Source organism: Eptesicus fuscus, chromosome 13 (assembly GCF_027574615.1).
Source record: "Eptesicus fuscus isolate TK198812 chromosome 13, DD_ASM_mEF_20220401, whole genome shotgun sequence".
Lineage (NCBI taxonomy): Eukaryota > Metazoa > Chordata > Mammalia > Chiroptera > Vespertilionidae > Eptesicus > Eptesicus fuscus.
This window is the reverse complement of record NC_072485.1, coordinates 79,109,641-79,348,890: the sequence shown is the minus strand read 5'-3', so window position 1 is coordinate 79,348,890 and position 239,250 is coordinate 79,109,641. Positions and strand designations below refer to the sequence as shown.

Below are 239,250 nucleotides of genomic sequence, written 5' to 3'. Positions count from 1 at the left end.
AACGGTGCTGCTTGTTCCATCTCTCTCCTCCACTTTACATGTGAGCTGTCCTTGTTCACCGGGCCCTGGGAAGCAGCCCCCGGCCCATCTCCAGCACTGCAATAACAGCTAATGCTTGAGCACTGGCGGTGTGCCAGATGTTGAGCTAATGCTGTACACGGGTGACCATTTGAATCTAAAGCTTACAACCAGCTTTTGGGGTAGGTGTTGTTCCATTGGTATCTCCACATGGGAACAGGTTCAGAGACACTGAGTAACATGCCCAAGGTCACACAGCTTCATGGAGGAGGCGGGATTTGAACCGATTATGTCTGACTTGAGAGTGGACATTTTGTGCAGTTACCTATCACAATGTGACCATGAGCCGAGTCCTAGAGTCAGTGTCAGCTTCCTCGGTGTCCCTCCAGATCCATCTCTGCCCCAATCTGGTCAGGTTAGGCAACAGGATGCTCACAGATGCTCTGGTTTTTCAAGGTCCTTTCTGATGGAGGGTCAAAATCTGTCTCCCTTTGGCTTCCCTGTTAGGGTCAGCCTGCTGCCCTATGGGCCCTCAGAGAAGACATAAGGCTGCTCCCCACGCTGGGAATGCCTCAGCTCCTGAATCACTCAGTCACCAGATACTGGCTGCGTGCCTACGATGTGCCTGGGACAGAGCCGTGAACAAGACAAAGTCGTAGCCCTGGTGGGGTTGATGTTTATTTTATTTTTAAAATATATTTTAATTAATTTCAGAGGGGAAGGGAGAGGGAGAGAGAGATAGAAACATTAATGATGAGAGAGAATCATGGATCGGATGCTTCTTGCATGCCCCCTATTAGGGATCGAGCCCCAGGGCACGTGCCCTTGACCAGAATTGAATCCGGGACCCTTCAATCCGAAGGCCGATGCTCTATCCACTGAGCCAATCTGGCTAGGGCTGGAGTTGATGTTTTAAAAGGAAACAAACAGCCAAAACCGGTTTGGCTCAGTGGATAGAGCGTCGGTCTGCGGACTGAGGGGTCCCAGGTTCGATTCCGGTCAAGGGCATGTACATTGGTTGTGGGCACATCCCCGGTGAGGGGTGTGCAGGAGGCAGCTGGTCGATGTTTCTCTCTCATTGATGTTTCTAGCTCTCTATCCCTCTTCCTTCCTCTCTGTGGAAAATCAATAAAATATATTTTAAAAAATAAGGAGACAGACATAAGCTCCATGTCGACAGTGACACACACACACCCTGTCCCCTTCTAGCCTCTCTGGATCATTCCAGATTTCCAGATTCGACACCCGTTGGAAATGTCCCAGATGAGGCAGTCACACCAAGAACGGGACCATGGGGCTGCCTGTGATGACCCCACAAGGCATCCCCTGGCTTGTTCCTGGGGCTCGGAGGTAATCCTAGAACTTCACTCTGTCCAAATCCTGGCAAAAAAAGGAAAAGAAAATCCCGTTTCCAGCTGCCATACACCAAACAAGCAGGCAGTAAGACACGTCCATTCCACTGGCCTCCTACCCTCTCCCAAGGCCAGACGCCCCTATTCCCCTCCCCCCTCCCACCAACTAAGTCCTGCCTCTGCTTCCGCTCTCTCCTAGCCAGGGCCTCTGGGCACTTCTGACCCAAGTCACATTCAGCCTTTCTCCAGCCCAAAGCTTGCCGGCATATTCTCGCTGTGCCCCCAGACACACACATCTCAGTCCCTCCTCTGTCTTCAGTCCAGGCATGACCCAAAACCAGGAGTCAGTGCTGTTTCCTTAGACTCCCACCCTTCCTCTGCTCCTCCTCAACCTGACACATCTTTGGAACGGGAGAACGTTGTGAGATAGTATCGCAGGACACACACACACACACACACACACACACACACTTCCTTGTACCCTGAGACACTCCCTCTTTAGTCACTGACTCAGGACACAGTGGAACAAAAGAAGTCACTGATTTCAGTGTCATAAACAATAGATTTGGAAGAACGAATGCTTGGATACTGAACTGATCAACTTACCACCCTCCACCAAGGGGAATGATGAAAAGATGGAGAGAGGGGAAGAGAGGAACAGCAGAAGTTTCAGAAAGGAGTGGGGAGGTCAGGGTGTTCCCAGGAAGAGCCTGTGTCTCAGTCCCTCCTGGCCTCAACCCCAGCTGAAGTGTAGAAATGAAAAGAGAACCAGAGAGATAGGCTTGCTGGCTGCCCTGATGCCTGTGCCGTGTTTCTGGGCTGGAACCAGGCCAAGGGGATATCCAAATGCTCAAGAGGGAGCCTGGGAGTCGGTGTGAGGAGTTTCACAGAGTCCCTGGGCCTTGGGAGGGATCAGGGCACAGAAGGCTCCCCTAGCCACCAAGAGTTGCGTGATTTAGCATCAAGAGCTGGTAGAAGAAAAAAAACACACACACTAATTTGAAAAGATATATGCATTCCTGTGTTCACTGGAGCATTACTTATAATAGCCAACATATGGAAGCAAAACTAGGTGTCTATCGATAGATGAATGGGTAAAGAAGATATGGTGTGTCTTCATAATGGAATATGATGTAGCAATAAAAAGGAATGAAATCTTGTCATTTGGAACAACATGGATAGATCTAGAGGGTATTATGCTAAGTGAGATAAGTCAGACAAAGACAAGTACCATATGAGGTCAGTTTAGAAGTGGAATCTAAAAAAAAAACAGAACAGCTCTAGCTGGTTTGGCTCAGTGGATAGAGCGTCGCCTGCAGACTGAAGGGTCCCAGGTTCAATTCCGGTCAAGGGCACATGCCGGGGTTGCAGGCTCGATCCCCAGTAGGGGGCGTGCAGGAGGCAGCCAATCAGTGATTCTCATCATTGACGTTTCTCTTTCACCCTCTCCTTTCCTCTCTGAAATCAATAAAAATATTAAAAAATAAATAAAATAAAAAAACAAATGAATAAACAAAACAGTAAGAGACCCATAGATATAGAGAACAAGCTGATGGTGGCCAAAGGGGGGTGGTTAGGGGAGTTGAGGGAGGGGAAGAAAGCAACAGTGCAAAGGCCTTGAAGTGGCGTTTTTAAAAAAGAGCTGGCAGGCCTGGAGTGGCTCTGCCTTCAGGATGGGGAGGCACAAGATGCAGCTGAAGGGGCCGAGCGGACTTTCCCTGGGTGCAAGGAGGGACCAGACGCCCCTCCCCCAACAGTAACATCTCCTTTGTGGAGTGCTCCCAACAGGACCCTTCCGGTGAATGAATTTCATTTAAATCTCAAAACAACCTTGTGAGACACTATTCTTCCATTTTACAGGTGAGTGAATTGAGAAGTGAAGACACTCAAGGAATCAGCACAGAAGTGGTAGGGCAGGTATTTCACTTGTTTTAAAAAATCCATGTCACTAAGGCATATTTGCATACAATAGATGCATATGTTTTGAGTGTACAGTTCAATGAGTTTAACAATGTTTACATTCATGTATCTATTACCACAATCAAGATATCATACATTTCCACCACCCCAAAATGCTCCCTATGCCTCTTCCCAGCCAATCCCCATGCCCGTCCCATGCCCCAAGCAATCAGTGATCTGTTTTCTGATTCTATTAATTCAATTCGTCTTACCTAGAATGTCATAAAAATGGAATCATACAATATGTACTCTTTTGTGTCTGGCTTCATGTCATCTATTGTGAAATTTCCAAAGTGTTTGCTGTTTTGTTCTGTTATTGAGGTTTTAGAGTCCTTCATACGTCTGGATACCAGTCTCGATTTGAAACATGTGTATTGCAAATAGTTTCTTCCAGTTTGTGGTTCACCTTTTCATTTAGCTAATGATGTCTTTCTAAGCATAGATTTGTATTTATTTCACACTTTAAAAAAATATATTTTTATTGATTTCAGAGAGGAAGGAAGGAGAGAGAGAGAGAGAAACATCAATGATGAGAATCATTGATTGGCTGTCTCCTGCATGCCCCATACTGGGGATTGAGCCTGCAACTGGGCATATGCCCTTGACGGGAATTGAACCCTGGACTCTTCAGTCCTCAGGCCAATGCTCTATCCACTGTGCCAAAGTGGCTAGGGCTATTTCATACTTTTTTTTTTTCCTTTTATGGCTCATGCTTATGTCTTATCAAAAGAAATCTCTGCTTACCCTAAGGTCACAAAAAATTTTCTCCTGCATTTTCTTCTAGAAGTTTTATTGTTATAGTTTAATAGTTTTTGTTTTACAGTTAGGTTTAGAATCAATATTTAATTACATATAGGCTACGAAGAATCAAAGCTAATTTTTTCCCATATGGATGTTTGGCTATCCCAGCTTTATTTTTTAAAAAGTCTATTATTTCTTCACTGAATTCTCTTCACTTTGTCACGAGACAATTGACTATATATGTGTGGATCTATTTCTGGATGCTATTCTGTTCCATAGATCTATGTTTTGATATGTTTCTATTATGCCAATATTACACTGTGAGGCCTCTGATCTCATTCTTTTTCAAAGCTGTATTGGCTATTCTGGGTTCTTTGAATTTCTGTATATATTTTAGCATCAGCTTGTCAATTTCTACCAATAAAGTCTACTGAGATTTTTAAAAATATATCTTATTGATTTCAGAGAGGAAGGAGGGAGAGGTAGAAACATGAATGATGAGAATCATTGATCAGTTGTCTCCTGCATGCCCCCTCCTGGGGACTGAGCCCACAATCCAGACATGTGCCCTGACCAGGAATCGAACCATGACCTCCTGGTAATTAGGTAGACACTCAACCACTGAGCCACACAGTCCAGGCTAATGAGATTTTGATTAAGATTCTTTTTTAAATCTATAAAATTGAATCTCATTCTTTTTTTTTTTAAGTTCCAGTCCTCCTGAAACACACATTTTATTTATTTATTATATTTTATTGAATTTTTTACAGAGAGGAAGGGAGAGGGATAGAGAGCTAGAAACATCAATAAGAGAGAAACATCGACCAGCTGCCTCCTGCACACCCACCACCGGGGATGTGCCCGCAACCAATGTACATGCCCCTGACTGGAATCGAACCTGGGACCTTTCAGTCCACAGACCAACGCTCTATCCACTGAGCCAAACCGGTTTCGGCTGAATCTCATTCTTAAAATAAGAAAGACTGCTTAGAAACAGTACATATTTTTATTTATTGATTGATTTTGAGAGAGAGGAAGGGAGAGAGAAAAACATTGATTTGTTGTTCCACTTATTCATGCATTCATTCGTTGATTCTTGTACGTGCCCTGGCTGAGGATCAAAGCCACAACCTTGGTGTATCAGAACGATGCTATAACAAACTGAGCTACCTGGCCAGGGCCAGAAACAGTACATATTTTAAGAAAAAAAAAAGGGGGGGGGGGAATAACAAAAAAGAAGGGGGAAAAGAAAGGAAAATTACATATTTAAATCAAATTTCTAGAATTTGTAATTATTAATTGTAGCCATGGAATAACCAAACTGGATGTAATCTGAATAATTATTACAGTTCAGTCCTTAATTTAAAAAAATTAATGTGTTGGTGAGGATGTGAAGAAATTGTAACGCTTGTGCATTACTGGTAGAATGTAAAATGTAGAAAACAGTTTGGTGAGTCCTCAAAAAGTTAAACATAGCACTACCATACAACCAAGCTATTCCACTTCTAGATATATAGCCAAAAGAATTGAAAACAGGGACTCAAACAGATATGTACACCACTGTTCATAGTAGCATTATTCCCAATACCCAAAAGGTGGAAACAAGTCAAATGCCTATCAACAGATGAGTGAATAAACAAAATGTAGTCTATTCATATAATGCAATTTTATTTAATCATAAAAAATGAATGTGGTTTTGACACTCGCTATACAGTGGATGAACCTTGAAGACATTGTGAAAATAAGTGAAAACGTCACTAAAAAGGAGTCAGAAGGCCAGTAGGGGGAGCTCTCACTCAGTACCACTAATGCTAACGACAATAATTGTCAATTACAGACCCCAACAGAAAAGATTTACATTGCAGCTCCTACAAGAAATCCACCACCTCAGCAACTCAGGTAATGAGAACCTTCATTTCCCTGAACGCTTCTTGCCTTTCTCCAATGGACTTTTGTTAAGACAACTCCCAACTTCCTCTTTTTCTCTCTCCATAAAACAATGTTCCTCTCTTTTGTTTGTCAATTTGTCTATGGCTTTTGCTATAACTTGCTTGTCCTGAATTACTATTCTTGGCACTTCCCTAGTAAACCCATTTGTGCTGGTAAAATAAATGGCTGTTTAAGGTCAACATTATACTAAGTGACATAAGCCATACACAAAAGGACTAATATTGTATGTTTCCACGTACATGCGGTACCCAGAATAGGCCAGTTCATAGAGACAAAAAGCAGAGTAGAGATTACCGAGGAGTTAGGGAGCAGGGAATGGGAAATAAGTGTTTAATGGGTAGAATTTATGGGATGATGAAAAAGATTCTGGAGATGGGTTGTGGTTATGCTTATATAACATTGGGAATATTCTTAATGCCACTGAATTGTATACTTATAAGTTGTTAAAAGGATAAGTATTATGTATGTTTTAACAAAATAGAAGTTAAAGCTTTATTAACAAACTAGAGGCCCAATGCATGAAAATTCATACACTGGAGGGGGGTCCCTCAGTCTGGCCTGCCCTCTCTCACAGTCTGGGAGCCATCAAGGGCGGGAGGCGACCCAGCAATCAGAGGAAGGTGACGCCCCCATCACACCTCTGCTGCTGCCACTGCCAGCAGCACAAGACTTGGCTGGCCCTGGTTACCTGAGCCTGGGCCTGGCCCTGGGGGGCTGAGGGGACTGGAGGATTCTGGAGGCAGGCACGTGGAGCGGCTGGACCCGCCTGGGGGTGGGCCCGGCCATGCCATGCCTGCTGCCCCAGCAGGGCTGAGGGTACTGGGCGCCACCATCTTTGAGGGTGTGGTAGTCAATTAGCATATTCCCTCCTTATTGGCTGTGGGCACCATATTTGTGAGGGTGTGATGGTCAATTTGCATATCACCTCTTTATTAGATAGGATTAATGGCATACATCTACCTGCATTTAAAACTAGGATAGTATGAGGGTGGGGCAGGGCTGCAATCCTCATTTTGATATTTTTAAATGTGTCCTATTATCTTTGTCTGTAGGTGGGTTCACAAGGGCAACAATGTGTCTCCTGAAATCAACAGGCGGTCCATCTCTCACTCCATTCAACCAATATTTATTGAGCATCTAACATCGGTCAAACACTGTTCTAGATGCTGGATGGTGGTGTGGAAAGGATAGTCATGAACAAAACAAGTGCTTGCACCCAGGGAACTTATATTCTACTTGGAAGATAAAGGTAATAAATAGACACATGAGTATGTAATACTAGAGGCCTGGTGCACGAATTCGTGCACGGGCAGGGGGTCCCTCAGCCCATCCTGCACCCTCTCCAATCTGGGACCCTGCAGGGGATGTCTGACTGCCAGTTTAGGGGCATTAACTCCAGCCATTAGGAAAATCACACAGAATGTCCTTGACATACAAATAGTGTGGTTTTATGAGTTGTTTTAATAATAATGGCCATTCCTTTAAATAATATCTGCTTACATACAATACAGCTGGTACTATGTGAATTCAGAATGTTAATATCACAAAATCATAGAAGGTTGTAGTGGGAATAACCTTGATTTGTCTAGTCCAAACTTTTATAAATATTGGAATTCCCTTTTCAAAGATTTTGAATGCTTTTTGTTCTAAGAAGCTTAACCAACTTTTGAGGCAACCCATTTCCTGTGAAAGGACTGGGGGACTCTGGTGGGTCTGACTGCACCACACCCTGCTTCTCCCCCCCCCCCCACCCCGCCCCCACGGGGCTGAAAAGACTGGGGACTCTGGCGGGGCTGAGGGGACTGGGCGTCGCCATGTTTGTGATGGTGTGATGGTCAATTTGCATATTCCCTCTTTATTAGATAGGATATCAGGTAGAGATAAGTGCAATGAAGAAGAGGAATTACTTGATAATCTTTTATTAAAGAATTTTGTATCTGTGTTCACATAGAATGTTGATCTGTGAAGTCTTTCCTTGTGATAGCTTGATTTTGGCATCAGGGTAATGCTGGCCTTATAAAGTGAGTTGAGAAGTGTCCCCTCTTCTGTTTTCTAAAAAAATATGTGTATGATCAGTATTATTTCTTCCTTAACTTTGATGGAATTCACTAGTAAACCTTTTGGATCTGGAAGTTCCCTTGTGGGTAGGTTTTTTAAAAATATATTTTTTTATTTATTTCAGAGAGGAAGGGAGAGGGAGAGATAGAAACATCCATAATGAGAGAGAGTCGTCGATCAGCTTCCTCCTGCATGCCCCCTACTGGGGGATCAAGCCCACAACCTGGGCATGTGCCCTGACCAGAAATTGAACCATGACCTCCTGGTTCATAGCTCGACACTCAACTACTGAGCCATGCCAGCCAGGCATCTTGTGGGTAGGTTTTAATTTATGAATTAAATTTCTTTAATACACATAGGACTATTCTGTTTCTTGAATCATTTTTGCAACAGCAGGCACGATTGGCTTATTGAGAACACTTAGCCACCTTGTTTGTGGTAAAGACCTATTGATTTTGGGGTACTCACCATGCGCTGAACGTTTTGCCCGACCTGCACAGGCATCATCTGTAGGTGTCACCATTATTGTCTCTGTGATACAGCCATTGGCATCTCTCCTTTGCTTCAGCACATAAGCTTCTCTGGAAGTGGTATAACGGCGAGTTCCTCTGAGCTGGTGACATGTAGAACGAAAGGCAGACGACACCTTGAGGTAAGTTGCTCAGCCTGACAGAGGCCTATTTCCCTGAGCAAACACTTAACAAGGCCCTTCGAGCCAAAAGCCTGGAGCTCATACAGAAGGGTGGGCCCTGGCTTTTTTCTCTGTGAGCCACTTTCCTCTCACTGGGGCTCTTTTATTGTTATTTTTTTAAAGATGTTTTATTGACTTTTAGAGAGAGAGAAAGAGAAACATCCATCAGCTGCCTCTCATGTGTGCCCTGACCAGGGATCAAACCTGAGACCTAGGTATGTGACCTGACTGGGAGTCAAACCCGCAACCTTATGGTGTACAGGACAATGCTCAACCAACTCAGCAACCGGCAAGGCTTGTGCCACCTCCTTTTATCCATTTCCTCTGTCAGTGGACACTCAGGTTGCCTCCATATCTTGGCCATTGTTAACAATGCTGCAACGAACACAGAGATGCATGTCTTTACTTCTGCTTATTTATTGATGAGAAACATCCATTTGTTGTTCCATTTATTTATGCATTCATTGGTTGCTTCTTGTATGTGCCCTGGCCAGAGATCGAACCCCAACCTTGGCATATCAGAACAATAATCAAAAGAGAGCTTCCCAGCCAGGGCTAGCATGTCTTTTCAATGAGTGTTTTGGGTTTCTTTGATAAGTATTCAAAGTGGAATTCCTAAGTTGTTTTTTATCTGTTAAAGCCTTTGTTTTAAAGTCTGTATTTTGTCTGATATAAGTATTGCTACCCCAGCTTTTTATTTTTTTAGTTCCATTTGCATGAAATATCTTTTTCCATCCCTTTACTTTTTTTTTTTTTTTAAATCCTCACCCAAGGATACGTTTCCCATTGATTTCTAGAGAGTGGAAGGGAGGAGGGGGAAAGAGAGAGAGAAACATCGACGTGAAGAGAGAGACATCCCTTGGCTACCTCCTGCATGCATCCCTACTGGGGCTGGGGAACCTGCAACTGAGGTACATGCCCTGGACTGGGAATGGAGCCTGCAACCCTTCCGTCTGCAGGACGATACTCTAACCACTAAGAGAACTGGCCAGGGCTCCATCCCTTTACTTTTAACCTGTGTGCGTCTTCCAGTCTGAATTGTTTCTGTAGGCAGAATATTGGCCAAATAAAGTTGATAATTTTGTATGGCCCTCGAATGGTGTCATTCGAACCTCGGCCCTCGAACCTCGAAAGAGGTTCCCCGCCCCTGCTCTAAGTCTTTTCTCAAGTGACACTTCCAGCCAGGCCTGCCCTGACCCTATTTCAAATGGCAACCTACCTGCCCATCTCCTTTCCCTTGTGCATTCTTTTGTTTCCCCAAACACTTATCTGTCTTTAATATACTGAATAATTTACTTTATAATATATTTACTGTTTGTTACATACACTCTTCTTTTTCCTCCCAACCTCCAAGAATGTAAGCTCTATGAGGGCAAGGTTCTTTATTTACTGATGTATTCCACTCTCCAGGAATCGTACCTGGCACATGGTAGGAGCCTAGTAAACATTTGTTGAATGTCTGAATGAATAATGTTGTGTTGTTCTTATAACTATAAACTTAACGTACAAGACAACCTAGAAACATCCTGAGTCCCCATAAGTAAGGAAGGAAGTCCCTTCACAGTCCCACCCAGGCGCCCAAACCTCCCAGGCCGCCCGCCGCCCGCCGCGGAGCACGCGCAGTCCACGCCCATCGACGCCTCCCACAGCCTCTAGGACACGGAGGCCGCCACCCCAAAGCACAAACACAGGCACCAAGTGACCCGCGCGGCGCCCACGTGACTGGCGTCGCACCCGGTGAGCGTCACGTGACGGACTCAGCTTCCCTCCAATCGTTGTGCACGTTGTGGAGATTCCGCCCAGGACCCGGCCCGAGATTTAAAACGCCCCGTTCTCCTGCCAGCCAGGCGGGCCGTCCTCCCGCTCCCAGCTGGGCAGCGGGGCCTCTCGAAGGTCCTAGTCTGGAGTGGCGTCGGGAAGCCCGGGCCTGTAACGCGCTCAGACCCGGAAGTGACGTCTCCCAGAGGGGCCGGAAGTGGCAGTGGAGGGAGGGAAGATGGCGGAGGTGGTGAGTCCGGTGCCCGGGGCGGGGCGGAGGGAGCCAGGGGAGGTGGGTAGAGCCCGAGGACCCCCAGTAGCCGACCCTGGCGCCGCGCTGTCTCCCCAGGGGGAGATAATCGAAGGCTGCCGCCTGCCGGTGCTGCGGCGGAACCAGGACAACGAAGATGAGTGGCGTGAGTGACGTCGGGGGGCGGGGCTAAGCGACCTGAGGGCGAGGGGCGGGAGGGAGTCAACCGAACCCTCGGGAGGAGGAGGGACCTCGAGAATTCTGGGGCGGGCGGGGCGCAGATACACAGGAGGGGCGTGGCTTGTAGCGGCCCCGAGATGGATAGGGCGGGGCTTGCAGAGGGGGTGGCGCTGGGTGAGCAGGGGCTTGGGCGAGAGCTGCCTAGTGCTGGGGCTCAGAGATCCGGCTTGGGAGTGTGGTTCAGGTCCTAGAAGGGTGGAGCCGCATGGCCTGACCCTTCTGTTGCCCCTGTGCTGTTCTGCAGCCCTGGCCGAGATCCTGAGCGTGAAGGACATCAGTGGCAGGAAGCTTTTCTACGTTCATTACATTGACTGTGAGTGCTGGGCTGGGGTAAGGAGGGGCCGCTGGGTGGAGTTGGGGGATGGTCTCTGGCACTCCTTCCTGAGCCATCCCCACTGCTGCAGTCAACAAACGCCTGGATGAATGGGTGACCCACGAACGGCTGGACCTGAAGAAGATTCAGTTCCCTAAGAAAGAGGCCAAGACCCCCACCAAGAACGGACTCCCTGGGTCCCGCCCTGGCTCTCCAGAGAGAGAGGTGGTGAGTAGGTCCCCTACTTCACCTCCTCTCCTGCCTCCTACTTCTCTCATCTCTCGGCTTCAGTGGTTCCTGGATGGGCTGGAGGCAGCGCCCTCCCATCCTGGTTTCGGCTTGCAAAGGATGGGGACCAAGTCGCAGATGTAGCTTCCAGAGTCCAACGGCTATTCCTGTGTCCTTGAGAGGGTGGGGTTTGATGACGCCATGCTGAGGGGCCCCCCACTCCCCTGCCCCATCCCACCACCATCCCCACCCCAGAGGAAGACCCTGGACCTATCTCTACAGCCGGCCTCCGCACAGGCCAGCGGGAAGACCTTGCCAATCCCGGTCCAGATCACGCTCCGCTTCAACCTGCCTAAGGAGCGGGAGGCCATTCCCGGTGGTGAGCCCGACCAGCCGCTCTCCTCCAGCTCCTGTCTGCAGCCCAACCACCGCTCAACGGTACCCTCAGCAATTCCAGGGACCTTGCTTTCCTCTCAGGTCCCACCTTCTCTACCTTCTGACCCACCTTTCTTGGTTTCTCTCTGCAGAAACGGAAGGTGGAGGTGGTTTCACCAGCAACTCCAGTGCCCAGTGAGACAGCCCCAGCCTCAGTTTTTCCTCAGGTGAGCCCTCCAAACCACTTTTTCTTCCCTTCCTTTCTTCTACCTTCTGGTAGCCCCTTTCAAACTCATCTCACAGCCACTTCTATTCCTGTCATCTCATCTGCAGAATGGATCAGCCCGCAGGGCAGTGGCAGCTCAGCCGGGACGGAAACGAAAATCAAATTGCTTGGGCACTGATGAGGTAGGTCTCGGGAAGAGGGAGGCTGAGTAAAAAGGAAGGATGTAGACAGGTGGAGAGTTTAGTGGCTAGTTTAAAAATAAACAACAGTGGTGGGCAGCCATGGTGGTAGTATTAGGAGCTAAGCAGAACTGGTTGGCGATCTTTCCAAAGTTTTCAATGAAAACTTTCTAGTAGGTGGCAATGCCTTAACCGTATGCGTGTTGTTAGGCCCGAGAGCCTCTTCCATCCTTGTCAAGGGGAGTGCTAACCTTCTCTCCTTTCATACAACACTGAAAACTTTCTAAATCTTGGTTTCTTTATCTGGAGAGGGGATTGTGTAGTATCTCCCCCACAAGGTTGCTGTTAGGCTTGAACAAGAGAACCTGGGCGGGGGGAGGGGAGGAGCAGTGCTGTGTGAGCTGTGGTCTCCTGTAACCCAGTGTCTTCCACTGGCCCTGGGCAGGACTCCCAGGACAGCTCAGATGGAATACCATCAGCTCCGCGCATGACTGGGAGCCTGGTGTCTGACCGGAGCCACGACGACATCGTCACCCGGATGAAGAACATTGAGTGCATCGAGCTGGGCCGGCACCGCCTCAAGCCGTGGTACTTTTCCCCGTACCCACAGGAGCTCACCACACTGCCAGTCCTCTATCTCTGCGAGTTCTGCCTCAAGTATGGCCGTAGCCTCAAGTGTCTGCAGCGTCACTTGGTACGAAGGGTCCCAGGTACTGCCCTACGACCACCCCCATCCTTCGCCACCCCTGATCCTCCTCTCTTCCTCAGACCAAGTGTGACCTGCGACATCCTCCAGGCAACGAGATTTACCGCAAAGGCACCATCTCCTTCTTTGAGATTGATGGACGTAAGAATAAGGTCAGTGACCGAGGCACCGTGCGGAGTCCTTGGAACTTGGAGTCTGGGGGAAGTCAAATGAGAAGCTTCTTCCTGCTCAGGAAAACACTGCCCAGTCCGGCCAACAAGTTGGTTCACCCCATTTTTATTGAGTTCCTGCTGAAGGGCAGGTGCTGGGAGATAAAAACATGACCAGGAATTAGACAAAAATCTCTGCTGAGAGCTCACAGTCCATGGAGAAAACAGACACACCAATTGCCACTTTATTTTTTTTTTAATCCTCATCCGAGTACATATTTTTTCCATTGATTTTTAGAGCGAGTGGAAGAGAGGGAAAGACAGAGAAATATCGATGTGAGAGAAACACATTTGATTGGTTGCCTCCTGCACGCATGCCGACCAGGGCCTGGGTCAGGGAGGAGCCTGCAACTGAGGTATGTGCCCTTGACCAGAATTGAACCCGGAACCCTTCGGTCTGCAGGCGGACGCTCTATCCACTGAGCCAAACCAGCCAGGGCCCAATGGCCACGTTAGATCTCCCAGTGTGTGAAGTACCCGGAAGCAAAGGGTGCGTTAGGACCCAGAGGAGGTAGTCACCACAGCTTCCCGGAAGAGGTGACTTGAGCCTGGACATGAGGACAAGGTGGAAAGGGACTCGCAAGCAGCGGGGCTCTGAAGGGCGGGCATGTGAGAGGTGTGAACGGCAAAGAGCCTTCTGGTTGAAGGGCAGAGAGGATGCGGGGAAGCTGTTACAAGGGACAGAGCTCAGGAGGCCATGGGATGTCTCCACCCTTTCAGCTGGAATGAGGCCAGCTGGGGAGAGTTGGGGACACCATAAGTTTGAAGCTTCAAGCCTGCTTTAGTCTGTGGTTGTGGGGAGGAAGGAGTAACCTGGAGGGACCGCTGAGAGACTCCCCCATTCCTGGGGCCTAGAAGGTGGTGAGGGAGGGAGGCAGGCACCTTGACTGGCAGGGGAGAGCTCTGGCTTGGGCGCTGGGGAGCTTGAGAGGAAGAGCTGCTGTAACAGTTCTGTATTAAGGGTGGACTTGGCAACCAGGTGGCAGTGCCCAGCATGTAGTTAAAAAGTCATGTCTGAAACGCAGGATAAATTATGTGCAGAGGTAAAAGAGCAAAACTAATAAATTTTTTGGGCAGGGGGCCCCTAAGGCTATTTTTTAAGTTTCAGAATGCCTTACCTCAGTTGTAGACTGAGTCAGTTCCCAAGACTGTAGGCAAAAGAGTTGTATTTTTTGACAGCCAGACTCCTGGCACATGGGCAGAGCTCTCATAAGCCTCGTCAGTCTTCTTGGGTACACGTCAGCCTGTTGGCTGTTGTTGACTGTAGCAGAGGGCAGTGGCGGTCCCCCAGGGCCGACTTAGGTGGAGGCATGTCCAATGGGCTGGTCCATGGGCTTCTCAGCACTGCAGTGGCCCTGCCTGATGGAGTCGGGTCTCAGGGAGGAAGGCTGGTCACCTGTCAGCCTGGACTACAAAGAAGGCCCTGGTGGGCCTGTCCCAGTGGCCATGCTTGAATCGGGGCGCCCAGAGCGGTGACAGGCCCTTTCCTTTGCAGAGCTATTCCCAGAACCTGTGTCTTCTAGCCAAGTGTTTCCTCGACCACAAGACCTTGTACTATGACACAGACCCTTTCCTCTTCTACGTCATGACGGAGTACGACTGCAAGGGCTTCCACATTGTGGGCTACTTCTCCAAGGTGAGAGCCACCTGCCTCTCCCTCAGCCTGCTCTGCCCCGGGCCAGGTCCCGTCCCTCACACTCACCCGCCACTTTCCAGGAGAAGGAATCGACAGAAGACTACAATGTGGCCTGCATCCTGACCCTGCCCCCCTACCAGCGTCGGGGCTACGGCAAGCTGCTGATTGAATTCAGTGAGTACCTCTGCTCATGGCCAGGGGCTGGGGGGGCAGTGCTCCCATCGCTTATGCTGATTCTCAGCCCAGGCACCTGGGCCACAAATCAAGATGGGACTCTTCCAAGGTTCTTTCTTTCTCAGGTTGACTGCCCTGGTCAGTTGTGGGGAGCACCTCAGGATTAGGTTCTCAGCCCCTCACTGTTCCTTGACCAAGGTTCTAAGCATCACCCAACTTTCCCCAAATTTGACTCATATCCTGCCCAGGGCCATGAGCTGAAGCCGAGTGAGCCACTGTTGCTCATCCCTCTGCTACTGTATTGTCATGCCAGTTCTTTGATGAGGACCAGTTGTTTCCGGAGCTTGGTAGACAGATGTTCAAAATGCTGCTAATTCAGCAAAGAGATGGAAACACTGACTTGCATGGTTATGGCCCATATTCCTGGTATTCCGTCAGGTCAGTCTCTTAAAGCCCAGAAGGGACTCTGCCCCTCATCCTTCATGAACTCTTCAGTGTCCCCTCCAATCCCAAGTCTCCCTTCTGCTTCCCAGCCTCCCTCTCCCATTCTGTTCAACTGACCATTCACGGAGCTAACCAAGCTCTGAGCTGGAAGACGGGGAGGGAGCCTTAGCTGTTCGGGAAAGACAGAGGCTGGACTTGACCAGGTCATGGCCCGCTTGAGAAATTTTATTGGTAGAACGATGCTATGATGGGGTCACATCTTTAGAAAGCCCTCAGCCTGGTAAAGCAGGTGATGCTTAACAAAACCCTGGAGGTCAGACCTCAGTGGAGAGGGGGTGCAGGCAGGGCTACCAAGGAGGTGTGCTCAGTTTGGCAGACAGGGTGGGAGGGTGTTAGGGGCACTGATGAGGGGCTAGGAGTCCCCCACAGCTGAGGAGGCCAGTGTGGTGTCCAGCGGATCTGTCAGAACTTTACACGCACCACGACCCAGCAAGGTTAAGTAGGAACCCAGTGTGTTCCGTCCTTTCCGTGCTTCCTCTCTCCAAGCACGATCCTCTCTGTCCTCAACACCGGCTTTCTTGGTGGAAGTCATGAGGTTGGGCAAGAGGGCCAGACTGGCTGGTAAAAGATGAACCGAGAGGAGGAAAGCAGAACGGGCTGTGGTGCAACACAAAGCGCTTACGACTGCGGACAAGGAAGGGTGGAGACATCCCAGGGCGAATGGAGACTGCCCAGGAAACGGAGGCCTGCAGTGTTGTGAGGTCTGCGTTCTCACCAGGAGCTGCCATGCCCAGCAGCAGCAGACGAGAGGAGGGCAGAGCAGTCGAGTGGGAGGACTGTCTTCCCTGACTTGGGAAGCGTTTGGTGCTCCTTGCCGCCTCACAACCACCTGCTCAGTCTAGTCTTGGAGCTGCTGACGTCTCGGGTCACAGCTGGGGAAGCACCTCAGGCCGGGCCCACAGGTGGCGTCTGCTCCGCTTCCCTCTTCACACACCCAAGTACAGAGGGAGTGGGGTGACAGGAACATTGGAGGCACTTTCTTTCTAGAAGCCGTTTTCTCTGCCTCCCCGTACCCCACCTCTAAACCCTTACCCTAACCCACCACCCCTCCTAGCTGGTTGTAGCCACTTCTCTCAGTGCCCTCAGTACCCGCCACTGTGCTTGGCACACAGGTGAAGAGTGTGTGCTCATTAGCCCTTCATGAGGAAACTGAGGCGCAGAGCAGACAAGCCACACCCCCTGTCACAGAACCACCCCATAGCAGGGCCTGGATGGGAAGCAGGCAGTCTGCCTCAGCATTGGTTACATGAAGCTGTGACCCTGTACTCACTCCCTCCCTCCCCAATGCTTTAGGTTATGAACTCTCCAAAGTGGAAGGGAAAACGGGGACCCCCGAGAAGCCCCTCTCGGACCTTGGCCTCCTGTCCTACCGAAGCTACTGGTCCCAGACCATCCTGGAGATCCTGATGGGCCTGAAGTCTGAGAGCGGGGAGAGGCCACAGATTACCATCAAGTGAGCCTGGCCCCACATACCTGGGGGTGCATGGCACGGCCTGTGTGTTCCCAGGCTTTCTCTCACCCTGAGCTCCTGGGGCAAAGATGAAGGCCCCAGGGGACCTGATCTTTGTCCTCCCACAGTGAGATCAGTGAGATCACCAGCATCAAGAAGGAGGATGTCATCTCCACCCTACAGTACCTAAACCTCATCAACTACTACAAGGTAGGGAGGCGGGCAGGGACAGGTGTGTGGAGGTGCAGAGTGCAAGCCCCATGGGCTGACCGGCCTTGTCCCATCTCCCGCCCAGGGCCAGTATATCCTCACTCTGTCAGAGGACATCGTGGATGGGCACGAACGGGCTATGCTCAAGCGACTCCTCCGCATTGACTCGAAGTGTCTGCACTTCACTCCCAAGGACTGGAGCAAGCGGGGGAAGTGGTGACCAGGCACAGCCCATGGTAGCACCAACAAAGCTGGCAGAACTGGAGCTGACAGCCCATCCCACCCCCACCAGGGCCCCCAAGGGGGACACTAAGGGAGACGGACCAGGCTGAGGACAGTTCCACAAGGAGAGGGCAGGCCTGGTAGGGGCTGGTTGGTGCCCAGCACCAAAGTGAGCTCAGGGCTCAGGTCACCTCTAAGGCCAGCTGGCTGCTGGCCCAGGCTTGCTGTGAACCAGGGACCAGAGGGAGCCAGGCAGACGTGTACAGTGAGATGGGAGTGGGGGCACTCTGTACAGAGGGTTGGTGGCTGTAAAAAAAAATTTGTAAAGTAGGAGTTGGGGGTGGGGTGGGTATTGGTTACAAAATTCTGGCCTCTCGCCTCAGTGCCCATCCTGCCCATGTTCCCCCCCCCCCCCCCCCCATACCCCCTTTCCCCTGTAATAAACGGTTTCTATGGGCCAGAGCCATGAAACGTTCTTGTGGGAGAAAGAGCAGCTCTAAGGTGTGGGCAAACTCACGGATGCTGTGAAAGAGCTCATTTATTGGGGTGGTGGACTCAGTGGATCCAAAGTGGAGAGCTGGTGAAGGGATCGGTGGCTTCCAGTTTCAAGCACTGGTTCTCAGTCCTGCGGCACCTGTTTATGGATCTGCAATAGGAGTCCCTTTTACTACTGGGTTTCTGAGATGGAGTGGCTGGGTGGTGCACGTACTCTGGAGGGAATGATGGCCCCTTCCACGCAGGCCAGAGAAGGATGGTGGGGGGGGCCACACAGCCCTAACCCAGTCTAACCTTTCACTTAGAGCCAGGCTCCATCAGCCCATTGTACCCCCCAGCAACCCTAAAGCACCAAGGCCACTTAGGGTTCAGATTCTAGACAGCCCAGTAAATAAACTGAAGCCTGAGACGGGAATGGATGGGCCTGGGAAGAAGCGGCCCATATATCTACTCACCGCTTCGGCGAGGCTGGGCCAGGTCAGGGCCGCACGCACTTTGGCATCCGGGCCAGGGATGGTCTCCAGGCCCCACAGGGTGAAGCGGCTGAAACTGGCGGAGGCGCGAATAAAGCGGTCCTGGGGGAGGCGCCAGGCTCAGCATGGGGCCGCCGCTCCCGCCCGCACCCCCTGCCACCCCTGTGCCCCGGTGCTCACGAAGTCCCGCTCCAGCGCCTCCGGGGGTTCCACCAGCTCCCGCTCGTCATTGTCTGATCCCGCTGAGAAGTCCTGCTTCCCCACCGACTTGTCTTCCGTCACCATCACGTATCCCAGCAGGCCGGGCGGCACCTCCACCTCCTCGCCCCGTAGACTGCGGCCCCGAAACGACACTTCGAGTCCTGAAGAAGGTGGTCGTAGGGCCTCAGTGAGGGCCTGGTCCATGCCCAACGGGGCAACCCCGGTGGCGGCTCTCCCGCCGCCTCCGGTGGACCACCGTTCCCAGGAGCCCTCGCGCCCGTCCTCGCAGATGAGAGCGCGGCGCCGGCGCGGGGGCTACCGGGAGCCGTAGTCCAGCCGCGAGCGCTCACCATCGGGACCCTGACGGATGGCCGGGGTGAAAAAGCGCCCCACAGGGGCGGGCCGGTTAACCCGGACTTCACAGGGCAGGAGGTGCAGCGTGCCAGGCGCGGCGTTGCACAGAGTGACGGGGCGTAGGTGGATGCGGTGCTTCTCCACGTCTTCCTCGTCGCCGCTCTCCATCCTCTGCCGGGTTTCCGTGGCTCGCTGACTGAGGCCAGAGCTGGCGCGTAAAGCGCGCGAAGCCTGTCGGGAGCCCTGGGACAGTCAGCGCAGAGCCTACTGGGAAGCGTAGTCTTTTCTGACTCTTGCAAGCCCCACCTCCCTCTAAGTCCCAGTTTTGTTTTTCTTCTTGAAAATTATTTTTTCTTTTTTAAAAACATTTATTGCCCATCTGGTGTGACTCAGTGGTTGAGCTTTGACCTATGAACCAGGTCACAGTTCCATTCCCAGTCCCAGGACATGCTGGGGTTCGGGGCTCAATCCCCAGTAGGGGGCGTGCAGGAGGCGCCCACTATGATTCTCATCATTTAAATCAATAAAAACATATTTTTTAAAAAATTATTTACTTATTTTAGAGAGGAAAAGAGAAAAAACAACTTGTTGCTCCACCCACTTATGCATTTATTGCTTGATTCTTATATGTGCCCTGACTCGGGATCAAACGCAACCTTGGTGTATAAGGACTATGCTCTACCAACTGACATACCCGGTCAGGGCCTTGAAAATTTTTTCAGTGGTATATTTTTAATTTTGATAAAAATGTGTTTTCTATTACAGTTAACATACGATATTAGTTTTAGGTGTAGAATGGTACATTCTTATTTTAAAAAATTAAAATTATTCCAAAAGTACATTTTTTATACTGATAGGGAGGTTCTTTTAAATTTTACTAGGGATATCAACTCTTCCTCAAATGAATTGAAGGTATTTTATATGAATTGTCTTCCAAATCTGTGTATTTTTATTTTTATCACACAGATGAATTTATTTTGTGCAAATTTACCAATCTACCAATCTTTTATTTTTAGGTCTTTTAGTTTTCACAATACTTTTTGGGTTTATTAACTCTTCTCTAATGTTTATTTGTATAGCTATGTTCTGTCAAGTTCTCTCAAAAAAACAAACACATATGAACTGGTGATCAAGATTAAAATTGCATTTAATTCATTGATTTGAGAAAGAGAAAAACATCCCCAGACATCGGGAGCTGGCCTTGGCGTTCTGTTGAACATGAATAATTCCATAGATTATCAGACAAGGTCATGAGGGACCAAAAGAAAAACAAGGTCACTCTGTAATCACGTGAACATGGACAAAGGCAAACATTGTCCAAACCACAAAAATGAGGAAACATCCCTCTATTGTGGATTATATGTGATTTGCTTCTTTACCAATTTAGCTTTAGCCTCCATCCAGTGAAGATGTTAACATTATATCATAGAAATACTTCCACTTCCTAACACATCCAATCCAGAGAAAAGCCCCACTTCCTTAAACCCTCTCCCAAATCACCTAACCCAAGCACAGACCCTAAAAATCCTTCCTAACACCCACTTATTGAGATGCCCCACAGTGTAAGAGTAATAAACCCATTCATTCAGCTACGGACGTGTTCCTTGTGGTCTTTGGCTGGAGAGTATTGACAGATTAATTTAGATAATGTTGTTTTAGTTTTCTATCAAGAATAAGTTACATAACCCTGGCTGGTGTGGCTCAGTTGGTTGAGCGTCATTCCATGCACCAAAAGGCTGCCGGTTCAATTCCTGGTCAGGGCACATGCCTGGGTTATGGGCTTAATCCCCAGTAGGGGATGTGCAGGAGGAGGCAGCCAAATGATGTTTCTCTCCCTCCCTCTCTCTAAAATCAATTTTAAAAAGTTTAAAAATAAGATAGGTAGTACCAATTACATCTTCTTTTGTGTCTGTACAGTTGAGGTTTTCTTAATACACAATAGTTTTTATTTTTTAAAAAAGTGTTTTAATTGATTTTTACAAAGAGAGGAAGAGGAATAGAGAGATGGAAATATCAATGAGAGAGAAACATCATCAATAGGCTGCCTCCTGCACGCTTCCCACAGGGGATTGAGCCTGCAACTCCGGCATGTGCCCTGACCAGGAATCGAACCAGCGACCTCTTGGTTCCTGGCTTGACGCTCAGCTGCTGAGCTACACCGGCTGGGCAATAGTTATATTTTAAAGTTTATTCCCAGATCTTTTTTTCCATTTTACCTTCTGATTATTACATATATAGCAGAGGTTGGCAGACCTCACATATGGTCTCTGTCACAATTGCTCAACTTTGTCATTGTGACATAAAAAGTCATAGACAATAAGTAAATGAATGGGCATGGCTGTGTTCCAATAAAACTTTTTTAAAATATTTTTTCCCCTGACCAGTTTGGCTCAGTGGATAGAGTGTCAGCCTGTGGACTGAAGGGTCCCAGGTTCGATTCCGGTCAAGGGCATGTACCTTGGTTGCGGGCACATCCCCAGTAGGGGGTGTGTATTAGGCAGCTGATCAATGTTTCTCTCATCAATGTTTCTAACTCTCTATCCCTCTCCCTTCCTCTCTGTAAAAAATCAATAAAATATATTTAAAATTTTTTTTTATTGATTTCAGAGAGGAAGGGAGAGGGAGAGATAGAAACATCAATGATTAGAGAGAATCATTGATTGGCTGTCTCCTGCACACCCCCTAATGGGGATGGAGCCTGCAACTTGGGTATGTACCCTTGACTGGAATCGAACCCAGGACACTTCAGTCTGCAGGCTGACACTCTATCCACTGAGCCAAACCAGCTAGGGCCCAATAAAACTTTATTTGCAAAATCCAGCAGCGGGAAACCAAAACATTTGTGTGACTCACTTTATTGCAATATTCGCTTGATTGCGGTGGTCTGGAACCAAACCCCAATATATTCAAGGTTGCCTTATTTTGTGTCAAAGAATGTGTCCATTTATCAGATTGGGGGCATAGAGTAGTTTATAATATTTCATTATCCTTCTAGTGTCCATGGGGTCACTAGTGATGACCCCTCTTTCATTTCTGGTATCAGTAGGCTTCTTGGAATGGGTCCAGAGCGGAATATTAACTGTCCTGTGAATATTCACCAAAGAGACCTTCTGCAGGTAGAAGGCAGCACTTTCTTTACAAATCATGCCTATCCTTGCCCAACAGGCTCATGAAAAGGTCATAATGGGAGGCCCTGGCCAGGTAGCTCAGTTGGTTAGAGCATCGTCCTAATATTCCAAGGTTGCGGTTCAATCTCCAGACAGGGCACATGCAAGAAGTAACCAAGGATTTTCCTAGCCCATGTAAGCCCCACACACATATCATTTAAAACATGACACACAGAGTGAAGAACAAGATGCATCTTCTTAAACCTATAAAATAAGTATTCTGCTATTAAAATGGTATACCAATGAAAAATTAAAAAGTGGCCAATAAATGCATGAATAAGTGGAACAACAAATCCATGTTTGTCTCTCTCTCCATCTCTCAAACCAATACATTTTTTAAAATGTTTTTTATTGATTTTTAATTTTTTTTTTTAGAGAGGGAGAGGGAGAGAAACATTGCTTCCTGCATTGAACCCTGACGGGGAATCAAACCAGTGACGTTTCAGTGCACGGGATGATGTTCAACCAACTGAGCCACACTGGCCAGGGCTCAAATCAATAAATTTTTGAAAATGTCATGGATGAGGGATGGAAGTGATGCATGCTGAGCTCAACATGAATTTCTCCTCAGCAAGGCTGATCTACTGCCACAGACAAATGTCTAATGTCCAGGAGAGACCGGCCCTGAGTTCCCAAATAGAATATAGCCCAGGAGACCAGCCAGACGCTGTCTCAGGGTAATCACATCAGACCGTTTCCATTATGAGAGGGGCTGCTTCAGGACATGGCTTTGTTTTCTCTGACCATATTGCCACAGCCATTATTTTCACAGCAGAACCCCAGCTCCCACCCTGCCTCACAGTCCTGCTTCCTAGCGATAGCTCTTCTGGTTACAAAAGAAGTAATGGGACCAGAACCATGGGCATCCCTGGCCTTACCCTGCGCCTCTCTTCCAGAGCAGCAGGCTTGCGGGAACAGTGGAGAGCTTATGGAAGACTCGGTTATGCCACCCACTGGGAGTCAAGATCTTTCTAGTTTCAGGGCCACATGGGTAAGACTGGAGTTGGTCGGGAGACAGGACAGAATAGGCCACGACGTTTATTGGAGCTTCTGAGGGAAGGGAAGTTGGGATTAGGGTCAACAGTTTGGGGTTGGCTAGCTCACATAATTCCAGCGGTGTTGGGGCGCAGGGGCCTCTGCGGCACTGCTGGTTGCTGCACTGGCAGGAGCGTGGTGCTGGAGAAGCCATGAGCACGGACCAGGGCAGCTGCTGGAGGACCTTGGGTACCAGACATTGTCTAGTCAGCACACAGGAGGAAGTTCGAAAAAGCCCTTCTGCAATGGCTCCCCTGCGCCCTCTACCGACCAAGCTTAATAATGCGCCAGCTGGAAAGATAAAGGGTCCAGGCCCATTTTCAGAGTAGGCAATAATGAAGTTGGAGCCGAGAGGCACCTACACAGCCACCAGTCAGCTTATCTTACTTTCATATTTCCCTCTCCCTTCTCTCATGCTTTTTTTAAAAAATATTTTTAAAATTTACTTCAGAGAGGGAGAGGGAAAGAGAAACATCATTGATGAGAATCTTTGATCGGCTGCCTCCTGCACACCCCTACTGGGGATTGAGCCTGCAACTCAGGCACGTGCCCTGTCCGTGACCTCCTGGGTCATGGGCCAATGCTCAACCACTGAGCCACACCCACTGGCTCTCCCATGCTTTTAGTGATATTGTTTCTACTTCACGATGATATATGACCTATTTATTTATTTACCCTCATGCCCACCTTTGTTTTAGTCCTAGATCATATATTTAGATAAACACACACACATGCTCATTATCTCTTGGTTGGATGAAGTGCATTCTCTATCAGATTCCCTTATGGGTGCATAAATACTTGTTGAAAAACACAAAACTGTTTCCTAAAGCCTTGATACTTGGAAGGACAATCCGTGCGAATATAAAAACCTCGGTTTACCCTTAAATGTTTATTTATTTATTTTTAATATATTTTTATTGATTTCAGAGAGGAAGGAGAGTGAGAGAGATAGAAACATCCATGATGAGAGAGAATCATGGATCGGCTGCCTCCTGCAAGTCCCCCACTGGGGATGGAGTCCACAACCCGGGCATGTGCCCTCAACCGGAATTGAACCCAGGACCCTTCAGTTCGCAGGCCGATGCTCTATCCACTGAGCCAAACCAGCCAGGGCTACCCTTAAATGTTTAGATGCTGCTGCTCCAAATGCCGTCTTACTTTATATGTGCCATTTTGACTTTTTGCCTTTCTATTTGATGTTTCTGCTTGGAGATCTTGGGGATTTTTGTTGAAAAAAAAAATTGGAAACTAATAGTTTTATGAGGATGTCTCAAAGTAAGTTGACTGCTCTGAGTTAATTTTCCAAGGTTCCCACTGGGCCCTTTGAATGTACAGATTTTCCTTTCTTGGGAAGTTTTTCTCAGAATGCAGTGGTAAATACTGGTGTGGTTCAGCGGTTAGTTTTTCTTCAGGGACCCTAAATGCAAATGGGACTCCTTCTTTGACTGTCTTGTTTTCATGACTTTCTTGTGACCCCTTGAGACTCCTTCGTCTCACTTTCATTCTCATTTTTGTCTCTCTTCAATGCCCCTTATTATATTTTGAGTCTATTCTCCTTTGGGCATCTTGTAATGGAATCTTTATTTCTAGATACTTCTGTGTTTCTTTTATTTTTAAATATATTTTTATTGATTTCAGAGAGGAAGAGATAGAAACATCTCTCTGATGAGAATCATTGATCAGCTGCCTCCTGCACGCCCCCTACTGGGGATCGAGCGGCAACCCAGGCATTCGCCCTGTTGAGTGTATTACAGCTTTCCTCCGTTTCCAGGCTGCCTCTCCAGGGGACGTGTGCGGACTGCTTGGATAGATGATGAGATCCATTTTCTGATATTTTGCAATAACTCTGTACGAACCTGTTAATCTTTATCTTGTTCGTTTCTGTGCTGTTGGGTGTTTTATAAGATCCCTGTTTAATGCGCCCTCTTCTGTCAACACTGCCGAGTCCAGATTTGTTTGTAGATGGGGGCGGAGTTGTAGGGCCTCTGATTTTGTTTTGTCTTGCAGAACCATAACCTTTCTCCGTTTACTTCCCCTTTCACACCCAAATGATTTCTTCTTCCTTTTTGTGTGTTTTGCTCCCCCAGAGATTGCGAGTTTCAAAGGCTGCCCCTTCAAGTGGTACATACACTTAACCTTTTGCACTCGGATGTCGAGTGTGACTCGACACGGTTAGCATCGGTAACAGCTCAATGAAAAAAGCAAGCGAGTGCAAAGGGTTAAAACCCCTTCCCTGCAGGCCCAGCCCTCACCCCCCAGGCACTTAACATTTCCAGGCTTACAGCGGGCTTAGTCTTTCTGGTGCTGTCTTGGACCAAAAAGCCCCCTCGCCTTCTTTGCAGAAGTTGTTTTCATGTTACCTACAGAGTGTCCAGCTGCTGCGATGGGGCTTAGGTGTTCGGTCCCTTCTCGCCTAATTTCAGGCGTCAGAGGACACCACCTCTAGAGTCTGGGAGTCTGAGGCCAGGAGGGTCCTTGGTTTGGGATCCCAGCTCCTGTAGTAGGAGGGGCTGGCCAGGGGGGAGAGCCAGTTTTTGCAGTTGAGCCTGAAAGAGTAGGTGGTTTGCGTGTCTTACCTGTCCTGAACCGGGTCCTGTGGGCCTGTGATCCTCGGGGTTTCTGTGGCTTTGTTCGATGGCTCCCGAGGCTGGCAGAGCTGTCTGTATTCGACAGGGCCTCCTCCTGGAAGAGTTGCTTGGGAGATGTGTGAATATTGTGTTGGAAGTTCTTTGATATTTAAACATTTCCGCCACAGCACATTTCCCAGGTACCATAGGAGTCCGGAAAACACACTTGCTTTCTTTTTGACTTCAGATGCAGAAGATGGCATTAATCCTTTGCCCAAGATTAAGATAATTGGCCCATGCAAGGACTCACCAGCCATCCTTCCATCCATCAGCACCCATTCATGCCTCCACAGGTCAAGGGCTGTAGGCTGTGGTCTGGGCACCGAACCTCCTGCAGCACCACGGGTTGGGGCCACAGCTGGATTACAGTAGCTGTACAGCCCAAAACATGCCCAGGGTGTGACTTAAGGTATACAGCTGCGATTCAGGTCCCAGCCATGGCAGCCACACAGAAAGATGGACAGTTAAGACACCAGAATCGTCCATGTGCCAACAGCATTCACACCCCAGCCTAGGTCCCACAGCAGGCACTCAGTGAGCTCCCCACCATCCAGTTCTGGGTCGACTACTCTACCTTGTTCTCCTACTCCAGCCCCAGTCCCTCCCCTTGCAAGAGATGACAGGGAGAGGCAGAACCTGAGTGTGGAGAAAGGAAGCCTGCAGCCAGCTGGGTACCCATGACCCCAAGAGTCACAGCTGTCCTCTGTCTTCAAGAGTAATTCAGCCCTGGCCAGGTGGCTCAGTTGGTTGGAGTATCATCCCATACACCAAAAGGTTGCGGGTTCGATCCCTGGTCAGAGCGTTAAAGAAGCAACCGATTGATGTTTCTCTCTCACATCACTCTCTCTCCCTTCCCCTCTCTCTAAAATCATTAAAAAAAAACAACTTATCCTTGGGTGAGGATTTAAAAAAAACTCGGTTTGCAGCGATGGTACCTGAGAAATCGGTCCTGCTCCTTAGAGCCCTCTGAACGACGTGGTTGGAGAAATGAGGCCGCGGCCATCTGCCAGCTGTGAAGCCCCGTCTTTCTGCAGTAGAGTCAGCTCGGGCTTTGTGGGGGTCAAGAGGCAGTGACGGCAGCCCCACCCTATGTTCCAGGGCCGGGCCCAGCTCCCTGGGTGCCAAGAGCTGGACTGCAGGCAGGGAAGGACATTCTGGAACCCAACAGCCCAGCAGTGGCCTTCTGCAGGACCATTCTCCAGCCTCCCCAGGGATTCAAGTACCTGGTTCTGCCTTCGATCCTTTCTGCTGGAAGCAGCTGGAGGTTTGCAATGGCTTGCCCGGATCCTACAGCGAGTTGTCACTGGAGCTCAACCTTGGAACAGACCACCTGACCCGACCTGTCACAGCCCCACTTGTCCCAGGCCCTTCTCTCCTTCCCTAGCCGGCCCTGCAGGAGAGGCACGGCTGGGGGCCCAGGAAGCAGGGTGGCATACACGCCCTTCCCCCCAAGACGCCAAGGCCCAAGCCTCTGGCCATTCTCCACCCAGCACTGCTGACTGCCGCTCCTGTGACCTCCTGGGGGCTGGCCCCAGGGCAGAGAGGGTGGGGGCTGTGTCCCCAAGGCCCATGCAGAGCTTTGCTCTGATTAGTGTGGCAACAGAAACCTGCTCCAGGATGGTAAAACTCTACACCCTGCCCCAGACGCCGTGCGTGCAGGAGACAACCAGTGGATGTCTCTCTAGCATCAATGCTTCTCTCTCCTGTCCTTCCTTCCCTTCCACTCTCTCTAAAAATCAATGGGGACAAATGTACATATCTGTTTACTTGTTTAGGTTAATCCTCACGCAGGGGTGTTTCTCCATCGATACTTAGAATGGAAGGGAGGGGGAAAGAGAAAAACATCAATGTGAGAGACATATTGGTTGCCTCCCGCATGTGCCCCTACCAGGGCAGGGATTAAGCCTGCAACCCAGGTACATGCCCTTGATCAGAACTGAACCCAGGACTCTTCGGTTGGAGGGCTGACACTCTATCCACTGAGCCGCACTGTTGAGCCATACACACACTCTCCAGTGAGGATTAAGCACACACATCAGAATCCTGAGTGTTTGGAATAAGGACAAGGGGGGTGATTCTTAGAGGAAGACCCCTAGGTCCACTGATGGGTAAGGAAAACCCAGCTTCCTTTTAGCCCAGAGCATGGGGCCCCTCAGCCTTGGAACTGTTCTAGCAGGCCCTTCAGAGCTGGCTCCCACCCTCAGCCTGGGGGAGCCGCTCGCCAGGGAAGAGGCCACTGCAGTCTCCTCAGCCGTTTCTAGCCCAAGCTCCCGGGGTCAGGGACCCTGCAAACCTCAGGAGTTGAAAAGCTCGGGCCCACAGGTCAGGAGGCCCGCGCCTGAACTGCTGGGTGGCTTTGGGCGAGACCAGACTCTCCGGGAAGCAGAGAGGAGGTTTTTCTCCTGCCTCCTGGGCAGAGATCCTGGGGAATCCCAGCCTATTTGGGCAGGAAGGAACGTCGGAGCCCCGCAGTCTGGGGGTCCTACTCTAGAAGCTTTCTGGGAGCCTCTGCCCCCATCCCAGTGGTTCTGCTCCCCATTAGGGCCCAGAAGAAAACAAACGAGGGTCATTGGTGAACGGAGGTTTTTAAAAAGGGTCCATAGGTCTGTCCTGCTCTGCAGCTGCCCCTCTTAGAAAGACCCTCTCAGGGCCAGAGTCCTGCTCCCACCTGGCCCGGCCCAGCGGGGCTCAGCCCGCCGCGGACAGCCCTCGGAGGAAGTCCCCCACCAGGGGCAGCACGGCCCAGTCATCCGTCCGCAGGGCCAGGGGCACTCCGTCCGCCTGGGCTGCCTCCAGCCGCAGCAGCAGTTTTGAGTCTGGGGGCAGGCGGATGGCTATGTGGTAGCTGGTGGGGGGCTGGGCCACCACCACAAAGGGCTCCAGGTGGCGTGACACCAAGGCCTCCAGACCCTGTGGCCCCAGAGGGCACCACAGGCGGCTCTCGGCGCCCTTGGGCAGGCAGGAGTCCCACAGCTCCTCGAAGAAGCCTAAGCTGGCGCCCTCAGGGGGCTTCGGGAAAGGCAGGAAGAGGTCGGCGAACTTCACAGGCAGGGGGGGCAGGTGGGTATAGCATGTGAGGCCAGTGGACTTGGTGTACAGAGCACGGATATCCAGCTGTGTGGGGGCTGGGCGCCGGGGCTGCAGGGGCAGGAGCAGCGGGCGGGCCGGGCGGCCAGGGCACAGGCAGGGCACGTGGACAGCCCCTAGGGGTGCACAGAGCTGTCCTTCCACTCGGAAGCGCAGCTCCAGAGAGTACACTGGCTCCAGCACCTCTACCTGGAGCTGCAGCACTGGGACCGGGCCCTCAGCCCTTTGGGGCCCCACGCTCAGCCGAATCGGGGCTGGTGCCTCCTGCACCATCAGTGCCGTGGCAAAGCCCTGGTTCTCGGCCACCAGTGAAGAGGTCAGTGCAGGTGCAGCCAGGGAGGGGCCCAGGGCCACCCCCAGCTTGGGCCCCGACAGGTGGCTCAGGAGGATGTAGTAGAGGCGGGCGTGGTCCCGCCCATCCGGGTCCTCCAGCTGCCTGGCCAACGCCTGCAGCAAGTCGGCCAGGCCTCCCCCAACACCCGCCCGCAGCAGGGCCCGGCAGACTCGCAGCAAGGCCTGCTGGAGGCCCCAGTCGGCGCAGTGGGCAGCTGCCGCCCGCAGGAAACCGAGGGTGGCACCCTGAGCATCCCTGTCGGCCACCTTTGCCAGCATCTGCAGGTGCCAACGAAGGGCCTCATCCCCACCTGGCCTGGACACCACCTCTTGCCGCAACACCACCCTCAGGGGCTCCCCCAGCTCAGGGGCCACTCGATCCAAGAGGTCAACAAAATGGGGAGCCAGCACAGGCCGGGCTCGGTAGAGCTGGGCCAGTCCGTGGGTCAAGGGTGTCAGCACTGTATGGTGCCCGGCCAGGCAGTGAGCAACGAGGTATGAAGCCTGGAAGCAGAGTGTGGCCAAGGCCCGGGGGCCTCCGGGAAGGGCCGCCCGCTGCTGCAGGCCAGCCAGGAGCTCCTGCAGGTAGTGGCAGGGGCTCTGAGCCGGTCCTTGCTCCTCCTTTTGTTCGTCCTCAGCACAGAGAAGGCACAGCAGGTGCAGGCGGGCCAGGAGGGCCATTGGGTCATGAAGGAGGTTGGGTAGGAGGCCACGGCAGAGCTGCGGTTCCAGCAGCAGTGGGGCAGCCTCCTCGCCCGTGGGGCCCAGCGGGCAGTTCTCCGGGAAGCTCAGGAGGCAGTGCAGGTAGAAGAGGTGGGCGGGCAGGGGCAGGGCTGGGTGCTGCGCGGCCAAGGTGAGCCGGCGGAGCAACAAGGCCTCGTCCTGAGCTGTGAACAGTGCCTCGCCGAAGGCCGCCTTCAGTGCCAGGACGGCGTGCAGCAGTACCAGCTGGGCTGTGCCCAGCAGCCGTACCAACTGTGGCTTGAAGAGCACTGGAGGCTGACCCCACAGACCCCGCAGGGCCCAGCCCAGCAACCACAGAAGCTGGGCCTGGGCCACAGGTGTGAGCAGGTACGAGGTGTCCAGAAGCTGGGCCACTGCAGCCCGCAGCTCCCGGGCCTCTTCGGGGCTGGGCTCTAGCGCTGAAAGGCCACACTCCTCCTCAGCTGCCGGCCAACTGGGCGCTTGGGGCTGAAGGTGGGCTTCGCCCGCTTGAGCCAGTGTCCAGTTCCAGGGGCCACCCCCAGGGGGAGAAGCCCTGACTGTGAGCAGGCCCTGCAGGCTGGCCCTGGCCCTGGCCTGTATCACCAAGGTGTTTCGCAGGGCAAGTGCCAGCAGCAGGCTGAGCGGCTGGACAGGGGCCACGGGGCCCTCTTGTCCCAACAGGCCACGAAGAAGCCCCAGGCAGCCCCCCAGCAGCCCAGGCTGGCAGCTCTCCAGCTCCCGCAGGCACTCGCACGCAGTGGCCTGCAGGGGTCGCTGCTCCGAGGAGGGGCCAAAGCCTCGCCCCAGATCACCACCTGAAGCCAAGCCGAGCAGCAGGGGCAGAAGCCGCAGGGAGGCCGCGGAGGTGGGGCCGAGCGCACCTCCGGTCACCAGGGCTGTGGTTGCTGCCAGCAACAGGGGCCTCCGCAGAGCTGATGGCCGTGGGGGTAGAAGGACTAGGGTATCCAACAGGGAGGTGGCAGCTGCCTCAGCTGCAGGGGCATCCGGCCACAACTGGGCTGGGTACTCCAAGCTCAGGGCCAACATGGAAACCTGGGGATGGGAGATTTGGAGAAGATGGAGTTCAGAGCGCAGTGGGTTGAGGAGACCATATGGGCAGGGGCGGGCGTTCAGGGCCTACCTTGGTCTGTTCACTCAGCTTCTCACTCCTCAGGTCGCTCAGCAGGTCACGACCCAGATCCTCACCCTCAGGAGCTGCCATGAAGGCGGACGGACTGGCCCGGAAGGCGCCCAGGCGCCGGGCCCAGGTTTCGCGGCCCAGGAGCCCCATGGTCAGGCGCGTGGGTCTCTGCAGGGAGGAGCGGGGCGGGGGGTCAGGCCGGCGGCCGCGAGACCCGCCAACCCCGAAGGAGGCATCGTCACCCCAGAACCCTTTGCAGACCTCAGCCACCCTCGACTACGCGCAAACGCCAGCGGGGACCCCGTGCCTGGGTCCCGAGATAAAACCGCGAGGTTTCAGGGTGACGCTGGGGCGGGCCGCCAGGATCTCTGCGGGGCAGAAACGCGGGAGGACAGGGGCGGGGAGGCCGGGCGGGGCGCCAGCGCGGGGTGCGTGCCGAGAGCTCATTAGCCCGCCCGCCCGCGGCCGGCACCGAAACCACAGCGCCGCCCCGGTGCCCAGCGCCGGCGGTAACGGGCGGCCGCGCTTACCTCCCCTGACTCAGCCGCCGCGGGCGCTCCGGCCGGCCGGCTCCTTCCGGGCGGGCGGGCGGCGCGGGGCGGGGCGCGCAGCGCAGGGCGGGGCGCGGGGCGCGTGGGAGGCCGGGCCCGGGCGGGGCGAGGCCGTAACGGGGCCGCCGCCTTCCCCTCCCACCGGGCCGGCAGGTGCCGACTCGCCGGTTTCGCTGGGGCTGAGTAACAGTCCCGCTGCGCGCAGGCCCCCCTTCCCCGAAACCGCCGCAGGCCGGGGCAGGGGCGGTGGAGGCGGGGGGGCCCTGCTCCCAGAAGCCGGGGTCCCCTCGCGCGCGAGCTGCGATCCCAGGGCCCCCGGATGGACAGCGACCCCAGGTTGTCGACGAGGGCAACCTGCGCGCCCCCCACCGGCGCCCGGGCGCACCGCACCCCGTGCCAGCCGCGCGCCCTCCCGGGGTGGTGGGGGGTGCGGGCCCTCCTCTCCCAAGGTGGCCGCTGCGGGTGTACGAGGTGCGGTTCCAGGGCTCCCGCAGGAAGCGCGCGCCGCGGCCCTGGCTGAACCGGTCGGGCAGGCGCCTCAGGGCTTGGCTTCGCTTCTCCGACGCCGGCCTGGGGAGCCCCCACCCGTTCGGCTTGGGGGCGCGGAGCCAGCGCCCGGGTCACGGCGGGAGGAAGCTGCTGACTTTTGCCAGAGGCGGCACCGACGGTCGGCCATGGTCGCGGCTGCCAGGCCAGCGTAAAGCTGGAGACAAGACCATAAACCGTGATGAAGCCGGAAAACAACGGGATGCAGAGGTGCGGACTGGCAGAGCCTGGCGTGTCACGGGGTCATGACCCCGCATGCCGAGCACCGACCGGGAAACCTAGGCTTCGCCGCCGCCGCCGCCGGGGAAGACCTGGGGCCAAGAAGTGCGGGAACCTAGTCCTCCTGACTTCCAGAGGCTGGATCAGGGCTTTTGGGGGCACCAGGGAGCTGGGGCAGGGGTTCCCTAGGAGCCGCTCCTGGGCCGGGGACCAAGGCTGCTGATGCCCCAATGACTGCAGGTTCCCAAGGCACAGAACCCCACAGCCCGCTGGCCTAACGCCTGGGCTCTCATTAGCCGGCTTTGAAGATGAAACAGCCCTGAGCCGTACTAGCAGCTGCTAACTAGTCTCTCTCCTTCCTCCAGGCTTCACAGCTCCCTCCCTCCCTACCCAACCTGCTGCCCTCCAGATGGGAGGAGGTAGGAAGTGATGGGGTAGCTGGAAAAGAGGCTATTGGGGTGCCAGGGGGATGGAGACAAGGATCCACCCGCAGGGACAGGTCCGACTGGAAAGCCTGTCCCAGCTCCTCGGGGCCCTGGCTCCACAGTTGACTCACAGGCGGCAGCCCCAAACCACTTCCTTCTAGGTGCCTCCGTTTCTCCATCTATAAAATGGGAGTGATGGCCCCCCCAAAGAGGCTGTGGGGTGGGGCGGCCTGGCTAATTAAGCCTAAGATGAAAGAGGCCAGGATGAGAGCGGCCCTGGGAGGGAGCCTGTCTGGTTTCCCTGTCTGAGGCCCAGAGGGTGCTGATAACTGCACATCCCCAGCCCTCACCACTCGGAGAGGGAGGACTGATTATTAAACCCCTTTTACAGCGGAGGAGACAGGCTTCAAAGGGTCAGGAAATCTGACGCTGCTCTGGCCCCCACTCCGCCTCAGACAGCGGACAGCGCCGGCCTTGGCTCCATCGGGCCCAGGTCTGAAGGGAGGGTACCCACATGTGGGGCCCGATGCTGTGGGGGCTCATCCACATGGACTCACGGGCTCACAACACCCCTGAGGGACCCACGGATGGGTACCGTTCACAGATGGCGAAAGGAAGGCCGAGAGGTGCAGTCACTTGCCCAGAGTCCCAGAGCTCCCAAGAAGTGGAGCCTGGACTTCGGCACCGCCCCTCGCTGCCCCTGACGTGGCCCTCGTCCCATACCAGCTGCCCTCACCCCTCCTGGCTGTCCGGCCCTGCCCTCAGCCGCTTGCCCTGCTCCCCGGTGGGAGGGGGGTGCTGGTCTGTCCCTGGCACAGGACAGGCAGAGTTGAACTCAGCTCACCAGCAGTGAGGGCATGAATGTCCCCCAAGCTGCAGTCGCGGACTGCCTCTGACGGTGGCCTCCCAGAGACGCCGGTGTGGGCCGCAGCCAGGTAGCCAAGCAGGGAACTCCCCACTTGATGCCCACACCTCACTGCTTCTCTTCCTGCCGAGTTCCCATCCGCCGCAGTGCAGCCTGGTTCTGGGGAGCTGATAAACACAAGGCTTGGAACAGGGAAAATCAGTTTTCTGAGGGGTCCTGAGCCTTCTCACCTATAAAGTGGGGGATGCGACCAACCCTTCCTCACAGCACTGGGCACTGGGGGTACAGGGTGTTTTATTATTATTTCAATATGTTTTTATTGATTTCAGAGAGATGGAGAGAGCTCTAGAAACATCGATGAGAGAGAAACATCACTTGGCTGCCTCCCACATGCCCACTCTCCATCCCCACCCCCCACTGGGGATTGAGCCCCAAATCCAGGCATGTGCCTGACCGGGAATTGAACTGGTGACCTCCTGTTGCATGGGATGACACTCAAACAACTGAGCCACACTGGCTTAATTAAATGAATTGGGGTGACAGGAGATGTTTTAAAAAGAACATGCCTGAGAGGAAGCAGAGAAGTGGGTGCCAGAGGCTGAGGAATGGGGGGTGACTACTAACGGGTACTGGGCTTCATTTGGGGTGATGGTTGCACATGGGGAAGATATTAAAAACCACTGAATTGCCGAGGCCGGTTTGGCTCAGTGGATAGAGCGTCGGCCTGCGGACTGAGGGGTCCCAGGTTCGATTCTGGTCAAGGGCATGTACCTTGGTTGTGGGTACATCCCCAGTGGGGGGTGTGCAGGAGGCAGCTGGTCAATGTTTCTCTCTCATCGATGTTTCTGACTCTTTATCCCTCTCCCTTCCTCTCTGTAAAAAACCAATAAAAAATATTTAAAAAAAAATAAAAACCACTGAATTGTATGCTTTAAAAGGGTAGATTTTCGCCCTAACCGGTTTGGCTCAGTGGATAGAGCGTCAGCCTGCGGACTGAAGGGTCCCAGGTTCGATTCTGGTCAAAGGCATGTACCTTGGTTGCAGGCACATCCCCAGTAGGGGGCGTGCAGGAGGCAGCTGATCGATGTTTCTACCTCTCTCTCCCTCTCCCTTCCTCTCTGTAAAAAATCAATAAAATATATATTTTTTAAAAGAAATAAAGTCTGGCAGGTCAGACACGTGGCCACGTGGTGAGCCTCACCAGGAGTTCGGCCTCCTCCAACAGGAACCCATGGCTTCCCTGGGCATTCCCGAGGGTCCAGCTGGCCCAGGGAGCCTGCTCCTCTGCCCACGGCCCCCAGCGCCACCTCAGGAGCCTTCTACCCACATGCAGCCCCCCTCCCTGCCAGCCCTAAGCGCCCTGGCCCCCCGGCTGTGGGTTGAGAGGCCCGTGGGCAGGAACTCAGCAGGAGATGAAGGAGTCAGTCCCCCACAGCACTTCCCAGTCTGTTAGGGGCTTTGCAGCCTCCACAGTGCTGTCAGGCTGGAAAGGCCATTGTTTGAGCCGAGCAGAGGCCTCGGGGCCAGGGACACACGGGCCTGCTTTAGGGCTGAGTTCATTTTCCGGGGCTGCTGGCCTTCCGGCAAAAACAAATTGGTAGCATCATCTGACAGCTCTGAGGAGCAGAGCAGGAGCTAGGAGCCCACTTCACAGATGTGTTAACTGAGGCCCAGGTCCCCAAGATGAAGAGCCTGGGGTACCCGACTGGCCAAGTGCTCTTTCCTGCTTGTCCTCTCAGCACATCTCAGCTTCCGGAAGCCCCCCGGCCTGAGAGGGCTTCAGCTCCACCCCGTCCCGTCCCGGCTCCCCGGAACCCTTCTCTGAGAACAGGAAGGCTGGATGCAAACTTCTCCCTCCACCCCGCTCTGCCCTCGCTTTCCCTGGGCTGCTCCGGATGGCAGCCACGCACTCCGCACTCCGAGGGGCACGGTCCTCACTAGCCTGCTGGGGTTCCGCCTTCCTTCACACCCCTGTCCACTATGCCCACGAGAGGTGTCCACCCACAACATCCAGAGTCAACGCTCATGGCGCTGCTGGCACTGACCCAGGCCACCATCACCTCCTGCTCGAACTGTAACAGCAGCCTCCCTTACCGGTCTCCCCACTGCCACCCTCACACACCCCTCCTCCGAACACACTCCATTCCCCCATTCCCCGACCCGGAGCCCCACCACGCTGGACCTCACACGATGTGGCCCACCTGCCTCTGCAACCCCAGTTCCCACACCCTCCGTCCCCTCCCCTCCCAATCCGGCCGCCTCTCCCTTCGGTTCATCGCACACACTAGGCTCACTCCCACTCCGGAGTCTTCGCACCAGCTGCTCCTCCTGCAGGTCAGGCTCCTACCTCTTCCAGGTCTCAGCACCCCGCCTGTCACCATCCCATCACTGAAGTCCTGTGGCACAATAGTGTCCTTAGCTTTTTGTTTACCTTTGCAGGTTATGTGCCTACTGTACAGTTGATGTTCAATAAATACTTGTTGATAAATTAAGGAATGAATGAATGAAGGCCATTCTTGGGGGGAAAAATTTTTTTGAAAAAAATTTTGAAGAAAAAAAAAAAGGAATGAATGAATGATATCTAACTGGTATTGTGCGACAGAGCAGACAGTGTCTTCATGGAGCTCATAGTTTAGCTTCCGTGTTTACCCGAGTTCGTACACATTGGTTCCAGAGCTGCCCATGAACCACAGGCCACACACCATTAGCCTGAGACAAATCTGACCCACATAGGTATTTTATTTAACTCATTCTATGTTTCAAAAAAATTTTTTTTAAATATATTTTATTGATTTTTTACAGACAGGGATAGAGAGTTAGAAACATCGATGAGAGAGAAACATCAATCAGCTGCCTCCTGCACACCCCCTACCGGGGATGTGCCCACAACCAAGGTACATGCCCTTGACCGGAATCGAACCTGGGACCCTTCAGTCCGCAGGCTGACGCTCTATCCACTGAGCCAAACCGGTCAGGGCTCAAAATTTTTTGAGTCAACTTTAAACTGATAGCGTCCACATACTAACCTGGAGTTTCTATTTCTCTTGGAAAATGGACAGATGTGGCCACATTGGGTTTCTCTGCTCACTGTCCCTGCCCCTGTGGACAGCACATTCTCCACAGCCCCAGCACCCTCCAGTCTCTCCCTGACAGCCAGCGCCAGTCGCCTCTTATCACAGAATTTGCACTATTGTTCTCTTTATAATAAAGAACTTTGCTCTGGCCTGGCCAGTGTGGCTCAGTGGTTGAGCGTCAACCTCTGAACCAGGAGGTCACAGTTTGATTCCCGGTCAGGCACATGCCTGGGCTCCATCCCCAGTAGGGTGCATGCAGGAGGCAGCTGATTTATGATTCTCTCTCATCACTGAAGTTTCTCTCTGTCTCTCCCCCGCCATGCTCTCTAGAAATCAATGGGAAAATATCCTCAGACGAGGTTAACAGCAACAACAAAACACAAACAAAGAACTGTGCCCTGTACCTGTGTGTATACCAAACGTTGGCACAGGAAAGGCAGAGGGGTCACATGAATCAAGAAAAACAGGCTATTCACTCATTCGATCAGTATTGCTAAGCCACAATGCCAGGCACAGAGAGGTATGAAGAGCCACGGATAGCGGGGCCAACACCGCTCCCTCCCTGTGGCCTCATTCCAAACACCCTGTAACCTTCTTTCCACAAGCGGAGACATGGAGTTGCTTCGCAGCCCACGAAAAAGACTGCCTCTTGTACCCAGGGTCACCCCGAAGACGACAACAGGTGCTCACTAAGCACTGACTGTGTGCCAGCCCCCTCAGGTCTGGCACAGCCAAGTGCTCAATCCATATGTACTGAGTGAACGAACTAAATGCACCTCTCTCCTAGGCAGACTGTTCGTCAATGTCGTTTCTCCGGGATTTATCCAAAAAGATAAGCGCATAGTAGGTGCTCGCTTAGGGTCAGTTGAAAGAAACAGTCTGGGATAAGAGTGCAAGGTTGACAGGCAGACATGGCTGCCTGAAGGCAGATCCCTGGAAAGGAAAGGGAAGGGTGGGGTGAATATTACCCCCACTGCCTAGCCCACAGCCCCTCACAGGGACCCTAGGAGGCAGGTGACAGGATTCTCAGGTGACAAAGAAGCAGGACGGAAAGGAAAGCCCCTTCGCTACCTTACAGGTCCCAGGAAGGAGTGGAGGAGGGGGTTCATTGGCCCCCCAGGCCCACACTCTCCCCACCCAGCTGGGTGCTCCACAGCCGCCCTGTGGGGGTGGAAAGGGCCCCCGGAAGCCACCCCTTGAAAAACTGTCCTCTCCACTGGATGCCTGAAAGGCCACCGTCCGCAGGCTACGCGACCCCTCTTCTCACTTGTGACTTTTGAACTGTGAATTCACTTTTCAGACTCATTTCCTCCTAATCTGTTCCGGCAAACGTTTAATATGTGAGGAAGGTGTGTGTGGTTGGGCCTACGAGATGTTATTATGGGGCAGGGAGAGAGCGAAAAAGAAGGGTCCCGATCCATCCCGCCCTGACTATGTCAGTAAGAGAAGCTCAGCTGAGGCCCAAGTGTCCGTGGCCGGCCTCACGGAGCCACCAGCGCGCCACAGGTTCCGAGGAGGGTGGGTCTCCCTCCAGCTGGGCCGGGGCCTGGGCAGAACCTGGGCCAAGGGTGGGCTCTAGGGGGAAGCCGGCATGAGCTTCCTGTCCGGCTGCAGCCAGGCTGGGGCTGACTTCCTACGGAGTCCGCGGCTCTCCGGCCTGGCGGCACCTGAAATCCGTCCATTTGGGACAAAGACGAGGGTGTTTGCGCGTGTGTGAGCCCCAATGACTAAGGCCCTGGCGCCCTTCGGGACCCCGGTGAACTCAGAGCGGTTGGTTTAAACGGCCCCTTCCTCCACGAAGCCTTCCACGCTTCCCGGCCGGGGTTCGGCGCTCTCCGCTTTCCACTGCGGCCCTGCGTGTGGCCGCCCGTCTGCCCACCGGCCGGCGCGCTCCGGGCCCCGCGTGCCCTCCGCACGGAGTCCGCGCCCGGCAAATAGCTCCGGGCTGAACCACGAAGTGCTCGGCCCAGCCACTGGGACCCGGGGCTCTCTGGGCCCGGGCCGGGTTCAACAAGTGTGGGCCGGGCCGCCCGTTCCCGCCCGACGGTTTCGCGCCTCCCCAGGGCCCCGGGCGCGCCGGGCCGGGCCGGGCCGGACCCAGTTGGGCGAGTTTCATTTCATCACCCACAGAGCGTGCGAGCGCCGGTGCAAATAACGTTGCCTCCTCCCCTCGCCTGCTCACTCCGAAACTCCCGAACTCCGCTGGCGAACGCTGCACCCCGTCGGGGAGGTCTGGGCGGGCGGGCGGCGGCGGGGCTGGTTGGGCAGCCGGGTGCTGGGTGCCCGGCGCCCGCCCCCCGCCCCCGCCCGGCCACCCCGCCCAGGCCGCGAGGCCACCTCACCAGCAGCGGAATGAAAACCGGTTCGACAGGTACCAAATAGGTGGGTTGTCACCGTTATTTCCCAGCGCATGCGCCGTCGCTCCCGGGCCACTCGAAGCTAATTAGCTCAGATCACCCCCGCTCCCCGCCCCAGCCACCAACACACACCGCCGCGAGCCAATAAAGCGTGAACCCGTCCGTCCGGCTCGCACTTGAGGACGCCCGAGCGGCCGCGGGGGACGCCAGTCGAGCCGGGAGACGCTTACCTGCCGCTGCCCCCCCGCCCGGTGCACCTGGCTGCGGGGACCTCGCTCGGAGGAGCTGGGACCCGGCGCGCGGCGTCCAGGCCACGGTCTCCGGCGGAACGCGGGGCGCTTCGGCGACTTCTTCCCCGACCTGCCTCCTTCCCCCGCCGCCTCCAGCCCCGCCGGGAAGGTGGGACGGCGCCGGCTTTGGTTACGGAAGCGGACGGCGCCGGGCGAGCAGGATTCGAAAATGCCCCGCGCGTTTCTAGTGAAGAAGCCGTGCGTCTCCACGTGCAAGAGGAACTGGAGTGAGCTCCCGGACGAGGAGCGCGGCGAGATCTACGTGCCAGGTGAGCGCGGCCGCGGCCCGAGGCCCGCCGCCTCCGGCCTGGGGCCCCGTGGGGACGGCGGACGCGCGGGGCGCAGTGGCGCGAGCCCGGCGGCCGGCGTAGTCGGGGCGTCGGATTGAATGTTCCGGCGGCCGCAGCCCCGTTAGCCCGCGGCCCGGGGGGAGGGGAGGGCAGGGGCAGCGGAAGGAGATGCCGGGCGGGGGTGGGGGCGGGGGCGGGGGCGGGGGTCGGAGGAGAGCAGTTCCCAGGCCCCGCGGCCGGGCGGGGAGCGGGCGGGTCAGAGGCGCTCGTACCCGGGCGGTGTCCCCCTCCCTCCCCCGGCCCGAGCCGCGGCGCAGGGGAGGCAGCCGGGTGTGTCACCGCTCAGGCGACCCTCCACTCCCGCGTCGTAAATCCCGAAAGTCGGGACTTTTATGAGGCGGGAAGAGGGCACTGGAGCGATGCCACTTTGGGGGGCAGGGAGCGAGCTGGGGTTTCGGCTGAGATTTGTGCAAAACGGAAGGGAAGACGCGGAGTGTAAGCTGCCTTCAGGGGTCTCTCCCGCTCCCTCCCTCCACGGCTGGCCGGGAGGTGGCCGCGGTGAGGCCGGGCGGCGGGTGCTAGGAGACTGCGGGGAGGGCGCTGGGCTGCACCCCACTGGCCCCGAAGACAAAGGTGGGATCAGGGCTCACCTGTTACAAACGCGCCTCCTCCCACCTTGCAGAGGACTCCGCTGAGCTGAGAGTGGGGTTAAGGAGGCCACCCCACAGCCAGGGACCAGGCCCCGGGGGGCTGGTGCACCCCGTTTATTTTTGGGAAACGCCTGGACCGCGGCGGCCGAGGCCACTCTGAATGAGTAACCTGCGTTGCTTCTTCCCGCGGCCGCCGCTTCCTCCCTCAGCCCAGAACCTTCGGTCCCGGCGGCCGCCCCCTCCCCCACCGTCTTCCCTCTGGAGAAAGCCGGGCTCCTCCGGAACGCCCCCTCCCCAGGCCGGGGGTGGAGCGGGAGGTGCCGAACGCCCCGTCCAGCGCCTCCAAGGGGGGAGAGGCTGCAATTAACCAACCGACTTTGACCCTTGATCCGCGGGCTCCCTGGCACCGCCCCAGGCCGTGGAGAAAAGTGGAGACGTGAGGGCGGTGGGGGCCCTGGGAGGGCTCTGGCCTCAGTTTCTCTCCTGAAGACATTTCTGGAAAAGGGGCTGTGGTTACCTGTGTGGCCCGACCCACCAGGTCCAAAGGCCTGGCGCTGGCGGGATGTTCCTCAGCTCGGCCTTCTCCAGCCCCGAGACCCTTTCCCCCGGCCTCCTCTCCCTCCGGCCTCCTCTCCCCCGGCCTCCTCTCCCTCTGGCCTCCTCTCCCCCGGCCTCCTCTCCCTCCGGCCTCCTCTCCCCCGGCCTCCTCTCCCCCGGCCTCCTCTCCCTCCGGCCTCCTCTCCCTCCGGCCTCCTCTCCCCCGGCCTCCTCTCCCTCCGGCCTCCTCTCCCTCCGGCCTCCTCTCCCGGGGCATGTGCCGCCGCCTCCCGTGACTCCGGGGAAACTGACCCAGAGGAGAGGGAGCCGCCTCCCCTTGAGGTGCATTAGCCCGTGGGCCCGGGCGTGTGTACCGTTTCTCGCTCCCCACGTTCCCTTCCCTGACAAGCTGGCGGGGGTTCCAGTCCAGAAGGGCCGGCGAGGCGGCCGCCGCCTCCCGCCTGCCTCCTGCCTCCTCCCTCACCTGTGTTTGACTTGCTGCTCAGCTGCCCCCTGGGATCTGATAAACTGAACTTGGACTGTGGTAAAGGTGAGCCGAGAGCCTTGCAGGAGACTCGGTGTGCTGTTATTTTTAGTTTTACTTCACATCCCAATCAGGAACAGATCATGTGTTGACTTTTACAAAGGACAAAGAAATTCCGTTTGTTGAAATCATTGACTTCCTTTCGCCCAGTGATTTTCCCCACCGCAGTCTGGCCGCCGCCGAGGGGGTGGCTGAGGAGACCTCCGTCCCAGGGTTGTCCCATCGGGTGCAGAGGAGGCTTCTGGGTGTCTGCCACCTGCTGCTGTTACCCCAGGGAGGGCGACCTGCGGGCCACGCGCTCTGCAGGATGGTGCCCAGACCTCGTGAGGGTCTCATCTGGAGGTGCATGCGACAATGTGTCCTCCTCGCTCTGCAGGGAGAACCCTGTGGAGTCAAGTAAAGGGTAGAAGTTAAAGAACATAGTTTTGTCTCAAAAGCCATGTGGCGCATTGGAGAGTTTTCCCACAGTTTTTGGAAATGAGAAATGGAATGTTCTCGGGCCACGCTCGGGTGCCCCGGATGGCTGGAGAGTGGGGGGGCCGGCCTGTCCCCTGGCTGGGCCATCCATCACCAGTCGACTGTGACCCCAGGAGCCGGCTGGGCACGTTTCCATCATCCCACCTCACAGCCTGGGCACGTTGTGACCAGCTGAGCATTGACCCCATCCATCCCCCCAAGAGGGGCGCTGCAGGGGCTGGGAACAGGGAAGGGTGAGGTCCGCCCTTCCGCCAGGCCCTCCGAGACCCTTAAACACCAGAGCGCGCGGAAGGAGTTGTTTTTACCGACTGAAGGCCTGGGCCCAGTCCCCCCAGCACTCCAGGCTCCCCCCGAGGCACAGTCCAGGAGGGTCCCCAACACACTCCCCGGGGCAGAACCTTTCCCTTGGGCCTCATTCTCCTCCCACAGCCAAGGACCAGCCCAGGAGTGGCTGGGGGTCACCGGCGGCGGCGGGAGATGGCTGCGCTCACGCCGGGCGGTGAAGGGGTTTGCAGTTCAGGTTGAGATGCTGCCTGCTGGTGCCCTGCACGCCCCTCTCCCCCTGCTCTCCCCTGGCGCGTCTCCTTTGTTATGTCAATGCTGACTGCTAGGGCTGGGAGTAATGCTCATTTCTTGAGGATGCCCCCCCCCATTGTACCCGGGGGCTGAATCCCATTTCCTGGACTGAAGGGGAAGCTCCAAGCACGTCCCCCAGGGCGTTAAGTGGGGTCTCAATCTGGCCAGGCCAGAAAGGCTCTTGAAGGTACAGGGACCCGGGAAGCTGGATGACATGAGCATCCCAGGGCCTCTTCCAGGCCCCCAACCACCCGCTCCTCTGCTTCGAGCCTCTGCTGCCTGTCCTGCCCGTTCCTCAGCACATGCCCACCCGGGAGGCAGGAGGCTACTGCGCAGGAGATGGGTGTTTCCTCACCTGGCCCGAAGGCAGTGCGGGAACTTTAGAAAGGCCACGAAAGTCAGCTTTGGGTCCCAGAATGCATGTGTGTGGGTGGGGAGAGAGTAGGCCTCCGGTGATCATGATGATGATGATGATGATTTTTTAAAATGTATTGATTTGAGTGGGAGAGAGGGAGAGACATCAATGTTGTTCCACGTATTTATGCATTCATCGGTTGATTCTTGTATGTGCCCTGAATGGGGATCGAACCTACAAGCTTGACATATGACGATGCTCTAACCAACTGAGCTACCCAGGCAGGGCGGGTGATGGTTACTCTTGTAATTCCTGGGAAGTGCTGGGAGGGTAGACAGCCAGACAGTGGGTGGGGACAGAAGAGCAAACTGGGCCTGGGCAGTGGGCTGGATGGGACTCCTGCCTGTCCCATGGGGTGCCGTCACCCAGGCTGCCAACCTGTTTGTTCCCAGCTTGGATGACCCAAGGCAGAACCCTGCCGGCCATTTGTCCCAGAAAGAGAGCCGTGAGGACAAGTCCTCTGGGCACGGGGAGGACGGGAGCGAAGCGTGGGCTTGGTTAATGTCAGGATTTCTTTTTAACGCTGTTCACTTCCAACGAGTCTTGCGTGGAGCCCGCAGGATGGCCAGCCCTGTGCTGAGGGAGGGTGGGAGGGATGAAAACGGGGCATAGTTCCTGGTCGGGCTGTCCACCTAGTGTGAGGGCTGAGTGCACAGTTTCAACTTCATGACAGACACGGCATGAAAAGTGGGGGGGGGGGGGGGCGGGGAAAAGATACTGCCTGAGAGAAAAACGGGGTGTTCACAGAATGGAAACACCAGGCCGAGGGACAGACCCATGTGTTTCCAGGGCTGCACTGGCTTGCTTTCGGGCATTGCTCTCTGACCTGCTGGGGCCGGAGGAGACGGGCACAGACCCTGCCCTTGCTGATAAGGGTGTTGGGCTGCCTAACACCCACCTGGGCTGTACACTGGGCTCCCCCACCCCATTCAGAGCCAAGTGGACCCCCACCCCCCAGGTCAGCACCAGCACCAGCTCCGTGGTCAGAGGCGGTGCATCCTCGCATCTGCTTCCCTTGCTCTCTCTCCCCGAGAGCTGGGACCCGACCTCCTGCCAGCCCTGGCCTGAGGCCTTGGAGCAGGACCTGGCACTCTGTCCACTATTTGGCCCAGTAGCTTAAAAAAAAGATTTAATCCTCGCCTGAGGAATTGCATATTGATTTTAGAGAGGGGGGATGGAGGGGGGGAGGGAAACATTGATGTGAGAGGGAACATCGATTGGTTGCCTTCTGTATGTGTCCCGACCGGGGATCGAACCCGCAACCTTCCGGTATATGAGACGACACTTCAACCAACTGAGCCACACCGGCCAGGACGGGCCCATTGTTTCCAATCCAAGAAAGACAGGACTTGCTGAGGGTGAGGGAGGGGAAGGCCCTCGATGGGCGGCTGCTCTGGGCCTGTGCCCTCAATGTCATGCAGGTGGAGGCAAGTTGGGCAACAGAAGGGGAACCCGCAAACCCCCTGAGGGAGTGAGGAGAGGGCCAGGCTGGTTTGGCCTTGGCCTTGCCACACGCCACAGCTGTGGGCGGGCAATGAATAGCCACAGCGGCCACCGCCTTGCCGGAAACATCTAATTAGGGGACAGAGGTGCACCAGGCGGGCCCAACCAGTTCTGCTTCCTGCCTCCTGCCACTCAGTGACACTCAGTGACAGGAGCGGCACGCCGATGAGCACTCCCTGTGCGTGCGGCAGCATCAGGGCACGCTCGTGGGGGTGGCAGGAAGACAGGTCTGGCAGGGTGGCTGGGATGAGGCAAACATCCCCACCCTGGCAGCCAGGAGGCTGCCCCTCGGTGGAGCTAGAGGAGGCCAGGAGGCCAGGCCAGGTGGGCGCGCACGTCCCAGCTCCTTAGCACCATCATGTCAAGGTTTCTGTGTAATGGGAGAGGCAGGCACAGGGTCTCCTCCCAAACTGGACCCTTAGAGCACTACCCATGAGCCCCACCTATCAGAGAGGGAACCTCGAGCCACACCAGTTAACCTCACCTGCTGGCCCTCCTCCCTCTGCTGCTCCATGTGCACGTGTGGCCCGGCTCCCACTTTCCCGAGCCTCACGCACGCCCTCCTGCACCGGAAGACAGAAGGGGAGAAGTTCCGGTTTGTCTCTACCTGGACTGAGAAATGGAAATGGTCATTCAGCTTTGAATTCTTGGCCAAGATCTGTAATAGCTGCTAAACTGCCAACCTCAGACAGGCCCCTGTGCCCCCCGCAGCCCCTGGATATAGACAGCCGCCCTTGCAGCAAGACAGGAGCCGTGCCCCCCCCCCCCCCCCCCCCCCCCCCCGCCCCGCTTGGGCTTGCTGGCCGGCCTTCCAGGGCCTGGGGAGGCGCCACGCCATCTCGGGCCCGGCCAGGGCCAGGCGCTGGTGAATCAACTCCCGGAATGAGGTGGCTCATTAAAGTCCCCCGGACAGACGGACGCCAGTGCCAGCAGAACGGGTTTGGGCGGCGGGCCGCGCATTCTTCCTCTGTCAGACCTTTGTTGTGTTTTGAGGGGGCGAGAGCCGGGGCCTCTCCCGAAACTTCGGTGCTCTCACATTCGCCCTCCATCAGTACGTTCCTCTGCCTCCCCCCACGTCCGTCTGTCCACCCGGGCCTCGTCGCAGTGGCCTGGGAGAGGAGGTGGGGGCAGCAGCCCTCCTGCCTGCGTCCCTCTGTCTCACCAGCTGAGGGCAGTGGCCTTGTCATGGGCCCGACACCCCAACTCACCCTTCCAAGTCCCTCCCCTGAGGCTCACTCGTCCTCGCTTGGCCCCTCTGGGTTTTTCCTTCTGTGGCTTGGAAAATGGTCCTCACGTATGGGTTTTAAGTACAGAGCTTTGCCTTTTGGAAGAAAATTCTCAACTAAACTGAAACATTAGATTGGTTGCCCGGCTGCCAGCTCGGAGGCTTGTTTCCTCCGTGTCACTCAGAACTCTTCCTCCTCCCTAGTGGGGACCGGGGCCAAGCCTCCCCGGCCCCGTTCAGTGTGAGGTGCCTGTCGGGAGCGGTCATGTCAAAGGCTGCCAGGTATCGGTGCCGAGGAGGGCGGTGGTGCCCAGGAGGGCGGGCCCAGCCTCACTGTACAGCGAGCGGTCCTTGCTGTGGGGGAGGGTTGCGTAACAGCTGGGCAGGTGCCCAGGAGACTGTTACGCAGCATCCACCTGCTGCTCCCTGACCTCCTCCCTGCTCCACCCCACCTGGCCTGTTTGCCTGCCGAGCTGGGCCAGTGGGAGTGGGGGCCCTGGAGCCCTGCTGGGCTACAGCAGCAGGGACTGACTGCCAGTCCGGAGGAGGAAGGGGCTAGGAGCAGCCAATCCCCTAAGGCCAGCAGCTAACCTGCCTGGAGGAGAGGCCCAGGGTGGCCCAGGCCACCAGGAAGTCTCCTGGGGCAGGATGAGTCCCTGGGCGCAGGCCTCCGGGCTGCCCTTTGTCCTTGCAGGAGCCCGGATGAGGCCTGGAATCCAGAGGGACGGGCCCAGGTGGGGCAGGCAGACTACTCTGGAGGGATAATTGGCAGGGCAGGTTCGGTCCTCCCAGTTCCGCTAAGACACAAATTACTCAGCGGGCAGGCCTGTGGGTCGAGGCGCTTGGCTGGCGTCACCTGTAATTACCTTAATGGGGCAGGAGGGAGGTGCAGTGTGTAGTGGGCTGGGGGTAGCCCGGCTCTGCCACATGCCTGCCAGGGGCGGGATGGAGGCTCCAGGTTCCAGCCAGCTAATTGCCAGGGAACCTTCCTGAAATCCCACTGAATCCCCCTCTCCACTCAGCCCCTCATGGCCATTCTTCTCTCTGCAGTCAGCCTGGGCTTCTATCCACCACAGCCCTGCCCGGAGCCGGAGCCATCAGTGGCTGAACCCCCTTCTTGCCCCCTGGCTTTGGACATGAGCCTTCGAGACTCCGGCTACAGCGTGGCCTCTGGACCCTGCGTGGTGGCCCAGCTGCCCTCTGAAGACATGGGCCGCCTGGCAGACCCCCAGAGCAGAGACCACGGCTTCCTGCGCACCAAGATGAAGGTACTGACCTCGCACTGTCGCTGAGGAACAGCCCGGGAGATGGGGCACAAATGAGACCTAAGTGGAGACCGGCCTGGGGTCTGGGCCCAGGTTTCTGCAGAGGTGACCCTCGCTGGGGCATAGACGGGCTGGAAGAGAAGAAAGGTGGCTCTAAAGTGAGGCTGTCATGCTGGGAAGAAGCAGAGGGTTCAGAAGACATTTAAGCCTGTGGAGTCCCTTCTGGGGGCTTAGTTTCATTTCTGGCCTCAAGGGGAGCAACCTCTTTACACGAAGTCCTAGGAAATCAGGGAGACGTGAGGCCGGCTCAGCACCTTCTCCTGGGGCCCCATCCGGGCAGCGATGCCAGGGAGGTCTGGAGTCCGCCTGGTGGTTGGCTGTCTGCTGAGGCACGTGCTCGGCCGTCTCCACCTCACCCAGTGCCACTCGAGGCCCTGCGCATAGGGCAGGCCTGGGGCGCCCGCTGTGCTCAGCAGTGGAAGGGGGTGGGGGGCGCCCCGCTGTGCTCAGCAGTGGAAGCGGTGCGTGTGCGCCGGGCTTGAGGAGCGCCCCTGGGCTTGAGGAGCGCCCCTGGGCTTGAGGAGCGCCCCTGGGCTTGAGGAGCGCCCCTGGGCTTGAGGAGCGCCCCTGCGGCAGGGCTGCCTGGCTGGGCCTGCCTTCCTGAAGCTCGAGGCCGGGAGGCACCCGCCAGCACGGATCTGGTGGGAGCGTTCTTGAAGCGCCGTCCACGTGCCAACAGATTGGAGAAACTGGCAGTGGAATCCTGTTCTTCCCTGTTTCCTGCGGAGGCCAAGTGTGTGTGGTAATGAAAGGGGAACCACCGAGATGTGTGCTGGGCTGGCCAGAGAGCCAGCACCGTCGGCCCCCTGGTCCCCACACCGCCTTCCTCCCAGCCTGGGGCCCCAGTGGACAGGGAGGGATGCAGAGAAAGAGCGCTCCAGAGAGCGGGTGCTGGAATGAGTCCTGGTCTTTTTTTTTAAAATAATATATTTTTATTGATTTCAGAGAGGAAGGAGAGAGAGAGAGAGAGAGAAACATCAATGATGAGAGAGAAGCATTTATCGGCTGCCTGGGAATTAAGCCTGCAACCTGGGCATGTGCCTTTGACCGGAATCGCACCCTGGACCCTCCAGTCCACAGGCCGACGCTCTATCTACTGAGCCAAACCGGCGAGGGCGAGTCCTGGTCTTGACTAGCTGGCAATAAGGAGATTTACCCGGTGCCAGAGTGCCGAGGAGGAGGTGCGGCGTGGCAGGTGCACCCGGAGCTCAGGGAGCTCAGGAGGAGTTGCAGCGATGGCCACCCACCAAGTACAGGCAGCCTCAGAACATGACTCCACTTGGGAATAGATTTGAGACTTTCCACAATTACAAAGAACAAAACGAAAAATGCTTATAAGCAAGCAAGTCATCAGGTAGCTAAGGGACTCAAACCATATGTCAGGCCTGGCCCAAGGAAAACCAGGGGCAGGGCTGACCTGGAGGGGCCCCAGGCGCCCAGCGCTGGCTTCAGCCGGGAAGGGCTGTGCAGGAGACAGTGTTGTGGACATTTCCCCTGTCCCAAGGCATAGACTGAGGACGGAGAGCAGAAACGACGGGGAAGATTTGGGCTCAGCGGAGGGGAGGATGTTCTAGCAGGTAGAAGCGCTGAGGATGAATGGGGCTGTTTCTATAGGGAGTTCCCTGCCCATCCAGAAAAGGGGCGGGCTGGCAACCTGGAAAGGGGACTTGGGAAGCATCTGCCAACCTGCAGTCCTGACTGCTGGGTATCTGTCACAAGGACTGTCCTTGCCCACAGGTGACGCTGGGCGACAGCCCCGGTGGAGACCTCTTCACCTGCCACATCTGCCAGAAGGCCTTCACCTACCAGCGCATGCTGAACCGCCACATGAAGTGTCACAACGACGTCAAGAGGCACCTCTGCACCTACTGCGGGAAGGGCTTCAACGACACCTTCGACCTGAAGAGACACGTCCGCACCCACACTGGTGAGAGGAGCCCTTGGCTGGCGCCTGCCTGAGGCCACGTGGGACACTCAGCAGGCCTGCTGTCTGGGGGCGGGGGGCTGGGAGGGGCGCCGGAGCTCAGGGCAGTTAGGGCACTCGGGGAGCTGGAGATGCACAGGCCTCCGTCCCTTCCTCTTCCCCAGAGTCAGGGGCCGGGCCTTTCTGTGCCCGGGAAGCTGCTGCCAGGTCCCTGACGCCCGCCCTGTCCTCCTCGCAGGCGTGAGGCCCTACAAATGCAGCCTGTGTGACAAGGCCTTCACGCAGCGCTGCTCCCTGGAGTCTCATCTCAAGAAGATCCATGGCGTGCAGCAGAAGTACGCATACAAGGAGCGGCGGGCCAAGCTGTACGTGTGCGAGGAGTGCGGCTGCACGTCCGAGAGCCAGGAGGGCCACATCCTGCACCTGAAGGAGCACCACCCCGACAGCCCGCTGCTGCGCAAGACCTCCAAGAAGGTGGCCGTGGCCCTGCAGAACACCGTCAACTCCCTGCTGCAGAGCAACCACCACCTCTGAGTGCGCCGTCCGGCCAGGCAGGGCCGCCACCCTGCGGCCTGGCCAGTCCGCCTCCTGCGGCCTCCTGCTGGAACGCTGTGATCGGGACTGGAGCCGGGACGTGTGCTCACTCGGCCCCGCACTGACCTCTGCGCATGTCGGCCTTTTTGTATTTTGGGCGGAGGCCGATCCAAGCCTGTGTTATGGGCAGACGGGCGTGCGTCTGGGGCAGGGGCCAGGCCAGGACTGCCTTTGAGGAAGCAGCACACCCGCAGAGCCAGGAACTCTGTCCCCGAGGAGCGTGGTCCTGTGACTTTCTGCCTCTGGAGCAGAGGGTGTGGCTGCTGCCCCCGTGGACGGCAGGGTCAGGAGCACTGGCAAAAAGCACCCTGAGAGACGGCGGTGGCGCTTGGCGATGACCTGCCTGGCAGTGCTTCCGACGCCCAGGGCTGCGGGGCTCTGCCCTCGGCGGGGCGCGTGCGCAGCTGAGGGTGTGCGCGCCTGCACACACGGGAGGCCTTTCCACATATCACCTCATTTAAAAAAATCCATGACAAGGTGCCAAGGAGGTTTTATTTCCTTTTTTTTAAAGATGACAAATGTATAGATATTAATATATTTTTGGTGCTGATGGCGACTATTTTTAAGAGAGGATGAAGCTGGCTTATCTCTCTCCCACGCGGTTCTATTTATCCTGGACATTTCACGTCCTCTGTGCCGTGGCTCTGGGGTGGCTGCCCTGACGCCCCGAGCTTCCTACTACCTGGTCCTTCCTCGGGCCTTGCCTGGAGGATGCACTGCCCTCTCTGGTCCCCTGCCACCGGGACAGCACATCCCCTCTGCTCTTCCCTCCCACAGCTCTGCCTCCCTCCCACTGCTTTCTAGGCAGCCTGGGCCGACCCAGGGCCTTCTGATCAGACAACAGACTTGTGCGTAACAGCTCACGGTTGTGGAGGTCGAGGGCTTGTCCGGGTCTAGCTTCAGGGGTGAGCCAGGCGGGGAGAATCTTTGAGAGGCCCGGAGCCGTGGCCTGAAGCACAGAAGAGTCCAGGCCAGGCCGCAAGGCCTGCTCTTTTCCTGGTTGAGTCAAAAACCTGAGAACAACAGCAAAAAATGGGGACAGAATAATAACCAGACACATCAGAAACCTGTATCGGGAGGACAGTATTAGATGGCTAATAAGTTATATTTGTAGCCTTTTTTTCTGACTGTTTTTCAAGTAGCAAGGCTGGGTCCCGAGCCAGTGGCTCCAACTGAGGGACTCAGCCAGGCTCCCTTAGCTTGGCAGGTTTCCTGCTAATAACAGGAACGGGGTGTGGGTCAGAGGGGAGAGCTGGGCAGGGGTTGGAGAAGGCACACTTGAAAGCAGTCCACAGAACACAGCACTGGGCCGCCCGAAGACGTGCCCAGGGAGAGCAGCGCCCGCACAGCCCGGCTGAGGGCAAGGAGCTCTCGCTGCCCTCTGCATGGAGACTTGATTAACTTGGCTGAGCGTGTGGGCGCTGCTGTATTCTGGAAGTTCTACAGGACAGAATAACATCTGGAAGCTCTGTTTGTTTACATGTCTGTATCCCTGTGTTCCTTGCCAATCTGAGGGAGTCACAAGGCTCTGTGTTATCTATTTTATTTTATAACTTTCTCTCCGACTGTTAAAATAAAAGAAACGCTTTTTTCTGCTTTTTTCTGTTATAGGCCTATTTCCACTTGCAGGAAAATTAATCAAAACAATTGATGCGTTCTATTAAAAGCTTTATCCTCTCACGGTTACCAGTGGGCGCAGACAAGGGCCTGACCGACAGATGGGGTGGCCTGCCTCTGGTCTCGGCAGTCAGTGCCTGCAGACCCCAGACTGGCGGGGCCTCGCCCAGGGCTCTCTGCCTGCCTGATGCTCCCACACCCTGATACACGGCTTTCCATTGGGCGGGTGCAATCACGCGGGTCCAGTCTGGCTTCTCTTCCCAACAGCCTGCCAGGACCACAGGAGGAAGAGCCACGTCCCCAAATAACAGGGCGCACAGTCCATGTCATTTCCGGGTCAGACACTGCTGGGAGGGCCACACTTCACAGCACCTGTCCTGTGCCAGGCACACTCGTGTGTTACACGCATCAGCTCACTGGACCTTCCAGCCACACTGAGGGAGGAGGCTGTCACCACCCGGCAGACGTCAGGTGGCTGCCCAAGTCTCCGACTTCCCCGTAATGGAGCGGCTCAGGTCTATGCCTGAGGCACTGTGCACCCTGCCGTGTAGAGACCAGGAGGCCTCGTGGCACCGCGAGGAAATCCAGAGTAACAGCAAATCTAGGATGGCCTGCTCTTCCCCCTCACCACCCAGCATCGTCGGGGAGACCTCACTGCCCTGGTCTCGGAGGTATTCTCCCATCATGCCCTGCAGGTGGACGAGGAGGAGGGGAGGGGAGCTCCAGGCTGGGCCCCTGGCGTGATGCTCCGCGCAGCTCGGGAGGGTCAGTGCTCAGGTGCTGTGAGGAGGAAGGGAAACACTGATCTGACCTCTGAGGCTCCCTGTGAGAAGCCCCGAGGATTGGAAAGGGCCACTAACCCTCCTGTGCCTCTGAATAGCTCTTTATCGCAAGGGCCCTCCTGCGAAAGACCAACCAGCTCTCCTTCCACATGTCCCACGGAGCAGAGCCCACTGTCAGCCCCGGTGATTAACTGCTATGTAACCTGAGGGGGAGCTGAGGACAGGCAGGCTTCCAGGAAGCCAGGGATGGGGGGTGGGGGGGTCCTGGGGCTCCCTCTGAGCTCTACTCTCCCATTCCTCAGAGAAGCTCAAGGCTGGGACACCCTCCCTAGCAGGCTCGGGCCAGTCACCTTTCCCCCAGCCAGGTCATTTTGAGGGCTCATCATGTCTCCAGACTTTGTAGGATGGATACCATGAGGGAAACGAGCGATACGGGTTCCTCACTGACGGAACTAGGCCCAGCCAGGAGCGAGATGAGATTAGTGCGAGTCATTATATCACTAAGGACAAACGGATGGCTGCGCTACAGATGCTCTAGAACCCAAAAGTCTTTTGTATCTGAAAGAATAAAGACTTCTTGGAAGAGGTGGGATCCAGCTGGTCTGGGAAAATGGGAGGATCTGAAAAGAACAAAAGAAAAGGGAAGGTGTTTTAGGGATCAGGCCCTAGCCGGTTTGGCAGTGGATAGAGCATTGCATTGGCCTGTGGACTGACGAGTCCTGGGTTCAATTCCGGTCAAGGGCACATGCCCGGGTTGTGGGCTCAATCCCCAGTAGGGGGTGTGCAGAAGGCAGCTACTCAATGATTCTCTCTCATCATTGATGTTTCCATATCTCTCTCTCTCTCTCTGAAATCAATAAAAATATATTAAAAATGAATAATTAATTAATTAAAAACAACAACAACAAAACCCGAAACATCTATGAGGGGCAATAAAGCCGGTCGCAATAAAACGGGATATATCTGTATTTCCATCGACAATCTGGTCCGTCAGCCACAGCACGGGTGTTTTTTGTGCCCTGCCCAGGTGCCAACAAGAACTGGAAACAAGATTCTGAGAGACAGGAGAGCTGCCTGGGACCCAGCAAGAGGGTCTTAGAGAGGATGAAGGTAGAGTTCTATTTTCATACCGAAAAACAAGGCAACCAAGTGCAAGGTGGGAAAACTTGACAACAGGAAGTGCTATAAAGGTTTATACTTTATATTTTTCATGTATTTTCTAATTTTTTTACAATGAGAAGAAAATAAAGTTATAAAACAATTTAGGGTGTTAGTAGACGTGAAATTCAACAGGGAGATGGGGCTGCCCCCCCGAAAAGCTAATGTGATCTTTGACAATAACAGAGATGTGGCAACCAAGACCACCTCCCTCGCCCTGGGCTAGGCGGCAGTCAGTGGGTGGCAGGGAGGATCAGAGACCGGGTTGAGGCCCAGCCCTGCCTCATGCTGTCTGTGTGGCCTTCGGCAAGTGACCTAACCCCTCAGTTTTCTCATCTATACAATAAGGCGAGTTCCTAGGTTCAAAAGTCCCTTTCGGCCCGGCCGGCACAGCTCAGTGGTTGAGCCTCAACCTGTGAACCAGGAGATCACGGTTCCATTCCCGGTCAGGGCACAGGCCTGGGTTGCAGGCTGGATTCCCAGTGTGGGGCTTGCAGGAGGCAGCCAATCAATGGTTCTCTTTCATCACTGATGTTTCTATCTCTCTCTCCCTCTCCCTTCCTCCCTGAAACCGATGAAAAAGAAATATTTTTAAAAGTCCCTTTCTGTTATAAAGACTTGGTCTCTAGGCCCCCGTTTCCATAAAAGCCTCGAGGGAACTGACCAACTGCAGTGGAGATGAGGAGGCTCTAAGGCTGAGAAGCTGCTCAGAGGGAAACGCGTATTCTGCTTATCCCGGCAGTTCCGTGGGCAGACCCTGGGCCAGAGGGAGGGCTGGGGGAACAGACTCCACTGCAGGGAGCCCTGGCACAGCGTGACCACGGGGTGGCTGCTGGGGGCAGGAGCCCGGGCGTTGTCACCGCAGGGCTGCCGGCCAGGCTGGGAGGCCATTTGTTAGGAACCTCCGGAGGGACTGGTCACGGGCTGAAGGCCGACAATCTCCAAGGCTCTTTCCACCCACAAGGTTCCACAAGGACGGGCCAGAGCGCAGTGGTCAGGACTTCCAGGCCCAATCGCCATTCCCCAGGAAGCAGACAGGCGAACAGAATGAAATGGAGAGGAAGCCACCAGAGCGACCCCAGTTGGGAGGCTGTTCCGTACGCTGGGCTTGGGGTGATGAGGATGTGGACGCACAGTGGGCCGGGGCTCCCCTCTCACTGCCACTGGCTCTGGCCTGTCTCCTGGGGCCACCCAAGACCAGGCCACTCCTTCAGGTGATGGCAGCACCTGCCCCAGGATGTCCCCGACTCTTCATGTCCCAGACAACCTGCCCTCCTCCTTCCTCGTGCCAGCCCCCTCCCACGTTTCTAGAGTCTGTTTTGAAACTCTAGCCCTCAACCCCCAAGCCAATGCGCCCAGCTCTTTGAGTCCCTCCCTGTACTCGACCAGCCACTCCTCTCCATGCCCTGAGACCGCCCTCCTGCCTGACAGCTCTCCCCCTGGGCGGCAGACTCGCTGACACGGGGGTGGGTGGTGGGGGTCGGCTCAGGTCCCATGCCACTGCAGGGCCGCGCTGGAGGGGAGGCTGAGTCAGGTGTGGGGAGTCTGGTCCTGGGAAGGGGAGGTGCACTGAGCCATCCCGCCAGAGGCACCTAAAACTGCTCAGCGATGTGTGGCTGGGAGCGAGTGGCCCTGCACACCCGGCCTCAACGTCAAACGGGAGCGCCCCCCTGTCTTCAGCCCCCACCTCTGACTCCAGGCCTGAGGGGCAGCTAACCCGCCCCACACCACCGAGAGGAGACCCGGGCCAGCTGCCCACGGCGGAGCGAGTGCCACCGCTCAGCTGCTCTGTCCACGCTGCTGGCCGCCCTGCCCGCAAGCACCACAGCAGAGGTCTCGTTCCCCAGAGCAGAGGGACACGCACTGGGCAGGAGACCACACGCAGAGGCTCCCGGGGCCCGAGAGATGCCGGGCCACGGGCACTGCTAACCCCGAGTGCTCGGGGCCAGCACTTGGCTTCCGGCACGGAGGTAAACAGCCCTATAACAGCAGCTAATCACCCCTTCCATTTATTGAGCTCCTGTCCACGCTGCATCCCGGCTTCTCTCTGACATCATCGCTGACCCCCACAGCCTCCCTGGGAGGTAGTCATCGCTGTTCCTATTTTTAGACAGAGAAGTGGAGGCTGGGGAGACGCAATCCTTTGCTCACGTCAGGGGAGAGGAAGCACTGACGCCAGCCTCTGGCCTGGGGCTGTTGGACTCAGCGGGGCTCTTGACTTTCAAGTCAGCAATGACTGGAATGGGGACCCTTCCTTTCGGTTCTTCCTCTGCTGACACTGAGCACCTGCTCTGTGCCAAGCGCTGTGCTGAGGCGCAGGGAACACAGATGAACGAGGCGCGGCCCCGAGCTCCCGAGCTCACCTTCCTGGGGGAAATGGACGTGGCCAGTCGGTTGGGGGCGGGGGGGGGGGGGGGGACAGGAGCAGCAGCGGGTGAGACTGAGGACAGCAGGAAGGGGTCCACCCTGAGCAGCCATCTCTGAAGCCCCCAAATGTCACCCATGTCAACAGAGCTGAGAAGAGGGCAAAGAGGGAGAAACCCGGGCAGAGCGGCGCCCCCCCCCCCCCCCCCCCGCCCCCCGCACCCTCTGCCTGGCTGAGCGCAGTCCCTGTCGCGGTCTCTCCAGGCGGGAAAGTGAAGCCCGAAGAGATCAACCACCTGCCAAAGCCCCCTGGCCGCCCGCCGCAGGTGCCCCGACCGGCTCTCTGTAGCCATCACACTGTCTTCCCGAGAAATAAAGGAAAGAGAGTTCTGGAAACACCTAAGCCCAACTGCAGGGGGAAAGCCAGTCCTCGGAGGGAGAGCAAGGGCCCAGGAGCCGGGGTGCAGCTCCTGCCCCAGAAATGCCGGGTGTGCTGCTCCCGTGAACGTCGCAGCCGCTGCTGATTAAACATCCCCGTTAAACCTGGAGAGGGCGAGGGACCAGGAGTGGGTCAGGATGTTCCAAACCCTCAGGAGCTCCGACAGGAACTCCCAGCACCCGCCTCCGTGTGTACCTGACCTCCTCCCCACAGGCCCAGTTTTCCAAGGCAGTGATCTCGCTAAGAAACTCATCCTGTCCTCACCACCTAGGCTCATCCAGTCCAGCCGGCTCCAGCCAGCCCCCTCCCGCCTCCCCCGCCTCCGAGGGGGACTCCGGGTAACAGGCCCAGGCGCCTCCCTCTCCCCACACGCAGCGGGCGGGCGGGCTGCCGAAGGAACCCAGGAGAACTGGTAGAACTTGTGTCCCCTGTGCCAGAGGCACACCCGAACCTGCCAGCGGTAATAACAGGGCAAAGGAGCGGACCCGCCTGGGAAGAGGACAGGCTGGCTGCCACAGCCACGCCAGAGCCCTGCCATGAGGGCCTTGCTTGGAAGCAAGAGGGGCCCTTGGAGAGGGGGTTCTCTACAATCCTGCCATGACAGACCCAACTAGGGCTTTCCCCTCCCCAACAAGATGAGTCTCCTCTAATGCTAATACCCCACCACCCTCTCTTCCACTGTTCTCCCAGGAGTTCTAGACATTCAGTCTGCAGGGTGAGCAGGAACCTCTAGGGCCACCATCATTCCCACCCCAGCCCTGGCAGCCGCGGGTGTAAGGGGAGGAGGAGAGGAGGTCCTGGAGGTCAGGGCAGAAGGGATGGGAGCCGCCCTAGGAGGCCAAGGTGCTCTGAGGGTGAGCCCTGAGGAGAGCCCTCTCCTAAGTCTGCTTTGTTTGGGGGGAATTTGTTAAAGTGAAAGAAGAGGGAAAAGAGCAAAGCGTCCGTGGTCTTGGTGGGAGAGTCAGGGAAATCAGTATGTATCCAAATTCAACGTGATGCATGAAAATGTGATGTCCAAGTGAGTTTTTGGAAGGTAAAATTTTAGCCTTAATATAAAGAGTTCGTACACATCAATAAGAATAAAATATACCATTAAAAACTGACAAATAGACCTAGCTGGTTTGGCTAAGTGGATAGAGCGTCATCCTGAAGGGTCCTGGGTTTGATTCCAGTCAAGGGCACATGCCCGGGTTGAGGGCTCAATCCCCAGTAGGGGGTGTGCAGGGGCAACTGATCACTGATTCTCTCTCATCATTGATGTTTCTCTTTCTCTCTCCCTCTCCCTTACTCTCTGAAATCAATAAAAATATATTAAAAGAAAAACCACCCTGACAAATAGTGTGGAGAACCGATACATAAAAGAGCTTCAAAACGATCAAAATCATATGAAAAAAATTCAACTTCATTCATAATCAAAGAAATGAAAATTAAGATATAGAAGTCTATCATAAAACATTATAATAATGAAAAAATAGGAATAATCTAAATGTTTAATTCTAGAATACCAGTAAAATAAGGAAATATTATGTAGCCATTAAATATGTTGTGATAAAAATATTTACTAACAGGAAAATGTTTACAATACATTAAGTTCACAAGCAGGTCCCAAACATTGTTATGGGTAGGCACATTTTCCATGTTTGTAAACACAAGTCCATGTGTACATCATAAAAGTTAAAGAAGACTAAATACCACAATGCTCAGAATACTAAGTTATTACTCAATGGCAGAATTATGATTTTTATTTTCATGGTTTTTTGTCTATATTTTGTACTTTTTTCTACAATAACTCCCTTCCCCCATTGCTTTTATAATGAAAAGAAACCTTGTTGACTTTGAAAGAGTCCTTGGCAGAATAAATGTGAGAATCACTTGCATTATGTGTACAGTCTTCACCAAGAAATGGAGTCTTCTCCCTCTTTGAAAAACATATATTTTTATTGATTTCAGAGAGGAAGGGAGAGGGAAAGACAGAAACATCAATGATGAGAGAGAATCATTGATCAGTTGACTCCTTCACACCCCACACTGGGGATCAAGCTGCAACTCAGGCATGTGTCCTGACTGGGACTCGAACTGTGACCTCCTGGTTCATAGGTCGACACTCAACTGCTGAGCCACACCAGCCAGGCGATTCTTCTCCCTCTTAATCATACAAGTGGGGGTGAGATGGGAACAGGTGGGAGGACAGCTGAGGTCTAAGGTCACTCGGGGTGCAGAGATGGGGTAAGGAAACAGATCCAGGAATCCCAACTCTGATGATACTCTGAAATCTACAGGGGGCCATGACCTTGCACAGAAGGCAGAGAGGACTGGGAGTCAGAGGACATGAGTGAATCCTAGGTCTACCAGTTGACACTGAGCAAGATGCTTTATTTCTCTGAAACTCAATGCCTATAAAGAGAAGTAACAGTAATGCAGAATGCTGTGGGAATTAAATATGACAATTGTTGGCTTTGTGCGGTATAAAGCCCCAAACAAACATTAGATGTTGTAGTTAATAACATTCATCTCTGATTCAGCCTCAGCAGGAAAGGTGGCCAGCGGCTGGGGCCAAGTCTGCATTGGCTGAGAGAATTCTGGATGTGCTGGAGGGAGGGACACAATCTGCCCCTGTGTTCAGGCAAGGTCTTGGATGTCCTGGTCCATAGCAAATAAAAACAAAATACACCTACAGTGAGTCCAGGGGAAGGTGTCTGGGGACCTTCTGACTACTCTTTGAGGAAAGAATATTTAGCCGTAGTGAGAACCCCTGCTGGTCCTGTGCTGAGCTCTGGGCAGGAGGAAACGGTACAAAACGCAGACGGCTGTGACCCCTTCACTTGCACTTGTTTACTGATGTTTTGGGGCTGAGCTGGGGGGACCAAGGATGCCAGAGCGTGCCGTCTGAGGAGAGGGGGAGAGGCTGGGTGGTGGTTCTGGTTCGATGGGTCCCCACTCTGCACGAGACGAGACGGGGGAAGCCATGGCTCTGGGCGGAGGCGGCAGGCACGCTCATGACTATGAGCCCCTCTCGTTCATAACTGGTCGGCTGCTTCTCACAGCGCCACTCACGGCTTTCACGCAGGATGGCCCTAACGTCCCCAAAGAGCACTGCTGTCTTCATGCCACCAGATGAGAGGATTTATTCCGAGGTGACAAGCTTTCTCAGTATTGACCACGTTGGAGACTCATTCCTGACTGCACCACTCCCAGGCCATCCGCCCCTCAGATGAGAAGCATGGTCTTCCCTCTTCTCTCCCTCCTCCACCTTTCCTGCCCTCGCCCCCTTCTCCTCCTCGGATCGTTTTCACTGCTCTTCCTCGCCTGGTTCCTCAGTCTCCTTCTCCTCGTGGCCCCTCGCTGCTTCCAGATCCAGCCAGCATCCTCCTCTGCTCCTCGTGTCACAGGCACCCACCCCTGGAGCCGCCGATGCAGGGGTCCTGGAGCGCAGCGGCCTGTGTGATGGGGCGCAGGCGGAGACGACTTGGTCAGCAGTGCGGGGCTGCCCCTTTCCGCCCGGCCACCAAGGCTTTGGTTTCCTGCGCTTTATTCCTCATTTCTGCACTAGTCCCTTCCTCAGTTATCCAACACGTCTTTTAAAATCTTTTTGTCACTAAGTTTTTCTCCTAATACTCCTGCCAGCCCTGCTCCCCGGCCCAGGCCCCGCCTCTCGGAGCCTCTCATGGCTTGCTGGTGCTGACATGCCCTCGACGGGCGCTCCGCTCCGGGTGTGGTTTCGCCTGGTGGACGGACGCCGCGGGCCTCCTGTCCTGTGGGCAGTGGGGAGAGGAGCAGTGCTCAGCTCAGCTGCTTCCTCCCATTCCAGGCCTCCCAGGCTCTCCATCCCTCCCCGCTACCCACCAAGTGCCCGATGGAAGCCTTTTCTGACTCCTTCTTCCTTAGAACTCACCCAACTAAGTTTCTTCTAATCTGAATCTCATTTCGAAATCTCCTGCCCAAGGGGTTTCCCAACGCCTCTCAGCTTTGAATCAACCTGCTGTTTACAGCACAGCCAGATCAGGGGACCGGTTCTGACACTGCGCCCTGAAGACACGCCTGTGCCGAGACAGTCAGTGACACCTGGACAAACATTCCTGCCTTATCTCCCGTGAAGGAAGAAGCGAGTAGGCTCCCAGCTGAGAACAGGAACTGGCCGGGAGGCAGATACCAACATGGCCGTATTCTTCCCCTGGGGAGACAGCCGGCGGGGGCTTGCTGTAAATGTAGGGCCAGCCTGCAGGAGGGTGGCCCTCTCCACGCAGCCCACAGAATTCTCTGCCCCCAAAATGCCCAGTCCCTCTCAGGGGGCCATTCCACAGGAACGGGACTCTTAGTCCCCGCCCATGGCTTAACGGGGTGGATTTCTGGCCAGAGGGACCTTGAGCCAGGAGCAGCCTCTAGAACAAACACAGAGAAGTGGGTCAGTGTCTTTCTGAACAAAGGAAAACGGGTTGTTCTCTGCAACAAAGGTGACCCACTCACTACCTGCCTTGGTAACCTGAGAGCTCTCCCCAGCAAGGAGGGTCCCCGTATGGCTCCTCCTCCAGGGGAAGCTGAAGGACCATATGGGGGAGAAACAGCAACCTGGGCCTCTGCATCATGTTCTGGCCAAGAAGACATTTCACCTTGATTTTTTAAAAATCGACTCAAAGCCCAGTTCTGCAGCTGAGTCCCAGAGAGCCAATCCCTTCATGCAAATGAGCAGAGCAGATCACGGGTGCCAAGCGGCCTCTGAGGCTGGCACTTGCTCACTGAGGTGAATGCTGTGGGCCCGACAAAGCCTTCCTCCGCTCCTCTCCTCTAATGTGGGAGAAAACACCCGGTGCCACAGCAAACTCCTGTTCTTGGCACTTGGTGTCACTCTTGCTTCACCCTGACTCAGCTCAAAGCCTTCAGGCTAGTGGCCATCATCACAGAGGAGACAACTCTATCCTCCGTCCCACCCTCACTGTACACACACACACACACACACACACACACGCACGCACACGCATGCATGCACACACACCAGGGCCGAGCCCAGCTCTCCCGGAGGAAGGGGAAGTGTCCGGGTGGAAGGATGACAGGAGTGCCACACACTGAATGGCAGGAGGAGGGGCCTCATCTTCCCTGAGCAAGGCCTGGGCGGAGCCTGGGCTCCTGGAATTGTTGGTGGTTGACTTCACCACCATTTTCTTAAAAGTCAGAATTGCTCACAAGTCAATCTCACAGCACAAACACGCACACCCTAACACGAAGAGTCACCTGACATCACACCGGCAAATTCTGGTGGCGGAAACACAGAAACTACCCACTTATAGCTGCAAGGTATGCGGTGAGTCTCCTTTCCAACTCTTGGTTACCAAGCCTTTGTCATCTCCAGTGCAGGAGGTCACAATTTTTTTCTACTAAGAACACCTTGGGCAACCATATGAATGTTATAGTCCCTTGTAGTTAGTCTAATAATCAGCATTACTAAGCTTCTCCTCCTGTCATGCTCCTCGGCCACTGATCCACCTTCCCAACCCCTCCCGGCCTCTGCTGTTTCCCTTTCCTCATTCAACAAGGATTTAATGGGCTCCCACCAGGCTCTGGGCTCACTCCGGAGTCTCCTCCTGCAAACCCCTCCCTCTACATTGCCTCTAGATCATGTCTCTGTCCTTGAGGTTCTCCTGTGGGTGACTAATCCTCATGGGCACAGTGGTTCCTCCTCTGGGCACAGAGACCTAACATCCTTCCCCCCAAAATCCAACTCCTTTCCCACCCACAAGGCCAGGTGCTTTGGGGTGAAGTCTGACAGCCCCCAAGTAGCACAGGCTTAGTGAAGAGCCATTAGCCAGAAAGAGCTGTGTGCAAAAGGCCGCCTGACCAAGCCACAGCTGTCCTTCAACCAGCTGCTGCCCACTGCAGGGCACACCGTCACCAGCCTACTTAACACAACCATATCTAGGTTATGGGCTCGCGGTCACCTGATGCTCCCTGATCCCTCGCATGGAACTGGCTGTCCGAGCAAGAGGTCCTGGGGAAGGTGGAGCTGCCATCTGCCCTCCGGTCAGAATTCTGACGCCTGACGCACCAGGGAGCAGAGGTCACCGCTTCCCTGCAGCCTCATCTTTGAAAACATCTTGTAAACATGCATCAGAGGAAGAAATCTTCATTCTACCTCTTATTAGTTCCTGGCTGGGCTGGAACTATGCAGCCCGACAAGTCACGCTGGAGATGACAGAGGGCCGCGTGAGGAGACTCCAGTGGCTGAACTACCGCTTATCCTGCTTCTGGAGATAAGAGTGTGGATGCCAAGGTCAGGAACAACATAGTGCCATGGGGCACTGTGTCAACAGCAGCCGATGGAAGCCCCGGGCCTGGGGCTTGTGAACTGCCCAGGGGAATGGCCAGTCAGGTTGCATTCTTCCTGAAGTCATCAAAGCACTGTGTGACCATAAAAAGGGCTTCTGTCCTGAGTGGCACACGCAGAGCAGCTTGATTGCTCTACAGGTGGAACCGACATCAAGAGACTTCAGAAGCACAATTTTTTGGTACTTGGGCAGCTGGTGATCGTTGGTCCTGGCGCCCGCAAAACAACAACAACAACAACGAAGTACTGTCTGACCATGATCTTGATCTTACCAACATCTAAGGAAGGGAAAAAAGAATAGGGCAGAAGTCTTCGGGTTTTAATTTAAAAACAAAAAAGGATGGCCGAAACCGGTTTGGCTCAGTGGATAGAGTGTCGGCCTGTGGACTGAAGGGTCCCGGGTTCGATTCCGGTCAAGGGCATGTACCTTGGTTGCGGGCACATCCCCGGTGGGGGTTGTGCAGGAGGCAGCTGATCGATGTTCCTCTATCATCGATGTTTCTAACTCTCTATCCCTCTCTCTTCCTCTCTGTGAAAAATCAATAAAATATATAAAAAAAAAAAAAACAAAAAAACAAAAAAGGATGGGGAGGAGGAGCCTTTAGGTGAACTAGCCAGAAAGTCAATAAAGAAGCACAAAATCACCCTAGCTGGTTTGGCTCAGTGGATAGAGTGTCGGCCTGTGGACGGAAGGGTCCTGGGTTTGATTCCGGTCAAGGGCACGTGCCTGGGTTGCGGGCTCAATCCCCAGTAGGGGACGTGCAGGAGGCAGCTGATCCATGATTCTCTCTTATCATTGATGTTTCTCTCTCTCTCCCTCTCCCTTCCTCTCTGAAATCAATAAAAATATATTTTTTAAAAAGTGCACATACCTTGGCTGCAGGCTTGATCCCCCGCCCTGGTCGGGCGTGGGTGGGAGGCAACCAATCAATGTTTCTCTCTCTCTCCGTCTCTCCCCCTCCCTTCCACTCTCTCTAAAAATAAATGGAAAATCCTTGGGTGAGGATTAACAACAACAAAAAGAAGCACAGATTTAAAAACCCTGACCCAGGCCCCATGGCCATAGCAAATCAGACAGATGGGTGATTCTGTATGTGTGTGTTCAGACTGAATTCAAAAGATAGACTGAATCTGACCCCTCTTGAAAGAATACCAAGGTGCAAATCCCCCTGCCCTGACTTACCCAAACTTTGTAAATAACAGAGACACGCACTAGAGAAATTATAAGACAAAATAGCTGAGTGGTTTGAGAAGGCGTGGCTAGAAGCATGTGTTTTGCCTAAAGCCATACGTGTAGACAGTCAAAAATACGAGTTTAATGAGCTTGTACATTTGGAGTGACTCTTCACATCTCACAGAGGCTGGGGTTCAACTATTTCACCTCTGAAATCAAATAGGCTGCTACTGCACCCTCATCCCTGAACACTTCTTCCAGAGGCTGCTCCATGCAATTCTTCCTCAGTTTACCCTTCTGCCCAGGTAACTGACCCAAACAATTCAGCCCCCAGTGTTTTATAGAGGGAGATTACAACTTCTGGTATTCAAAGATGTCTTCTGATCCCTTTCCTCTCCTCCTTAGTTGCTCCCTGAAATCCCTCTTATACCCTTTAGGGACCTGCATGCTTCTTCTAAGAGATGGGTACCTGTCCTGGTTAATTCCTACAAATTCACAAGGTTCTCTCATGCTCAAGTTCAAAGCACTCTAATCTCAGTAATCACTGTTTGCTGTAGTGCTGTTCTAGCCTTTTCTATCTACAGTATTTCTTAACATTAACTTAATTGAACTTAAAAGATATTGTACATTTAGCGCAATTTGGCAAACTAATCATGTAAACAGTGTCTTGCTGACAGGATAAGTCCAACGCAGGAAGCCACGCAGTCAGCAGTGCTGTCCACAGATGACAACAAACCCCAAACAGCTGCAGGGGCTCCTGTGAGGCACACGTGGGTGACATCATTCTTGTAGGGCTGGGCCACTCTGGCTGGATCCGAAGGTGCTTGCTCTCCCTTTCCAGTCTGTTTGTCCTTTAGAACTAATATTTGGGGTGTCACCCCAATATTTTATTCTCTTTCTGATCCAGGCCAGCCTGGAGACCAGAGCAAGCCTGCAGTTGAACACTTTGTCGCCACTTTTCCAGAACCCTAGGCTAGCCTCGCTCAAGTTCAGGGCTATGCGTGACCTTGCTGTCCGACACCATGGAGCTATCTATTAATTAAACAGACAGACGGACAACCTTCTAACTAGGGCAACTACATATACTCCGATGTAAGCCCTTGGTTCCATTTCTTTCTCTTCAAGAAGGGAGTATTTTGAGGAATTTCTCACTGACAATAACATAGCAGTGTTCTCCTTGCACCCCAAAACACTCCGAGTCCTTCACCCGCAGCCACCCCCCGGAGAGCCCATGCCTCTGGCATCTGCCCCAAATAGCCTGAGCCTCCCATGTGAGCTTGACTTTCAGATTTGTCCTTCTTGTGGGTTTTTCTGGGCTTCTGATGATACAACCTGGACAAAAGAGAAATCCTAATCCTGTGTATGCTGGTTGACGGTAAAAACTTTAAGATAAAGGAACCTTGGGGAAATCATTACAACATCTAAAGAATTCCTGGTGCAGAAGTTCCCAGCACCACTCTCCCACCCCCAAACCAGTTGCAGACACAGACCCGCCCTTCTCCAGGCTGCTTTAGCGACCAGATAGGCATCAACAATCTGTGCTCTCTCCCGCCCAACTGGCTAGTCCCAGGGCTCCTCAGAGACACCACCAAGCAGAAGTCCTTCCTAGGAGGTGGCAGTGCCCTTCAGAAAGCCTGGCATCACCCTGAGAATGCCTCCCCAACGCCGCTGCCTTTGGCAGGTACAGAGGGAGGGCTCAGGAAGCAGGGGTGTCCCTGGATGTAGCAGCCCAGGTCCGAATGAGGAACAGTGCCCGGCGGGCAAGGAAAGGCCTGAGAAGTGAAGGCGCTGCCTGCCACGTCGCTGCAGGTCTGAGCTGGAAGGCTGAGCAAGAAACTAAATGATGAAACAGAAACATTCTCAGTGGTGATCAAACTCCCAGATTAGGTCTGTCTGCTCTCTTAAAAAAAAAAAAAAAAAAAGCATCTCTGTAGCATCGGTTTTCCTCGGGGCATGTGAAACTTTCGCTTTCTCTTCCTCAGTCCTCTTCCAGAGAGACAAGAGGAGGAAGAAGAAACAGGTTTTGATTCAATGCCAGGTTAGGTTGTGAGTGGATGGACCGTTCTCCTTACACACATCAAATCTAACCGATAAACATGTTGATCTGACATTCAGTGAGTGTTTTGAACAAGGAGCCATGGCAGGAGGAACTGTGAGGAGTCTGTGCCTTCAGGGGCTTTTGTGGGGGCTAACCAGGCCAGCATGACTACACCTGCCTTCATACACCTGCCCTCGGAAAAGCCTGCACCAGGTCAGGTTTTCCTACATGGCAGCCTCAGCCCTTACTGACTCACCGGTAATCAGAGCCTTTATTTTCATTTAAGACTCATCTCCCACTGGTGACAGCTTTTGACAGTTAGCTTCCAGTTTTTCTGTCCTCTCTCCTACCTAAGTGCTCTAGGAGAGCTTCTTATTTATTGATTGATTGATTTTAATTTATTAATCCTCACCCAAGGGTATTTTTCCATTGCTTTCAGATAGAGTGGAAGGAAGGAAGGGAGAGTGGGGAGAAAGAGAGAAACATGGATGTGAGAGAGACACATTGATTGGTTGCTTCCTACATGCACCCCCACTGGGGCTGGGGATCGAGCCTGTAATCCAGATACTCGCCCTTGACTGGAATCAAACCTGGGACCCGTCAGTCTGAAGGGCGATGCTCCAACCACTGAGCCAAACTGGCCAGGGCGAGCTTCATATTTAAATAAGTCCAAGGATGAATCTCTGACAAAGTGAAGACTATTTCTGTAAAATGAGGAAGTCTTCCCAAATTCGCTTGCCTCATCTGGGGCTGGCATAAATCATTTTTTTCTAGAATTGATTTCCATTGCCACCTAAACTGAAAAAAAGGTAAAAACCAATTTCTGTCTGACTGCATCAAAAATTCTTTAAGGTCCTACAAATACAAGTAACCATTCCCAAAGGACATGCATTGTAAGGGAAGAAGAGAAATGGGGAATGTTGACCAACGCAGGGAGCTCCGGGAACCAGCTCTGCTCCTGCCTGGGAAGGTCAGTCCTAAGGTGAGAATGCCCGTCATTGCTGACAGGCCTCTCCAGGGACCACACTTTCAGAACTGGGACTTGGTGCCAGGTGTGGGCTGGCAAAGGAGTTGAGATTGTCTCAGAAACTGATGCCATATGGCTGCCTCAAGGGACTCTCAGTCATGCCCATCAATTCTCTCCCCAGATGCCTGTAGTTTATTACACTGATTAAAGCAGATGTTCAAACAGGCCTCCAAATGGACCTATCCACAATTTTCATTTTCCCCACCAAATCAGCCTCCCCCTTTAAAAAGGATATGTCTTGCCCAGCCGCAGTGGCTCAGTGGTTGAGCATCAACCTATGAACCAGGAGGTCACAGTTCGATTCCCAGTCAGGGCATATGCCCAAGTTGCAGGCTCGATCCCCAATTGTGCAGGAGGCAGCCAATCAATAATTCTCTCTCATCATTGATGTTTCTATCTCTCTCTCCCTCTCCCTCTCCCTTCTGCTCTGAAATCAATAAAAGTATATTTAAATAAATAAATAAGAAGGATATGTCAGCAGTAAATGAACATAACTTTGTCTACTGATTCAGGCAGGAGGTGTTATTGCTCTGATCAAACTGGCTCTTTTCAGATTAAAAAGTAATTATTCCAAAAGAAGAGTTTCTGGTTAAAATTAAACCACAGTCCACAAGCTATTAGAACCTGGACTTTGGACAAACGCCAAGAGGCCAGTTCTGGGCCTCCTCACCCTGAGAGGAAACGAAAGCGACTTACTAGAAGGAAGAAACCTTCAACAACTGACCACAAAAAATAAGTTAAGTAAGCCCTAGCTGGGTTGGCTCAGTGGATAGAGTGTCAGCCTACGGACTGAAGAGTCCCGGGTTCAATTCCAGTCAAGGGTACATGCGTGGGTTGCAGGCTCAATCCCCAATGGGGGGCATGCAGAAGGCAGCCAATCAATGATTCTTTCTCATCATTGATGTCTCTATCTCTCTCTCCCTCTCCCTTCCTCTCTGAAATAAATTTTAAAAAAATTAAGTAAAATGTTGGAACCTGTTCAACCACCCTACTTCAGTTAGAAGGCACCTTTTAACAACATTAGGAAAGCGAAACTAGCTGTGGGTGGGGTGGAAATGCTGCCAGGTCATCCTGCTTAGAGAAGCCTGACAATTGCGCCTACATGACCGACGTGCAGCACTGTTACGCGGCAGCACCAGGTGGCCACGAGGCGCACGCTAGCAGCTTTTGTGGCTCCCCGCCCTGGGCCGCACCTATGTTTTGGTGATCACCAGCTCAGCGCTTGAGCTGACTTGGGCTACCAGCCCTGATTTGTTATTCCACAGCGTGATTAAGAAACAATCACCCAATACGAGAAGAGGCCCAAGGGAGCTGAGAGCTTGCTGGGTCATGAGTCTCTGGCGGATGGAGCAGGGAGGGAGGAGGCAGGACCCAAGGAGGTCCTGTGAGGTGACTCAGAAGCCAGCCTCGCAGTGCCCTCTCCTGGAAAGCTGGGCGTTCACCTTGTGGGCCGGGTGGCAGCAGACAAACCCCTCGGTGCACGCGTGTGAGTCTTCCAACCAGGTGTGCCACTGCCCCCTATTGGACACAATGTTCTTCAGCTTTACCAGACAGAGGTCTAAAGTGAAATATTAGCGATAAGCCCCACCAGGTGATCTCAAGCAAGGCACGACCTTCTAAGTCTCAGTTTCCCCATCTATAACATGGGAGCGATGGTAAGAACACCTGTCCTTGCGTACCTCAAAGGGCTGTCATCAGGAGGAAATGAATGAAATAACTTTGCCTGCCTTCCTACCTCCTGCCTTCACATAATCCAGGTCACTTTCCTGAGTGTCTTTCTCTCCAGTGTCTCTGAACTATGAGCGAATTATAAAAAATATGTAATCGTGTTATTATAAGCTTAAAAGCTAGTGGCTTCTCTTCTATTAGCTTTAAACACAATTTTCAAAGCATTTTTTCTATAAGCATTTATCATAATTTAAATCCATTTTCTGGCAATGATATGTTCAGTGGCTAATTTCCTCTCTAGATTATGTGGGGACCTGTACTAGTATGTCCTCTGTCAGCATTTTATTCCCAGTACCTACCTAACCTGGTGCCTATTGCACAGTAAATGCTTGATAATTATCTGTTGAATAAGCACCTGGATGAATCATAGGAACTGGGGAAGAAACAAAAGGGCAAAGTCAGATATGGCGGGGAATCCTTTCTCAAGAGCAGTAACACAAACTAATATTAAAAATAAAAGGGCAGGGCGATGAAAAGATTGGAAACTAGACAGAGGTGGTGGTTGCACAACAGTGTGAATGCACTAAATGCCACTGGATTGTACACTTTAAAGTGGTTAATTATATGTTTTGTGAATTTTACCTCGATCATAAAAAAAAAAAATGAAAGGACAGAACTGTAATATAATCATTATGATCCGTGATGATTTAGACACTCTACAAATACGTGATGAAGTCAACTTTTTACCATGCTTGATGGTTTACATAAATATTTCCACATAAATGATTTCATTTGCTCCTCCCAACATGGACTTGCAGACAAGGAGAATGAGGAGCGCAGATGTTCATGTAGTGACTTCCCATTCCTCCAACAGGCCAGACACTGGCCACTCGGGCCCTGCTGCCCTCTTGCCTGGAAAGGACTTCCTCCAAACAGCTGCCTCTCCCGCACCTCCTGTGGGCCCTGCTCATCGGAAAGGCCTCCCCAACTGCCCCACCTAAAAGGGCAGCACACACACCGCCATACTCTCTTCCTCTCCCTGCTTGCCTTTCCTTCAAAACTCTTAGCTCACATTACATATCATCCTCACTGTTCTGTCTCCTTCCACATAGCATACACTTCAAGAGATCAGGGTGATTTGTCAGTTTGTTCTCTGTTAAAATCCTGACATCTGGAATAGTGCCTGGCAAATAACAGGTGCTTCCTAAATATTTGTTAAGTGAATAAGTAGTAGAATTTTACCACGAACTTGGCTGGATCTTCTTGGGCCACACCACAAAAATAAAATTACAGTGTGACTGAGATAAATACCAGTTGTTAATGTACTGTAACGAAGTGTACCTTGTTCACAAATCAGTCCCTGCATGCTCCTCTTGTCCTCAGGGCAGGGCACCTGACTGTTGTGTCCCTGGCTCTCAGCACGGTTTTGATCACGTAGTATTAGGCGCTTGTCTATATATCAATAAGAAACAGTGGATTCTGAGCAATACAGAAACGAACAGAACCGGCCACAACATACGTCCAGGTCCCACCCTAGGCATGCACATCAAGGGTGGGGTGTCTCTGAGGAGGAGGAGGAGGGGGAGGAGAAGGAGGAAGAAGAATGTGCTGGGCAAGGGTCAGAGTCCAAGCAACAGCAGTGTGGCCTCGCAAGCCCGTGTATTCTATGTAGAAGTGGCTCTGCAATGCGAACCTCATTCAATTATTTCTAACTCCCAGGGAAAGCTGGCAGGGCTGGCCTCTTGAGAGTTGGGTCAGTGTGATCTGACAGGATGAACACTCTTGCAAGGTGGACAGTGAACTTCTGAGATGAGGGGCCATCCCATAATAGTGCCCAGCGGCTTCTAAGAAATTTGTGCCCAGCAGCAGCCGCCACCTTCCTCCAACTCCTAAATCAGGGGCCAGGCATGATGGAACTGGTGTCTCACAAGAACCCAGATTAGGAGTCAAACTCCTGAAGCTCTAGTCAGCTTCCTTCCTTCCTTCCTTCCTTTCTTTCTTATCCTCACCTGAGGATACGTGTTGTTTTTTTAAATTAATTTTTTTAGAGAGAGGGTAAGGGAAAGAGAAAGAGAGAAACATTGATGTGAGAGAGAAACATCGATTGGTTGCCTCCCACAACCTAAGTATGTATCCTGACCAGGAACTGAACCCATGACCTTTCAGTGTACAGGATGACACTACAAACCAACTAAGCCACACTTGCCAGGGCTTCAGCTCTATCTCTTACACCTGTTGGAACTTGTGTCTCTAAATGCAATTTACAAATGTCAAACAAATTCACAAGCATAAATTCCGTTATTTGGCCAACCTGACCACTGCCACCCATGGGGGATTGTTACGTCTTCTATGTAACAAAATATTTAATATGGACAAATACCTAATTTCCCATCCCGTGCCTCACATTTTAACTTAATGGTACAGAAACAGGTTTTCAACATTTGATAAATCACAAAACTTTTTAAAAAATGTTCTGAAACTGAATTTCTGTAGAAAATTTCAAGCTATATAAGCTATAGTGTACACACACACACACACACACACACACACACACACGTACACGCACACGTATTTTCCCTAAAAGCTTCCTTATAATACACCCAAAGTACACAGCTCAAAATTCAAGCCAATGACTTATTACAAAACAAACAGAAAAACATCACAGCGTAATTTGTACAGCTGCCACTACTTTTGCCACTTTCCATGGTATGGCTGGTAATTCATTTCAGTCGGTGCTGGCCTCAGGAACTAGGACAGCCACCTTTGTCCTGCACTACCGCCCATGAGCCGGCTCCCTGTGGGCACTCACGCATGGGGAGGTATGTAGTTTTTCTCAATTCCCACAGCATTTAGAAAGACAAACAAAACCAAACACAGTGTTTTTATCTTATACTGCATTCCCTAAGTTCAAAAAGAGCATTTAGCCCTAACTGGTTTGGCACAGTGGATAGTGTTGGCCTGCGACTGAAGGGTTTCAGGTTCGATTCCAGCCAAGGGCACATGCCCGGGTTGTGGGCTCGATCCCCAATGAGGGGGCATGCAGGAGGCAGCCGATCAATGATTCTCTCTCATCATTGATGTTTCTCTCTCTCTCCTCTCCCTACCTCTCTGAACTCAATAAAAATATATTTTAAAAAATAGTATTTAGCCATCAGTAGAGGCCTGGGCTTGACACAAGATTAAATGCACAAGCACAGCCTGGCATCAAACTGGACCAGCGATGCAAACTCAGGTACCTGTGGAGGTGGGCAGGAACCCTAGGCATGCTGGCAGGCTCTGGCCAACTGGGAGCACAGGTCCCCGCTGTAGGAAACCCAGAGAGGCAACAAGGGTTGCAATATGGGGCTGGTGTGGTCAGATCTCCTCGCTTTTTAAGAAAGCCAGAAACCAGGTTTTAATGTGAATCTGTAGATTTTTAAATGTTAGCAATTAATTCTAAAAACTGTTTAAAATTTTCTATGGGCCATGTACACCTGAAACGAATCTATAATAATAAAAGCGTAATATGCTAATTAGACTGGATGTCCTTCCAGACAACCTTCCGGATGAAGCCGGGGCTGCGAGGGAAGCCCGGGTTCTGGGTGCCAGCGGGAAGCCGGTGCCGGCAGCCGGGGGAAGGAAGGCCTACTCTTGCACAAATTTCGTGCATCGGGCCTCTAGTATGAAATAATATTGAATATCAATTGTAATTTAAAAAGGGGGGGAAAAACCTGACTGATGTGGCTCAGTTACTTGAGTATCATCCTATGTACCAAAAGGTCACTGGTTTGATTCCTGGTCAGGGCACCTGCCTAGGTTGCAGGGTCAATCCCCAGTAGGAGGCATGCAGGAGGCAGCTGGTCAATCTCTCTCTCTCTCTCTTTCTCTTTCTCTCTTCTCTACCCTCTCTTCCTTCCTCTCTCTCTAAAAAAAAAGAAAGAAAAAGAAAAGAAACCTCTATGGACCAAACACAACACATCTGTAGTCTGATGGCACCCGGACAGCCTGTGTGTGAACTCTGGGAAGTAGTAGGTGCTTCCAGAGGGACCCAGGCCCGAATCTGCCATTCGTTAACTGCTTCTTAGGGTGGTCACTTCACCTCCCAATCACTTGGCACTGAAATCCAGCCAGCTGCAGAAGTACCGAGGAGCAGCTAAGGGTGCTGATTCCCTTGGGTTCATATCCTGACTGCCATCACAATATACCTGCCTTGTCACTTTGATTGACCACTCTGGGCTCCAACTTCCTCATCTATAAAATTCGGGTAATAATACAACCCCTCTCATAAGGCTATTATGGGATTAAATGATATACTGCGTGCAAAGCGCCTAACTGCAGAGTAAGGTTGATGACATAGAGCAACTACTATTATCTCTAAGCGTGGTGCCTCCCTCCTCACCATCCATTCACAATCAGGAAATCCTGCTAAATAGGACATCTAAAACCCTCTCCAATCTATCCTCTTTTCGTTTCCATTTGTCTGCCTTAGTTCATAACCTCATCCTCTCTACCCTGAACTATTCATTATGAGCTAATAATTGCACCTCCTGCTTTACTGAACACCTACTCTGTGTCAGACAGAGCACCACTCAGTGTCCCCCTCTGACCCACTCCCACACTGTACCCAGTTGATTCGGATCTCTCGGCTTAGAACATTATGTAAAGCAAAGATCTGATGCTGTCATTCTCCCTGTCACCTACAGAACAAAGGCTAACTTCCTTAATCCTGTATCAAGGCTGTCCCTATGCTCTGCCCACGCTCCCATCCTTCCCAGTCTCTAGAATACCCTCTCTACTCCTTTTCCGGAAGGAGCCATGCAGGTCCTGGTCCATGTACCTTGGCAACACTATTCTCTCTGCTTAGAATGTTTGTGTGTCCTCTTCTCACCCACTGTTACCTTCTCACCCTTTTAAGTCCAGCCTAAAATGGTTATCTCCACCCGAAGGCTTCTCTGATCTCCTCCCTAATTAGGCCCCCTGGGGTCGGGCCTTCCCTTCTCTGTGGTTCCCCCCGCACTTGGTACATAGCTCCCTCGCAATGCATGGTGATCTACTTGTTGAGACATCTGTCTCGACATGAGAAAGGAGGCCAAGGGCAAGGCCTAGCCCTACACTTTGGCTGCCTTCCCAACTGGCACATATTCAGTATTGGCTGAATGAATGAATGGGACGGACTGAGAGGACATTTTAATAAAACCAAACAATAATGTCACTTTAAACACATCCTGTTGCAAGAAACATGAATTTTGGAGACTATGCAAAGAAAAAATAGGATAATAAAAATATGTTTAAAAAATCACTCAGGAGCCCTCAATTCTCTGAAATGTGGGCATTTTGGTTAATTTTAGTAAAAAGGGATATTATAAAGTACTAGCTACCTAGTGCTTTCTTTATTTTTTATAGATCTTGAAAATATCTATACCTACAAGGTGGCTGCCATTTCCCACAGATTCTTGATCTTCACTTTTTCTTTCTGTGGCTTCAGTGAAATGCATTTGCTATCCCAAGAGAAAATGTAATCCAGCCAAAGAAAAAGTCTGATCATTTGGTTCATAATGTATATACTGTGCAGTGCAATCTGAGAGACCCGCACAACAGAAAACTGTCCATCTTGAGCTCATGCATGTGCAGGCCTCTTCTAGGAGAGGCCACAAGTTCTCGGTGCTCAGAGAACCCCACCAGAGGAGCCAGGAGCGGATGATCTCGGGAAGGCAGAGATCTGGGGAAAATAAACATCATTGTTTTCTGGCATCTGTGGTCTTAAAAAACGTGCCACTGAAGCACTCATTCAACAAGCATTCACGGAATGAATGGAAGGGCTGTTGCACAGCCTCACGCCCTGCCCCCGGGGAGGTCAGAGCCCTGGCTTTGGCAGGCTACAAACCCGAGGTGGCCATCTAGCAGAGTGTGGCTCTGGGGTCAGGCTGCCTGGGCGCAAGCCTGGCCCTTGCAGTTTCTAGTTGGTAGAGTTGACAGAGTAAGAGTTCCTACCTCAGAGTTGTTGGAAAGCGTAAATGATAGAGAACATGTAAAGTGCTTAGCACAATGCCTGTGAAATTATTCTGATTATTATAAATTCAGTAAATGTTAGCTATCATCATTTGTCAAAAAGCTCCTACTACGAGACTTGAGCCTTCTGTAGCTTATCTTTCCAACTCTGTCCATACCCAATATCTCTATTTTATTGTCCAACTATGGGATCAGAGTTCCTTGAGAATGGAAGAAAGCACAAGCTATAAACTTCTCATCAATAAATAAGTAGTCCGGCCGTGGTGGCTCAGTGGTTGAGCATCGACCTATGAACCAAAAGGTCAGAGTTCGATTCCCAGTCGGGGCACATGCCCGGGTTGCATGCTCGATCCCCAGTAGGGGGGCATGCAGGAGGCAGCCGATCAATGATTCTCTCTCATCATTGATAATTCTCTCTCTCCCTCTCCCTTCCTCTATGAAATCAATAAAAACATATTTAAAATAAATAAACAGAAATATGGAGACAAGTAGAAGAAACAGGCCACATATACAGAACACCTGGTCAAGCATAAAAATAGATCTGGACTCTCAATGGCCATGCTTGAAGGGACAAAACAAAGGGGCATGCCTTCAAACTGCTGAGGGAAAATTCTGTACCTACACAAACCTCAGGTATGAAATAGAGGCTTTTTTTTTTTTTTAATCCTCACCCGAGGATATTTTTCCATTAATTTTTAGAGAGAGTGGAAGAGACAGGGAAAGACAAAGAGAAATATCGAACCCTGACCAGGGCCCTGGCCTGTAACTGAGGTACATGCCCTTGACTGGAATTGAACTTGGGACCCTTCAGTCTGCAGGCCAACGCTCTATCCACTGAGCCAAACTGGCTGGAGCTGGAATAGAGACTTTTTAGGCATTTGAGGCTTCAAAAAACTTGATATTATCTAAGAACTGGGTAAATTATTACAGCAATTCCTCAACAGATGTTTAATAGTATTGAGCCAGGTAAAATCACTGAATATGACAGATTGTTTCATACCACAAATATATCTGAGTGCCTACTATATGTTGGTTTGACAGTGACTACACCAGGTAACCCAGCAGACACACACTGATTCCCTCATGGAGCTTACATTCTAGTGGAGAAGAGATAGATAATAAACTACAGGAGGAAAACCCTGAGTCAGAGAGTGGTGAGTGCTACAGAGAAAGAGAAACCAGGGCCCATGACCCTAACATCCAGTATACAGGAACTACAGCAGATAGAAGCATGGACTAATTAGATAAATCCATCTGGACACAATGAGATAATTCCAGGATGCTAGACATGTGTAAGAATACAGGCTTGAAAATTTTAAAGTATCAAAGTTGTTAAAACCAAATAAGAGGGAGACTAATGTAGACTAAAAGAGTTAACAATCATACTCAAAAAATGAGCTCTGATTGGATCTTGGGCCAAGGAAAAAAGTTATGTAAGATGTTTTGGGGACAAGAAAGGATATTTGAATATAGACGGAATATTAGATAATACAAGGGAATTATTCATAATTATAATTTATTAAATTAAATTTTTAAAAAATATATTAAAATTTTTAAAATTAAATTTACTTAGGTATTATGGATATGTAGGAGAATACCTATACTCTTGGGAGGTATGTGTTGAAGTAAACAGATATGAAGTAAACAGATATAAAGTAAATAGAGCCAAGTTATCAACTGTTGAATATAGGTAGAGACTATTTAGTTGTTCATTGCTCTAATCTTTCAACTTTTCTGTATATATTAAAATGTCCAATGTAAAAAGTTAGATAGAAAGGAATAGAGGAGAATACTTAGAAAAAGTAAGCATGACAACTATTTGGAGGAATTCTGCTGTAAAGGGAGGATCTTAGTTTCTTACAACTGCTTAACAAATCACCACCAATCGGGTGGCCGAAAAGAACAGAAATGTATTTTCTCACAGTTCTGGAGGCCAGACGTCCAAACATCAAGGTATTGGCAGAGGCCACACTCCCTACAGAGGCTCTGGGAAAGGATCCATTCTTTGCCCTTCCAGTTTCTGGTGGCTCTCAACTTTCCTAGACTTGTGGCTGGATCGTTCCTGCCTCTGCCTCTGGGGTCACACTGCCTCCTCCTCTTCTGAGTATGTCTGATCTCCTTTGGTCTGTCTCTCCTATAAGGACACTTGTGATGGCATTTAGGGCTCACCCAGGTTATCCAGAATAAGCTCCTCCTCTCAAGATCTTTAATTTGATCACATCTTTTGCTATATTAGGTAATATTCACAGGTTCCTGGGATTAGAAAGTGAATATATCTTTGGGGGGGGGGGCACTTTTGTGCCTACCACAGGGAGCAAGAAAAATAGGGCAGTATGTAGAGGGGAATGTGGGGTCAAGAGAGATTTTCAGTTTTTTTAAAAATGAGAGAAGTCACATGTGTATAGTAATATTTAGTAGAGTTTGTTGTATACTATAGTAGTAGTGCAGTAGTACAGTGTATTTATTCATTGTGTTAGCCACTTTAACCCAGGAAAATTCATAAAGTTACCTTCATGATGAAAAAGAGGGTTACTCTTGAGAATTCAATTAAGAAAAATCAAAATGTAATGGAGGAGACACTGTCAAACGTGGAAGATTGAACACACAATGTTTATCTCCAAAACCACCAGATGAAAATAAACTAATATGGTATAAAACTATAAAGACAAAGAGGACAGGAGAGCAGACAACAGCAAATCAGAGAGGTCATAACATTTTAAGAGCTGAAGTAGAAACTAACGTACAGAGTGCAGGAAGCTGGGACTTGAATGCTCAAAGAGGAGAGTATAAACAAGAAGATTAATATGTTCACTGTACTTATCCCTCCAAAACTTTAAGACCTTGAGGTGGAAGGAGAAAGGCATGTCGCTGCAAACGGGGAAAGTGTTTATAAGTATGTATATAAAGCAGTTAAACTCACATATCCCCTCTCCAACCCTTTTTAGCCTGGTAACAACCCCCTACAGGATACCAGAGGGTTTATTCTCTAGAGAAATTGAATCTGCAAAACACCATCTCAGGGGCACCAGGCACAGCTGAAGGCAGTAGTGAGCACCGAGCTGGAAACAAAAGGACTGGGTGAAAATATGCGTGCTAAATGTTGGGTCCACAGCTCTCTTCCCCCTACCCTGATACTAAACCTCAACAGTGGTGGCCATGCAAATATTCCCCAGATAGAGGCTGGAGAATTCTTCTCTGGAGAAACTGTATAGGCCCTGCAATGTGACCTACAGAATCTGACATTTGAGGGTGCCCAATAAAAACACTCTGCTTATCTAGTCACCTTAGAATGAAGGCCGTCCGTTAGCAAGCCCCATCTGTGCACAGAGTTTCCAATTAGCTCTGCTTATTGACTTATTCTTAAATATAAATAGTCAAAGATGCAACATTTGAGGAAAACCTTCAACAACAACAACAATACACATATACAACAGATAATGGGGGAGTTCAGAGGAAACAATATGAAAAGTAGAAGAAAACTTAAAAATAGGACAATTTCTTGGAAAGATAAGAGAACCTGTACACGAAACAAAACAGAAATTACACACACACACACACACATATATATATATATATATACATATATATATAGAGAGAGAGAGAGAGCAATCCATGAACAAGAGTTAAAATTAAACATTGGATAGAAAGGATAAGAAGGTAAAATGAAGCTGTCCAGAGAATAAACAGAAAGAGAGGGACAAAAGTAGAAAAAAGTAAGAGCTATAATTCAGGCTCCAATATCCTGTAGTAGAACCACAGAAATTGGGATAAAAGTGAAGATTGAGCTATGGAGTGGTAGAAAACAGGTATTTTACATAAGGGGGAAAACATAGAATAAAAATAAAAAAAGGAACAAAACACATTTATAAATAGCAACACTTGGAAATTAGAGGACAGTGGGGCAATGCCTTTAAAATTCCAAGGAAAAGTATTTCCAACCTAGAATCCCATACCCAGCTAAACTATCAATAAACTATGAGCAAAGAATCAATATTTTCAGACAGATAAGGTGTCATAAAGTTTACCTGCTATGGTCACTTTCTCTGGAAGCTATTAGATGATGTGGTTGACCAAAATGAGCCTGTAAAACAAGAAAGAGGAAGAAGGTTTAAGATCCAGGCAGTAGGAGATCCAACACAGAACAGAGAGAAATCTTTTTTTTTTTTAATATATATTTTATTGATTTTTTACAGAGAGGAAGAGAGAGGGATAGAGAGCTAGAAACATTGATGAGAGAGAAACATCTACCAGCTGCCTCCTGCACACCCCCCACTGGGGATGTGCCCGCAACCAGTGTACATGCCCTTGACCGGAATCGAACCTGGGACCCTTGAGTCCGCAGGCCGACGCTCTATCCACTGAGCCAAACCGGTTTCGGCAGAGAGAAATCTTTTTTTTTTTATAGCTTACTTTTATTTATTATTATTTTTATTTTTATTACTATTTTTTAATCCTCATCTGAGGATATTTTTCCTTTTTTTTTTTTTTTTTTTTTGAGAGAGGGAAAGACAGAGAAAAATTGATGTGAGAGAAACACATCGATTGGTTGCCTCCTGCATGAGCCCAGACCAGGGCCCAGGCCCAAGAGGAGCCTGCAACCAAGGTACAAGCCCTTGACCTGAATCTAACCTGGAACCCTTCAGTCTGCAGGCCAACACTCCAATCACTGAGCCAAACCGGTTAGGGTGATTATTTTATTATTTTTAAATTTCATTTTTTCACCATTTAGCCCCACTATACCACTCCCCCCGCCCCATCCTCCCTCCCCCCTGCCCCTGCAAAGTCTTAAGAAGCCCAGGAAAGCAGTTACGGAGCAAGCCTAAAACACAACCACCCTACATTACACCCAAAAGACAAAGTACTCCAAAAAAGAAAATTCCAGCCGAAACCGGTTTGGCTCAGTGGATAGAGCGTCGGCCTGCGGACTGAAAGGTCCCAGGTTTGATTCCGGTCAAGGGCATGTACCTTGGTTGAGGGCACATCCCCGGTAGGGGGTGTGCAGGAGGCAGCTGGTTGATGTTTCTAGCTCTTTATCCCTCTCCCTTCCTCTCTGTAAAAAAATCAATAAAATGTATTTAAAAAAAAAAAAAAGAAAATTCCAGTGGACAAAACTGAATTGATATGTTAGGTTTGACTATATAAATGAAAATATTGCATGGGGTTTACATATCTTTTGGAGACTTTGGGGAAAATTAATAAAGGGGATGTAGAAAACTTAATTAAAAATCATGAGGCTATTATAAATTTGTATTATGATACTTGTGTTATATTATGATATGAAGTTTCTACTTAGATATTTTACAGACTTTTTAAAAGTACACGGAGAGCCCTAGTCGGTTTGGCTCAGTGGATAGAGCATCGGCCTGCGAACTGAAAGGTCCCAGGTTCCATTCTGGTCAAGGACACATGCCCGGGTTGTGGGCTCGATCCCCAGTGAGGGACTTGCAGGAGGCAGCCAATCCATGATTCTCTCTCATCGTGGATGTTTCTATCTCTCTCTCCCTCTTCCTTCCTCTCTGAAATCAATAAAAATATATATATTTTAAAAAGCACATGGAGAAAAGTGGGTTAAGTATTCCTTTCGTCCTAACTATCCATGATTGTTGTCCTATCCAAGAGACAACAGGATGTAAGAGCCTAAATTCTGACATTGATGTCTTGACAGTGGGCACTCAGGGAGTCTTCTCTCTTCCCTGGAATGAGGGTAGACAGTGGGTGGCATGTGGAAGACATTTTTAAAAAGTCCCAAAGGCCCGGCCAGCATGGCTAAGTGGTTGAGCCTCGACCTATGAACCAGGAAGTCATGGTTCGATTCCACATGCCTGGAATCGAACATACAGTGCAGATTTGATTCTCATTGTGGGGTGTGCAGGAGGCAGCCGATCAATGGTTATCTCTCATCATTGATGTTTCTATCTTCCTTTCCCTCTCCCTTCCTCTCTGATATCAATAAAAAAATATACATATATTTTTTTAAAAGTCCCAAAGGATACAAACATAAGGGGAAAAGTCCATGTGATTATGTGAATAATTAAAAATCAAAGATGAACAATACAAATAATTGAGACAACTTCAAATCAATATGAGCAATTCAGATTTGATGTGGAGGTGAGGGAAACCTGTGGAAATGGCGGTCATGGTGAAGTGATTAAAATAGTGGAGCCCAGCAATTATTCAAAACTGCATTTATAACAGCAACAACCTGGAAATTATACGATAGTGGGGAATAATTAGAGGGAAGACCAATGAGGATGGGCTTGGTCCAGAGAGACAGGCCCTGTGAGAGGCCTGTTCCATTAGATTATAAAATGGGCTACATGGGAGAGGAGGGGACAGAAACAGTGAATGAAATGACTTTAAAACCCAACACACATAATCACTATTTTGAGATTTGGCTTCTTACTTTTTTTCTTCATTTGTTTATTTTCTTATCTCTCTCTTTTCTTGCTTTTGTCTCTGTAGAGTCCCTCGTCCATCTTTAGGATCCTCGTTCAGAAGTTTTCTTTGCTTGCTCCGGCCTGTATCTTCCTCGACAACCTTCATTATTTGTCCTTTATCGTGCTGTAATTTTCCATTTTTCTCACTGCATTCTTACTATGCAAACCAAATCCTTACAGCCCATCCATTTCTCAAATATTTCTCTACAAGCTCCTTGGTTACAGCTCTTCTCCAAGAAACGAACATCCAATGTTTCTTTACGCGTTAACACATTATCAAATATTTTCTTTCTCCTCAGAATGTTCCCATCTCCTTTACCACTCTTCTGTTTCCTTTTGGTCTTGGTCTCTGCCTTCAGCCCCGGTAGCTCTTCATTCTCAGCCTTAGATGCTTCCTTTCCTCTCCCATATTTACTCTTTCAGGGTCAATAATGTTCTGCTGGGCTCTAATTTCTCCTCATTGACTTGCAATACTTTCTCCAACTGCTCCTCTTTCCCTCTTTAGCTTCAATCCTTCATCTGCCTCATTCAGATTCATCTGTACTATCATTCACTCCACCAAGACATCCTCCTCAACTTCCACCCCTTCCTCCGTCTCCTAGTTCATCATTCCTGCCCACCCTTTGCAAAGGAATTTCTATCTCAGCGCCAGGAACTCTTTCACTACCACTCGTTCAATTTTCTCTTCATTTATGCTCCCTATTCTCGAACCCTTCAAATCCTCTCCACTGGACCCCAGCTTCTCTCCTCTGGATCGCCGCCTCTCTTCACTCAACTTCAGCTTCCCTCCACTTATGCTCAACTCCTCATTCTGCCCTGGTCTGTGTCCTCTGGATCTCATGTCCTCTCTACTGGTCCCCACCCCGGGAAACCTGGGCGTCTCTCTGAGCCCGGACTGCCTCCTAGACCCTGCGGTCGTCCCTGCACTCCCAGCTTCAACCTTGGTTTTGAGGCTGGCTTCCTGCTTTCCCCACACTTCCTTGGGGCTCTCTTGCACCAAGCCGACTGAGGACCGTAACACAGTGGCTACGCGGTGCAGGAGCCGCACATTCCTCTCCTGACTCAGGCCCGACTTGGCTTTCCAGACCGTTTCCTCATCTTCCTTAGGTTTCGGCTTCTTAGGTTTTTGCTTGCTTCTACCCAGCAGCTCCATTTTCTTTCCAATCACGACGAGCCCGTCCCAGGGGATCCACATTTTTTCTCCCACCGGTGACACTCTGCTTCCCAGCTCCGGTAAGAAGCACACGCGGACCTGGGCCGGGCCTTGGATGCCCAGGCCGCGGGCCTTGCCGCGCCCCTTCGCCTTCCAGTGCGGCTTTGCCCGCCGCTCCCTCGGGTCCCAGAGCGGAAGTCCAAACGGAACCCCTTTCTCCACAGACATTAGTCCTTGCCCTCGTCCGCAGCCCACAGCTCCCTCCCCAGCTCCCCATTACCTCCCCCCACCCCCCACCCCCCTGCCTCCCCACCTAGTCTCCCACCCCGCCCCCTAGCCCGCCGCCCCACCCACCGACTGGGTGGGGGGCGCAATGGGCTAGTGCGCACGCGCAGACCACGCGAGACCCTCGAAAGGCGCCGTCCCAAACGGCGGCGGGCGAGGCAGCCAGCCTGGGGGCGGGGCTGACGTGGCGCGAGACCTCTGCGCCCCAGCGCCCCGCACCCCAGCGCCCGCGCTGTCGCTGGTTCCGGGCCCTCTCAGTTCCGCGATTCCCCTGGAAAGCTGAGGCCTGGACACAGGAAACGACAGGCGTTGCAGCCAATGGCGTCGCACACGATAAACCTGATACCCAATCAAGACAAGGCTGCGGGGGGGGGCGGGGGGAATGGGGTGGGAACCACGCCCGACTCCAGGTGACTCCTTGGCGGCGAGGGAAGCGCGTCTCCATCAGCTGATAGTATCTCCACTTGGCCCGTTCCTCGGGGCGAGTAACCCGGGACCAAGCTGCGGGAGCGCGCGGGCAGTGGCCAGCCGCGGGATCGTTGTGTGCAGCAGCTGAGGAGAGTGATGGAGGAGCACCAAGAGGCTGGGAGGTGTAGCTCAGCGGTTGAGCGTCGACCCAGCAACCATGAAGTCGCGGGTTTGATCCCCAGTCATTGCGGGCTCAATCCCCAGTAGGGGTATGTGCAGGAGGCAACCCATGTTTCTCTCTATCCCTTTCCATTCCTCGCTCTTAAAAAAATCAATAAAAAGAGGCTGGGAAGGAGAGCAAGGCAAAGAAAGAATGCAAACCTCACTCCATGATACCGTCAGGGTCAGGGAGGTGTGTGTGCGCGCGCGCATGCTGGAGCAAGAGGTTGGAGCGCCTCTGGCCCCTGCAAGGGGACTGGTGAGGATGCCAAAGGAAGCAGGGTTTACCTTTGTCCTTACAGATGGAAAGGGACCTGTCATCGTCACTCACACTCCTTATTTCTCCAGGACAGACTCAAGAGGAGGGAGGGATATTAGGGTGGAACCCCCCCCCCCCACCCCCACCCCCCGCATGGTGGGTGGGAATCCTGTTCAGCGCTCATAGCTTCACTTGTGTATCCGTGTTCATATAATCATAAGACCATTGCATCTTTCTTTCCTCTTTACTTCATTCAACAAAAAGCTGTTGAGCATGTACACTTTTGAAGGTTGGAGGCATGTACATAGTGAGCTGTGGCTGAGGGATAAGGATGGAGCAGCTGTGGTCCATCCTTTTTCTTTGTAAATCTTTACTGTTGAAAGTATTACATATGTCTCCCTTTAATCCCCATTCACGTCCTCCAGCCTGCCCCGCCCCCACCCCAGGCTTTCATCACCTAATTGTGTCCATGAGTTATGTATATACAAGGTCTTTGTAATTAGATTTGTGGTCCATCCTTGACATCCTTGGGTTGCAGGTCAGGCGAGTGCAGGAGACAACCAATTGATGTGTCTCTCTCACATCAGTGTCTCTATCTCTAAAAATCAGTGGGAAAAATATCTTCAGGTGAGGATTAGCAAAACAAAACAAAAAAGATTAAAAGGGTAAATTGTATGTTATGTATATCTTACCAAAAAACTTGTCACAAACATTACAAGAAATGAAAAATGCAGGTTAATATCTCTGTGAACATAAATGCAAAAATCACAAACAAAATATTATCAAGTTGAATAAGCAAAATATTTTTAAAATAATACTTTATGACAAAGGTGTTTGCCTGGCCAGTGTGGCTCAGTGATTGAGAGTTGACCCAATAAACAGGAGGTTACAGTTTGATTCCTGGTCAGAACACATGCCCCGGTTGTGGGCTCGGTCCCCGGTGGGGGATGAGCAGGAAGCAGCTGATCAATGATTCTCATCATTGATATTTCTCTCTCTCTTCCTCTCTGAAATCAATACACACATATATGTGTGTGTGTGTGTGTGTGTGTGTGTATCTATATGTGTGTGTGTGTGTGTGTGTGTATATACATTTTTTAAAGTGTTCTTCCAGGAATGCAAGGTTGTTTACCGTCTGAAAATCAATCAGTGAAATTCAGCACATACACAGAATAACAGGAAAATCCAAATGATATCTCAAGAGAGGGAGAAAAAAAATGATTTAAAAAGTCAAGAAAAGGAGAAGGGGGAGAGAGAGAAGCATTGATCAGTTGCCTCCCAAATGGATCCCAACCGAGTATGGAAGCTGCAACCTGGGTATGTGCCCGGACCTTTTGGTGTACGGGAAACCGCTCCAACCAACCTACCCACACTGGCAAGGGCAACACGGTCTTTTATAAAAAAGCGCTAAAATAACTGGCTGTTTAGATGGCAAAAACGAATCATAACTTAAATTACATAGAAAATGAATTGAAAACGAATCATAGGCCTAAATATAAAAGCTAAAACTATTAATTTCTAGAAGAAAAAATAGAATATCTTCATGACCTTGGAGTAGGCAAAAATTTCTTCAAGAGAACACAAAAACCCTTAATCATAAAAGAAAAATCTGATATATTGAGCCTGTAAATTATAAGTCATTAAGAGTAAAAAGGCAACCCATTGAGTAGGAAATAATGGCAACACATATAACTGACAAAGGGCTTGTCTTTAGTATATATAAAGAGTTCCTACAAATCAATAAGAATAGCATTTTTAAAAGGTTAGGGGAGGAACAAAATATTCGAATAGGCACTTTACCAAAAGAAGATATCCAAATGGCCAATGGGTACATAAAGTGGTGTTCAAGGTCCCCAGGGATTACAAGTTCAAGGTCATTCCTCCCCAAGGATAATAGTGTGCTATTATCTTACCACCCCAGTATGGCTAAAATAAAAAGGACTAACAGTTCTCTACGTATTGGCAAGGATGTGGTGCAACTGGGACTTCCATACAATGCTGGCAGTAGTATAAATTAATACAGTTATGTTGGAAAATTATTTGGCATTATCTATGAAAGCATTTTACACATGGCTTCCTTATGGCCAAGCAATTCTCATACCCAAAGAAATTAGTACTTAGGTCCCTCAAAAGACATGCAAGAATGTTCATGGTAACTTTATTCATAATAACCACAAACTTGAGCAAATGTAGAATGGATACATAAACTATGAAATATTCATATAATGGAATACTACATCGCAATGAAAAAGAACCACTGCACTCAACATTTGTGTGTCTCACAAAGAACATGAACACAAAAAAGTATATACCGTACAATTGCATGTTTATGAAGTTCAAGATCTATGGTGATAGAAGTCAGAATAGTGGTTGGTGGTCCCGTGTGTGCCAAAGCCTGTGAGACAGTTGTGATGCATGGAAGGGTTTCTGCAGCGCCTGGAGGCCCACCCCACTCTGCGGCAAACCACTTCTTTGACTTTTTGGAATACAGCCAGGATGTGAGCTGGGCTGGAGCACAGGGATCACCCCTAGGGGTGGGAGACAGGGCTCTAGGCAGGCTCAAGCCTCTCACCAGCTCTGCCAGTGGCATGTGCCTGGGGTGGGAGGTGCAAATACCCACCCCAACATCATACCCTCCCCACGTGTGCCTCAGCTGAGTATCGGAGGAAAGAACAGAGATCCTTGGGGGTTTTCTGAGGAATATTGTGAAGTCTGCAGAGGAAGCCCTCATCACTGGCATGTCAGGGTGACCTGTGGGGCTGCTTTCTGGATTCACCCCAGGGCCTTCGATCCACAGGAAAGATTGAGGCTAAGGGTGGCTGTGGGAGGAAAGCCACTGTGGGGCCGGGCCTAGAGGAAGACTGTGCCACCCCTGGTTGTCTGTGTGGTGCCATGCTCTTGGTCACAGTGGGTTTTATCTTACTCCCTTAGGTGGATCACTTCTTTGACCTTCGTGCTGGAGTACCACACCCACATCCCGGATGCCTGCCTGCGAGAAGACTGAGTCATGCACCCCCACAAGTGTACACAGGGCCCAAGGGGCCCTGGATTCCTTGCCCCCTCTCCCTGGTGGTTTCGTTCCCCAGGAGAGAAGAGAGCGGGAATGCCCCGTGTCTGTCCATGGCCACAAACACCAGAGGTGAGGCGTGACATGTAGACCACTGGGTTCTGATGGAGGCCTGGCAGACAACTCTATCCCTATCTCGGCTTCACTAAGTTGTCTGGGAACACAGGAAGTCAGCCAGCTAAAAAGGTGAGCAATGCCCAGCAGGTGTGGCTCAGTGGTTGAGTGTTGACCTATGAACCAGGAGGTCACAGATCGATTCCCTGTCAGGGCACATGCCCTGGTTGTGGGATTGACCCCAAGTAGGGGGCATGCAAGAGGAAGCCGATTAATGATTCTCTCTCATCATTGATGTTTCTATCCCTTCCTCTCTGAAATCAATAAAAATCTATTTAAATAAACAAACGTGAGGATTCCCTCTCACCCCCCTGCTGCCCTTTCTCTATGGGTTCCTCTGTGGAAGCCTACTAAGTATCTGCTCCAGGTGGGAGTTGCAGAAGTGCTTCCTGGGATTTGGGAAACAGCAGAGGGGGATTTCCCCAAGGGTGGGGTAAGGACAGGGAAGCTTTAAGCATCCACGTAAGGCCCCTGCCCTAACTCCTCCCCACTGCCTCTTAGGAGCTGCCTCAAATTGGCAGAGTTCTTTGAAAGACCAAGAGTGAGTACTGCCTTCTGCATTGAAAGGCCACACAAAGATCCCTTGCAGGGAAGAATCCTGGGGATGGGTAAAGCTCCAGGATAATTTTGGAATCTTCATGACTTCTTGACTTATCCTCCTGACTAGTTTAATAAAGAGGTGAGTGGAGACAGGGATCCAGCCTCAAGTGTGTGTGTGTGGTGATGGAGGAGGATGAGAACCAGGCCTGGCAAGGCATTTACATGGATGTGCCTGTGCCTCTGGCAGACTGCACTGTGCTGCCAACATCCTGCCCCAGATCTACTCTTTCTGAACTCTTCTCCGAGTCACTGGAGTGTGCCAGTCTTTCTAAAATGTGTTGGACCACATCTCTTCCCAGCTCAAGACCCTTCAGTGACCCTGTCCCTTCCAGAAACTGCCCAAGACATAAAGCAAACTGGCCACTGCCATCCAAGGGTTCCCACTGAGCTTCTGGCTACCCAAGCACATATCAGATTTGCACACCAGCAAAACCTTTGGCTGTCGTCTCATTCCTACTCAACCCCCAAAATCCAGATCAGATCCCACCTTGTGTGTGAAGCCTTCCCTGGCCTGTTCCCCTGAACATCAGGGTTTCACCTAATAATTATCAAGTGATGATGGATATTTATGAGTAGTAGCCCCCAACCCTCAGCAAGCTCCCTCCTCAGCCACCTTCCTGATTCACAAGATGGAGGGCCAAGAGGCCTCAGACAAGAACCTAAAGCTGTCAGACATGGTGAGACACATGGGAGACTCACAGGCAGCCAAGGTGAGATGGCCCCAGAGCAGACATCAGGGCTAGAGGCCAGTGGGACTAGAGCAGCCAAGGAGGGAAGGTCAGTGAGCAAGTGATCCTGTGTGCCTGCCGGCCCCAGGACCTGCCGTACCGGTGGCTGGGGGTCCTGGCCAATTAGAATGCCAAGGCACACACCAGGAACCAGGGATGGGGACTGAAAGCCACCCCATTCCTCTCCCCGCCCCTTTCCAGACTCATGGACTTTGAGTCCCTGTGTCTCCTCTTGCCACCAAGTTGGCGGAGCTGGAGCTCAAGCATGCCAAGGTGAGCCCTCCAGCCTCACTGAGCCTTCTTGCTACCTGAGCTCCCAACCCCTAGGTTCTTTTCCAGGTGTCTGAGCAGCCCTGAGCAGTCCCAGGTTCAAGGCCATGTTTTCCAATCTTGGGCCAGGACCCTGCCCTTAACAAAGCCCTCAATAAATGGCAACTGTTACTGTTGAGGACAGGGATGAGGGGGTAGGGGGAGTTATCTGAGGTACATGAAGAGCAACACCCTGTCTCAGGGAGCATGGTGGCACAGGCCAGGGACATCCAGGACCTTGCTCCTCTGCAGGATATCACACTGTTCTCTGGAATACCCTTGTCACCCTCAAAGGGAAGCCTTAGAGCAGCCAGATCCTGATCTGAGACATTTAATGACAAATCTCCCAGACCTCCCATCCCAGCAATATGCCTCCTTCCCCACCCACAGCAGCCACTGACCATGCCCATAACCTCCCAGGGCAGGCAAGCCCAAGCCCCACCCATGCCAGGTGCTAGGCCCTGCCAAGAATAGGGGAGGAGCATGGGTACCATACTTGTCCACAAGTAAGCAGAGCAGCCTGCTCATAAATAGAGGCTGGTTTTGTAACAAAGAGGCCTGTTTTACCAACTTCCCAGTTTCAGGGCCCACCAGGCATACCCTCTACCAGGCACTATGGAGACCAGATCCTGGGGGAACACGGGAGCAGCCCACAGCAAGCATCCTCAGCCATTTTCCAGAGCACCAGCAGATTCCATGGGAAGGTGCAAGACCCAGTGCTTAGAATCCAGGGCCAGTCAAGGAATGGACCACATATGACAAATCCTCCATACCCATTTTCTAAGTAGTAAAATGGAACTACCCCTTCCTGCCTCCCACGGATACTGGCAAGTTCCAAGTAATCAGGTCCAACTCTAGGCTCTTTTACATTGGAATGGAGGGGGGTAGAAGTCCCTCATTACCACTCTTGGGACTTCTCGGATACCTTTACCTGCTGGGCAGGTTAAAGCCTAAAGTACAGGCTGGAGAGCCCAAGCATTGCTGGCAAAAATGACTCCATCTCTAGCCAACACCCCCCTTGATTAAACACAGGGAGGCAGAGCCCAAGACACCTGGGTCTGAAGTTCTGGGCTCCACCTGGTTAGCCCCACCCTGGACTCCAGCAGGCCAAAGGCTCAACCTGGCTTCTGACTCAGCAGCCACTGGACCCAGCCCTCGTAAGTCAGCCATCCAGGAAGAAGGTAGAGAAAACAGCAAAAATGACCCTGAAGGCGGAGAAAGTAGCTCAAGGGGTAACCTGTGATTTGCCATCTCTCAGCCCGCATCTGGGAAGGACTGAGCACAGGATCGGAGAAGGGGCCTCACTGCCCTGTCACCCACTAGGGTCAAGGCTACAGAAGAAAGCAGTTCAGGCATAAAACCCCTTCTGCTGGAGGGCCCCCTGCAGATATATGCTGGCTCAGGTACCTCCAAAATAGCCAGTCTGGTACCAGCTGTGACACCACCTGGAGCATGAGTGGCAATTATCAGAAGGGAGACTTGGCCAGTTACAGAGGCCAGATGAGGGTGTGGGGCTGGTTGGAGGTAAGGTCTATTTTTAAAAATTTTTTGTTAATCCTCACCAAGGATATGTTTCCCATTGGTGTCTACACAGAGTGGAAAGAAGGGGGAAGAGACACAGAGAAACATTGATGCAAGAGACACACCGATTGGTTGCCTCCCACATGCACCCCAACCAGGGCCGGGAACCAAGCCTGCAACCAAGGTACGTGCCCTTGTCCAGAATCAAACCCTGAACCCTTCAGTCCGAGGGCTGATGTTCTATCCACTCAGCCGAACCTGCCAGGGCAGAGGTATAGAGAGAAGATTCTGCTCATTCTCCTAGCCTATGGCCCCCACGAGATCCCCTGGGCCCCAATCTGGAAACAAACAACCTTTAATTAAGTGAGGCTTTTTATTGTTGTTTTTCTTCCTTTTTTTTTTTTTTTAATTAAGGGTCCCTTACTGGTCCTGCTTCCACGAGTGGCCAAGACCAGGTGGAAAAGGGGAGGGGAACCAGGCAGCATGGGGAAGGGTTATCTTCACAACATTCCATTTATACACAGAACTAAACAGACAAGCACAGAGTCACTATTGCGGTTAGAAGTTGGCAGCATGGAAAAGGGGGGGAGGAACAGGTTGCAAGTAGGGGTGTCGTTAAAAAAAATACAGGCCCTCTCCAAAACTGGGGTGCCTGGGGTAGGGAGGACTTGGTCTGTTTCAACCCGAGAGGAATCAGAAGATCAGAAGCTGTTTGGGAAGGCCAGAACCGTCAGGGGGGGAGGGAGGAGGAAGGTCCAGGGGGTGGGGGGCTGTTTGGCAACTGGGTGAAGGGATTGCCCTCCCCCTGCTGGGATCCCTCCAGCCCCTCCGGTCTGGCAGAAGGGGGGCAGCCTGCAACCCCCCACAGGCAGGTCTGGGGCTGCCAGATGCTCCAGGCAGGGGGCTGGAGGGGGCTCACAAAGGCTTGCCCTCCAGGGAGATGACAGCACTGCCCCCCAGCTTCTCTGCCAGAGTGCAGCGGTCCTTGACCTCCTCGTAGCAGTTTGCTTGTAATTCATGCTTGATCCCTGTGGGGAAGAAGGGAGAGTGTTATGGCCAGGAAGGAGCCAATCAGAACAGAGGGAAGGGACAAGGTTACCTTCCAAACAGGCAGGAAAGAGGGGCCAGAACCACCTCTGCCATGCCAGTCACCCCACCCTGCAGCCAAGATGAGCAGAAGCACATGTGGCCCTTACCCGTAAGCTTCTTCTTGATGGCATCCTTGGAGCTGGCATAGATCATTTTGCTCTTAAGAGGCGCAGACTCAGGGGCCCTGGAGGGAAATAGAAAACTTGCAGCAAAACCCCCTCCGAGTCTAGGAAGTGTCCTCAAGCTATAGATGACTTCCAGAAAACACTTGGGCCAGCCCCTAGCATTCAAGCTTTTATCAAGTTCCTCATCGACAAGTGTTCTCCCTCCCCCAAACACACACATCAGGTTACTCAGGAGCCACAGATTTCCAATCCTGGGAAAGAGGGGCAGGGCAGAGCTAGGACAGGTGACACAAAGTGCCTGCACTGAGGAGCTCACCAGAAGATAAACACCAGGTCCTCCTTCTTGCTCTCCTTGGTCTCATAGGTCGCATCATACAGGGCGTAGCGGCAGTCTTTGTCCGGCAGCATCTTGACGAAGGTGGCGTAGGGATCGTCTACTGTCTGGCCCACATCACCTACCAGGATCTCCTTGCCCTCTTCCAGAATGATGTTCTTCTTGTCTTCACTCAGGCAGAACAGCACCGCCTTCTTGCGCTTCTTCACCTCCTCTGGTGTCGAGGACTTACGTACCTTCATGTCATTGAACACTTTGATGACTCCATCAGAGACAGCCACACCAGAGGCCTGGGAGGGGCGGGGGGAGACAAGCCACACACATCTCATAATGAATATTTCTGGGACTCCCCCTGAAGTACCTCCTTTGCTTTCTTAGGAGTTCTGTCTGGATGCCAAAATAGGATAGTCCTCAGCACCAAGAAGTCATTAATCCCCTTCCCAAAACAAGTGACCCTATTTTCCCACCCAAGTCACTATCTAAGAACCAGATGGGACACAACTCCAGAATAGCAGCCATGGAAGAGACTTCTGATCACCTAATTCAGCATCACTCCTCCCCCTGACACCTTACAGGCTAACCACTAAAGACCTGTGGGAGGCAGAGCCCTGGCTGAGACATTAGCACAGAATTAAGACTCCACAGCTACTGACTCGTTTCCTACTCACAGGACTCAATCTCAGCTTTTGGATAAAAGTGCTGATTCAGATAGACAGATAGACGGAGGGGACACAGACACTTCACAATGCTGGATGGGACACCAAATGTGCTCAACAGTTCTGCAAAGTTCATCAGAACTACTCAATACAGTTATTACGCAAAGCATCCTCTTCTCTGCTGGGGTCTTCCTCAACCAAAGCAAAAATTACAGCCCTAATGACGGCCCTACCGACAACTCCCTGTTCTCTGGAAAGAACAGGCTCAAAGGTCGTTGATCAAAGCAAACAGGCCAAGCTAAGTGCCCACGGTACTTCAAAGCCCTCCAAACTTCTAAGATGGGTCGTGTTGGGGGACCCCCGGAAAGGGCTGTTCACAGCGAAATCGGCCTCGCCCCCCTCCCGGAACTGCAGAGGAAGTGGACCACGTGACTCAGCCGCTTCCGGAGTAGGCGGAGAAAAGACATCAGCTAGGCTCGGCCTCCATCGAAAGAAACCCCTACCCAAAGGCAGCAGCACTTACAGGGTCTCAACCCCTAAGACTCGCCTTTACCGACCGGCATATCAGCCACCTAGGCAAGTTACAAGACCTTCGGTTCTCGCAGCCTTGGGGCCGAACACAGGGGGCGGGGAGGTTTCCGGGCGGTGCCCGCCTGGGTCACTTCCCTAAACTAGGCTCCACCCTCAGGGCCCATCCGGGAAAGCCGACGGCCCCGCTCGTCCAGGGTTCTGGGCCGAGCGGCCAGACCTGAGCGTGTGCGCACGCGCCAACCGACAGCGCCGCTCCAGCCTTTGCAGGGTGGATACGGCGGAGAACCCAGCTCGCTTCATGGGCTCGCTCGCTCTGAAGCAGGGCCGTGGCCTCTGTGGTGTACTCTCAGTGAAGCACGGGCAAGCAACCCCCTAATCCCAGGCGCCCGCGCCCGGACCCCGCTGCCCCAGTCCCTCCAGGGCGCAGGCATCCCCACCACCTGCTCTCGGACAGACCCGCCTGCCACGGGAGGGTGACGCGGAGACGGGAACAGCCCTTGGGTGGGGCGCGCGCGCCAAGACCGCTCGCGCGCTTTTCCTTTGCCGCCCCCGGGTCGAGTTTGGATACCGCGTGCTCCTGTCGACGCGCGTTCCCGGGAACCGACTCACTTCGGCCCCGCCGCGGCGCGCGACACAAGCTGCTCCACGAGGGGCGGGCACGCGCGCACCCCGGACCCCTCCCCCACGGCCGGTGTCCGCGCGGGCGCACCAGCGGGGTGGGGGAGGGGAAGGGAGCCCAGGGGGCGCGCGAGCGACGTTGAAGCCGGCCCTCCCCTGCGCCCACGGACGCGCACGCGCATCCCAACGCCGCCCGCCCCTCAGCGAGACCCTCATCCCGCTGGGGAGTTGGGGGAGGGGGTGCCGATGTCGCCACCCCCCCCCGTTACCTCCCGCGCGCGCAGACGACCGATTCGCAGCCGCCTCCCCTCAGGCACCGTAGCCTAGCGCTCACCATGTTTCCGGAAGCTAAAGGAGATAGCAAGAAGAGCCTGGAAAGACGAGAGCCGCTGCAGCTGCTGCCGGGATCCGACTGAACGCGGCCTCTCCCGGCCCCTTCCGTTTAGTATGAACCGCACAATGAGGGGCGGGGCTGGCTTCCGGCGCTCCCTCTGCGGGCCGACGGGTAATGAAGTCCGAGGGTCCTGCACCGTCCTCTGGCTCGCTGGGTAGCAGTCTTTTTCGTCAGCCAACCACATTGCATACTGGGAAATGTAGTCCGATGGAGGCGGGGCTATGGCACGGAGCGCGCGCCTATTGGTCGAGTTTACCAGGAAACACTATGAACGGAGAAAGGTGTCGGCGCTCCTTAATAGACCCGAAAAAGAGCCCAGACTTCCCGGCTTTTGCGAAACGGTTTTTCTTAAGAACTATGTTGGCACTTTTAGGGTCCCTTGGTCCGAAAACTTTGAGTGAGTTAGCATTTTCTTTTCTGAATTGAAGCAACTATTCATTGGCCTGGAATCCAGTCCTTGAGCAAGGAGTATCGCAAGTATAAGGCGCCTTCAATCTAATAAACATTCATTGGGCACTCTCCATGTGGTGCAAAGACAGTCTTGTCTCCTGAGAAGACACCATATGCAACTTAAACAAAATAAGAGGGGAAAATAGGGAAAGGCTACAAGGAAAATTTCATAAATAGCTTTGTTCTTGTTTTAAATGTTTGGCAAATTCACGAGGCAATAAATGGAGAAGGGCAGGGGTTTGTGCATTCAATTCAAGGATTGTGTGCCTTTTGCTGGACAGCCAAAAGAGGAAATAGATATTAAATCTTGTTCTTGAGTTAATAACCAGGAATATGATTAAACCTACAAAAATTGAGACAAGCTCTGCAGGAACATAAGCTTCACAAAAAAGAAACGGGCGGCGGGCTCCGGAAGATTTTGTTGGCCTCGAACAATGTCCCTGGCCTCAGTGTGCAGGCAGAGAAAACAGGGTCGCAAACAGGCGAACTAGGACTACTGAACTCAAGTGGAAGCCCGGTTTTCATTATCTGGGGATCAGTGCCCCGAGTGGGGTACCTCGCAGAGCATGCCGGGGGTTGTAGTCAGGGACTTTGAGCCGCACCGCCCACTACCCGAGCTACGGGGAGCCACAGGTGAAGGCCACCGCTCGACCCCGGACTCTAGCTAGCGACCCAGCCTGAAGAAGCTGGCTCCACCTTTTTTAAGCCTTGGAGTTTCCAAGAGCAACGGGGAGGGGAAGGGCGATATCGCAGTTACCCTGGAGACGCTCCCGCCCGCCCCTAGCCGCGGGATGCCCTAGATGTCCTTATTAGGACAAGAGACTAGAGGGGGCGGGACCAACCCTGAAGCTGGCTGGAGGCTCCTTATAAGGCAGCGTCGGGAGGGAGGCGGGAATTCTGAGTAGGCTGGAGGAGTAGGGTCGCAGCTGGGCGGAGCCTGAAGGGGCGGCCGACCCGAGTCAGCACCTCGTGACTTCCGGTACTACTGCTGGGGCTGCTCCAACTCCCTGGCCGAGACCCTGGTGCTCCAACTCGTGAATTTGCTAAACACTTAAAACAAGAACGTATTGTCTCTCAACATGGGGCCTCTTTGTATAGATTCCATCTTAAACCTCACTGAGCGTCCAAGGAGTCGCTAAAACGTCCAAGTGTTTCCTTCCACCCATGTCTTGCTTCTTACCTGCTCCTCCAAATCTAACCACCTGCTGATCCCGGCCACCACCCCCTCACCTGCCAGGATGCCCAGGACCTCTTACTTGTTCCCCTTCTGCTTGCCCTCTGTCCCCCTCCCACCGTCCTTTGGCCTTCCCTGCACGTCCTCGACTTTGCACCCCCTCCCCCACTGCCCTGTGTCGTTTCCTCTGCCCCAGCTCGGGATCACCATTTCCTCAGAGGGTCCTTCAGCTCCTACTGCCTTACCTGTGTGTCCTTATGCCCTGTACACCTTCCTAGACATCTCTACGGAAAACATACCTGCACCTGTTTGCCCCCCACCCCCCACCTGTCCTGCCCTTCCCAAGCCCAGTTTCTTTCTCCAGCCTCCTCCGCTACGGCGAGGCCGAAACTGACAGCCTCAGGTTACTTGGTTAAGCGCCGCCCCCGCCAGCCCTCCGGGCCACAAGGGGGCGCTGTCCCCTCTCTCGCCTGCACGAAGACCGCTCTAGACTCGGTAGTGGGAGAGGGACGGGTTTGGGCTCCGGGGGCCGGGGTGGGACGCGTCCAAAAGACTGAAGGGGCGGGGGTGGTGGCTGGAAAACCTTAGGGAGAGGACTGGAAGTCTCTGTAGTGCGGGGACGGGAGAGCAAGCAGCAGGAGGCTATTCTCTAGTTAGTACCCTCGTCGGACAGCGTGTTGGGAGAGGTCCCGCCCTCACCCATCTCAGCCAGGGGTTCGAATTCTTTGTCTAGAACTGGTGGCGTCCCAGTCCCACCGGCTTGAGGCGCCAAAGGACCAGTCTTGGGGCTCATGGCGGCGCCGGTCCGCTGGGGCCGGAAACGCCCGCTGCCGATTTGCCCCAACCCGCTCTTTGTACGTTGGCTGACCGAGTGGCGGGACGAGGCAGCCAGCAGGGGGCGCCGCACACAATTCGTATTTCAAAAGGTGGGTCTGGGCCGGGCCTGATGGGGCAGGTGCTGGCGGAGCCAGACGACCAGGCCCGCCCTGACCCGGTACGGTACCCTGTACCCCCGCCAGGCGCTGCGCTCCCTCCGGCGATACCCACTCCCCCTGCGCAGCGGCAAAGAAGCTAAGATCCTACGGCATTTCGGAGACGGGCTGTGCCGGATGCTGGACCAGCGGCTGCAGCAGCACCGATCTTCGGGCGGTGAGCGCTGGACGCAGGGGTCGGTGGTCCCCTGAGCCTCCCACAGTGCAGCCTTCGCAACCACCTGGCATACCTAACTCCCCACTCCTGCCCAAGTTACTGCTGGTCGTTGGACTAGTGTCTGGCTCTCTCAGAACCGCACCGTTCTCAGCTACCATACGAGCTGGCAGTGTCCCAAACCCTCCCACCTGCTGGGTTTCTGGATTCTGTGGGGTCTGGGGTTGACTCTCTTCTGCTCCCGCAGGTGATCATGCCCCAGATTCATCTGGAGCTAAGAATCCAGCCTCGGAATGGCCACCTGCCGAAGTCCCGGAGGCTTCCATGCCAGTGAGGATGGGGCAAGGGAAAGGGGAGCACTAGGATGGAAGTAAGATGTGTAGATCTCCCCACCAGTGATGCCTAGCCGTGGGCAAATGAGTATCTTTCTGATACTTAGTTTTCTCACCTGTAGATGAGTATGTTGATTGATAATAGAGTCATTTGGGAGAGTTCCATGATCAAGCTATTGAGGCCACGCCCAGTGAATTGTGGGGGTTGCTGTTCCTGAGTTGTCTTGTGTGACCACCTCTGTCCTGCAGTGGGTGGTAGAACTGAGGCTGGACCAGGTCGATTACACCATCTCCCCACAACCCTCCCCTGCCTCACCCCGGCTTTGCAGGGGGTCATCCCCTCCTCTGGCCTATTTTACAGATGTGGAACCTGAGAGGCAGCTGAGGGGCTTAGCAGGGCCATGCTGAGATAACACCGGAACCTCGGCCCAGCCAGGCATTAAGTCTACAGGGCATGGCTCTCTGGCTTTTGTGTTCAGAGCCCCTTTGTGCCTTTCAGGATCCATCCCAGCCCAAAGCGGGGAGCTCCAGCAGCTACTGGCCGGCTCGGCACTCAGGAGCACGAGCAGTCCTGTTGCTGCTCTATCGAGAGCACCTGGTGAGGGCCGGCTACACCCGGAGGCGGGAACCCAGGCGCGGGGCGTGAGGCCCTGGAGGAGGCTGGCGCAGGCACTGAACCTCCTTTGGTCACATTTCTGCCTCGGTTACAGAATCCCAGTGGCCACAGCTTCCTAACCAAGGAGGAGCTGCTGCAGAGGTGTGCCCAGGAGTTTCCTGGGGTGAGCACTGAGGGGGGAAGGATGGGGCCGGGTGGCTCTGGATCTGACCCTGAGCCCGCCAGAGGCTGCCCTTCCTGGGAGAAGTGGCATGGGGCACAGCGAGTTGGACACACGGCAGCACCAGGGGCCCTCTAAGGGTCTCCTCTTCTGTGGACAGGTGGCCCCTGGGAGCACTGGACCCTGGCCAGCCCTCCGCTCCCTTCTCCATAGGAACCTGGTCTACAGGACACACCAACCAGCCAGGTGGGGTCAACTACAAGGCGGTGCAGGACCGAGTGGTGGGAGGGGGATCATGCATGATGTTCTGAGTGCGGCCTGCAGTCGCCTAGCAATTCCTAGGTCTCATAATGTTGAAGTTGGGGGAGGCCTTGCCTCCAGAAGCCCCACTGGGGGGAGGGGGTACCAGGAGGGTCTGAGAGACCAAGCAGGGAGGGTGAGGTGCCACAGGTTATCGGACTAGCAGAAAGGCTTCGCTGAGAACATAGCATTTGACAGGTCTTAGAATCCAGAGGGTAGAGATGCAGGAAAGGCAGTCCAGGGAGGAGGAACAATGTAAACAAAGTTGGGAGGAAGCGAAGTCTGAGACGCACTTATTACAGACTTGACTTGAGAAATGGCCCTGGGCAGGTCCAGAGGAAGCTGATCTGGGGTGTTGGGGGTGGAAGCCAGGGGACTTATTTGTGCAGGTTGCCAAGGGCGTGGTGAGACCAGCTAGCGGGCAGCAGCAGGAGAGCGTGCCAGGTAAGAGTGAAGAAGGGATCTGTTTGTCTCCTCCGCCCACCAGGTACTCACTGACCCCGCAGGGGCTGGAGCTGGCCCAGAAGCTGGCAGAGTCAGAGGGCCTGAGCTCACTGAATGCGCGCACTGGGCCGGAGGAGCCCTCTGGGGAGGAGCCCGAAGTGCCAGGACCGGCCTCCGCTGAGCTGTGAGGAAGGGGGCAGGGAGAGGGGGAGGAAAGAAAAGGGAAGCGGGAGGAGTCTCAGAAGTGAGGCCAACACCCCACCCCTGTCTCCATCACCTACAGCTGAGCGGTGGCTGCACCACTTGCACTGGGTTTGGAGGGGAAGCTGCCTTGGCACTGAGGCTCCGGCCTCACTCACCCACCCCCTCCTCCCTGTAGCGGCGCCAGGGAAGGCAGTGTCCAGCAGCCACCGCTGGAGCTGAGGCCTGGGGAGTACAGGGTGCTGTTGTGTGTGGATGTTGGCGAGGCCAAGGGGTGAGTGAGGTGGGGGAAGGGAGGGAGGGGATGCTGGGGGATGTCACTGGCCTGCCCTGACCTCAGCCTCCCACCTTGCAATTCCAGGGCGGGGCACAGGCCAGAGCTGCTCCGCCAGCTGCAGCGGCTGCACGTGACCCACATGGTGCGCAAACTGCACGTTGGGGACTTCGTGTGGGTGGCCCAGGAGACCAGGCCCAGAGACCCATGTAAGGGGTGTGGACAGGAAGGTGGTTGTCAGAGGCAGGGCCTGGTGGGTGGGGGGACGTGAGCCAATGGGACCCTTGGCCTCTCGGCAGCGAGACCTGGGGAACTGGTCCTGGACCACATCGTGGAGCGCAAGCGGCTGGATGACCTATGCAGCAGCATCATCGATGGCCGCTTCCGGGAACAGAAGGTTCCTTTACCAGCCTCCGAACCCACTACTTCCCGCCTGCTCCGGGGTTTCCTCAGCCACGGGGAATCCCGGGGAACTCCTGGGTAGCCTCAAGGAAGAGTTCCCACAACTCCAGCCATGCCCCTTAGAGCTGTCCCTCGGGCCCCTCCAGGGGCACGGGGTGTCTGGCTGGGGGGAGGAGCATGTTAAAGACCCCTGGAGTGCCCAGTCCCTTCAGTCTGGCATAACAAGGCCCAAAGTTCCAGAAGTGGAACCGCTGTTTCTCTGTACTGGCTCCTGGGCTGATCCCATAATGAGACCACGTACGGGCTGAGGGAGGCTTGAAGAATGGGCATCATTAAAGATGGTGGACAGGCTTTCCATGCAAGAGTAACAGCATGAACAAAGGTGTGGAGGTCACTCTGAGACAAGTAGAAAGACTAGCGAGGACAAGAAGATGAATTAGTGGGATCAGGGTTCCATGGGGATGTTGAGTGACATGATGGGTGGCCCAGCATAGGGGCATCCAGGCCTTACATTCCCTTCCTACCCCCTCGCCCCCCACCCCCACCCCTCGGCTTCCCCAGTTCAGGCTAAAGCGCTGCGGCCTGGGGCGCCGAGTGTACCTCGTGGAGGAGCATGGCTCGGCGCACAACCTCAGCCTTCCCGAGAGCACACTGCTGCAGGCCGTCACCAACACTCAGGTGAGCTGGGAGGGCAGGGCCAGACTCGCAGGGGACCCTGTGTCTGTGGCTTGGGCCAGGAGCCACCTCCCTGTTGGGTCCTCTTCCCCAGGTCATCGATGGCTTCTTCGTGAAGCGCACAGCAGACATTAAGGAGTCAGCTGCCTACCTGGCCCTCTTGACGCGGGGCCTGGAGAGACTCTACCAGGTGAGCAGGTGCATGTGTGTGCACGGGTCCCTTTCCTGGGCCCTGTGCGCCCCAAGGACGGCGAGGTGAGTGAGATCCCTATTTCTCCGTGGGCCCCCTGGGGCCTAGGACCCGGCAAGGACTGGCTGGGGGGTTTCCCTAGAGCTCTGGCCTGGCCTCAGTCCCCTCTCCCCTCAGGGCCACACCCTACGCAGTCGCCCCTGGGGAACCTCAGGGGACCCCGAATCAGGATCTGGGCCCTCCCCAAATCCTCTCTGCTCACTCCTCACCTTCAATGACTTCAACGCGGGAGCCATCAAAAACAAGGTACTGCCTCTGCCCAGAGCCTCCTTCATGTGGTCCAGCCCCAGATGACCCCTAATACAGCCCTCCCCTGACCCCAGGCCCAGTCTGTGAGGGAGGTTTTCGCCCGGCAGCTGATGCAGGTTCGGGGAGTGAGTGGGGAGAAGGCAGCAGCCCTGGTGGATCGGTACAGCACCCCTGCCAGGTAGGCCTCCACGGAGCCCCTTGGGGTCCACTGCCCCTGCCCCCCAGCGTGGATTTCAGCTCAGCCAGTGCTTTGTGGAGGGTTTGGTTCTGTGAGGGCTGTCCAGGCCCCGAGATGGACAGATTCAGCTGAACCTTGGGGACGTTGGGGAGTAAGGAAGACAGTGCCAGCCAGGACCAGACAGTATCTCAGGGGTCGGGGGAGCCCACAAGAGGAAGGTCTCATTCCACCTGGTGTAGCAGAGAAGGCATCCTGGGAGCTGGGGCGGGGGGGTGGAGGGGAGACTGAGCCAAGAACTTGGAGAACAGGAAGGGAGGGTGAGTGGGATGGAGCAGAGCCTTGAATGCCAGGTTCAGGAAGTATGAGGTGGTCCTGATGCCTTTAACCAGTGCAGACCCCCTCCTACCTGTCTCCCATGACTTTGGCCCAAGCTGCTCAGAGGGGCCAGCAGTCAGCCACTGTCAAATGCTCCACCCCATCTCCAGCCTGCTGGCTGCCTATGATGCCTGTGCCACCCCCAGGGAACAGGAGATGCTGCTGAGCACCGTCAAGTGTGGGCAGCTGCAGAGGTGAGGCCGGGGACAGAACCTGGAGGGAATGGCTGGGGCCGAAGTGCTGTGGTCCAGGACCTGACCCTCCTTCGCCTCTCTCTTCACGCAGGAATCTGGGACCCGCCCTGAGCAGGACCTTGTCCCAGCTCTACTGCAGCCACAGCCCCTTGACCTGAGCTGGGCCACGAGACGGACCCAGCACCCATAACCTAGGCTGGCCAGCCTTTACCCAGCATCTTGGGGCTTCAACAAAAGTCTAGTGTTTGCAGCTTTGTGTGCTATGGGGATGGCAGGCCGCAGGGCCTTGTAAAATACCCAGGTGGTTTTAGCTGAGCTCCTGAGGACCTGGAGTTTGCTGGGAGAGCACGGAGACTGGCAGGGAGATGGAGTCGGTGAGACGCTGCAACTTTGAATCTAGTTTATGTCATCAGACGATCCCTGATCAAACAAAATTTCCTTCGATAAAAGGTTCTGTCGCTTGGAAAAGACACGTTTAAAAAGCACTAACAGTCAAATCGCCTCATTTTATGGATTGGAAAACTGAGTCCCAGGGAGCTGCTAGGGTTTGTCCAATTGATAGTTTGAGGCCAAAGTAGGATTGAAACCAGGGCCTCCTGGCACTGCCTAGAGCAGGGTTTCTCAGGCTCCCTGCAAACCAGCCACGCCCACATTTCTGCTGGGGCCTGGAGTCTGCAGCCTCGTTACTTCCGCCCCCTCTCAGGGTGATTCTGATACCCGTGGCATATAGACCAATCCCAGCCTTGGGCACACAGCTCCCAACTTCTGCCCAAGGGGTCCCCTCAGCCTGAACCAACCCCCGCTTGAGGCGGACTTGACCCGCCTCCCACAAGCCTGGCCCCTTCCCCAGTCTGGGGTTCACTGCAGTATTACCCGCCCACCTCAGCCACCAGGACTCCTTCTTTCTCCCTTTATTGCCTTTCTCTCTCTACCCTTCACAATAGCATCTTCCCTTTTAGCAGAACACGGTCATCCCTGAGCCTCAGGCTTCTTGGCTACAGGGACCTCCCCCTCCCTGAGAGCTGTCCCCTCTCCTCAGAAGGTGTAGGCCCCCACGAAGACGGTGAGTCTCAGTACAGAGCTGGCCCGGTAGCTCATGAGGGAGTTCATGGTTACCATCTCGAGGTCCAGCACATACTCCCGGGGGCCCGTCACGGGCCGGGCGAGGACCAGCATGGCGCTGACATTGTTGATTTGCTGCAGGGCACAGTGGGTGGGGGGACATGTAGATTGTATCAACCTTCGTGCCAGGACCCTCGGCCAGCATCACCTCCCTGCCCCATGTTTTGCACCCACAACCAGTTGTCTGTGAAGCAGAGAGAGCCCTGGCCAGGCTGTGGTCCCAGCTGCCATCAGGCTCCATGACACCCTTGACGTCTCATCCCCTGCACCCAGGCTCCTGCCCTCAGAGGTTTTTCACTGGTGCTCTTCCCGCCCTTTCCAGCTAGTTCTTTCGTCTAACCAGGGTCCGCTGTAACTCAGGGCCAGGTGGGAGACTGGGGTGACCTGGAGCAAGCGTCTCCCCTTCAAAGCTTTCCGTTTCAGAAAGAAGACAAGGACTGATAGCAGACAAACCTGTGCGCCCTCTCACTCCTCACCCCTGGGCCCTCCCTCCTAACAGCTCCACCAGCAGAGCTGATTCTCTGACGGGAGGCCACTGCCCCACCCATCCCTAAGGCCCAGCTCCCCTGCTGTCCTTCATGGCTCTGCCTGTAACCTCGGAGTCCTCTCACGTCAGTCACTTGTTCTACGGGTGAAGAAACGGGCCAGATACAGAAACGCAAACCCCAGTGTGTCCTTAGAAGTCCATTTAACAATCTAGTTTGTCCCCAGGTAGTTCATAACACCCCTACCTTTCTACAGAAATTCCGCCTCCCGGGGGTGGGGCTTTGAGGAGAGGCGGGGCATGGTGGCATAACCGAATCTCCCATTTAAGGTTTCCTGGAATTCAATTTTGGATGCTGCATGTCATTTGAGGGGTAGGTGGGGGAAAGCCTTACCCTAATGTAGAAGTCCCCCTGCGAGTTCCCAGCGCGGATCTGAAAGGCATTGTAGGCGCCGGGGTAGACGGAGGTCGCCTGGATCTGGAACACGTCGGCGGGCACGCTCCGCTCCGAGGTGATGCTCATGTAGCGGTGCACGATGGAGGAGGGCTGCTCCCGGCACAGGGGATTGGAGGCCGGGCAGAGGCAGCGACTAGGGCCCGCGGGAAGGGCATACGAATGAGGTCCTAGCCCATTCCCCAAATTTGGCCCATCCCCCAAATTAGTGCGCATGGTTGGCATGAAGGACTGCAACTCCCATCAACCCCCGCGGCACTGGCCAGCCCTCATAGAGGCCAGCCAGCTGCAGAGCCCAATGGGGGTTGTACTGTGTGTGGAGGGGGTGGCCTCGAGTTGACTCACTTGTCGGACACCTGCACATAGGGCTCCACGCAGCGGTTGGTGTCCACACAGCGGTAGCCCCCATAGAAGTTGACACAGGTTTGGGCCTCAGAGCACTGGTGTGCACCGGACTCACACTCGTCAACGTCTGTGCCAGGGGAGAGGGGCTGGGACCTGGACATCAGGCCACTAACCCCTGACACCACCCTGCCCACTCCACCCGGGCAGCCCGTACCTTGGCAGAGGCGCGTGGCCAGCAGCTGGTAGCCCTGTGGGCAGTGGCAGGAGAAGCGGCCGGGCTCGTTGACGCAGCGGTACTGGCAGAGGTAACTGGAGTAGCTGCACTCGTCAATATCTGCGGAGAAGAGGGATGAGGCCTCTGGGTCAAGGGCATTTCTCTCAGTCAGTCCCATAAACGTTACAGAGAGAGCCCAGCCCCCCGGTAGGTCCAGTGTGGGAAGACAGAGGGGGATGGAACAGCCATGCGAGCAGGGGTATGGAGAATTCAAAAGACTGCCCAGACCGCCCCGCTCTCGGACTGGAGAGGAAACTAGATGAAAGCACTAGGCTTGGTTTTATTCCCACTGAGTTTTGGAAACCTCGATTTCCCTGTCAATAAAATGAGTAAGTTAGACCAGCTGAGCCTTGAGGGCCCAGTCGGCTCCGGTACTCAGTAACTTGCCCAGTTCCTGCAACCCACGACCACCCACAGTCACCTCCTGCCACTGCGGTCTGCACAGGCGGGAGCCGGGTTTTCTACCCGGGTTTCCCTCGTGCTGCCTCGCCCTGAGCCAGGTACCAACGGGGCCCTCTGGGCAGCAAAGCATACTATAAACAGGGTGTGTGGCCAGTTGACACGGAATGAGAAGTCGGGGTGGAGACCTGGCCCCGTCTCCCCCTAGCTGTATGATCTTGGGCAAGTCACTTAACCCCTCTTTGTTGAAGGACTTCATGCTTACTCTTTTCTTGTAAGCCTCTCAACAAGCCTTGAAGGAGATAATGTCTTCATTTTGCAGAGAAAGGAAACAAATTATACTTATCTCATAGGATTGCTAGCAGGATTAAATAAAGTCAAGTATATAAGGGAAGTGCCCTGCACAGGGAAAGTTCTGGATAAATGGCATTCACTTTAAAGTGCTGCTGCTTGGGACTTGACGAAGCCTGAGTGTTGTCATTTTCCCACTTAGTTCTCAAGACAACCCGTTTTACAGATGAATAACTGGGTTGAGAGAGAAGAGTGACTCGTCATAATCCTGGATTCAAATGCAAGTCAGCCTGATTACAAGGGAGGAGGCCACTTACACCCTTGCTCAATGACCTGACTGCTCCCTCTGTGCCTTCCCTGCCAGGCTGGGAGTCGGGGGGGTGGGGGGGCAGGTCGGCAGGAGCCCTGCAATGCAACCAGCTGGGGGTGGAGTATTTAGTGGGTACGTGGGTGCAGCATGAACGGGACATGAGGCATCCAATGGAGGGCCGTGTGGCAGGAGGCACAGCATGACGCAGGGGGCGATGGAGGAACACGTGGAGGGTGGAGCTCACCGCTGCAGGAGAAGCCATCCCGGTGCAGCTCGTAGCCCTGATGGCAGCGACACAGGAAGGTCCCGTAGGAGTTGAAACAGCGCTGCTCACATGGAGCCCCCATGTCACATTCATTCACATCTAGGGGTGCCAGAAAAATGGAAGGCGTGAAAGCCAAGGAGCAGCCCAGAGCCCCCCATTTCACCTGTTCGCCTGGGCTGGTCAGGAAGGGAGCTAGCTCCCCACCCCACATCACCCTGCCCAGGGCCCAAAGCTGGCCCAGCCCAGCCTCACCCACACAGGAGCGGTTGTTGGGCCCCAGCTGGAAGCCTGGCTCGCACTGGCAGCGGAAGGAGCCCGGCAAGTTCACGCAGCGGTGCTGGCAGTAGCGGTAGCGGCACTCGTCTATGTCTGGGAGGGCGGGCAGAGGCAGAAGTCAGGTGGGACTCAAGCGGGCTGGGAGTTAAAGCCTCGCCACCCAGAGGCTTGTCTGTGTGGGCTGGGCTGGGCCAGATCAGGCAGGACACACATACACCCCTGCTGTGCCGTGTCTGGTGACAGAGGTGGCAGGGGCCTGGGGTGAAGCCTGGAGGTGGGGCCGGGATGGGGATCAGGTGCTAGGGTGAGAGCCAGGCCAGGGGCACAGAGCAGAAACTAGCAAGGCCGCTCCCGGACTCACCCACACATTCAAGCCCAATCTTTCGGTAGCCGTCAGGGCAGGTGCACTGGTAGGAGCCGGGCAGGTTGTGGCAGTCCTGGCTGGGGCGGCAGTCGTGCAGGGCCTGGGCACACTCGTCCACGTCTGCAGGAGACACCACTCAGCCCCTGCACCACCCCTCCTGACAGACACCACAATGCTGGAGGACACACAGGCCAGGAACCACTCACATGGCATGTGGGTGATGTACCCCGAAACAGGAACACATGGATTAGACCCTCCCAACAGCACAAAACAGCCCACCAGCCTGGGCGCCAGCAGGAGAGGCACCCTAACCGGCGAGAGCCCAGGCCAGGGAAGCACAGGAAACAAGGCCTGGCCATGCTCCTGGGAGCGCTGACTCCAGGGCCTTCCTCCGAGGCCCACGGTGCCAGGGACGGGGCCGGATCGGAAAGGGTAAGGGGACAGAGGCTACGAGGCAGAGCTCTGGCCGGGTGTCTGCAGCAGTGGAGGGGAGGGTCCCGCAGGCTGGCTAGGGTAGTGGGACAGGAGTTGGGGCATCTGTGGCAGACCCCACACGAAGGGAGGGTCCAGACGTTGTTCCAGTGACTCTGAGGAGGCTTTTGAGCGAGGGAGGAACAAGAGGTCTGAGTTTTTAAGACGAGTGGCAGACACTTGGTAGGAGGACTGGACGCCTCCGTGCCAGGGTGACTCTTACCCACACAGCTCTCTTGCTCATCAGGCTCGTAGCCTGGCGGGCAGGGGTTGGGGTGTTGAGCAGGGGGCACTGGTGGTGGTGGTCCCTCGCCATGCAGGTCGTTGATGACGGCAGCCGAGCGGGGCAGGCACAAGTAGCCCCCATAGTGGTTGATGCATTTCATTTCCCCCTTGCAGGCCTCGGGGATGGTCAGGCACTCGTTGACATCTGCAGAGAGGGGCCTGCTGGGCACAGCCAGTTTCCTGGGCTGGCCGCGGAGGGGGTGGGAGGCAACAGCCCAGCTTGGCCTTCTCTAAGCTGTGACCCCGGCAGGGCCTTCCCTCTCTCCTCAACAAGCGAAGGCTGCCTGCCCAGGGCGCCTCCCCAGGGCGGATGGTGGGTGGCTGTTCCCACAGTCACCTCCACTCTCTTGTCCCTAAGAGTCTCTATCCCTCCCCAAGCTCTGGCCCTGGCTCAGCCCAAGAGTGATGAGCAGGCCTCCTAACCCACCCCCGCAGACACTGCCCTTCGGGGTGTGATGGGGCACCCCTGAGTAGGCGAGTGCTTCCAGAAGGTGCTCCTCAGGGCAGTGCCCTGTTGCTCTCCCGCTGGGAGGTGGGGGCAGGGTGTCCTGGGTTTCCCTGAGAAGGAGGGGCCTGGATGGCTTCCCCACCCCTAGCTGAGCTGGCCCCCAAAGAACCAGAGCTGGCCTGGGCAGAGCAGAGCCGGGCAGAGGACAGGCCATTGGAGCTGGGGTTGCGAACCCCTTCCCGGTTCCTGGGGGTCCCCCAGGCACACTCACCCCGGCAGTGCTGGCTGTCAGGGTCCCACTCATAGCCATCTGTGCATTCCTACAAGGGGACCAGCGGCGGCCAGCGTTCATCCCCTGTCCCCTCCACTGACCAGGCCAAGGTCAGGGTCCTGAGCCTGGCCACCCTCCCGGGACTGCTCCAAACAATGGCCCCAGCTGCTCCGCCAACCAGGGGAGGGGAGGATCTTCCCCAAGAGCAGCCCCCCAGGATCCTGCTGTGTCCCTTCCCATCCCGGCCGTGGCCCCACGGTCCCCACCGTGTAGCTGTCGGGCTCCTCCGAATCCTGGGGAGACGCTGCCCCCAAGAGCAGCAGCAGCAGCGCCCAGAGCAGCAGAGAGCCGGGGAGGCAGGAGGCGAAGGGGAGCATCCTGGGCGGAGGAGGTGGGCAGGGGTCAGCGCCTCCGCCTCGGCGCTCCATGCCCAGCCTGGCCCCGCCGCCTCCCGCTCGGGCCCGCACTTGGGACCCCGCGCTTCCCAGGGCGGAGGGAACTCCTCCCGCAGCCGACCCCTCGCGCAGGCCGCCCCGCCCCCGCCCGGTCCCAAGGTGGCGCGGGCGGAGGAGCGCGGGCCTCGCTCTTCGCTGACGCGACTGGGCCGAGACTGCGGCTCGCGCCCTCCCCCCACGGCCCGCCACTCACTTGGCCCGCGACGCCCCCGCGGCCCGCGGCTCCGGCGGCTCGGCTGGCTCCGGCAGTGCCCGCGGGCGGACGGACGGGCAGACGGCGCAGCTCCCTGGACGCGCGGCCCCAGGAAGCGCCCCCCGCCCGCCCGCCCGCCGCGGCGCGGCCCACCCCGGCGCCTCCGCCCGCCCCTCAGCGGATTCCTGAGCCCGCGCCAGGGGGAGGGACCCCGACCCCCCGCTTCTCCGCCCTTGGCCGGCCGCAGGCCCCCACCCGGTCCCCCGCGGCGCCGCCCGGAGCCGCCTCCGGGCTCTGGGCCAAGGTATATTCCCCCGGGATCTCCAGCGAGCTCCAGGGGCACCGATCCTAAGGCCCGGCCCCCGGACTCCCCGGCTAGTCCCCAGCCCTCAATGTGTGCACCCCGGAATGTCATACTGCGCACCCGACCCTACCTAATCCGCGCCTCCAGAATTCCATCCTGTGCACCCCACCCACATCTTAATGTCGGGTCCCCCAGACTTTCTGCGCCTCCCAGAATGTCATCCTGGGCACCTAAACCTAACCGCATACTGGGACTCCCAGGGCCTCAGTCCAGACCCGCTAAAAGTTTGTTCTGTGTACCCGGACACCCGTTCTGGGAACACCAACACTTCCCCGGGGTCCCCGAACCCTCGCCCGAGGGGGGACGCTCCCAGGCCCTGAACGGTTCATCTCTGGGGCCTCGCCCCTCCATCCCCAGGGCTGTCCGGGGGCGGGGGCTGCAGTTCCCCTTTGGCCCGGAATGAATGGAAGCCCCTGGACGGGCGGGCAGGACCACACTTGGGCGTGCAAGACGCCGGGGTCCAGCGCCAGCGTCCTTCCGGCCCTCCTCCCACCCGCGTATCCGGGGTTTCCGCCTCCTCCCGCCCCCAAGTGGAGGGAGCGCCTTTGAGGGCGGGGTTTGGGCGGAGCTGGCTCCCAGGAAGGGGCGGGGCCTCGCCTGCCCACGTCTTAGGGCGGAGCCAGACGGGAAAGGCCGCGTGTCCGGGGAGCCCCCGCCTCGGGGCACACCACGTGCGGGAACTGCGGAGCCCTCCCTTCCCTTTCCCACTCTCCTGGATCCTCACGATCTCCACGAACGCAGCCCTGCCCGGGAGGGTATGCGCAGGAGGGGACGTGGCCAGGAAGGGTCCCCAGGGGAGCCCTGGGTTCAGGGTCAGTTGGAGAGTGTCTCTCCCACCCCAAATCCTTCCCAGCTGCTTGGGTGAGGAGGCTAAAAATAATAGCTGTTTAAAACCAAAAAGACAGACATTAACAAGTGTTGATGAGCACATGGAGAAATTGGAACCCTCACACAGTGTGGGTGGGAATGTGAGTTGCGGCACCCCTTTGGAAAAATCATGGCAGATCCTCAAAATGTTACATGACCCAGCAATTTCACTCCTAGGAATATGCCCAGGGGAACTGAAACATGTCCACACAAAAAAATCTGTACACCTTGTTCATAGCAACACTGTTCATAAGAACTAAAACGTAGAAACAGTTTGATTTCTGTCGACTTACAAATGGATAAATAAAATGTATATGAATGGATAAAAAATGATAGAATATTATTCAGCCATTCAAAGGAATAAAGAACTGCTATGTGCTACCACACGGACGAACCCTGGAAGTATTATACTAGGAGAAAGAAGCCAGACAAACGGCCACATGTTCTGTAGATGTGACAGCCAGAATAGGCAAATCGGAGAGACAAACTAGATTAGTGTTTGCCAGGGGAGAACAGATCGGGGAGTGACTGCTAACAGTTACGGGATGATGAGAACGCTCTGAAATTAGATAGTGGTGTTGACCACACAATTACATAGATACACTAAAAACCACTGAATTGTATAATTTACAAGGGTAAATGTTATGGTATGTGAATTACATATCGCAACAGAGCCATTATTTAAAAAATAATAAAATGTTACCGCTGGATTATCAAGATCTAACCATTCCAAGTATCAGCATGTACCCTCCTGCCAAGCCAGGGAAGGGGTGCCATTATCACCCCATCTCACAGATGAGAGGCTAAGGTTTGTTCAGGCCAGAGCTAAGGACAGGATTTGAACACAAGTCCTTCTGACTCCAAGACTCTGGGCTCTAATAAAATATAAAAACAACAACAACAAACCAAGAGAGAAGACTCTGGCTCCTTGCCCCACAGTAGAGCATTAAGGACCCACCATTAGAACAGCTGCTCCTTGCCAGCCAGGGTGGGAGGTGCGCCACAGTCAAAGGAACTGTCACTGCCACTTAGAGACGAGGAACAGAGGTCCGGAGGGGAATGGCTGGCTGCACAGTTGACGTCTGGAACTTGGACCCAAGCCTCCAACTGCACTATTAGGCCTGTGTGCACTTGCCACTCAAAGTTGTCTCCTGACCTCTGTGACCCTAACAACTTCCCCGCCTTCAGCCCTTCTGCACTGGGGCACAAAGCCTCATCTGGGTTGATGTCAGGAGTTCCTCCCAGGCAGTGAGCCCTTGAGACCCCTGGGCCCCTGGGCCAGCCCTCACTGGGTGCCAGCCAGGAGCTGCAGGATGAGTGCAAGTGAGTGAGTGAGTGGGGAAGTTCATTCATCCATCCATTCACTCAACGAATGTTCACTGTGTGGCCACCATTGCCCAGGCTGTTAGGTACCAGGGACACAGCACCAATCAAAAAAGACTAAAATCTCCTGGCATCATGGGGCTCACAATGGAGGGAAGAAGTGGATCAATGAGGAAGGTCACCCAGCTCCACACCCCCAGTCTCTCCTCCCCCAAGTTTCCACAAGCCCCACCACCACAGAGACAGATTTTATGACACCCCCTTTTCTGCCCACACTGGGACCTCTAGCTCTGAGGCTGACACATGGGGCCTTAGTCACAGGTCACACACAATCCAAGACCAGCTTGGGGCATATGACTGGGGTCTACAGCCACGCAGCCAGGGGCCCCTCTGTGGATGGGCTGTCGACGGAATGTTAGTAAAGACAGCGTGGCTCTTTTTCCCAAATAGGGTAGTCCCTTGGCTGATTGCCCGGGGTGGGAGTGAGGGTGGTGCAGCAACATGGGGCAGGCTCCTGATGAATGAAAAGACGAGGTAGTGAGGCACACAAACAATGGAATCCCAGGACGAGCCCAGCCCCCTCTCTCCTATCATTATAAATCCACAGAGAACCAGTTCTCTCCCCATCTCTGGTCTTGGGCACTGGTTTCCATTGTGGGGACCTGGTTTCCCGCCTGGAGGCTCATAGGGGAGAGCCCCAGCCTAAGGACCCCTTCGAACGGAGGCCACAGTGACGGGTGTCAACACCCCTCCCCAGCACCTGACTTCACAGGCCTTGGCCGTGCTCTGTCTGAGATGCCAACCCTCCTATCTTTCTGCTCCCACATCCCCATGCAGATTGTGACAGGAATGAAGAACGAAAGGAGGCAGGAGCCGCTACTTGCTGTCCCTGGACACGCTCCTGCCACTTGCACTTTCCTGTTTAAAACCCATAGGAAACAACAACATGACAAGTCGTTCAGTCAACGACACCCACCAAGCCTGCTCGGTGCCGAGCCACATCCTGGGCGCTGTGGACACAGGTGCCTCAGACACCTCTGTGTGGTCGGAAGGAAGACGCAAGTGGGCTCAGGCACGGCAGGGGCTCAGGGGCTGTAGGTTACATCAGAGGATGAGAGCAGGGAAGGCTTTTTGGAGGTGACCCTTGAGCTAAGCTTTGTAGGATGAGCCAGAGTGTTTTCCCAGGGGCCACTGACCACCCTCTCTCCACACACCCAGTTGTCAGGGCCTGTGGCTCCCATAGTCCCCTGGGCTTACCCTTCACAGTGCTGATGGCTTTACGCCACTGCCCGCTTAGGACCTGTCTCCTTAAGGACAGATCCATCTAAGAATTGCCCAAAACAGGGTGGGCTGAGAGCCTCTGTTGAATAAGGAAAAAGGGTGCCCTGGCTGGGTTGGCTCAGTGGATAGAGCATTGCCCTTTGGACTGCAGGGTCCTGGGTTCGATTCTGATGAAGGGCACATGCCTAGGTTGTGGGCTCAATCCCCAGTAGGGAGCATGCGGAGACAGCCGATCAATGATTCTCTCTCATCGTTGATGTTTTTCTCTCTCTCTCTGTCCCTTCCTCTCTAAAATCAAAAATATTTATTTTTATTTTATTTTTACTTTTTTTTAATTTAATAAATCTTTATTGTTCAAATTATTACAATAGTCTCTCCTTTTCCCCCCCATAGCTCCCTCCACCCGGTTCCCACCCCACCCTTTGCCCTTACCCCCCCACACTGTCCTCATCCATAGGTGTACAATTTTTGTCCAGTCTCTTCCTGCACCCCCCATACTCCTTTACCCCTGAGAATGATCAGTCCACTCCCTTTCTATGCCCCTGATTCTATTATATTCACCAGTTTATTCTGTTCCTCAGATTTTTAATTCACTTGGTTTTTGGGTTCACTTGTTGATAGATATGTATTTGTTGTTCATAATTTTTATCTTTAATTTTTTCTTCTTCCTCTTCTTAAAGAACACCTTTCAGCATTTCATATAATACTGGTTTGGTGGTAATGAACTCCTTTAGCTTTTTCTTATCTGTGAAGCTCTTTATTGACCTTCCATTCTGAATGACAAATTTGCTGGGTAGAGTAATCTTGGTTGTAGGTTTTTGCTATTCATCACTTTGAAAAAATATATTTTAAAAAATTAAAAAAGAAAAAAAAAGGAGGGGGGAGTAGACAGGCCTTGTAGAGATAAAACCCTGAATGCCTTTTGCTTGAGGGGTCCGCCTCTCCCTCCCAGCCTAGTTTCCCCTTAGTGGTTTCTCCAGCTCCGCCCTCTCAGCCCCTCCAGCTTGGTCTTACAGCTTCCTGTCCCCAGCACTGTGGTCTACAGCAACATGGCACTAACCGTCCATCTCTCCTGCCTCCTGGTCCTGTTGGTGGAAGGTCTAGCCCAAGGCATCAAGGACTCCTTCAGAGTCCAGGTAAGTGCCCGCAACCTGCTCCCCAACCCTTCCTTCTGCAAGCCCCAAGCGTGGGGCTCACCCCTTCAGAAACAACCGACTTGTTCCCATTTCTCTGAGGGAGCAGCGGAGGCCGGAGAGGTGATTGATGTGGAGATAGAACAGACTAACTGGCTGACTCCCTAGCTCAGTCCTAGCAAGGACTCCTCATCCAACCCCCTCCCCCACCACCCTTGGTTCCTTCCAGAACTCAGGTCTGGGGCCGCTGGAGCTGAAAGAGGTCTTCACTTTGTTCCAGATCCAGTATAACCGAAGTTACTCGAACCCAGCAGGTATCATGGGACCCCTTGGTCTCTGGTCCAACCCCACTCCTCCCATTTAACCAATGATGAAATCAGGCTCAGGGTGGGCACTGGGCTTGGCTAAAGCCACTCAGCGGGACGGCAGCAGGGCTTGAGGTTAGGAAAGTCATTCCTGCGCATTGAACACGGGCGTTCTTGGCTGAGTCTGGAGGGAGGAGGTGGCTGCTGGGGGTCTGCCCAGAGGATCCTTCGGCTCCACAGCCACTTTCCTGCACCTCCTGGCAGCGAGCAGGAAACCACCATCCAGTCACGAGTTCATTCAGCAAACACCTGAAGATGCCCATTTTGTCCTCAAATTCGGACTCCCTCTCCACTGAGTTGCCGGCTCTGTTCCTGCCCTCTCTCTGGGTCTCATCTCCCTGAGGGGGGGTAATCTGTGGGTGCCTTTCAGCCTGTCATGGGCCTCTACCCCATCCTCCCCCACCCCTGCCACGTTCCAGCCCGACCTGTGGTCAGAAGTGTGAAGGTGGTGTGGCCTGGTGGCAGGAAGCCCGTCCCCAACCACCCACCTCCCCCTGAATCACTCTGCCTTCAGACCCTTTACTTGGCTCCCCCCCGCCCAGTGGGCAGAGATGCCCCCTTCCCGTCTCCTGGGAAAACCCACCCTAGTGGGCTGGGAGCCACTTCCTTGGCCCAGATTATCTGCAGCGGGGCTGGCAGGGGCCACAGGGAAGGAGCCAGTGCTCATCTGGGTGAGGGTGGGTGGGAGGACACCCAGCAGGTGGCCACTTCCTGCCCCCACGCGCTTGGGAGCCAGCCGAGGAAGACCTTCTGTCTTTTGGTCCAGAGCATGCTCGCCGCTTGGAGATCTTTGCCCAAAACCTGGCCCAGGCTCAGCGGCTGCAGGAGGAGGACTTGGGCACAGCCAAGTTTGGGGTGACTGCATTCAGTGACCTTACAGGTACCGGGACACCCCCTGGCTCCTAGGTGGTGGGTGGGGAAGCAGAGCTTGCCCAGGGATACCGGCAGATGGACAGGCTGGACCTCTGGCATTCACTTCCCAGAGAGGGACCCCGAGGACCAGAGGCCTGGGTGCTCGTCCCCAATCACCGAGGGCAGGGACAGGGATTCCGGAGGCCTGTGTCCCAGCTCAGCTCAAGGCTGAGAGAGCAGGTGCAGGGGAATGCACTGCAGCAAGGAGCCGGGTCTCTGAGCCTCAGCATCCTTGCCTTTGTGTCTCCCAGGGTATTATGGGGACTCAAATGGCCAAGGATGTGGATGGCTGGAGCGGGAGAAGCAGAATATGGGGAGGAGGGGTCAATATTGTGATCTTGGTCCCATCTGTCCCCCAGAGGAGGAGTTTGACCAGCTGTATGGGAATCAGAGGGCAGCTGGAAGGGCCCCGAATGTGGACAGAAAGGTAGGATCTGATGAGTGGGAGGAGTCAGTGCCCTCCACCTGTGACTGGCGGAAGGCGAACGGTGTCATCTCATCTGTCAAGGACCAGGTATCTGCCTCACCCAGCCTAGCGCAGTCCAGCCCCAGTGGTGGGAGGGAGAGGAGAGGGGGGCAAGGCCCAGATCCCTTATCAGCCCCCACTCCTTTCCCATTAGCACACCTGCTCATGCTGCTGGGCCATGGCGGCCGCGGGCAACATCGAAGCCCAGTGGGGCATTAAAACCAGACAGCCTGTGGAAGTCTCTGTGCAGGGTACGGCTGGAAGAGGGGCACGTGTGCCAGTGGGGGCTTGGGGCCTGGGGCTTAGTCACCCACATTGTCCCTTCTTGCACCAGAACTACTCGACTGTGGCCGCTGTGGGGATGGCTGCAGGGGCGGCTTCGTCTGGGACGCGTACATAACTGTCCTCAACAACAGTGAGTGCCGGCCTCTCTGGGGGCTGCGGGGTGGGGATGTTCTGGGGCTGAGTCTCCTGGCCTTGCTTACTTCCAGGTGGCCTGGCTAGCGAAAAGGACTACCCATTCCAGGGGGCGGTCAGAACCAAGTGCCAGGCTAAGAAGCACAAAAAGGTGGCCTGGATCCAGGACTTCATCATGCTGTCGGACAACGAGCAGAGTGCGGGCAGGGTGGAGACCCAGGCGGATGTGGGTGGGGGGAGGAGGGATGACAGGGATAGACAAACCGGGACAGAGGCAGACAGATGGGGCTATAGACAGAGATGGAGGAATGGGGGTGGGAAGGAGAGAGATGGAGACAACCATGAGCTGAGAGCAGGGGAAACTAGGCTGGCATGGCCTGATGGCACCTCTACCCCCAGGAATTGCCCGGTACCTGGCCACTGAGGGCCCCATCACGGTGACCATCAACAAGAAGCTACTGCAGGTGGGAGAGGGAAGAGAGTGGGGGGGAGAATATACAGGGGATGTGGCCCCAGACTCAGCACGTCCGCCCCTGCCCCTGCAGATATACCAGAACGGTGTGATCAAGGCCACACCAACCACCTGTGACCCTAAATATGTGGACCATGTTGTCCTGCTGGTGGGTTTTGGTAAGACCAAGTCAGTGGAGGGGAGGCAGGCAAACGTCTCATGGCATTCTCATCGTCACTCCATCCCATACTGGATCCTGAAGAACTCCTGGGGGCCCAAATGGGGTGAAAAGGTGAGTGTGATACTGGGACTGGGCAGGGCAGGCCTCTCCCCGCCTTCCGGCCCTGATGTCCTCTGACTTCCCAGGGTTATTTCCGGCTGCACCGAGGGAGCAATGCCTGTGGTATCACCAAGTTCCCGATTACTGCCCGAGTAGATCAACCATCTACTAAGAAGCCGCATGTGGTCTGCCCTCCCTGAATCCTCACAATATCGCTCTCTCCTGCTATGCCTGCTGCCGCCCTGCTGGCCACCCCCCAAAGTCTTCTCCTGTCCTCCCAACCCTCTGGCTATGAGCTGAATAAACAAAGACAAGATTCTGTATTCTCAGTGGACTCAGCTGGGTGGGGAATGGAGAGGGAGAGCAGAGACACCATTCCTGCACACATCCCAGTCCCTGCAGGGCCAGTGTACACACCGGTCCTCATACACCGTGACACTTAGATACATACGCGTACACACCCTTCACACACGGATCCTATGTTTACCCATGCACAGGCTCCTCCAAAGTCATGGCAACTTTATTGTCAGTGTGAGTAGAGTGGTGGGAGGGGCCTTAGTCATGATAGAGGCGCAGGAGGCAGCCACGGAGGGTGCCCATGTAGCGGTCCCAGAGGCCCTGGTGCCTGCAATGATAATGGTAACAGTAATGGCTGAGGTTTACCACAACCCATCACGCCATGGCCCTGCTCTAAGTGCTCCCTGTGCCTTCACTCTTTCATCCTCACAATATTCTTATGGCCCTCACCATTATCACCCCCAGCTTACATGTGAGGAAACTGAGGCATGGAGAGGTTAAGGGGCCTGCCCAAGGTTAAGTCTCAGCTTCTCAGAGGTGAAGCCAGGACTCTGGTCCACAAAGACATTCACCCCAGGGCAGCAGAACAGGGAACCCCGAGACTGCAGGAGGGCCAGGCCCTGGCAGGAGGCTGGCTGGGGCGAGGCCACGCTGACCAGGAGGCCGGGGTAACTCACCGGAAGCCATCCAGGGAGTGGACCGATGCGGAATACTGGTTCAAGAACAGCCGCACATCATTCAACGGCCAGTGGTCGGAGCGGCAGGGCTCCACAAACTGTGGACCCAAGGGAACACCTAGCACCGGTTCAGCTCAGAGACAGGCCAGGTTGGGGGCGAGTGGACGGTGGGCAGGACAGCTCACCTTCTCCACCAGGTCCACAAACAGATCTCTGACGTCCTTATTGTGGGTCAGCTTGGCAGCCACATTCACCAGCCCCCGGGATAGGTTCTGTGGGGCAGGGAGCCTGGGAGTTCTGCCTTCTGCCCCACAGGCTGGGGGAGGGGCAGGCCCCTCTCCAAATCTATCCACCTCCCTCCATCAACTCCCCAATGTTTAGGAGCTGGCTCCCCCAGCACAGGTGGGCAGAGGGAACAGCAGCGCCACCTGCCGGTCAACCTCGGGCATGAACAGTCACCGGGTGGGACAGTGCACTGGAGGCTGAAGATGCCCAGGGGACACAGGCTGGCTTGGGCCACAGACCTTGAAGTTGGCTTCCATCTCAGAGAAGACACCGAGCTTTCCCCGGAGGGTGGTGCACACCAGGCTGCAGGAAGACAAGGTCAAGCCTAGAGCTGCCTGGGTCCCCCACTTCAGGCCCCACCCCATGGACATCCCCCCAGAGTCACCTCTTATGCAGATCCAGAAGGTCCTTGTCAGCCACCAGCACTTTGAGCTCCTTCAAGTCCTGGAGAAACTCTTTGTCTAAGTCCACATCCATGTCATCCACCTGGGAGTCTGAGTAAGGCCCATGAAGGGAGTTGGGGAGGGAAGGGCATGACAAAATGCCCTCCTTTGATGACCCAAGCATTCCTCACCCACATCGCACCCCCATAAGACAGAAGAGAAAACAGAGTGTCGGGGAGATGGAAAGCTTTGCCCCAGACCACAGAGAAGTAGTGGGCCCTTTGTCTGCAGACAAGGTGCGTATGGGGACACTGGACTAGGAGCAGAGATGGCTGGGGAGGAGCCCCGAAGAAAGGATGCTGGGAACTAGGGGTCTGCAGGAGTCAGTGCTGGGGGGGTAGCAGGCCCTGACAGGGTGGGGAGGTGTCCAGGCACCTGGGTCAGTGGGGGCCTCACCGACGGCTCCAAGGGTCCAGTTCTGGATCATGAGCTCAGCACAGAAGGCAAAGTCGCCAAAGCTCAGATACTGCAGTTTTTTCTTCCCCGTCTCAAAGCGGTTGTTGGCAAAAAAGACGATGGCTGCATAGTCTCTGCGGGGAGGGCGAAGTAGACCTGTCAGAGCTGGACATTCCTTCTTAGCAAGCAGCTCCCACCTGCAACATCTGCTAGGCATCCGAGCTCTGGCCTCTCTCTGCCCCAACTCCCGTGTGACATGTTTCAAGTCACCTCTCTGGCCTCCTCATCTGTGAAAAGGTTTCAACCCAGGTCTCCTAAGGAATACTGCGGGAGACCACAGGGTAGCAGTTACCACTTACTGAGCACTTCCCACGCCCCGGAGCTGTGCCATAGCTTTACAGGTGACACCTCAACAGTCCGATTAATTGGTGAATGGCGGGCTGGGATTTGAACCCAGGCCAGTCTGATCCAATTTACAGATCAGGAATGAGATAACCATCCCCACACACAGCCAGGAGGTCAAGTGGGTTAGGGGGTGGGGGAGGTGGACCAGACTCTGGGCCCAGGGAAGGACTGTGCAGAATGGGGAGATGAACGGCTCCTCGCCTGGTCTCTCACCTGGCCAACCGATCAGAGAGAAGGAAGTGCTGCTGGATGTTATCGACCAGGGAGCCCCGCATTTCCTCCACCACCTTGAAGACTCGCTTAAAGTTGTCGAACTGCAGGGAAGTCAGGGGAGCAAGGACTTGGTCAGAGGTTGCTCACCCAATAAATTGTTTATTGAACACGATCCCTCACCTATCTATTCAGGCAACAGATGCTGATCTGTTATTCCTTCAAAAAGTTATCAATTCCACAAATGTCTTTAGCTTTTGCCATCTTGACTCAGATAAACCTTTACTCACTCCTACCACTGCATTCACTCCTACTTTTCAGCACCACACACTGCAGTTCTTCTCCAGCTTGTGCCCAGAAAGTAAAAAATGAGCAAATGCTAAGCTGTATACAGGGAGTTCACAGGAAACGCAGAGGAAAGACACTTAACGTTCCAGAAGAAGAGTTACTTCTCCTTGGCACCACCAGAAAGCGTGTGAAGAAGGTGGCATCTGACTCTGCCTTGGATCGCAAGTAGACATGGCCAAGAACTGTACCCTCCAGGTAGGAGCAGCACAAGCAAAAGAAAGCTGGACACTGGGGACCTGCAAGCCTAGACGCTGGTAGGGACCAGATCACAGGAGAGTATGAAGGGCAAGGCCAGAGAGTGCGGCTACTATCCAGAAGGGAGTAGGAGCCAATGCAAGCTCATGGGCAGAAGAAAGCTACGGTCAGACCTGGGATTCCGAACGGTCACTCTGGCTGAAGAGCAGGGGATTGTGCTGAGATGACAAAAACAGGGGAGAGGAGACTGGGTATGAAGCTGCTGCCACAATCAGAAGTGGAGGAGGAGGTTGGAGGTGGGACAGTGGCCAAAGGGGTGGACTACAGATGGAATGTGGTGTTGGTGAGGAGGAGGCTGCAGTGCCCACCTGTCTTCGGCAGCTTTTAAGGGAAATGCCAGTTTTGGTGCTGATGTCATCCAGGTCTTTCTTGGTGCCCTTGGACAGCTTCTTGCCCAGGACCTCGCGCACAAAGGCCTCATCAAAGGCATAGTACCTGCGTGGAGGCAGAGGACACTAGTGACTTCCCATAAAGGAGGGTACCAGGGGGGCTGGCAGAGCCTGGGCTTGGCCCCTTCCTCAGGGCCCGGGTGCGTCCCGTCCCTTCCTGGGCCTCGGTTTCAGTCTGCAAAATGGGCATATGGCCAGAGTGGCTGGCATCCCCACCTCTCAATGAGCAGCGCCTGTCGGGAGGGCGGGATCTGGAAGATGAGCTGGTGCAGCAGCTTGGGCGGTGCATGCAGCAGGCGCTCCAGCATGTGGAAAGTTCGATAGTGATCCATGGTGTCACTCTGCAGTACTGCTGCCGTGGCGCCCGTCTGCTCCAGGATTCCTGAGTGCACCCTCAGGGCCACCGCATCGTTCACTGGGGAGCAGGCACGAGCATCAGGCCCCGCCCCGACCGCAAAGCCCCTTCAGGGATTCCAGCTCCGACCTCCACACACCCCTCACTCCTCAGCCCGCTCACAGACGTCCAAGTCCAGGCTCCGCCCCTTCACCCGTCCGAGCAACCGCTCGGCCCGACTGGCTCCCCCAGGCGGCCCCTCACACACCCGAGTAACCATCCAGCCAGAGGCGATACACGTCCTCGTCGATGAGGGTCGTGTTCCCTACGAAGATGTCCAGCTCGTTGGTCATGGCGACGCCCGGACTCGGGAGCAGCCGCAGCGCCCCGGCAGGAGCGAGTATCGCCCGGGCGGGCGCGCCGCCGATGGGCCACTTCCGGGAGCGCCGAGGTTCCGCTCCCGGCACCCGGAGCCACAGACGGACCACTTCCGGGACAGAGAGGGTGGGGCAGGAGCTGCGAGGGAAGAGGCGGAAGCGGTGGAGCAGCCCCCCCTCTCCGCAGGAGGGGGAGTCCCGGGCTCCCCGGTCCCCACCGCTACCCCGGCCCTTACCCCGGCCGGGCCAGTCTCCCCGACCCTGGAATCCTTCCCCGTCACGTCCTCTGTCCCTCCACCCCGCTTTCTCTGCTCTTTTAAAATCCTTACCGGCCTGTATCCTAAATGTGGGAGTTTAGGGCTCAATCCTAATTTTTAAAAAAAATATTTTATTGATTTTTACAGAGAGGAAGGAAGAGGGAGAGAGAGTCAGAAACATTGATGAGAGAGAAACATCGATCAGCTGCCTCCTGCACACTCCCCCACTGGGGATGTGCCCACAACCAAGGTACATGCCCTTGACCGGAATCGAACCTGGGACCCTTCAGTCCGCAGGCCGACGCTCTATCCACTGAGCCAAACCAGTTAGGGCCCTAATTTTTTTTCTTTTCTGTGAATAAAGATGTGCAGCCGACTTCCAAAGCCTTTTGCTGGGAGTCCTTCAGTTCCTCCTCCTGGGAGGGTTCACTTGCTCCCATGTTTGTGCTTGTTTGTTTAATTGATTGATTTTAGAGAAAGAAACATCGATGCGTTGTTCCACTTATTTATGCACTCATTGGTTGCCTCTTGTATATGCTCTGATCAGAGATCCAAAGGCAGCCTTGGTGTTTAGGACAATGCTCTAACCATTTGAGCTACCGGCCAGGGCTACACCCCTCCCATCCCCCCGCCCATCCCCCCGCCTGGCCACTAACTAATGATCTCTCTTGCTCTGCAGCTCAGAGCTCTGCCTGAAGTCCACATCAGGAGGGCAGCCTACCTATTAGTCTTTCCAAACTCTCTCCCCACAGCCGCCGCCCCAGCTCGATAGACCTGTCCGTCTCCCAGGCAGTTTATCTCCTGTGTTCCTATTTGTGGCAGCCCCAACATCCACTATCTCAGAAACCTGGGCTTTCTCCCAGACTCCTCTCCACATTCAGTTTGCTGATTTGCCTCCTAAATATTTCTATTATCTCTTTTGTTCTCTCCATCCTCACTGGCACTGCCCCAGCCCAGTCCTTCTGCAAAATTCTCCTTGCCCATTGACACAGTGTTCTTACTAATCTCCCTGCCTACATCCCCTCCCCATCATCCATCTCACACAGAGCAGCCTGAACAATCATTTTTAAAATAGATATTTTAAAATGTTACTCCCCTAAAAAAAAATGTTACTCCCCTGATTAAAATCCTTACTGGCCTGAGAAAATGTGCCAGCCTACTAGTGAAAGCCCTTAAGAATCTGGCTTCCGTCCTAACCAGTTTGGCTCAGTGGATGGAGCGTCGGCCTGCGGACTGAAGGGTTCCAGGTTCGATTCTGGTCAAGGGCATGTACCTTGGTTGTGGGCGCATCCCCAGTAGGGAGTGTGCAGGAGGCAGCTGAATCCGATGTTTCTCTTTCATTGATGTTACTAACTCTCTATCCCTCTCCCTCTCCATTCCTCTCTGTAAAAAATCAATAAAATATATATTTTTTAAAAAGAATCTGGCTTCCGACCACCTTTGTTTCCTCCCTTTCTTACCACTTTCTCCACGCACCTGCCTTTCAAAAAGAAATCAAGCTGCTCTCACTGTTCCTAAAGCAGCTAGGCCCTTGCAGGCCCCAGCATCGTTCACCATGTTATTTCCTCTCTCATTGCTTGACAAAGCCCTATGCATTTTTCGGGGACCTTCGGATATCATCTCTTTCGGGAAACCTTTTCCGGGGTGGGAGGCATCCCTCAGACTGTATCCCTCCTCCATTTGCTTCTTGTTTAACACAACTTGTCTCCCCTGCCAGAGTAAGACTTCTTTAAAGACAGGATAAGACTCTTGATCAAGTTTATTCTGCATGAGTTTTACACACAATAAAGGCTCATTGAACAAAAGAATCCCTTGTATGTGTACCGCACCCCCTCTCCCCCGCACCCCACCCTGGGAAGGATGGAAAGGAGATCGTCCCGGCTCGGTCGGGGGGGGCGGGGGGGCGGGAGAGTTCCAGGCAGTCTTGGTTCTCAGAAGGAGCCCAGAGGCCTAGGCTCGAACCTGAAGCAGTTTGGAACTAGGAGGCACGGAGCACCTAGTTTCGGGTTGACAGGAGCGGGTGCGGGGACCCAGTGTCCCCGACGGTCAGGGACTCCTCGGTCGGGAGTGGGCGGGCCGGGAATGGGGCTCTCCGAGCTCAGGCCCCGCCCCTCTCCAGGGAGACGTCTCCGGATTGGCTGTTTTCCCTGAACGTCAGGCGATCCCGCCCCGGCGCGCGCCCTGCCGCGTGCCCACCCCCGTGGGCGGCTGCAGCCTACGCTAGCCTGCCACAGCCCGCTGCCGGCGAAGCCGGATCCTGAGCCCCAGTCGCGCCGGGCTCGACGTGGGGCACCTGGACCGCGGCGGCGGGCAGGCGATGCTCCAGAGACCTGAGCAGCCATGGAGGCCGAGGCAGGCGGCCTGGAGGAGCTGACCGACGAGGAGATGGCGGCTCTGGGCAAGGAGGAGCTGGTGCGGCGCCTGCGGCGGGAGGAGGCGGCGCGCTTGGCGGCTCTGGTGCAGCGCGGCCGCCTCATGCAGGAGGTGAATCGACAGCTGCAGGGTCACCTAGGCGAGATCCGCGAGCTCAAGCAGCTCAACCGGCGCCTACAGGCCGAGAACCGCGAGCTGCGCGACCTCTGCTGCTTTCTGGACTCGGAGCGCCAGCGCGGGCGGCGCGCCGCGCGCCAGTGGCAGCTCTTCGGGACCCAAGCATCCCGGGCTGTGCGCGAGGACCTGGGCGGTTGTTGGCAGAAGCTGGCCGAGCTTGAGGGCCGCCAGGAAGAGCTACTGCGGGAGAATCTAGCGCTTAAAGAGCTCTGCCTGGCGCTGGGCGAGGAGTGGGGCCCCCGCGGCGGCCCTGGGGGCGCGGGGGGCTCAGGCGCTGGTCCGACACCGGAGCTCGCCTTGCCCCCCTGCGGACCCCGGGACCTGGGCGATGGAAGCTCCAGCACCGGCAGCGTGGGCAGCCCTGATCAGTTGCCCCTGGCTTGCTCCCCAGATGACTGAGGGCATAGCTTCCTTCGCGCCGACGCCCGCCCGGATGGCTCCCCAAGAGCCTGGATTGCGATGGACCTCGGAACCTGGAAGCCGCCCCGGCTGCACACGAAGGGCCGCTGGCGTGGACTTAGACATCCTGGCACTGAGGAGCGCCCTTCGCTCTTGCTAGCTGGGCAGCAGGGGGACTGGAGGCTGGAGCGGAGGGACTTGCAGGGGGCTGGGTGGGGGCTAATAAACTGGGACGGAAGCAGAGTCCATGGCAGCGTCTGTTTGGGACTCGCCGGGGTTAGGACAAGGACGGGGACGTTGAGACAGGGTATGGGTCCTATCCGGAGGGGCTGCAGAACTAAGGTGTCTGGTATCCCCTCATTGCCTCAAGTCAGGAGCGGTGTGAGACCGTGGAAAGCCGCTGGCTACAACCCCCACCCCCTATACCTCCGCCGGCAGGCTCCGGGACCAGCCGTGATCCGGCCCCTGAAGTGGCTCCAGTTCCCTTCCCGGCTCCTTCCTGTCCAAGACAATGGGGCAGGAAGCAGGTGTTGGGGGCCTAGAACCCACTCAGCCGCCTCCTCTCTGGCTGGAAGGGCATAACAGCGCCCTCCTGTGGTACACCCAGGAGCACGGTGGGCCTCCACCCAGAGGAGGATGGTAATCCTCTTGGCTTGCATCCCACAGCACTTTTTCTCAATCCTGGAGATGAGGCAGAGCAGATGTAGCTTCATTTGTCAGATAAGACACAATGGAGGTCCAGAAATACCAAATAATTTGTCCAAGGTCATGCAGTGAGTCTGTGGAGCTGAGACCTGAGCCAAAGGTTCTGAGGATCCAAATGTTTTCCCTTTAGCCTCTGAATCCAACGAAACCAGGCCAGAGCTTCAAGCCTTTTATTCCATTTTGGCAGGTTTGTATAAAAATACTCTCTTTAGGAAAATAAATAGCAGCTGCCCTTGCAGTGGAGGCTTAGATTCCCTGGCGCTAAAGTCTTCTCAGAGCCAGGGGCTGCAGCTCAGCTCAGCTCATCACAGAAGTCTCTAGCACTCTCCTGAACTGTGCCATTTCTGGAGGGGACGGCAGAATGCCCTGGTTCAATCACCTGGTGCTGCTGGCAGTGGGGCTGGGTGAGTTAGTGTTCTAGGCTGGTATCACCTTCTGTCTGGGGGTAAGGTGGGGTGGATCACCGGAAGAGGGTAATGAAGACTTAGGGAAGGCCTGGAGGGGGTTAGGGCTCCAGAAAAACCTCTAGAGGTCTATCAAGTCCTTCGGGGCTGCCAGGAGTTCTCTCGCACAAATGGGAAATAGTGTGTCTCTGATTTAATGCAAATTGTGCTAGAGAGGCGAGCTCTAGAGAAACGGAGCAGCTTTGGTGGCCCCAAGCTGGCTCTGCCAGGAAGCAAAATAGGCTCAGTCTCATCTGGAGGGATGGAGAACCTGCTGGGGTTGAGCATGGGATATAGCCCAGGCCAGCTGGACCGATGGATGGGGAGATATTGGCCAGGGAGGATAACCAGAGTGCCTCATAAGGCCAAGAGGGTGGGGGAGCCTAGGGGATCAGAGGATGGGTCCCCGCTGCTGCTGCTGCTCCTGCGATGGGCAGAGGCACAGGGCTCAGGAGTACTGGGATAGGTGAAAACCAGACTGGGTGTGAAAGGAGTCAGAGAGGGTGTGGTCATGAGCGTGGGGGTGTGCAGTGCTTCGGGTTCAAGGACAGGCCCTGGGGAAAGGGAGATACAGGGCACAGGGCGGGAGGGGGCTGGTGGGCTGCTGGTACCGCCTGGGCCACCAGTGTCGCTCTCCTTGGCTCCTTCCGGGATTTTGCAGATGGGGCGGTGGGCTTCGAGCACCAGCTCCAGCCGCTCCTTCTGCTTCTGCAGCTCCTCAATCTCTCGCTGCAGTCCTGATTTCTCGTCCTCCAGCTTGTCGGTCTCCTGTAGGGAGAAGGTCAGGAGAGGAGTCAGGAAGATGAGGGCCGAATGCCGCGTCGCCTTCCGTGGTGGTGGTGAATAGGCAATTGGAGGTAGGGTGAGGAGTCCTCCGCAAGTCTGGACTACAATTCCCATGAGCCCTTGGGAGAAAAATGTGCCGGACTCCAATCTGGTCCCGGGGGGCATCTTAGGAGACTGTCTGCCTGAGCTTCAGCTCGGCTGTGCAGTGCTCAGTACTTTCTCCTGGTCCTTTTCTCCGAAGGCCTGTCTCTCCGGCGCCCCCTGGGGCCCTGCGGGCTCACAGGAGGCGAGGCCCTGCGAAGGTTTGGTGGGCCGTAGCCTGGGCGCCCTCCGCACCGGCCGATGCTCACCGCCTGCAGGAAATCGGTCAGTTCCTTCCTCCGGTTCCTGCACTTCGCCGCGGCCAGCTTGTTCCGCTCGCGCCTCACCCGACGGCGCTCCTCCTCCTCTGGGCTGATCTGGGGAACAGAGGAAGCAGTGAGGTGGATCCTGGGCCCTGGCTGCCTGGCAATCGCCTAGTGCGGTGGCCCAGTGGTAGGATCCTAGTGGAGGGCATGGCGCGCGGGGGCGCCCTTCTCCTGCACTTTAAGGACCACCGCGCCCAGCCCGGTTCCTGGAACTCATGATTTAGTAAACTTGCAATAGTTAAAATTTCCCCCTTGCACCCAGCTTTTGCCTCCTACGATTACCTTCCCAGAATGCCCTTTCACAAATCTTAATCCTCTCCATGTCCCAGGATTCAACTAAGATGCCTCTGTCTCGCCCTGGCCGGTTTGGCTCTGGATAGAGCGTCGCCCGCGGATTGAAGGGTCCTGGGTTTGATTTCCGTCAAGGGCATGTACCTGCGTTGCAGGCTCCATTCCCGGCCCTGGCGTGGGAATGTGCAGGAGGCAACCAATGGATGTGTCTCTCACACAGATGTTTCTCTCTGTCTCTCCCCCTCCCTCCCACTCTCTAAAAATCAATGGAAAAATATCCTCGGTTGAGGATTAACAAACAATAAAAGATGCTCTGCCCTCGAGAAGCTGCCTCTCCAGCTGATCGATGTTTCTCTCTCATCGATGTTTCTAACTCTCTCTCCCTCTCTCTCCCTCTCTCTCCCTCTCTGTAAAAAATCAATAAAATTGCCGAGACCGGTTTGGCTCAATGGATAGAGCGTCGGCCTGCGGACTCAAGGGTCCCAGGTTCGATTCCGGTCGGGGGCATGTACCTTGGTTGCGGGCACATCCCCAGAGGCTGGTGTGCAGGAGGCAGCTGATCGATGTTTCTCTCTCATCGATGTCTCTAACTCTCTCTTCCTCTCTGTAAAAAATCAATAAAATATATTTTTAAAAAAATCAATAAAATATATTTAAAAAAAAAAAAGAAGAAGAAGAAGCTGCCTCTCATTTCCCAGCCGGGAATGAGGCTTTCGCTCCTCAGAGCTGGTGGGAACCGGCCACCCTTTCCCAAGGACCCCTCTTCTTTTCAGTCTCTTGGTGACCAAGTCTCCTTTCTCCATAGGCTGTAAGCACTAGGAGGGGCCAATGAATGCTGCTAAGCAGTTATTTTTTTGTAAGTATATTTTTATTGATTTCAGAGAGGAAGGGAGAGGAAGAGAGAAACATCAATGATGATTGAGAATCATTGATTGGCTGCCTCCTGCACTCTCCCCACTGAGGATCAAGACCGAAATCCGGGCATGTGCCCTTGACCAGAATCGAACCCAGGACCCTTCAGTCCACAGGCCGACGCTCTATCCACTGAGCCAAACCAGTTAGGGCTTGCTAAGCAATTATTTATTGGGAATCTACTGTGTGCCAGCAAAGTGCTTTTCTTAGATTCTTAACACAACTTTGCATGTAAGGAACTGAAGCCGAGGGAAGATGAATAACTTGTTTATGCCCCTAGAGCAGAAAGTAAAACCCACTCTATTCTACGCTGAATGAGAGGCCAGCTGATGAAAAGCATCTCCCCCAAAAGGAACCCACTTATAACTCACTGCCCCAGTCTAAGAGTACCCAGGATCAAATCCCCCTCAGGACAGGGCTGACGGGAGAAAGTCCAGAAGCCTGCCTCGGGGGCTCACGCCAGTGTTCTAGATGCTCTCAAAGCGCCAGCCATGCTGTTTCTGGGAAAGCCTCCCCTAGCCGATAGCACATCGTTCCCAGGATCCCAAGCTCCCGCCCCATCCTCTAACCTGCCCGTCTAATGTGCAAACCTCACCCACTACAGTCCCTTATACTAAAATGCTCCAGGGAAAGGAAAGAGGCACCACTCCCTTAAAGACTCTATCTCTTTATTATTTTTTTTCTATCTCTTTATTTTGGTAAGGACTTTATTAGTGTGTGAGTAGGAACCCTGATTGGGGAAGCAAAAATTCCCAGCTCACTCTTCTTCAAACCTTCTCTTAGATCTGGGTGAGACAGTGTGGCTTGGTGGTTAGGATCTAACTTTAGAATTGGACAGACCTGTCTCATTAGTCACTACTTGTGTGATCTAGGGCAAGTGATTTATCTTTCTGTGCCTTCATTTCCTTGGCTGTAATACGGGGAAAACCAGAGTACGTTCGCCAGAGGGTTTCAGGGAGGTTTTAAATGAGATAGGGAAACTGAGATTCAGAGAGTGGCTAAAGGGAACTGTCTCCTGTTCTCTCCCCGGCTATATAGACATAGACAGCATAAGCCCACCCTCTCCACACATGTCAGCAGGTGGATACCCTTTACTGTCCATGTACCTTTCCACATATACCTTACAAGTTCTCCCTCCACCTCCATTCTTGCTCCTGCCGTCCCCTCTACCTGGAATGTCCTTTCCTTCAACTACATCTATGCAAATCCTACCCATTTTTCTAGACTAATATGCCTCCCCCTCCAGGAAGCATTCCCCGATCCAAAAGCGACCTCTTTGCCCTCTGGGTCTTCCTAGAGGCTCCTCTCAATAGTTACTGTTGACTAGAAGTCCTCCTTGGCCAATAGTCGCTAGTGGTGCTACCTTCTCCCGGTCCTAAGCCTGCGGTCTCCTTTTGGGCAGGAGCTATCCTCCGCACCTCAGCACCCCCGTGGGAATCAGACCAGTGCAAAGCCTCTGCTTACCTGTTCAGAGGGCCGGCGACGCACCCCTGGAGGTGGCCCCAGGGCCCGGATGACTCCTGGCCGGGGCTGTGGGTAGCTGTACTGAGGATAGGCCAGAGGTCTGGGGTAGCTGCTGGGTCCCAGGAAGTGAGGCTGAACCATCCACTGCAGCTCCTGGCTGCCACTCACAGCATTGATGCTTGGCACCAGGTGGAACTTCTGAGGGACAAGAAAAGGAAGGCCAGGGGTCAGGTCTGTGTGGACGGGGGGCTTCCAGTGGACAAAAGCCACACTGCTCTCCACCCTCAGTTAAAGAGACTGCCCCTGAGCTGTGTGACTTCTGGCAGGTCACATAACCTCTCTGAACTTCCATTTCCCCATCAGAGCTAATACTTACAAAGTGTGAATTCCAGGCACTGTCCCAACCACTTTACAAATACTGACTCATATAATTTGCACAACAGTATCTTCTCTTTCAGACAGGAAAACAGTTGTCCTCAGACACACGGCCAGCAAGTGGGAGGCAGGGTTTGGGCCCCGGCAGCTAGACGCTCCCACTCCTGCGTCCCATTTGCACAAAGAGGATAACTATAGCTCCTCACTCCGAGGGTAGCTGTGAGCTCAGGTGAGAGACTGTGTGGCAGAGCCCGGCGAAGGCTGTGGAGGTCAAGAGCCACTGCTCTCGGTCCAGGCTGTCCAGTTATTATTATTATTACAATTATAATTTTTAGGTAGAGGAAGGGCCTTGGAGCTTGGGAGTGAGGAAGCTGATGGTAATGGCCTGGGGAGGCAGGGGAGAGGGAGGGGAAGGGAAAGGTGTGGACGCTCCCAGGAGGGAGAGCGCCCAGGCTGTCCAGTTCTAATCTTAGCTTGGCCGCTTACTGGCTGTGACTCTGGACAAGGTGAGGGTTATGTCATTTCACTGATGCTAAGAAGTACCCTTTAGTAGCTTTGAATTCAGTTTAATTGGTGACTTAAAAAAAAAAAAAGTGGTGCCCTGGATGGTTTGCTTAATGGTTAGGGCAGACCAAAGGGTCTCCGTTCGATTCCAGACAAAGGCATGAACCTGGGTTGCAGGTTTCCCAGCCCGGGTAGGGGCACCCCTGTGTGGGAGCCAACCAATCCATGTGTCTCTCTCACATCATCGATGTTTCTCTCTCTCCCTCCTCCTTCCCTTCTCTCTGTAGAAATCAATGGAAAAAATATCCTTGAGTGAGAATTTTTTTAAAAAAAATTGGGAGGTGGAGGCGGGTTAGAAGAGGTCAATGGCGGCAGGGGGCGGGGGGGGATATGTAATACTTTCAACAGTAAAGATTTAAAAAATAAAAAGAAATTAGCGGCTGGGTTTTTAAATCATTGGGGTCTTAGATTCTGTGAAATGCGGTAAATGAGGTGAAACTGCCCAGCACGATCCTCGCTGTACTGCATGCGCTCCAGGAATTACCTGCCACTATTCTCTTACGGCCAGAAATGTGAGGAATGGGTTGAGATGGGGTTCAGTGTTGGGAAAACTGGGTTCAAGCTCTGGGGCTGGGCTCTGGGTGTGGGCGCCCCGTCCTCCGGGAAGAGCAGGCTCAAGCCCAGGCAAGTCCATACAGTGGTGTCCCTGGCCCAGCTCTGGGGGCCCGGTGGCCCCGTGACCCCAGTTCCGGGATCCAGGGAGCGCTGGCGGCCTCTCCCGCGCTCTCTCGAGGTTGCCGGGGCCCCGGACGCTCTGGGCCAGGAAGGGAGGGGCGCCCCGGGTGAGTCAGCCACGGTGACTCGGCCGCCGTGACTCGGCGGAACGGACGCCGCTCCTTCCCTCCCCGAGCGACACGTGCTCGCAGCCCCTCGACAGGAAATAGGCACCTGCCGCCTCCCGGGCCCCCCCCCCCCCCGAGGCCGGCGGGCGCCGTTCGGGCCCATCGTCGGGGGTGCGGGAGTTGCCCGCTGCACGACCCCGCGCACGTTCTGGCACCTCCCGGTCTCGATTGGCCCCAACCTGTAAAGGAAGGGTCACCACCAGGCTCCACTGCGCCGAGAAGGGGGCAGGGACTTGGAGACGGGTTAGAGCGGGACGGACAAACGGACAGACACACAGCCGACCACAGACGGTGCCGAGGATTCCCGGTCGGTAGGGAAATGCGGAGGGGCCCCTCCTCCCTCCTGTGTGGAGGCGTCTGGGTCGCAGTCGGGACCCCGGAGCCCACCCGGGAATGTAGTCCCAGATGAATCAGACCCCGTCTGGGCCGGGACTAACGCAGGTGCCCGGCCCCTTCGGACTCAGCTGGGACAAAGCCGTGAGCGGCGGACAGGAGGAAACAAGGTAAGGACAGGAGGAAAGACAGACGGAGGGACAGATGGACAGCAGGCAGCGAGGGAAAAGGGGATGCGAGAGAGGGAGAGAGAGAGAGGAGAGAGGACGCTGTCAGGGTTTTGTTCTGCCTCCCGCGCGCGTTTCCCGGGGTTGTGGGGAAACCTGCCCTGGACGGCGGGGAGTGGGCAGGACGCGCCGAATGCGGTCCCCGCTCCCGCTCCCGCTCCCGCTCCCGGCCCAGTCCCGGCGGGCGCGCGCCGAGCGGACCGCAGCGTCCCGGGCGCTGTCCTCCCGGGACCCCGGCGTCGGCTCCCGCTCACCTGCTGGCCGGTCGCGGGGGGCTGCGCCGGGCCCCCGTACGCACCGCCGGGCCCGGAGCTCGGCCCGGGCTCCCCGAAGTCTCGGAACATGCCCTGGGCTGGCTGCTCCGTGGGGTCAGCGTCGGCTGCTCGGGTTCTGAGTCACCCGCTCCTCGCGGAGTCTCGTCTTTTTATGAATGAAAAGTTCTCGGGCTGAACCACTTCAGCTGGGGGTGGGGCGCTGCGCTGCGGCCGGGTCACCTCGGGGCTCCGCCTCTCCCGACGCGCCACCTTTTGCCTGTCCGCCCCGACTGCCTGCCACGGCCCCCCGTTGCCGCCTTTTGTGGGGTTCGTGGGGGAAGGAGAGGACTTGGCGTCCCCAGCCCGAGCGGCGGGCCCGCCCCCTCTGACGTAGCAGCCCATACATGGAGCAATTTCCTCGCGGCGCCCGCCCAGGTGGAGCCGAGGATTCCCTTCCGCGGATTAAAGCACCTGCGGCCCCGCCCCGCCCGTCGAGGCCGCGCCCCGCTCCCCGGCCTGCGCCCCCCGGCCCTCTCACCGCCAGGTCCGGCTTCGGTTTCTATATTTGTAAAATGGGACGAAGTGCTCATATAGCTACGCTACTGCGCGTGGGAGCTGGAATAAAGAAAGTGAAGGGTTTGGAAACTGTAAAGTAGATTATAAATGTCGCCGATTCTCACTATTACTTATTACTATTAAACTGGGTGCTTATTTCATGCCAGGAACCGTACCACTCCCGACCAAGGTTTCACGTCGTGGCATGGAGCCCTTCTGCTCATTGTTTTAAGGTTCAAGTATAATAAAAAGTGACTAAATGACGGGCGAACCATAGTTACAAAAATGGTGGTTATTTTAAATGCTTACATTGAACAAGTTAATGCTTTGAACTACCCACAAATCCAATGCAAAATAAAGATGCTGCTCACAGGAGAATTTCAGGAGCTACCACAAGTTTTAATTCAGAGCCCCTGTAAGCAGTGAGAACCTGCAGTGGGACACCGGGGTCCCCCCGCCCGAAAAACACCATCCTCTTTAAATACTGTCTGCGCTCTTCCAAGGGCTGTGTGCTCGACAGCCTCGTTTGGAGATTGTGTCAAAGGTCTAAGGTCTCTGTGAGTGCCGGGCCGGCGGTGTGGCTCGGTTGATTGGAATTTTGTCCCACACACCAAAAGGTGGCAGTTTCGATTCCCAGTCAGGGGACATACCCAGGTTTTGGGTTTGATCCCCAATTGGGGGCAGATGCAGAAAGCAACCAATTGATGTTTCTCTTTCTCTTTCCCTTCTTCTCTTCTAAAATCATTTAAAAGAGAGAGAGACAGAGAGAGCTCAGCTGCGTGGCTCAGTGGTTGAGCGTTAACCTATGAACTAGGAGGTCACAGTTTGATTCCCCATCAGGGCACATGCCGGGTGTTTGTGGGCTCAATCCCCAGTGGATCCCCAGTGTGGGGGCGTGCAGGAGGCAGCCAATCAATGATTCTCTCTCATCATTGATGTTTCTATACCTCTCTCCCTCTCCCTCTCTCTGAAATCAATAACAAAGAGAGATAAAGTAAAGAGAGAAGTATATGTCTATCATTAAAAAAATAATAAGAAAAGGTCTGTGTCACTGTGAAGCCAGGGTTAAATGTCAACAATCAAAGGCCAACAGCCCTGGGAGGTAGGCACCATCCTCATCCCCATTTTACAGACAGGGAAACTGAGGCTGAGAGTTGTTAAAATGAAACACCTACGGTCACTGAGCAAGTGGCTGAAGCAGGCTGACATATCAGAGCAGAGGCAGCTCCAAGCCCAGCTCAGGCGAGATTTTTCAAAGCTCTCACAGACATCTTTTCACACGTGCAGACTGTCAGGGCCGCGAGGACCACCCCAACGCCTCTCTGCTTCCTCCCATTCCACTCAGGAAACATATCCAGAGGAGAGTAAGGAGCTGCCAATGTCACACAGCCACAGAGAGAGCTGGGCTCTCCCGCTTTCCACCGGGACCTGCTCCATGTGACCAGCTCCAGCCCTGTCCTCAGGGGCGGGGGATCCTAGGTGGTCTTCCTTGGGGACAGAGGGCAGGGCAGGGTCAGTGGGTACACGCAGGACTTAGAACCAGAAGGCCAGCTTGGCCCGGGACTTCCTGTCCTAGAGCGCCCGTTTTCTGTCTCTCTGCCCCTCGGTGTTGACCTTCCCTCTGAGTCCCAGTCTCTGTGGGAAGAATTGAGCCTCCTGCTGACCTCATGGCGCTGCTGTGGGATCAAATGAGATCACAAATTCGAAAGTGCTCTGTAAGCTGTAAACTGCTGCGTACTCAGAAGGTGGTTACCAGCCGGGTGCCGCTCCCCTGCCTTGTCCTACTCAATGCTGATCTTTCTGTAAAAAAAGATACCAACAGCAGTTTACAATGAATGATATAGGTGTGTGTGTGTGGGAGGGAGGGAGGGAGAGAGAGAAACAGAGAGAGAGAGAGAGAGAGAGAGAGAGAGATTTTTTGAGGCAGTGTGACCCATGGAAAAGAGCATGCAGACTGGAATCAGACAACTCTGGGCTCTGAGTTTGAATTCTGCTACTCACCAGCTCTGACCTTGATGAGGCACAGTCTCGCAACACCTCTGTCGCTCATCTGTAAAATGGAGACATGATCATAATTACATCTCAAGGTGGCTGGAGAATAGAAATAACATAATGCCACGTGCTTAGCACAGCATATAGTAAGAACTTGACAAATAGCAAAAATAAATACACATGTTGATAAAAAAAACCCAGGGTTGGGAGTCCTTGGGGCTCCGATCTCACGCCGAGGCACTCATACAGCGTATACACGCATGTACACACTAACTCATACCTGGACTCTTTGGCTGAGTCCAAGCTGGACAGGTCAGGGTGACACAGGGAGCCAAGTAGTGGCACATACCAGGTCTGAATCAGGGCAGCCTTGCCTACATCCATCTGCCTGCTCTAGAAACACCACCCTGCCCACTCCCCAAGCAACCTGGGCCAGTGGCTGAGCAGGGCTCAGGTCTCGTGTGTGTGTGTGTGTGTGTGTGTGTGTGTGTGTGTGTGTGTGTGTGTGTGATTACATGGCTCTGAAAGTCCCTTCCTGCTCTAACCGTCGGTGGAGCCACAAGGAGGTCCTTTCAGAGGCAGCACATTCCAAGCTCCTCAGTCACTAACTCCCGCCTCGTGGCTGCAGCAACGTTCCTGGCCCCTGACCTCACCAGCTCCCACCCAGGGAGGCCAGGGGAGCATCCCAGGGGCCATAGGCAGGGTCTATGGGGGAGCCTGGGTGCCACGAGGTCTCAGAGACCTGCTCCTGTCTCCTGGCAACCCTGTGAGCTGGGCTCAGTCACTTCCCCGAGAATCCCCATGCCTTGGAGCTGCAGAGAGGAGGAGGGAGGCACTGGAGGAGGGTGCTTGCATCCAGCAGGTTCTGTCAGTGCTCCCAGGGCCCTGGAGGTGATGTTAGCTTTTCAGTTTCCATTCACTTTTAAAATGGAAGTTTATTTATTTTTAAACTTGAGGTGAAAGCCACATAACATACAATTAACCATTTTAAAGTGTACGCTTCAGTGGGTTTTTGTGCATTCACAATGTTGTGCAACCGCCACTTCTATTTAGTCTCAAAACTTTTTTTTCAGCCTTGCCAAAGCAAGGCCTCCAAAAATTAGGTTGCCTCCCCAAAAAACATTGGAGAGAGTATCAAAACTTTTATTTATCATCCCAGAAAAACACCCCATACCCATTAATTAATCACTCCCAATTCCCCCTCTTCCCCATCCCCTGCTAATCTGCTCTGTCTCTATGGCTTTGCCTATTCTGGACATTTCATATAAACGGAATCCTACAAGATGTGACCTTTTGCATCTGGTTTCTTTCACTTAGGATGGTGTTTTCCAGGTTCATCCATATTGTAGCTGGTATCAGCATCCTTTTTATGGCTCAGTGATATTCTGTTGTATGGATAACCAGTTTATTTATTCATAAGTTGATGGGCGTTGGGACGTTTCTGCTTTTTGGCTTTTATGCACAATGCTCTGTGGACATCTGCAGGCAAGTTCTGGTGAGGACTTACGTTTCCATTTACCTTGGGTCATAGGGCAACTCTGTTTAACCTTGTGAGGGACTGGCAGGCTGTTTCACAAAGAGATGCACCATTTTACTTTCCTACCCGCGTGCATGAGGGGTCGAATTTCTCCACATTCTTGCTAACACTTATTATTTCCCATTTTAAAAATGAAAGACTTCCTAAAGGTGTGAAGTGGTATCTCCTTGTGTTTGATTTGCTTTTCCTTAAACCAGTCGTCATCAATGAATGATCAATGAACATCTTTTCATGTGCTTGCTGGGTATGATAAATGTCTATTTGAGTCCTTTGCCCATTTTTGTTGTTGTTGTTGTTGTTGTTAATCCTCACCTGAGGATATTTTTTCCATTGAGGAAGGGAGAGAGGGAGGAGGAGAGTGAGAGAGAGAGAGAGAGAGAGAGAGAGAGAGAGAGAAACATGGATGTGAGAGAGACACATTGACTGGTTGCCTCTCATGCTCCCCAACCCGAGCTGGGGATGGAGCTTGCAACCCAGGTACATTCCCTTGACCGGAATTGAACCCTTGACCCTTCAGTCTTAGGCGACACTCTATCCACTGAGCCAAATTGGCCAGGGTGCTTTGCCAATTTTTATTTTAAATATATTTTTATTGATTTTTTTACAGAGAGGAAGAAAGAGGGATAGAGAGTTAGAAACATCGATGAGAGAGAAACATTGATCAGCTGCCTCCTGCACAGCCCCCCACTGGGGATGTGCCCACAACCAAGGTACATGCCCTTGAGCGGAATCGAACCTGGGACCCTTCATTCCGCAGGCCGACGCTCTATCCACTGAGCCAAACCAGTTAGGGCGCTTTGCCAATTTTTAATTGGATTGTTTGCTACTGTTGTTGTTGAATTTTATGAATTTTAAAATATATTCTGGTTACCAAATCCTTATTAGATATATGAACATTTACCCCTATATTTTCTTCTAATAGTTACATAATTTTATTGAAGCTTAACATACATGAAGTGCACTCACCCAACATGTTCAGCTTAATGACTTTTTACATTTACGTAAATCTATGTAGCTACCTCCCTGATCAAGACATGTGACGTTTCCAGCAGCTCAGGAGCTCCCTGTCACCCCCTCCCACACCCATACCCCACCCATAGGAACCCACTAGTCTGACTTCTATCACTGGAGATTAGTTTTGCCCATTTAAATATATAAATATATAAAAATATAAATATATATATAAAAATATATATATGTTGAGCCAGAAAGGCCAGGTGAAGAAATTATTTTATTTTATTTTATTATTTATTATTTTTTTAAAGTTTGAGAGTATGTTTCTTTTTTTTTTTTAATATATTTTATTGATTTTTTACAGAGAGGAAGAGAGAGGGATAGAGAGTTAGAAACATTGATGAGAGAGAAACATCGATCAGCTGCCTCTTGCACGCCCCCTACTGGGGATGTGCCCGCAACCAAGGTACATGCCCTTGAGCGGAATCGAACCTGGGACCCTTGAGTCCGCAGGCCGACGCTCTATCCACTGAGCCAAACTGGTTTCGGCAAGAAATTATTTTAAAACATGATCAGCGTGGCTCAGGGCTGAGTGTCACGAGGCACATACCTGGGTTTCAGGCTTGATCTCCAGTAGGGGGGGCGGGGCATGCAGAAGGCAGTCAACCAATGTTCCTCTCTCATCATTGATATTTCTCTCTCTCTCTCCCCTCTCCCTTCCTCTCTGGAATCAATTAAAAAAAAAAAAATAGGGCCATCTTTATTTAAAAAAAATAAAAACAAAAAACATGATTTATATTTTTTACTTTGCCTTATATTTTTAAATTTGTTATTTAATTTATTCTTCAACTGTAATCCATTTACCTGCTTCAAGACCCAGAAGCTACACAAGGGTGTACAGTGCAAGCCTCCCTCTGCCAGTGTCTTTCGTATCTTTTTGCCCAGAAGGCAGCCTCCTCTACATCCTCGTTTTGCTCCTTGCTTTTTTTGTTTTCTTATACCTTGGAAATCCTTCCTCTGAGTATATATCGATCTTCCCCGCTTACCCGCCCCCCCCCAAAAAAAAATTCCTAATTGCTTCAGTGAAATATATTTTACATTAAAAAAATTCACTTTTTGCCGAAACCGGTTTGGCTCAGTGGATAGAGCGGCGGCCTGCAGACTCAAGGGTCCCAGGTTCGATTTCGGTCAAGGGCATGTACCTTGGTTTCTGGCACATCCCCAGTGGGGGGTGCGCAAGAGGCAGCTGATCGATGTTTCTCTCTCATCGATGTTTCTAACTCTCTATCCCTCTCTCTTCCTCTCTGTAAAAAATCAATAAAATATATTTTTTAAAAATTCACTTTTTAAATGTGCTGACCACGTGTTTGACTACTGTATACACCCATGTAAGCACATTCCAAGCAGATACAGAATATTTCCATCCCCCAGAAAGTTCTCTCAAGCCTCTGCAGCCCCCGGGAAGGAACTATCCTTCCAGTGGGGTGGGGGTGGGGAGCAGGCTTCCTGGCAAAGGAGTATTTGAGGTTGGGGAGACATTCCTCGGGTTGGAGTCAGTGGGCACAAAGGCGAATGGTGGTGGAAGGGGAGACTTGGATGTTCCTGTGGTCGAAAGGCATATGGTGGAATGTGTGTTGGGACCCTGAGCTGGAAGGATAGCTGAGTGAGGCCTAAGCCAGAGGCCTTGAATGCCAGGCTGAGGAGCTTGACTTGGGCAGAAGGAAAGGAGCTGGGCTACCATCTCCCCACTCCTTCCCTGGAGTTTCCTCCCCTCACCAGCCACCTCTCCAGCCCAGGGCAGCTGGGGAGCATCAGAGACTTGGTCCCAGCCCTGGCCATCTCTGATTTGTTACTGGATCGCAGGTCAGCCTTTTTTCCTCTGAGAGCCTCAGTTTCCCCTTCTTGCAGATTAGTGGTTTACACTGTGATCCTTCAAACCAGAGGTTTCAGTGGAGATCCACCAGGGCAGCGGCAGGTGGGTGGGACCTTGGGCCCCTCATCCGTTCCAGCCAGCACAGCTCTCGGAGGCAGTAGGGGACAACATGAAGTCTGGAGTTAGATGGCCTGAGTCCCAACTCAGCCACTTCCTGGCTGTGTGGTGTGGGCCATTCCTTTAACTTCTCTATGCCTCAGTTTCCTCATTTGTTATTTTTATATGCTTTTAAAAATATTTTTATTGATTTCAGAGAGAGGGATAGAAACATCAGTGATGAGAGAATAATTGATCGGCTGCCTCCTGCACGCCCCCTACTGGGGACCGAGCCCATAATACCGGCACGTACCCTTAGACCAGAATCCAACCCCAGACCCTTCAGTCCGAAGGAGTAGGCTCTATCCACTGAGCCAAACCGGCTAGGGCTCAATGTCCTCGTTTGTAGAAAGGATATGATAATGTTGTGCCTGCTTTCAGGATTGTTGCGGGAGTAAATGAGGCAGGTGTGGATGGTGCTCAGCCCAGGACTGGTACAGTGAGAAGTTAATAAATGTTAGTGAGAATTTCCTTGTTGCTCTTTTTTGTGTCATGTAGGCCATTTCCTCTGAATGGAGGGCATCAAGGGCTCTCCTGTCTGTGCCCAGGATGGCTCTGCCCGCTCAGCCTGACCCTTAGGTTTCTTGGAGCATCACTCCCTGCAGACCTGGACGTAGGGCAGCTGGGGCCTATCACCCAGTTCTTGGGCTCTCCCTAACGCCCAGACCTGAGGCTTTCCTCCACCCTGGGCTCCAGGGTGCCAGCTCCTGCTCTGGGCCAGGAGCGGGATGAAATACTCATCCTGGGATGAAAGGCAGCCGGGCCTGGGCTGGGCTAGTAAGCCGCCCCACCCTCGCTGGGAGGACCTCTGGGCACCCGTATAAACTGAGTCATGGGGGGCGAGGGGGTGATTCATACAGCCTGTGAGTGGGAGCCAGATGGGACAGAATTTGCCTGCCGGGGGCCCTGGGCCATGCCTCATGGAGCCTCAGCTCCCCTCCTACACCCAGCAGGCCTCTGCAGGGCCTGGAGGCTGAACTCGCAGTGTGCCTGTGTGCGCCTGGGTGTGCGTGCCTGAGAGCGTGTGGCGTCTGTGGGGAGGGGCAGACAGGAAAGGGAGGCTCTGGGAGGAAGGGATTAGGTTTGGAAAGGAGTCAAAGTCCTAGAGAAGAAAATTTTGGTGGGAATACTTCGCTGCCCTCTCCTGGCCTCTGCAGGTTCAGCTGATTCCCGGCCTCCCCTAGGCCCTCCCCAGAAGCCAGCTTTCTCCCTTTCGCCTGGAGGAGCCAGGACCCTGGGTTTTCTAGGGTCCCCAGGGGCCAGAGCTGCTCCGGGACGGGGACAGAGCTCCTTGCCCCAGTGGTGTGTACAAGCGCTCTTGGGAGCTGTGCAGTTGGCTGGAGCATTTCTAGCCTTGACCACGGCCAAGTTACTTAACCTCTTTCTGCTGCAGCTTCCTTCGCAGTAATAGGAGGGCTGTGAGGATCAAAATGAGAGCCAACTGCTTAGGGTAGTGCCTGGCGCAGAGGAGGTTTGTGTATGTATTTGCTCTTACTGAGCCTCCGTTTTCTCATCTAAAAAATGGGTGAGGGCCCTTGTCCAGTCATCACTCTGGTTCCCGTCTCTGGTGTTATCCCTAGGGAAGCTGTCCCTATGCCCTGCCACCCTTCCCAACTCTGTCCCTCTGTCCAGCCTGGGGTGTTTTCATGCCCTGTCATCAAGGAAAGATGGGCTTGATGGGTTTCTGGGCCGGGTGCCCTCAGGTTACCCCTCAGTGTATGGGGGATGCATGTCAGAGAAGTGGGGAGTTTCCCTTCTTGGATGAATCAGAGGTGTGACCCAAGCCTCTGTCCCTGCCAAGGCCCCTCCCAGCAGGCAGGAGTGGGGTGCAATAGCCCTGCTGGGAAAATCCCCAAAACCTTGCCAAAGGTCTGGCTGAATGAAGCTTTCTCCTGAGTCAGTGCCCAGTCCCAACCGGGATGGGGAGTCAGACAGATTCTCCCCAATCCCTGGCCAGCCCTGTTTGAGCTTCCTCCCTGGGGCTTGGGGGTTCGCAGTGCCTGTGAGAGAAGGTGGAGGGTAGGGGGTGCCTCTCTCTGGCCTCAGTCATCCTTTCTGTGGTTTTATAAAGGGAGCAGAGCACAGGGGCTTGTCCAAATTCACCCAGCCTATCCCACCCTGGACTGGGCTACTTCCTTACCCCCATGTTAGAGGGGGCCGACCAAATAGGACAGAATGCTGTCAGCTTGAGGGGGTGGGTCGTGGGGGAGCCCTTGGCCTGGCAGGGCAGCAATCTCCACAGTAGGCCTGGGAGATCCTTCTTGACAAGGTCAGCTTAGTCAGTGTATTCTCTGGGCCTCAGTTTTACCAGTAAAATGGGAATTGGCCCTACCTGGTTTGGCTCAGTGGATAGAGCATCGGCCTGCGGACTGAAGGGTCCTGGGTTCGATTCTGGTCAAAGGCACATGCCCAGGTTGCAGGCTCAATCCCAAGGGTGGGGCGTGCAGGATGCAGCTAATCAATGATTCACTCTCATCATTTTTAAAAAAAATATATTTTATTGATTTTTCACAGAGAGGAAGGGAGAGGGATAGAGAGTTAGAAACATCGATCAGCTGCCTCTTGCACACCCCCTACTGGGGATGTGCCTGCAACCAAGGTACATGCCCTTGACCGGAATCGAACCTGGGACCCTTGAGTCCGCAGGCCGACGCTCTATCCACTGAGCCAAACCGGTTTTGGCCATTTTTTTTTTTTTTTACACTCTCATCATTGATGTTTCTCTCTCACCCTCTCCCTTCCTCTTTGACATATATAATCTTGGTCTTGGCCCAGCCTCCCTTTCAGGTGGTTCTGAGGACCCAACCTGTGTGCTTTACAAATTAGAGCCTAAGTCTTTGCTGGGTCTTATAGAGCGGGCTCGACAATGCATCCGGGACTCTGGAGTTGGCTGAGTACCTGATTCATACCGTGGCTCTGCCACTTATGGCTTTATAACCTTGAACCAATTATTGACCCTCTCTAGGCCTGTTTTCTCTTCTGCAAAATGGCAGTAACAATAGTCAAGTGAGGCTTAGATGAGATAATGCATGTAAACACTCAGTACAGTGCCTGGTTCATGTTATGAATAGAATGAGGAAACTGGCCCAGACACAGAAGTAACTTTCATTCAGTCACTCATTTATTCAATAATGTTGATTTGGCACTTGTGGGAGGCCAAGGTCCTATGCTGGACACTGAGGCCACTCTGAGGGATAAAGCTCAGCCACTGTTTTTGAGGGGCCCCAGACACACACAGAGCCCCAGGTGGGGGTTGTTATGGGAGTCTGAAGTGCAGATGAATGGGGGAGGAGAAAACTCTGAGAAAATGAGCTTGTGGATCTGCGAAGTGTAGTCAGCCAGGAAAGCAGGTGAGGGTCAGGTACACCAAGCAGAGGTGACAGCTGATAAGCAAAAACACAAAAGCGAGGCCAGACGTGTGCAAGAAAACCAGAGGCAGCTCATGATTCTGAAACAAGAAGGGTGAAGCAGGGAGTGGAGAGATGGGGCCAGAGCGACTGGCAGGGGCTGGATTTGGGCTGTACACTCATCCATTCAGTTAACACATTGTACGCCATAAGCATCTGTAGATGCAGGCGGTGGACCTTCCCCACATGCCACGCGCACCTATAAAAAATTGTTTTCCCTAAGTGGCAGCCCTGACCAACTTTAAAATCATTTTTCATGAGAATTTTCAGCTGAAAATATTCAAGAACACCCGAATTGTAATATATTTATTTTTATAATATTCATTGCAAATTGATTTTTTAAATTAAATTCAAAATAACATGGCGTGTGGGGTAGTTTCCGCTTGGACACGTGGTAGTTAACTGGTTAGTAATGTATGGAGAGGTTGTTGTAGCCAAGCACTGTGCTAGGCTCTGGGGATAGGGCTGAGATTTAGACCTTGCTGCCTTCACTGAGCCCACATTCTGGCCATGTGGCTTAGGGGTCAGTGGGAGATAGACATCAATCAAGTGATTACATAAGTAACCTCTCCATCCTTGCTGCTCGACAGGTGTTCAGGCAGCAGGAACAGCCTGAGGCTCGGGGCTGTGTGCCAGGGGGTGAAAGAAGTGCCAGTTGGCTCCAGTCGGGTGAGCATGGGCAGAAAGAGGCACCTAAGGGAAGCTGGGGGTGGGGGGTTAGGTTGTGGCTGGCTCGAGTGTAGACTCTGTATTACGGGCTGGGGAGCCACAGAAGGGCTTTGAGTAGGAGGGGGACACAGCTAGCTCTGCAGGAGAGCTGGCTGTGGGGGGACAGAGGGAGAAGTGGGAGGGGACAGGGCAGAGGAGGCAAGTTGCAATGGTTTGGGAGGAATGGGCTAAAGCATGACCACGAGGATGGAAAAGGGATGAGTGTGTGGAATCCTTAGTTACAGGAGAACCAGGTGGTGTTGATACTACTTGTCATCCTTGTGGGACCCCTGAGGGCCTGGCCAGGATTCCCACAAGCCTTGGCCCATCTTTGTCAAGTGCAAAGCACTGATGGTCTGAGAGGCAGGGCACCAGGCTCCAATACGTAGACCACCCAGCTCTGGGGACTTCCAGGCTGGGCTGAGGGGGACTCAGACCTGGGGAAGCTGGGGGTGGGGAGGAAGCTGGGGAGGGGGCCAAGGCAGCATCTCATGACTCATCCACTTCCACCCAGTCAGCCCAGTGGCATCTCCGCTCCCCTGCTCCAAATTCCAATTTGGTGAGGATGCTGGAGGCTGAGTCAGCTCCGGCACGAGAGCAGCGTCCCAAGGGGCTTCCTGCTAGACACCCTGGCCTCCAACCAAAGCCAAGGCCACGCATGGGGTTGGGAGGGTGCAGAGCCAGACTCAGGCTACAACAGCCTCAGCCGAGCGTGGTAGCCGAGCAGGATCATGTGAGTGAATGTGCCTGGGGGGTTGTGAAGCGCTCACTGTGGGTGAGGCCAGGGACTGCACTGACTGAGGAAGCGGGGACCGGGGTACAATCCTAGCTCTGCCACTCACTGCACGGCCTGAGGGCACTCCCTTCCCCTCTGGGCTTCAACTGCCTTGACCACAGATGAGTGCCAACATCTCCTTCAAAGAGGCTGTGAGAGTGAAATAATGCACGTGGAAGGGCTCTGCAAACTGCCCGGTGCCCGGGACAGTCAGGGTGGTGGAGAGCGGAGGGCCATGGGAGGGTTTCCAGAGCCGCTCGGGGTTGTGCAGGTTGTTCTCTGCACACGGATGTCCAGCCCATCCTCTGTTCACCGGACCATGAGATCTGACCTAGAACTGCCAGGACCAAGAGGGTACTTTCTCTCACAGGCATACATACACCACCCGTGGGTTTATGGGAAATCACTGAGAAACTGATTCTGATTCTTGGGATGGAGGGAAGCAGGGCTGGCTTGACGGAGTCTCTTAGAGAGGTTCCCAGCCTTGGCAGCAGGAATATCTTGTTACTGGGGGCAGTTAGGAGGGCCTAGTCAGGGCAGAGGGCCAGTCTTTCCTGGCCCTGCTGCTCCAGCAACCAAAGCAGGTAACCACTAACAGCATTTTAAAAAACACTCAAGACACAGACCCAAGCTGGGTTTTATTGAAATGCCAAGAGCAGGCACATGACAAGGTAGTGAAGGAAGGGGGGAAGGTGATGCAGACTGTGAGGCGACAGGGAGGGGTAGACCCCATGTCCATGCCCTGGCATCCCCTTTCTTTGCCAGGGGCTGAGTGGGTACAATCACCCCCCCTCCCTCCAAAAAATGGCATGCTCGGACCTGCAGGGCCTCTGCTCCAAGGAGAGGGACTGGAAGCACTAAGTTTTCTCTCTTGTGAGGGAGAAAGATAAGAAGGGGGAGGGATGCAGGAAGGGAAGGTAAAACCAAGGATGAGGATGGCCAAGAAGGGTTCTCCTCCTGGGGGTCTGGCCCGACTGTGGTCCTGGATGGCAGAGGGGAGCAGCAGCTAAGAGAGAGTCTGAGGGTCCGGCCCTCAGAGAACCAGAGCCTCCAGCTGATGGGGACTTAAGTCAGCCCTGAACAGAGGGCAGAAGTTCAAAGGGATTGAAGATGCAGGCAGTTCCAGCGTGACCTAGTCCTCAGAGCTGGGGGACTTGGCCCCCTTGGGACAGGAAGGAGGAAGACAGGAGAATCCATCCCTAGCAGGGGGCGCAGAGGGTGGTCTTCCACAGGTGGCCCCACTAAGTCAGTTCCACATTATTGGCGCGGTCCAGCACACGGGAGCCACGGGCACTGCCCCCCAGCTGGAAACGGCTCTCATATAGAGTGGGGCAGAGGTGCCAACGGTTGGCCCGGTAGATGCCCAGATAGGTGTAGACGTCAGGCTTGTAGGTGAGCAGGCACTTAATGCCTGCTGCACGGATAGCTGCATCTGCCTCCAGCACACCCAAGCGGTCCGTGAAGTCGTCCGTGTAAACACAGATGACCTGGCGCCCACCCTCCTTGGCCCGTGGGCTCACTTTGGCCACCTGAAGCCGGCCCTCGACCACAGCCCGAGCAATGCCAGCCCAGGCGTGGTCCAGCTTGAAGCCAGGTGTCAGATGCATCAGCCACTTGCCCGAGAGCACGTGGTGGGTGATGGCCAGCTGGCGAAGGGTACCCGGGGTGATGGGCCGCCCACTGGTCTGCAGAGCCTCCCAGGCTGCTTGCAGGCCCTGCACATCGCCAGAGTTGGGGATGTAGCCCTGCCCATATGCTGCAATCCAGCCCACAGGCTCAGAGTTGGGTGAGCTGGGGTCCCCATAGCGGGTCACTTGGGATGGTGGGTACTTGGCTAACCAGGCATCCAGCTCGGAGGCGGGTGTGGTACGGGCATCAAACACCAACCAGGGGTCCATGTCAGCTGCCATGGCCTCGGCAGCCAGGTGCTCAGCAGTGAAGCCATCCTCACGGCCGCCTGGAGAGTCCTCCTCCTCCAGCTCCTCCCCTGGGTCTCCCCTGGTGTGAGGGAACCGAATTAGGGTTCATAACAGATCTGCAGCTCGCTGGGCCCTCGTGGGTGCCAGGCACCGCACTAAGCTGTGTGGCCTTGGGCAAGGCTTAATGTCCCTGTGCCTTAGTTGCCTCATCTTTACAATGGATAACAAGTGTTCCTGGCCCATAGTGCTTGCTGTTGACAATTAAATACCTGCGGTGGAATAAGCGCCATGTAAGTGCTGTTGCTAATGTTATCACTACTCTCCCTGACTTACAGAAAAATGAAGCTCACAGAGAAGAGACTTACCCAAGGTCACACTGTAGTGAGCGACTGGGCGGAAATGTGAATTCTGGTGGGGGAGCAATTGGCCCAGCTACACCTCCTGGCCCCGCCAGTGACTGGCAGGCATCCGGAACGCTGGCATTTAATGCAGGGCGGCGAAGGAGCCCTCGTTCGCGCAGCACCGAGGCAGGCCCTACGGGGCCAGGCCTTCCGGAGGGCGTTATCCGGTCCACTTAAAAATCAGGACACTGAGGCCCAGGGAGGGCAAGGACGGGTCCGAGGCCCATGGGGCGATGCCCGGGCTCGAACTCCCGCTTTTTAGAGCCTACGGGAAGGCCAGCTAGCGGCCCCGCCGCGCCCCCCGCCCCCCGCATTGGCGTCCACGGCCAGAGGTAGGCCCCGGCCCGGCCCCGCCCCTCCCCTCCCGCCGCCCCGCCGTCACCTTCGGCCTTCGTTGCGCTCGGCACCGGCCCAGCTCCGGGCCCGGCTCCGCTCCTGCTTGGGCTCCGCGCCGCCGCCGCCGCCGCCGCGCCCCGCCCCCGCCACGGCCGCCGCCGCCGCCGCCATCTTAGCGCCCCGCCGTCTCAACAACAACTTTATCGACAAGCGCAGCGCGGGGCGGGGCCATCGGGCCGGAGCTGCCGCGCCGCGGGGCGGGGCCGCCCACGGAGGGGGCGGGCCGGTGTGACCTCGGGGGCGGGGCCAGGGAAAATAGGGGCGGGGCGGGCCTGCAGGGCGTGGCTAACGTTCGCTCTTCTGGCCGGCGGACGGGCAGGAGCGGCGGTGCTGCCGGGGCCTGACGCGCACCACCTGGGAGGCTCAGAGGGAGGGCACTCGGCCCTGGGAGCGGCGTCCCTACCGGCGGCGCTAGGACCCAGTGGGGAGCGGCGGGGGCGGAGCGGGCGGCACCAGGACCCGGGGGAACCTCGGCGGGCGGGCGGGCGGGCGGTGAGCAGGCCCCGGGCCGGGAGGCTGCGGGCGGCGGCGCTGGGCCCGGCGCGGCGAGAGGCCCGGAGATGCCGAGCAAGAAGAAAAAGTACAACGCGCGGTTCCCGCCGGTGAGCACGTGGTCGGGTTCGTGAGGAGAGGGCCCGGCTCCCGGGAGGCTCGGGCCCAGGCCCCGCTGGGGGGCGGGCGTATCGCGGGGTTCTGGGCCCCGACGCCCCGCCCCCTTCCGTACCCTCCCCACAACGGTGCCCCCCGCCCCCTTCCTCCAGGGATACCCCCTCGCTTCCCCCTACACCGTTTTCTGGTTTAGAAGCGATGGGGTGCGAGCTCTCTGCCTTTTTCCCAGGCGCGGATCAAGAAGATAATGCAGACGGACGAAGAAATCGGGAAGGTGGCGGCGGCGGTGCCTGTCATCATCTGTATCCTGTCGGGGGCTGCCCGGGTTGAGGGACGTGGGGGCGGGAGGCGGCCTGGGTTGCCTTGTGCCGGCTGGGGTCCCCTCCCGCGTTCTCCTTGACGCCCCTGAGCCCGGGCACTGGAGCTGTTCCTGGAGTCGCTTTTGAAGAAGGCCTGCCAAGTGACTCAGTCCCGAAACGCCAAGACCATGACCACATCCCACCTGTGAGTGGCCGGGGAGCCGGAAGGGCCCGGTGGGGTTCTGTCCCAGGCGTTCACACACTTAAGAGAGGCTGTGTCCTAGGAGGGCCCCAGGCGCACAGGCCCCTGCCCGAGAGGCTGCAGGTGGGAGGCTCCTGGGAGACCAGCAAGGCCTTCGAGGCTGGTGGGTTTGAACTTGGAAAAAGTTGGTGTTACAGCGAAGGGGCGAGGTCGGATGGTGGAGATGAAGGTGGAGGTTTTCCAGGCTCCATTCTTCTGACATCCAGAGCTGCTTACTGCCCCTCGCCGAGAGCCCAGACAGCTGGGCCCTGCCAGATGCCATCCCCTCCCACCTCTTTCAGGAAGCAGTGCATTGAGCTGGAGCAGCAGTTTGACTTCTTGAAGGACCTGGTGGCATCTGTGCCTGACATGCAGGGGGATGGGGAAGACAACCACATGGACGGGGACAAGGGTGCCCGCAGGTGGGGAGCCAGGGCCAAGTGTCCAGGTGTAGAAGGCCAAGGCCACAGGGGTTGGAGGTGGTTGGGGGTTGGTGAAGGATGGGGGAGATGGACTGTACCTTCCCAAAGGGGCCGGAAGCCAGGCAACAGCAGCCGGAAGAATGGTGGGATGGGAAGCAAAGGCAAGGACAAGAAGCTATCAGGGACAGACTCGGAGCAGGAGGTGAGTGAGCCCTCAGCCCTCTGTCCTGCCCTCCAAGCTGGCTGAAGGCCTGATCCCATCCTCACCTGTGGCCTCTTTGTAACTGGGGGCTGTGAGGTCAGCCTCCTGTCCCTGCCATTTCCAGGGGTCTGGGCTCTCCAGTGAGGGGCCCGTGCCTTTCTTGTCGTTTCTGACCCTTGTCTCGCTCCCAGGATGAGTCTGAGGACACTGACACTGATGGGGAAGAGGAGACACCGCAGGCCCCACCCCAGGCCAGCCACCCCCCTGCCCACTTTCAGAGGTAAGCCGCCCAGTGGCCCCAGGAAGACACCAGCAGACTTGTTCCTCCAGGCCTCTGGCCACTTGCTTCTTCTCATGGTGGCAGATTGGGGGATGGGAAGGGAGGCACTGAGGAGGGCTTACAGACAGGAGACCGTGTCTCAGAAGCTCCCTTCCCCTGGGAAGGGCAGTGATTGGGGCCTGGGTGGGGGCTGAGGGACCTGCTCTAGGCCCTTCCATTTTCTGGGCTCGGCCCCCCTTTGGTACAGAGGGTGGTGGGCTCCATGCTTCCTGTGTGGGGCTCAGTGGGCACCGGAGAGTAACCTGACCTTCCTCTCCTGCTTTCTGCCCTGCAGCCCCCCAACACCTTTCATGCCCTTCACCTCGACTCTGCCTCTGCCCCCAGCGCCCCCGGGCCCCTCAGGACCTGATGCAGAGGATGAAGAGGATTATGACTCCTAGCACCCTCTGCCCCCCAGGCCACACCCCCTTTTAGTTGGTTTTAGTTGTTCTGGGCGGAGGAGAGAAGATAGAGCTGTTCTTAAATTTATTAAAAAAATAAATAAATAAAAGGGAACATCAGTGTTTATCCCAGCCTCTGTGCGGGGCTTTGGCCACCTTCCTGTCCGTCCACCTGACTTCCCCACGCTGCGCAGCGGTGGGCTGGGCAGCGGCTGAGTGAAGGGAGGGGCTGGGGGCTGGGAGCGTGCGTCTGCCGGTGCTGATAGAAGGAAGGTGGGGGGAGTGTGCTGGTCATGCCCAGGGACAACCTGTCTTACGCTGTATGACCCTGGGCAGGTTCCTGCCTTTCTCTGAGCAGCCTTTTCTTCTCTGATGGAGACCATTCTGGCCACTCTGGGCTACTGCAGAGGGATAGACGGGATGTGTAACAGGAACTGTAGAGCTATGCCCGGTGCCATGAAAGGTCGGGGAAGGGGCAGTGGGAGTAGAGGTAGGTAGGTAGATTGTGGAGAGCCTTGAAGGCCTGTGAGCAGGACAGTGACAGTTGCTCAGTCTATACTCATTTCTACACCCGAGCTGCAGTGTCCATGGGGCAGATGTGCTTTGAGGGAGCCATGGCTCGGTGAGGCTGGGCAGGAGGCTCGGTGAGGCTGGGCGGGAGGCTCGGTGAGGCTGGGCGGGAGGCTCGGTGAGGCTGGGCGGGAGGCTCGGTGAGGCTGGGCGGGAGGCTCGGTGAGGCTGGGCGGGAGGCTCGGTGAGGCTGGGCGGGAGGCTCGGTGAGGCTGGGCAGGAGGCTCGGTGAGGCTGGGCGGGAGGCCTGGGAGCAGTGGGCAGACTTGCCGTCTATGTCAGCAGTGGCTCAAGAGCACAGATGGTCGCCTGGACATGTGCTGAGAGGGAGGGGACCCTAAGGACTCAGGTTTCTTTCTGCAGCCACTTGGGCAGGGGCCTTTTCTAGCTGGGGACGCAGGAGGAAGAGCAGGGTTAGACCTGAAGATCACCAGTTCGGCTCTGATGAGTTGGGGTGCCTGTGAGGCTGCTGAGAGGTGTGGAGTGGTACTTGGGTGTAGGGGCTAGAGAGTAGGTGATCTCGCTCCATCAAAGGAGACAGGATCCATTGGTAGTGCCCACCCATGGGTCTGGGAGGAAGGAGAGGCCAGTTGTGGAACGCAGGACACCTGCAGGCTGCAGGCAAGCCTCTGCCAGAGCTGCCTCGGTGGCTTGGTGCCTGGTGAGGAGGAGGGAGGGAAGGTGGGAGGTGAGAAACAGGTGATATGAAGCAACTGCTCAGGGCTATGAAGTAGAGATGAGAGAGCAGTGGCTCAGAGGGAGGAGGAGGGCAGTTTTTATTTGTGTTTTTAAGATGGTGGAAATGCAGGCCTGTAGTGAGGGAGGGGTGAAGGGACAGGATGGGGGAGAATTAATGGAGTGGGGTGGGGGTGTCTGAGGTGACCCCGGCCTGATGAGGGAGAGTGCTGATTAGGTAGGAGGATGGTGGTACTGAGTTCTTCCCTGAGGTGTCTGACTTCTCTGAAATAGGAGGCTGCTGGTTGGCGTGGATGGGCCCAGCCCTGGAGTGTGGGGCGTGTGGCTTCTGTGTGCCTCTCATCTGCTCGCCCTCTGGGCAGAGCGCCCTTTCTTTTGGGAAACAATTTCTGCTCTATTCAACCTGCGGTGTGTGTAGCATCTTCATGGGGCAAAAGTGTCACGGAGGCGCAGGTGGGGTTGAGATGGCCAGGGGCCCGTGGGTTCAGCCTTAGCAGAGTGATGAGGAGTGGAACCTCTAGAACCAGGCCCCAGGTTCAAATCCTGGCCTCTTCGCTTATTAACCTCAAGTTCTGTAGCTTCTCTGTGATCAGTTTCTTCATCTGTACAATGGAGCTAGTTACTACCTTTGTTAGTTACATATACTGTACTGTTTATACTGGTTGTGCCTAATAGGGACAAGGGCTGATGTAACAAACTCAAAATACAGGCTCAAATGCAGTGGGACTTACTTCGTGTTTATGTAAGGTTCCTGTGGGATTTATCTGATCGGTGGGCGGTACTTCTCCAAGAGGGACTTGGGGGCCCAGCCTCCCTCTGTCTTGTGGCCTCATCATCCTCCACCCATGACTCCAAGGTCACTGCGGAAGCGGAAAGCTCAGACGCACGGCGGTTTTTCTAGTCCAGGACTGGAAGTGACCCGTCACCTCCTCACCTCCCATTGGAGCGGTCACAAGGTTCTATCCGGAGGAGGCTGGAAAGGTGGTCTAGCCAGCCTGGGTGACTGACCAGGCAGCTTCGGCTGCAGGACCTCACAGGGAGTCGGGAAGGGCTTGGCTCGTCCTCGGCCAAGTATTAGGAGTGCAGCCTCTGGAGTCAGAGGACAGGGGCCGGGCAGACAGTGCTCCAGGCTGGGTCTGGCCTCTGAGTGCCTCCTGGGAGTGGGGAAAGATGGTTCTGCCCTGTGGGTACCACTGGCACTGATGGGGGCAGCCTGTGACCACCCCATCTTAGAGCTCCACCTGAGAGCCAGATGAATTTGTTTCTTTATTCTCTATCATCGAAGAGCCTTGAGCTTCAGGCCAAGTCCTGTCTGAATGCCTCAGCCTGCCTCGGCTGCACGCTGGAGTGTACCAGTAAGTGTGACTAGTGTGTGAAATGGGCAGCTTCTGAGGCCAGTGTGGGAGTCGGGGGCCTTGACCGTCATGTGAAGGGTATCATCCCACCGTCCTGCCAAGTGGAGAGCCTCCCTCAGCCCATCTAAGGATTCATCCAGCAAACGTTTACTGAGCATCCAACACCATCACTCTGCAGGGAAATGAGGTGCGGTCACCCACCCAACACTGAAGTCTGACGTCACCAAGTGCTGGAGAGGAGGTGGCGACTCCCGAACTCACGCTGTTGGTGGGAATATCAGTTGGTGCAACCACCTTAGAAAACGGTGTCTCAGTGAGTCTTAGTATACGCTTCCCTGTCACACAGCAGTCCCACCCGAGGCACAGGTCCACCACAGCACACATTCCAGAATGTTCATAGTCCCCACGGAAACAAGCCCGAACGCCCATCAAGAGCACGGGTAAGTCAGTGGTAGAATGGCATAACAGAACAGCAATAATGAATGAGCCAGGCACTAGCCAGTTTGGCTCCGTGGATAGAGCGTCAGCCCTTGGACTGAAGGGTCCTGAGTTCAATTCCAGTCAAGGACACGTACCAGGGTTGCAGGCTCAATCCCCAGCCCTGGCCAGGGTGCCTGCGGGAGGCAACCATCGATGTCTCTCTCTCATATCAATGTGTCTGTCTTCCCCTTCCTTCCACTCTTTCTAAAAAAATCAGTTGGCTCAATGGATAGAGTGTCAGCCTGTGAACGGGGTTCAATTCCAGTCAAGGGCACATGTCCCAGTTGCGGGCTCAATCCCCAGTAGGGGGCGTGCAGGAGGCAGCCGATCATTGATTCTCATCATTGATGTTTCTATCTATCTATCTATCTCTCCTTCTCTCTGAAATCAGTAAAAATATATTTTAAAAAAATCAATGGAAAAATATCCTCAGGTGTGGATTAACAACAAAGATGAATGAGCCAGTCTTACACACAACATCCTGGGTGAATCCTGCAGTTGTTCTGTTGAGCAAAAGAAGCCAAACCCAAGAGTACACACTGTGGAGACCTTGGATGGTCTGTTTCCGGGGTGCCACCTCCCTGGCTGGCTGGCTGCCCTTGTATTACACCTGTCAACAATCCCTTTGCCGAAGTCCTTCCAGGAAAAAAAAGAGTACACACCGTGACATCGTTCATTTACATGAAATTCAGGGACAGGTGAAACTAATTCATGGAGATAGAACTCAGTATAATAGTTACTTCAGGCTCTGACACATCAAAATTTATCTCTGTCCCTTTCTCTTCCACATTCTCTAAAATTCAATGGAAAAATATCCTCAGGTGAGAACTAAAATAATAATACTATCTAATAAAGACGGACTATGCAAATTGACCATAACTCGGTGACAAAGCTGGCAGTGCCCACAGCCAATAAGGAGGGAATATGCAAATTGACACAACAAGGCAAGAGGCGGAAGGTGGCTCTGGCCAGAGCGAAGGCGGTGCTGGCACCAGGGGAAGGAAGGCCCATTCTTGCATGAATCTTCATGTATTGGCCTCTAGTAATAATAATAAATGGTTACTTCGGGATCGGGGTTGACTGGTAGGGGGCACGAGGAGCCTTCTGGAAATGTTCTATACCTTGAACCGAGTGGTGGTTTGATAGAAAAATATATTAAGCTGCACACTTTAGATGCATGCATGTTTAGGATACTCCCATAAATTTTTTTTTTTTTTTTTGCCTTTGAAATTGTCTTTATTTCTGATCATTCCTTTACAACCATCCATGTCAGGATTAACTCCCACACCTGCACCTCGAGCCCAAATCCCCTCCCCCCTCCACAAGCAAATCAGATTCATGTTTCTGATTCTAGGACCTTGCCCCCTGAGGTCCCATGAACTCCCCAACATTTGACCTTGTCATTGTGGACCCACGCTGGGTCCCTTCCTTTCCCCATTCACAGTGAGCATGAACCTGAAATGTGGGTGTTCCCTGCATAATGCACCCCGGTTCTATATTACAGCTTCCCAGGGCCCAGAACAAAGCTTTTGCTGAGTGTTCCCACTGAGCAGGGTCACTACCGGGCAGAGCACGGCTACACGTCATGAAAACTCCACGTCATAAATTACACTGATGCCACATCGCTTACAGTGCTTGGTGCCAAGACAGATGGTCCTGGGCTGTCCTAACTCCCTCAGTGTCCCCGTCAGCTCAGCCCGGACCAGGGCAAGTCTCCCTTGGGTGACAGTCCCCCCTGGGTCCTGTAACACTCCAGGGGGGCGGGGTACAGCTCGTGCTCTAAACTGCGCAGCCCCGCTGTGTGGCACAGCAGCTTCCCCACGGTGGCCACGGAGAAGTTGTTCTCAGAGACGGTGAACTCCCTGAGCTGGTGGCAGCGGCTCAGGACAGGCAGGATGGCCTCGACTTGGGAGTCCACCATGGCACAGTTATCTAGGCCCAGGTCCCGGAGGGTGGGTGCCACTGCCTCCAGCAGAGCTCCGAGGGGCTCAGGGTGAAAATCAACGAGACTGAGGCCAAACAGATGCAGGGACTTCAGCTGCCTGAGGTTCGGGCACTGGAACAGGTGTGGCAGGTCTGAATGCGACAGCTGCCAGCAATTTGTTATGGAGAGTTTGTCCAAGGGCGTCTGCAGGCACCTGAGCACCTGGTCCAGGCGGCCTTGGAGGAAGGATGGGGAGTCCGTGTCGAGCTCCCTGAGGTGCGGCAGGTTGAGCATCTGAGAGGAATTGGGAAAAGGATCGCTGCTCCTCCTGCTGTTCCCTGTCCCACTCCTCTTCCTCCTGCTCCTCCTCCTCGTCCTCCTGCTCCTCATCCTCCTCACTCAACATGTGGATGTGGGAGAGAGAGAGTCTCTGCAGGTTCCTCATCTGCCCCAGGTAAAGAGCAAACGTCCCCAGGGTGGGCAGGTCCCAGGTGCAGTTCACTTCCACCTCCGGGATGCAGTCCAGCTGCACCGCAGCCAGGACCTGCCTCCCCCTCTGGAAGGGCCCCTCAGCCATCCGCAGCGCCTGCAGCACAGGTCCCTTCCCTCTGCTGGGCCCATTGGATGACGTGCATGAGAAACTCCTCCCTGCCCTTTCGTTGAAGTTAAGGTCTAGGAACACCTCCACGGGAGCTAAGGGCTGGTCCTGTTGGTGAGCGCTTCTGGGTGCTGCATCCACACCGCATTCTCCCCAACTGGGCACCCGTGTTCCTGAAATCCAGCACCCGCAGCTTCCACCTCCTGGGGCGAACCTTCTGGGCAAGCAGAACATCAAGCCCATCCAACACAGCTTTTAAGACCTTGACCGGAGGCCGCTGCATCAGGCCCCCCAGAGGGAGGACGGGGTAGGGCCAGGCTTGAGCCATCGCCTTCAGGGACAGTAGTGTCTACTATGGCAGGCCGGGATGGACAGCAGCCGGAAGAGCTCGGCGGGCAGGTGCTCCAGAGCTGCGATGGCCGAGGCCTGGCCCCTCAGCAGGCTCTCTCCTGCCAGCTGCAGGGGTGGGGTGGGGTCCTGATGCTCATCCTCAAGGCGCTCCAAAGGAACCCTGCTGTGACCGGGCTGGCTGGGGCTCAGATCTCAGCTCCCATAAAATTGTTACCGAGACGCTTCTAGGTAGCGATGTTCTTGGGGTTTATTTCTGATGGGGGAGAGACACAATAAGGAAGTTAGGGTGTGTCGGAGGTGATACGTGTCCTGGGGAAAATAAAGCATTATATGGGAGGAGTGGGGAGTCCCAGGCAGGACAAGTGGCCCCAGCCAGTCTATACAGGGTTTCGGGGAGACTGATAAGGTGAGGTTTAAGGAGAAAACCCCATTAAGGGAGGATGGGAGGGCCAGAAAACTGTCTGTGGGGAGAGGGCTCCAGGGAGAGGGGCATTGAGGGCAAAGGCCTGGAGGGTTTGATGTGATTCTATCCGGGTTCCCTCTGGGCTCCCTTGACTCCCACTTCCGCAGGCACCACACAGGGGCCCAACTCCAGCCCTCTTTTGGGCCTGCCTTGCTGAGCGGTGTCCTGTGGCCCTGGCAGCCCCAAAGGGCCCTAGAAGCCTCAAGGGAAAAAGGGTGGAGGGAAGAAGGCGGTAGGGTCCGGGTCCGAGTAGGAGGAACTCCTCCCCCACACCTGCCCTAGGGGCTGGGAGGAGGGAGGGAGGAGAGTTGAGGGATGGAGTGACCTGGCCGCCACCCACTGGCCTGGAGGTGTGAGATGGCCTGCCTCAGGACCAGTGTGACTGGTGTGGCTTCATCAGTCAGGGGGAGCTATTGGTACCCCCTCCCCTGTGGTTTCTGGGTAGGGCGAGTGCATTGCCCTCTTCCAGGAGAGCTGTCCTCATCACCCCCATTTTACTGCGGCTCTGAAAGTGAGGTGAGTGGCCTGAGTTTGCTCACTGGCCCAGAGCCGGGCAGGGGCTGTACGCAGGCCTGGGGGGCGGGGAGGGGTCCAGTGTGAGTGTGAGGCATCTGTTCTCAGATATGGTAGGCTTGGCCCCAGGACTTGGATGGGACCAAGTTCCCACTCTTCTAGGCTGTGAGCTCTGTGGCAGAGGACTGGCACCAGGGTCATAGAGGCCTGGTCCCTCCTCCTCGGGCACAGCTTGGGGTGAGCGTGTCATGTGGCTCTCGACTCTCTCAGGGGGCTCCTTGTAGCTGGGGCGTGGGGCAGGGCGGTGTGACGCTGACCTTCCATCATTGGAGTGAATTATCTTCGTTGTGAAATCGTGTCCTTCCTATTTTGTGTGCGTGCACATGTTCAAATAAGATTTCTGCACCCACCCAGGACTCAGAGCTGCAAAGGAAAATACAAGGTCCGCCTAGCCTTGTATCCTAGGTGTTGCTCAGTGGATAGAGCGTCGGACTGTTCGATTCTGGTCAAGGGCACATACCTCGGTTGCAGGCTTCCCCCCAGCCTGGGCCCTGGTCGGGGCGTGTGCAGGAGGCAACCAATCGATGTGATTCTCTCACATCGATATTTCTCTCTGCCTTTCCCTCTCTCTTCCACTCTCTCTGAAATTCAGTGGAAAAATATCCTGGGGTGAGGATTAAAAAAGAAAAAGAAAAGAAAACACAAGGTCCGACATGACACCCATCAGGCTGGCAAGAATAGGAAGTCAGATAACCCCGAGGGCTGGTGGGGAGGAGGATGGCCGGGTGGTGTGCGGGTGGCAATGTAAACTAGCAGGCGTGTTCGGAAGGGCAGTTGGCAGCCGAGTGTCCCCCGGCGGTTCCACTCCTCGGGAGAACCTCTCCCACATGGAAAGGCGTGTCGTAGGCATGGTTTGAGGTGGCGAAGACTTGGAGGCTGGAGGGGTCCTCCCTGGGGAACCCATGGCCAGCGGCAATGTGCACAAAGCTTGAGTGCATAGTGTTGAGTGAAAAACAGAAAAGGGCAGGACAAGATCTAGCACAGCAGCGTGTATGGGAACTCCAGACAGAGAACACCATAACCCTGTGTATTCTGCCACTCACTCCCGCGCTCCAGCCTCCTCCCATAACAAGGGCACCCCCTCCAGGAACCGGGGATGAAATGCAGTCGGACACAGAGTGCTCGGCACGGCCCGGGCACGGGAAGCACCGGTCCACGGTGCCTCTGTTGCTGACAGACGTGGGAAGCAGGTTGGAAGGGCATGTGCTAACCACACAGGAGGGACTGGGGAGCAGGAATAGGGTTGGGATGGGCTGAAGGAAAAGTCCAGATTAAAGGGAGGTTTTTTTGGGTCCTGGTGATACATGGAGTGCCCCAAGGAGCATGGATTGCTCAAGTCTATGCACCCCATGTTTAAAGAGAAAAAACAAAAACATTGCCAATTGTCTTCCAGAATAGGCTAAACCAATTTATCCTCCTAGATCAGGGATGGGCAACCTTTTGAGCTTGCTGTGTCAAACTTTGCCAAAAAACTGAGCATAACTCGGGTAGTGTGTCACTTTGAGGGAAAAACATTATTTTGCAAATGTTTCATCCTCAGGAGCAGCAAATGTTTCATCCTCGGCATGCAGCCGCCTCAGCGGCCGCGTGTCATCAGAAATGGCTACGCGTGTCAGTGCTGACACGCGTGTCATAGGTTCGCCATCACTGTCCTAGATGATGTCCTATAAGGACAGGTAAGTAGTGGCCCTGCAGCCTGCATAGGGTCATATGTGTTTTCTTGATTCACTCACTCAACAAATATTTCCTGAGCACCTACTCTGTGCCAGGCGCAGTACTGGGCTCGGGGAGCAGAGCGGGGAAGAACTGATCAACCTGCCCACACAGGGCTTCCATGCTAGTTGGGGCGGGGTAATGGGCAGACAACAAACAAATGCACATACACTTAATGTCAGGGGCTATGGAGGAAAGGAAAACGGGATGGGGACAGGGAAGGGCAGGCGTGTGCCCGCTGTTCCAGGAGCAGGGAGGCGGCCAGGGGCTCTGGCCATTTGAGTGTGTGTGTGTGTGTGTGTGTGAGTGTGAGTGTGAGTGTGAGTGTGAGTGTGCATGTGTGTGAGTGTGTGTGTGTGTGTGTGTGTGTGTGAGTGTGTGCGTGTGTGTGTGTGAGTGAGTGTGTTGCTGCTCTTGTTTCCAGCCACAGATTCTCTCCCACCTCCTGCCCTGGTGTGTGTGTGTGTGTTGGGGGGCTGGTTTCACTTTCCCCGTCTCTTAAGTTCTGAGTTTTGTTTCTGCCTTGTGGTTTCCTGCCTCTGCCCACCGCCTTTGTCTGGAGTCACCTCTCATGTTACAGGAAAGCCCATCAGCCTGGGGTGGAGGGACCGATGACGGGGTAGGCGCCTGGGCTCTCCATTCCTCCGCAGAAGGCTCCACTTCATCACCCATTTGGTCTGCTCCCCCGTGGAGTCACCTCGCTGCTACACCCAAGGGAACAGAGCACCCACTTGAGTGTGGGCTTTGGGGTGATACTCTTGGTATTTTAATTCTAGCACACACACCCCCATCAGCCTGGGACTTTAAACAGATAACCCGACCTCTCTGTGCCTCAGTTTCCTTATTTAAATGGACATGATAAAAGGGTCCTCATAAGGGTTTCCTGATCTTCACAGAGATCTGTTGACCACGGATTTTGTGCCAGGATCAGTTCGGCTGTGAATGGACTAGTCCCGGGGCCCCCTGTACTTGACCTCTGGTGCGGGCAGGAGTTCTCACCCTGACCACGCATTGGAATCGCTGGGAACTTTGAAGGTGACTGATACCCGGGCCCATCTCCAGAGAGTCTGAGCTCAGTGGCTGCAAGGCCCAGGCACTGTGCGTTTAAAGCCTCCCAGCCGGGGCTGAGAACCACGTGGCTAACAGAAACCACAGAACGATTTGGAAAGGTGCCTGGCTCCGAAGCCTCCAGTAAATGATGTTGTTCTGTCAACACTCGTTCCATCATTTGTTGCCTGAATTATTCCAACAAACTCCTCACTGGCCACCCTGCCTCCTGCCCCGCTGCTGGGCCAGATCCGTCTTTCTAAGCTCAAAGTTCATCTTGTGCCGAAACCGGTTTGGCTCAGTGGATAGAGCGTCGGCCTGCGGACTCAAGGGTCCCAGGTTCGATTCCGGTCAAGGGCATGTACCTTGGTTGCGGGCACATCCCCAGTAGTGGGTGTGCAAGAGGCAGCTGATCGATGTTTCTCTCTCATCGATGTTTCTAACTCTCTATCCCTCTCTCTTCCTCTCTGTAAAAAAAAAAAAAAAAAAAAAAAAAAAAAAGTTCATCTTGTGACTGCCCTTGCCTCCTGAGTCTGAATACCCTTCCCTGTGACCTGAAGTCTTTCACACTGCTGTGCAACCACCACCACCATCCATCTTCACCACTTTTCATCCCCCCAAACTGAACCTCTGTCCCCATTAAACACTAACCCCATTCTTCTTTCCCACAGCCCCTGGCAACCATTGTTCTACTTCCGTCTCTATGTCTTTGACTATTCCAGGTTACTTAGGTAAGTGGAATCCTATCTAATAAAGAGGGAATATGCTAATTGACCATCACTCTGTCACAAAGATGGCTGCACCCACAGCTGAGGCCAAGTTCCCATAAGGAGCCTTAACGAACAATCAGCAGGGACCTGAGGCTACGCCCTCCCCCGCTGCCATGGGGCTTGACAGGGGACCTCAGGCCACGCCCCCCACCCGGCAGGGCTTCACAGGGGACCTCAAGGTGCGCTTCCCGTCCTGGTGCTGGGCTAGGGGACCTCAGGCTGCTCCCCCCGCCCCAGCGCCACCCCTGGGGGGGGACATCAGGCCACGCCTCCCACCTGGCAGGGCTTGACAGGAGACCTCAGGCTGTGCCCCCCACCCAGCAGGGCTTGATGGGGGACCTGAGGCTGCGCCCCCCTGCCTGGCTGGGCTTGACAGGGGACCTCGGGCCTTGTCTCCCACCTGGCGGGACTTGATGGAGGACCTCAAGGCACACCCCCGCCCTGGTCTGGGCTGGGGGACCTCAGGCCACGCCCCCCGTCCTAGCACTGGGCCAGGGGACCTGAGGCTACGCCCCCTGCCCGGCAGGGCGTGAGAAGGGTGGGACTGGCCGCGTCAGGATCTAGCGCAATGTGTGGGGGGGCGGCCGGGTCTGGGTCTCACGCGATTTTGAGGTGCATGTGGGTGGGCAGGGACTTGACTCTGGGTCCCATGGTGAGCCCCAGACTCTGACAGGAGGAAGGTTTTCATATACATTTTACTAATTTTCTTTCATCTCTGACACTTCTATTATAGAGAAAGGGCAAATAGCAATATTATATTATTTCCTCTAGTTAATCCCCTTTTAATGTGCATGAATTTCGTGCACTGGGTCACTAGTAATATAGTATTTATCTTATGTGTCTGGCTCATTTTACTTAGCATAATGGCTTCAAGGTTCATCTGTGTTGTAGCACGTGTCACAACTTTCTTTTTTTAAATACGTTTTTATTCATTTCAGAGAGGAAGACAGAGGGGGAGAGAGATAGAAACATCAATGATGAGAGAGAACGTTCTTGTTCCCGAGACTCCACCCCCTGGTTCACCTGACCACTGAACCACACTGGCCTGGCTGCTTTGCTCCTCACACAGAGGGTGGACTTCCCAATCTCTGGAAGTTGGGTTAAGTACCTAACACCCACAGCCCCAGATCGCCTTCTGCTCACAGGCTGCCTCCTGCCCAGCGGGGAGGGAGGCAAGAAGTGGGACGCCAGCCCCCCTTTAAGACAGCCATGGGGGTCCGTGAGCCTACGGTCCCCACATGGCCCCTCGGTGGGGGCATCTCACACTGGACGGTCTGCGACCCTGACAGCCCTGCCTGTGGGCTTTGAAATCAGGGAAAGAGCTGTGTTAAGCGCCTGAAAACCCGTTCCATTCTGGGAGCACTGTCCTGCCCGCTCCACAGTCACTCACTGGTCGCCGGCCTGAGGGCCAGCTCTCTGCCTCATTCTCTGGGATCGCCCTTCCTTGAGGACGGACATCCCTGACCATTTTATGATTGAGTAAAGTAAGCCAGGTATTTATTTTATCATTTTTGGCTTAATTTAATACTGTCAATTGCAAACTTAAGGGACCTGACAAGTACAAGGCATTTTCATATATTTGCTGAATGAGTGGGATTAATTTGTATACCTGGCTTATTCGCAATGCAGCTAAGATTGTTTCCTATGAGAACAGGAAGATAAAATAAAAATAGAAATGGAAACTCAAGAATATGAAAATATAATTAAAAAAAGAAAATGAAAATCAGGAGCAAGAACCTAAGTATATAAATCTGGGGCCCTCAAAAGCTTTCACGGTGCTCTATTAATTGAATATCAGTTTTGACTCTGAGCTTCCTGATAGCTTAAGCAAAAAATGGGTGACATAGTAACTTAGCTTCCCCTTCCCACCTCCAGAAAAAAAAACAAAGCCTATATGTCCCTCAAGGGGAAGAAAATTTCCTCTAGACTTTAGCTAAATTTTTCCTAAACTTTTCCTTTTAGCTCCAAAGGGGAAGTGTCAGGTGGGGCTCTGTGAGGAGGAGCTGAGCGGTGTGGCGGAGGCCCAGCCCAGCCTCACTGCGACACCAGAGTCTGCAAGGAGCCTCCTGTGTGTGATCCTGGGAATCTGGGCCCAGGAACAAGTACGTTTGCCAAATTGGTTGTGAACTGTCGACCTTGCCTTGACCTCTCAGTAGCTCTTATCACAGTTGGTCACTCCCCTGTCTTTGCAACCCTGTCTTCACGTGACTGGCTGCCCTCACTCTCTTGGCTCACCTCGTCCCCACTGGCCTCTGTCTGGTCTCCAGGGCTGTGTCTCCCTGACCTCTCCTGACCTCGAAGTGGTGGCGGGCCCAGGCCCAGGCCCAGTCTGCAGACCTCTCCTCTTTTCCCCTCTCTCTTCCTATCCTGGCCCAAGTCCTACAGACTGTTTCCTGGCCCTCCAGTTTCATCTCTACACAGCAGCTACAGGGATCTTTTAAAAACCTAAGTCATGGCCAGCAGGCATGGCTCAGTGGTTGAGTATTGACCTATGAACCAGGAAGTCACAGTTCGATTCCCGTTCAGGGCTCATGTCCAGGTTGCGGGCTCAACAGCTGATCAAGGATTCTCTCTCATCATTGATGTTTCTTCCTCTCCCTCTTCCGACCTTTCTGAAATCAATAAGAATATATATTTTTAAAATATATTTTATTGATTTTTTACAGAGAGGAAGAGAGAGGGATAGTTAGAAACATCGATCAGCTGCCTCTTGCACACCCCCTACTGGGGATGTGCCCGCAACCAAGGTACATGCCCTTGACCGGAATCGAACCTGGGACCCTTGAGTCCGCCGGCCGATGCTCTACCCACTGAGCCAAACCGGTTTCGGCAATAAGAATATTTTTAAAAGGTATATTGCTGTCCTGGCCGGGTGGCTCAGTTGGTTGGAACATTATCCCATAAACCAAAAGGATTGCAGATTCGATTCCTGGTCAGGGCGCATACCTAGGTTGCGGGTTTGATCCTGACCTATTGATATTTCTCTCCTTTCTCTCTCTCTCTCTCTCTCTCTCTCTCTCTCTCTCTCCCTCTCTCTCTCTCTCTCTCTCTCTCCCTCTCTCTCTCTCATCAATAAACATATCTTCGGATGAGGATTTTTAAAAAGTTATGTTGCTTAGAGCCAGCAAATTTGCTTGCAGGAACTTAGGTTTCAGAAATGCCCAATGTGCAATGGCTCATTTCCACGGTTGTCACTGTGGCCACGTCTGCTGCGGTGAAGCTGGCGGAAGCCATGTGCCTATTTGAGGGTAGGGGGTGGGTTTGGTACATGATGCTGGTCAGGCTATGACACTCAGTGATGGTGGCTCTGCGTGTAAGGCATGGAAGGCTGGGCAGAACATACTATTGAGCAGAAGTATGATCTCATTTTTGTAGGAAATTATGTACAGTCATGCGTCACTTAACGACGGGATATGTTCTAAGAAATGCTTCATTAGGTGACTCTTGTCACCGTCGGAACATCTTAGGGGCTTACACAAACGCAGGTGGCCTAGTCTGCTACACACCTAGGCCGGGAGGTTGCGCTTCCTGCTCCGAGGCTGCAGGCCTGTGCAGCACGTTACTGTGCAAAACAACACGAGGTTAAATAAAACACAGAGATGGGTGCTGCGGTCACAGAGCCGATGGCAAGCCGCCAGGGCCTCGGTTGGCACCATGTTCCCATGCGGCTGGTGGCAGCGGTCACCGCCAGGTGTCCCACCGGGATTTGCCACGTCAAGGCTTTTGGGTGCTGCTTAGAAGCTGGGCTGAAATGCTCTAACCCCCGCAGAGCGTTCTCCGGGCTCTGGGGTGCCTGCTGCCTCGCTCCCGGACACGGCACCCAGCTTCCTGGCCTTTCCCCCCTGTCAGGGCCTGGGGGGGGCAATTGGTTTGGACAAGACCTTGTGAGAATTCAGTTTGGCTCCCACAGGGCCTCCGCCAGGGCTGGGGAGCAGCCCCGGAGGCAGGCAGAGGGAGAGGGCCCGCCTCTGGTGTCACCCCGCCGTCTTCACAGCGTGCGAGGGCCCTTCCAGGTGGCTGAGTGGTGAGGCCCATTTTACAGAGAGCCGGGGAAACACAGGCCAAGCAAGGCCGGGGCTCCCAGCAGGTCGCCGAGGAGCCGAGAGGCAGGAGCAGAGGCAGGACTGGCCCTGCGTTTCTGAACTCCCAGGCTGGGACTATTCCTCAGCATCCTGCTGAGTCCTCCCTCTAGTAGGGAGTTAGCCTCACATACCTGGCTCAGCTTCCTGGAGACTGGCTGAGGACTGGTTGCCATAGAGATGGTGGAGAGGACAGTTCCAAGGCTGGCAGGAGGGGGTGGGGGGCGGGGCAGGACACCAATATGTTAAACACCCACCAACAGTTGGTCAGGACCACATCGGGGAGCGCAGGGCAGGACCCCAGGCTCCAGGCTCCAGGGATGGGCACAGGGCTGCTCAAGCTTCTGTCCGGCATCGACCAGGCTGAGCAGGTGAGGGAGGCCCCACGGGGGACTTCCAACTGCCCAGGGGCAGCCTGGCTCTCGGGGCCAGGGGAGGCCAGGGCTGAGGGAGGCCCTAGAGAAGCCATGGGACTGAGCTGAGGCCTAGGGGAGAGTCAGGGAGGCTCGAGGGAGGAAGGGGCCATGGGGAGGCTTATGAGGATGGGGGTGAAGCCGAGGAGGAGGCCAGGAGATGGCTCCCAGGCTCCCAGGCTCCCAATGGAGCGATTTGGGGAACACTGTGGGAGGAGCAGGACTTTGGGAAAGATAATGAGTGTCTGCCATCTTGGTTTTAGCAAGTCCAGGGCCCTATGGGGCGGCCAGAAGAGCGGTCCAGGACCCCGAGGCAGCATAGGGCAATGGTGACAAACTACGCTTTGGGGACAGACTCAACATGTTCAGGTCCTGGCTCCATTTACTGGCCGTGTGACCTTAGTTAAATGATTTTACCTCTCTGAGCCTCAGTGTTCTCATCTGCATGATGGGTGTAATAGTGAGTACCGACCTCACAGGATCCTTGGGAAGGTGAAATGAGTTGATGCGTGGCAGTCCGAGCCTCTCCTGAGTTGTTGCTATTTTAATATTATGAATTAAGGTAGCTGTCAGTCAGTTTTAGGGGCCAGCCAAGGTGCAGAGAAGTGGAGGGCCCCCTGGTGGAGGTGTGATGTGGTCTAGGAGCCGGGCCTTCTCTCCTGTCTTCACCCAGAGGAGGCTGGGGAGTGGTAATCGTGTCATTTGGAGTCAGCGGCAGAGAGCTCAGAGTGGAGGGCCGACGGCAAAGAAGGACCAGAAGGACCGGAGGCCCAGAAGCTGGAACAAGAAAGGGCACGGCTCTGCTGAGGCTGAGGAGTAAGCAGCGGTGGGAAGGGCCGGGAGGGATGCTGGGTGTCAGGCCCCATTGGGGTTCAGTGTCCTGACCCTGACCTCTGCCCCCTGCCCTCTCCCTCCTCAGTCTCTTTCTCTCTTCTCCTCGGAAGCCCTCCTTCCCTTTCCAATGGGCCTGGGAGAGCTACACCGCAGAGGGCCAGGCTCCACGCCAGCCCGGCTCCCTCTCCGCCCCGGCGGCCCCGCAGCACAAGTTCAGCCGTAAGTGCACGGACAGCTCTTCAGAGGCCCGTGACTTATTCTGGAAGATGAAGGTGCGAAACCTGGAGAGGAGACAGCAGCTCGAGGCCTGGGACGTCTCCATGCCTTCCGGCCAAGGGGAGGGCCAAGAGCTGGAGCTGCCCAGTGAGTGTGGCCTGCAGCCGCCCTACAAGAAGTCAGGATCAGGGTTGGAGTCTGAGGAGGCTGCTGAGGAGGAAGCTGAGGAGGCTGAGAGTGGTCTGAGTTCTGGGGAACTGCCCCAGCCTCCCAGGAGGAGGTCGATGTTGGAGGAGGAATGGTTTGAGTCAGAGGAGACAGAGGAGGCCGAGGAGGCTGAGGAGGCCGAGGAGGCTGAGGAGGACGAGCACAGGGCCCCCCGCAGGAGGAGGGCGGGTTCTCGGAGAAAGGGGTGGAATGCCTGCGTGGAGGCCTCCGAGGAGCGTGAACTGCAGTGCCCACGGAGCAATCCCAGCTCCAGTGACCCCCAAGGGCCGCAGAGGCGGAAGGCAAGAGCCACGGAGCTGGAAGGGATGTGGGACCTGGAGAAGATGAAGAAGCAGTTAGAGCAAAACTTGGAACGTGGTGAGTGTGGGGCTCAACACCCGGGTTCCCGAGGACGCTGCTGGGGGGGGGGGGGGGGAGCCGGCGGCCTGGGCCCGGAGTTCAGGCAGGGCTGGCCTGTGCTCCAGGTGCTGGGGGGGATTGCCCATTGGGCCAGGAGAGGTAACTCCTCCCCCCGGGCTAGGCCTCAAAAAGCATCCCTGGAAGGCGTGGCGGATTGCCGTCCAAAACTACAACCGCTGTGGGAAGGCCCAGGCCCTGGGAGAAGACGAGACACTGTTTGCCAGCTTCCCTACCCGCACCTTCCACAAACGGCAGGAGGCCAACAGGTGAGGTGGAAGGAGTGCGGGCCAAGGGCAGGGAGTAGAAAAGGAGCCCATTCTCCAAGTGATACTTCGTCACTCATCCTCTCATCCATTCCTCCATGTACCCGCCCACCCGTCTTCTGGTCATCCAGTCATCTATGGATCCATCAACCCATCCATCTCTATTGACACAACCAACTTTTCATTCACTTCCAATCTTCTATCCATCAACAATCCATCAATTAATTTATTTTTATTTAAAAATATTTTTACTCTTTTTAAAAATATATATAATTTTATTGATTTCAGAGAGGAATCATGCTTCTTAGGTGGGGAGAGCTAGAAACATCAATGATGAGAGAGAATCATTGATCAGCTGCCTCCTGCTCGCCCCACATTGGGGATCCAGCCTGCAACCTGGGCATGTGACCTCCTGGTTCATAGGACAATGCTCAACCACTGAGCAACACTGGGTGGGCCATCAATAATTTATTAACTAAGTGATTAATGCAACACATATTGAGTATATACTCATGTGTCCTTAGGACAGTGGTCAGCAAACTCATCGGTCAACAGAGCCAAATATCAACAGGACAACGATTGAAATTTCTTTGGAGAGCCAAATTTTTTAAACTTAAACTTCTTCTAACGCCACTTCTTCAAAATAGACTCGCCCAGGCCGTAGTATTTTGTGGAAGAGCCACACTCAAGGGGCCAAAGAACCGCATGTGGCTCGAGAGCTGCAGTTTGCCGACCACGGCCTTAGGATATAAAGATAAAAAAACTTGGTTCCGAGCTAAGAAGCTCCAGATCTGCTGGAAAAGGAGACAAATGGGCAAAGCAACAGTAATGGCAGGAGAGTTAGATGACTGAGGACTTGGGGCTTGAACAAGAGATAATGGGAGGAGGTGGGGAAGACCTAGTCGGGTGGAGGGCTGTTGGCATTGCCTGGGTGAGGGATGATAAGGGCCTGAACCAGGTGGCCATGGGGATGGAGAGAGGAGGTCCATTTGGAGGCTGGCTCAGAGGGTCTTAGTGACCAGTTAGAAGTGGTAGGTGAGAATCCAGTCAGCATTCTGATAGTACCCCTCAGTTCTTACCCCGTCACCTCCTGCTTGAGATCCTTCCAGGCTTCCCTGTGCCCTTGGGACAAAGCCCAGGTTCCTTGGTAAGGAGGCTCCTGTCTCCCAGGCCAGCTGGTCAGAGTGGCTGGAAGGCCCGTGCTCTCCCTCCTCCCTCAGCCGCCCAGCTAACTCAGATGCATCTTTCAACTCAAGTCAAGGTCCCCTCCAGGAAGTTCTGCTCTGTGCTCGCCGCCGTCATAGCTTTTGCCACACCACACTGCAGTGGGCTGCTGGGTGTCTGTCCCTGTGTACAGACTGAGGGCAGGTGCCAGATCTTATTGATCACGGCCTCTCTAGTTCCCTACACAGGACCTGCACCTATTGGTGCTCAATAAATATGTGCTGATTGAGCAACTGCATCCCCCTCCCCCGCCCCGCTTTGTCTATCTGTCCATGATTCCATTATGCATTGATTCACCAAGATTGAGTTTCTGTCTATGTTAGGCATATTCTAGCTGCCAGGGATACCTTGTCGGTGAATGTATCAAAATAGACAGGAAACCGCACTCATGAGGCTTACATTCTACTTGGGGAGAAGGACGATTAATAAAGAAATGAACATGGTGGCTCTGACCAGTGTGGCTCAGTTGGTTGGGCATCGTCCTATGCACTGAAAGGTTGCCTGTCAGGGCACATGCCCAGGTTGCAGGCTCGAATCCCGGTAGGGGGCATGCAGGAGGCAGCTGATTGATGTTGCTCTCCCGTTCACATTTCTCTCTCTAAAAATCAATCTAAAGAATCTTAAAAAAATAAAACAAACAAGGTGTATAGCTAGAACTGGAAAATATCTGAGAGGTAGATGAGGTGGTCAGAAAGTCTTTTTTTCCCCTGACATCTGAGCAAAGACCTGACTGATGAGATGGCCATGAGAGCTGGGGGAAGAATGTTCCAGGTCGATCTAGGTGCTGTCTATTCAACCATCCACACCATTCATCCATCCCTCCGTACATCCATTCATCACATCACCAGTTTCTTTTTCCTATCCATTCATCCACCTGCCTGTCCTTCAAATCAAAATGCATTCACTTAGCCCTATGTTCCCCTTCCTGGCCCCTGACCCTCTATGAGCCTCCTGTTCCCCACAGCCTTCTCCCACCCTCTTCTTCCCTCTCCCCACCTCAGAAGCATGCTGCAGGCCTGGGAGCGGCGGCAGCAGGAGGAGCAGCAGCAGGCTGAGCAGCGGAGGACCCGGGAGCAGCAGGTACAGCAGCAGGTGGCCCGCTGCCTGGCAACCTATGCACCCAGGAGTCAAGGGCTGGGGGCTGCCCAACGCAAGCTGGAGGAGCTGAGGTAGGAAGCTGGGCTGAGGAGGGCCTGGTGGGGACAGGGCAGAGGCAGTGCTGTGTCAGACAGAAGGACCCAGCGGACCCAGCCTCACCTCTCCTCAGGGCTGAGCCTGCACTGCCATCCTCAGGGCTGAGCCTGCACTGCCATCCTCCAGCCGCAGGCAGGCCGGCCACTTTGTGTAGCGTAGACAAAGACCATGAGGCTCCGGAGAAGGGGCTGGGCCCAGGTCACCCAAGAAATAACAATCTCTGAAGCTGTCAGATGCTCAGGTTAAATATTCCACATGCTTCTTCACACTTTCAAACCTTGTTTTTGTGATTTCTCAAGCCAGGTATGCTTACTATAACAACTCAGATATTACCCAATAGCTGATGTAGAATGTGAACAGCACTTATGCCCCCCCCCCCGCCCCCCTTCCCGGAGACCGCCATTGCTCGTGGGCCAGTGAGTTTATTCTCTTCCTATATTCTGACCATTTAAAAAACCAATCCACAGCCCGGCTGACATGGCTCAGTGGTTAAGCATCAACCTATGAACCCGGAGGTCATGGTTTGATTCCTAGTCGGGGCACATGCCCGGGTTGCAGGCTCAGTCCCCAGTGGGGGGCGTGCAGAAGGCAGCCGGTCAATGATTTTCTCTCATCATTGATGTTCCTATCTCTCTCTCCCTCTCCCTTCCTCTCTGAAATCAATAAAAATCTAATAATAAGAAAAACCAACCCACAAATGCATACTTAAAAGAAAAATCTCTTTTAGACTCATACTAGGCCCATGAGGTAGGTATTATCACCATTCCCATGATTTTACATATGAGGAAGCTGAGGCCCAGAGAGCTCAAACAATTTTCCCAAGTGAGCTGCGAAGCTGGGATTCCAAGCCAGGCCGCCAGGTAGCCACCCTGCTGCACTGCCTGGGAGGGCTCGATACCCAGCTTCTTCCCCCAAAGCCCAGCCTACTGAAACAGGGAACACTGCTCACAGATGCCACTGCCACTGAGTGCCTCCTGGGTGCAGCTGGCACCACGGCAGCCCTTTCCACGCCTCATCTCCTTTCATCCTGGGAGATGCCTTCTTGCCAGACCTTAAGTTCGTTGTTTTTTTACCAAGGCAGGAAGCGCAAGGTTTCACACTCCAAGGGGCAAATGTCAGTGAGAGGAGGATTTCAAACACGCAGCCTTCATTTTCTACTTAGGAGCAGTGTTTCCCACGGGGCCTCTCGGCCTCACCGCCTCTGAACTTTGCTCTGAGCTGCACTGGAGCCTGCCCTGCTCAGGAGGGCGGGCACAAGTGGTCGCCCTGTGGTGGGGAGGTGATGTGCATTCCTTGCATCCAGAGGTGATGGACACAGCTGACATCCACTGACACGCTTCCTTTTCACTCGGGGAGGGGGAGGTCCCAGACCTGTGCCTTCTCTCCATTCGAACAGAAATAGCATAGAGAACCAAGCAGGAAAATGTACATGGCATCTTGGGCAAGAGAGAGAGACTGAATGCCAGCTCATGTCCCTCCACCCCCAACCCCTTGTAACTGCTGTAAATTCCCTCTTGAATGGGGAGACTCCTTTTTGCAGTAACTCTGTCCCTGGCCATGGGTTTTCAAGTCCATCTCTTTTTCTTGAGTGGAAGAGGATTCTCTCCCTGGCTCAGAGACAAGGGTCCAGGCCCAGCAGACTTGCCGGAGGTCCCAGCATGGGTCGGAGTCTTCTCCCGCTCCGTACTGTCCGGGTGCTGCCACCACATCCCCTGCCTCTCTTAGGTCCTCACAGAAGGATGCCGGGACCTGTGTGCGCTGCGGCCAGAGGGCCCCTCCCGCCGCCCGGAGGCTCAGCTAGTTGAGCGGACACATTTCCGACGAGGGCACAAACCGGGTTTTGTACGCGGATTTGTGCTTCTCCAGTGGAACCTTGATTTTTCTGGAATGTGTTTTATTTGCAGCACTGTTGTTAGTTCCCCCGTTTTCTAAGCTGTCTGCTTGTAAGAACCACAGCAAATGCTGGCAAGCTGGCCCAACCGCTGCCGTAGCAGAGAAAAGAGCCCAGAGCCCAGCACCGGGCTTTGCCGAAGCCACGGCTTCCCCCTCACGGGGCAGTGTGAGAAGCACAGCGTGTGGACTGGGGAGGGGACAGGCTGCGAGCAGACACCCAGTTGCTCAGAAGCCACCTCTGGCCCCTCTCCCTTGGGAGTGACTTGGGAGGACGAGCGAGCCCGAGCTGCACAGCCTGGAGACACAGTCTCTCGTGTCCCGGCTGTGCAACCTTGGACAAGTCCCTCAACCCTCCTGAGCCTCAGGGGAGTCCTGGGTAAAATGGGACAAATACTAATTCCTACCCCACTGACCTCAGGAGGAACCCGGGGCGAGGAGGGGGATGAAATGGCTCTGAAAGGGAAGGGCATAACGTCCTCAGGGAAGACGGGCTGTGCCCATGGTTAGCTGCCCACAGGCCCGTCTCCCCGCAGGCGCCAGGAGCGGCAGCGCTTTGCTGAGTACCAGGCCGAGCTGCAGGGCATCCAGCACAGGGTGCAGGCCCGGCCCTTCCTGTTCCAGCAGGCCATGCAGGTGAGAGCCAGCGCCCGGGCAAGTGGGTGGCCTCCCCGAGAACACGCCTTTTCACCGGTTGAGTGGGTAGGGAGGCGAGGTGGGGGTGGGCCCCTTAGATGGGACCCCAGGCTGCTGCCCATTTGGAAGCCCTGGGATCCCCTCAGTAATCAGAGCCCCACTTATTCTCGGGGCCCTGGTGCACAGTGGGACTCCCTCTCTCTCCGCAGACCAATGCCCGGCTCACGGCGACCCGGCGCTTCTCCCAGGTGCTGTCGGCTCTGGGGCTGGATGAGGAACAGCTGCTGGCTGAGGCTCGGAAGGGGGATGCCAAGGGCACTTCCCGGAAACCCAGGTGAGGCCATCCAGCTGGCCGCGAAACCGGCTCTGCCCGGCTGTGAGGAAGGGGTGCATTACCAGCACTCGGGCCCTGCAGGGTCTCCTCAGCCCCCTTCCTCTTGTGCTGGAAGTCTGGGAAAGGCTGAGGGAACTCTGTGGGCAGCCACATTGATCCGCCCTGAATCTAAGCTTCAGTCCTGCCCTGTCCACCCTCCACCCTCCACCCCCCTCCATGACCTGGAAGACTGCCACTCTAGCGGTCAGCAGGTACTTCCCCAGGCTCTGTCCTCCACGTCCCCCGAGGAAGGTGAGGCCAGGAGTGTCCCCCCACTTCTCAACGAGGAAACTGAAGACCTGAGGGGCAGGGTCTTTCCCAAGGACACAGGAGTGAATAGCAGCAGAGCCAGTCTGGGACCTGTGCCCATCTGAAGGCCACACACCCCGCCTCCATGGTGGGCTGGTGCCAGGCCAGCCTCCCACACGTTCTGCCCCTTACCCTTCAGAGCAGCCTGAGCAGAGCAGGGCTTGAGACCTAGTTCACAGGAAGGGAGCTGAGGCTTGGAGTCACTCCTCAGGGTCACACAGCATAGGAGCCAGATTTGAACCCGTATCATCAGCGACAACGGCCTTTCCCTCCCTACAGCCCAAGGTGGCCTTGGGTGCAGGGTTGGGGGGCTGCAGAGTCCAGTGGCCTCTATCTTTGCCTTCGTCTTTAAGGAGCCAACGACCAACAGGGGAGAGGATGGAGCACTCTTCTCAGAGCCCCCCCGAGACAGGAACCACTGGCCGCCAGCCTGAGAGGCACTCCACCCCAAGCCTGGACTGGGGATCCAGTCCCTTAGATAAAAATTAAAGGCTTAAGGAAAATACAGTGTGGGATTTCCTTTCATTGTAAAAAATATGTTTTTATTGATTTTTAGAGAGGAAGGGAGAGGGAGGGACAGAAACATCGATAGGCTGCCTCCTGCACGCTTTGCCCCCAAACTGGGACCGTGCCCACAACCCAGGCATGTGCCCTGACCAGGAATCCCAGGAATCGAATCAACGACCTCTTGGTACATGGGTTGACCCTCAACCACAGAGCCACACCGGCTGGGCCAGTGTGAGATTTCTGGTGATGGAGGGAACAGAGTGCCGGTTGGGAGAAGGAGGTGGCAGGTGGACAGGTAGCAGGTTTAGCTTGTCGGCTCCCCCCTCCCCCCGGCTGTCCCAGCCACACAGGTCTTTTTATTTATTTATTTATTTATATTTTAATTTCTTTATTGATTAAGGTGTCACATATTTGTCCTCATCCCCCCATTCCCATCCTACACCCCACCCCACGGATGCCCCAAACCCCAGTTGAACTTAACCATTGGTTAGGCTCATATGCATGCACACAAGTCCTTTGGTTGATCTCTCCCCCCCCCCCCCACCCCCCCCCATCCTCCCTCTGAGGCCCCATAGTCCGATCGATGCCTCCTTTTTTCTGGTTCTGTTCTTGTTCATCAGTCTATGTTGTTCATCATTTCCCCTAGATGAGCGAGATCATGTGTCACTAGAGATATACTTATAAGAACTGAATGTGAGACAAGCAATAATAGTTATGCTGACAGGCAAATGAATCAGTCTGTATTGAGTTTCTTTCTGGACCAACAGTTCTTTTGAGACCCAATTTCAATGTCCACCAGTTCCTTATGTGTACATGTCGGCACTGACCCCTCAGCTCTGGATGGTGGACAAATGGTGGTAACGGAGGTCCGACTCCCTCTGGTTTGGTCTCGGCCGGACCCAGGGGCACGGCTTCACCCAGACTCAGGGGCACGTGGCCTCACCCGGACCCAGGGGGCACGTGGCCTCACCCAGACCCGGGACCCAGCCTCACCCGGATCCAGGGGCACACGGCCTCACCCGGACCCAGGATCCAGCTTCACCCGTACCCAGGGGCGCGAGGCCTCACCCGGACCCAGGGGCGCATGGCCTCTCCCAGACCCAGGGGCGCGTGGCCTCACCCGGACCTAGGTGCGCGAGGCCTCACCCGGACCCGGGACCCAGCCTCACCCGGATCCAGGGGCACACGGCCTCACCTGGACCCGGGATCTAGCTTCACCTGGACCCAGGGGCGTGTGGAGCCACACAGCCTTGTGTGTGCTCCTGAGGAGTGGGGCATCTCACAGAGCAACGGCTGCGACCCCCACTCCTAGTCGCCAGCACGTGTGCTGGTCCTAGAAATTCAAGAGTGAATAGGACAGGATGGCCTGTACCTTTGAGAAATCCCAGTCCCATGGGGGAGTAGGGAGGCCCTTTAAAGGGCACACATATCACACCACAGCAGATGGACCACACAGGGGCCACCAGATGGAGCAACTGGGGCTGAGGGTCAGGAGGGATTGTGTGAACTGGACTTTTAAGTAACTTCAAGGTATAGCCCCTCTCCTCAAGGAAAAAACACACAAACTCACACACACACACAACTGTGCTGAATTTTACACCCAATTTCAGGGGGCTCACAGACACACAGCTCCTTAGCAGTTCACAGGTTAAAAAACCCAGCCCAGGGAACGTGGAAAGGCAGCATTTGCTGATAGTACTGGTTGGAGGACTCGGAGGCTGGGCTGTGGAACTTGGGGTCTCGAGGACAGCATGCTGGTCAAACAGGGATTTTAGGGGTAAAATAAGACAGGTTTAGGAAATTTTAGAAATTAAGGGGACCGTGTCGGAAGCACTGGGCTGCAGAGCCGCAGAAGGTGTATTTCCATAGAATAGGGAAGCTGAAAAGCTGCAACAGGTACATTTCCATAGGAGGGAGCTGGGAACAGCAAAGGGTCTATATTTACAAAATAAAGGAAACCCTTCATCCAGAAGGAGAAGAAAGCCCAAAGGGAACAGGAAAACACTAAGAGGAGGGGGACACGGGGAGCGGGGGAGAACTTCACTTGTCCCACGTGAGGTTCGACCTTTGAGTCCAGGAGTTACTATAGTAACCAGTCTAAGGGAATAGTGACCAATCAGAGGGGCTATCAAGGCACCAGGATCTGCAGCCTTTATAAGCCACAGGAAAAAGGAACTCAGGGGACCCTTTCGCCCTCCCCACGTGGGAGTCCATTCTGTGGGACTCTTTCCCTCTCCCCATGTGGGAGTCTGCACTTGTTCTTCAATCTCCACCTTTGCTATACTACTCTCTGTCCGTGAATTCATTCTTCGACTCTGGCGGACAAAGAATCCGGGTTCCTGTCCAAAAATTCCGTTTCACTGGGTCGTCCAGCGCCCGATGGAGGCACGATCTCAGGGAGCCCATTAGCCGGACGTCTTACTGGAGCGGCGGGAGCTGTCCAAGGAGAGTCTGTGCGAGAGCGGGCCCGGGGCTGGGGGTGTGCAAGCGGAGGGAGGCCGAGGACGCCGTCAGCTCTGCAATGCCCTCTAGGTCCCTATAGTTGTGGGACCTACAGTCCCCGGACCACATCCCTGGTCCGCGCACCTGAGGTAGCGCACGCGCAGTCGGACCATCCGCTCCGAGACCTCTACCCAGCCCGAGGCCGCTGCGACTGCGCATTCGGCTCCGATCCCGGCTTTCCCATGAACCTCTGGGGCCGGCTCCGAAGCGAACTACGGAAGCAGCCGCTCTTGGTTTCCGGCAACACGACAGCGGCCGCACGGCGACCCGGAAGTTTTCCCATTTTGCCTATTCGGGGTTCGGTGGCGGCCGGGCTCGGGGCCGACGTACCGCCATGGGGTCGTCAAAGAAGCACCGCGGGGAGAAGGAGGCGGCCGGGACCACGGCGGCGGCCGGCACCGGGGGCGCCACCGAGCAGCCGCCGCGACACCGAGAGCACAAAAAACACAAGCACCGGAGTGGTGGCAGCGGCGGCAGCGGCGGCGAACGACGGAAGCGGAGCCGGGAACGGGGGGCCGAGCGCGGGGGCGGGCGGCGCGGGTCTGAGACTGAGGCCCGCAGCGGTGCGCACGGGCGGGAGCGCAGCCAGGCCGAGCCCTCCGAGCGGCGCGTGAAGCGGGAGAAGCGGGACGATGGCTACGAGGCCGGTGAGGGGCGGGGCCTGCGCAGGGGGTGGGGCCGGGGGTCCCTGGGTTTGAAGGCAGTGCCCAGCACTCCGGGCAGAGGCATCCGTAAGCTGCCTTTGTCGGCACTTGTTAAAAGGTCTTCTTAAAGGTATTTGGGATTAACGGTTGTCTCCCTCTACTAAACTCTGTGAGGGCCGAAACTTTGTTTTCAATGGCGCATCACAGGCCTTCCATAAATTGAATGGGTGAATGAATGGATTGATGGATGAATGAACAACGAATGAATGAAGTGGTACCAGCGTGTACAGAAGCCAGAGAAAACGTGGCATTGGGCAGGCGAATCGGGTAGGGCTCACAGCAGAGAGAGAGGCTGTAATACAGGTAAGGCTCCAAACCGAAGGGCCCCGTAGGCCCTTTTAGGAAATTTGAACTTTGTCCTGATGGTAGTAGAGAGCCATGATTTGATTTGGGAAGTGAGTTGATCATAATCATATTTTGCGGTGATCACTGCATTGAGAACTGGGTCAGGGGTAGTCAGGGCGGGGCCAGGTGTGGCCTGCACCAAGGAAGCAGCAGTGGGACGCAGAGACTTGGACAGATTGACGAGGTCGTTTGGAAGTGGAATTAACACACTTAAGTGAGGGTGGGGAGGAAAAGAAGGAATTGAGGATGAGCGGAATTTTGTCTTGAGCAGCTAGGTGGGCGGTGGTGTCATCCACTGCAGTTGAGGAGTTTGGGAGAGAAGCAGACTTTTGGGGCAAGATAATGAATTCAGTTTTGGAGAGTGTTGCGTTTGATGCGAATGGGAGAAACCTGTAGAAAAATCCAATTTGGGAGAGATGAGTGTTTAGGTGGCAAATGAAGTCCTCTGAGAGAGTGGGGAGTGAGAAGCCAGGGTCAGGAGTAGAGCCTGAGAAATGCTAATATTTTAGTAGTCGGTGGAGCAAAACACTACAGAAAAGGAGGTAGAATAGCCCAAAAGGAAAACCATAGGACATGGGATCTGTGTGGAAAGTGTATTAGAAGAAGGAAAAATGATCAAGTGCCACACACCACAGGCGATCAAGCAAAACTGGGAAAAGAACCCATGGGGTTTGGAAAGAAGGGGCTGGTGACCTTGAAGAGAGTCTGGAGCGGTTGGCATCCAGGGTCCAGGTGGGATAGGAGGTAGGTCGTGGGGTGGGAATGCAGGAAAGGTGAGCGTGTGGTGGCAGCTGGGTGGGGGCGCTCCATCTGAGGGTGTCTGGCTTGTGTTTGTGTGATTAGTGAAGTTATTTGCTGTTTGTGAGGTGGATGGAGGAAGTTTGAATTGCATCTTTATCTCTGTTCCCAACATCCAACACAGGGCAGGCACCACTAAGTCCGTTTCTTGACTACATGAGTTGCAGAGGACGCGGTCATGCACCACCACGGTCCCTGCCTTGTGGGAAGTAACCGGCCCAGAAATGACCAGCTGTGCTGTGGAGTTTGGGGAGAGCAGTTCATTCTGATCAATAATTGAACTGGACTTCATGGAGGTGGCATTTGTCAGTCAGTGAGGCCAGAGAGGGCAATATGGGCTGAAAACACAGCATCCAGAAAAGGGAAGGGGTAGCAAAGTGAGGACTGCAGAAAGCTGGGCATTTTGGGTCAAGGAAGGCAGGTCTGTAGAAGAGGTGGGCTTCTCAGAGACTGGAACTCGGGTAGGAGGAGTTACTGTGGTTGGAGAATGCCGCTGTTCTCCGGTGTCTCAGCCAGGCCTGGTGCTGGTGAAGGGCCCTGGTCTTTGGCCTGCAGCTGGGGCCGAAGAAATGGCTTCTTGGCTTTGTGTTCAGCTCCTGAGCCGCGTTTCTTCTTCCAGCTGCCAGTTCCAAAACTAGCTCCGGAGATGCCTCGTCCCTTAGCATCGAGGAGACCAAGTAAGTACCGTCTCCTTCATGCCCACTTTTTGCTTCTGAATCAGGTGGGTCTGGAGCAGCTGCTTTTGGGAGGCTTTCATACGCTTATGCATTCGGGCTGGAATTGGAGGTGCCACCTAAATCAGTTAGCAACCGTGTGAGTTATAGAGGAGGCCACTGAGCCCAAGAGGAAGGTGGCATTCCATTGGTTAGGGCAGGCCTGGCCCAGTGCCCCTGCTCCCTGATTTGGAGGCCAGTGCCCTTCCCAATGCCCTGGACTGCCTGGGTCAGACCCTGTGTTTGGGACCCGTAGGACCATTCAGGCCCATCCCGTTTTCACCCCGTCTGTCTAGAAATGCACTTGGTGCCCCATTTTTGGACAGCTCCTAATACATCCATCTCGTTCTCAGTAAACTCCGGGCAAAGCTGGGGCTGAAACCCTTGGAAGTCAATGCCGTCAAGAAGGGTGAGTGTGTGGCTGCGGATGGTGGTGAAGGAGGGCATTTGGATGGAGGAAATGGGGTTGGAGCGCAGGTTCAGTACCAGTTAGTGGCCTTGTGGGTGTGTACTTGCTGATAGGCATGGGACTCCGTGCTTTCATAATGGCACTCAGCTTATCCTTTTCCCTCCCTCCCTCCCTCCCTCCCTCCCTCCCTCCCTCCCTCCCTCCCTCCCTCCCTTCCTTAATTTAAAGTGAAAGAGAGTTTATTAGTGAAACAGTGAGATTGAGAGTGGCTACTCCACAGACAGGGGCTCAGCTTATTTAAGTTTGAACAGTTGGCGTTGCCCCTCACTCTGGCCGGGAGGTAGCATTACTGGTATATGCGCTGAGAGATGTGCACAGTTGCTACAAACTGATTGGGGGTGTTGGGCTCTTTTTAAGCATGATTTGAGGGGCTTTGGAAGGCACGGAGGGTCCCGTCACGCTGTGTGGGGTGACACGGGAGTGTGGGGATAAAGTGGCAGTAGGGAGGTGAAGGGTCCTTCCCCCTTCTCCTGGCCCCTTCTGGCCCCCTGAGCTGGAAGGGGCAGGGTGAGTGGCTCCCTCCTCTCCCCACCAGCCATGGGCAGGCATAGCCTCACGTCTGGGCCCCCCTTCCAGAGGCGGGCACCAAGGAGGAGCCCGTGGCAGCCGATGTCATCAACCCCATGGTCTTGCGACAGCGAGAGGAGCTGCGAGAAAAGCTGGCAGCTGCCAAAGAGAAGCGCCTCCTGAACCAAAAGCTGGGGTGAGGGGGTCCCCGCCAGGGCGGGCAAGGCAAGGGCCCGAGGAGCTGCCCAGGAGCTCTGCAGTCGGGGTGGGGGAGCAGGAGCTGGGCTCCCAAAAGGTCCAGAAGGTCCTCTTTTCCCCTCAGGAAGATAAAGACTCTGGGGGAGGATGACCCCTGGCTGGATGACACTGCAGCCTGGATCGAGAGGAGCCGGCAGCTGCAGAAGGAGAAGGACTTGGCAGAGAAGAGGGTGAGGCCCTGGGCAGCTGGGGGTGGTTGCCCAGTGCCTCTGTTGGCCTGACCAGCTGGTGAGGCAGGAGGCTGACCCCCGGGAGGTGAGGCTGGGCTCAGAGAGGTAGGAGGTTTACGGTCATTGGAGTCTGTTTTGCTTCTCAGTGGCTTGCCTGCACGGCGTGCCCTTTTTGCACTCCCACCTGATAAAGCCTGTGTGTCTTCTGGTGAACCCGGATGGCCTGAGGTCATAGGTGCCCCTACTTCCCTCCCCTCCCCCCGCCTTGTCCTATAGGCCAAGCTGCTGGAGGAGATGGACCAGGAGTTTGGTGTCAGCACTCTGGTGGAGGAGGAGTTCGGGCAGAGGCGGCAGGTGAGGTTGGGGTGGCACTGCTGTCCTTGGTGCTGGGATCCCCGGGTCGGGTGGGTCAGGGCTCCTGACTCCGCGGGGCTTTCCCCCTCCCTTCTAGGACCTGTACAGTGCCCGGGACCTGCAGGGCCTCACTGTGGAGCATGCCATTGACTCCTTCCAAGAAGGGCAGACTATGATCCTTACCCTGAAGGACAAAGGTGGGTTGAGCTGGGTCCTCTGGTTGGGGACACAGGCACTGCTGATCTGAGGGCAAGTGTGAGTGGCCCCTGCCCTGTCCCCAGGCGTGCTGCAGGAGGAGGAGGACGTGCTGGTGAACGTGAACCTGGTGGATAAGGAGCGGGCGGAGAAGAACGTGGAGCTGCGGAAGAAAAAGCCCGACTACCTGCCCTACGCAGAGGATGAGAGTGTGGACGACCTGGCACAGGCAGGCGGGAACCTGGGCCGTGGGGCTATGAGGAATGGGTGGCCCTGTGGCTTTTCATGAGCCAGGCTGGGTCCCAACCTGTACCTCTTGCCTTGCAGCAAAAGCCCCGCTCTATCCTGTCCAAGTACGATGAGGAGCTGGAGGGTGAGCGGCCGCACTCCTTCCGTTTGGAGCAGGGCGGCACTGCCGATGGCCTTCGGGAGCGGGAGCTGGAAGAGATCCGCACCAAGCTGCGGCTGCAAGCTCAGTCCCTGAGCATGGTCGGGCCGCGGCTCGCCTCCGAGTACCTCACGCCAGAGGAGATGGTGAGCCCTCAGCTACTGCCCACACTTGTCACTGGGGCAGTGGTGCCTCCCCCGTCACAATGAGCTAAGGAGGGAGGCTAGGCTTCCAGCGGTGCTCGGTCCTTATGGAGGAGCAGTGATTGGCAGCCCTGAGGAGATGCCAGGGAAGTGGTGGGTGTAGACAGAACAGGGACTGTGAGCCAGGTGGACCTGCCTTTATGCTCAGGCTCTGCCACGTGGCCAGCCTGTGCCTTGGGGGAGTCATTTAACTGTGAGTCTGAGGCACCTGAGGTGGGATGGAAGGAGCCACCCCTTAGGGGCTGTTGCAAGGGTTAGCGGTAATCTGGCGAGTGGTCATGTGACAGCTGCATGTGCATTTTTTACTTGTGATGACTGTATGAACACAGAGGTCAACAGCTGGCTCAGTACATTGCATGGCTGAGTGCTGAGAGCAGGACTCTGGGGCCACAATCCCAGGATTCACAATCCCAGCTCTCCTTAGTTGTTGGGTGACCTTGGGCAAGGTACTTAACCTCTGTGCCTCTGTTTTCCTCATCTCAGTGGTGGGATGATACTCGCATGCACCTCACATCTTGTTTCTGTGTAAGAAGTGTTCATTCTCGTGGGCTTGTGGCTGTCCACTTCCCCCCTTCCTCCTTCATGTCACTCTTCCCCCCCCCCCCCCTCAGGTGACCTTTAAAAAGACCAAGCGGAAGGTGAAGAAGATCCGAAAGAAGGAGAAGGAGACGGTAGTGCGGGCTGACGACTTGCTGCCTCTTGGGGACCAGACTCAAGATGGGGACTTTGGTTCCAGGTGGGCTTGGACACGGGTGGGGTATGAGGGCTGGGCTGACCTAGGGGCTGATGCTCACTGGAGAAGTCTCTTCCCCCCAGACTGCGGGGCCGGGGTCGGCGCCGCGTGCCCGAGGGAAACGAGGAGGCCCCAGAGGAGGAGGAAGAGAAGGAGCCTGTGTCTCAGCCCCCACCGTCCGATGACACTCGAGTGGAAAACATGGATATCAGTGATGAGGGTGAGGGGACCCCAGCTTGCTGAGGGTGGACGGGAGGGGCAGGAAAAGGCCGAGGGCCCAAGAGGATGATCTGAACAGGCATCTCCTATTCTGTCCACCAGAGGAGGGCGGGCCGCCACCTGGGTCCCCAGAGCTGCTGGAGGAGGATGAGGCGGAGCTGGAGCTGCAGAAGCAGCTGGAGAAGGGCCGCCGGTTGCGGCAGCTGCAGCAGCTACACCAGCTGCGAGACAGCGGCGAGAAGGTAAGGGGCCCTCCAGCCTGTACGCGGGCACCGGAGGGTGTGGGCCTCAGCAGGACAGAATGACAGGTGGCCTGTGATGGCCGGTTCTTAGGAGCACAGGCACCTGTGCCCTTGTAGGCTGCACCTGAATTCCAATTGTGTATTGATTTCAGGGAGGGAGGGAGGGAAGGAGGGAGGTAAGAAGGGGGGGAGAGAGAGAGAGAGAAAGAGAGAGAGAGAGAGAGAAACACCCATGATGAAAGAATCATTGCTCTGTTACCTACTGCACACCCCACACTGGGGATTGAGCCTGCAACCAGGCATGTGCCCTGACTGGGAATCGAACCGTAACCTCGTGGTTCATAGGTTGATGCTCAACCACTGAGCCACGCTGGCTGGGCCTGAATTCCAATCTTATTTTTCTTTTTTGTTTAATACCACATTATTTGTAGACTTTTAGATTTCTGCAGTGTTTTCACTGGATGATGTTTTCGGGTCAGACCCTTCACTGCCTTCTGTGAATACATGTTGCCTCCTTCTGTGGGTAAGGCATCACCCTAGTGGCTGGAGGGCACTGGTGAACAGGCAGCCCAGGGGCCCTGTGCTCACGGATCTGACTTTCTAACGGGGCTGGGGAGAAACAGCGACCACATGCGCAAACAGTAACGTCTGATAGTGATGAGAGCAGACAGGCAGACAAGGTGACATGAGCGAACAGCTGGAGGGCTGGGATCTTGGGCTGGGTATTCAGAGAAACGTCAACATGAGAGACACGGTGATTGGTTGCCTCCTGCATGCGCCCTCACTCTGGCTCACTTTCCTATAATGTTTCTAGAGAGCCAAAGCAGAACACGGCCCAGGCTCTCCTATTGCTTCTTTTATCCTAAGCCCTTTATTTCACTGTCCCTAGCTTTAATTTTATTCTCAAAATAAAAAAGAAATGTAATAAAATGGAAGGGAAGGGGTGCAGAAGTAGATGTGAGGAGGAACTTCTCTGAGGAGGTTGCTGTCGGGCAGAGCAGTGGGCTATGTGATTGAGGATGTTTTCAAGGAGGGGAGGTCCCAGATAATCCTTGTGTGCTGATGGCAGTGACACAATAGAGAGGACAGTGGGTGCAGTTGGGGGATAATGTCAGGGGCAGAGTTTTGAGGGGCCTCGGTGCCATGCCAGGTAGGAGGTGGCCTGAGGTAGGAGCAGGGCTTGGCTATGAGAGCCATGTAGGCTTTTGGATATTGATTCAAAGGGCAGTAGGGAGCCATTGACGGTTTTGGAGCAGGTGCAGGTGGAGAGGGCTAGGAGTCAGGGAGGACATGGAGACCACCACAGGTATGCTGCAGGCAGTAGGAATGGCTTGTCTTGCTACCACCAGGAGGGTCTTGGGTTCCTGGGTCTCAATGGCACCGCCCCAGAAACTTCTGGGTTTGCCCACAGCTGCTCCCTCCTCTAGGTGGTGGAGATTGTGAAGAAGCTGGAGTCCCGCCAGCGGGGTTGGGAGGAGGATGAGGATCCGGAGCGGAAGGGGACCATCGTGTTCAACGCCACGTCGGAGTTCTGCCGCACCTTGGGGGAGATCCCCACGTACGGGCTGGCCGGCAACCGGGAGGAGCAGGAGGAGCTCATGGTGAGTCTGCAGGCAGCTCCCCTCACTGACCTGCTCTGCTCTGGGCTGGGGGTCAGGTGTGGGCAGCAGTGTCGGCCCCAGGGGTCCTCAGTGATGAGCTGTGTTTGGACGGGCTGCCTGGGCTGACGCTGGTCTCTGTCCTCCAGGACTTCGAACGGGACGAGGAACGCTCGGCCAATGGTGGCTCTGAGTCTGACGGGGAGGAGAACATTGGCTGGAGCACAGTCAACCTGGATGAGGAGAAGCAGCATCAGGATGTGAGTTGAGGGAGGACCAAGCTGGGGGCTGGGAGGATGGAAGGGCAGGGGCCACAGCCGAGTGGGGTTGGGGACTGGGGCTGGAGGCAGACCACCTGGGCTCCAGCCCCAGCTCTGCCCTTTCCAGCTCTGAGGCCTAGGGCCAGTTACTCAGGGTCTCAGAGCCTTAGTCTCCTCCCCCATAAAGGGGGTCCATAGATCTCACAGGGTGTGGTGGGGTGACTTTGGGTGAGGGGTGAGAAGCGTCATGTGGCTCACTCAGCACTGTGTGCCACCCCCAGTTCTCTGCCTCCTCCACCACCATCCTGGACGAGGAGCCCATCGTGAATAGAGGGCTGGCAGCCGCGCTGCTCCTGTGTCAGAACAAAGGTAAGCGCTCGGGCGCCAGGTGCCTGCATGGCTCCCTGGTCCCCTCTGATGTCTCTCTTGTTCCCAGTGTCTGAGCCGCACCCCAGGACCCATGAGCCACTCCTTTTGCACTTGGTTGTGGGGCAGTCATTGGAGTGTCTACATCACCCCATTTATTTATTTATTTATTTATTTATTTAATCCTCACCCGAGGATATTTTTCCATGGATTTTTAGAGAGAGTGGAAGGGAGGGGGAGAGACAGAGAGAGAAACATCGATGTGAGAGAGACACATTGATTGGTTGTCTCCTGCATGTGCCCTGACCAGGGCCGGGGATCGAGCCTGCAACCGAGGTACATGTCCTTGACCAGAATCAAACCTGGGATCCTCTAGTTTGGGCTGATGCTCTATCCACTGAGCCATACCAGCTAGGGCTACATCACCCCATTTTTGATGGCTGTGTCCACATGCCCCTCTACAAAGCACCACTTATCCCTCAAGGCTCAGTGTCTCCTGAGGAAGAATGGGGGACTTGAGGCAGTCCAGGCTACGGCACAGCCTCTGGCACTAGGGTACCAGCTCTGCCATTTACTCAGTGGCCTTTGACAAGGGCCTGATTTCTCTGAGTCTCTCCTTTGTCTGCGAAACAGGCCTGATGCCGTTACTCCCACAGCACGTCTGTGAGGGTCCCACAGAGCCTTCTGTGTAGTTGGGGACATCAAGCCTGCCCTGGGGCTGCGCCCCTGTTTTGGGGGGGGACAGCATGGAGTCTCACCACCCCTTCTCCCCAGGACTGCTGGAGACGACAGTGCAGAAGGTGGCCCGGGTGAAGGCGCCCAACAAGTCCCTGCCGTCAGCGGTGTACTGCATTGAGGACAAGATGTGAGCGTGGCGGGGTGGGCGGAAGGCCCGGGGCTGGCGCCAGCTCGGGACTGCCAGAACCCAGGCAGGGTGGGCGGTGGCTGGCCCTGAGGCCCCCTCTGTCTCTTGCCAGGGCCATCGATGACAAGTATAGCCGGCGGGAGGAGTACCGGGGCTTCACCCAGGACTTCAAGGAGAAGGACGGCTACAAGCCTGATGTTAAGATCGAGTATGTGGATGAGACGGGCCGAAAACTCACACCCAAGGAGGTGAGAGGGCCTCTGGCACCGGGCCCTCAGGGTTCCACGGGGTCTGGGCTCAGGTGACCCCTGGCTGGGGCCCTGGAGAACTGTCTGAACCTCTGTGCCTTTGTTTCTCTCTGGTGGGCATCGCAGTCCCCCTCACAGGCCCGGCAGGAGGGGGGACAGGGGCCTTGGCTCCTTTGCTCACCTGCCCCCTCAGTGGCGTGATGTGCCTCAGGGCCACCATTCTGGTGGCAGGATCCAGGCCCTGGACGGCCCTGTGCCTTCACGGACACCCAGCTTCTCCTGGCAGCCCTTGCCTGACTCTCCGGCCTCCTCCCTGTGTCCATCCTCACCCCAGCACTCGGCTCACACTCCCCGGGTTTGCCAGCTGCCTCCCTCCATCCTGTGTCCTGGCCCGGCCTCGCCCAGCAGGTGTCACTGGAGATCCTGAGGCCCCAGCGCAGCACATCCTTCTCCTGAGCCCGTTTCCCCTTCTCTCCCCTCTGCCACCACCCTCTGCGGCTCTAACGTGGCTCCTGCCGTGTCCCCAGGCTTTCCGACAGCTGTCCCACCGCTTCCACGGCAAAGGCTCGGGCAAGATGAAGACAGAGCGGAGGATGAAGAAGCTGGACGAGGAGGCGGTGGGTGGCCCATGGGATGACTTGGGGGTGGCTTTACATCAGCTGGTTCTGGGGTGGCAGGTGGGCTGTGGTGCTCCCTCCTGGTGCTGACTGGCCATGACCTCACAGCTGCTGAAGAAGATGAGCTCCAGCGACACACCCCTGGGCACTGTGGCTTTGCTCCAGGAAAAGCAGAAGGCCCAGAAGACCCCGTACATCGTGCTCAGCGGCAGTGGCAAGAGCATGAACGCGTGAGTGGGCCGGGGCGATGGGCTGGGCGGGCGGAGGGCCTGGCTGCCCGTGCTCCAGCCTCACGCCCTTCTCTTCTCTACAGGAACACCATCACCAAGTGAAGCCGACCTCCCCCCGGGTCCCCTCTCCAACTTTAATATTAAATAAAGTTCCCTCCTTATTTTTTCCTCCCTCGTCATGGTGCAGATTCCAGGGTTAGACCTGAGAGGAGAGGCAGGCGGTGCTAGGAGGGGCATTGACACCACCCTCAGGCAGGCTCAGTGGTCAGCTGTGTGACCTCAGGCAAGTCACTGAACCTCTCTGAGCCTTAGTTCTGCCATTTGTATAGGATGTCCTGTGAAAATTAAATGAGCTCATTCATTCATTCACCTGGAAATCAGAAATGAGCAAGACCCCTCTGGTTGGCTTAGAGTCTGGCCTCTACTAAGTGAGACCTGGTCTCGGATGGCCCGAGTAACTAAACACGATGGACGGAGAAAACTAGCCTGGATCTCTGAGACCGTCCTCCACTCCTGCCCTAGGCACCAGCCGCCCGAGAAGCCAGTGGTTTATCTTCGCAACCCCTCCCCCCACCACCCCTGCTGAGGTAGCACAGCTCCTGACTCATTGTCGGCCAGGCCTTACCCTCTGCGAGGCTGGCTCTCCAGTAAGAAATGGAAGATGTTTTAGAGGCTCGGGCTCCTGGCCGGCCCTGGCTTCCAGGGCTACACGAGTCACTGCCCTCCAGGGCCCAGGACTGCCCAGCCTGGCGGGGCAGGGACGGCTGTGCGCAGGGTCGAGGGGCCACCCCATGGTCCTTGACCCCCTTGGTCTGTGGAGAAGAGTGTGCTCAGGGCAGCGCTCCTTGGAGCGCCTCCCAGACTTGCCCAGGAACAGCTGCAGCTGGGAAGATGAGCCCTGGAGTGAACTCTGGGAAGGAGGCTTGAGCACGCTCCGTGGACACCCCAGGCCCTGGAAGAGGGGAAGAGGACAAGTGGCTCCCATGGGAGCTGGACAGAAGCAGCGTCCTGCCACCACCGATACCCAAATACATTCCAGATGGTTCACGGTTTTTAAAAAAGGAAAAAAAAAATACATAGGAGCAAAATGAATTTTTATAAATAATTGGAGTGGAAAAACATAAGCAAAGAAAATACAGTTGCCTTAACCAATTGCTTTTGACGACTGTTTGATGGCACCCAGCAGTCACTTTCTCCCGTTTTGAGGTCTGGATCTGATATAATTTTGGCTGCTTCCTCAGGTCCCTCAGGGAGGTGTCCATGGGGTGTCTAGACTGGGTATAGGATTTGGGGGTAGGGGGGAATCTCAGTCTGTTTCTCCCAAAAGCCGGAGGCCCATCTGGTGTTGACGGGCAGCCCAGTGGCCCTGGCCCTGGCTGAGCTTGCGTCAAACCTCATGCTTTATCTGCTGCCGGAAGTGGCCTGTTAGAGGCTGTCCCCGTTGTCAGCCAGAAACGTCTTCAACAATGGACCAGGGTTGAACTGACCAGGTTTGGCCCAGAATTCCTCTTCGTTCTGACCCTAGTGGCTGGGTAGACAATAAATGGTGAACCAGGAACTTGGAAGGTCTTTCAGAGACAGGCCTCCTCCAGGAAGCCTCCCTGGTTGGTACCACCTGCCTGCTTCCCTTCTGTCCTGTGGCTGCTGACGCCCAGGCCAGGTGCTTGCCCTCCCGTGCCCTGAGGCATGCTAACCTCCCCAGATGGCCTGCCCACCTGGCTGGGCAGGGAGGCAGCAACAAGTCAGCTCAGCCCCTAGGAGGTAGGAGGGTCAGGGACCACTGAATCCTTTGAGGTCTGAGCCCTCCGGGAGAGGGTGCACTCAGCTCTGCTGCTCAGTGGTGGGGCCCACCAGCAGCACTTCCCTGACTCCTGGGAACTGGGGCAGCAATGCCTCCAAGTAGGTTGGTGTGAGGGTCAGTGAACTCAGCCGGGGCCCGGGGGCGAGCCAGCTGGGTGCTTCTCCATTGACTGGCTGACCTTGGGCAACAACTTACCTGGAGTCTTGGTCTTATCTGCAAAATGGGGGTGTGACCTCATTCTTCTGGGGCTGTTACATAGCATAGTTGAGAACATTCTTTCATTACTTCAATAAATACATATATATGTGTGTTACCATATATATACAAATAGAAGGGTGTGATGAGATCTGGGAGTTACTTTAAGTTACTCCAATATTAAAAAATATCAAGAAATATGGAGCCCTAACCAGTTTGGTTCAGTGGATAGAGCGTCGGCCTGCGGACTGAAGGGTCCCAGGTTCAATTCTGGTCAAGGGCATGTACCTTGGTTGTGGGCACATCCCCAGTAGGAGGTGTACAGGAGGCAGCTGATCGATGTTTCTCATCGATGTTTCTAACTCTATATCCCCCTCCCTCTCTATAAAAAAATCAAAATATTAAAAAAAGGAACCTTCATTAAAAAAAAGAAATATGGGGAGAGGGGACTAGCAAGATGTTGATAGTTATTGAAGATGGTAATGGGTACAGGGAGCTCATTATCCCATTATGAGTGTTTTAAAATTTCCATTATAAAACTTTGTTTCAAGAGAGCTAAAAAATGTTGGCTTAGCAACAGAAGAGTGTACATATGTTCAGCCAAAGACAAACAAGAATGTTCAGAACAGCACTATTTATAACTCCCAAACTGGGAACAACCCAAATGTCCATCAACAGTAGATGGGATAAATGGTGGATATTCATGTCTTGACTTTTTAAGAACCACCCCCAAATTAGCATCATCATTCATGAACTTGCTCCTCGTTCCTTCTTGCTCTTCAGATCTCTCCTCTGGGGTCATTTTCATTCTTTCTGAAGTTCATCTTCCAGAAGTCCCTTGTGTCAAACAGACATAAGCTCCCATCTGCTGCTGGCCTGAATGTCTTTTTTTTTTTTTTACAGAGAGGAAGGGAGAGGGATAGAGAGCTAGAAACATCGATGAGAGAGAAACATCGATCAGCTGCCTCCTGCACACCCCCTATTGGGGATGTCCCCGCAACCAAGGTACATGCCCTTGATCAGAATCGAACCTGGGACCTTGCAGTTCGCAGGCCGACGCTCTATCCACTGAGCCAAACCGGTCAGGGCTGGCCTGAATGTCTCCACCTTGGTATAGCACGGGGGGGGGCTGACCTCGCTCACAGGGCTGCCGTGAGACTCAAAGTGGTTCCCCTTTGGCCATTTCTCAGACTCGAACACCCTAGGAAGATGGAGTTGGCCTCACCCAGGGCCTCCACTCTAGCAGGCTGGGTCCCAGCCAATCCGGCAACACCCCTTCCCTGACTCTTGAGGCACCAGCTCCTGCCATCTCAGGTGACTCTGGCCCCAAAATCCCTTAGCGTGGCATTCCAGGCCCCGTACCTTCTAGACTTCACACACCACATTACCTTCCCTTCCTCGGACCCCTGGCCTTTGTCCTCGTGCACCTGCTCTAGAGGACACACAGAGAAGCCAAGTTCCCTTTGCACCAATATAGGCACTGCCTTGGGGAGTAGGGAAGAGAGACAGGAGGGGTCCCCCAAAAGTGTGTCAGCTGTGGACAGAAAGGGGGACCAAAGAAGGGGAGGACCTCACTACAGAGGCCTCCTCTCACAAAGCCACCTGTGGCCACAGGTAATATATAGGATAAGACAGACCCTGGTCCCCAAAATGCTAAGTTATGGGACCTACATGAAAGAGGAAGGCACTTGGAAGTTCAGAGATGAAACAAAAATAGAGGAGCCGAAAGCTTCAGCCGTTTCCGGAAGGGGAACTAGTGAAATAGAGGGGCGAGGAGGTCCCTGGGGAGAAGACCCCTTCAGCGATTCGAGTTCTGAGGTCTCCGCCCCTCCGCCCACTCTACAGGGTCCCACGGCTTCTGAGCCCCATGCTGTTTTCTGAAGCAGGCTTTCTGGTGGTGGTGGTGGTGGTGGTGGTGGTGGTGAGATACGCACAGCCGTGGACACTGCTGTGTGAGGCCCCGCACCTGGGCTGGTACTTGAACACGGAAAGACTAGGGCAGCGCCCACCTCTCTCCAAGCTTCCTGAGCACGTGGTCTGTGTATGCCCGAGGGGAGGGGGCTGATTCGGCCTTGTAAGTGAACTCCCGCCGGGGGTGTGGAACTTGGGCTGCCAGCGGTGGACCAGGCACAGTTGCTGCTGGACCTCCGGTGGGACAGAGACTGCCGCTACTAGACTGTAAGTGGGATCGTGGTTTGGGTGCTGCAGCCCGGGGACAGTTGCTGAGGTTCAGCTTGAGCGTGCTTCCTGTGACCCCTGCTGGTAGCTTCTATAAACGTCGACTGAATATGGAGCCAGGAATGATTGCTGCTCCTCGCACCTGCCCAGGTCATGCAGCGGGACCACAGTGCACACCACGAGGAGGGGGCTTCTCCGAGAATTAATGAGAGCGGACCCAGCACCATTCCCATGCTCAACCTGGGATGGCTAGTCACAAAGGTTTCTGGTACTTGGCGCCTCACTGAACCAGCAGGGTTACAAACGGAGTGGGTACCTGAGCGCCGTCAGGTCATCAGCAGTAACTGAAAAAAGCCCGCCACCACTGGCACTCAGTAGACAGCCAGCCCTTGCTAATGCTTTATTCCCGTGTCACCAGGCAAGGCAGGCAATGCGCCTTTACAACTTCCACAGGGACTTCGGCGTCTCTTGTAACATTGTGAGCCACTGCTGGTGTCCTGGCTTTCCATGACATGAATGATAATGACAGTGGTTCCTACTGAGGAAACCACACGCCTCGGGAGCTGCAATAAGCACACATCAGCTCTAGGCTGTTCGCTAAACTGACCCAAATCTGAGCACAAAAACAATCACACAAACCCAAACACAGGGCAGTTTATAACGTAACTGGCCTGAACTTGCCAAGAGTCCATTTTATAAAGAAAATAAACATTAAGGTGTCTTCTGTTCTAAATTAAGAGACTAAAGAGATATAATGATTAAATTAAAACTATGTGCGTTGTGTTTACAAAAAAATGAATATGGCAAATGTTATAAATTGGGGCCCTCACGAAGGGTATTAAAGGTACTTATTTTACAATTTTAATCATTTCTTTAAGTTTGAAAATTCCCTCAATAGTTTGGGGTGTGGAAGGAGGTAAAGCTGAAAATTAATGAACTAATTAAGCACCCAACCAAAAGGGTTAGAAAACCACAGAATAAGCCCAAGGAGAATACAAGTACAGGGGAAATATGGCAAGAGCAGGAATTAAAAAACATGAGGAAGCTAACAGTAAAGAGGAATGATGAAAATTTGGTAATTGGAATTTATATATATATAATAAGCCTAAGTGACGGTCCAACCAGTAGCTATGATGTGCATTGACCACTAGGGGGCAGACGTACAGTGTAGGAGCTGCAGAGCTGTGGTGACTTGGCAGCTGCGGTTCTCGGGTGACACACCTGGAACCAGAGAGGAGGGAGCCCGATTCTGGGGTGTGTCACCTGAGAACTACCCTCTCGCAATCTGGGACCCCTCGGGGGATGTAGGAGAGCCGGTTTCAGCCCGATCCCTGCAGGCCAGGCCAAGGGACCCACCTGCCGGAGGGACCCTGCTCACACTGCAGACAACCTTCAACCCGTGGCCTCAGGTGCAGCCACCCAGGGGAAGGGACTGCAGGAGGTTGGCTCCAGGGTGTGTCCAGCCTGTCTCACCCAGTCCCACCCCGCTGGCCACCTTCTAATTAATTTCAGTGTGCACAAATCCGTGCACCAGGGCACTAGTAGACTAATAAACTTCCACCAAGACTGACAGGATAAGAAAAGAGAGAAATAACAAATAAATAATATTACATATAAATAAGAAAACATAACTTTGGGTACAGTCAAGACTACAAACAGAAGGCAATTCTATAAACAATTTTGTGTCAATAAATTTGAAACCACAAATAAAAAATGAGAAACTACAAAAACATTTTTCCTTGAAAAAATAACTGATTAAAGAACAGAACACTCTATTATTAATAAAAACCTAGAGTTAAAAATCTACCCACCATCCCCAAAATGCCAGGCACTTTGGTTTTCAAGTTTTATCAAAAATGTAAGAAATGCAAACTTCCAATCTTATATGAACACGTGTAATGAAAACAAATAATAGAGAACGCTCTATCTTGGGAGGTTGGCATAACCTTAATATAAAAACCAGACAAGGGCAGCAGAGGAAGGAAAAGCTCAAGCCATCTCACTTAGGAACCTGAGTGTAAAAGTGCCCCCAGATATCAGAAAAATAAATCCAGCAACATACTGAAAATATGTCATGACTCTTATTCCAGGAATGCAAGGATGTTTTAACGTGGGAAACTGTGTCAAGGTATCTCAACACACACACACACACACACACACACACACACGTCACCACATTTACAGATATAAAGGAGAAAAACCATGTGGTTAACTTGGATTGCTGAGTGGGCTCCTTGGTACACATACAAGATGGGGCAAAAGTAAGTTTACAGTTGTTTGTATGGAAAACAATAAATAATAATCCAAGAATAAACTGTTTTGTGTACTCATAACTGTAAATCTACTTTTGCCCACCTTATGTATGGGTGGCTGGATGACAAGGGGAGAAAGGGAGCCGGGCTGCGTGGGGAAGCCCCAGTGGAAAGGACCTGGCTGAGAAGGCTGGTCCTAAAGGGATAGAGGTACAGAGGCTGAGGGCCACAAATCTCAAGCCTGACTGCAGGAGGGGTCCATACTGTGAGGTGACCCATCATGAGGCTTGTCCATGGCACTGAGGAGGGAGAGGGGGCCCTTAGAACTCAGCTCCTTCTGGAAGGTCTATTCACACAGTTGGATTCCACCAGAGTGAGAAACAGGTGGAATTCAGCTTCAGAGAGTGAAAAGGGGAGAAGCATGCAGAATACAAGGACTCTTCCTCCATCAAGATTCTGAGCTACAATCCCCGGGAGCTACATGGCTAATAGATGGAGAAGTAGAGATGAAACAGGTTTCGGAGGAAAAAACCAGTCTATTAGGTAAGCTGCAGAATCACTAAGAGCTCAAGGAAACATAAGGCCAAGCTTACAGACACAATGCCCAAAATGTCACACAGTGGGCAACAAAGGAAAACTTATAGCTCTAAATATATTAAAAAAAAGACTGAAATTAAATTAGCAAAACATACAACTCAGAAGCTAGAAATCAGAAAATAAACCCAAAGAAACAGGAAAAGGCCAATAAAGCAGGCATTTTGCGAAGCTAGTCAAAGAAAATACACAGAAGCCAGGACAGATGCCCGCTGGTTTGATTTGCTCGCACTCCTTCCCCTTTTTCTGGTACAAGAACCTCTCTATTCCATGGGAAACACCGTCATATGGATGAGGGGTGGCTCATCTTGCCTCCCCCACCTCCCTAACTCCCTACTCAGCCCTGGCCACAGTGATTGCCCAGGAGAGGGCAAGTGACAGAGCAAGACAATTGTTCTTTCCGGAAATACACGAATTCTGAGGAAAGAACTCTTTGTAAGGGCTGAGTGGAAAGGGGAGCCTCCTGCAGGAAACACTTGTAGGGAGAAAGGGACCCATCACCCGAGAGAAGCAGAGACGATCCGAGAAATGAATGAGGGCCCCGAGGAACCACGCTGGCCCTGGGTCAGCTCTGCCTACAGCTCTGCTCTCAGACCTCAGGCCAAGGAGCTTGTCTGCTCTGCTAACTCAGGTGAGGTTTTGTCGCTTATGCCAATTACTACACATGACCTTTTGCCCCCCAAAACCTTAACTATACATAAAATGATTCTAAAAAAAAAGTTACCAAAATTGACTCAAGGATAGAAAACTTGGATAGAAAAAAATTACAAGGCAAAGATCCACCCCTAAAACAAGGGTACCAAGTGCAGATGTTTTTATAAATAAACTTTATCAAATTTTGAAGAAACAAATAATTCCTTTTCTATAAATTCAAACCTGAAGAAAAAGATTAAATGTTTCTAAACCAGTTCTACATGCTAGCATAATTATTATCAAATGGGACAGGGAGCTCAGATCATTAAGACAAAAAGTGAGCCCTGGCTGGTGTGGCTCAGTGGTTGGGCATCATCCTGTGCACTGAAATGTCGCTGGTTCTATTCCAGGTCAGGGCACATGCCCGGGCTGTGGGCTCAATCACCAATAGGGGGCGTGCAGGAGGCAGTGGATCCATGTTTCGCTGTTTCCCTCTCATATCAATGTTCTCTCTCCCTCTCCCTTCCTCTGTCTCTAAAAATAAAATTTTAAAAAAAGTGAAATTTGCCTGAAAGGTATAAAAAACCCAACTAACTATTATAAAATCAAGCAGGGTTTACATCAGAATGTGAGAATGGTTCCATATTAGGGAACCTATTAATGAAAATCAACACAATAAAACAAAACCTTTTGATTATCTCAATAGATGTGGAAATTCATCACGATGTGTTGAGTAAAGAAAAACCCCTCAGTAAGCTAGAACAGAAGGAGATACCTTCAGCCTAATGAAGGTTATCTGTGAGAAACCTAAAGCAAGAAAACATGAGAACTACTCCTGCTAAGAGAGGAACAAATAAGGGTGCCATTCAATATTATGCTGGAGGGCCTGGCCTCTATAATTCAAGAAATGAGCATCAAGGATCAGATAAACCTACCTCTAGTAGATTTCACTCTTTAGTCAGAAAGTGAAGAGAATCAGAATTCATTTAGATCAATTAGGTGAGCCCACAAAGATGGACAGCTTTCCTACATGCCAGTGACGGTTAAAATGTAATTTTAAAAGACTCATTCATAACAACAAATAACTCTAAGATTCCTGAGACTAAACTGAACTGGAAACATTAGAAAGCCACATGAAAATAACACTTTACAAAAGGACAAACATAACCTCATTTTTGAATGAGAAGATTCAAAAGTCTTTAAGATAGTACTTTCCTCCAAATCCAACTATGAGATTTAAATCCATGCCAATAAAAATCTCAACAGGACTTTTAAATGAAAATTGACAATCCACTCTAAAGTTCTTATGTCGGAAAAGACATGAAAATATGACATGTTCCAGGAACAGTGTGGCACAGGGGTGAGGGAGCTGTATCAATCATGCTATAAAATGTGGTAAACAGGACAGATTAGAAATTCCAAAGGGATCCACATATATGCAGGAATACAATTTATTTTAAAAGGTATTCTAAAGCAATGAGGAAAGAATGAACCATTTAATAAATGACGTAGGGACAAGTGGCCACATCCTTTAGAAAGTTAGCTCTCTCCCATAAAAAACAAACTTCAAACGAATTAATACACATTTGTCTCTACCTCATCTGATGTTTACTCTTTGTTTGTATATATACATGTTTTCATTATTTTTTTAAACGTATTTTTATTCATTTCAGAGAAGGGAGAGGGAGAGATAGAAATATCAATGATGAGAATCATTGATTGCTGCCTCCTCCATGCCCCACACTGGAGATCGAGCCCACAACTCAGGCATGTGTCCTTGACTGGAATCAAACCCAGGACCCTTAAGTCCACAGACTGATGCTCTATCCACTGAGCCAAACCAGGTAGGGCTCTCTCTCTTTATATATAAACATATGTATGTACACATACACACAAATACATACATATGTATGTATATTTAAAGCCATACTAAGCAACATAATAGAAAGTGAGGAGAGGAGCAGATACATGTGGAAAGGTTGAAATCCCATTGGATTCCAATGGGAAGTAAAAAGACAGGAAGATCCATGAAGACATTGTAGGCTTGGTAATGGGGAGGTGTGAATTCTCACCAATGGCCTACTATTTCTTATTTTCTTAAAAAAGAAAAAGGAAAAAGATGTGTGTGGTATACTAGTGGCCTGGTGCACAGATTTGTGCACATTGAAAGGAAATTAATTAGAATATGTTAATATTACTATTAACATACTAGAGGCCCGATGCACGAAGATTCATACAAGAATGGGCCTTCCTTCCTTCCCCTGGCTGCCGGCACCGCCTTCGCCGCCTTTCCACCTTCCCACGCTTCCCAGAGGCCCGGAGCAGCTGGGGCGGTGTGGAACACCTGTGACCCAGCCGCTCATCACCTGCGTATGCAAATTAACCCATCTTTATTGGGTTAATTTGCATACCCACTCCTGATTGGCTGGTGGGCATCACAAAGGTACGGTCAATTTGCATCTTACTATTTTATTAGTGTAGATTTCTCCGGTACATCACCCAAGAACCTCCACTGCCAAGTTACTGCAGGTCAGCAACTCCTGCATTGAGCGTCTGCCCCCTGGTGGTCAGTGCGTGTCATACCTATTGGCGGGATGGTAGCTTAGCCTTTTATATGTATAGATACATATAGTTTTATTGATTTTTAGAGAGAGGGGAGAAGAGAAACATCCATGTGAGAAACATGGATCAGTTGCCTCCCACACATACTCTGACTGGGGATCAAACCTGCCACCTGGGTATATATCCTGATCAAGAATTCAGCCCTAACCAGTTTGGCTCAGTGGATAGAGCGTCGGCCTGTGGACTGAAAGGTCCCAGGTTCGATTCTGGTCAAGGGCATGTACTTTGGTTGCTGGCACATCCCCAGTAGGAGGTGTGCAGGGGGCAGCTGATCGATGTTTCTAACTCTCTATTCCTCTCCCTTCCTTTCTGTAAAAAATCAATGGATTAAAAAAAAAAAAGAATTCAATCCGCCACCTTTTGGTGTATGGGATGGTGCTCCAACCACCTGAGCCACACCAGTCAGGGTGGCCTACTATTTCTTAATGAAGTATACGCTGTGGTAACTAGCAGGGGAAGGGGAAATAGGTAGACAAGATAAGAAGTTTCAAAATACACCCCAGAGTTGATCTGTTAGGCAGTGCTGAGGGTTCATTTGAGGTTTACAATTATAAACTTAAGGTAAAACAAGTGAGCCCAGTTGGTGGTTTTCTCTAATAGTCACAGAAGTGAGTGATTGGATTGGCTGGGGTGAGGTATTAGTAGCTGAATACAATGGAGGAAGACAAGAGAGTGGAGGGTGTGGGCCATGGAATCCAAGTTGCAGAAGGAGGAAAGCGAAGGGAGAAATGGTGAGAATGTGGTGGGGCTGGAAGATAAAGAATTTTTGCAGAGGGGGGTAGCTGAGCAAGTAAACAAGAAAGCCAGAAGGCGGTGATTGTACAGGTATCTGACTTCAAAAGTTGTTACAATTTCTACTGATATCAGGGGTCCAGTGGGTAGAGGTGTAGGCAGCAGGCCGGAATAGAAGACCCGGATTAGTGATGGGGATTATCAAGGAACTAAAGAGCCACAGTGCTGAACAGGCCCATCCATGGGATGTAGAAAATGACTAAGCAGAAGTAAAAGACTCTAAGCCAGGAGATTAACTCTTGTAGTCTGCGCAGAGACTACAAGGTCAATGCCAGCAATGAGGAGGAGTAACATATAGCCAGAGGTTAAAAAAAAAGAGGTAAGTGGGATGATATGTTTTATCAGAGGGCTGAGGAGTGATGGTCTAAGTTGCTAGAAGGGTCCAGCAACCAGGGGATGCACACAGCAGCATGGGGGTGGGCATTCCTGCAGTCATGGTGACTAGAAATGCAGGGGAATCAGTTTACGAGGTACTATGAAATTCATCCTGAGTGTTTCTTAGAGGCAACGGGGGACTAGGTCCTATGGCTGTGATCCTGAAAGCCTGAATCAGTATTGGTTGAGAGCAGGCAATAAAGTGGGACTGTTCCCACTTATAAAGTACATGCACGGAGAAAGAGCACAGGGCCTGCCACTTACTAAGTGCCCAATGAGAGAGAGAGAGAGAGAGAGAGAAAGAGGGGGACCTAGGAAACCTTAGTTCCCTCCTTAATTTCAAATTCATTCCAAATGTCCAGCCATTCCCTAGTTCCTGCCCATGAGACCTCTACCAAGGAGCAATTTTTAACTGTATCACAGGTCCCTTCTCCCTCCAGAGAGCCACTCGGACACTAGCACAAGTCACCACCCACCAGGGGTTTAATTCTCCTGAGTCAGAAGGTCAGTTCAGAGAGGAGTCCTGCCTTGTCCCCATTGGGGGGAAGATCTGCAGAGCACCCTGGAATTGTCCAAGGTCAGAGAGGAGCCAAGGACTTGTCTCTGAGCAAGATGAAAAGTGGGTCCTGGAGCCTCAGGCTGCCTCCTCCTCTTCGCTCTCCTCCTCGCTCTCGTGATACTGTCTACGATTGGTGTTAACAAAGAGGTCAGAATCATCTTCCGAGCTGGACTCTTCTCCCGATGACTGTGGCTCAGCTGGGAGTTCTGGCTGAGTTGGCCTTCATGGGGGAAAAGGACAGAGTTAGCCCAATGCCTTCTGGGAAAGCAAGATCTGCAAACAAGGAGCCCCACAAAAAGGAGGGCCCTCTGGCCAAGTAGTCAGGGCTCAGCAAGTCAGACAGGGAGTCAGAGCAAACAGCAGGAAAACTGGGCCAACGAAAGCAGGTTAAAGACAACCCCCGGCCCCACCCTCAAACGCTTACTAGAGCCACTGGTTTTAATAATAATTGTTGTACTTACTAACATGCAATGGACCCACACTGCATACAGAGTACTATACTAAGCAATTTTACAAGCATTAGCTCCTTTAATCCTCACAAGGCTCCTATTTTATAGGTGAGGAAATTTAGGCTTAAGAGATGACATAACCTGCTTCAAGTCCCCAATTTATAAGTGGCAAAGCCAGGATTTTAACCCACAGAATTTAACCACATATTTAGGAGCTCTCACCAGGGAGAAAGACAGGCTCTATTCCCCCAAGGCACTAAAGCTTGAACCCCTTTTTTCCATCTTCTCAACCCTAAGGCTTGAACCTCACCTGTTTCTGTTGTTGTTGTGTTTCTCAGCCACCTCAAAGGCTTCAGGCCTGTATCAGGAGAAAAGCCAGGGTCAGAAAGAACAGAGAAATCTCTCAGCATAAAAGCTGTTTTCAGCTGTCCCTGCCTGGGATGCTATGATCTTTCCTCCCCTAATTTCACAGCTAAGAAGTCAATCCCCCCCCCCCGCCCCCGAAATCTTACAGCCAATGACCCAGGGGACCACCTACCAGAGCCCATCCTTCTTCAGAGAGCGCACATGGTCTTTGCAGAGCACAAAGGAGATCTCAGCCTTCACCTTTTCCCCCTCTTCAATAGGGTCAACGATGAGAAAGTCCCCTGTAGGTAGAGAGGAGGAGAGGCACAGTCAGTCCAGCTTGCCGCGGCGGAAGCCAAGGCCACAGGAAATGGTTCTAACTCCTAGAGAGCTGCCTCTCTCACCTCTCTTGATCCAGATGTTCTTGCGGTATTTGGAGGGCATGCTTACCAGGAAGCGCTGCCCCTGGGCTGTCTCCACTTCATGCAGATTGTTCCCTGGGGTCCTGAGTACCTGGTCCAGGAGACCAAGAACCAGTTGGCCTCACCAGCCAGCTCAAAGACCCACCGAGCTGGCTGTATTCTCCCCCCACCCCAGGGCTCCAACAGGAGTGGAGGGGTCGGGGCAGAGCAGCTTATGCCCAACGCTACTCACCCTCACGATCTGCTGCTGGTCAGAGGGCACCATATGCTCCCCCAGCACCTCCTTCACCACATGCTTCCTCTTGGTGGCCTGAGACATGCTGGTCCTGTTCCAGGGCGGTGAGGCGCAGAGGCTGTCTGCCTCTCCTGAGTTTCTTGGGTGGCAGGATCAGAACCCAGGACTGCTTTGAAGGTGGGGAGGGACCTTTGACTGAGGAGTGACCGTGTCCTCGTTAAGAATGTGGGCTCTGAAATCTAACTGCTTGGATTGAAATCTTACTCTATTTCCTGTGAACAAAAGAAGGGGTTGTATGGACAGTGACCTCACAAGGTGATCTGATAATAAATTCCTAACTGGGCAGGTCATGGTGGGTAGTCATGCCCCAAGTCTATAACTTTTTTTTTTTTTTTAATTTTAGAGAGAGTGAAGGAAGAGAGAGATAAATGTGGATTTGTTGTTCCATTTAGTTGTGTGTTCATCGGTTGCCTCTTGTATGTGCCCTGACTGGAGATCAAACCCACTATCTTGGTATGTCCGAATGACGCTCTAACCAACTGAACTACCCGGCCAGGGCCCAGGCCTAGAACTTCTTTAACCAAAGGTTTTTAAGTCATGACCCTCAAGAGAGCATATAATCTCATTAACTATCCTGTAACCCAACCCCCACCTTGCTTTCTCCCACCCTTTTGTAATCTTCCTTAGCTCCATCCTTAAGTTCAAATTTATAAGTGAAACTGCGAAACTATTAATCTCCGGAGGGTTTAAGACCTTGCTCCCTGGCATATGTTGTCAGTTTGGCTCAAATAAACTCTTATAAAAATTCTCCACAGGTTTGGAAGTTTTTTGGTTGACAATCCTTACTGTTCCATTCTCTAGGCCTCCGAGAAAAAATAATAGCTAACCCAGAGCATTTATTAGGATGAGAGGATGTAAGCAAAGGACTCAGAACAGCGTATGGCACATAAAAATAACTCACGTTATCATAAGTAATGGCATAATCATAAAAACTAAATAAATCATTCTGGCAATCGCTCAGGGAGAAACGAAACTGTATCTTCCTCAATATGCTTGTACATCCCAGTGCAGCACAGCCACACAACACAGATATCTCAACACAATACAGGCAGAGGCCAGTTAGAGAGCACCGCAAAGGTCCACGCCAACGACTTCATTAAAGGGCGAGGTTAGCAGTCTCGGTCAGGGCATCTGCTCTATTTCTGACTTGAGTTCGGAGATGACAAGGACTGGCACCACCAACACGGGTGGTTTACAAAGGAAAACTCCGAAGAGCTACTTCTGGTTGTAGTTTTCTGCCTTCCTCCCCTGGCCCGGAGGAAAAACGCTGAGAGAGACAGACCCATACCTACCTTCTGGCCCTCTTCTCCCACGGCGCCGCTGGAACGATCCCGTCCTCTAGGCTGGACGCAGGGAGTGGCTTGTCCACGACTCACTTCGCAGCCGAGCCAGCGAAAGCCCAGAAAATGAACTTGCCGGTGCGCAAGACGGTGGAGTTTGCTTGGACCCAGGTCTTCAGCGTCTCCGGTTCCTGCCCGACTCCTAAAAGCCTGACACGGTTCGGCCTGAGTCGGACCCTTCCAAGAGCAGTACTTCCGGCGCTCTGCCGTAAGCCTCCGGCCACCCTCCTCCCTCCTTGTCCGACCCTCTATCTCTTCCTGCCGCCAAGTGGGCCGACGCTAGGTCCTTGAGTTCCGGATGCCGTGCAGCGGGGAAAAGAAGTTTTCTTCACCCAGGCCTCTGCTCCGAGACCGGAAATGCTGCCCGAGAAGAGAAATCAAACAAGGCAGCCCGGCTTCCCGCGAGTCGACCGAAAAGGAGCGTCTGCTAAGGTTGCCGTCGAGGTCCAGAGCGCCTCAACTCTATGGCTCTAAGCAGCTAGAAGCGCCAAATTTAGTTTTTTTAGGCGGCTCTTGAGGCGACCCGGAAGCGGAAGTGGGAGAAAGTTCTAGTGGGTTGAGGTATCGGCGGGAGCAGCCGGCGGCGGGAGGAGCCGTTACGGGAGCTGGAACTGCCGGTGAGCGCCAGCCGCGGAGCAGGGCCCAGTCTGGAAAACAGGAGGTGCACGGAGGAGGGAGGAGAGGGGGCGCAAGCGGTGCAGCCGGCCAGAGTCGGCGCCCTTGGAGAGGGCTTGGCGGCAGGACGCGGCGCGTGGGTGCGGCGGCGCGTGGAGGGGGCGGGGCGGCGCGCGTTGGGGGCGGGGCTGGCGGGCGCGGCCGGAGCCCGGCGTGGACCCGGCGGGGCGGGAGCTGGTGTGCGCGCTCCGGCCTGCGCCTGTGAGCAGCCAGTGCGGCGGGTGGGGCAGGGGGCCCCTTTGTTTGCTCTTCATGCCTGGTGGCCGTTCCAGTCAGAGCCAGTGCCTTCATTTCCCAGCCAAGGTCACAGAGGGAGTGACACCCTCAGGGCGAGCCCTGGCCGCTGAATGGGAATTTTCCCTCTGCCCCGCGTGCGCCACCTGATAGGGCAGGATAGTCTTTCCTAGGCAATACACAAAAACCCTCCCCGCAGGGAGTGGAAGAGATTTCTCTCTCTCGAATAGTGGGGGAAACTCTTTTTGGACCTCCGTTTTCTTCTCCGTGAAATGAGGGGAATCGAGTAAGCCACCATAATGGCTGGGTTATTAACGTTCTCTGAATATGAGACTTGGGCCAATGGGCCTTCGGGAGTTTCCGGGTTTTCAGCCCTAACCTACCTTGTCTTGGGATTCCCAGATTAATCCTGATCAAGATGACAACCTCCCAAAAGCACCGAGACTTCGTGGCAGAGCCCATGGGGGAAAAGCCAGTGGGGAGCCTGGCCGGGATCGGTGAAGTCCTGGGCAAGAAGCTGGAGGAAAGGGGCTTTGACAAGGTGTGGGTGGCTGCGTGCAGCTGGGGAGGGCCGGGGAGGGCGGGGAAGGCGGGGGGTGGCCGACTGCAACACTGCCTGGTGGCTTGGGAGTGAGGGAAGTGAGTTTGCCTGTTGGGGTGGGCAGTGGTATGTCTGAGGAGATAGCCAGAGCCTGCCCTTCCTCCTAGGCTCATGGGGTTTGAATGCCACATCCGTGGCCTCGATCACTGAGCAGCTTGCCCTTTATTTTGCCTGTTTTGCAGGCTTACGTGGTCCTTGGCCAGTTTCTGGTGCTAAAGAAAGATGAAGACCTCTTCCGGGAATGGCTAAAGGACACATGTGGCGCCAATGCCAAGCAGTCCCGGGACTGCTTCGGGTGCCTTCGAGAGTGGTGTGACGCCTTCTTGTGATGCTCTCTGGGGAGCCCCCAACCCCTAACACCAGCCTTGAGTCTCCAGAGTTTGCAGCTGAGTGGGGGCTACTCCCTTGTCCTCTACAAAGGAAGCGATTGCTGTCTGCTCACCACCAATGGCCTCCGGGTCTTTGGGGGAGTTCTCTCCCCTCACCATTTCAACTTTTTTGGAATTCTCACTCTCGCATGCATCTCCCTTCTCTTCCCCCTGCCAGTTTCAGGTCTTCACCTGCTTGAATCCACTTCATCAGCTTTTCGGAGTGGATTTCTGGCCCCTACCCTCACCCCTGGTCTGTTTAATGACGTTTGGCTTCTCTTTTGGCAAAACAGTCACTGTCCGTATAAAGTTTTTTAAATCAATAAAGTCAGTGGCCTTCCAATACTGGGCTTTGTGGTTTGAAAAGCAGGTGGGCTGGGAGTCGCCACTTTCCCAGGGACTGATCAGGTCTGCCATCCTTCTTATCAGTGCAGATCGAAACTGGCAGCTTCCTCCTCACTCCCAAGGACAGCCACCCCAGTCACGCAAGCCTCGGACAGGTGCCCTGGAGTGTCTCAATCCCTTATAATGTGGGAGAGTGTGGGTTGGTCCCTTCCTGGATCCAGATGGGCTGTGGTGTTCCAGATGTCAGTTGAGTCAACAGCTGGGCTAGGCAGCACCTGGTGGAAAAGTCAGTGGGCGTCAGAGGTATTAGGAAGAGGGGGAACCGATACGGGCAAAGTTCACCTGTTAATCGTCATGTCTCCTGGCATGGGGAGGAGTGGGCAGGGCTCTTGCCGTCTGCCCTGCTATCTTAGGGAGGCAGAAAGACCCTGGGTATCACAGCTGGGTGGGCGCGAGTGAATTACACTATCTGGTGCACTTTGATCCTGTTCTTGAACACTGTGAACCAGACCCACAGCTAAGATTTTTGCAACCACTTTTTTCTTCCACGATAATAACTTATTTTCTCTTTTATGGATGGGGGAACCAGGGCTCAGAGAGACTGATATGTTCATGGACTTACTGGTAGGAAGTACCCAGACTGGCCCTCAAAACAATTTGGAACTCCATGTACCAGAGAGCCCTATGCTCCTTGGCCATGTCACTCAACCTCTTTGAGCCTCAGTTTCCCCACTTGGAAAATGAGATTGTTGAAATGATCAGGTGGAATGCTAGCTGTGCAGCACCCAGCCCTGCTTGACTTGCTCACAGAATTTTCCTCAATGTGTTACTGTCAGGTTCTTGAGTCTCAATGTAGAAATGAGCACTGAACTCAGTGCAAGATCAAGCAGATAGAGTTCATTGAAAAGAGCTCGTGCACAAGGGAGTCGAGCTCCCAGAGGGCTTCTTGTGGATGGCTTATGTAGGGGCCTTGGCGTGGGTGCAGGGCTCGGGAATGAGGATGAGGCAGTTGTCCCACCATTGTCATCTGGCAGCGGTTGATTCCAAGGTAGTCACAGGTCTTTTCTGTGGTCAGTGGACCACTCAGAGGGCCTATAAAATAATGCTTATGCAGATATTCTAGTTACCATTTGACAAAACTATTTTGCAGAATATGATGTTAAAAAAGGATATTACAGCACTTGATACTAACTGAGTTATCTGTGCCCTAGCCTTGTGTCAGAGGCTCGTGGTGTGGTGATAGCTGGGTTGAAGAAGTGCAGTATTTTAAAAAAGCCATGAATATTTTAAGCGCAGTGTGTGAAGACATGCTCTGAGTTATATCTCAGTGGCACAACTGAGGGGGAGAAACCCCACTATTTTATCATTGTACATTCTTTCCTTTAAGGGTGTGGTTAGATTAATTTGAACTGCGGAATTTTACTGAAAGCACGGAGTAATGGGCCTCTAAGATGAGTTCTTCTGGTCAAAATGGAGTCCAGATGTTACCCCTATGCTGTCACAAGGGGACTTACAGTCTGGTCAGGAGAGACTGACATATTAAATACTAAAATAAGGATAATATAAGATTTTCATGATCTCAGGGAAAATTTAAGAAGAAGAAGTTGATCAATTCAACTCCATTAATAGAAACTTCATCTAAAATACTGTAAACAGTGAAGGGAAGACTAACCCGCGTGGAAAGGGTATTTGCAGCACAGAAACCACAAAGGGCTGTATCCAGGGCACATACAGAACTGCAGTGAAGAAACAGCAAATGGCCCAGCCGGCGTGGCTCAGTGGTCGAGTGCCAGCCTATGAACCGGGAGCTCACAGTTCGATTCCCGGTCAGGGCACATGCCTGGGTTGCAGGCTTGATCCCCAGTGGGGGGCGTGCAGGAGGCAGCCCATCGATGATTCTCATCATTGATGTTCTATCTCTGCCTCTCCCTTCCTCTCTGAAATCAATAAAAATATATTGAAAGGCCGCCCCGAGAGATACCCAAATGATGAATAAACCCGTGGAAAGGTGTTTACACTTGGAATCAGAAATACTAGTGAGATGCTATTGTGTAAATTGGATTAGCAAATATTGTGAAGTCAGACATTACCAAGTGCTGATGAGAGAAGGGAACGACGGGAACTGATGCCGAGCTGGTGGGAACGTGAAGACGGTTGGTGAGAAGACGGGACTTTTCTAGTAAAACTGAAAACCCACCCTGTGATCCAACATTCCACTCCCCAGGGCTGTAACCAGGGCTCCCACACCTCTGGGAACCTTGACCGCAGTTTTGTTTATAACAGCCCCCAACTGGACCAGCCCGTGGCTGTCAACACCAGTGAACATGAACTCGCTGTGTACAAGGTAGATGTTTCCAAGCAAACAGTGGAAACATCAAGTCATGTGATTCCGTTTTTGTAAAGTTAAGTAAATTCTTGCTTGGGAATCTCTGCCTAGGTGGTAAAACTAGAAAAAGCTTATTGCAAAAATCAACAGTGATCACCTCTGGGGGCAGGAGGTGGGTGATGAATAGGAGCCTGGGTGGGAGCGGCAGTTTCCATTTCTGACCTCTGGTGGTAATACTGGCATTGACTCATTTGTTAAAGTGAACAGATACGCTCTGTATACTTTTCTGTATGTTAGCTACACCGCAGAATAGTAGAATAAAAGGGAAACAAAAATACAGACCAGGATAGAGCGACACTGAGAGTAGTTGGAAACGTGGTTAGTAGGGGTGAGGTTCAGTGCAGGGCGGGCTCTGGGAAGTGTGTGGCCCCTTGGAAGGTCACCAGGTGGCCAGAGCCGGGCCGGCTTGTGTTACAGGCCACTCGGGAGGGTGCCAGCTGACGCCCAGGCAGGGTAATGGGGGCTGTCCCAGCAGTTCCCAGCCGGACTGTGTTTCTGCTGTTTTCCTGGATGCGTCCAGGGACCCCGACCCCTGTGCTGTGATGCTGCCACACAGGCCTGGTGTGCCCGGCCTCCCCCCACCTCAGCCCAGACTGCCAGATTGTTGTTGGCACTCTGAGGTAATGGAGACGGGTTCTTCCTTCACGACAGCCTTCCCAGGGGTCCTTCCCACGCTGGTGGCCGGTTTTGCCGCCCGTGGCTCTGGCACGGGCCTCAGCAGAAATCAGTGGGAGTGCTGCCTGCTCTGCTGCTTTCTGCTTCCTCGTGGGCTCTTTCCTCCCTGGCCCACAGGCTTTGTCTCCGAAGGAACCTGCTTTCCCGCCTCTCCCCGGGACTCAGGCAGTGCCTGTGACAGGCTGGAAAGGCCCACACTCGTTACCTGGGTCCCTTCCCACACAGCTTCCCGATCGATCCTGGAGCAGCAGGAGACAAAGGGCCTCCAGGATGTACGCCGTGACTGGCCTTGCAGAGATCCAGCCCCAACTCAGCCAGGGTGACCAAGGGCTCCAGGCCTGGGGTGCTGGGAAAGCAGACCTCGGTGGGGATGGGAGGAATCAGGCTATCTACATGTCAGCCCACATTGCCCAACAGGACGCGCTTTGTTGGCGAGCAGGGGTGGGCCTGGAAGTCAGCAAATACTGACTCACTGTCTTTGTCCCCACCACCCCTGCTGCAGCTGCACCCAGTGAGCGCCTGACCCCCTCAGCCAGTCTAGTCATGAGTACTCAGATTGGGCCCAGAGCTTGGGGTGGGGTCCTGAAGGAGTCCTGCTGGCCCTGGAAGGGAAACGGGGAGCTACAGGACGAACCCAAGCCCAAGACATCTGCCCGGAGGCAGCCAGATAGTAGGAAAAGCTCACAGTATGTGTTCTCGACTGCAGCCCCCTTCCACATTGCCTCCTCCCTGCAGGCACCCCGGGCTCTGTCCACGGTTACTCCTCACCGTGACTGCTGGTGGCCTGGAGAGCCAGGTGGGCCCCTGCAGGTCTCGGCTCCTCCTCTTTCTGCTGTGTGGCCTGAAGCCGGTGCCTTGCTGCTTTGAGCCTCAGCCTCCCCTCCGCTGAGCAGGACGGTGAAGATCAACCAGCCAATGAACGTGAAGCCCCCCACCAGGAGAGTCCCCCCAGCGGGGAGTATCATCGCTGCTGGCTCACAGCTTTCCTGCCATGGGGCTCCTTTCCAGGATGTGGTCCGACAGGGAGAGGGGAGCAGAGCCCTGGGGAGGGGAGAGTAAAGGTTAAGGGTTCAATGAAGGTTTGGGGGCACAGAATGAAGGCCTGATCCCAGGGTGAAGGGAGTGGCAAGGGTCCATCCTGGTCAGGGAGACCCATGGTCTAGGGGTGAGAGTGGTGCCATGGACAACCTGGACTGGGATGTCTGGGCCACAGCAAAACTGGAGGCTGTGCCCTGTGGCCAGGGGGGATGGCCAACCCGAACCAAGCTCACACCTGGCTCAGGCCCCTTCTGGAAGCCAGAGTGGTCCAGGCAGGGTGGAGTCCAGGCTAAGGGCTCTTCTCCAGATGAGACCCAGCCCTGGGAAATCCTCCGGGTACCCCACCTCCAGGGGTACTCCCCTGTACAGCAGACCTCATATTCTGGTGGAGCAGTCCAGGATTCACACACGGATGCTGACACACAGGTGCCACCCCAGGCTCCACCACTGACCCTTCCCCCCCGACCCCCCATTTCTTCCTTCTAAAAAGAGGAAATAGTCACTGCCCCTGCAGACTGTTATGATGAATGAACATGAGTCCCTGGCACATAGCGAGAACCCAGCAGTTGTTCATTTCTCTTCCTCCATCCTTTTTCACCGCTACCTCTTCCAAGCCCCAGTTACGATCCTTGACCCTGAGCACTGATCAGATCTTAGTGTCCTAAGGCAAAAGGTCTGTTCCCCCAGCAACATGATTAAGCTGCGTCTAGCTGTGTGACCTTAAACAAGTGTCCTGACCTCTGATGAACTGTCTTCATCTGCAAAATGAGGGTGATGCTTACTGCTTTGCGGTGCTGTGAGAATAGACCAGTGGGTGAAAGGTCTGGCCATTGTTAGGTTGGGGGTGCATCAGAGGAGTGAGTGACAGGTGAGGTAGGGGCAGGAGAGCTGGGGACGGGGCCTGGGCTAATGCTCCAGGGAGCTGTTGGGGTAAGCGTGGTCATGGCTGAACTCTATGTAACAGGAGAGCAGAGCTGCGAGAGCCTGAGAAGGCTCCTGGTCCCTCGGGGCTGCCTCTCCTCCCTCTCCCTGTGTTGCTGTCCCCGGCCTTTTACTCTCCCCCTCCTGGCTTCTCTCAGGTCAGGTTCCTGCCTGGCCTTGGCCTCCTCATCAAGCCAGCCAGCTTTCCCACAAACTTCGGTCTGTCTCTTTAAGGCAGACACCTGAGCCCACAGCAAACTTGAGACAGTTCCTTGGAATCCCAAGATTGTTTTCACACCTGGGCTGAGGGGGCGGGGTAGCAGCTGGACTGGGCAGTGACCACACTCTGGTCCTGGGGAATGCTGGATGCTTACTCATTCCTCCCAGTACACTTGACTCTTGAACAAGTTGGGGTTAGGAACAGTGACAACCCCCAGTTAAAAATCTATCTCTACACAAAGAATATATGCACCCCTAAGTTCATAGCAGCACAATTTACAATAGTTAAGATTTGGCAACTGCCTAAGTGCCCATCAGCAGATGAGTGGATAAAAAAATGTGTGGTACATCTACCCAATGGAACACTACGTGGCAATAAAAAAGAAAACTCTTACCATTTGCAACAGCATGGATGGATCTGGAGAGTATTATGCTGAGCGAAATAAGCCAGTCAGAGAAAGATAAGTATCGCATGATCTCACTCATATGTGGAATCTAATGAACCAAATAAACTGATGATCAAAAATAGACCCAGAGACATAGAAACATGAACAGACTGTTGAGCCTCACAGGGAAAGCAGGGGAGGGTGGGTGGGAAGAGATCAACCAATGACCTTATATGCATAATCCATGGACACAGACTATGGGGTGGTGAGGGCCTGGGAGGGGGGATGGGAGTGGGCTGGAAGAGGTTATGGGGGAAAAAGGAGGACCTATCTAATATTTTCAACAATAAAGATTTAAAAAAAAGAATATGACTTTGACTTTCCCAAGTAATAGCTCACTATTGGCCAGAAGCCATTAACATAAACAGTCCATTAACACATATTTTGTTTTTTATATATATTATGTGCTATATTCTTACACTAAAATAAGCTTGAGAAAACATGTTAAGAAAATACATTTACAGTATTTATTGAAAAATATCCACGTGTAAGTAGACTCATGCAGTTCAAACCCATGTCATTCAAGGGTCAAGTCTAATAATTACCACTTATTAAGCACCAACTGTTTGTCGCATACTATCTCTTCCAAGACCCAGTTAAGATCCTTGACCCTAAGCACTGACCAGATCTTAGTGTCCTAAGGGCGAAAGGCCTGCTTCCCCCCAGCAATGTACAGACTGCTGATTGCTACAATACAGAGGGAGAATCTCAACAAAATCCAGACTTCTCCCGCGGTTACTTCAGTGTTTTTTATGTATTATCAGATTATTCCTCCCAAGAGTTACCGTGCCCTGTCCTGCTGGTACCTCCAGCACACGCCCCGCTTGCCTATGGGTGACCCAGTCTCGGGCCATTAATAGAACAGCCTGAGAAGATAATTGTCCCTTTCTTAAGATGAGGACACGGGCTCTCAGAGCTCCAGGGACTTGTCAGAAGTCACCCAGTTAGTCACTGCAGAGCTGGTATGACACCCCCTCCTGGCCAGTTCTCATCCATTGGTCTCAGTTTGGTTTAAGAGCAAAGATTGGACAGCCTGCTTGGGCTCACAAGCCAGCATCGCCGTTTATCATCTACCAGCTGGGTCCTTGGGCGAATCGGTTGTCTCCCGTGTCCTGTTTCCTCCTGTCAGGTGGACGTGTAGATGCCCACCTCATGCTGGTTGTGAGGGTTATTCAGCACCCCGCTCAGCCCAGCAATCCCCTACTTGCCTGCTGCTTAGTGCCCAGTACAGGCCTCTCTAAGCACTTTACCTGTGGGACCCGCACAGCGCCCCTTTTACCGCGGAGGAAGCCCACGCAGTGAGGGGTAAGTTCTCCAAGGTCACAGTCAGTAAGCGGTGACAGGAAGAGCTCGCGCAGAGCTGTTGTTGGTGTGTCACACTGGATGGGCCTCCTGGGAACTGGCCCGACGGTGGCCCTTGCGGGGGACGGCCACTGTCCTTTCCCTCACAGGCCTGGGTGTGCCCTGGAGGGCAGGGCAAGCTTGGGGTACACAGGTGTGCTGGGCTGGGAAGGGGGCCGGGCCAGAGTACCCAGCCCCAGGGATCCCTCCCAGTCCCCAACCCGGGCGCACCGCGCCGAGGGGCGGGGCCAGGTGTGGCGGGGCGGAGCCTCGGAGAACCGGAGCCCGTAAAAGCGAGGCGAGGCGCCCGGGTCGGGCACTGACGGCTATGGCGCATCTCAAGCTCTCGCTGGCGCTGGGCCTGGCCCTGCTCGCGTTCTGTCTCCTGGCGCTGCCCCGCGATGCCCGGGCCCGGCCCGGGGAGCGCTTGGTCGGAGGACTGACGGACCTGAAGCCCAATGACCCGCAGGTGCAGAAGGCGGCGCAGGCGGCCGTGGCCAGCTACAACATGGGCAGCAACAGCCTCTACTACTTCCGAGACACGCGCATCCTCAGGGCGCAGAGTCAGGTGCGTCCGGGCTGGCGGGACCGAGCGAGGGAGGCGTGCATCCGGGCGCCAGATTAAGGAGGAGTCGCAAGAGTAATCAGGATATTTCAACAACATATTTTTAAAAATTGAATTAATGCCAAAATTTCACAATGAACAAAATATCTAAATTTCAAATAGAATCTAACCCTGACCTTGCACAGCTGCCTCACTTCCTGCCCAGCTCATTGGGAAGGGTGGTGGGGAGATGAGGCGGTGGGTTTCAGGACGGTGTCTGCGCTTGGGCAGCCTCCTGCCTGGCCCTGGCCTCTGCCTCTCCCCCGGGGACCCCCACCGGGATGCTCCTGCCCCAGGTCTGAACCCCCAGGCCAGTGTGCGGGTGCCCAGGGGAAGGGAATGGGAGATGGGGGGGGGGGGCGGTGGAGAGAGGCGAGAGGTAGTGTCCCAGCACCCCTGACCTGCCCCTGCCCTCCGCCCCAGCTGGTGGCTGGCGTTAAGTACTACCTGACCGTGGAGATGGGGAGCACAGCCTGCCGCAAGAGTGGGGTGACTGGAGACCGCATGGACCTCACCACCTGCCCCCTGGCCGCAGGGGCACAGGAGGAGGTAAGAGCCCTGCCCTCGGCCCTGACCACCAGCACCCGGGCCCTCAGGTTGTCCAGCTTGAACTGGTCTGGCTGGCCAGACTGATGTCGGGCTGAGCCCGTCCCTGCCTTCTGGGTGACTCAGCGCCAGGTCAGGGTGGGGTGCAGAGGAGAAGGGGGTTCCCCCTGGAGTGAGAGTTGACTAGAAAGATCTGGGATCTAGTTTTGTTGACTCCTGGGCCAGTGACTGCCCCTTGTTGTGGGCCAGCACTGACTGAGGGGAGGAGGCAGGCCTGGGCCAGGCTCACCCTCCCTCCCCCCTCCCCCCCACTCTGTCTGCAGAAGCTGCGCTGCGACTTTGAGATCCTAGTGGTTCCCTGGGAGAACTCCTCCAGCCTCCTCAAGCACCACTGCGTGCCCGTGTAGGGGCCCCGCGGCCACGGGAGGGGGTCCGCCGGTGGAGGGCGCTTCAGGCCCACGGGCCGTATCTGCTGCAATAAACTGCTCACACTGCTTCTTGCATCGTCTCTTCTGAGTGCTTCACTCCTCCCTCTCTCCAGTCTTCCGCTCCCACTCCTGGCAGCCCCCGCTCCCAGCTGAGCTGCTGTCCCAGCCCACACAGTGCGGAGGGGCACAGGGTTAGCTCCAAATCTGGAGTCCTCCAAACACCGCAGTGTCACAGATATAGAGGAACAAAACTCCAGATTCTCAGTATTCTCCGAGCCAAGGCATGGGAGACAAAGTCACAGGAGGGGATGGTGCCCCTGAGAGGAATGGAAGGGGTTGGTGAGCACTCCTCCCTCTCAGCCCCCTGGGCAACTCAGGGTGGCTTGGGTGGGGGAAGCCAGCAGGGCCCCAGGACTCTGAGCTTCCAGTCTGTGAGATTCTCTGCCCACATGTGGCCCAGAGACGGCTGAGCCCCTGCAGGCCGAGAGACCAGGAGGGCTGGGACTGACTCTCAAGTACACGTTGTGCTTTGCCCTGAGCAGGATTCCGGGAAGGGGCTGGCCAAGGACCTCCAAGGGGCTGAGGTGAAATCTGCCTCCAGGAGGGATGAGGGGCGGATCCGGTTTAAAGAAACAGTTGCAATATTTCATGCACACCTGAATTTGCACCTACAATGCATACTTGCCACACACACACACACACACACACACACACACACACACACCAGGACTCCTTAGCACACCGACAGGGAAACCCAAAACACACCCTCGGGTGTCCCTGGACACCACACACATACCCAGAAAACCACAAACCACCTGGCAGCCCAGGAAACCACCTGGAGGTGTAAACACGGACCCACTCACAGCCTCAGAGACCACATGCTCCCACCCAGAGCTGTCCAACACCCACACCCGGGCCGGGCCGGGCCGTGGCTGGAGCCCTTGGGAGCACCAGGTGTGGCACCGGCAGGCCCAGGCAGCCAGAATGCAGTGGCTGCAGAGCGCCCCAGGCCAGGGCTCACACCTGCTGTGCCTGCCTGGTCCCCTGCCCAATGCTGGGACCTCGTGAGGAACTGTCCCAGCTCCCGGGCCCTGCCTGTCCCAGAGGTGGGGATGAGGAGGAGATGCGTAGATGTGCCTTCCACATGGGAGGCTGAGGAGCCGGGGGCTGGGTTTGACGGGAGTGAGGGGTGCCGGAGAAACTGCGCCCTGCTTCTGCTCCAGCCTGTCCCATGCGGCGGCTCAGACAGCCCGGGGGCATGTGGCGGGGCTGCTGCTCGGACGGGCTCCCACCTGTCACCAAGCAGGAGCTTCCAGCAGGGGCTGGCCCAGGGCAGGTGGCAGGAAATGCTTGTTGAATGAATGTGTGAGGCGGTGGAGTGAGGCGAGGCCTGGAGGTATCTGCCAGGTGGCCTCTCCGTCCCTGGAATCTGTGTGCAAATCCCAGACGGCATTTCCTCTGCACAGCCTTGTCCTGGGCCGGAGCCAGCCGGCGCCCTGGGCCAGGCCAGGAGGGGAGATGCTGCTTCTGTCCAGAGGCCTGGAGACTTCGCCACTCTCACGTCCGGCTTAAAAGCACAGAACTGTCCGGTTGACACAACTGTCTGTCGCCCTCAGCCCAACTCTGGAGTCCCACGCCTGACCCCCCAGCTGTGCCGCATGGTGGCGTCACTGTACTAGAGGAGGGGGGTGCTGTAGGCAGTGGAAGAGCCCTCCTCTGGATGGGAGCCCCCAGGGCCAGGGGGCTTGTGCTCGACTCAGTGCTAGGTCTTCAGCACCCGGCGGGGCCCACTCACGTGGGGACCTCTGGGTTCATGATAGCCTCCTGATGGATGCTCAAGGCGCTGGTAGGCCTGAATTCCTGACTCTGAGCCCTTGTTTCTGGGGCCTCCTGGGCTCCCCTGCCCCGACAACGGAGGGCTCTTCCAGCTTGCTCTTCTCTCCTGACTCCTGGGCCAGAAAGGCCTTCCTCCTGGGAGCAGGGGCCGCGCTCTCCCTCCAGCACCGAGCCTGGCCCGCTTTCTAGGTCACCCCTCTGGCTGCCGCTAACCCACTGCCGGGCCGAGCCAGGAGGCCAGGCCCTGGTGCGGCTGGAGGAGACCACGAGCAGCACCTCTCACATGCAGCACTCACGCACACACTTGGCTGTGCACGCTCACGTGCGTACACACAGCTCTCCTGCCTCGTGCCGATGAGGACACAGAGCCTGCTGGGGTTTTAAAACTCTGTTGGGGTCCAGCTCTCAGGCCTCGACAATCATTCCAGCAGGTCTGGGACTTGTCCCAGCCCACCCCAGGGGGCAGCTCGCCGGAGGCTGAAGTCTGTGTCCACTGTCCCTGTCCCGGGATCACTTCCTGAAGTCCTCTTCGCCAGCCTGTGGGGTGGGATGGGGGGTGGCTGAGCTGCCAGCCTCTGCCTTTTCGAACGCCCATGGGACTGTTACTCAGGGCTACTTCTGGGCACAGTCCCCCCCCTCCCGCCCGGCCTTCCAGCGTCACCTCACCCCTGGCCCCTCCTTTCTGGTCCCCTCCCTTCTGGTCGGTCCTGCCTGATTCACCTCAAACGCAGTGTCCACGATCTCATCAATGACGGATGCCTGGGAACGGAACTTCTGCTGGTAATGCTCCACCCCCGTGGAGAGTTGCAGGAAATGGAACAGGAGCTCCTGTTGCCTAGGGGGGTGGGGGGCAGAGGTGAGTCCTGGCCAACCTGCCCGGCTGGGCCTTCTGGCCCCCAGAGCCCCCCAGATGGCTCTTCTTGCTTACCCCCCCCACACACACACACACAGCACTCTGCACCTCCATTTCCAGCATGGCCACAACTTTTCTGAGTGTGGCCTTGCCCCCCACCCCAGTCTGCCTGTGCCACAGTGGGTGTTAATCGTGTACCCTTCCGACCTTCCATCCCTCCACCCCTCCCCTCCTCCCATCTGCCTAGCCATCCACTTGCCATCCGATCACCCCACCCTTTCACTCACTGACCTATCCCTCCATCCACCTGCTCTTCCCTGAACCCCATCCCACCCCTTCACCATGCTGTGCCGTCAGTCGTCCACCTAAACCCCCACCCATTCACCCAGCCTACTGCCCATGCATAACGCCTTCAGCGCCCGCCTGGCTTTCAAATCCACGCCAGACAAGGCGGAAATCAATTACACTGCAAGGTGCTCCGAGAACACAGACCCGAACAAGAAACAGCCCCTGCCTCCAGGAAGCGCAGTCTGTGGCGGAGCCAGGAAAGCAAGCCAGTGAGTGTGCACTATGTAACGGTGACCCAGGGCGCCGGCCGGGGCGGGGGGGGGGGGGGGCAGGAAGGGCTCACAGAGGGGGTGCCACTGAGCTGAGTCTGAAAGACGTGATGGTTTGCCAGGCTCAGCCAGAGCCCCGGTTCCCTTTTCCAGAGGAGCCGGGCGTAGACTGAGGGGCAGGGCAGGCCGCAGGGAAGGAGGCTCAGGGAATGGATGGACTGGAGGTGGAGACAGCCAGGAAAGTCAAAGCCAGGTGCCCAGGCCTTATCCTCATGGAGGCAGGAGCCCTTGTAGGGTTTCAAAATCAGAAGAAAGAAAAGCCAACACTGCTCTAAGTAAAAAAGGGGAGATGATTTAAACAAACAAAAAACAACACAGAGGACGCTCGGTGGAGGTGGGCTGGTGGGGAAGAATGTGGAGGCCATGAGCCCCCCAAGGGAAGTATGGCGGAGGCACCGAGGGCCCAGACTGGGCTTGTGGCCACGGAGCCGGAGCGCAGAGGGTGGCCCGGAAGGCCAGGAGGTGAAGTGCGCAGGATTGGAACTCAGCTCTCCCAACTCTCGGTCACCTGAGCCTGGCATTGGCAGCCAGAGAGCATTCCAGGGAGAGAGAACAATGTGGGCAAAGGCCCAGAGGTGGAGAAGTATGTGCTCTGCTTGGGAAACTGTGGGTGAAGCAAGGATGTGAGGGGGTGGTAGTGGCTGCAATGACTCCGCGAGCAAGGCTGGCAAAAGCTTGATCACGGAAGGCCTTTGGGACTTGGGCTCTGTTGGTGGCTGAGGAGAGCCTGGAGGGCGCCCGGAGTCAGGTGCCCGGAGTCAGGCACGCTTTGGAGCCCGTCTGGATGAGGTGGGGGGAGGCCCAGTTTTCAGAGAAAAGGCTCTCCGGGAGCCAGGCCTGAGAGCCAGGCAGCAGGAGTCTGTGCCAACGTCTCCCGGCCTCAAGCACAGCCCGAGCCCCCAGCTGTCCTGTGCCACCTCACCACTCCAGTCAACAGAAATGGGGTACTGCCCAGCAGCCTGTTCCCTGACCCACCCTCTCAAACCCCCACTAGCTGAAGGCCACCCACCCTCCATGGCCCTGCACAGCTCTTTAAAGGGAGGGCCCTCGTGCCCAGGTGCTGGTCTGTGTCCTGTCTGTTCCTGGAGACCTCCCAGGGCCTCACAGAGGCGGGCCACCTTCCTTCCCTGCCGGCCCACTGGCCAGGCCCCACGGTGCTCCCCTTAGACCCAAGGCCTCCCCTCCCTTCGGGTCTCCTTACTTCGTAGTCATGGTCCCAAATTTCTTCTCGATGAGGAGCTTCTGTTTAGTGTGTTCACTCATCACCTCTCTAGGCTCTGACGTAGAGAAAGAGGGGAGGTCAGGGGGACGCCTGATGGAGAGGGGGCGGAGGGAACCCCATGTGTCACGGAGGTTTTCAAACAGGGCTAACACGTTTTTGCCCAGGACCCCTCAAAGAAATCACTTCTCCAGGCGTGGAGAGTGTAGCAATTTTGTTGGTTGGACTCAGGTCTGACCAATCAGAACAGCCTGTCCTTCTGGCTACAGTGATTGGTTCAGAAATAGGCAGGTGATCCATTGGAGCAAAAGATAATCATTTCTGGACTTTGTTGGAACTTCCGGAGAAGAGGGCTCTCCTGGGAAGTGAAGCTAGAGGTGGCTAAGCTGAGGGTTTGAGATTGGAGTTGCGCGTGGCCATTTTCCCACCACAAAGTAGGAGCCACTCTAAGCACAAAACCATGCAGCAGGCTGAAGAGCAGAGCGATGGAAGGAGACCAAATCCTGACCGCCATTCAAGTCCTGGATCCAGCCATTCCTGAAAGCCCCTGCACTCTCGGTTTGTTAAATACTTTGAACCAATTAATTTTTCTTTTTGCCTAATCTCTTTCATTGAGGGTTTGTCCCTGATGGAGTGGGCAGGTGACCCCTGAGGACCCTTATTCCTCTGGTGTTAATGATCTTAAGAGTGGGGTTCTGGAGCTCAGATTCTAAACAAAATTGCTACACAAAGTGACTCTGGACAAGTGTGTGTCTGACCTTGACAAAACCCTCAGACAGCTGAAACCACTGCATGTAAAACCACGACTATAGCCCTGACCGGTTTGGCTCAGTGGATAGAGCGTCGGCCTGTGGACTGAAAGGTCCCAGGTTCGATTCCGTTCAAGGGCATGTACCTTGGTTGCGGGCACATCCCCAGTAGGGGGTGTGCAGGAGGCAGCTGATCGATGTTTCTCTCTCATCGGTGTTTCTAACTCTCTATCCCTCTCCCTTCCTCTCTGTAAAAAATCAATAAAATATATTAAAAAAAACACAAACAACCAAAAAACCACGGCTATAAACTTATTAACAGAAACGCGTGTTCGGTAAATCATTTGGCTAATTAGTCATTTCACCAACGGGTCTTTCAAGAATTGACTCTCAATGTAATCGGCTTTGGAGGATGGTCTTAGTGCTCTTTCGACCAAAGTTCTCAGCTTTGGAAGTTCTCCTGAGTCTCAGATTCTAAAACTCTAGGCCCAGCCTGGCATCCGGGTCTGACTGGGGGAGGGGAGGGCCGGTACCTTCCTCGCTGAGCATCGTCAGCGATTCGGCCAGCAGCTTCTCCTGGATCTGGGCGGCCCTCTGGGAAGAAGAGGCTCGGTCAGCGCCACGCCTGCGGGCCCTGGAGCGGCCTCCGCCCTCCGGGCCTCCTCCGTGTGTTTCTCTGTCGGGTCCACCGGCGCCACCCCCTTCATACCTCCAGCTTCACTTTCTCCAGGCCCCGGAGCAGGGCCATCTGGAAGTTATCCACCAGGACAGCAATCACCAGGCTGGAGGGGGCACAGTGGGGTACTCTCGAGGAGGAGGCTGGAGGGGAGGCAGCACCCTTCTCTGGGTGAGAGGGCTGGGGAGGGGTTCCCCCGGGTGAGACGGGGGAGGGGAGTGAAGCCGGGAGCGGAGCAGGGGCTGCACCCTCACTTGAGGAAGATGAAGTACTGGATGACGATGTAAATCATGAGAATGGGGATGATGTACCAGGCGCCTAGGGGAGAGGGGGGGATTGGAACCGTGACTTTCTTGCCGGCCCTCAACAGCTCCGCTGCCAGCAAGCATGCAATGCCCCACTTTGGAGATGGGTAACCAGCCCTCAGGGTCTGCCCACCCAGCCAGCCTCCTGCCCACCACCCAGCCTGGGGCCCGCCCCACCGTTGGCCCGGCTGTCCACGTAGATTTGGGACCAGTCGTCCAGAGTCAGCAAGGTGAAGAGGGTGAAGATGGTGGTGAAGATGTTCTGGAAACGATTGGGGTCAGATTGGCGGAACAGTCCCCGGAGCACGACCGAGAAGAGGACTGGTGGTTCAGGCCAAACCAGGCTCGCAGGGCCTGCCTTACCCCGTCCCCCTGCCCCCGGTTCCTACCCCCATCTTCCGCCCCAGCCCCACAGCACAGGATACAGAGGCAGGTAAACATGAGGACGAGGATGGCCGTGATGGATGGCATGGACCGTACCAGGGTCCCGGTCACTTCCTGGAGGCTGGTCAGGAAGCTGGGGCAGAGGTTGAAAGGGAGGCTGAGTCAGGGGTGGTGGGGATCTGTGCCCAGGACCCAGAGCTGACGCTGAACACAGGAGTCCCTGACTCGCTAGTGACTCGGAAGAGCCCCAGCCCCTCTCTGGAAAATGAAGAGAGTGAACCCGCAGGAGGCTGACCAGAAGCGGGCTGGAGTCTGCAACCCCCCCGCCCCCATCCCTGCAACAGGTCACAGCACACGCCCCGGGAGTCCAGGCCTCTGTCCCCTCTTCCAGGGAGGGCAGCTGTGGCCCAGCTGACCTGAGCCTCCGCAGGACCCGAACGGCCCTCAGGGCCCGCAGGCTCTTGAAGACCTTGAAGATCCGGAAGAAGTTTGGGTTGTAGACGGTGCGCTTCAAGGAGCGGGAGTTGAACTGCACGAGCGTGAACTCCAGCGCAGCCATGGCCATGATGAAGAAGTCTGAGGGCACAGGAGCCTGAGCGACCAGGCTCCGGCCCAGGTCCCTGGCCCAGACCCACAGCCCTCCTACGTCGACGACACCCCCGCCCGTCCCTTTGGTCCTCAGCCTCTCCTAGGCAGTTCAGTGGCGCGCACACACACACACACCCCATCTCTACACACCCAGAATGTTCCAGGAATCATAAAAATAGTCGAGGCCCATAGTAATGATCTTGAGCAAAGCTTCCACCACGTAGATGGAGAGGAAGATGCAGTCGAAGACCATGAAGTACCACTCTGCGGGGACACCAGGGGCTTGCTCAGGGCCATCGCCAGCAGCCCCGGCCCCTCTCCTCCTCCCCACGGGAACCTTACGCACAGCCATTGAGGGAGAGCCTGGCTCTGCCCAATAGCTGTGTGTATTAACTGCTCTGTGCCTCAGTTTTCCTGTCTGTGAAATGGTGATAATGACAGCCTGCCTGATATTTTTCATGAGCATGAAAGGCATTTAACACAGAAAAATGCTTAAAATGAAGCCCAAACCAGTGACCATGCAAGAAACATCAGCCGTTCTACTTCTCTCTTTAGTTTATGTCCTTTCCTTCACCCGCTCCCCAGGGTTTTAAGGGCTGCCTTCTCAGGTTTTCCGCTCTCACCCCTCCAGGGTCTCCTCAGGATCTCTGGCCCTTCTAGCCCACCTGGGTTCCCACCATGCTTCCCACCAAAGCATATTTAGAGCAAATACGCCCTCTAGTGGCCGTAGTCACAAACAGCACATCCTCTGGTTTAGCTGGCCTTCTGTCCCCCGCTGCCTAGCTGACCTCAGCTCTCTCTCTGAGCCTCTTTACTAAAACTGGGCAAAGTCGTCTACTTCCCAGGGGTGAGGATCAAACAAGCTGATTTATATAAAACCAGTGGGCCCGGGGCCAGGCCGACAGGAGGTCTGAAACATCGTCAATAGCCTTCTCCACATGAACGGGGCTCCCCGGCTCTTACCGCCCCGGATCTCAACGTTAGCGAAGGTCTGGGCCACAAGCATGATGATGTTGAGGCAGACAACGATGAAGATGAAGGCGTCAAAGATCAGGGACTGCGTCAGGACACTGAGCATCTTCCGGAGGCCGTGAAAGAGGGGGCAACAATTTCCGCACAACTTACTGCAGAAGTTCCCACCGTGTGCCTTCTTGTGTATCCGCGAGGTTTTGCTGGCTGTAAGGGGGCCAGAAAGTCAGGTCTATGAGGAGGGCCTTTGGGACCCCAGGCCGCCTGTCAGCTGGGTTGGGATTCATCTTCATGCCTGCCTGCTTGCCTGCCATCCACTCACGAAGGGGCCTCTATGTATTGATACTGGGCCACAGGCCCAACTCCTTCCATGGTCGAGGCCAGCCTGTGTGGGATTTGGGGTCTGCCTGAGCACGCTTTGAGGGCTCATGTTCCCACACCTCCATGCCTTTCTTTTTCTTTTTTTTTTAAAAAAAATATATTTTATTGAGAGGAAGGGAGAAGGACAGAGAGTTAGAAACATCGATGGGAGAGAAACATCGATCGGCTGCCCCCTGCACACCCCTCACTGGGGATGTGCCCGCAACCAACGCACATGCCCCTGACCGGAATCGAACCTGGGACCTTTCAGTCCGCAGACCGACGCTCTATCCACTGAGCCAAACCGGTTTCGGCTCCATGCCTTTCTTTACTCACAGGGCAACGTACATGTGGAGAACCCGGTCCTCCATGCCACCCCATATCTTGGTAAATTCTCCCTCTCCCTTTAAGATTCTGCTGAAACGTCTTCCCTGGGCTACGTTCCCCAGCCTCTCCGCTGGACGTTCACCCCACTCTGCTTGTTTGTGGGGCGGTTGCCATGTTTACTGAGCTACTAGGGGCCAAGTTTGGGGGGTTGTGCATTAACAGCCAAGGTCCCTCCCTGCCCTCAAATGGCTCTCATTCAGGCTCTGCTCCCCAGAAGCTCCTGGCTTAGTGTGGGAAACATGGACAGATAGAATCCACAAATGTTCTCACAGGAAGGACAGGGCTCCATCACTGGACGGTCTGGGTGGTTGGTTGGTTGTGACCACCCCCAGCCTTGGAGCCCCTTGAGGGCTGGTCTTCCCTGGGCCGCCAGGGCCCAACTAGCCCAGGTACCCAGAGGAGATGAGAGGAAATGTCGGACACGTGACCCTGCGACTGAAGAAAGCAGTGACCGAGGGAACAGACCACCGACGGCCCGAAGAGGTGCCTAATTCTACCAAGAAAAGATCGGGCGATGAGCAGGCAGTTGAGTGAATAGCCGATGGGAAGTCCCTGCAGGTGAGAGTCAAGTCTCATGATCTGTGCAAGGTTGGTGCAGGGCCTGAGTTAGATCTGCCACCTGGGCCAGGCGGTGGGAGTTGGAACGGGGGTGGTGGGGGTGGGGGTGGGCAAAGACTCACTTTTGTTGGGATCTTGCTCATCTTCAGGCCAGCTTTCTGAGGTTTTAGAGAAGTATTCCAGAGGATGGACTTTGCTGGAGCTCTTGGAGGCATGTGAGTGAACGGTACTGTGGGAACGCATCAAGCTAATGGCCATGCTCTGCTTGTGTGCCAGGCTGGGTTGAAAGACTGAGCTGGCTCTGGCCATGCTGTGGGCTGTGTGTAAGTCTCTGGAGGTGACACGAGGGTAGTCCCCATGGTGGTGCTCTCTGTGGTGGTGCTCACCACGATGGCGATGGTGGCCGTGGTGGTGCTCACTGTGGCGGCCGTGGTGGCGCTCACTGGGGTAGTGAGATAGGCCATAGTGGGAAGAGCTCTCTCCAGGATGAAGAGACCTTCTGTGGTGGTGGGATGGATGATGATGGTGCTTGCTGTGGTCGTAAGCATCAGAGTGATGGGGCCCACTTCGCTCAGAGTACTCACTGTCTTGGTAGTACTCTTTAGAGTGGGAAGGCTCGCCTTCGTGATGGAACCCGCCATGATGGCGAAACTCACCGGGGTGGTGGAGCCCCTTCTGGTGGTAGGAGTCACTAAAGTGGTGGGGCCTACCATGATGTCTCCTGCTGCCGTGGTGGTGCTCCTCATGAAGGGGTACCTTATCATAGGTGTGGTGGGAGGGGACGGTGCTATGAGACGCAGTCGGGTCAAAGGATGTGGAGGGGTCGGGGGAGTGGCGGGAGAAGGCATTGTCAGGGGAGCCTTGGAACTCGCCATGGTGGTGAGATTCACCATGATGATGGGCCACACCACGGTGATGGGACTTGTGATGGCGGTGGGCTCTTCTATGACCTGGTCTGTGGTGTGGGGTTGGTGAGCTGGAGCGAGAGGGCACCTCAAAGGTACTGGTGTCTGTCTCATTTGGAGCCTTTCCTGCCATCGAAGGTTGATCAGTGACTATGCTGGGAACCCTTGGACAGGAAGAGCTCAAGACATAGGCCCAGCAGGATCCTACCTGGATTGTCCTGCTCACCTAGCCTGTGGCAATGGGGTTTCCGGGAAAGCCTGACTCTTCCCACGGAATTCTCCCCTCTATGATGTCACCAGCAGCCCCCCTCCCAGGCCTCATTCTCAAATGCCTCCTACTGGGCTATATAGTAGTTCAGAAGCAAAGATCATTGTGTCTAAACACTTCATTGTAAAATTAGGAAACCAAGGTCAGGAAAAGGGAAGGGAATGGTCCAATGTGAGCCGTCGGGTCAATGGCAAAGCTGGACAGAGAGCAAAGAAACCTCCCATCACATACAGACACCTTGTGGGTTTGCCCTTCCCACGGGTCCACAGAGAAAGCGCCAGTTTTCTTGGGGAAAGAGGCTGATCGAATCTATAGGATGGGCCATTTGATCTAGTGAGGACTCCCCGCTGGGTGCTTCCTGATGGGCATTTCCATGGGACATGAATATCCTCCCGTGCTGTATTTTCAGAAGCCACCGCCCTCTCTCCTAGACTGTCATGCCATCAAGCTCCCCTCTGGGTTCTTTCCAAGTCTCTGCACGTGGCCAGCCCATTAGATATTGCTCATGCGTTCCTATCAGCCTGCACCACAGGCCTCCTTTCCTTCCGCATCACGTGGGTCACACGTGTTCTGCCTGACGTTCTGCCCCCTGGGAGGATTTTTCTTTCCTTCACCGCCATCTTATAGGAATCCCTCGAAATAGGCTGTACACAGAAGCTGTCCGCTCTTGCTGGCACTGGCTTGCTGTGCAAAGCCTTCCATAAATCAGACATGTCCTTCTTCCTCTTCCCCTTGAAGCTACTGAGCGTAAACTAAGGGGGAGGAGGTGAAGCCATAGAAACAAATACCGTGGGGACTCCCAGCACCTGCTTTGGCGGCTCATTGTGCCTTCTGGATGTGCTTGGGCCCAGCATCGCATACGCTCCTCCAGTTTCCAGTGAGATGCAGCTGTGCAAATCCAAGTTCATGATTCCGTGGCTCAGAGAACACTCAGTTCATGAAGAACATTTGGGTCCGATAATCACTTGGTGTCCGTAAATGTGGCATTCAGTCTTTATCAAGCTTACGTGACAAGCCAGCCGCTGCTTTTAAGAATGTAGAAGAATCGTTGGCAGAGGCTGGCAAGGCCACAACTCCAAGGGTCACAGCTATGATACTCCTCTCGGGACTTGCCAGAGGCACCACATGGCATCTTTGGCTGACACCTAAGTCAGGCACGTGGATCTACCAGGCATAATGCCCAAGTGTAGGGCAGCTTGTATCACAGCTTGGACGTTGGAAGAGCCATTTTTTAGACCCAGAGCCAACACTGTCAGATTTATAGGCCCCAGTAAGTGAGCCAAAGCACCTTGCCTAGAGGTGATATATGTTGGCTCCCAAACCCAAAAGACACACCACACGTTGCTCCTGTTTATGGTGCATGGCGTAGGGGACAGCGTCTTGTCTCTCACATGAGAAGATATCGGACAGCCCAGCTGGCGTGGCTCAGTGGTTGAGCATCGACCCATGAACCAGGAGGTCACAGTTCAATTCCCAGTCAGGGCATGTGCCCGGGTTGCGGGTTTGATCCCCCATGTGGGGTGTGTGCAGGAGGCAGCTGATCAATGATCCTCTCTCATCATTGATGTTCCCATCTCTCTCTTTCCCTCTCCCGTCCTCTCTGAAATCAATAACAATTTTTTTTTAAAGAAGATATTTGGCATTCCCAAGAACCTGGTCCCCTAGAAACTTTCCTGATATGGCAGGCCCTTGAACTTCCACAGGGCTCATCCCTGACGTTGGCACACGTCTGTCTAAGGCACCTAAGATGCTGCTGTTTCCTGCTCACAGAGCTCAGTTAGCATAACGGCATCAATCGAATGCATCAGCATCGTGTTCTCTGTGTCGGTAAGACTGTCAGGACTCTGGACCGTGCGGTTTGCAGAAGAATGGCAAAACCGGGGGGCAAGACAGTAAAGACAGGCTGTTTTCCCTGCTGTGTAAATGCAAACTGAGAGTAATTTCCCGTACTCATGGGAACGTAGGAGAAAACCTGAGTTCAATAGCCACACACCAGTTGCTGGGGTTTATACTGATTTTCTCTGGCGAAGATATCAAACCTAGAATCGTGGTTGGGATCGGCGTCCCCGCATCGTTAAGTTCCCTTTTTCGCCTGCAGGAAGGTGAGTTGTAATTTCCCAGGGCTGTGGCTGTGGCATTGCTTTCAGTTTGTCACTTGGCAGGAGAGGGAGGACCGTTCCCGGGATTTCCCCGTGGGAAGATTCCGCCGGCTTCTGGGTACTATTCTCACAACAAATCCTGGGATGGGGGCAATAACCACAGCACAGACCCGAGGGCCTCAGGAATGTGGACTTTAATCCCTAAAAGTCTTTGATGCAAATTGGTCTCCACGGGCATAATATTCAAGTTGACATGGGAAGCTGCAGGGGATTTGCACAGTGTCATTTTAGCTAAACTGAAACTATGTTTCCCAGAATTCTCTTCCCTGCAGTCCTGACTTAGCGAGGGCCAAGGGGGCATTTTGTGCAAGATTTGGCGAGTAGAAGTGAAGCAGGAGTTGTATCCTTTTCCGCCGGGAAGGTGGGCGCAGGGCCTGCAGAGGCCCTTGCAGCTCGCTCACAGGGACCCTAACTCGCGAGCTCACCCTGTTGGCGTGGGGCAGCAGCTGGGTCCGCAGCTCCTCCAGCTTCCACCAGATCCTCCAATTCCTGTCACTCCTATTCCAGGTGCCTGTGTAGCCCCCTGAGAGTCTGCCAGCTCCTCCTGTAGGTCATGTGCATCATCAAAGTTGGAGGCTCAGATGCAGCAGGAGATGGATGTGGCTTCTGGTCCACCCTGTAGGTGCTCGCTCATCCTCACAGCTGCCAGCGTGTTCTTGCTTCCCTCACCCCACATTCATGCAACTGTCTGCCTGCTGCTTTGGGCTCCAGCACCAACTGCAAAGACAACAGTCTTACATAGTCAGCTCTCGTAATTATGTTGGGTCTTACCCCTATAATACATCTTTACCGTATACAACAACTCCCGATAACTTTGTTTCTCTGATCAAATCCTGGCCAATACAGTAACTTTATTTATTTATTTGTTTTATTGATTTCAGAGAGGAAGGGAGAGGGAGAGAGAGAGATAGAAACATCAATGATGACTGGCTTCCTCCTGCATGCCACACAATGAGGATCAAGCCCGCATGTGCCCTGACCAGGAATCGAACCTTGACCTCCTGGTTCTTAGGTAGACAACCACTGAGCCACGCCAGCCAGGCTGATACAGTAACTTTAAAAGACATAAAAATTGCCCTAACCGGTTTGGCTCAGTGGATAGAGCGTCAGTCAAGGGCATGTACCTTGGCAGCTGATCGATGTTTCTAACTCTCTATCCCTCTCCCTTCCTCTCTGTAAAAATCGATTTTTACAGAGAGGAAGGGAGAGGGATAGAGAGTTAGAAACATCGACGAGAGAGAAGCATCGATCAGCTGCCTCCTGCACACCGCCTACTGGGGATGTGCCTGCAACCAAGGTACATGCCCTTGACCGGAATCGAACCTGGGACCCTTCAGTCCCCAGGCCGATGCTCTATCCAGTGAGCCAAACCAGCCAGGGCAATAAAATATATTTTTTTAAAAAGACGTAAAAATTGCCAGTTTTCTTTGTTAGAAGAGCGTTAGAGCTTCACCTACGTCTCCACAAAGGTAAATAAATCAATGTCTCTGGTTGATTCTTTATTTTAACAAAGTGCTTATGACGGTCTTGTTTTGCTTCCCAGCAGTGCGGTTTGAACACTGAGCCAGGAGCAGCTCCATTGCTTGAGGAAGGAGGAGAAGGTCGTGTGATAGAGTGAATATATAGACAGGCCCAGTTCTCCTCCGCCCTTTATCCATAATGCCCCTGGAAACGTGACTTTGCAGCATCTATGCCCCCACTTTTGGATCTGCACTGGCTTGTGACTTGCTTTGGCCAATCAAAGTGGCAGAAGTGATGGAGCGTCTCCTGAAAGACTGGAGAGAACTTGCCCCTCCCCCTGACGCTCTTGGGCCCACACTTGGCCAATGAGAACAAGCCCGGGCTCTTCTGCTGAAGATGAGGGAGACCACACGGAGCACAGCTGAGTCATCTCGCTGCGGCCATCTTAGACTAGCCAGCCACCCTGCCCGCTGATCACGTTCCGTGACTGAGCTCAGCATAGTGGGATCCATCCAGCTCAGTCCAGATCAGAAGAGCCACCAAGATGGCCCCTAATCCAGTGAGGAACAATTAGTTTTTAAAGCCATTTTGGCCCGGCTGGCGTGGCTCAGTGGTTGAGCGCCGACCTATGAACCAGGAGGTCATGGTTTGATTCTCGGTCAGGGCACATGCCTGGGTTGTGGGCCAGATCCCCAGTGTGTGTGTGTGTGTGTGTGTGTGTGTGTGTGTGTGTGTGTGTGTGTGAGAGAGAGAGAGAGAGAGAGAGAGAGCACGGGAGGCAGCCAATCATTGTTTCTCTCTCATTGAGGTTTCCATCTCTCTCCCCATCTCCCTTCCTCTCTCTGAAATCAATAAAATGTATATTTTTAAAAAGCCATTATGTTCTGGGGTGGTTTGTCACACAGCACATAGCTAACTGATACAGGCAGCATGGAAAAAAGGGACATTCGAATTGGGTTTTGAAGAACGGGTGGCAACTCTCCAGTGGCGCAGAGGAGTGAAAGCACTGTGGGCACAGAATGGAGGGGTGACTGGGCCCAGCACCTTCAGGCAGTGATATGCTGGGAAGTGTTTAGCACCCACCTCTCCATGCGTAATTCTGATGTGAGTGTTGGTTGATATTTTTGTTTTTGTTAATGAGTAACAAACTTTTCTCCTGAAGGGCCAAATAGTAAATAGTTTAGGCTTTGGGGGCTATACAGCCTTCGCTGTAGCTGCACAACTCTGCCATTGTAGTACAAAACGCCTCAGGACAATAAGCAAATGAATGAGTGTGGCTGTGTTCCAATAAATCTTTATTAAAAACAGGTGGTGGGCCAGATTTGGCTTATCGTTGGTTGATCCCTGGTCTAGGTGAACAACAAAACAGTAAGTCAACCTCTGATTTGCAGATGATCTGTAGTATAACTACTCCCATCATGGCTGAGTGCATGTTACCAATGTAAGTCACTGAACACTGTTTGTATGAGATGTGTATAAGTAGCACACCATTCCATAAGATTTCCACCAGATACATACAATAGATAGAGATATGCTTAAGATATAAATAATAGCAAAATCTACTAAGTTAATTAGAAAGTAATGAATTATGAGCATTTATTACCTTTGTTGTTGATATAATTGATTTAATGGTCAGTTTATATAATTTAATTTATATAACCTTTCATTTAATTTTTCATGTAATTTCATTGTGTTCAACCACTGGCTGATAAAATTCAGCTTTCAAGAGAATGGTGGGGCCCTGACCCGTTTGGCTCAGTGGATAGAGCGTCGGCCTGTGGACTGAAGGGTCCCGGGTTCGATTCCAGTCAAGGGCATGTACCTTGGTTGCAGGCACATCCCCACTAGGGGGTGTGCAGGAGGCAGCTGATCTATGTTTCTCTCTCATTGATGTTTCTAACTCTCTATCCCTCTCCCTTTCTTTCTGTAAAAAATCAATAAAATATACATTTTTAAAAAAAAAGAGAGAGAGAGAATGGTGGGTAACCCAGTGTGGCTGGGGGACAATGGAGGTGTAGCTGAAAGGTTATATTTTTTTGGGGGGGTCAGGCTAGGATGGGCCCTGTGGGCTTGGTAAAGGAGGGCGATGTTTCAACAAGGGATTGATAGGATCAGGTGGCTTCAAGCAGGGTCACTGCACACGGAGAGGAGGTGGGGGAGCCTGAGGCAGGTAGGGCAGTTAAGAGGCTGCTGATGTAACCAGTGGAGAAACTCGGATGGCTTGGACTAAGGCAGTGTTGTGGGGAAAGAGAGGTGATAGATGCCAGTTATTCGGAATGTACATACAGGACATGGTGACGCTGGGGAAAGGGTGAGGGAGACATTGAAGAGACACCAAGAATTGGGGCTTGAGGATCTGCTTGAATGGGGGTGCCAGTACCGAAACTGAGAGCTGGGGACACAGGTGGGATAGAGGACCCAGGACCTTGCCTCTTGTGGCTCCAGTTTATGGGAATGTCCTCACTCCTGTCTCTGGCCTGGCTCTAGGCCACCTCTGGAGCCACAGCCGCTCTCTGGCACTCAGTCCCCCATTTGTAATGGGGTGTTAGACTGACTCCAGTGCCCGGCCAGTGTTGTGAAAATCCCATGAAATTGGGATGGGGGTGGAGGAGGCTGCTCCTGGCCTGTCCTTTGCCCACTGGAATGTGCCGGGAACTCTTGGCAAGGAGACGGCTGGCTGCTGGGGTCCTCGGTCTCCTGCCATCCTGCTGGTTCACAGGAGCTAATCTCAGGTCTATGAAACTGAGAGAGGGGCTGCACGCTCACCTCCCCCATCGAACCCTTCCCCCTCCATCCCCTCCGGATGGCCAGTCCCCTATCCTCGGGTGCTCTTGCTCTCCAGTCCCCTTTCCACTCCACTAGCGCCTCCTGGGAAGCTGCCCAACTGTGTTGGCAGATTGCCACCTTCCTCTCTCTGTGCCCGGCCTTCCTTCCTCCCACTCAAGCCCAGGGGGCTTATCTAAGAAGGCTCGTTAATAATGAGCCTGCAGGGATTGCTGGGTGTGTGTGAGCGGGTGAGACAATGTATTCCCGTGGTGGAAACGGGGGCTTGGGAGCCCCAGCGCTCTGCTTCCGTGCTAGCTCAGCTTCTCCCAGCTGGGTAAGCCTGGGCACTTCACCGTTTTTGTACCTCAGTTTCCCCTTCGGTGAAAGAGGTACAAGAATAACACTTATCTCACCAGTGGTAAGAATCCAGTAAATTAAAACACATAAAGCACATAGCAAAGCACCTGGCACGTAGCAGTGCTCAGCACACATTAGCTAGTGTCACTGCTCTTGTTAATGTGCCTTCTCCCGCAGCATTTGCACTGGATTAAAGGCCTTTCTTGCCCTAGCCGGTTTGGCTCAGCGGATAGAGCATCAGCCTGTGGACTGGAGGGTCCCAGGTTCGATTCCAGCCAGGGGTACATGCCTGGGTTGCAGGCTTGATTCCCAGTGGGGGGCGTGCAGGAGGCAGCTGATCAGTGATTCTCTCATCATTGATGTTTCTATCTCTCCCTCTCCCTTCCTCTCTGAAATCAATAAAAATAATTTTTTTTTTAAAAAAGGCCTTTCTCCTGCCAACTCGGGGACTTCCCATCATCTCCAACAGAGGTCCCTCCCTCAGGTGCTGCTGTGTCAGAGATGGGCTACAGATGGGCTGATGGTGACCCCCTCTGCTCCGGGGACAGCCGGGCTTTCCCTGCTGGTCATCTCTGGCCATTCCGTTTACTCAGCGTTCCATGCCGAACAATCTGAACTTCTAAGCATGACATTCAAGGCCGGTCACAACCTGATGTCAGTGCTCTGTCTGGAGTCCCTTCCCCTCCCTGTTCGCAGCTGGGATAGCCTTCCTCCGGGGAGCCTCTTCAGACACCCCACCCTCCTCTCTGCTCCCACCTCACGCTGCACATCCTTCGATAACCACCAACATCAAGACCGCTCTTGCCCATACAATGCCTTTGGGCAAAGTAAGAAAAGGCACCCTTACTTCAAAATGCTTTCTTCCACCTGCTGGGAAACTTGTAGAATTGACGTGCCAGCCAGTAGCGTCTACAACGTGAAGGGTGTCGGTCCTGGAGGAACCCGGGCAACATCAGAGCTTTGGGAACATTTCCATGCACCAGGCACTGTGCTGGGCCTCTCGTGTCAAATACTGTTCATCCCCCACCAGGGAAGTGGTTCGTTTCAAAGGCGAGCAAAGTGAGGCTCCAAGACTACGACCAAAGTCATGTAACCATAAGTGGCAGAGCCAGAGTTTGAACTCCAAAGCACCTATGGAGGTAATGGCCTCCATCAAGTCCTCACCCCGGCTGCCACTTATACATCTGTCCGAGATGGTAGTGTGAGCTCCTCCAGGCAGGGGCCGCGTTTCACCTGCTGCCAGAGCTCCGAGACCTGCAGGGCGGGCACAGAGTGAGCGGCGTCACGTGTGCTGTTGGAAGGAGCTTCTTTGCAGAGCACGGGGGTCCCAGGGGCTAGAGCCTGTTCCCCCGGGGATGTGGCTGAAGCTGGAGATGTTTGGACCAAGGTGTCCCAGAAGCCCGTTGCTCAGCCACTGAAGGCTAACATTCCATTCGGTGCTTACTTAGGGTCTGTCCTCGCTCCTACGTCCAAAGAGAAACCGTCTCCCAGGGCCTGATGGGATAGGTACCATTTCATGGGTGAGGGAACTGAGACTTGGAAAGGTTATGTGACACTTAGTCCCATTAGTCCCCGGATCCAGATTTTTCTGAGCCCAGAGTCGTGCTCTCTGCTGCAATGGGGCAGGTTTATAAAGGAGAGCCCACGTCCCTGAGGGTCAGGGAAGCAGGAGAGGCCTGTCAAGGCAAATCTTAAAGGCAGGTCTGAGTTTCCCAGGAGCACCCAGAGCAAGATGAGAGGCTGTTCCTGGCAAACATATGACCAGAGGCCAGGGCTAGAGACAGGGAGGGGAGGGGGGGCAGTGGCAGACACCCTGTTGGCCTGGGGACCATACCATGCTTGTCTTTGGGTCTAGTACAATTCTCTACTGCTGTTTAATGCCGGAGTCTAATTATGCATGTCTATAAGGATTGCCTTTTTGCCTTTCCAGAACTCCACTGTTAAAAAGCAGGGTGCTATCAAAGCAGCCCCTTTTCAAGTCTACTGCGCGGCATACAACCTGTCAGGCAACCCTTGCGATCTTCTTGATCTTCGTTACCCAAACAGGTCGCTGTTGGTCTTCTTGAAGAATAAAGAGAAGCTGCTAGCAATGTCTTGCTTTCTTCACTTGACTTCTTTGGGGGGAAGGCCCTGGGTGCCAGCCTGGCCTGGGGCACGTGAACTTCTTTATTCGAATGGCCCTGTGATAGCACTTAGGAGCACTTATTCTTTCTTTATTTTTTTATCCTCACTCGAGGATATTTTTCCATTGATGTCTAGAGAGAGTGGAAGAGAGAGGGAAAGACAGAGAAACAGAGATGCGAGAGAAGCACATCAATTGGTTGCCTCCTGCATGAGCCCTGACCAGGGCCCGGGCTGGGGAGGAGCCTGCAACTGAGGTTCGTGCCCTTGACTGGAATGGAACCCGGGACCCTTCGGTCCACAGGCTGACACTATCCCTGAGTGTGACCCTGAGTGTCACATAACCTTTCCAAGTCTCAGTTCCCTCACCCATGAAATGGTACCTATCTCATATATAAATCCCTTAAACAGTGGCTGGCACCTAGTAGACCACGTGAGCTATGCTTACTCGCCCAGATACGTCAGTGTAGCTGTACATTGTAAAGTAGAAAAGAAAGTAACAGAAAGAGTCCTGACTCTCTGCTAGTCTGAAGAGAGGTTTCATTTGAAGGTGCTGAACGCCTTGCTGTACCAAAGGACACTCGGGGCAGGGAATGGTCCTCAATTACGTCAGGATTGTCTTCTCCTTGTGGGAAGGAAGGCCAGTGGTAAAGTCAGTGACTCAAAAAGAGGAGGTAAAATTCTGAGGTCAGCGCCTCCTTACCTGGAATGATCCTCCTCCTGGCCTCCCCTCTGCCCAAGGAGCTGCTGATTGGGTCTAACCCCCTGCAGTCCTTCCTCTTCCTTAACTGTCTGCTCCAGTTTCAATGTCTCCCCATGAGCTCCATAAAGGAGAAAGACTCTAGCTGCCTTGCTCACCTGCGTCCCTGTTAGAGATGACGCTCAATAAATGTGCTGAATTGAATGAAAATGATTTACATTTTCTCAAAGGAAATGAGTGGGGCTGAGGTGGCTCAGTCAATCAAGGGTGAGCCTCTGGGAAGATCAGGGGAGGAACTGAGGCTGGCTCAGCTATTCTTGGGCACCCTCATCCAATGTGGGGAATCTGGCTTTCAATGACTGCCATCTAACCTGCACATTTGAGAGATATTTTTTATTAAAAAAAGAAACAAAACAAAACAAAAAGCCCAACCCAAGAACTCTTGGTTCTGGGAGTCTGGGAGCAGCTTAGGTCTGTGCTGAGAGTGGAACCTGGAAGACGGATGGTGTGGGGCCCTCTGGCCGCTGTGAGGAAAAGCAAGGGCTCCTGGAGGCCGGCAGGCGGACCTCCTCTGCAGCCTGGGCCCACCGGCTCTGGAAACTGGTGGAGGGAGGGCTCAACCCCAGAAATGGGTAGGGCAGTTGTGCGCAGGTCTCAGACTTCCTGCTAGGAAGGAGGAGGGGACGCCCGGGGCTCCATCAGGCCTATCAGCTCCCTCCTGGAGGACGGGGTTCAGCCCACCCCAGGGAGGCGGGCTCAGATAAGGTGAGGCAACCACCCCCCCACCCCCCACCCCCGCCCCGTACAGCGTGGGGCTTAAGCCCCTCGGAAGTAGGGGTCCTGATGCGGCAGGGCCTGGAGGTAGCCCCAAGGCCTGACTCCCAGAGCTCAGTGGCCTTGGGGGCCGCGGGGCAGCGCCCGGATTGGCCGAGGCGGCGGGGGATTGTCCAGGACGGGTTCGGGCCGGGTCCGCACCCCTATCCGGCGCTTCTGCTTGCGCAGCAGGTAGTTGGAGTACTGGACCTCGGGCATGGCCAGCTTGAGGCAGGCCTCCGTGGCCGGGCCAGCGCCCCCGCCGGGCAGGTCGTAGCCCATGATGTCCACCTTGCGGCTGGGCTGCCAGGGCTGCAGCTGCTTGGTGCGGATCTGAGCCGCGGGCCGCAGGACCGGCTCTTCGCCGAAGCAGCGCCGCAGCAGGCGCTCGCGGGCCTCGCGCAGCTCGCGCGCCTCGCGCTCCACGCACGCGCGGCCGGCCCGCGCCACGCGGCGCCAGAAGGTGGCGTTGAAGTGGTCGTAGAGGCCGGCGTCCAGCGCGTTCCAGGCGCGCGCGGCCCGCGCCAGCGCCTCGGGGATGGCGGCCAGGCGCGAGCTGGCGGCGCGCGCGTTGAGCTTGGCATAGAGCACGTCGTCCAGGTCCCAGGCCAGCAGGCGCCGCAGCAGCACGAGCGACTCGTCGAAGTACTCGGCGATCATGACCAGCGAGAAGACCTCCTCCACCTGGCGGATGAGGCCCGCCAGGTAGGCGGGGTCGTCGCGCGGGCTGCGCTCGTTGTCGCCGCCCAGGTCGTAGGCCAGCGTGTTGTGCGCGAACATGGCGAAGTGCTCGCCCGCGCGGTAGTAGGCCTCGGGCGCGCGCAGGAAGGCCTCGAGGGACGCGTTGGGCACGCGCCGGAAGGCCGGGCAGTACTGGTTGTAGTAGGTGAAGAGGGACTCGAACATGGCCGCGGGCTCCCGCAGGATGGTGACGTAGACGGTGCCCGGCGGCATGAGGCCCTCGAGCTCCGCGCGGTCGAAGCGCAGGTGGCTGGCCAGCACGTGCGGCGGCCGCGTGGCCGGGTGCACGAAGTGCGCCGAGAAGTTGCGCGGGTAGCAGAACTGGTGCTCGCACCGCGGGTGCGGCAAGGCCACCGTCAGGTTGTGGCGCTCGGCGAAGCGGAACAGGATGTTCTGCACCGTGGTGCCCGCGGTCTTATGCGTCTTCAGGAAGGCCACGGTCATGTGCTTGGGGCGCGGTGGTGAGTCCTGCAGAGGCGGGCAGCTCAGAGGGAACAGCTTGGGGTACCTGCAGGGTCCAGGGAGGGGTGCAGGGAGGAGGGTGTGAGAGGGTGTGAGCCCTGCCCCTTCCCAAGGATGGTGGGGTGGGCTACAGAGCAGCCCATTTTGGGCTTTACCCACAGAGCAGTAGAGGGGTATGGTAGGCGGCCTCTAAGATGACCCACGTGATCCCTGCTGGCCTCCTGGTATTCATGCTGTTGTATATTTCCTTCCCCTTGAGTATGGGCGGGACTTATTGATGTCTCTAAGGAATAGAATAGGGCAGAAATGATGGATGTCACTTGTGAGATTACACTATAAAAAGACTATGGCTTCTATCTCGGTGTCTTATCTAGGACAACACCTGTAGCATGGTGAGCAAGCTGCCATCCTGTGAGCCAACCCTATGGGGAGGCATCCCATGGCAACAGTTACCAAGGAACTGGGCCTTCAGTCCATCACCCTGCTTGAGGAACTGAAGTCTGCCAACAACCACATGAGTGAGCTTGGAAGGGGAGCCCTTCCAATCAGACCTTCAGATGAGACTGCAGCCCCATGAGAGACCTTGAGCAGAGGAATCCAGCTAAGCCCCACCTGGGTTCCTGACCCACACAAGTGAGATAATAAATGTTTGATGTGCTCAGCTGCCAAGTTTTGAGGTAATTTGGTTACACAGAAATAGATAACTAATAGAGGGAGAATGGCCTTTGGAGATCCTTGAGGAATTCCACTCTAAAAATGAAGAAACAGGCTCAGAAGAAAAAACTCATTTACATAAGTCTGGCAACCCAGATGAGGTCACCAAGTCCTCTTGCTCTCGTTTTTCTCTTTTACTTTTTCACTGGCTCCTCACCTTGTGGATGAGTGGCAAGGGCTTTGAGGCAACCCATTTGTCATATGATCCTGTTAAGACCTCTGGAGCTTTATTCATTCATTCGGCCAATATTTTTTTTTATCATCTCCTATGTGCCAGGCACTGTTCTAGGCTCAAGAAATATGATAGTATAGAGAACAGATAACAATCCCAGCCTTCATGAAGCTTTCATTTCTTTCCTCAATCCTGAAAGGATGTTTGGGATTACAGGTAAACCTGTAAGGTCTTTTCAGACTTTGAGTCACTCTCCTGTTTCTTTTCTATCACCCTAGTCATAATGTAATGAGGAAACGCTAAGCAGCTTTGAGAACACCATTGAAATTTCCCATCTGTGGCTGAGTTGGGTTCAGGATAATGTCTACACAGACGCCCTTTTAAAGACCAGCAAATCACGGGGATTGGGCCCACTCACATCATTCTCCTGGGCAGACCATGTAGAAAATGGGAAAGTTGAGGCTCTGAGGGGTGCAGGTATTCGTTGGGTTCACACGTGAGCCAGGAGTAGGGTCAGGGCTCCTATTAGTCACATGGTATCCTGTGTCAGGGTGACTAGCTAGGTCACACATACCATCATTTCTATTTTACAGATGAGGAAACGGGCTCAGAGAAGTGAGAGGACTTGCCCAGCACAACAGAAGCAGTGAGAAGTTGTTTGTAGTCCTTTGGGGAGGCACTGGATTTGGGCTGGATTCGAGTCCCATTTAGTCACTGACTCACTCTATAACTTTGAGCAAGTCACTCCCATTTTAATGAAGATCAATCCATGCCTTGGGAGGTTGTGTGGATCTAAAGAGATGTATGGTGCCCGGCCAGCGTGGCTCATTGAGCATCGACCTATGAACCAGGAGGTTATGGTTTGATTCCTGATCAGGGCACATGCCCAGGAGTGGGCTTGATCCCTAGTGTGTGGTATGTGGGAGGCAGCCAATCAATGATTCTCTCTCATCATTGATGTTTCTATCTCTCTCTCCCTCTCCCTTCCTCTCTGAAATCAATATAAATATATTTTTAAAAAATAATAAAAAATAAAGAGATGTGTGGAAAGCACTTCAGGATAGAGGGAAGGAACAAAACCCAGCAGAAGACACTCTTCTGGCAGGTGCAAGGAATGGTAAGAAGGGCTCTCAGTTCTGGTGTTAACCAGGCAGCTGGCCCCCTGAATACCACAACTGCCCTGGGCCCCGCCCCCTCACCAAGGCCCCTACTCCTTACCAGCTGAGTTGTGCACCCTGGTGGATGAGGAGGCTCAAGGTGCTGCACCCCAGCACCAGCAGCAGGATTTTCCTGCGGCTCATCATCTTGGTGGCCTGCTGCAGGCGCTGGAGGATGGGCGGCATGATAGCGTACCCACCCCTGGACTAGCCAGGTCTTGCTATCCAGGACACCCACTGCTGGCACTCATGGGGGCTCCTGAGGCTCTGGTAGCAGGGCCAGTGTTCCTGAGAGGCCTGGCAGGGGAAGAAGGCAAACAGGTTTGTAGTGGGCAGAGGAGATGGGCTCTCAGCCCCAGCAGACTGTTGCAAAGGAGAGCTCCCAAGAGTGGGGTGAGCAGAGAGGCCAGGGAAGATCAGATTCCCGCCTCCCGTCACCAAGACCCTATCTCCACACTGCTCCAGATAACTTAGTCTTGGGTGGAATTACAGGCTCTGGGGTGTGGCCAGCCCTTCAGGCTATAGCCACTCCCTTAAGCCCTGTCTCTGCTTCTCTCTGTGCCCCCAATTCCTCTTTGTCTCGTGGCCATTTGTATCTGTCTCCCCAGTAGACTTGCCTTGGCCCTGCGGCTTGGCTCAGATCACAGGAGTCTCAACTCAAGGTTTCCTCTCCTTACCTGATGGCTTCGGCGAAGGGTTGGGCTTGACCCCCCAGAAACTGAGCTCCTCAGAAACACTGACCAAGCCTTCACCTTCTCAAGTCTCTGACACAGGGACTTACTATTTGTACTATGCTATTATATACTTAATCTTGTTTAATCACCCCAACCCTAACAGATATTATTCCCACTTTACAGACAAGGAAACTGAGGCTCTAAAAATGAAGCCCCTTGTCTGGGTCACAGAGCTGGTATTAGCAGAATCCGGGATCAGACCTGCTCTTTCTGGCTCCAGAGTCCATACCCTTGGACAGGTGTGCTGCTTCCACAAAGAACTGGTTTCCCCAGCCTTCCCTGAACTCTGGCACTTCTGCCCGCTTCTGAGCCTGAGCCCTCCTACCTGGGCTCCCGCTCTGAGGGTTCAAGACCAATAAATCCACGAGGGAGACAAAGGAAGGACTTGAAATCCTGGAACCCTATCTGGATTCCATCCCCAAACACCTGAAACCCTGGCCACCCCGTCGGCTTACTCTACAGTGAGAGGCAGTGGATGGCAGCTTGGGCGTGGGGCAGGGTGTCGGGGATGAGGAGGGGCTCCTGCTGAGAAACTCCTGGAGAAGGTGGGCCTGCATTCCAGGTGAGTGACAGGTGTGAGAGGCGGAAGAGCCTGGTTTCTGGCCAGTCACCTGTCCCCACACCTGAAGGCTTTGGCTCAAGGGCAGCACAGCCCTTGGCAACTCCAGTGGAAAGTCCGCTTCAGTAGCAATGCCGTCAGCTAGGGTGGGGTCTCTGCCCCAGCGGCCTCCGTCTCCAGGTCCTGGTTCAGCTTCAGCCTCATATACCCCCCTCTCCAAAAGGGAGGGGCAGCCTGGAATCTTACGGGCATGTGCATGTGTGGAACTAGGACACCTGAGTCCCAGGAGGGGTGAGGTAATGTGAAAACTCTTTTGACCATCACCTTTCCTGGGGGCCCTGGGCTTGGTTTCCAGTCCCTCTTCTTCCCCCACACAATTAATCCTGGATTACCCTGAAACCTGATTGGGTGGAAAGATGTCTGGTTATGCCTTTCCCTTCCTTCCAGCCCCAGCACCTTGTTTCCTCCAGCAGCTTGCAGACAGACTTAATCCGCCTGGAGCCAAGGGCGGTGAAGGGTCCAGCCACAGAGGACAACCAAGGAGAAAGCTCACCCCGCCCCCCGCTGGGGCAGAGGAGGGCTGGCTCTGTCTGGGAGGGCAGCCTTCAGGAGGACGTCAGAGCCACTGGCCCTCAGGATGGAGGCCTTCTTCCCTTTTGTCATTTATCCTGCCTAGAAGACTTAGTGGCCAGACAGGAGTTCCCCGAAGGGGCAAAGTGAGGGCCCAGCCTATTCCCATCTTTGCTAAACTCCCTGAAACCACCCTATTTTTCAGAGAATTCTGGGTTAGCCAAAGATGTCAAGCCTGCAGGGAGCTATAGTGGAATTTTCTCTGGGAGATGCTTCAACCAGGTCACACAGAGAAGGGCGATGGGCTGCTTGGTGGCCCCCTCCATGCCACTCCCCTGAGCCCTGAGGAGCCAGCCAGCCAGACCCCAGTGTGAGGCTCACTTGGAACCGGCCATCATCAGCACAAGAATTCCCCAGGCACCAGTTTCTGCTTGGCCACCATCAATGACACAATGCTCATCGCCTTCAGATACAGCCTGGCTGTTCCAAAGTTCTTTCTGGGATAGCTAGGATCCTCAGCTTGTCCCCTCCCACCTTCCGCTCTGCAGAGTGGCCGGTGCTGCCCTCCTAGACCACACAGACCATTTTCTCCATGACAGAGCTTCAGGTGTTTGAAATCTGTACCCCTGTCTCCTTTGGGTGGGCACTCAGCCAGGATCAACATTCCAGGTCCCGAGAGTGCTGCTGGGACATTGGAGGCAGCCTCCCTTCCCTTGGCAGGTTCAGTCCTTGATGCCTCTCCTGGAGACGGAGTCAGGGTCCTGACACCGGGGAGTGGGGTTGGAGGGGTGCTGAGTCTGCTCTGTGGCCTCCAGGCTGGTGTGGGTGGGTCTGCTGGGGCCAGGGCCCTCAGGCTTCAAACCACTTCCCGCTCCCCCTGTGTCTTCTCCATGGAGAGTTTCCCTCAGCCATCCCAGACAGGCCCGAGTGCCCAACCTCATCAGACTATCAGTGCTAATTTTAGTCAGGACAACCTACCTCAGGCTGCTGCCCGGTTTTGCAAATTGCCTTCCCTTCTCCAGGGAGCCAAAGAAGAAATGGAATAGCTAGCCAGAGCTCGGCAAACCGGCCTGGGTGCCCACCCACTCCCAAGGGAGCCCTTCTCTCTCTCCTCCAAGCTGTAGGGCTAACAGTGGTGCATTTAGAGGAGGAGGGCGCGCTGGCCTGGACCACCCAGACCTGACAACCTGACCTTTGGCTGACCTGGAGACTCCATCCTCACTTGAGGGTGGCACAGCCCAGTAAACAGTTTCTCCCTCTAGAAAGAAGGGGCCAAAGGCTAAGGAGGCTGCAAATGAGTGTCCCAGGAGATCAAATATCTTTCCACCTCCCTCCTTTCCTTCCTTTTTCCTCCGCCTGCACCAGGTCCCTCCAGCCCCCTTTCCCTGTCCCCAACGTCATCCCTGTATCCGAATTCCTCTCCCCTGCTCTCTCCATCACTATCTACCTCCCCCTACCTCCATTCCTTCAGTTTCATCCCAACCTCCCCCAGGGATCTGTCACAGGGATCTGCTCGCCACAGGGGATAGGCCAGATTCGCCCTCTCACCCAGTCCTCTCCCGCTCCCCAGACACTGAACCCCTCCTCATGCTCTCCAGGCACTGCGCCCCTAGGACACTCTCCTGGACTGGTCCACCCTTCCTCCCAGCCCCAGGTTGGCTACCGCAATACTCACGCGCGGGCTCTGCCTCCGTCCCCCCGGGTGGCGGGTGGTCGCCGCTACCTCCCAACCCTTTTCCTGAAATCCGCTGCGGGTCCGAGGGCGCCGGGGCCCTGCACACCGAGCACCCGGCGCTCGCCTCTCCGCGCCTGGATGGGATCAGGTGGCGGCGTCCGCTGAGCTTCTCAGCTCACGGCTCTGCCCGCTGCCCGCCCCCCATCGCAGACTGGAGGCGGGGCGGGGGCGGGGGCCCAGCGGCAGAGCTGGGGAGGAGGAGGGGAAGGGGAGTGAGAAGGGGAGGGGGCAGCCCTGACTCGGAGGCTGCCGATGAACATTTTCCGGGTGGCATCTTCTGATGCGGGCATCTTTCCCTGGCAACCTTGCTGAGTCCGGACACCAATGTGGCCAGCTCCTTGCCTCACTGCAGAAGGGGACATGTAGGTTCGGAAAGTCTGGGTACTGTGGCATTGCTGGACACTCCTGGGTCCCACTGGTCAACCTTGGGCTGGTGCGTCCTGCGGGGGGGTGGGGGGGGGGGAGCGGGTTAGAGCACAGGTACATTTACAGCGCCCATAGGCTCCCTCCCTCCTCTCCTTCTCCTCTTTCCACCTCCAGACAAGAAGCATAGTTACAGCCCTGGGTCTGGCCCCATCTGCCCTCATACTCCTGGGGAGCCCTTCCCCTCCAGCCCCTGAAGCAGCCCTTGCTGCTGACCCACTCCCACTCCCACTCTCCACCAGGACCCCAGACCCACTCACTCCTGACCAGAGCCTTAGTGGATGGGAGCTGTTCTGAGCCCGCAGAGATGATACACGTGAAGATGATACTTGTGAGCTCCTGGGGGGGGGGGGGGGGGATCGTCTTGAATTTTCTACCGCCGTTCCAGGAGCTAGGCAGCAGCACCTCCCAGACACACTTAGTTCTCTGGCTCTCACAGGGTCCTGGAGCCCTGCTTTCTCCTGTCCTCTTGGCCTGGTATGGCAAGGGTCCCAGAGCTGAGGCAGCCACCCAAAGCTGGGACTGGAAGGGACTAGATTCCATTCTACACCCACACAGGTAGGTGTTGTGTGAGGGTCCTTATTAAGGCGGAGAAGGGAATGGGGACACTCAGGGTCAGGAGCACTGCTTGTCCCAGATTGGCTCCTCAGTCCTCCCCTCTGAACAATGGAGGGCTACCCTGCCTGGGTCCCAGGGCTGTTGGGATAAAATGGGGCCCCACCAGGGTTGTTGCTTGCTGGCCTAAGCTACACCACCTCCTCACCCATCAGCCCTTGGTTTATCCTGCCCGAGACCCCCAGCCTCTTCCCCAGCACATGCACATGCTTTGGGGCCTGGAGCCTCAGATGACCTGCCATTGGCTCTCCAGTTACCGGGAGCAGAAAGACACTTCCTTTGTGTCAGGATGGTTCTGCTTGAGTGGGCTGACACGCTGGAGGGGAGGGCAGAACTGTTCTTTCTTCTGTCCTTTCTGGGTTTGGCTTCTCCTCTGGGAGTGTCAGGAGACTGGGATGGTGGTAGTGGTAGAAGTGGGAAGGGTCAAGGTTTGGACAGAAGCAAAGAGAGTTTCCTAGCCAGTCATTTTTCCTGACCCAGTCCTCTTCTCTGTCTGTTATAAACCTCACACCTTCCCTGGACCTGACACCCTATTTTTTTCACTGCTCCCAGCTATTTCTTTGTTGGAGGCAGCCAGTGAAATGGAGCATGTTAGAGATATGAAGGGTGTGGGTGTGTGGGGGAAATGAGACTATTTCACTTGAGTTTCCTGGCTCTACACACACTCACACTCACACTCTCACACTCATGGGTGCAATGAGCCTGTCCGTGCAGAGCTAGAATGGCAGAGGGACCTCAGTTAGTGGTAGAGGTGGGGAGAGAAACTGAACTGACTGGTCAGGACAGGGAGAGGTGGAAGCTGGGCAGGTAAGGGGTACCTGCCCATTTCTCCCTCAGGCGCACAGGCCCGTGGTGGGGGGTGGCGGCGAGTGTGTGTAGGGGGCAGGGCAAGGTCGGTCCTCCAGGAGGCTGGTGGGATGAGGGAAGAAAAGATCCTGAGTTTATTTTGGAGACTAAAGAAGACTAAAATAATGTCCCTGGAAAGACTGTTCCACTTGCCCTCCCCCTCGCCAGTTATCATTTATCGAACGCCAGGCCCCTGCTCACGTTCTTGGGGTGGGTAGAAGGGGCAAGAAAGACTTCAAAACCAATGGTGGGAGGTTTGTCTGTATTAGGAGAGCTCCGAGGAAGTAAAGGAAAACGGGACAGGGCTTAGCGGAGACGACATTGGAGCCGGCCTGGAAGATGGAAAAAGGGGCTTTAAGTGTGGCCCTTCCCCCGGTCCGCAGCTGGAGCTCAGCCCGGGCGGGTCCGCTCCTCTCCGGGCTCCGATCCCCTTTCAGCGCATTCATCCACACCT

The 239,250-nt window shown here is 54.2% G+C and overlaps 19 protein-coding genes, 3 long non-coding RNA genes, 2 other non-coding genes and 2 pseudogenes across 41 annotated transcripts; 12 read left to right on the top strand and 14 right to left on the bottom strand.

The window, feature by feature from the left end:
* Window positions 1-7,934: 7,934 nt before the first annotated feature.
* On the bottom strand, window positions 7,935-10,736 carry LOC114233542 (uncharacterized). The gene is made up of 3 exons (XR_008557912.1): window positions 10,504-10,736; window positions 8,547-8,691; window positions 7,935-8,072 (listed from the first exon to the last, which is right to left on the bottom strand). It is a non-coding gene; the product is annotated as an uncharacterized LOC114233542 (long non-coding RNA).
* On the top strand, window positions 10,731-17,880 carry KAT5 (lysine acetyltransferase 5). 5 transcript variants are annotated; one of them, XM_054725023.1, is made up of 14 exons: window positions 10,731-10,777; window positions 10,877-10,943; window positions 11,262-11,330; window positions 11,422-11,558; window positions 11,856-11,996; window positions 12,086-12,160; window positions 12,267-12,341; window positions 12,784-13,032; window positions 13,107-13,196; window positions 14,749-14,889; window positions 14,970-15,063; window positions 16,861-17,020; window positions 17,146-17,227; window positions 17,313-17,880. In XM_054725023.1, the coding sequence occupies exons 1-14, from the start codon at window positions 10,766-10,768 to the stop codon at window positions 17,445-17,447; spliced, it is 1,527 nt and encodes a 508-aa protein (XP_054580998.1). In that variant the 5' UTR covers window positions 10,731-10,765; the 3' UTR covers window positions 17,448-17,880. The 5 variants fall into 5 exon arrangements, with proteins under 5 accessions (XP_054580998.1, XP_008145170.1, XP_008145169.1 ...); XM_008146948.3 differs by having other exon boundaries at window positions 11,841-11,996; XM_008146947.3 differs by having other exon boundaries at window positions 10,731-10,943; window positions 11,841-11,996.
* On the bottom strand, window positions 12,501-12,611 carry LOC129151366 (U6atac minor spliceosomal RNA; annotated as a pseudogene).
* Window positions 13,304-14,401, bottom strand: LOC129151129 (uncharacterized). Its single transcript, XR_008557913.1, has 2 exons — window positions 14,372-14,401; window positions 13,304-13,348 (listed from the first exon to the last, which is right to left on the bottom strand). It is a non-coding gene; the product is annotated as an uncharacterized LOC129151129 (long non-coding RNA).
* Window positions 17,881-17,966: 86 nt separating the features above from the next.
* On the bottom strand, window positions 17,967-31,647 carry AP5B1 (adaptor related protein complex 5 subunit beta 1). Of its 2 annotated transcripts, XM_054725022.1 has the most exons (5): window positions 31,068-31,232; window positions 18,969-19,215; window positions 18,598-18,779; window positions 18,400-18,519; window positions 17,967-18,095 (listed from the first exon to the last, which is right to left on the bottom strand). In XM_054725022.1, the coding sequence occupies exons 1-5, from the start codon at window positions 31,215-31,217 to the stop codon at window positions 18,069-18,071; spliced, it is 726 nt and encodes a 241-aa protein (XP_054580997.1). In that variant the 5' UTR covers window positions 31,218-31,232; the 3' UTR covers window positions 17,967-18,068. The 2 variants fall into 2 exon arrangements, with proteins under 2 accessions (XP_054580997.1, XP_054580996.1); XM_054725021.1 differs by lacking the exons at window positions 17,967-18,095; window positions 18,400-18,519; window positions 18,598-18,779; window positions 18,969-19,215 and adding exons at window positions 28,321-30,979; window positions 31,598-31,647 and having other exon boundaries at window positions 31,068-31,235.
* Window positions 31,648-39,199: 7,552 nt separating this feature from the next.
* OVOL1 (ovo like transcriptional repressor 1) lies at window positions 39,200-51,053 on the top strand. The gene is made up of 4 exons (XM_008146943.3): window positions 39,200-39,663; window positions 46,662-46,879; window positions 48,674-48,863; window positions 49,099-51,053. Exons 1-4 carry the CDS (start codon window positions 39,564-39,566, stop codon window positions 49,392-49,394), a joined length of 804 nt encoding a protein of 267 aa, XP_008145165.1. The 5' UTR covers window positions 39,200-39,563; the 3' UTR covers window positions 49,395-51,053.
* Window positions 44,876-81,866, bottom strand: LOC114233540 (uncharacterized). Of its 4 annotated transcripts, XR_008557908.1 has the most exons (7): window positions 80,429-81,866; window positions 78,051-78,106; window positions 69,379-69,489; window positions 50,319-50,467; window positions 48,743-48,835; window positions 46,888-47,007; window positions 44,876-44,998 (listed from the first exon to the last, which is right to left on the bottom strand). It is a non-coding gene; the product is annotated as an uncharacterized LOC114233540 (long non-coding RNA). The 4 variants fall into 4 exon arrangements; XR_008557911.1 differs by lacking the exon at window positions 48,743-48,835; XR_008557910.1 differs by lacking the exons at window positions 44,876-44,998; window positions 46,888-47,007; window positions 48,743-48,835; window positions 50,319-50,467 and adding exons at window positions 57,388-59,566; window positions 61,939-62,408.
* On the top strand, window positions 62,217-62,350 carry LOC114233557 (U11 spliceosomal RNA). Its single transcript, XR_003619705.1, has one exon. It is a non-coding gene; the product is annotated as a U11 spliceosomal RNA (small nuclear RNA).
* Window positions 81,867-89,479: 7,613 nt separating the features above from the next.
* CFL1 (cofilin 1) lies at window positions 89,480-92,954 on the bottom strand. 2 transcript variants are annotated; one of them, XM_008146942.3, is made up of 4 exons: window positions 92,813-92,954; window positions 90,656-90,963; window positions 90,322-90,398; window positions 89,480-90,153 (listed from the first exon to the last, which is right to left on the bottom strand). In XM_008146942.3, the coding sequence occupies exons 1-4, from the start codon at window positions 92,813-92,815 to the stop codon at window positions 90,041-90,043; spliced, it is 501 nt and encodes a 166-aa protein (XP_008145164.2). In that variant the 5' UTR covers window positions 92,816-92,954; the 3' UTR covers window positions 89,480-90,040. The 2 variants fall into 2 exon arrangements, with proteins under 2 accessions (XP_008145164.2, XP_054581621.1); XM_054725646.1 differs by lacking the exon at window positions 92,813-92,954 and adding an exon at window positions 91,853-91,875.
* A 1,936-nt stretch (window positions 92,955-94,890) lies between these two features.
* Window positions 94,891-100,538, top strand: MUS81 (MUS81 structure-specific endonuclease subunit). 3 transcript variants are annotated; one of them, XM_008146941.3, is made up of 17 exons: window positions 94,891-94,991; window positions 95,230-95,422; window positions 95,516-95,645; window positions 95,890-95,972; window positions 96,474-96,572; window positions 96,685-96,753; window positions 96,911-96,996; window positions 97,538-97,678; window positions 97,874-97,969; window positions 98,057-98,178; window positions 98,269-98,366; window positions 98,933-99,049; window positions 99,141-99,236; window positions 99,414-99,542; window positions 99,620-99,723; window positions 100,209-100,292; window positions 100,384-100,538. In XM_008146941.3, the coding sequence occupies exons 2-17, from the start codon at window positions 95,288-95,290 to the stop codon at window positions 100,448-100,450; spliced, it is 1,656 nt and encodes a 551-aa protein (XP_008145163.2). In that variant the 5' UTR covers window positions 94,891-94,991; window positions 95,230-95,287; the 3' UTR covers window positions 100,451-100,538. The 3 variants fall into 3 exon arrangements, with proteins under 3 accessions (XP_008145163.2, XP_054581619.1, XP_028009668.2); XM_054725644.1 differs by lacking the exon at window positions 94,891-94,991 and having other exon boundaries at window positions 95,072-95,422; window positions 100,245-100,292; XM_028153867.2 differs by lacking the exons at window positions 94,891-94,991; window positions 99,414-99,542 and having other exon boundaries at window positions 95,072-95,422.
* A 140-nt stretch (window positions 100,539-100,678) lies between these two features.
* Window positions 100,679-107,090, bottom strand: EFEMP2 (EGF containing fibulin extracellular matrix protein 2). The gene is made up of 11 exons (XM_054725645.1): window positions 107,000-107,090; window positions 106,618-106,729; window positions 106,352-106,400; window positions 105,571-105,777; window positions 104,874-104,996; window positions 104,489-104,605; window positions 104,216-104,335; window positions 102,912-103,031; window positions 102,698-102,824; window positions 102,293-102,488; window positions 100,679-101,489 (listed from the first exon to the last, which is right to left on the bottom strand). Exons 2-11 carry the CDS (start codon window positions 106,726-106,728, stop codon window positions 101,328-101,330), a joined length of 1,332 nt encoding a protein of 443 aa, XP_054581620.1. The 5' UTR covers window position 106,729; window positions 107,000-107,090; the 3' UTR covers window positions 100,679-101,327.
* A 4,788-nt stretch (window positions 107,091-111,878) lies between these two features.
* Window positions 111,879-115,174, top strand: CTSW (cathepsin W). The gene is made up of 10 exons (XM_008146939.3): window positions 111,879-111,970; window positions 112,197-112,281; window positions 113,099-113,212; window positions 113,604-113,758; window positions 113,865-113,961; window positions 114,045-114,125; window positions 114,202-114,324; window positions 114,527-114,591; window positions 114,673-114,870; window positions 114,945-115,174. The coding sequence occupies exons 1-10, from the start codon at window positions 111,884-111,886 to the stop codon at window positions 115,056-115,058; spliced, it is 1,119 nt and encodes a 372-aa protein (XP_008145161.1). The 5' UTR covers window positions 111,879-111,883; the 3' UTR covers window positions 115,059-115,174.
* Window positions 115,175-115,362: 188 nt separating this feature from the next.
* On the bottom strand, window positions 115,363-119,352 carry FIBP (FGF1 intracellular binding protein). Of its 3 annotated transcripts, none has more exons than XM_008146937.3 (10): window positions 119,166-119,350; window positions 118,780-118,978; window positions 118,483-118,609; window positions 117,575-117,675; window positions 116,936-117,090; window positions 116,503-116,611; window positions 116,357-116,420; window positions 116,018-116,104; window positions 115,833-115,930; window positions 115,363-115,483 (listed from the first exon to the last, which is right to left on the bottom strand). In XM_008146937.3, exons 1-10 carry the CDS (start codon window positions 119,248-119,250, stop codon window positions 115,414-115,416), a joined length of 1,095 nt encoding a protein of 364 aa, XP_008145159.1. In that variant the 5' UTR covers window positions 119,251-119,350; the 3' UTR covers window positions 115,363-115,413. The 3 variants fall into 3 exon arrangements, with proteins under 3 accessions (XP_008145159.1, XP_008145160.1, XP_054581427.1); XM_008146938.3 differs by having other exon boundaries at window positions 116,957-117,090; window positions 119,166-119,349; XM_054725452.1 differs by lacking the exons at window positions 115,833-115,930; window positions 116,018-116,104 and having other exon boundaries at window positions 119,166-119,352.
* Window positions 119,353-121,632: 2,280 nt separating this feature from the next.
* Window positions 121,633-122,940, top strand: CCDC85B (coiled-coil domain containing 85B). Its single transcript, XM_008146936.3, has one exon. The coding sequence runs from the start codon at window positions 121,872-121,874 to the stop codon at window positions 122,478-122,480; it is 609 nt and encodes a 202-aa protein (XP_008145158.1). The 5' UTR covers window positions 121,633-121,871; the 3' UTR covers window positions 122,481-122,940.
* A 399-nt stretch (window positions 122,941-123,339) lies between these two features.
* Window positions 123,340-130,422, bottom strand: FOSL1 (FOS like 1, AP-1 transcription factor subunit). Its single transcript, XM_008146935.3, has 4 exons — window positions 130,084-130,422; window positions 127,489-127,686; window positions 124,765-124,872; window positions 123,340-124,396 (listed from the first exon to the last, which is right to left on the bottom strand). The coding sequence occupies exons 1-4, from the start codon at window positions 130,171-130,173 to the stop codon at window positions 123,986-123,988; spliced, it is 807 nt and encodes a 268-aa protein (XP_008145157.1). The 5' UTR covers window positions 130,174-130,422; the 3' UTR covers window positions 123,340-123,985.
* A 12,239-nt stretch (window positions 130,423-142,661) lies between these two features.
* On the bottom strand, window positions 142,662-144,882 carry C13H11orf68 (chromosome 13 C11orf68 homolog). The gene is made up of 2 exons (XM_054724610.1): window positions 144,743-144,882; window positions 142,662-144,038 (listed from the first exon to the last, which is right to left on the bottom strand). The coding sequence occupies exons 1-2, from the start codon at window positions 144,865-144,867 to the stop codon at window positions 143,282-143,284; spliced, it is 882 nt and encodes a 293-aa protein (XP_054580585.1). The 5' UTR covers window positions 144,868-144,882; the 3' UTR covers window positions 142,662-143,281.
* Window positions 144,883-145,218: 336 nt separating this feature from the next.
* On the top strand, window positions 145,219-147,376 carry DRAP1 (DR1 associated protein 1). Of its 2 annotated transcripts, XM_008146934.3 has the most exons (7): window positions 145,221-145,358; window positions 145,595-145,667; window positions 145,776-145,869; window positions 146,208-146,327; window positions 146,436-146,529; window positions 146,721-146,809; window positions 147,144-147,376. In XM_008146934.3, the coding sequence occupies exons 1-7, from the start codon at window positions 145,317-145,319 to the stop codon at window positions 147,247-147,249; spliced, it is 618 nt and encodes a 205-aa protein (XP_008145156.1). In that variant the 5' UTR covers window positions 145,221-145,316; the 3' UTR covers window positions 147,250-147,376. The 2 variants fall into 2 exon arrangements, with proteins under 2 accessions (XP_054580766.1, XP_008145156.1); XM_054724791.1 differs by lacking the exon at window positions 146,208-146,327 and having other exon boundaries at window positions 145,219-145,358.
* A 4,557-nt stretch (window positions 147,377-151,933) lies between these two features.
* On the bottom strand, window positions 151,934-153,360 carry LOC103291085 (PRAME family member 8-like; annotated as a pseudogene).
* A 4,440-nt stretch (window positions 153,361-157,800) lies between these two features.
* TSGA10IP (testis specific 10 interacting protein) lies at window positions 157,801-170,344 on the top strand. 2 transcript variants are annotated; one of them, XM_054725190.1, is made up of 8 exons: window positions 157,801-157,968; window positions 162,955-163,097; window positions 163,201-163,916; window positions 164,080-164,224; window positions 166,447-166,614; window positions 169,066-169,165; window positions 169,375-169,499; window positions 170,201-170,344. In XM_054725190.1, exons 1-8 carry the CDS (start codon window positions 157,903-157,905, stop codon window positions 170,334-170,336), a joined length of 1,599 nt encoding a protein of 532 aa, XP_054581165.1. In that variant the 5' UTR covers window positions 157,801-157,902; the 3' UTR covers window positions 170,337-170,344. The 2 variants fall into 2 exon arrangements, with proteins under 2 accessions (XP_054581165.1, XP_008145154.3); XM_008146932.3 differs by lacking the exon at window positions 157,801-157,968 and adding an exon at window positions 162,102-162,239.
* A 2,784-nt stretch (window positions 170,345-173,128) lies between these two features.
* Window positions 173,129-183,505, top strand: SART1 (spliceosome associated factor 1, recruiter of U4/U6.U5 tri-snRNP). Its single transcript, XM_008146931.3, has 20 exons — window positions 173,129-173,503; window positions 175,323-175,380; window positions 175,770-175,825; window positions 176,462-176,588; window positions 176,715-176,820; window positions 177,097-177,174; window positions 177,272-177,371; window positions 177,456-177,598; window positions 177,697-177,903; window positions 178,572-178,696; window positions 178,777-178,913; window positions 179,015-179,154; window positions 180,582-180,755; window positions 180,902-181,012; window positions 181,294-181,381; window positions 182,153-182,243; window positions 182,356-182,491; window positions 183,019-183,108; window positions 183,217-183,338; window positions 183,422-183,505. Exons 1-20 carry the CDS (start codon window positions 173,191-173,193, stop codon window positions 183,438-183,440), a joined length of 2,421 nt encoding a protein of 806 aa, XP_008145153.1. The 5' UTR covers window positions 173,129-173,190; the 3' UTR covers window positions 183,441-183,505.
* An 8,913-nt stretch (window positions 183,506-192,418) lies between these two features.
* Window positions 192,419-198,822, bottom strand: EIF1AD (eukaryotic translation initiation factor 1A domain containing). The gene is made up of 6 exons (XM_008146930.3): window positions 198,143-198,822; window positions 196,788-197,062; window positions 196,538-196,646; window positions 196,327-196,435; window positions 196,099-196,146; window positions 192,419-195,559 (listed from the first exon to the last, which is right to left on the bottom strand). Exons 2-6 carry the CDS (start codon window positions 196,872-196,874, stop codon window positions 195,415-195,417), a joined length of 498 nt encoding a protein of 165 aa, XP_008145152.2. The 5' UTR covers window positions 196,875-197,062; window positions 198,143-198,822; the 3' UTR covers window positions 192,419-195,414.
* A 270-nt stretch (window positions 198,823-199,092) lies between these two features.
* On the top strand, window positions 199,093-200,411 carry BANF1 (BAF nuclear assembly factor 1). The gene is made up of 3 exons (XM_054725567.1): window positions 199,093-199,385; window positions 199,502-199,640; window positions 199,883-200,411. Exons 1-3 carry the CDS (start codon window positions 199,372-199,374, stop codon window positions 200,027-200,029), a joined length of 300 nt encoding a protein of 99 aa, XP_054581542.1. The 5' UTR covers window positions 199,093-199,371; the 3' UTR covers window positions 200,030-200,411.
* Window positions 200,412-201,588: 1,177 nt separating this feature from the next.
* On the top strand, window positions 201,589-201,751 carry LOC114233558 (small Cajal body-specific RNA 1). Its single transcript, XR_003619706.2, has one exon. It is a non-coding gene; the product is annotated as a small Cajal body-specific RNA 1 (non-coding RNA).
* A 5,967-nt stretch (window positions 201,752-207,718) lies between these two features.
* On the top strand, window positions 207,719-209,090 carry CST6 (cystatin E/M). The gene is made up of 3 exons (XM_008147039.3): window positions 207,719-208,007; window positions 208,467-208,592; window positions 208,913-209,090. The coding sequence occupies exons 1-3, from the start codon at window positions 207,768-207,770 to the stop codon at window positions 208,994-208,996; spliced, it is 450 nt and encodes a 149-aa protein (XP_008145261.1). The 5' UTR covers window positions 207,719-207,767; the 3' UTR covers window positions 208,997-209,090.
* A 2,136-nt stretch (window positions 209,091-211,226) lies between these two features.
* Window positions 211,227-219,621, bottom strand: CATSPER1 (cation channel sperm associated 1). 2 transcript variants are annotated; one of them, XM_028153894.2, is made up of 12 exons: window positions 218,641-219,620; window positions 217,208-217,420; window positions 216,395-216,508; window positions 216,073-216,232; window positions 215,698-215,789; window positions 215,450-215,593; window positions 215,222-215,285; window positions 215,001-215,073; window positions 214,825-214,885; window positions 213,525-213,600; window positions 211,574-211,688; window positions 211,227-211,390 (listed from the first exon to the last, which is right to left on the bottom strand). In XM_028153894.2, the coding sequence occupies exons 1-12, from the start codon at window positions 219,554-219,556 to the stop codon at window positions 211,364-211,366; spliced, it is 2,055 nt and encodes a 684-aa protein (XP_028009695.1). In that variant the 5' UTR covers window positions 219,557-219,620; the 3' UTR covers window positions 211,227-211,363. The 2 variants fall into 2 exon arrangements, with proteins under 2 accessions (XP_028009695.1, XP_028009696.1); XM_028153895.2 differs by lacking the exon at window positions 216,395-216,508 and having other exon boundaries at window positions 218,641-219,621.
* A 10,096-nt stretch (window positions 219,622-229,717) lies between these two features.
* Window positions 229,718-233,554, bottom strand: GAL3ST3 (galactose-3-O-sulfotransferase 3). Of its 2 annotated transcripts, XM_054725494.1 has the most exons (3): window positions 233,376-233,554; window positions 230,231-231,317; window positions 229,718-229,918 (listed from the first exon to the last, which is right to left on the bottom strand). In XM_054725494.1, exons 1-3 carry the CDS (start codon window positions 233,498-233,500, stop codon window positions 229,910-229,912), a joined length of 1,221 nt encoding a protein of 406 aa, XP_054581469.1. In that variant the 5' UTR covers window positions 233,501-233,554; the 3' UTR covers window positions 229,718-229,909. The 2 variants fall into 2 exon arrangements, with proteins under 2 accessions (XP_054581469.1, XP_054581468.1); XM_054725493.1 differs by lacking the exon at window positions 229,718-229,918 and having other exon boundaries at window positions 230,144-231,317.
* Between the last annotated feature and the right edge of the window lie 5,696 nt (window positions 233,555-239,250).

What these genes read in the sequence shown, in the direction of transcription:
- KAT5 (XM_008146947.3), top strand. Translation starts at nt 10,766, where the DNA reads ATGGCGGAGGTGGTGAGTCCGGTGCCCGGGGCGGGGCGGAGGGAGCCA. An exon ending in TTGTGGGCTACTTCTCCAAG is followed by an intron (nt 14,890 to 14,969) that starts GTGAGAGCCACC and finishes GCCACTTTCCAG; the next exon opens with GAGAAGGAATCGACAGAAGA. An exon ending in CAAGCTGCTGATTGAATTCA is followed by an intron (nt 15,064 to 16,860) that starts GTGAGTACCTCT and finishes CCAATGCTTTAG; the next exon opens with GTTATGAACTCTCCAAAGTG.
- AP5B1 (XM_054725021.1), bottom strand. Translation starts at nt 31,217, where the DNA reads ATGGGGCTCCTGGGCCGCGAAACCTGGGCCCGGCGCCTGGGCGCCTTC. An exon ending in AGCTGAGTGAACAGACCAAG is followed by an intron (nt 30,980 to 31,067) that starts GTAGGCCCTGAA and finishes TCCCATCCCCAG; the next exon opens with GTTTCCATGTTGGCCCTGAG.
- OVOL1 (XM_008146943.3), top strand. Translation starts at nt 39,564, where the DNA reads ATGCCCCGCGCGTTTCTAGTGAAGAAGCCGTGCGTCTCCACGTGCAAG. An exon ending in CGGCGAGATCTACGTGCCAG is followed by an intron (nt 39,664 to 46,661) that starts GTGAGCGCGGCC and finishes TTCTCTCTGCAG; the next exon opens with TCAGCCTGGGCTTCTATCCA. An exon ending in TCCTGCGCACCAAGATGAAG is followed by an intron (nt 46,880 to 48,673) that starts GTACTGACCTCG and finishes CCTTGCCCACAG; the next exon opens with GTGACGCTGGGCGACAGCCC.
- CFL1 (XM_008146942.3), bottom strand. An exon ending in GACCTGGTGTTTATCTTCTG is followed by an intron (nt 90,399 to 90,655) that starts GTGAGCTCCTCA and finishes ATTTCCCTCCAG; the next exon opens with GGCCCCTGAGTCTGCGCCTC. An exon ending in CATCAAGAAGAAGCTTACGG is followed by an intron (nt 90,154 to 90,321) that starts GTAAGGGCCACA and finishes TCTTCCCCACAG; the next exon opens with GGATCAAGCATGAATTACAA.
- MUS81 (XM_008146941.3), top strand. Translation starts at nt 95,288, where the DNA reads ATGGCGGCGCCGGTCCGCTGGGGCCGGAAACGCCCGCTGCCGATTTGC. An exon ending in TGCTCTATCGAGAGCACCTG is followed by an intron (nt 96,573 to 96,684) that starts GTGAGGGCCGGC and finishes CCTCGGTTACAG; the next exon opens with AATCCCAGTGGCCACAGCTT. An exon ending in AAGTGTGGGCAGCTGCAGAG is followed by an intron (nt 100,293 to 100,383) that starts GTGAGGCCGGGG and finishes CTCTTCACGCAG; the next exon opens with GAATCTGGGACCCGCCCTGA.
- EFEMP2 (XM_054725645.1), bottom strand. Translation starts at nt 106,728, where the DNA reads ATGCTCCCCTTCGCCTCCTGCCTCCCCGGCTCTCTGCTGCTCTGGGCG. An exon ending in GGATGGCTTCTCCTGCAGCG is followed by an intron (nt 103,032 to 104,215) that starts GTGAGCTCCACC and finishes TCTTCTCCGCAG; the next exon opens with ATATTGACGAGTGCAGCTAC. An exon ending in GGCCACGCGCCTCTGCCAAG is followed by an intron (nt 102,825 to 102,911) that starts GTACGGGCTGCC and finishes CCCCTGGCACAG; the next exon opens with ACGTTGACGAGTGTGAGTCC.
- CTSW (XM_008146939.3), top strand. Translation starts at nt 111,884, where the DNA reads ATGGCACTAACCGTCCATCTCTCCTGCCTCCTGGTCCTGTTGGTGGAA. An exon ending in TGTGGAAGTCTCTGTGCAGG is followed by an intron (nt 113,962 to 114,044) that starts GTACGGCTGGAA and finishes TTCTTGCACCAG; the next exon opens with AACTACTCGACTGTGGCCGC. An exon ending in GCTGTCGGACAACGAGCAGA is followed by an intron (nt 114,325 to 114,526) that starts GTGCGGGCAGGG and finishes CTCTACCCCCAG; the next exon opens with GAATTGCCCGGTACCTGGCC.
- FIBP (XM_008146937.3), bottom strand. Translation starts at nt 119,250, where the DNA reads ATGACCAACGAGCTGGACATCTTCGTAGGGAACACGACCCTCATCGAC. An exon ending in CTGGCTGGATGGTTACTCGG is followed by an intron (nt 118,979 to 119,165) that starts GTGTGTGAGGGG and finishes CCTGCTCCCCAG; the next exon opens with TGAACGATGCGGTGGCCCTG. An exon ending in TTGTGGACCTGGTGGAGAAG is followed by an intron (nt 115,931 to 116,017) that starts GTGAGCTGTCCT and finishes TTGGGTCCACAG; the next exon opens with TTTGTGGAGCCCTGCCGCTC.
- CCDC85B (XM_008146936.3), top strand. Translation starts at nt 121,872, where the DNA reads ATGGAGGCCGAGGCAGGCGGCCTGGAGGAGCTGACCGACGAGGAGATG.
- FOSL1 (XM_008146935.3), bottom strand. Translation starts at nt 130,173, where the DNA reads ATGTTCCGAGACTTCGGGGAGCCCGGGCCGAGCTCCGGGCCCGGCGGT. An exon ending in CCCCCGCGACCGGCCAGCAG is followed by an intron (nt 127,687 to 130,083) that starts GTGAGCGGGAGC and finishes CTTGTCCCTCAG; the next exon opens with AAGTTCCACCTGGTGCCAAG. An exon ending in GTCGCCGGCCCTCTGAACAG is followed by an intron (nt 124,873 to 127,488) that starts GTAAGCAGAGGC and finishes TCTGTTCCCCAG; the next exon opens with ATCAGCCCAGAGGAGGAGGA.
- C13H11orf68 (XM_054724610.1), bottom strand. Translation starts at nt 144,867, where the DNA reads ATGGCGGCGGCGGCGGCGGCCGTGGCGGGGGCGGGGCGCGGCGGCGGC. An exon ending in GAGCGCAACGAAGGCCGAAG is followed by an intron (nt 144,039 to 144,742) that starts GTGACGGCGGGG and finishes CCCTCACACCAG; the next exon opens with GGGAGACCCAGGGGAGGAGC.
- DRAP1 (XM_008146934.3), top strand. Translation starts at nt 145,317, where the DNA reads ATGCCGAGCAAGAAGAAAAAGTACAACGCGCGGTTCCCGCCG. An exon ending in GGGGACAAGGGTGCCCGCAG is followed by an intron (nt 146,328 to 146,435) that starts GTGGGGAGCCAG and finishes ACCTTCCCAAAG; the next exon opens with GGGCCGGAAGCCAGGCAACA. An exon ending in GGACAGACTCGGAGCAGGAG is followed by an intron (nt 146,530 to 146,720) that starts GTGAGTGAGCCC and finishes TCTCGCTCCCAG; the next exon opens with GATGAGTCTGAGGACACTGA.
- TSGA10IP (XM_008146932.3), top strand. Translation starts at nt 162,111, where the DNA reads ATGTTAAACACCCACCAACAGTTGGTCAGGACCACATCGGGGAGCGCA. An exon ending in GGCTCTGCTGAGGCTGAGGA is followed by an intron (nt 163,098 to 163,200) that starts GTAAGCAGCGGT and finishes CTCCCTCCTCAG; the next exon opens with TCTCTTTCTCTCTTCTCCTC. An exon ending in GGCACTTCCCGGAAACCCAG is followed by an intron (nt 169,500 to 170,200) that starts GTGAGGCCATCC and finishes TTCGTCTTTAAG; the next exon opens with GAGCCAACGACCAACAGGGG.
- SART1 (XM_008146931.3), top strand. Translation starts at nt 173,191, where the DNA reads ATGGGGTCGTCAAAGAAGCACCGCGGGGAGAAGGAGGCGGCCGGGACC. An exon ending in AGGACTTGGCAGAGAAGAGG is followed by an intron (nt 176,821 to 177,096) that starts GTGAGGCCCTGG and finishes CTTGTCCTATAG; the next exon opens with GCCAAGCTGCTGGAGGAGAT. An exon ending in GCTCCTGTGTCAGAACAAAG is followed by an intron (nt 181,382 to 182,152) that starts GTAAGCGCTCGG and finishes CCTTCTCCCCAG; the next exon opens with GACTGCTGGAGACGACAGTG.
- EIF1AD (XM_008146930.3), bottom strand. Translation starts at nt 196,874, where the DNA reads ATGTCTCAGGCCACCAAGAGGAAGCATGTGGTGAAGGAGGTGCTGGGG. An exon ending in CTGAAGAAGGATGGGCTCTG is followed by an intron (nt 196,147 to 196,326) that starts GTAGGTGGTCCC and finishes CTCCTGATACAG; the next exon opens with GCCTGAAGCCTTTGAGGTGG. An exon ending in CACAACAACAACAGAAACAG is followed by an intron (nt 195,560 to 196,098) that starts GTGAGGTTCAAG and finishes TCCCCCATGAAG; the next exon opens with GCCAACTCAGCCAGAACTCC.
- BANF1 (XM_054725567.1), top strand. An exon ending in AGGAAAGGGGCTTTGACAAG is followed by an intron (nt 199,641 to 199,882) that starts GTGTGGGTGGCT and finishes CCTGTTTTGCAG; the next exon opens with GCTTACGTGGTCCTTGGCCA.
- CST6 (XM_008147039.3), top strand. Translation starts at nt 207,768, where the DNA reads ATGGCGCATCTCAAGCTCTCGCTGGCGCTGGGCCTGGCCCTGCTCGCG. An exon ending in TCCTCAGGGCGCAGAGTCAG is followed by an intron (nt 208,008 to 208,466) that starts GTGCGTCCGGGC and finishes CCTCCGCCCCAG; the next exon opens with CTGGTGGCTGGCGTTAAGTA. An exon ending in CCGCAGGGGCACAGGAGGAG is followed by an intron (nt 208,593 to 208,912) that starts GTAAGAGCCCTG and finishes CTCTGTCTGCAG; the next exon opens with AAGCTGCGCTGCGACTTTGA.
- CATSPER1 (XM_028153894.2), bottom strand. Translation starts at nt 219,556, where the DNA reads ATGGCAGGAAAGGCTCCAAATGAGACAGACACCAGTACCTTTGAGGTG. An exon ending in CCTCATGTTTACCTGCCTCT is followed by an intron (nt 215,594 to 215,697) that starts GTATCCTGTGCT and finishes CTGAACCACCAG; the next exon opens with TCCTCTTCTCGGTCGTGCTC. An exon ending in GACGATGCTCAGCGAGGAAG is followed by an intron (nt 213,601 to 214,824) that starts GTACCGGCCCTC and finishes TCTCTACGTCAG; the next exon opens with AGCCTAGAGAGGTGATGAGT.
- GAL3ST3 (XM_054725493.1), bottom strand. Translation starts at nt 233,500, where the DNA reads ATGCCGCCCATCCTCCAGCGCCTGCAGCAGGCCACCAAGATGATGAGC. An exon ending in CAGGGTGCACAACTCAGCTG is followed by an intron (nt 231,318 to 233,375) that starts GTAAGGAGTAGG and finishes TGGACCCTGCAG; the next exon opens with GTACCCCAAGCTGTTCCCTC.